Source organism: Pseudophryne corroboree, chromosome 6, assembly GCF_028390025.1.
Source record: "Pseudophryne corroboree isolate aPseCor3 chromosome 6, aPseCor3.hap2, whole genome shotgun sequence".
Lineage (NCBI taxonomy): Eukaryota > Metazoa > Chordata > Amphibia > Anura > Myobatrachidae > Pseudophryne > Pseudophryne corroboree.
Genome location: NC_086449.1, coordinates 835,578,393 through 835,854,726, shown reverse-complemented (window position 1 = coordinate 835,854,726; position 276,334 = coordinate 835,578,393). Strand labels below are relative to the sequence as shown.

Sequence of the window (276,334 nt, the reverse complement as noted above, 5' to 3'; positions counted from 1 at the left end):
CTGTGTGAGGCTGAATTCAGTGGTTTGAGGTTTGGGCCTAAAAGCCAGCATCCTATGTTTTGCAGAAGTTCAGGCTTCAGTGTTCTCTCGGCCTGCTAGGCCTCATTCTACATCACAGCCTTGGCTAGAGTAGTCACATGACAGTGACTCTTCACCTGACCCAGAGTTGTCCAATCCTCTGCCAGCCTGAGACTGTCTGCATCACCTAATCCTGCTCACCAATCACCAAGGACCAGGAAGTATAAATCAGGAGGCTGAGTTAGAAACTGGGCCAGTTCCTCGTGTCACACACAGCTATGTGTGAGCCTTAAAGCTGAGCTCCCTAAAGTTGTGATCTCCAGAGCTCCTGTATCCCTGTGATCCCCGTGCCTCTGCACCTCCGTGCCTCAGCATTCCCGTGCCTCTGCACCTCGTGCCTCCAGCATCTCCGTGCTTCCAGCATCTCCATGTCTGAGCACCTCGTGCCTCCAGTACCTCCGTGCCTCAGCATCTCCGTGCTTCCAGCACCTCGTGCCTCAGCACCCCCGTGCCTCAGCACCTCGTGCCTCCAGCATCTCCGTGCCTCAGCACCTCCGTGCTTCCAGCACCCCAGTGTCTCTACGCACCCCAGTGTCTCTACGCACCCCAGTGTCTCTACGCACCCCAGTACCTCCAAGCACCTCAGTGCGTCCAAGCACTTCCGTGCCTCCTAGTACCTCAGTGTCTCCAAGCGCCTCCGCGCCTCCTAGCACCTTAGTGTCTCCAAGCATCTCAGTGTCTCCAAGCACCCAGTGCACTTTAGCGCAGTTGTACCTGGTATCTTCACTGATTCATCAGCGCCTTTCCAGTTCTATCTTTCAGGAGACCTTCAGCGTCCACACGTGCCTCCTGTCTGCCGACCTAATCCTGCATGAGGAGAACCTAGATTCGGCCATCTCTGCTGCGGTTCCTCTTCCCAGTCACCGGAAGAAACCCCGAGTCCACAACACTCCCAAACCAGGTCAGTGGTAGTATTCATATAATCCTGCAGTCGCCCGCACAGACTTCACTAACACCGGGTTCACAAAACCTCAGTCATGACAGTAGGAACTGGCCACATGGACCCAGCTGAAAGTGTTTGTCTGACGCAGGACCTCCTAAGCAATATCGCAGGACGCTTGGAAGGTCTGGAGTCGACTCAGCATCAATTGGCACAGTGTCTGCAGCCGAATTCTTTCTCCAGAGATTCTCTGACCTTCTGCACTATGACTCCTGACCAACTGCAGATTTTCTTCCAGATGTTATTACAGTTACAAGAAGTTTTGTCTAGTATTCTTTCTGTGATGCCTGATCTCTTCAGGAATACTACCAACGTTGTTGATCCTGTTTTGTCCCATCCAGTTAATAGAGTCTCTTCCTCTGTGCAAGGAAAAGTTGTTCATCAGAGCTATCCACGGCCCAAACTCTCTGAAGCTGAACGCCAGCGGCGTAGGGAGCTACACCTCTGTCTTTACTGTGGAAATTCCGGTCATTTTGTTAAAGATTGCATTCTTCGTAAGCCAGGGAATGGTGACAAATCTCAGTTTCACAGTGCTCATGTCTACAAGTCATCCACAGTAGCCGATCCTGCTACTGCTGACAGGGGTATCAAGATGGCTACTCTGAAAGAGACTCAAATTTATGACTGGGGTCCGGTGATTAAAAGACCTTATCCCAAGTTGGGTGTCCAGAGAAGAATATTCAAGCCATTTAGAGTCACAGAGGAGTCCGAGTGTCCAGCCCCAGGAGGGGCGCCTTCAGAGTGTCCAGCCCCAGGAGGGGCGCCTTCAGAGTGTCCAGCCCCAGGAGGGGCGCCTTCAGAGTGTCCAGCCCCAGGGAGGGGTTCAGAGCGTCCAGCCCCAGGGAGGGGTTCAGAGGGTCCAGCCCCAGAGAGTCTACAGAGTGCTGCCCAGCCAGAGAGTCTACAGAGTGCTGCCCAGCCCCGTGAAGAGGGGGCTCTTGCCTCAGCCCAGCCCCGTGAAGAGGGGGCTCTTGCCTCAGCCCAGCCCCGTGAAGAGGGGGCTCTTGCCTCAGCCCAGCCCCGTGAAGAGGGGGCTCTTGCCTCAGCCCAGCCCCGTGAAGAGGGGGCTCTTGCTTCAGCCCAGCCCCGTGAAGAGGGGGCTCCTGCCCTAGTTCAGCCCCGTGAAGAAAGGGCTCAGCCCGTCCCGGTTCCAGCCGGTCCAGCAATATTCCAGGCTCCACCTGGTCAGTGCGTCCCGGTTCCAGCCGGTCCAGCAATACTCCAGGCCCAGCCTGGTCAGTCCGTTCCGGTTCCAGACGGTCCAGCGATACTCCAGGCCCTGCCTGGTCAGTCCGTCCCAGTTCCATCCGGTCCAGCGATACTCCAGGACCAGCTTGGTCAGTCTTCGTTGGCTCCAGCCAATTCAAGTATCCTCGGATCCAATCCAGTCTTACTCGTCCAGCCAAAGCTTTCTTCAGTTTCAGCCTCTAAGCTTTCGTCTGATGGTTTTCCACCTATTTACTTTGATGGAGATTTATTGCAATATGCCGCTCTGGTTGAACAATTTCTCTCTCGGATGGAGTCTGATCCTTCAGGTGCAGTAACTCCTTCCAACGTTACTCGATATCTGTTCCTGGCATTCAGAGGAAGAGCTTTGGAGTGGGCCAACATGCTTTTTGAGAGTAATGATCCTGTGTTTCATGACTTGCAGACTTTTAGTAATGCTGTGGTTAAAAAATTTAGTCTTAAACCTTTGGAATCTGACTCGGTAAAAGAATCATGCTCTAAAGGGAATGCAGAAGGAAGTTTGTGCTGTCCTCCCAGGGATAATCTAAGAATCTCCTTCGGTAAGAATCCAACCATTTAAATTGCTCATGTAGGAGTCTCTCCTAGCCCAGAGAATTTAAAACTCCAGTGCACCTCCTTTTCATCTGCAAACTGTGTATCTAAGGGAGATTCATATCTTCCATTAGACTTGGACTCAGACTCTGAATTTGATCCAGTTCATGATGCTACTCCTTTCATGGAAGGCCCCATGTTTTCTAAGGAAGGTTTTTCTTTACAGGAGATTCCGCTGTCCTTGGACAAAACCAAATGTTCCCGTAAGAAGAAGAGGCATCAACGAAGGTCCTAAATTCTTCTGTATGAATTTCTCTAGTTCCTCTAAGATTCAAGATGGGTGTCCGGAGTCCACCCTTGAAGAGGGGGATACTGTCACAATCCTGACTGTAGGTTTTATATTTGGTGACTTACCCCTGCCATCTGTCCTGGATCCTGTGTCTTTTTCTCACTGAGTTAAACAGCTTGTCAGCACTATGAGTTTTCCTGAGTTCTCTGCCTGAGAGGTAATGGTTAATTAGCTCCACCTGTGGTGATCTCCTGTGTGAGGCTGAATTCAGTGGTTTGAGGTTTGGGCCTAAAAGCCAGCATCCTATGTTTTGCAGAAGTTCAGGCTTCAGTGTTCTCTCGGCCTGCTAGGCCTCATTCTACATCACAGCCTTGGCTAGAGTAGTCACATGACAGTGGCTGTTCACCTGACCCAGAGTTGTCCAATCCTCTGCCAGCCTGAGACTGTCTGCATCACCTAATCCTGCTCACCAATCACCAAGGACCAGGAAGTATAAATCAGGAGGCTGAGTTAGAAACTGGGCCAGTTCCTCGTGTCACACACAGCTATGTGTGAGCCTTAAAGCTGAGCTCCCTAAAGTTGTGATCTCCAGAGCTCCTGTATCCCTGTGATCCCCGTGCCTCTGCACCTCCGTGCCTCTGCACCTCGTGCCTCCAGCATCTCCGTGCCTCCAGCATCTCCGTGTCTCAGCACCTCGTGCCTCCAGTACCTCCGCGCCTCAGCATCTCCGTGCTTCCAGCATCTCCGTACCTCAGCATCTCCGTGTCTCAGCACCTCGTGCCTCCAGTGCCTCAGCACCTCCGTGCTTCCAGCACCTCGTGCCTCAGCACCTCGTGCCTCCAGCATCTCCGTGCCTCAGCACCTCCGTGCTTCCAGCATCTCCGTGCTTCCAGCACCCCAGTGTCTCTACGCACCCCAGTGTCTCTACGCACCCCAGTGTCTCTACGCACCCCAGTACCTCCAAGCACCTCAGTGCGTCCAAGCACTTCCGTGCCTCCTAGTACCTCAGTGTCTCCAAGCGCCTCCGCGCCTCCTAGCACCTTAGTGTCTCCAAGCATCTCAGTGTCTCCAAGCACCCAGTGCACTTTAGCGCAGTTGTACCTGGTATCTTCACTGATTCATCAGCGCCTTTCCAGTTCTATCTTTCAGGAGACCTTCAGCGTCCACACGTGCCTCCTGTCTGCCGACCTAATCCTGCATGAGGAGAACCTAGATTCGGCCATCTCTGCTGCGGTTCCTCTTCCCAGTCACCGGAAGAAACCCAGAGTCCACAACACTCCCAAACCAGGTCAGTGGTAGTATTCATATAATCCTCCAGTCGCCCGCACAGACTTCACTAACACCGGGTTCACAAAACCTCAGTCATGACACATAATGAGTAAGGCACCAGCAAAGACTAAAGCAATTTCCCTGCAATGTCTGTAAAAGTGTGTTGCCTGATGGATCTACCACATGTACAGTATGTTTTGTGAATTCAGCTACAAATACAATTTCCACTCCGGTTTTAAAGCAAGTTTCATCTCCGGACCCTCCATGGGCTATGCTTGCAAATTGTCAGAATCCGTTTGGATCTCCCATTGTGAGAACATGTTAGCAGGGACTGATGTTCATGGTATAATAGCAAGTTTATTAAGCACTGTACAACTGTAAACAATAAATATAAACCAGGAGTAACTAGAGAACTCAAAAAGAAAGGGAAAACTGAGGGGACATAGGATACCAGGAGACTGAATACACGGGATGCCAGGATTGCACTGTGGTAGTTGGATCACAGGATAGCAACAAGCTGAGGAAATACAGGTTACCTGAGTACTGGGAGAATGCAGGCCAGCTACTCCGTTCCTTAACCATAGGCTGAGAGAATACAGGTTACCCGAGTACTGGGAGAATGCAGGCCAGCTACTCAGTTCTTTAACCATAGGTTGAGAGAATACAGATTACCTGAGTACTGGGAGAATGCAGGCCAGCTACTCAGTTCTTTAACCATAGGCTGAGAGAATGCAGGCCAGCTACTCAGTTCTTTAACCACAGGCTGAGGGAATACAGGTTACCTGAGAACTGGGAGAATGCAGGCCAGCTACTCAGTTCTTTAACCATAGGCTGAGAGAATACAGGTTACCTGAGTACTGGGAGAATGCAGGCCAGCTACTTAGTTCTTTAACAAGCTGAGGGAATACAGGTTACCTGAGTACTGGGAGAATGCAGGCCAGCTACTCAGTTCTTTATCCATAGGCTGAGAGAATACAGATTACCTGAGTACTGGGAGAATGCAGGCCAGCTACTCAGTTCTTTAACCATAGGCAGAGAGAATACAGGTTACCTGAGTACTGGGAGAATGCAGGCCAGCTACTCAGTTCTTTAACCATAGGCTGAGAGAATACAGGTTACCTGAGTACTGGGAGAATGCAGGCCAGCTACTTAGTTCTTTAACAAGCTGAGGGAATACAGGTTACCTGAGTACTGGGAGAATGCAGGCCAGCTACTCAGTTCTTTATCCATAGGCTGAGAGAATACAGATTACCTGAGTACTGGGAGAATGCAGGCCAGCTACTCAGTTCTTTAACCATAGGCAGAGAGAATACAGGTTACCTGAGTACTGGGAGAATGCAGGCCAGCTACTCAGTTCTTTAACCATAGGCAGAGAGAATACAGGTTACCTGAGTACTGGGAGAATGCAGGCCAGCTACTCAGTTCTTTATCCATAGGCTGAGAGAATACAGATTACCTGAGTACTGGGAGAATGCAGGCCAGCTACTCAGTTCTTTAACCATAGGCTGAGAGAATGCAGGCCAGCTACTCAGTTCTTTAACCACAGGCTGAGGGAATACAGGTTACCTGAGAACTGGGAGAATGCAGGCCAGCTACTCAGTTCTTTAACCATAGGCAGAGAGAATACAGGTTACCTGAGTACTGGGAGAATGCAGGCCAGCTACTCAGTTCTTTAACCATAGGCAGAGAGAATACAGGTTACCTGAGTACTGGGAGAATGCAGGCCAGCTACTCAGTTCTTTATCCATAGGCTGAGAGAATACAGATTACCTGAGTACTGGGAGAATGCAGGCCAGCTACTCAGTTCTTTAACCATAGGCAGAGAGAATACAGGTTACCTGAGTACTGGGAGAATGCAGGCCAGCTACTCAGTTCTTTAACCATAGGCTGAGAGAATACAGGTTACCTGAGTACTGGGAGAATGCAGGCCAGCTACTTAGTTCTTTATCCATAGGCTGAGAGAATACAGATTACCTGAGTACTGGGAGAATGCAGGCCAGCTACTCAGTTCTTTATCCATAGGCTGAGAGAATACAGATTACCTGAGTACTGGGAGAATGCAGGCCAGCTACTCAGTTCTTTAACCATAGGCAGAGAGAATACAGGTTACCTGAGTACTGGGAGAATGCAGGCCAGCTACTCAGTTCTTTAACCATAGGCTGAGAGAATACAGGTTACCTGAGTACTGGGAGAATGCAGGCCAGCTACTCAGTTCTTTAACCATAGGCTGAGAGAATACAGGTTACCTGAGTACTAGGAGAATGCAGGCCAGCTACTCAGTTCTTTAACCATAGGCTGAGAGAATACAGATTACCTGAGTACAGGGAGAATGCAGGCCAGCTACTCAGTTCTTTAACAACAAGCTGAGGGAATACAGGTTACCTGAGTACTGGAAGAATGCCGGTCAGCTGCTCAGTAATCCATTAACAATGGGCTGAGATATTGCAGCCTCAAAGAAAGACTTGATGAACTGGCACAGGGGTGCTTGTGAACAGAGGATAAATAGCAGCTTCCCAGGTGCAAACCACAGCTGCACATAACTAGATAATCACTATTTCAGGGGGTCATTCCGAGTTGTTCGCTCGCTAGCTGCTTTTAGCAGCATTGCACACGCTAGGCCGCCGCCCTCTGGGAGTGTATCTTAGCTTAGCAGAATAGCGAACGAAAGATTAGCAGAATTGCGAATAGAAATTTCTTAGCAGTTTCTGAGTAGCTCCAGACCTACTCACAGATTGCGATCAGCTCAGGCTGTTTCGTTCCTGGTTTGACGTCACACACACGCCCAGCGTTCGCTAAGCCACTCCCCCATTTCTCCAGACACTACCGCGTTTTTCCCTGACACGCCTGTATTTTTCCGCACACTCCCAGAAAACGGCCAGTTTCCGCCCAGAAACACCCACTTCCTGTCAATCACACTCCGATCACTTCAACGATGAAAAATCTTCGTTCGGACGTGAGTAAATCTACTAAGTTTTGTGCTAAAATACTAACCGCATGCGCACTGCATACCATGCGCATGCGCATTTTTGCCTTAATCGCTCCGTTGCGAAAATCGGCAATGAGCGAACAACTCGGAATGACCCCCATAAAGGCTAAATATAGTATGAATGGCACTATACTGGAAACTACTGAGGAGGAAAGGGATCTAGGAGTCACTATTTCAGGTGACATAAAGGATAAATATAGTATTAATGGCACTATACTGGAAACTACTGAGGAGGAAAGGGATCTAGGAGTCACTATTTCAGGTGACATAAAGGATAAATATAGTATTAATGGCACTATACTGGACACTACTGAGGAGGAAAGGGATCTAGGAGTCACTATTTCAGGTGACATAAAGGATAAATATAGTATTAATGGCACTATACTGGGAACTACTGAGGAGGAAAGGGATTGTCAAAGTCAGAAAAATGTCTCAATGCACGTTGCCATATTTGCACCGCACACTGGTCCGTGCTGCGCATGCGTACGCTCTCCCGTGGAAGCGCATACCCGCAATCGCGTGCACTCGCACGCGCAGTATGCGCATTTACGGTAGAGTTTATGTGATCGTAGCGTGCGACTCATTAGTTACAAATGTTCACAATTAATGTAGTTTATAGATCATGATCCCTTTGATAGTTTCTGTAAGTTTGGTTAAAGTACAATGTCCCAGAGCTGAGGAATCCCTCTTTGCATCGTACGAAGGGTCTAACAGGAATCATACTGCAGTGTTTGGTACCCATCGGAAGAGTATTTAATTAGCAATATTCCGGTGTTGGTTTGGAGCGTATTAATCGCTCGTGCGAATAGTTATGGACATAAGAAGTTTATGTCCATTTCTATGATTTACACGTACTCAGGTATGCGGCGGGAAACCCAGTTTCCCACCCACCTGAGCTGTTGGAAATCGTCACAGCCCACCTGTATGAATCACCCTATGACCTTTTGTTATGATGCAGGGCCGAATTCCTTCGGCCAATGGACAATGGGATTGTAGGACCAGGAGATTGCATTGTGTGTGGAGCATAAATAGGCAGGCCGACCACATCCAGCACTCACTCTCTCATCAACGGTTATCTGCTGATAATCGGGAGCTGGATATCGAGGCGCTGGCGATCATACCCTTTGTGCGTAAGTTCTCTCCATAATCATTGTCTTTCTGCGAGCCAATCTCTCTCTCTCTCTCTCTCTCTCTATCTCTCTCTCTCCTCTTTTTTTCTCTTAAATACCTTATAGTATTATAGTATTGTATCGTATTGCATTTAGGTCAGTGTAGTATTGTCTTTTTGTATTTATTGTTTAGTTCTGTGGTTAGGAAGTCTCTGTTATATTGTAGTGTATCATATGTACTGTTATCCCCTTTTACAAGTATATTAGACATAATACAGTTAATAGGCCTTGGAAACCTAAACCAGTATCTGTGTATTTTCTATAGTGATAAGTGTTCATTTGAGCGTCGGTGACGCTCATGCAGCTTTGTAGATAGTCAGGTTACACAAGGTTGCATTTACACCCTGTACTCACATTAAGGTATTCAGTGTATTCCATCGGTATAAGGTTTAACATAAAGGTATAGTATTGTGAGCGTCTGCATCGCTGGTGACCTCCTCGTGGTCTCTAGCGTACGCTACGTTACAGCGAATCTTTCCCCTAGACATAACCAATAACGTGTCCTGTGATCCCTGGGCCGTGAGCGAACGTGACGCCTGAGCGTCTCGCCTACGGCTGAGCGATCGTTACGCAACTAGCGTACCATTACGGTACTTCTTAAGTAAACAGCGTACAGTGTTCTTAGCTTCATAAAGGGTTGTTTATACGACAAAGGAATTTAGCATTGTCAATTGCGGGCTCGTCCGATCCTTTTCACATCTGCACTAGGTAGATCAGCAGACATTATCCCTCCAGCAAAGGGTGGGAGGTTGTCTCACAGTGCTGACGGGATAAGCGTCTGCTTCGCTTAGACAAAGAGTGCTGAAGGAACCCGGTAACCGGAAGTAAGAACAAAACGCTTGTGTCTTTTTAAAACTGTTTATTTTTCTTTTGTCTTGCGTACGCATACATACCTGCATTTCTTTTCACTTGTGTATTTCATTTTTTCGTATATCACTATTCCTGTTTGCCAAATTTTATAGTTGATAGAAAGTGCTAAAAAGAAATTTGCTGTTATTTAATAGTAGAGGTGATAGTTAAAGTATAGAACAAACACACGGTTTGTCTGAGATACAAGGCAGTCAGTGTGGATTGCGGTAGATGATCAGGGATCACCTACATTGATAAATAAATATATTGTGTTACGGTGGATCCTTTGCATTGCGTACACGTGTCGCTAACAAAGACTAGCGTACGCAATCCAAAAGGCAGACGCACGCAGCGTACATTACGCAACGTAGCGTCCGGTTACGCTCACGTAGCTCAAGTCACGAAAAAGTTGAATTAGCGCAAAGCGATAATTAGCGCAAGGCGATAAGTAACGCACAGCGGTAGATAACGCGAAGCGGTAAATAACGCAAATCTGTTTTTAGAAAATCTGAAATTTAGTTTAAACAGATCCTGCTCCTAATTGGTAACACTCTTGGCCTGAAGACAATTTCTGCGCAGAAATAGATATAGAAACAAAGTGTACATGTGTTGAGTGAGTGTGTTTTGTATACAAAAGTTTATATAACTTTAAGGTGGAACCAAAAGGAAAGCCGGGTACTCGTCAAGGGACATACGTGTAAGTGACATATACGGTGGCCAGGGAGGCATCCCTGGTTAAATAATATTTGAGCATTAGAGTATAGCGGACCATAAGGTAACAAGACCAGGAGGTCATAAGGTAACAAGACCAGGAGGTCATAAGGTAACAAGACCAGGAGGTCGTAAGGTAAAAGGTCCGCTATAAAAGTCCAGTGGCACAACGCCTGGGGTGTTGGTGCAGAACCCATATAGGCCATAAGCTCTTGCTGAAGGAATCGCGGCCGGAAACATCGATTCCATTGGTCTTTCAGTACATGACAAGTAGTGCTCGTGTACTGAACGATTGGACCGCACGTAATTGTGTGCAGTAGTTAGTAATCTGACCTAATACCATTAGAGTAAAGTGGTCACAAACGCTATTTGTACATTCTGACGTGATTTGTGTAATTTTTTATTTTTGGAAGGGAAGTTCGCTGGTCACTCAGGAACTATCTAACAACCCCACCTTTACTGGAAAGAGTAAGTGTCCTGCGGGTAACCCTCATATGTTCCAGTAAACTGAAGGTTCCATAGGGGCCCTGTATCGAGTACGCCAGCACCACGTCGGTGTGATCAGGTCGTATTGGTCGAGGTGGGCGAGTGAGTGGGGTACTCGGTAAACCGCCACCGCCGGCCTACTGTGGAGTAATTTGGTTGTCTGAAAAGGCTTGCTGAAAACCTTGATACAGAGATCCAAGGAGGACTAAGCAACACCTGCAGACTATGGGGGCCAGTTGCTCAGGTAGGGGGCGATCAACCCTGGTTCAGGTTGATTCTGTGAACCGACCAGTTGGGTCGGCACGATATGTAATGTGTGAAAAATATGGAATTCACACCGAATCTTTATGTGATGAATGGGAGAGAATGACTGTACAAGACAGGGACAAATTCCCAAGAATAGGTAGCTTCAGTCCAGAAGTGTTACAAAATTTAAGGAGGAGGATATGTCTCGTAAAATCAGCAAAGAGACGAATTCAGCATCATGATTATTTACAGTTATGGCACCAGGAAGGTGAGATACAGAGAGGTTTGGCTCTGGCGGCAGGATCTGGGGCAGTCAGGAAGTTGATTGCCACAGCTCCTCCCCCACCATACATTGCAGGAGAAAAGTTGATTGCGGAGAGAAACGCACTGGGTTGTAAAACACAAACTCTTAGTAACACTGTAAATGTTAATGATGTTAACCAAATAACTCATGCAAGTATTAACCCGTGCAAGATGTACCCTGTTTTGAACCTTCCTCAGGAGTGTGATCAAGAAGACGATTCAGCAACAATTTCAGCTCTCTCTCTTGCAGCCACCATAGCAGAGACCACAGTAGGCACAGCGACACCCACGAGATTAGTGAAAGCCCCTAGCGGAGGGATAGGTGAGGTCGTGTCAACGGGTAAGTACGGCACCATGCACTACACTGAAACAATTGTACCACAACAAGCTGTAGAATCTACACAGGAAGAGGCTGTTAGAATTGCTCCTGTAAGGGTAATAGCAGTCCCCAATGGAAAAACAGATGTCTCTGGAGCCACTCCCATAAGGAACATTGCCATGTACACTCCATTTTCCAGAATGGAATTAAGAACAATAGTGTCCGAATTTCCTGACCCCAGGAAGGATTTAGTTGCTAGCCAAAAATACATCAGGGATTTAGGTAACACGGTAGAACCCAACAACAAGGATTGGCAGATACTGCTAAGAGCTTGTTTACCTTCCAATGTTGATGCAACTCAGTTTTTAGCTGATTGTGCATTGGATAAAGATGTACCGCTTACAGACGTGTACAACAAGGATAATGTAAAAAGGATAAATTTACAGCTAAAGGAGTATTTCCCTGCCGTTGTTAAATGGAATAAAATATTTTCCATTAAGCAAAAGGAGTCCGAAACGGCAACAGAATATTTTCACCGGGCACTATTAGAAATGGCAAAGTACACTGGTATAGAAGACATTAAGACCAACCCAAACCATCGAGAAGTAGCAGTATCTGTACTGATGGATGGTTTAAAGGAAACATTAAAGACTAGGGTTCAGACCACGCAACCATGCTGGCGAGGTCTGTCAGTGTCCGGCTTGAGAGAGGCTGCTATTGATCACGACAGAAACATCACTAGGCACAGAGAATCGCAAAGTGATAAGTTGATGTCCGTAAGTATACAGGCGCTGACCACAAGGCAGCCTGCGTATGTACCACCGAATCCTGTGGGTAAGGCAAGTGTAATAACATGTTTTTCTTGTAACAGACCGGGACACTTTGCACGAGAATGTAGAACAAAGAATGTACAAAGATCTTTTCAGCCCCCTAGACAACAACACAACACACGACATTGGGAGCAGGGTCCACAGAGGCGGAGTTTTGAGCCACATACAGGGGAAACAAAAAGATATCCCCCGAACAGAGATTGGCATGCCTCTGGTAGTTCCCAGCTAACTCCCTCACAAGTAGTTGCTGCCAGCGGGATTCAGGGAGGTCAGCATACCCAATAGGGGTGTGGCCATACCTGTAATCTGCAGCCAGTTAAGTTGATTGCTAGTCTTGGAAACGAACCAGAAATTGCAATCAATGTAGCTGGTAAAACTTTAAACTTTCTTGTAGACACAGGGGCGGCCAAGTCAGTGATAAATTCGACAGTGGGCATGAGAACCACTGGTAGGACAATTCCAGCCATGGGAGTAACAGGAGTAGTCCAGCACTACCCTGTTAGCAAACCAGCCGAGATTACAATAGGGCCTTTGCATACCAAGCATTCCTTTTTGCTGGCTGCATCTGCACCAACTAATCTCCTGGGAAGAGACTTACTATGTAAAATGGGTTGCGTCATTTATTGTACTCCTGAAGGTATTCTTGGACATCCCTGAGAATCACGCTCAGGAAGTACGAGACATGTTAGACTCCCCATCAAAATTAATGTCACACACCATTATGACAAATAGGAACCCATCCCAGGTAGAAGAGATGACATCTCAGATACCAGAGTCACTTTGGACAAAAGATGGACAGGACACTGGATTAATGGCAAACGTAGCTCCAGTAGTTGTGCAAGTAAAAGATGGTAGGATAGCTCCAAAAATCCCACAGTATCCTCTGAAGCCAGAGGTGGAGTTAGGAGTTTTTCCCGTAATAGAGCGCTTGCTACAACAGGGCATTCTAGTAAGAACGTCCAGCACCGCAAATAGTCCCATCTTCCCTGTTAAAAAGAGTGGGGGGAGGGGTTACAGGCTAGTGCAGGATCTAAGGGGGATTAACAAAATAGTTGAGAGTCAGTTCCCCGTAGTGCCTAATCCAGCTGTCATCCTAATGCAAATTCCTCCCACTGCCAAATTTTTCACTGTTATTGACCTCTGCTCCGCTTTCTTTTCGGTACCTCTGCACCCTGACAGCCAATATTTGTTTGCATTCACATACAGAGGAGTCCAATACACGTGGACTCGGTTACCCCAAGGTTTCATAGATAGTCCAAGTATATTTTCTCAGGCTTTGCATGATTGTTTACAGTCTTTCCAACCAGACAGTGGATCAGTATTGATACAGTATGTGGACGATTTATTACTGTGTTCAGATTCACTGGAGGCATCCCTGAAGGATACGAAACAGCTCCTGTTTCATCTTTCAGACACAGGTCACAAGGTTTCCAAAGACAAGTTGCAATTATGCCAGACTAAGGTAAAATATTTGGGACACTGTCTAACACAAGGACTGAGACACTTGACCAAGCCATTAGAGACATGACACTGCCACAAACCCAGCAACAGATCAGGACGTTTTTAGGAATGTGTGGGTATTGCCGTAATTGGATCCCAGGGTTTTCCATATTGGCACTACCTTTGCAGGAAATGGTCTCCTCAAACAAACCTGATCGGATTTCGCATACAGACGAATCCGAAACAGCATTTGAGAGACTCAAACAGTGTCTAACGCAGGCACCTGCACTAGGTATGCCAGACTATGGGAAACCCTTTGAACTATACGGAACAGAAAGTGCTGGGTGCGCAGCAGGTGTACTAACACAAAAACACGGTGATGCCAGCAGGCCAGTTGCATACTACAGCGCTCAGCTAGATACGGTAGCACGGTCCCTCCCCACATGCTTGCGTAGCGTTGCAGCGATAGCATTGCTAGTGACAAAAAGCGAAGATGTCGTGCTAGGCCACAACCTCACAATCCATACACCGCATGCGGTATCTGCCTTATTGAATTCTGCCCAAACCAGACACGTCTCATCAGCAAGGTTTACGAGATGGGAATTGGCATTAATGGCCCCCGTAAACATCACCATAAGGAGATGCAGTGCATTAAACCCTGCAACATTTCTCCCAGGTGTGCCTGGACAGGCACAAAGGGTGGGAGGTGAGAGTGATGGGGAAGGAGGATTTAATGCAAAGGAAGATACACATGATTGTATGGAATATTTGACCCAAAATTTTACCGCAAGGCCTGACATCAGTGACAATCCACTAGAAGATGCAGAACTCACGTTCTACACGGACGGTAGTTGTCACAGACAGTCAGACTCGGGAGACTTGTGTACTGGATACGCAGTCGTAGATGACCAAGACACCATAGAAGCGGAACCACTAGGCCCACCTCACTCAGCCCAGGTTGCTGAACTGGTCGCCCTAACCAGAGCATGTGAATTGGCTAAGGGAAAGTCAGCCAATATCTACACCGATTCCAGATACGCGTTCGGGGTAGTCCATGATTTCGGAGCCCTATGGCGGCTCAGAAATTTCATGACGGCAGCTGGCACACCGATAGCGCATGCAGCTCATATAAAAAGGCTTCTAACAGCGATACAGGAACCCGACAGAGTGGCTGTTATCAAATGTAAAGCACATACATATAGCCAAGACCCAGTATCCCTTGGTAACAGCCGAGCAGACGAAGCTGCAAAGCTTGCAGCTGCTACCCCCATACGGACAGACACCACACAACTGATGGTATTTAATACCATCAACACACGAAAGTTGTGTGAAATGCAGAATTTGTGTTCCACTCAGGAGAGAGCAGTCTGGAAGGCAAAGGGATATGGCCAAGAGTCCTCAGGGCTCTGGACGGATGGACATGGTAAACCAGTGGCCCCCAGGGCATACCTTCCGTGTCTGGCTGAAGCAGCTCACGGGCTGACTCATCTAGGCAAGGAGGGGATGTGCAAATTGGTAAGAGCATACTGGTGCGCCCCAGGATTCTCCTCTCATGCTAGTAAAAGAGCAATGTCATGCCTTACCTGTCTGAGAAAGAATATTGGAAAGGCAATACCTACAGAACCATCCCATATCCCACCTGCCGGCGGCCCTTTCCAAGTAATACAAATTGACTTCATTCAATTGCCCCCATGTAGAAATTTAAAGTATGTACTTGTCTGTATAGATGTTTTCTCAAATTGGGTCGAAGCTTTTCCAGCAGCTACAAATACCGCTATGTTTACAGCTAAGAAAATTGTGCAGGAATTTGTATGTAGATATGGTATCCCTAGAATCATTGAAAGCGATAGGGGTACCCATTTTACAGGTGATGTCTTCCAAGGAATGTGTAAGTTGATGGGAATTGATAGCAAGCTGCACACTCCGTACCGTCCACAGGCGAGTGCGAAGGTCGAAAGAGTGAACAGCACTATTAAAAATAAATTGAGTAAAGTAATGGCAGAGACAGGATTGACGTGGCCAGAAGCTTTACCCATTGTTTTGTATAGCATCAGAACCACTCCCAGGTCCCCTCTTAATCTGCCTCCTTTTGAAATCTTGTTTGGTCGACAACCGCATGTCATGATTAACCCTCAGGATGATTTGAAATGTAACAATGAAGTGACTGTAAAGTACTTGATTAACATGAGTAAACAGTTGAGGAATCAAAATGATAATCTGAAGTTGGTGATTCCTGATTTACCAGATAGTAATTGTCATGACATTGAACCTGGGGATTATGTAATGATACGAAATTTTCTACGCTCAGGTTGTCTTATTGATAGATGGGAAGGACCATACCAGGTCTTATTGACTAGCACCACAGCATTGAAGGTTGCTGAGAGAGAGACTTGGGTCCATTCATCCCACTGCAAGAAGGTTGCTGATCCAGAGAAGTCCCGTGATAAGGAACAGACGGTAGAGGTTGTATCACTGGAGTGTCTGTTCCAGGAGGACTGAGGCGGCACCTGAGCCTTGAAGACCGGAAGCAGTTGTCGACTCCCCTCTCCCTTTTATTGTTTTTCTCCACTTCCCATCCCCTCTCCCTTAAAAATTTTTGTTTCCCCCTTCTCAATCTTCTCCATTTCCTCCTCAAAGATGGACTTGCCCAAAGAGACTGTGATCCGGATTTTGATGTTGACCATGATGTTGACCCGAGCAGTCTATTCCGGCGAGAGTACCATAGAGGTCGAGAGAGGTTCTGGAATGGGTTCCGATTATGATGATGGAGGCGTAGTTTTCCAAGATCAACCAATCCAACAAGCAAAGGCGAGTATCAGAAAACGATCCGATAGAAGAAATTGTGATGGATTGTTAGCTGAGGAAAATTGTATCTGTAGGCTCTGTGATAATCTGGTTGAAGATGGATGCATAAAGAAATGCCAATCTAGTTTTAATATCCATATAGACCGGCATCCATTGAGTGACTATCACTCCTTAGTGGGTAACGTGTTAAACCAAACAGATTGTTGGGTATGCTCTCAAGTACCTCAGGGTCACAGCAAATCAGGGCTAGTACCATTTCCTTTAACGTTAGGGGAGGTACTTGAGCTAAGTGGTGGGAGACCGGTGGACCGGAGGTTTAACATCTCCAGCCCTCCTAGTTTGAAGCTCCACCAATACCATGTGGATAGGTCCCTCATATGTTTTAACATCTCCAATCCCAGAAAACCGGGAAATTGGGAAGTGTCATGGAGCAACCTTACCATGACCTTTTCACACAGAGCAGATAGAATGCCTACAGATACAGAGCTCGTACGCCACATAGCCAGTAGAGGAAAATCTTTCCGGTATCGATATACCTTAGGAAATAGGATTACTAAAGTTGGAGAGGTATCACCAGGATACTGTGCACATATCGTACAAACCGATACGTGCATTAGGCAGATGGAAGAATTAGGGTCAGGAGATTTCACCTGGAAGGTTTGTAACATGGTCATGTCCTTCTCCGTCCCATATGTTCTCCCCGATGATGCATATTTCATATGCGGGAGAAAGGCGTACAAGTGGCTTGCCCCAAACTCTGAAGGATTGTGCTATATTGGAAAAGTATTGCCTGAAGTGATGACTGTAACACATGACAAAATGAAGGACATACACCGTGGTGCCCAAGCTCCTTATACTCACACTCATTACGAACACCGAGTTAAAAGACAACTGTCAGAAAGGTTAGAGCATCCGGCCTCTGATCTTATCCATGAATCCACCGGGATTCAGGTTCTGGTAGCGTTAGATTTCACTCGTACCGCTCGAGGAGTGATGAATTATAGATACATTTCCGCACTCGCCAATTTGTTAGATAATATCACTGAAATGTATGATGACACGTTTAGATACACTGGAAGAGAACTTCAAGCTTACAAAACAGAACTAGTTCAGCATAGGATGGTTCTTAATTATCTTACAGCAGTAACAGGCGTATATTGTGTTACATTGGCAACACAGTACGGCATAAAGTGTTGCACGTATATCACAAATAGCACCGAGGATCCGGTAGAGGTCATAGACCAAAAGATGGATGATATTCTGCAATTAAAGTGGGAATTTCGTCGAAAACACAATCTCACCCTTGCTGCTGTAGGTAATGAGCTGACTGGTTGGGTGTCATGGTTGAACCCGCGAAATTGGTTCTCCGGTTTGGGAGAGTGGGCTCAAGGAGTCATAATGGATGTTGGAAAGTTTCTACTGTGTATTTTGGGTGTCGTTATATCGTTTGGATTGATATTTAGATGCGGGCAGGCTTTGATGAGGTGTAAACAAAGTACGAAAGTGATGAGCTTGAGGAGTGAGGAAACTGTAATTAACCTGGATTTGGTTTATGACCCAATGCTAGAAACCATGACGTAATGATGTAATGAGTATACGGTCCGTCTTTCACCCATTTCTATGTTTTCCTCCGAGGTACAAAGACCCACGTAGACGAAGGATTTGATGAGCCAAGGGGCCGACAACGGAAAGATGGAAAGAAGAAGAGCAGTCGACCTGATATACAAGATTTTGATGGACAATGCCATGGGTACCCCAGTTTCCCTAGGAACTTTAAAATCACGCTAGCCCAACATTTTTTGTAAATCCATGGACGTTGTTTGCTTTACTCACGATTTATGAGCAAAAGCACAGAGAAGAAGACTCCGATCAACCGACACCAATCAAGACCTCAATCGACGAATGTACATTTCCCTGACATAGAATACCATTGCATTTTCCATAAGTGTTCTTTATCTTCATCTCTACAACCCTCAGGTAATGACACACATAGACGATAGGGAATTCAGGCACAGATATCAGCAACCACATACCTCCCCCATTCATGTATCATCAACTAAAATGTGCATCCCCATTTTGTTACAACTACAGCCGAAATGAGCTCGGTAAAGTTTGACAGCCCATCCACAGACCTGTACCACAGGATAAGAAGGAATTCAAATGTATACTTCGCAATACCTCGAAGCTTGATCTACCACACGTACGGCACGATGATACATGACCCTCCAAACATGGACTCATACACACATGCTCCTGCTTTCTCACTAGGTCATACCCTCTTCACACCTTCTCCTCTCTCCTCCCCTACCCAACCATGGAAATCAATTAACCCCTGACTTACATTTTTCTCCTTAAATGTTTTGTGGCAGTTATTATTGACTGCCAAAGGGTGGACTGTCAAAGTCAGAAAAATGTCTCAATGCACGTTGCCATATTTGCACCGCACACTGGTCCGTGCTGCGCATGCGTACGCTCTCCCGTGGAAGCGCATACCCGCAATCGCGTGCACTCGCACGCGCAGTATGCGCATTTACGGTAGAGTTTATGTGATCGTAGCGTGCGACTCATTAGTTACAAATGTTCACAATTAATGTAGTTTATAGATCATGATCCCTTTGATAGTTTCTGTAAGTTTGGTTAAAGTACAATGTCCCAGAGCTGAGGAATCCCTCTTTGCATCGTACGAAGGGTCTAACAGGAATCATACTGCAGTGTTTGGTACCCATCGGAAGAGTATTTAATTAGCAATATTCCGGTGTTGGTTTGGAGCGTATTAATCGCTCGTGCGAATAGTTATGGACATAAGAAGTTTATGTCCATTTCTATGATTTACACGTACTCAGGTATGCGGCGGGAAACCCAGTTTCCCACCCACCTGAGCTGTTGGAAATCGTCACAGCCCACCTGTATGAATCACCCTATGACCTTTTGTTATGATGCAGGGCCGAATTCCTTCGGCCAATGGACAATGGGATTGTAGGACCAGGAGATTGCATTGTGTGTGGAGCATAAATAGGCAGGCCGACCACATCCAGCACTCACTCTCTCATCAACGGTTATCTGCTGATAATCGGGAGCTGGATATCGAGGCGCTGGCGATCATACCCTTTGTGCGTAAGTTCTCTCCATAATCATTGTCTTTCTGCGAGCCAATCTCTCTCTCTCTCTCTCTCTCTCTATCTCTCTCTCTCCTCTTTTTTTCTCTTAAATACCTTATAGTATTATAGTATTGTATCGTATTGCATTTAGGTCAGTGTAGTATTGTCTTTTTGTATTTATTGTTTAGTTCTGTGGTTAGGAAGTCTCTGTTATATTGTAGTGTATCATATGTACTGTTATCCCCTTTTACAAGTATATTAGACATAATACAGTTAATAGGCCTTGGAAACCTAAACCAGTATCTGTGTATTTTCTATAGTGATAAGTGTTCATTTGAGCGTCGGTGACGCTCATGCAGCTTTGTAGATAGTCAGGTTACACAAGGTTGCATTTACACCCTGTACTCACATTAAGGTATTCAGTGTATTCCATCGGTATAAGGTTTAACATAAAGGTATAGTATTGTGAGCGTCTGCATCGCTGGTGACCTCCTCGTGGTCTCTAGCGTACGCTACGTTACAGCGAATCTTTCCCCTAGACATAACCAATAACGTGTCCTGTGATCCCTGGGCCGTGAGCGAACGTGACGCCTGAGCGTCTCGCCTACGGCTGAGCGATCGTTACGCAACTAGCGTACCATTACGGTACTTCTTAAGTAAACAGCGTACAGTGTTCTTAGCTTCATAAAGGGTTGTTTATACGACAAAGGAATTTAGCATTGTCAGGATCTAGGAGTCACTATTTCAGGTGACATAAAGGATAAATATAGTATTAATGGCACTATACTGGAAACTACTGAGGAGGAAAGGGATCTAGGAGTCACTATTTCAGGTGACATATAGAATAAATATAGTATTAATGGCACTGTACCGGAAACTACTGAGGAGGAAAGGGATCTAGGAGTCACTATCTCAGGTGACATAAAGGATAAATATAGTATTAATGTCACTATACTGGAAACTACTGAGGAGGAAAGGGATCTAGGAGTCACTATTTCAGGTGACATAAAGGATAAATATAGTATTAATGGCGCTATACTGGAAACTACTGAGGAGGAAAGGGATCTAGGAATCACTATTTCAGGTGACATAAAGAATAAATATAGTATTAATGGCACTATACTGGAAACTACTGAGGAGGAAAGGGATCTAGGAGTCACTATTTCAGGTGACATAAAGAATAAATATAGTATTAATGGCACTATACTGGAAACTACTGAGGAGGAAAGGGATCTAGGAGTCACTATTTCAGGTGACATAAAGTATAACTAGTATTAATGGCACAATACTGGGAACTACTGAGGAGGAAAGGGATCTAGAAGTCACTATTTCAGGTGACATTAAGGATAAATGTAGTATTAATGGCACTATACTGGAAACTACTGAGGAGGAAAGGGATCTAGGAGTCACTATTTCAGGTGACATAAAGGATAAATATAGTATTAATGGCACAATACTGGGAACTACTGAGGAGGAAAGGGATCTAGGAGTCACTATTTAAGGTGACATAAAGGATAAATATAGCATTGTTGGCACTATACTGGAAAGGGATCTAGGAGTCACTATCTCAGGTGACATAAAGGATAAATATAGTATTATTGGCACTATACTGGGGACTACTGAGGAGGAAAGGGATCTAGGAGTCACTATTTAAGGTGACATAAAGGATAAATATTGTATTAATGGCTCTATACTGGAAACTACTGAGGAGGAAAGGGATCTAGAAGTCACTATTTCAGGTGACATAAAGGATAAATATAGTATTAATGGCACAATACTGGGAACTACTGAGGAGGAAAGGGATCTAGGAGTCACTATTTCAGGTGACATAAAGGAAAAATATAGCATTAATGGCACTATACTGGAAACTACTGAGGAAAGGGATCTAGGAGTCACTATCTCAGGTGACATAAAGGATAAATATAGTATTATTGGCACTATACTGGGGACTACTGAGGAGGAAAGGGATCTAGGAGTCACTATTTCAGGTGACATAAAGGAAAAATATAGCATTAATGGCACTATACTGGAAACTACTGAGGAAAGGGATCTAGGAGTCACTATCTCAGGTGACATAAAGGATAAATATAGTATTATTGGCACTATACTGGGGACTACTGAGGAGGAAAGGGATCTAGGAGTCACTATTTCAGGTGACATAAAGGATAAATATAGTATTAATGGCACTATACTGGGTATTACTGAGGAGGAAAGGGATCTAGGAGTCACTATTTCAGGTGACATAAAGGATAAATATAGTATTAATGGCACTATACTGGAAACTACTGAAGAGGAAAGGGATCTAGGAGTCACTATTTCAGGTGACATAAAGGATAAATATAGTATTAAACTATTAATGGCACTATACTGGGAACTACTGAGGAGGAAAGGGATCTAGGAGTCACTATTTCAGGTGACATTAAGGATAAATATAGTATTAATGGCACTATACTGGGAACTACTGAGGAGGAAAGGGATCTAGGAGTCACTATTTCAGGTGACATAAAGGATAAATATAGTTTCTCTGACGTCCTAGTGGATGCTGGGAACTCCGTAAGGACCATGGGGGATAGCGGCTCCGCAGGAGACTGGGCACAAAAGTAAAGCTTTAGGACTACCTGGTGTGCACTGGCTCCTCCCCCTATGACCCTCCTCCAAGCCTCAGTTAGATTTTTGTGCCCGGCCGAGAAGGGTGCACACTAGGGGCTCTCCTGAGCTTCTTAGTGAAAGTTTAGTTTTAGGTTTTTTATTTTCAGTGAGACCTGCTGGCAACAGGCTCACTGCATCGAGGGACTAAGGGGAGAAGAAGCGAACCTGCCTGCTTGCAGCCAGCTTGGGCTTCTTAGGCTACTGGACAGCATTAGCTCCAGAGGGACCGAACACAGGCCCAGCCTCGGAGTCCGGTCCCAGAGCCGCGCCGCCGGCCCCCTTACAGAGCCAGAAGCAAGAAGAGGTCCGGAAAAATCGGCGGCAGAAGACATCAGTCTTCAACAAGGTAGCGCACAGCACTGCAGCTGTGCGCCATTGTTACTCAGGCACACTTCACACTTCGGTCACTGAGGGTGCAGGGCGCTAGGGGGGGGCGCCCTGAGCAGCATTGTAAACACCTTGGCTGGCGAAAATACACCACATATAACCCCCAGGGCTATATGGATGTATTTTAACCCCTGCCAGAACTCACCAAAAAGCGGGAGAAAAGGCCGCCGAGAAGGGGGCGGAGCCTATCTCCTCAGCACACGGGCGCCATTTTCCATCACAGCTCCGCTGGAAGGACGTCTCCCTGACTCTCCCCTGCAGTCCTGCACTACAGAAAAGGGTAAAAAAGAGAGGGGGGCACTAATTGGCGCAGTTCTAATAATAACAGCAGCTATAAAGGGAAAAGCACGTTTTATAGTGGTATTCCTGTCTATATATAGCGCTCTGGTGTGTGCTGGCATACTCTCCCTCTGTCTCCCCAAAGGGCTAGTGGGGTCCTGTCCTCTATCAGAGCATTCCCTGTGTGTGTGCGGTGTGTCGGTACGATTGTGTCCACATGTTTGAGGAGGAAAATGAGATGGAGGCGGAGCAATTGCCTATAATAGAGTTGTCACCCCCTAGGGAGTCGACACCTGAGTGGCTGAGCTTATGGAAGGAATTGCGTGACAGTGTCAGTTCTTTACGAAAGACAGTTGACGACATGAGACAGCCGGCTACTCAGCTTGTGCCTGTCCAGGGGTCTCAAACGCCATCAGGGGCTTAAAACGCCCATTACCTCAAATGGCAGACACAGACACGGATACTGACTCCAGTGTCGATGATGAGGAGACAAACGTGACTTCCAGTAGGGCCACACGTTACATGATTGCAGCAATGAAAAATGTATTGCATATCTCTGATAATACAAGTACCACTAAAAAGGGTATTATGTTCGGTGAGAAAAAACTGCCTGTAGTTTTTCCTGTATCCGAGGAATTAAATGAAGTGTGTGATGAGGCGTGGGTTTCCCCCAATAAAAAACTGATAATTCCTAAAAGGTTATTGGCATCATACCCTTTCCCGCCAGAGGATAGGGCACGTTGGGAAACACCCCCTAGGGTGGATAAAGCGCTCACACGCTTGTCTAAACAGGTAGCACTACCCTCTCCTGATACGGCCGCCCTAAAGGAACCTGCCGATAGAAAGCAGGAGAATATCCTAAAATGTATATACACTCACACGGGTGTTATACTGCGACCAGCAATCGCCTCAGCCTGGATGTGCAGTGCGGGCGTGGCGTGGTCGGATTCCCTGACTGAAAATATTGATACCCTAGATAGGGACAGTATATTACTGACTATAGAGCATTTGAAAGATGCATTTTTATATATGCGTGATGCACAGAGGGATATTTGCCGACTGGCATCAAGAGTTAGCGCGCTGTCCATTTCTGCAAGAAGAGATTTATGGACGTGGCAGTGGTCAGGTGATGCGGATTCTAAAAGGCACATGGAAGTATTGCCTTATAAGGGGGAGGAGTTATTTGGGGTAGGTCTATCAGACCTGGTAGCCACGGCAACTGCTGGAAAATCCAAATTTTTACCCCAGGTAGCTTCTCAACCTAAGGAGACGCCGTATTATCAGGCGCAGTCCTTTCGGCCCCATAAGGGCAAGCGGGCAAAAGGCGCCTCATTTCTGCCCCGTGGCAGAGGGAGAGGAAAAAGGCTGCAGCAAACTGACAGTTCCCAGGAACAAAAGCCCTCTCCCGCCTCCGCAAAGTCCTCAGCATGACGCTGGGGCTTTACAAGCGGACTCGGGCACGGTGGGGGCCCGTCTCAAGAAATTCGAGACGTCTCCCCCTCGCCGTTTCATAAAGTCTGCTTTACCGACGTCTCCCTCAGACAGGGAGGCAGTATTGCAAGCCATTCACAGGCTGTATTCCCAGCAGGTGATAATCAAGGTACCCCTCCTGCAACAGGGAAAGGGGTACTATTCCACACTATTTGTGGTACCGAAGCCGGACGGCTCGGTGAGACCAATTTTAAATCTAAAATCCTTGAACACTTACATACAAAGGTTCAAATTCAAGATGGAGTCACTCAGAGCAGTGATTGCAAACCTGGAAGAAGGGGACTATATGGTCTCTCTGGACATCAAAGATGCTTACCTACATGTCCCAATTTACCCTTCTCCAAGGGTACCTCAGGTTTGTGGTACAGAACTGTCACTATCAGTTTCAGACGCTGCCGTTTGGATTGTCCACGGCACCCCGGGTCTTTACCAAGGTAATGGCCGAAATGATGATACTCCTTCGAAAGAAGGGAGTTTTAGTTATCCCTTACTTGGACGATCTCCTGATAAGGGCAAGATCCAGGGAACAGTTGGAGGTCGGTGTAGCACTATCTCAGATAGTGCTGCGCCAGCACGGTTGGATTCTCAATATTCCAAAATCGCAGCTGATCCCGACGACACGCCTTCTATTCCTAGGGATGATCCTGGACACAGTCCAGAAAAAGGTGTTTTCTCCCGGAGGAGAAAGCCAGGGAGTTATCCGAACTAGTCAGAAACCTCCTAAAACCAGGCCAAGTGTCAGTGCATCAGTGCACAAGGGTGCTGGGAAAAATGGTGGCTTCCTACGAAGCAATTCCATTCGGCAGATTCCACGCAAGAACTTTCCAGTGGGACCTGCTGGACAAATGGTCCGGATCGCATCTTCAGATGCATCAGCGGATAACCCTGTCACCAAAGACAAGGGTGTCTCTCCTGTGGTGGTTGCAGAGTGCTCATCTTCTAGAGGGCCGCAGATTCGGCATTCAGGACTGGGTCCTGGTGACCACGGATGCCAGCCTGCGAGGCTGGGGAGCAGTCACACAGGGAAGAAATTTCCAGGGCTTGTGGTCAAGCCTGGAGACATCACTTTACATGAATATTTTGGAGCTAAGGGCCATTTACAATGCCCTAAGCCAAGCAAGACCTCTGCTTCAAGGTCAGCCGGTGCTGATCCAGTCGGACAACATCACGGCAGTCGCCCATGTAAACAGACAGGGCGGCACAAGAAGCAGGAGGGCAATGGCAGAAGCTGCAAGGATTTTTCGCTGGGCGGAAAATCATGTGATAGCATTGTCAGCAGTGTTCATTCCGGGAGTGGACAACTGGGAAGCTGACTTCCTCAGCAGGCACGACCTCCACCCGGGAGAGTGGGGACTTCACCCAGAAGTCTTCCACATGATTGTAAACCATTGGGAAAAACCAAAGGTGGACATGATGGCGTCCCGCCTAAACAAAAAATTGGACAGGTATTGCGCCAGGTCAAGGGACCCTCAGGCAATAGCTGTGGACGCTCTGGTAACACCGTGGGTGTACCAGTCAGTGTATGTGTTCCCTCCTCTTCCTCTCATACCAAAAGTACTGAGAATTATAAGACGGAGGGGAGTAAGAACTATACTCGTGGCTCCGGATTGGCCAAGAAGGACTTGGTACCCGGAACTTCAAGAGATGCTCACGGAGGACCCGTGGCCTCTACCTCTAAGAAGGGACCTGCTCCAGCAAGTACCCTGTCTATTCCAGACTTACCGCGGCTGCGTTTGACGGCAGGGCGGTTGAACGCAGGATCCTGAAGGAAAAAGGCATTCCGGATGAAGTCATCCCTACCCTGATCAAGCCAGGAAGGATGTAACCGCAAAGCATTATCACCGCATTTGGCGAAAATATGTTGCGTGGTGCGAGGCCAGTAAGGCCCCGATGGAGGAATTTCAACTAGGTCGATTCCTGCATTTCCTGTAAACAGGAGTGTCTATGGGCCTAAAATTGGGGTCCATTAAGGTTCAAATTTTGGCCCTGTCAATTTTCTTCCAGACAAAACTAGCTTCACTACCTGAAGTTCAGACGTTTGTAAAAGGGGTACTGCATATACTGCCTCCTTTTGTGCCTCCAGTGGCACCTTGGGATCTCAATGTAGTTTTGGGGTTCCTAAAGTCACATTGGTTTGAACCACTTGAATCTGTGGAGTTAAAATATCTCACATGAAAAGTGGTCATGTTGTTGGCCCTGGCCTCGGCCAGGCGCGTGTCAGAATTGGCGGGCTTTATCCTGTAAAAGCCCTTATCTGATCTTCCATTCAGACAGGGCGGAATTGAGGACTCGTCCTCATTTTCTCCCTAAGGTGGTTTCAGTGTTTCATCTGAACCAAACCTATTGTGGTACCTGCGGCTACTAGTGACTTGGAGGACTCCAAGTTGTTGGACGTAGTCAGAGCCTTGAAAATATATGTTTCCAGGACGGCTGGAGTCAGGAAATCTGACTCGCTGTTTATCCTGTATGCACCCAACAAGCTGGGTGCTCCTGCTTCTAAGCAGACTATTGCTCGTTGGATTTGTAGTACAATTCAGCTTGCACATTCTGTGGCAGGCCTGCCACAGCCAAAATCTGTAAAAGCCCATTCCACAAGGAAGGTGGGCTGATCTTGGGCGGCTGCCCGAGGGGTCTCGGCGTTACAACTTTGCCGAGCAGCTACTTGGTCAGGGGCAAACACGTTTGCTAAATTCTACAAATTTGATACCCTGGCTGAGGAGGACCTGGAGTTCTCTCATTCGGTGCTGCAGAGTCATCCGCACTCTCCCGCCCGTTTGGGAGCTTTGGTATAATCCCCATGGTCCTTACGGAGTTCCCAGCATCCACTAGGACGTCAGAGAAAATAAGAATTTACTTACCGATAATTCTATTTCTCGTAGTCCGTAGTGGATGCTGGGCGCCCATCCCAAGTGCGGATTGTCTGCAATACTTGTACATAGTTATTGTTACAAAAATCGGGTTATTATTGTTGTGAGCCATCTTTCCAGAGGCTCCTCTGTTATCATGCTGTTAACTGGGTTCAGATCACAGGTTATACGGTGTGATTGGTGTGGCTGGTATGAGTCTTAACCGGGATTCAAAATCCTTCCTTATTGTGTACGCTCGTCCGGGCACAGTATCCTAACTGAGGCTTGGAGGAGGGTTATAGGGGGAGGAGCCAGTGCACACCAGGTAGTCCTAAAGCTTTACTTTTGTGCCCAGTCTCCTGCGGAGCCGCTATCCCCCATGGTCCTTACGGAGTTCCCAGCATCCACTACGGACTACGAGAAATAGAATTATCGGTAAGTAAATTCTTATTATTAATGGCACTATACTGGGAACTACTGAGGAGGAAAGGGATCTAGGAGTCACTATTTCATGTGACATAAAGGATAAATATAGTATTAATGGCGCTATACTGGGTATTACTGAGGAGGAAAGGGATCTAGGAGTCACTATTTCAGGTGACATAAAGAATAAATATAGTATTAATGGCACTATACTGGGAACTACTGAGGAGGAAAGGGATCTAGGAGTCACTATTTCAGGTGACATAAAGGATAAATATAGTTTTAATGGCACTATACTGGGAACTACTGAGGAGGAAAGGGATCTAGGAGTCACTATTTCAGGTGACATAAAGGATAAATATAGTATTAATGGCACTATACTGGGAACTACTGAGGAGGAAAGGGATCTAGGAGTCACTATTTCAGGTGACATTAAGGATAAATATAGTATTAATGGCACTATACTGGGAACTACTGAGGAGGAAAGGGATCTAGGAGTCACTATTTCAGGTGACATAAAGGATAAATATAGTATTAATGGCACTATACTGGGAACTACTGAGGAGTAAAGGGATCTAGGAGTCACTATTTCAGGTGACATAAAGGATAAATATAGTATTAATGGCGCTATACTGGGTATTACTGAGGAGGAAAGGGATCTAGGAATCACTATTTCAGATGACATAAAGGATAAATATAGTATTAATGGCACTATACTGGAACTACTGAGGAGGAAAGGGATCTAGGAGTCACTATTACAGGTGACATAAAGGATAAATATAGTATTAATGGCACTATACTGGGAACTACTGAGGAGGAAAGGGATCTAGGAGTCACTATTTCAGGTGACATAAAGGATAAATATACTATTAATGGCACTATACTGGAAACTACTGAGGAGGAAAGGGATCTAGGAGTCACTATTTCAGGTGACATAAAGGATAAATATAGTATTAATAGCTCTATACTGGAAACTACTGAGGAGGAAAGGGATCTAGGAGTCACTATTTCAGATGACATAAAGGATAAATATAGTATTAATGGCACTATACTGGAAACTACTGAGGAGGAAAGGGATCTAGGAGTCACTATTTCAGGTGACATAAAGGATAAATATAGTATTAATGGCACTATACTGGAAACTACTGAGGAGGAAAGGGATCTAGGAGTCACTATTTCAGGTGACATAAAGGAAAAATATAGTATAATGGCAGTATACTGGGAACTACTGCAGAGGAAAGGGATCTAGGAGTCACTATTTCAGGTGACATAAAGGATAAATATAGTATTAATGGCACTATACTGGGAACTACTGCGGAGGAAAGGGATCTAGGAGTCACTATTTCAGGTGACATAAAGGATAAATATAGTATTAATGGTGCTATACTGGAAACTACTGAGGAAAGGGATCTAGGAGTCACTATTTCAGGTGACATAAAGGATAAATATAGTATTTGACACTATACTGGGAGCTACTGAGGAGGAAAGGGATCTAGGAGTCACTATTTCAGGTGACATAAAGGATAAATATAGTATTAATGGCACTATACTGGACACTACTGAGGAGGAAAGGGATCTAGGAGTCACTATTTCAGGTGACATAAAGGATAAATATAGTATAATGACACTATACTGGGAACTACTGAGGAGGAAAGGGATCTAGGAGTCACTATTTCAGGTGACATAAAGGATAAATATAATATTAATGGCTCTATACTGAAGACTACTGAGGAGGAAAGGGATCTAGGAGTCACTATTTCAGGTGACATAAAGGATAAATATAGTATTAATGGCACTATACTGGAAACTACTGAGGAGGAAAGGGATCTAGGAGTCACTATTTCAGGTGACATAAAGGACAAATATAGTATAATGGCACTATACTGGAAACTACTGAGGAGGAAAGGGATCTAGGAGTCACTATTTCAGGTGACATAAAGGATAAATATAGTATTAATGGCACTATACTGGGAACTACTGAGGAGGAAAGGGATCTAGGAGTCACTATTTCAGGTGACAAGAAGGATAATTCTTAATCCTTAATCCTTGCATGCTCTTGTGGCGTACAATAGTTGTATTATATGGAGTATTACCTCCAATTATAATTGTGTGAGTGGTTAAATATTGCACGGACACAGGGCGTGCGATGGTTAAGGGATCGTAGCCCCTTGCAATGCCATGAACAGCGCACGCAGAACCTGATGAATCACCTAGTAGGTGCTGTGGTTGGGGGAGTGGCGGGTGCGGGGGAGACGCGGATGGGGGAGGGGGGCCGTGGGTGCTGCAGGTGGGGGAGGGGTGGTTGTGGGGGTGGTGCAGGAGGGCTGGTGCGGTGGTGGGGGAGGGGCGGGTGCCACGGGTGGGGGTCCGGAGCCACGGCGGGTGCGGGGGTGCCGTGGGTGGGGCAGGGGTTGCTGGGGCTGGTGGACGAAGTCCGGAGCCACTGTGGGTGCTGGAGGGGGGGTGTGCGGGGGCCGCGGATGGGTCCCGGTGGTACTGTGAGTGGGGGAGGGACAGGTAATGCTTCTCTTGCTTCTCCTCCTGGAAGCAGCTAAGGTGATGTCCTCCCTTTGGCAGTGGCTCTTCCGGAGACTCGTACAGCAGCCAGTCACTATTGTACGCGCTGGTGTCCCATGGCGCCGCATTACAGGGAAGAAGATGCACTCAATAAACTACAGCTCCCAGCAGGCCTTAGCGCCTGAATGCTTCGGCGCTAAGGGTTTCTGGGAGCTGTAGTTTATTTAGTGCGTATACTTCCCTGTAGTGCGGCGCCATGTGACACCAGCGCGTACAATAGTGACTGGTGGCAGAACTGACTGGCTGAATCAGTGTAAAAGGTGAGAGTACTGTGCAGTGTCAGTGTCAGCGTCCAGACATTACCCTCCGCGATATCACCCTCTCTATCCGTTACATTAGCCATCTCGGGGCTTCCAGGCCGGCAGCCCAGGTGCTGTGTTGCGGAGTCAGGGGATCTGGGTGCGGCTGTGGCGGGGGGGCACTTCTGTGACATCACGCATAGAGGAGGCTCCGGGGCTCAGAGAGTATGCGGCGCAGGGAGGGCTATGAAAGCCTTCCGCTGCGCCGCTTTCATACACATCTATACCGGTGGCCGCAGCAGCTTTTGTTCCACCTGCGGCGAGGCTAGGGAGTGGGGATTGTTGATGCCGGAGGGGGCAGGTGGACTGGCAGCAGGATATAGGGGATCATTGCGACCTGATCATAGCTGTGCTAAATTTAGCACAGCTACGATCACTTACACTGACATGCGGGGGGACGCCCAGCACAGGGCGAGTCCGCCCCACATGTCAGGCCAGTTCCCTCCGCACAAGTACAGAAGCGTCACACAGCGGCGATGCTTTTGTACTTGAAGAGTAACTCCCGGCCAGTGCAGTTTCTGCGGCTGGCCGGGAGTTACTTGTCGCTGTGCCCCTCCCACCTCATGGTCCAGCCATGCCTGCGTTGGCCGGACCACGGCCACAAAACGGCGAGCAAACGCCGCCGTGCTGCCCCCTCCCGCCCAGCGACCGTCTCCGCCTGCCAATCAGGCAGAGGTGATCGCTAGGCAACGTCAGTCGTCGGCTGTCAGCCATGTTCCGGCGCACTGCGACGCCGGCACATGTGCAGTTCTGACCTGATTGCTGCACTGCGATGAACTGCGGCGAGCGATCAGGTCAGAATGACCCCCATAGGACGCTGCAGTAAAAGGATTGTTTTGCCCCTATGTACAGCGCAGAGACTTGCTGCAGATGTAGTGGCATACCCTCCAGCTGCACCTTTCTGGCAGGTACAGTCCCTTTTTTTATGGTCTCTACCGATGTTTGGCTCTCCAAGCTTCCATTGAAAGTATAGGGAAAGGGGCGTGGCCACGCCACCGTACCCGTGGCCACGCCTCCTTTTGAATTTGTAGCGATGTTTATGTGTACATTGTTGGAGGGTGTGTTGCTGCAGATGCAGTGGGCCTATTTCGGGGTGTGGGCCTGGAGCTGCAGCTCCATCAGCCCCATTGTTAATCCTGCTCTGGGAACACACAGCAACCGAAGGGCAGAGCCTCCCATTGGATGTAACCTGTGTGGGAGGGCGTTTCTCGCCCAATCAGCTGTGGACTGGGTGTGATAGACCTGCTGGTAACCCAATGAGAGCTCCTAGCCCCGACCAGCGTTATCCACAGTGGCAGAGTCACAGATCTGGGCTATTATATAGGAGATGGCAATATACTGAGAGCTCTGAGGAGGAAAGGGATTGGGTGTTATGTGGCTGTGAAGGGGCTGGTTGGGTAACAGGCTGATAGAGGCATTTTGTACCAGCTGTAAGCGGTGATACCAAGGTAGAGGGCATTACAGTAGTCTAAACGAGATGATACAAATGCATGTATGACTTTTGGCATATCATCTGAGGGAATTAAGTGCTTGATTCTGGCTATGTTCCTCAGGTGAAAGAATGAGGATTTGATTGTGGCTGATATCTGATGTTTAAGTGTCAAGCCACCATCCAGGACAACGCCAAGATTCCGCACACGATCAATGGTCTGTAATTCTGAATCCCCGAGTGTAAGTCCAGTTGGTTGGCTATGCTGCAGTCCTGTCCTTTGATGTTGCGGTCGTATCATAAGGACCTCTGGTTTATCCGGGTTCAGTCGCAGCCAACTGGCGCTCATCCACTCCTGTAGTTCAGCTAGACAGCCATTTAGGGTTGCTATTGGGTTATCAGTGCCCGGAGCAAAGGACAAGTACAGTTGTGTATCATCTGCATAGCAGTGGTAGACCAGGCTATGGCGCCTGATTATTTCACCCAGTGGGAGCATGTATACTGCAAAAAGCATGGGGGATAGTATAGAACCTTGTGGGACACCACATGGCAATGGCACTAGTGATGATGAGTGGACTCCAGATGATACTCTCTGTGACCTGCCTGTGAGAAATGATTTGAACTAGGTGTCATCCAGTCAACAGAAATTTTTTAGGCGCTCAATCAGAAGCCCATGGTCCACGGTATCAAATGCTGCAGAGAGATCCAGAAGCATTAAGATGGAACCGTCACCTCTGTCTCTTGCCATCAGAATATCCTTTAACACACACACCAGGGCTGTTTCAGCGCTATGTCTTCTCCTGAATCGTGACTGGAACGGATCATAAATATCATCATGGGTTGTCAGGCGGGTTTTCCAGTTGATTTGCAACCACTTTCTCAATAACCTTTCCTAGAAAGGTTTGATACCGGTCTGTAGTTGGTCATGCAGTTGGGATCAAAATTAAGTTTTTTTTAAGAAGAGGTCTTCTAGTCTACAGAGAGCACTGAACTATTTTTGCAATTGTTGCATTACATGGTCCTAAAATGTGCACAAGGGCTAATAGCATATATACTGTAACTGCCTGCAGATGTTTGGTACACGGACCAGTTTTCCATTGTATGCAAACTTTGTGCACCCCTGGTCAAGTTACCGTCCTTATTATGACAAAATTTGTGCACCCCTGGTCAAGTTACCGTCCTTTCCTTTTATTTAGAGAAACACGTAACACATGCTCTCAGGATACAATGAGATAATTGCAAGATTTAACAGATTGTGGCATGGGCCCCTTCTAGCTGATTCATTAATACTGTTTTATTTGGAAGCCTAATTTTCTCATTAGGTCATCTGAGCTCTGTATGGAAGTTGGACCCTTCATATGCCAAGTAGAACCCCCCGGCTTCCTGGGACATGTATAGGTGTCAGACCCCCCGGCTTCCTGGGACATGTATACATGTATAGGTGTCAGACCCCCGGCTTCCTGGGACATGTATACATGTATAGGTGTCAGACCCCCGGCTTCCTGGGACATGTATACATGTATAGGTGTCAGACCCCCGGCTTCCTGGGACATGTATACTATACATGTATAGGTGTCAGACCCCCCGGCTTCCTGGGACATGTATACATGTATAAGTGTCAAACCCCCCCCCCCCCCTTCCCCAGCTTCCTGGGACATGTATACATGTATAGGTGTTAGACCCCCCCCGGCTTCCTGGGACATGTAAACATGTATAAGTGTCAGACCCCCCCCCCCCCCCCATTCCCCAGCTTCCTGGGACATGTATACATGTATAGGTGTTAGACCCCCCCCGGCTTCCTGGGACATGTAAACATGTATAAGTGTCAGACCCCCCCCCCCCCCCCCATTCCCCAGCTTCCTGGGACATGTATACATGTATAGGTGTTAGACCCCCCCCGGCTTCCTGGGACATGTAAACATGTATAAGTGTCAGACCCCCCCCCCCCCCCCCCCCCATTCCCCAGCTTCCTGGGACATGTATACATGTATAGGTGTTAGACCCCCCCCGGCTTCCTGGAACATGTATAGGTGTCACACCCCCCCTCCCCCCGGCTTCCTGGGACATGTATAGGTGTCAGACCCCCCCCCCCCCCCCCCCCCCCCCGGCTTCCTGGGACATGTATAGGTGTCAGACCCCCCGGCTTCCTGGGACATGTATACATATATAGGTGTCAGACCCCCCTGGCTTCCTGGGACATGTATACATGTATAGGTGTCAGACCCCCGGCTTCCTGGGACATGTATACTATACATGTATAGGTGTCAGACCTCCCGGCTTCCTGGGACATGTATACATGTATAAGTGTCAACCCCCCCCCCCTTCCCCAGCTTCCTGGGACATATATACATGTATAGGTGTCAGACCCCCTGGCTCCCTGGGACATGTATACATGTATAGGTGTCAGACCCCCCTGGCTTCCTGGGACATGTATACATGTATAGTTGTCAGACCCCCCTGGCTTCCTGGGACATGTATACATGTATAGGTGTCAGACCCCCCTGGCTTCCTGGGATATGTATACATGTATAGGTGTCAGACCCCCATGGCTTCCTGGGACATGTATACATGTATAGGTGTCAGACCCCCCTGGCTTCCTGGGACATGTATACATGTATAGGTGTCAGACCCCCCCTGGCTTCCTGGGACATGTATACATGTATAGGTGTCAGACCCCCCTGGCTTCCTGGGACATGTATACATGTATAGGTGTCAGACCCCCGGCTTCCTGGGACATGTATACATGTATAAGTGTCAACCCCCCCCCCCCTTCCCCAGCTTCCTGGGACATGTGTACATGTATAGGTGTCAGACCCCCCCAGCTTACTGGGACATGTAAACATGTATAGGTGTTAGACACCCCCCCCGGCTTCCTGTGACATGTATAGGTGGCAGACCCCCGGCTTCCTAGGACATGTATAGGTGGCAGACCCCCCGGCTTCCTGGGACATGTATACATGTATAGGTGTCAGACCCCCTGGCTTCCAGGGACATGTATACATGTATAGGTGTCAGACCCCCTGGCTTCCTGGGACATGTATACATGTATAGGTGTCAGACCCCCCTGGCTTCCTGGGACATGTATACATGTATAGGTGTCAGACCCCCGGCTTCCTGGGACATGTATACATGTATAGGTGTCAGACCCCCTGGCTCCCTGGGACATGTATACATGTATAGGTGTCAGACCCCCCTGGCTTCCTGGGACATGTATAGGTGTCAGACCCCCCTGGCTTCCAGGGACATGTATACATGTATAGGTGTCAGACCCCCTGGCTTCCTGGGACATGTATACATGTATAGGTGTCAGACCCCCTGGCTTCCTGGGACATGTATACATGTATAGGTGTCAGACCCCCCTGGCTTCCTGGGACATGTATACATGTATAGGTGTCAGACCCCCGGCTTCCTGGGACATGTATACATGTATAGGTGTCAGACCCCCTGGCTCCCTGGGACATGTATACATGTATAGGTGTCAGACCCCCCTGGCTTCCTGGGACATGTATAGGTGTCAGACCCCCCTGGCTTCCAGGGACATGTATACATGTATAGGTGTCAGACCCCCTGGCTTCCTGGGACATGTATACATGTATAGGTGTCAGACCCCCGGCTTCCTGGGACATGTATACATGTATAAGTGTCAACCCCCCCCCCCCCTTCCCCAGCTTCCTGGGACATGTATACATGTATAGGTGTCAGACCCCCTGGCTCCCTGGGACATGTATACATGTATAGGTGTCAGACCCCCCCCTGGCTTCCTGGGACATGTATACATGTATAGGTGTCAGACCCCCTGGCTCCCTGGGACATGTATACATGTATAGGTGTCAGACCCCCCTGGCTTCCTGGGACATGTATACATGTATAGGTGTCAGACCCCCGGCTTCCTGGGACATGTATACATGTATAAGTGTCAAACCCCCCCCCCCCTTCCCCAGCTTCCTGGGACATGTGTACATGTATAGGTGTCAGACCCCCCCAGCTTACTGGGACATGTAAACATGTATAGGTGTTAGACACCCCCCCGGCTTCCTGTGACATGTATAGGTGTCAGACCCCCGGCTTCCTAGGACATGTATAGGTGGCAGACCCCCCGGCTTCCTGGGACATGTATACATGTATAGGTGTCAGACCCCCTGGCTTCCTGGGACATGTATACATGTATAGGTGTCAGACCCCCGGCTTCCTGGGACATGTATACATGTATAAGTGTCAAACCCCCCCCCCCCCTTCCCCAGCTTCCTGGGACATGTGTACATGTATAGGTGTCAGACCCCCCCAGCTTACTGGGACATGTAAACATGTATAGGTGTTAGACACCCCCCCGGCTTCCTGTGACATGTATAGGTGTCAGACCCCCGGCTTCCTAGGACATGTATAGGTGGCAGACCCCCCGGCTTCCTGGGACATGTATACATGTATAGGTGTCAGACCCCCTGGCTTCCAGGGACATGTATAGGTGTCAGACCCCCTGGCTTCCTGGGACATGTATACATGTATAGGTGTCAGACCCCCGGCTTCCTGGGACATGTATACATGTATAGGTGTCAGACCCCCTGGCTCCCTGGGACATGTATACATGTATAGGTGTCAGACCCCCTTGGCTTCCTGGGACATGTATACATGTATAGGTGTCAGACCCCCCTGGCTTCCTGGGACATGTATACATGTATAGGTGTCAGACCCCCTGGCTTCCAGGGACATGTATACATGTATAGGTGTCAGACCCCCTGGCTTCCAGGGACATGTATACATGTATAGGTGTCAGACCCCCTGGCTTCCTGGGACATGTATACATGTATAGGTGTCAGACCCCCCTGGCTTCCTGGGACATGTATACATGTATAGGTGTCAGACCCCCGGCTTCCTGGGACATGTATACATGTATAGGTGTCAGACCCCCTGGCTCCCTGGGACATGTATACATGTATAAGTGTCAAACCCCCCCCCCCTTCCCCAGCTTCCTGGGACATGTATACATGTATAGGTGTCAGACCCCCGGCTTCCTGGGACATGTATACATGTATAGGTGTCAGACCCCCTGGCTCCCTGGGACATGTATACATGTATAGGTGTCAGACCCCCACCTTCCTGGGACATGTATACATGTATAGGTGTCAGACCCCCTGGCTCCCTGGGACATGTATACATGTATAGGTGTCAGACCCCCCTGGCTTCCTGGGACATGTATACATGTATAGGTGTCAGACCCCCCTGGCTTCCTGGGACATGTATACATGTATAGGTGTCAGACCCCCCGGCTTCCTGGGACATGTATACATGTATAAGTGTCAACCCCCCCCCCCTTCCCCAGCTTCCTGGGACATGTATACATGTATAGGTGTCAGACCCCCGGCTTCCTGGGACATGTATACATGTATAGGTGTCAGACCCCCTGGCTCCCTGGGACATGTATACATGTATAGGTGTCAGACCCCCCGGCTTCCTGGGACATGTATACATGTATAGGTGTCAGACCCCCGGCTTCCTGGGACATGTATACATGTATAGGTGTCAGACCCCCGGCTTCCTGGGACATGTATACATGTACAAGTGTCAAACCGCCCCCCCCTTCCCCAGCTTCCTGGGACATGTAAACATGTATAGGTGTTAGACACCCCCCCCGGCTTCCTGTGACATGTATAGGTGTCAGACCCCCGGCTTCCTAGGACATGTATAGGTGGCAGACCCACCGGCTTCCTGGGACATGTATACATGTATAGGTGTCAGACCCCCTGGCTTCCAGGGACATGTATACATGTATAGGTGTCAGACCCCCTGGCTTCCTGGGACATGTATACATGTATAGGTGTCAGACTCCCGGCTTACAGGGACATGTATACATGTATAGGTGTCAGACCCCCTGGCTTCCTGGGACATGTATACATGTATAGGTGTCAGACCCCCGGCTCCCTGGGACATGTATACATGTATAGGTGTCAGACCCCCCTGGCTTCCTGGGACATGTATACATGTATAGGTGTCCGACCCCCCCCCCCCCCTCCCGGCTTCCTGGGACATGTATACATGTATAGGTGTCAGACCCCCCCCCCCCCCGGCTTCCTGGGACATGTATATATGTTTAGGCTTCCTGGGACATGTATACATATATAGGTGTCAGACCCCCGGCTTCCTGGGACATGTATAGGCTTCCTGGGACATGTATACATGTATAGGCTTCCTGAGACATGTATACATGTATAGGCTTCCTGGGACATGTATACATGTACAGGCTTCCTGGGACATGTATACATGTATAGGTTACTGGGACATGTATACATGTACAGGCTTCCTGGGACATGTATACATGTATAGGTGTCAGGCCCCCGGCTTCCTGGGACATTCATACATGTATAGGTGTCAGACCCCCCTGGCTTCCTGGGACATGTATACATGTATAGGGGTCAGACCCCTCTGGCTTCCTGGGACATGTATACATGTATAGGTGTCAGACCCCCGGCTTCCTGGGACATGTATACATGTATAGGTGTCAGACCCCCTGGCTCCCTGGGACATGTATACATGTATAGGTGTCAGACCCCCAGCTTCCTGGGACATGTATACATGTATAGGTGTCAGACCCCCTGGCTCCCTGGGACATGTATACATGTATAGGTGTCAGACCCCCCTGGCTTCCTGGGACATGTATACATGTATAGGTGTCAGACCCCCCTGGCTTCCTGGGACATGTATACATGTATAGGTGTCAGACCCCCCCGGCTTCCTGGGACATGTATACATGTATAGGTGTCAGACCCCCGGCTTCCTGGGACATGTATACATGTATAGGTGTCAGACCCCCTGGCTCCCTGGGACATGTATACATGTATAGGTGTCAGACCCCCCGGCTTCCTGGGACATGTATACATGTATAGGTGTCAGACCCCCGGCTTCCTGGGACATGTATACATGTATAGGTGTCAGACCCCCGGCTTCCTGGGACATGTATACATGTACAAGTGTCAAACCGCCCCCCCTTCCCCAGCTTCCTGGGACATGTAAACATGTATAGGTGTTAGACACCCCCCCGGCTTCCTGTGACATGTATAGGTGTCAGACCCCCGGCTTCCTAGGACATGTATAGGTGGCAGACCCACCGGCTTCCTGGGACATGTATACATGTATAGGTGTCAGACCCCCTGGCTTCCAGGGACATGTATACATGTATAGGTGTCAGAACCCCTGGCTTCCTGGGACATGTATACATGTATAGGTGTCAGACCCCCGGCTTCCTGGGACATGTATACATGTATAGGTGTCAGACTCCCGGCTTCCAGGGACATGTATACATGTATAGGTGTCAGACCCCCTGGCTTCCTGGGACATGTATACATGTATAGGTGTCAGACTCCCGGCTTACAGTGACATGTATACATGTATAGGTGTCAGACCCCCTGGCTTCCTGGGACATGTATACATGTATAGGTGTCAGACCCCCGGCTCCCTGGGACATGTATACATGTATAGGTGTCAGACCCCCCCTGGCTTCCTGGGACATGTATACATGTATAGGTGTCTGACCCCCCCCCTCCCGGCTTCCTGGGACATGTATACATGTATAGGTGTCAGACCCCCCCCCCCCCCCGGCTTCCTGGGACATGTATATATGTTTAGGCTTCCTGGGACATGTATACATATATAGGTGTCAGACCCCCGGCTTCCTGGGACATGTATAGGCTTCCTGGGACATGTATACATGTATAGGCTTCCTGAGACATGTATACATGTATAGGCTTCCTGGGACATGTATACATGTACAGGCTTCCTGGGACATGTATACATGTATAGGTGTCAGGCCCCCGGCTTCCTGGGACATTCATACATGTATAGGTGTCAGACCCCCCTGGCTTCCTGGGACATGTATACATGTATAGGGGTCAGACCCCTCTGGCTTCCTGGGACATGTATACATGTATAGGTGTCAGACCCCCGGCTTCCTGGGACATGTATACATGTATAGGTGTCAGACCCGGCATCCTGGGACATGTATACATGTATAGGTGTCAGACCCCCCCCCTGGCTTCCTGGGACATGTATACATGTATAGGTATCAAACCCCCTGGCTTCCTGGGACATGTATACATGTATAGGTGTCAGACCCCCCCCCCGGCTTCCTGGGGCATGTATACATGTATAGGCTTCCTGGGACATGTATACATGTATAGGTGTCAGACCCCCTGGCTTCCTGGGACATGTATACATGTATAGGTGTCAGACCCCCGGCTTCCTGGGACATGTATACATGTATAGGTGTAAGACCCGGCGTCCTGGGACATGTATACATGTATAGGTGTCAGACCCCCCCCTGGCTTCCTGGGACATGTATACATGTATAGGTGTCAGACCCCCCCCCGGCTTCCTGGGACATGTATACATGTATAGGCTTCCTGGGACATGTATTCATGTATAGGTGTCAGACCCCCGGCTTCCTGGGACATGTATACATGTATAGGCTTCCTGGGACATGTATACATGTATAGGCTTCCTGGGACATGTATACATGTATAGGCTTCCTGGGACATGTATACATGTACAGGCTTCCTGGGACATGTATACATGTATAGGCTTCCTGGGACATGTATACACGTATAGGCTTCCTGGGACATGTATACATGTATAGGTGTCAGACCCCCGGCTTCCTAGGACATGTATACATGTATAGGCTTCCTGGGACATGTATACATATATAGGTTTCCTGGGACATGTATACATGTATAGGCTTCCTGGGACATGTATACATGTATAGGCTTCCTGGGACATGTATAGTTGTCAGACCCCGGCTTCCTGGGACATGTATACATGTATAGGCTTCCTGGGACATGTATAGGTTTCCTTGGACATGTATACATGTATAGGCTTCCTGGGACATTTATACACGTATAGGCTCCCTGAGACATGTTTACATGTATAGGTGTCAGACCCCCGGCTTCCTGGGACATATATACATGTATAGGCTTCCTGGGACATGTATACATGTATAGGCTTCCTGGGACATGTATACATGTATAGGCTTCCTGGGATATGTATACATGTATAGGTGTCAGACCCCCGGCTTCCTGGGACATGTATACATGTATAGGCTTCCTGGGACATGTATAGGTTTCCTGGGACATGTATACACGTATAGGCTCCCTGAGCCATGTATACATGTATAGGTGTCAGACCCCCGGCTTCCTGGGACATGTATACATGTATAGGTGTCAGACCCGGCGTCCTGGGACATGTATACATGTATAGGTGTCAGACCCCCCCTGGCTTCCTGGGACATGTATACATGTATAGGTATCAGACCTCCTGGCTTCCTGGGACATGTATACATGTATAGGTGTCAGACCCCCCCCCCCCCGGCTTCCTGGGACATGTATACATGTATAGGTATCAGACCCCCTGGCTTCCTGGGACATGTATACATGTATAGGTGTCAGACCCCCCCCCCCCCGGCTTCCTGGGACATGTATACATGTATAGGCTTCCTGGGACATGTATACATGTATAGGTGTCAGACCCCCCTGGCTTCCTGGGACATGTATACATGTATAGGTGTCAGACCCCCGGCTTCCTGGGACATGTATACATGTATAGGTGTAAGACCCGGCGTCCTGGGACATGTATACATGTATAGGTGTCAGACCCCCCCCTGGCTTCCTGGGACATGTATACATGTATAGGTGTCAGACCCCCCCCCCCCCCGGCTTCCTGGGACATGTATACATGTATAGGCTTCCTGGGACATGTATACATGTATAGGTGTCAGACCCCCGGCTTCCTGGGACATGTATACATGTATAGGCTTCCTGGGACATGTATACATGTATAGGCTTCCTGGGACATGTATACATGTACAGGCTTCCTGGGACATGTATACATGTACAGGCTTCCTGGGACATGTATACATGTATAGGTGTCAGACCCCCGGCTTCCTGGGACATGTATACATGTATAGGCTTCCTGGGACATGTATACATGTATAGGTTTCCTGGGACATGTATACATGTATAGGCTTCCTGGGACATGTATACACGTATAGGCTTCCTGGGACATGTATACATGTATAGGTGTCAGACCCCCGGCTTCCTGGGACATGTATACATGTATAGGCTTCCTGGGACATGTATACATATATAGGTTTCCTGGGACATGTATACATGTATAGGCTTCCTGGGACATGTATACATGTATAGGCTTCCTGGGACATGTATAGGTGTCAGACCCCGGCTTCCTGGGACATGTATACATGTATAGGCTTCCTGGGACATGTATAGGTTTCCTGGGACATGTATACATGTATAGGCTTCCTGGGACATGTATACACGTATAGGCTCCCTGAGACATGTATACATGAATAGGTGTCAGACCCCCGGCTTCCTGGGACATATATACATGTATAGGCTTCCTGGGACATGTATACATGTATAGGTTTCCTGGGACATGTATACATGTATAGGCTTCCTGGGACATGTATACATGTATAGGCTTCCTGGGACATATATACATGTATAGGCTTCCTGGGACATGTATACATGTATAGGCTTCCTGGGACATGTATACATGTATAGGTGTCAGACCCCCAGCTTCCTGGGACATGTATACATGTATAGGCTTCCTGGGACATGTATAGGTTTCCTGGGACATGTATACACGTATAGGCTCCCTGAGACATGTATACATGTATAGGTGTCAGACCCCCGACTTCCTGGGACATGTATACATGTATAGGTGTCAGACCCGGCGTCCTGGGACATGTATACATGTATAGGTGTCAGACCCCCCCTGGCTTCCTGGGACATGTATACATGTATAGGTATCAGACCCCCTGGCTTCCTGGGACATGTATACATGTATAGGTGTCAGACCCCCCCCCCGGCTTCCTGGGACATGTATACATGTATAGGCTTCCTTGGACATGTATACATGTATAGGTGTCAGACCCCCTGGCTTCCTGGGACATGTATACATGTATAGGTGTCAGACCCCCGGCTTCCTGGGACATGTATACATGTATAGGCTTCCTGGGACATGTATACATGTATAGGCTTCCTGGGACATGTATACATGTATAGGCATCCTGGGACATGTATACATGTATAGGCTTCCTGGGACATGTATACATGTACAGGCTTCCTGGGACATGTATACATGTATAGGTGTCAGACCCCCGGCTTCCTGGGACATGTATACATGTATAGGCTTCCTGGGACATGTATACATGTATAGGTTTCCTGGGACATGTATACATGTATAGGCTTCCTGGGACATGTATACACGTATAGGCTTCCTGGGACATGTATACATGTATAGGTGTCAGACCCCCGGCTTCAAGGGACATGTATACATGTATAGGCTTCCTGGGACATGTATACATGTATAGGTTTCCTGGGACATGTATACATGTATAGGCTTCCTGGGACATGTATACATGTATAGGCTTCCTGGGACATGTATAGGTTTCCTGGGACATGTATACATGTATAGGCTTCCTGGGACATGTATACATGTATAGGCTTCCTGGGACATGTATACATGTATAGGCTTCCTGGGACATGTATACATGTATAGGCTTCCTGGGACATGTTTACATGTATAGGTGTCAGACCCCGGCTTCCTGGGACATGTATACATGTATAGGCTTCCTGGGACATGTATAGGTTTCCTGGGACATGTATACATGTATAGGCTTCCTGGGACATGTATACACGTATAGGCTCCCTGAGACATGTATACATGTATATGTGTCAGACCCCCAGCTTCCTGGGACATATATACATGTATAGGCTTCCTGGGACATGTATACATGTATAGGCTTCCTGGGACATGTATACATGTATAGGCTTCCTGGGACATGTATACATGTATAGGTGTCAGACCCCCGGCTTCCTGGGACATGTATACATGTATAGGCTTCCTGGGACATGTATAGGTTTCCTGGGACATGTATACACGTATAGGCTCCCTGAGACATGTATACATGTATAGGTGTCAGACCCCTGGCTTCCTGGGACATGTATACATGTATAGGTGTCAGACCCGGCGTCCTGGGACATGTATACATGTATAGGTGTCAGACCCCCCCCTGGCTTCCTGGGACATGTATACATGTATAGGTATCAGACCCCCTGGCTTCCTGGGACATGTATACATGTATAGGTGTCAGACCCCCCCCCCCCCCGGCTTCCTGGGACATGTATACATGTATAGGCTTCCTTGGACATGTATACATGTATAGGTGTCAGACCCCCCTGGCTTCCTGGGACATGTATACATGTATATGTGTCAGACCCCCGGCTTCCTGGGACATGTATACATGTATAGGCTTCCTGGGACATGTATACATGTATAGGCTTCCTGGGACATGTATACATGTATAGGCATCCTGGGACATGTATACATGTATAGGCTTCCTGGGACATGTATACATGTACAGGCTTCCTGGGACATGTATACATGTATAGGTGTCAGACCCCCGGCTTCAAGGGACATGTATACATGTATAGGCTTCCTGGGACATGTATACATGTATAGGTTTCCTGGGACATGTATACATGTATAGGCTTCCTGGGACATGTATACATGTATAGGCTTCCTGGGACATGTATAGGTTTCCTGGGACATGTATACATGTATAGGCTTCCTGGGACATGTATACATGTATAGGCTTCCTGGGACATGTATACATGTATAGGCTTCCTGGGACATGTATAGGTTTCCTGGGACATGTATACATGTATAGGCTTCCTGGGACATGTATACATGTATAGGCTTCCTGGGACATGTATACATGTATAGGCTTCCTGGGACATGTATAGGTTTCCTGGGACATGTATACATGTATAGGCTTCCTGGGACATGTATAGGCTTCCTGGGACATGTATACATGTATAGGCTTCCTGGGACATGTATACATGTATAGGCTTCCTGGGACATGTATACATGTACAGGCTTCCTGGGACATGTTTACATGTATAGGTGTCAGACCCCCGGCTTCCTGGGACATGTATACATGTATAGGCTTCCTGGGACATGTATAGGTTTCCTGGGACATGTATACACGTATAGGCTCCCTGAGACATGTATACATGTATAGGTGTCAGACCCCCGGCTTCCTGGGACATGTATACATGTATAGGCTTCCTGGGACATGTATAGGTTTCCTGGGACATGTATACACGTATAGGCTCCCTGAGACATGTATACATGTATAGGTGTCAGACCCCCGGCTTCCTGGGACATGTATACATGTATAGGCTTCCTGGGACATGTATACATGTATAGGCTTCCTGGGACATGTATAGGTGTCAGACTCCCGGCTTCCTGGGACATGTATACATGTATAGGCTTCCTGGGACATGTATAGGTTTCCTGGGACATGTATACATGTATAGGCTTCCTGGGACATGTATACATGTATAGGCTTCCTGGGACATGTATACATGTATAGGCTTCCTGGGACATGTATACATGTATAGGCTTCCTGGGACATGTATACATGTATAGGCTTCCTGGGACATGTATACATGTATAGGCTTCCTGGGACATGTATACATGTATAGGCTTCCTGGGACATGTATACATGTATAGGCTTCCTGGGACATGTATACATGTATAGGCTTCCTGGGACATGTATACATGTATAGGCTTCCTGGGACATGTTTACATGTATAGGTGTCAGACCCCCGGCTTCCTGGGACATGTATACATGTATAGGCTTCCTGGGACATGTATAGGTTTCCTGGGACATGTATACACGTATAGGCTCCCTGAGACATGTATACATGTATAGGTGTCAGACCCCCGGCTTCCTGGGACATGTATACATGTACATGTCTCCTAGACATGGGATTTCTGTGCACCACAGGATTTGGGTTCCCCCCTGTTCCTCCTGTCTCTCTCCTCTGTGATCAGGATCCGGGGGCCCCTCTGCCATCTCTCTGACATCCTGATATACAATCGCTTGGCAACGTCAATCTCATTACCCGTCTCACCTTTTACTTCCAGCTGTGTATATTGATCACTGGGCTCGGCTGTGACGCGTGCATCGGACAGAAGGGGAGAGGCGGTGAGTTTGATCTATTCAAAATATGGCAGATTGTCCTGCCCGGCCTTCAATCACAGCCCTCACACTCGGGGAAGTGAAGCCCCCGGAGGGAGACTCGTCTCCAGAGCTGACAGGAGGTCTCACCAGTCCAGATTAATCCCAGGCGAGGGAGAAGGGAGGGGGATCTGAACTCGGACCATTTAAAACCAGACCCAAATCGCGGTGTGGTCCAGCAGTACAGGCGTCCTGACTCCGAGGGAAGATGAAGGTGAGTTTTCTCCCAAAGGTCAGTCCTTGCGAGCTTAGGGAGGAATTCCCTGCTGTATATACAACTATACAGTATATATATATATATATATATATATATAGGCAGTAGTGACCTTTGCTTCCTTCAGCAATACGACTGGAACAATTTAAATGATCCTGACACAATACTGATAGAAAGGGGGATTTTTAAAAGCTGTAGTACTTTGTATTTGTAATTTTATTTGCTAAAATCTCAGATCATTTTTGGGGGATTTTTTTTTGTTATTTACATTTTTTTCGTACAATTTGGTGTAAGAACATCGTTATGGAGAAGTATTATACAATTAGGCTCTAGCATGTATCTATTACAGGTGAACGGAGAATAAACACGTCTTACTGTACATAGGAGAATCACTCATTGTGTAATGTGTTGTATATTTGTGCTGGTGTGTGTATTTATCATAGGTAACCGCAGGTAGGTCCGCTCTTACTGTGTGACCAGATTCTCCCTCTCTCATATTATATTATATGTTATAATCTTATAATGAATCACTGATTACATTCGTTAGTTTGTTAATATATTTGACCTGAATTGTCAGACCTCATTCCCGATGTTCCCGATGTGTCTCTGGGAATTAAGTGACTTATTAATTAACCCCGTCTCTCCCAAGGGAACAATCACTTATTGGCGAGTCTGCTCGCCCTACACGCTGTTATTACTCCCACTGGGGACATTCCTGGGCGATGCGTCTCAGGGGAATGATGGGGCGTATTACTGGTGACCCTACATGTATCTGCCGGTCTGCCGGTCACATCAATCTGCATTAAGATGAGAATCTGCCGTTTATTATACAGAAAGAGATTGAACATAAAACATTCTGGCTGGTGACAACACAGGGACCTTATACTGAGTCCAGGACAATCCAGGGGCCACTTGGATTCTTAGGGCCCTGGGGCAGAACCAGCCCCTGATGTGTTCTTCATTCTCTGACTGCAGACATTGGGGTAAATTTACTAAAGGTCAATTCTAATAGATTTTCTCTAACGTCCTAGTGGATGCTGGGGACTCCGTCAGGACCATGGGGATTAGCGGCTCCGCAGGAGACAGGGCACAAAAATAAAGCTTTAGGATCAGGTGGTGTGCACTGGCTCCTCCCCCTATGACCCTCCTCCAAGCCTCAGTTAGGTTTTTGTGCCCGTCCGAGCAGGGTGCAATCTAGGTGGCTCTCCTAAAGAGCTGCTTAGAAAAAGTTTTTAGGTTTTTTATTTTCAGTGAGTTCTGCTGGCAACAGGCTCACTGCATCGAGGGACTTAGGGGAGAGAAGTGAACTCACCTGCGTGCAGGATGGATTGGCTTCTTAGGCTACTGGACACCATTAGCTCCAGAGGGAGTCGGAACACAGGTCTCACCCTGGGGTTCGTCCCGGAGCCGCGCCGCCGACCCCCCTTGCAGATGCCGAAGATGGAAGAGGTCCAGAAGCAGGCGGCAGAAGACTTTTCAGTCTTCCTGAGGTAGCGCACAGCACTGCAGCTGTGCGCCATTGTTGTCAGCACACTTCACACAGCGGTCACGGAGGGTGCAGGGCGTTGGGGGGGCGCCCTGGGCAGCAATGTATAATACCTTTTTATGGCTAAAAATACATCACATATAGCCCTTTGAGGCTATATGGATGTATTTAACCCCTGCCAGATCTCACAGATTCCGGAGAAGAGCCCGCCGAAATAGGGGGCGGGGCTTATTCTCCTCAGCACACAGCGCCATTTTCCTGCTCAGCTCCGCTGTGAGGAAGGCTCCCAGGTCTCTCCCCTGCACTGCACTACAGAAACAGGGTAAAACAGAGAAGGGGGGCACTTTTTTTGGCGATATTAATATATTTAAGCTGCTATAAGAATACAACACTTATATAGGGTTGTTCCCATATATATTATAGCGCTTGGGTGTGTGCTGGCAAACTCTCCCTCTGTCTCCCCAAAGGGCTAGTGGGGTCCTGTCTTCAATAGAGCATTCCCTGTGTGTCTGCTGTGTGTCGGTACGTGTGTGTCGACATGTATGAGGACGATGTTGGTGTGGAGGCAGAGCAATTGCCGGTAATGGTGATGTCACCCCCTAGGGAGTCGACATCGGAATGGATGGCTTTGTTTATGGAATTATGTGATAATGTCAGCACATTACAAAAATCAGTTGACGACATGAGACGGCCGTCAAACCAGTTGGTACCTGCCCAGGCGTCTCAGACACCGTCAGGGGCTGTAAAACGCCCTTTACCTCAGTCGGTCGATACAGACCCAGACACGGACACTGAATCTAGTGTCGACGGTGAAGAAACAAACGTATTTTCCAGTAGGGCCACACGTTATATGATCACGGCAATGAAGGAGACTTTGCATATCTCTGATACTACAAGTACCACAAAAAGGGGTATTATGTGGGGGGTGAAAAAACTACCTGTAGTTTTTCCTGAATCAGAGGAATTGAATGATGTATGTGATGAAGCGTGGGTTAACCCAGATAGAAAAGGGCTAATTTCTAAAAAGTTATTGGCATTATACCCTTTCCCGCCAGAGGTTAGGGCTCGCTGGGAAACACCCCCTAAGGTGGATAAGGCGCTCACACGCTTATCAAAACAAGTGGCGTTACCGTCTCCTGATACGGCCGCCCTCAAGGATCCAGCTGATAGGAGGCTGGAAACTACTCTAAAAAGTATATACACACATACTGGTGTTATACTGCGACCAGCCATCGCCTCAGCCTGGATGTGCAGTGCTGGAGTGGTCTGGTCGGATTCCCTGACTGAAAATATTGATACCCTGGATAGGGACAGTATTTTACACACTTTAGAGCAATTAAAGGATGCTTTTCTTTATATGCGAGATGCTCAGAGGGATATTTGCACTCTGGCATCGAGAGTAAGTGCGATGTCCATATCTGCCAGAAGAAGTTTATGGACACGACAGTGGTCAGGTGATGCGGATTCTAAACGGCATATGGAAGTATTGCCGTATAAAGGGGAAGAATTATTTGGCGTCGGTCTATCGGATTTGGTGGCCACGGCAACTGCCGGGAAATCCACCTTTTTACCTCAGACCCCCTCCCAACAGAAAAAGACACCGTCTTTTCAGCCGCAGTCCTTTCGGTCCTATAAGAACAAGCGGGCAAAAGGACAGTCATATCTGCCCCGAGGCAGAGGAAAGGGTAAGAGAGGGCAGCAAGCAGCCCCTTCCCAGGAACAGAAGCCCTCCGCGGGTTCTGCAAAGCCCTCAGCATGACGCTGGGGCTTTACAAGCGGACTCAGGAGCGGTGGGGGGTCGACTCAAGAATTTCAGCGCGCAGTGGGCTTGCTCACAGGTGGACCCCTGGATCCTGCAGGTAGTATCTCAGGGTTACAGGTTGGAATTCGAGAAGTCTCCCCCTCGCCGGTTCCTGAAGTCTGCTTTGCCAACGTCTCCCTCAGACAGGGCGACGGTATTGGAAGCCATTCACAAGCTGTTTTCTCAGCAGGTGATAGTCAAGGTACCCCTCCTACAACAGGGAAAGGGGTATTACTCCACGCTATTTGTGGTATCGAAGCCGGACGGCTCGGTAAGACCTATTCTAAATCTGAAATCTTTGAACCTGTACATACAAAAATTCAAGTTCAAGATGGAATCACTCAGAGCAGTGATAGCGAATCTGGAAGAAGGGGACTTTATGGTGTCCCTGGACATAAAAGATGCTTACCTGCATGTCCCAATTTGCCCTTCACATCAAGGGTACCTCAGGTTCGTGGTGCAAAACTGTCATTATCAGTTTCAGACGCTGCCGTTTGGATTGTCCACGGCACCTCGGGTCTTTACCAAGGTAATGGCCGAAATGATGATTCTTCTGCGAAGAAGAGGCGTATTAATTATCCCTTACTTGGACGATCTCCTGATAAGGGCAAGGTCCAGAGAACAGCTGGAGGACGGAGTAGCACTAACCCAAGTAGTGCTGCAACAACACGGGTGGATTCTGAATTTCCCAAAATCTCAGTTGACCCCGACAACACGTCTGCTGTTCCTGGGAATGATTCTGGACACGGTTCAGAAAAAGGTGTTTCTTCCGGAGGAGAAAGCCAAGGAGTTATCCGAACTTGTCAGGAACCTCCTAAAACCAGGAAAAGTGTCTGTGCATCAATGCACAAGAGTCCTGGGAAAGATGGTGGCTTCTTACGAAGCAATCCCATTCGGCAGATTCCACGCACGAACTTTTCAGTGGGATCTGCTGGACAAATGGTCCGGATCGCATCTGCAGATGCATCAGCGGATAACCTTATCGCCACGGACAAGGGTGTCTCTTCTGTGGTGGTTACAGAGTGCTCATCTGTTAGAAGGCCGCAGATTCGGCATACAGGACTGGGTCCTGGTGACCACGGATGCCAGTCTGAGAGGCTGGGGAGCGGTCACACAGGGAAGAAACTTCCAGGGAGTATGGTCAAGCCTGGAGATGTCTCTTCACATAAATATACTGGAGCTAAGAGCGATTTACAATGCTCTAAGCCTGGCAAAACCCCTGCTTCAGGGTCAGCCGGTGTTGATCCAGTCGGACAACATCACGGCAGTCGCCCACGTAAACAGACAGGGCGGCACAAGAAGCAGGAGAGCAATGGCAGAAGCTGCAAGGATTCTTCGCTGGGCGGAAGATCATGTGATAGCACTGTCAGCAGTGTTCATTCCGGGAGTGGACAACTGGGAAGCAGACTTCCTCAGCAGACACAATCTACACCCGGGAGAGTGGGGACTTCATCCAGAAGTCTTCCACATGATTGTGAACCGTTGGGAAAAACCAAAGGTGGATATGATGGCGTCTCGCCTCAACAAAAAACTGGACAGGTATTGCGCCAGGTCAAGAGACCCTCAGGCAATAGCTGTGGATGCTCTGGTAACACCGTGGGTGTTCCAGTCAGTGTATGTGTTTCCTCCTCTGCCTCTCATACCCAAAGTACTGAGAATTATACGGCAAAGGGGAGTAAGAACGATACTCGTGGCTCCGGATTGGCCAAGAAGAACTTGGTACCCGGAACTTCAGGAGATGCTCACGGAAAATCCGTGGCCTCTACCTCTAAGACGGGACCTGATTCAGCAGGGACCGTGTCTATTCCAAGACTTACCGCGGCTGCGTTTGACGGCGTGGCGGTTGAACGCCGAATTCTAAGGGAAAAAGGCATTCCGGAAGAGGTCATTCCTACACTGGTTAAAGCCAGGAAGGAGGTGACTGCACAACATTATCACCGCATTTGGAGAAAATATGTTGCGTGGTGCGAGGCCAGGAAGGCCCCCACGGAGGAATTTCAATTGGGTCGATTCCTACATTTCCTGCAAACAGGATTGTCTATGGGCCTCAAGTTGGGGTCCATTAAGGTTCAAATTTCGGCCCTGTCAATTTTCTTCCAGAAAGAATTGGCTTCAGTTCCTGAAGTCCAGACTTTTGTAAAAGGAGTACTACATATACAGCCCCCGGTTGTGCCCCCAGTGGCTCCGTGGGACCTTAATGTAGTTTTGGATTTTCTCAAATCCCATTGGTTTGAGCCACTCAAATCGGCGGATTTGAAATATCTTACATGGAAAGTAACCATGCTACTGGCCCTGGCTTCAGCCAGGAGAGTGTCAGAATTGGCGGCTTTATCATATAAAAGCCCATATCTGATTTTCCATTCGGACAGGGCAGAACTGCGGACGCGTCCTCATTTTCTGCCTAAGGTGGTGTCAGCGTTTCACCTGAACCAGCCTATTGTGGTGCCTGCGGCTACTAGCGATTTGGAGGATTCCAAGTTGCTGGACGTTGTCAGGGCATTGAAAATATATATTTCAAGGACGGCTGGAGTCAGAAAATCTGACTCGCTGTTTATACTGTATGCACCCAACAAGCTGGGTGCTCCTGCTTCTAAGCAGACGATTGCTCGTTGGATTTGTAGCACAATTCAACTTGCACATTCTGTGGCAGGCCTGCCACAGCCTAAATCTGTCAAGGCCCATTCCACAAGGAAGGTGGGCTCATCCTGGGCGGCTGCCCGAGGGGTCTCGGCATTACAACTCTGCCGAGCAGCTACGTGGTCGGGGGAGAACACGTTTGTAAAATTCTACAAATTTGATACCCTGGCTAAAGAGGACCTGGAGTTCTCTCATTCGGTGCTGCAGAGTCATCCGCACTCTCCCGCCCGTTTGGGAGCTTTGGTATAATCCCCATGGTCCTGACGGAGTCCCCAGCATCCACTAGGACGTTAGAGAAAATAAGATTTTACTTACCGATAAATCTATTTCTCGTAGTCCGTAGTGGATGCTGGGCGCCCATCCCAAGTGCGGATTGTCTGCAATACTTGTACATAGTTATTGTTACAAAAAAATCGGGTTGTTCTTGTTGTGAGCCGTCTGTTCAGAGGCTCCTACGTTGTCATACTGTTAACTGGGTTCAGATCACAAGTTGTACGGTGTGATTGGTGTGGCTGGTATGAGTCTTACCCGGGATTCAAAATCCTTCCTTATTGTGTACGCTCGTCCGGGCACAGAATCCTAACTGAGGCTTGGAGGAGGGTCATAGGGGGAGGAGCCAGTGCACACCACCTGATCCTAAAGCTTTATTTTTGTGCCCTGTCTCCTGCGGAGCCGCTAATCCCCATGGTCCTGACGGAGTCCCCAGCATCCACTACGGACTACGAGAAATAGATTTATCGGTAAGTAAAATCTTATTTTTTTTATCAATTTAAAATCAATCAAAATTAATCTTTAGTAAATTTGCCCCCTTGTCTCTTTTTACCTACTGTATAAGGTTGTTCTGGACCCTCTAAGTAGCCAGTAATTCACATTCTTCCAGTATGTACTGAGAGACTGCACCAAGGTGAGAGTCAGCCGCAGGACAGGTGCACCAAGGTGAGAGTCAGCCGCAGGACAGGTGCACCAAGGTGAGAGTCAGCCGCAGGACAGGTGCACCAAGGTGAGAGTCAGCCGCAGGACAGGTGCACCAAGGTGAGAGTCAGCCGCAGGACAGGTGCACCAAGGTGAGAGTCAGCCGCAGGACAGGTGCACCAAGGTGAGAGTCAGCCGCAGGACAGGTGCACCTCACTGAGAGTCAGCCGCAGGACAGGTGCACCAAGGTGAGAGTCAGCCGCAGGACAGGTGCACCAAGGTGAGAATCAGCCGCAGGACAGGTGCACCTCACTGAGAGTCAGCCGCAGGACAGGTGCACCAAGGTGAGAGTCAGCCGCAGGACCGGTGCACCTCACTGAGAGTCAGTCGCAGGACAGGTGCACCTCACTGAGAGTCAGCCGCAGGACAGGTGCACCAAGGTGAGAGTCAGCTGCAGGACAGGTGCACCAAGGTGAGAGTCAGCCGCAGGACAGGTGCACCAAGGTGAGAATCAGCCGCAGGACAGGTGCACCTCACTGAGAGTCAGCCGCAGGACAGGTGCACCAAGGTGAGAGTCAACCGCAGGACCGGTGCACCTCACTGAGAGTCAGTCGCAGGACAGGTGCATCTCACTGAGAGTCAGCCGCAGGACAGGTGCACCAAGGTGAGAGTCAGCCGCAGGACAGGTGCACCAAGGTGAGAGTCAGCCGCAGGACAGGTGCACCAAGGTGAGAGTCAGCCGCAGGACAGGTGCACCTCACTGAGAGTCAGCCGTAGGACAGGTGCACCAAGGTGAGAGTCAGCCGCAGGACAGGTGCACCTCACTGAGAGTCAGCCGCAGGACAGGTGCGCCTCACTGAGAGTCAGTCGCAGGACAGGTGCACCTCACTGAGAGTCAGCCGCAGGACAGGTGCACCAAGGTGAGAGTCAGCCGCAGGACAGGTGCACCTCACTGAGAGTCAGCCGCAGGACAGGTGCACCTCACTGAGAGTCAGTCGCAGGACAGGTGCACCTCACTGAGAGTCAGCCGCAGGACAGGTGCACCAAGGTGAGAGTCAGCCGCAGGACAGGTGCACCTCACTGAGAGTCAGCCGCAGGACAGGTGCACCTCACTGAGAGTCAGCCGCAGGACAGGTGCACCTCACTGAGTCAGCCGCCGGACAGGTGCACCTCACTGAGAGTCAGCCGCAGGACAGGTGCACCTCACTGAGAGTCAGCCGCAGGACAGGTGCACCTCATTGAGAGTCAGCTGCAGGACAGGTGCACCAAGGTGAGAGTCAGCCGCAGGACAGGTGCACCTCACTGAGAGTCAGCCGCAGGACAGGTGCACCTCACTGAGAGTCAGCCGCAGGACAGGTGCACAAAGGTGAGAATCAGCCGCAGCACAGGTGCACCTCACTGAGAGTCAGCCGCAGGACAGGTGCACCTCACTGAGGGTCAGCCGCAGGACAGGTGCACCTCACTGAGGGTCAGCCTCAGGACAGGTGCACCTCACTGAGGGTCAGCCGCAGGACAGGTGCACCTCACTGAGAGTCAGTCACAGGACAGGTGCACCTCACTGAGAGTCAGCCGCAGGACAGGTGCACCTCACTGAGAGTCAGCCGCAGGACAGGTGCAGTAATACGGGGGGGGGGGGGGGACTCTGTACAGTAATACGTGTGTGTGTCTCCTGTACAGTAATACGGGTGTGTGTCTCCTGTACAGTAATATGGGTGTGTGTGTCTCCTGTACAGTAATACGGGTGTGTGTCTCCTGTACAGTAATATGGGGTGGGTGGGTCTCTCCTGTACAGTAATACGGGGGTGTGCGTGTCTCTGTACAGTAATACGTGTTTGTGTGTCTCCTGTACAGTAATGAGGGTGTGTGTCTCCTGTACAGTAATACGGGTGTGTGCCTCCTGTACAGTAATACGGGTGCGTGTGTCTCCTGTACAGTAATACGTGTGTGTGTCTCTGTACAGTAATACGGGTGTGTGTGTCTCCTGTACAGTAATACGTGTGTGTGTGTCTGTACAGTAATACGGGTGTGTGTGTCTGTACAGTAATACGGGTGTGTGTGTGTCTCTGTACAGTAATACGTGTGTGTGTCTCCTGTACAGTAATACGGGTGTGTGTCTCCTGTACAGTAATACAGGTGTGTGTGTCTCCCTGTACAGTAATATGGGTGTGTTTCTCCTGTACAGTAATACAGGGGGGGGAGGGGGGGCTCCTGTACAGTAATATGGGTGTGTGTGTCTCTGTACAGTAATACGGGTGTGTGTCTTCTGTACAGTAATACGGGGGGGATGTCTCCTGTACAGTAATACGTGTGTGTGTATCTGTACAGTAATACGTGTGTGTGTCTCCTGTACAGTAATACGGGTGTGTGTCTCCTGTACAGTAATACGGGTGTGTGTCTCCTGTACAGTAATACGGGTGCGTGTGTCTCCTGTACAGTAATACGGGTGTGTGTCTCCTGTACAGTAATACGGGTGCGTGTGTCTCCTGTACAGTAATACGGGTGTGTGTGTCTCCTGTACAGTAATACGGGTGTGTGTGTCTCCTGTACAGTAATACGGGTGTGTGTGTGTGTCTCTATACAGTAATACGGGTGGGTGTGTCTCCTGTACAGTAATACGGGTGTGTGTGTATCCTGTACAGTAATACGGGTGTGTGTCTCCTGTACAGTAATACGTGTGTGTGTCTCTGTACAGTAATACGGGTGTGTGTCTCCTGTACAGTAATACGGGTGTGTGTGTGTCTGTACAGTAATACGGGTGTGTGTCTCCTGTACAGTAATATGTGTGTGTGTGTGTGTGTGTGTGTGTGTGTCTCTGTACAGTAATACATGTGTGTGTCTCCTGTACTATAATACGGGTGGGTGTCTCCTGTACAGTAATACGGGTGTGTGTCTCCTGTACAGTAATATGGGTGTGTTTCTCCTGTACAGTAATACGGGGGGGGGGGCTCCTGTACAGTAATACGGGTGTGTGTCTCTGTACAGTAATACGGGTGTGTGTGTCTCCTGTACAGTAATACGGGTGTGTGTGTGTGTCTTTGTACAGTAATACGGGTGTGTGTGTGTCTCTGTACAGTAATGCGTGTGTGTGGTTCCTGTACAGTAATACGGGTGTGTGTGTCTCTGTACAGTAATACGTGTGTGTGTCTCCTGTACAGTAATACAGGTGTGTGTCTCCTGTACAGTAATACGGGTGTGTGTGTGTGTCTGTACAGTAATACGGGTGTGTGTCTCCTGTACATTAATACAGGTGTGTGTGTCTCTCTGTACAGTAATACGTGTGTGTCTCCTGTATAGTAATATGGGTGTGTGTGTCTCCTGTACAGTAATACAGGTGTGTGTCTCCTGTACAGTAATACGGGTGTGTGTGTGTGTCTGTACAGTAATACGGGTGTGTGTCTCCTGTACATTAATACAGGTGTGTGTGTCTCTCTGTACAGTAATACGTGTGTGTGTCTCCTGTATAGTAATATGGGTGTGTGTGTCTCCTGTACAGTAATACCGGTGTGTTTCTCCTGTACAGTAATACAGGGGTGGGGGATCACCTGTACAGAAATACGGGTGTGTGTGTCTCTGTACAGTAATACGGGTGTGTGTCTCCTGTACAGTAATACGGGGGTGTCTCCTGTACAGTAATACGGGTGTGAGTGTCTCTGTACAGTAATACGTGTGTGTGTCTCCTGTACAGTAATACGTGTGTGTGTCTCCTGTACAGTTATACGGGTGTGTGTGTCTCCTGTACAGTAATATGTGTGTGTGTGTGTGTGTGTGTGTGTGTGTGTGTGTCTCTGTACAGTAATACGGGTGGGTGTGTCTCCTGTACAGTAATACGTGTGTGTGTGTGTGTCTCTATACAGTAATACCGGTGGGTGTGTCTCCTGTACAGTAATATGGGTGTGTGTCTCTTTACAGTAATACGGGTGTGTGTGTCTCCTGTACAGTAATACGGGTGTGTGTGTGTGTGTCTCCTGTACAGTAATATGTGTGTGTGTCTCTGTACAGTAATACGGGTGTGTGTGTCTCCTGTACAGTAATACGGGTGTGTGTGTGTCTGTACAGTAATACGGATGTGTGTGTCCTGTACAGTAATACGGGTGTGTGTGTGTCTCTGTACAGTAATACGTGTGTGTGTCTCCTGTACAGTAATACGGGTGGGTGTGTCTCCTGTACAGTAATACGGGTGTGTGTGTCTCTGTACAGTAATACAGGTGTGTGTCTCCTGTACAGTAATACGGGGGGTGTCTCCTGTACAGTAATACGGGTGTGTGTCTCCTGTACAGTAATACGGGTGTGTGTCTCCAGTACAGTAATACGGGTGCGTGTGTCTCCTGTATAGTAATACGTGTGAGTGTCTCCTGTACAGTAATACGGGGTGTGTGTCTCTGTACAGTAATACGTGTGTATCCTGTACAGTAATACGGGGGGGGGTCTCCTGTACAGTAATACGTGTGTGTGTCTCCTGTACAGTAATACGGGTGCACGTGTCTCCTGTACAGTAATACGGGTGTGTGTCTCCTGTACAGTAATACGGGTGTGTGTCTCTTGTACAGTAATACGGGTGCGTGTGTCTCCTGTACAGTAATATGTGTGTGTGTGTCTCTGTACAGTAATACGGGTGGGTGTGTCTCCTGTACAGTAATACGGGTGTGTGTGTGTGTGTCTCTATACAGTAATACCGGTGGGTGTGTCTCCTGTACAGTAATATGGGTGTGTGTCTCTTTACAGTAATACAGGTGTGTGTGTCTCCTGTACAGTAATACGGGTGTGTGTGTCTCCTGTACAGTAATACGTGTGTGTGTCTCTGTACAGTAATACGTGTGTGTGTGTCTCCTGTACAGTAATACGGGTGTGTGTGTGTCTGTACAGTAATACGGGTGTGTGTGTCCTGTACAGTAATACGGGTGTGTGTGTGTGTGTCTCTGTACAGTAATACGTGTGTGTGTCTCCTATACAGTATTACGGGTGGGTGTGTCTCCTGTACAGTAATACGGGTGTGTGTGTCTCTGTACAGTAATACAGGTGTGTGTCTCCTGTACAGTAATACGGGGGGGGGTGTCTCCTGTACAGTAATACGTGTGTGTGTCTCCTGTACAGTAATACGGGTGTGTGTCTCCTGTACAGTAATACGAGTGCGTGTGTCTCCTGTATAGTAATACGTGTGTGTGTCTCCCGTACAGTAATACGGGGTGTGTGTCTCTGTACAGTAATACGTGTGTGTGTATCCTGTACAGTAATACGGGGGGGTGGGGGGGGGTCTCCTGTACAGTGATACGTGTGTGTCTCCTGTAAAGTAATACGGGTGCGCGTGTCTCCTGTACAGTAATACGGGTGTGTGTCTCCTGTACAGTAATACGGGTGTGTGTCTCCTGTACAGTAATACGGGTGTGTGTCTCCTGTACAGTAATACGGGAGGGGGGGTGTCTCCTGTACAGTAATACGGGTGTGTGTGTGTCTTTGTACAGTAATACGGGTGTGTGTGTCTCTGTACAGTAATACGTGTGTGTGTCTCCTGTACAGTAATACGGGTGTGTGTCTCCTGTACAGTAATACGGGTGCGTGTGTCTCCTGTACAGTAATACGTGTGTGTGTCTCTGTACAGTAATACGGGTGTGTGTGTCTCCTGTACAGTAATACGGGTGTGTGTGTGTCTCTGTACAGTAATACGGGTAGGTGTGTCTCCTGTACAGTAATACGGTGTGTGTGTCTCTGTACAGTAATACGGGTGGGTGTGTCTCCTGTACAGTAATACGGGTGTGTGTGTGTCTCCTTTACAGTAATATGGGTGTGTTTGTGTGTCTCTGTACAGTAATACGGGTGTGTGTCTCCTGTACAGTAATATGGGTGTGTGTCTCCTGTACAGTAATATGGGTGTGTGTGTCTCTGTACAGTAATATGGGTGTGTGTCTCCTGTACAGTAATATGGGTGTGTGTGTGTCTCTGTACAGTAATAAGGGTGTGTTTGTCTCCTGTACAGTAATATTGGTGTGTGTGTCTCTGTACAGTAATACGGGTGTATGTGTCTCCTGTACAGTAATATGGGTGTGTGTGTCTCCTGTACAGTAATACGGGTGTGTGTGTCTTCTGTACAGTAATATGGGTGTGTGTGTATCTCTGTACAGTAATACGGGTGTGTGTCTCCTGTACAGTAATATGGGTGTGTGTGTCTCTGTACAGTAATACGGGTGTGTCTCCTGTACAGTAATATGGGTGTGTGTTAGGGTCTCCTGCTCTGTGCTGCCACGTCGTCATGGCAACCGGGAGACAAGTGCTGGCGGAGTAACCTGAGCGTAGCTGATACTCCGGTTCGGGTCTTTTGCTGTGCAGTGGTTACAGGCTCTGTGCACGGCAGGGGATCCGGTGCTGGTTTTTGTGCTCGCAGTCTGTGGGGTCTGAGTGGGGCGTGGACAGCACCTGCTATATAAACCCTCTCCTCAGGTTAGGCAGATGCTGCTGAATCTTTGTTGGTTAGTCAGTTCCTGAAAGTTAGCCAGTACTGTGTAAACTTTGTATTTATTTGTTGCTTACTGCAAATAGGCCTTGGGATTTGGTATTACACTCTGCCAATCCAGACCTAGCAGTAAGACTGGAGTCAGTCGTTTAACCTGCTGGGGTTCTCTTGCTACTCTGTGAACCTAGCAAGTTTGCGGCTGTATTCTCAGACTTGCCTGCCAAAATCCTTTCTCACTGTGCTAGGTGTTCAGGTGTCAGTTTAGTGGCAGTAAGCTGAACCAGTGCACTGCAAGTGAGGACTAGGATTGTGGAGACTCTCCTTGTGTCTATTATTCCATCTCTGACCAAGGAGTTTACTGCCACACCCGTTGGTAACCCTTTAGGGTTTTTGCTGTTGCCCTTAGCAACAGCATTTTGGGTTCTCTACGTATTAAATCACTACATCTCGCTTCTTTCCATCTGAGCATTCCTAATACTAGGGAGACACCCAGTTTCTTAGCCTTTGGGCTTCTCTGTTCATTTTGTGTTTATTTTGTTACCCTATCACCTTCTGTGTATGTAATGTCATATTCCCCAGTCTGTCTGTGAGTTCATTTGTTTTGCATCCCTCACCGTTCAGACACCAGTACATTCCTGCTGGCACTGGTGTGCATAACATATTCAGCAGCCTAATACTCCTGTTGAAATTTTGTGGGAATATGGAGCATACCCCTCAAAATACTTTCAACAGGTGGTCGATCAGGTGCAGGTCCTGACTCGACAATTTAATGATTTGTCCATTAAAATGCACACCTCGCAGGCCGCTGGCGGAGCTCCCGCAGCAGCAGTACCTTCAGGGGTTAAGGAGCCGAAAGTAAATCTCCCGGATCGTTTTTCTGGAGATCGCTCGCAGTTCTTTTGTTTCAAGGAGAGCTGCAAGCTATATTTCCAGCTTAGGCCTCAGTCTTCTGGGTCGGAGATTCAGCGGGTGGGCATAGTGATTTCCTTGCTACAAGGAGACCCACAGGTCTGGGCATATGGGTTGCAGCCTGACTGTCCGTCGCTTAAAAGTGTTGATGCTTTTTTTACGGCACTGGGCATGTTGTATGATGACCCTGACAAGACGGCCTCAGCCGAGGCTCAGATTTCGATCCTTAAGCAAGGGCGAAGGCCAGTTGAGGTTTATTGTATGGAGTTTCGGAGGTTGGCCCATGATACCCAGTGGAATGACCCAGCCCTGAGACACCAGTACCGAAGAGGTCTTTCTAACCAGTTAAAAGACCAACTGGTACAATATCCCTTGCCTGATAGCTTGGATCAGCTCATGCAGTTATCCATTCGGGTGGATAGACGGCTGAGAGAGCGCAGGCTGGAAAGGGAGACCGAGGTTTCCTTCTTTCCCAAGGGAACCTCAGACTCTGAGGAATTTTCCGAGGAGCCTATGCAGATTGGGGCTACCCGCCTCTCCTCGCGTGAGAAGACGCGGAGGAGACAGCAGGGGTTATGTTTGTACTGTGGGAATAAAGGTCATGTGGTAGTATCATGCCCAGAAAAGCCGGAAAACTTCAGGGCCTGAGGGTGATAGGAAATATCCTGTCAGGTCAGAAGTCGGAATTTCCCAAGAAGACTTTTATCATTCCGGTGACCTTGAAGATCCTTGGTCAAACTGTCAAGACTGAGGCCTTTGTGGACAGTGGGGCCGACGGGGTTTTTATGGACCGCCAATTCACCCTGAAACACTCTGTTCCCTTAGTACCCTTGGCATCGGAAATTGAGATTTGTGGGTTAAACGGGGAACCATTATCCCAGGGTAAAATTACCTCTTGCACTAGCCAGATTTCTTTGTTTATTGGAGCCACACACTCTGAAAAATTGTCATTTTATGTGACTGTCTGTACTTTTGCCCCATTGGTGTTGGGGTTACCCTGGTTAAGGGCCCACAATCCTCAATTTGACTGGGTCTCTGGGGAGATTCTTAGTTGGGGTACTGATTGTTTCAGGAGTTGCTTGAGCCTTCCAGTCAGGCTTTCGCAGCTAAGTTTGCCAGGATTGCCAGGATGTTATGCAGATTTTGCGGACGTGTTCTCCAAAAGAGTTGCAGAGGTACTACCTCCCCATCGCCCCTATGACTGTGCCATTGATTTGTTTCCGAATGCTAAGCTTCCCAAGAGCAGGTTGTACTCCCTGTCACGTCCTGAGACTCAGGCTATGGCAGAGTACATTCAGGAGAACTTGGCTAAGGGATTTATCAGACCTTCACAGTCTCCAGTTGGGTCGGGGTTCTTCTTCGTGGGTAAAAAGGACGGTTCGTTGCGACCCTGCATCGACTTCAGGGAATTGAACCGTATCACGATTAAAAACTCATACCCACTGCCTCTCATTTCGGTCTTGTTTGACCAGCTTCGTACTGCCACCATTTTTTCTAAGATTGACCTACGCGGTGCGTACAATCTAATCCGAATAAGAGAGGGGGATGAATGGAAGACTGCCTTTAATACCCACTCAGGGCATTATGAATATTTGGTGATGCCTTTTGGGCTCTGTAATGCCCCGGCAGTCTTCCAGGACTTCATGAACGATGTGCTCAGGGAATATTCGGATAGATTCTTAGTTGTATACTTAGATGACATCCTAATCTTCTCCCATTCCCTAGAGGAACATCGGAAGCATGTACGCTTAGTCCTCCAGAAACTCAGAGACCACCGGCTTGGGGCGAAGCTGGAGAAGTGCGAATTTGAAGTTCAGCAAATCGCATTTCTAGGATATATTATCTCCCCAGAAGGTTTCCAAATGGAGGGTTCCAAGGTACAGGCAGTCCTGGATTGGGTGCAGCCCACTAGTTTGAAGGCGCTTCAGTGTTTTCTGGGCTTTGCAAATTTTTATAGACGATTTATCGCTGGATTTTCGTCTATAGTGGCACCCTTGGTGGCAAACACTAAGAAAGGGGCGGATGTTGCTCACTGGTCTTGTGAGGCCAAAGCGGCTTTTGCCCGTCTCAAAAGGGCATTTGTCTCGGCCAAGGTGCTGCGACACCCAGATCCAGAGCGTCCTTTTGTGGTGGAGGTGGATGCCTCTGAGATAGGTATTGGGGCAGTGCTCTCTTAGATGGGGGTGTCTGATAATCGCCTTCATCCCTGTGCTTACTTTTCCCGTAAATTTTCGCCTGCCGAGATGAATTATGACGTGGGTAACCGGGAATTGTTGGCTATTAAGGATGCACTCGAGGAGTGGAGACACTGGCTTGAGGGGGCTAAGTTTGTGGTCTCAATTCTCACCGACCATAAGAATTTGGCATATTTAGAGTCAGCGAAGCGCCTCAATGCCAGGCAGGCACGATGGGCTTTGTTTTTTGCTCGCTTTAATTTTTTGATAACATATCGCCCTGGGTCAAAAAACATCAAGGCTGATGCGCTCTCGCGGAGTTTTGCTCCAATCCAGGAGACCACTGAGGAGCCATTGCCCATTGTGTCCCCATCATGTATTAAAGTGGGCATTACCCAGGACCTCTTGTCATTAGTCCTTAGAGCACAGAAGCAGGCTCCTCCAGACCTTCCGGTAGGTCTTTTGTTTGTGCCTCCTAGGTTAAGACAGCGAGTGTTCCTGGAATTCCATGCCAAGAAGTCGGCAGGTCACCCGGGTATTGCCAGAACTCGGGAGTTGCTATCTAGGGCGGTGTGGTGGCCCTCGGTGGCTAGGGATGTGGATCAGTGGGTTCGGGCATGTGACATCTATGCCCGAAATAAGACTCCTAGAGGGGTTCCTGTTGGCCCATTACATACACTCTCTATTCCATCTAAGCCATGGACCCACATTTCAATGGATTTTGTGGTGGACTTGCCCAAATCCTCGGGGATGACAGCCATCTGGGTTGTCGTTGACAGGTTTTCGAAGATGGCGCACTTCGTTCCATTGCTTGGGCTGCCATCGGCCAGACGCCTGTCTGAATTATTTATGCTGCATGTTGTGCGCCTCCACGGGTTGCCACTTGATGTGGTCTCTGACCGCGGATCCCAGTTTGTGGCCAAATTCTGGAGGGCATTTTGTTCCGATCTCCAGATTTCTGTCAGCTTGTCGTCAGGCTACCATCCGCAGTCTAATGGGCAGACTGAAAGGGTGAACCAGTCCTTGGAGCAGTTCCTCAGGTGTTATGTCTCCAAGTGTCAGACTGACTGGGTGGCTCATCTGTCCATGGCGGAGTTTGCCTATAACAACGCGGCTCACTCTGCTACAGGGATCTCTCCCTTCCTTTGTGTGTATGGGCATCATCCTAAGGCCAATTCTTTTGACCCCCTGGACTCCACGCCTGGTGGTTCCTCTGTGGTTTCGGTCCTTAGAGGTATTTGGAGGAAAGTGAAGAAAGCCCTTGTGTCTGTGTCATTAGTGACCAAAAGGGTTTTTGATAAGCGGAAAAGACCCTGCAGCTTCAAATTAGGAGACTTCGTCTGGTTGTCTACCAAGAATTTGAAGTTGAGACAGCCATCTCATAAGTTAGGCCCCCGGTTCATCGGTCCTTATAAGATCACTAGGGTTATCAATCCGGTGGCATTTCAGTTAGCTCTGCCCCGTTCATTGGGTATCAATAAAACATTTCATTGTTCCCTTTTAAAACGGGCGATTAGTAATCCTTCTTCCAGTGGAAGACCTTCCCCTCTTCTGATACGTGGCCAGAGGGAGTTTGTTGTTGAAAGGATTCTTGACTCCAAGATGGTTCGGGGTCGGCTGTCATTTTTGGTGCACTGTAAGGGGTATGGCCCGGAGGAGCGGTCATGGGTGCGCAGTTGTGATCTTCATGCCCCCAGACTGTTACGCTCTTTCTTCTCGCAGTTCCCCGATAAACCTGGTGGTAGGGGTTCTTTGACCCCTCGTCAGAGGGGGGGTACTGTTAGGGTCTCCTGCTCTGTGCTGCCACGTCGTCATGGCAACCGGGAGACAAGTGCTGGCGGAGTAACCTGAGCGTAGCTGATACTCCGGTTCGGGTCTTTTGCTGTGCAGTGGTTACAGGCTCTGTGCACGGCAGGGGATCCGGTGCTGGTTTTTGTGCTCGCAGTCTGTGGGGTCTGAGTGGGGCGTGGACAGCTCCTGCTATATAAACCCTCTCCTCAGGTTAGGCAGATGCTGCTGAATCTTTGTTGGTTAGTCAGTTCCTGAAAGCTAGCTAGTACTGTGTAAACTTTGTATTTGTTTGTTGCTTACTGCAAATAGGCCTTGGGATTTGGTATTACACTCTGCCAATCCAGACCTAGCAGTAAGACTGGAGTCAGTCGTTTAACCTGCTGGGGTTCTCTTGCTACTCTGTGAACCTAGCAAGTTTGCGGCTGTATTCTCAGACTTGCCTGCCAAAATCCTTTCTCACTGTGCTAGGTGTTCAGGTGTCAGTTTAGTGGCAGTAAGCTGAACCAGTGCACTGCAAGTGAGGACTAGGATTGTGGAGACTCTCTTTGTGTCTATTATTCCATCTCTGACCAAGGAGTTTACTGCCACACCCGTTGGTAACCCTTTAGGGTTTTTGCTGTTGCCCTTAGCAACAGCATTTCGGGTTCTCTACGTATTAAATCACTACATCTCGCTTCTTTCCATCTGAGCATTCCTAATACTAGGGAGACACCCAGTTTCTTAGCCTTTGGGCTTCTCTGTTCATTTTGTGTTTATTTTGTTACCCTATCACCTTCTTTGTATGTAATGTCATATTCCCCAGTCTGTCTGTGAGTTCATTTGTTTTGCATCCCTCACCGTTCAGACACCAGTACATTCCTGCTGGCACTGGTGTGCATAACAGTGTGTGTGTCTCAGTAATACGGGTGTGTGTCTCCTGTACAGTAATATGGGTGTGTGTGTCTCTGTACAGTAATATGGGTGTGTGTGTCACTGTACAGTAATACGGGTGTGTGTGTCTCCTGTACAGTAATACGGGTGTGTGTGTCTCCTGTACAGTAATATGGATGTGCGTGTCTCTCCTGTACAGTAATATGTGTGTGTGTCTCTGTACAGTAATACGGGTGTGTGTGTCTCCTGTACAGTAATACGAGTGTGTGTGTGTCTGTACAGTAATACGTGTGTGTGTGTGTCCTGTACAGTAATACGGGTGTGTGTGTGTGTCTCTGTACAGTAATACGTGTGTGTGTCTCCTGTACAGTAATACGGGTGGGTGTGTCTCCTGTACAGCAATACGGGTGTGTGTGTCTCTGTACAGTAATACAGGTGTGTGTCTCCTGTACAGTAATACGGGGGGGGGGGGTCTCCTGTACAGTAATACGTGTGTGTGTCTCCTGTACAGTAATACGAGTGTGTGTCTCCTGTACAGTAATACGGGTGCGTGTGTCTCCTGTACAGTAATACGTGTGTTTCTCCTGTACAGTAATACGGGTGTGTGTGTCTCTGTACAGTAATACGGGTGTGTGTGTGTCTCCTGTACAGTAATACGGGTGTGTGTCTCCTGTACAGTAATACGTGTGTGTGTCTCCTGTACAGTAATACGGGTGTGTGTGTATCCTGTACAGTAATACGTGTGTTTCTCCTGTACAGTAATACGGGTGTGTGTGTCTCTGTACAGTAATACGGGTGTGTGTCTCCTGTACAGTAATATGGGTGTGTGTCTCCTGTACAGTAATACGGGTGTGTGTCTCCTGGACAGTAATACGGGAGGGGGGTGTCTCCTGTACAGTAATACGGGTGTGTGTGTCTTTGTACAGTAATATGGGTGTGTGTCTCCTGTACAGTAATACGGGTGTGTGTGTGTCTCTGTACAGTAATATGTGTGTGTGTCTCCTGTACAGTAATATGGGTGTGTGTCTCCTGTACAGTAATACGGGTGCGTGTGTCTCCTGTACAGTAATACGTGTGTGTGTCTCTGTACAGTAATACAGGTGTGTGTGTCACCTGTACAGTAATACGGGTGTGTGTGTCTCTGTACAGTAATACGGGTGGATGTGTCTCCTGTACAGTAATACGGGTGTGTGTGTCTCTGTACAGTAATACGGGTGGGTGTGTCTCTGTACAGTAATATGGGTGTGTCTGTCTCCTGTACAGTAATATGGGTGTGTGTGTCTCTGTACAGTAATACAGGTGTATGTGTCTCCTGTACAGTAATACGGGTGTGTTTGTCTCCTGTACAGTAATATGGGTGTGCGTGTCTCTCCTGTACAGTAATACGGGTGTGTGTGTGTCTTCTGTACAGTAATATGGGTGTGTGTGTATCTCTGTACAGTAATACGGGTGTGTGTCTCCTGTACAGTAATATGGGTGTGTGTGTCTATGTACAGTAATACGGGTGTGTCTCCTGTACAGTAATATGAGTGTGTGTGTCTCTGTACAGTAATACGGGTGTGTGTCTCCTGTACAGTAATATGGGTGTGTGTGTCTCTGTACAGTAATATGGGTGTGTGTGTCTCTGTACAGTAATACGGGTATGTGTGTCTCTTCTGTACAGTAATACGGGTGTGTGTCTCCTGTACAGTAATATGGGTGTGTGTGTCTCTGTACAGTAATACGGGTGTGTGTGTCTCCTGTACAGTAATACGGGTGTGTGTGTCTCCTGTACAGTAATATGGGTGTGTGTGTCTCTGTACAGTAATATGGGTGTGTGTGTCTCTGTACAGTAATATGGGTGTGTGTGTCTCTGTACAGTAATATGGGTGTGTGTGTCTCTGTACAGTAATATGGGTGTGTGTGTCTCTGTACAGTAATACGGGTGTGTGTGTCTCCTGTACAGTAATACGGGTGTGTGTCTCCTGTACAGTAATATGGGTGTGCGTGTCTCTCCTGTACAGTAATACGGGTGTGTATGTCTCCTGTACAGTAATATGGGTGTGTGTGTCTGTGTACAGTAATACGGGTGTGTGTGTCTCCTGTACAGTAATACGGGTGTGTGTGTCTCCTGTACTGTAATATGGGTGTGCATGTCTCTCCTGTACAGTAATACGGGTGTGCGTGTCTCCTGTACAGTAATACGGGTGTGTGTGTCTCCTGTACAGTAATATGGGTGTGTGTGCCTCTGTACAGTAATACGGGTGTGTGTCTCCTGTACAGTAATACGGGTGGGTGTGTCTCCTGTACAGTAATACGGGTGTGTGTGTCTTTGTACAGTAATACGGGTGTGTGTGTGTCTCTATACAGTAATACGGGTGTTTGTCTCTGTACAGTAATACGGGTGTGTGTCTCCTGTACATTAATATGGGTGTGTGTGTCTCTGTACAGTAATACGGGTGTGTGTATCCTGTACAGTAATACGGGTGTGTGTGTCTCTGTACAGTAATACGGGTGTGTGTCTCCTGTACAGTAATACGGGGGGGGTGTCTCTCCTGTACAGTAATACGGGTGTGTGTGTCTCTGTACAGTAATACGGGTGTGTGTCTCCTGTACAGTAATATGGGTGTGTGTGTCTCTGTACAGTAATATGGGTGTGTCTGTCTCCTGTACAGTAATATGGGTGTGTGTGTCTCTGTACAGTAATACGGGTGTATGTGTCTCCTGTACAGTAATACGGGTGTGTGTGTCTCCTGTACAGTAATATGGGTGTGCGTGTCTCTCCTGTACAGTAATACGTGTGTGTGTCTTCTGTACAGTAATATGGGTGTGTGTGTCTCTGTACAGTAATACGGGTGTGTGTGTCTCTGTACAGTAATACGGGTGTGTGTCTCCTGTACAGTAATATGGGTGTGTGTGTCTCTGTACAGTAATATGGGTGTGTCTGTCTCCTGTACAGTAATACGGGTGTGTGTGTCTCCTATACAGTAATATGGGTGTGCGTGTCTCTCCTGTACAGTAATACGTGTGTGTGTGTGTGTGTGTGTGTGTGTGTGTCTTCTGTACAGTAATATGGGCGTGTGTGTATCTCTGTACAGTAATGTGGGTGGGTGTCTCCTGTACTGTAATATGGGTGTGTGTGTCTCTGTACAGTAATACGGGTGTGTCTCCTGTACAGTAATATGGGTGTGTGTGTCTCTGTACAGTAATACGGGTGTGTGTCTCCTGTACAGTAATATGGGTGTGTGTGTCTCTGTACAGTAATATGGGTGTGTCTGTCTCCTGTACAGTAATATGGGTGTGTGTGTCTCTGTACAGTAATACGGGTGTGTGTGTCTCCTGTACAGTAATACGGGTGTGTGTCTCCTGTACAGTAATATGGGTGTGCGTGTCTCTCCTGTACAGTAATACGGGTGTGTATGTCTCCTGTACAGTAATATGGGTGTGTGTGTCTCTGTACAGTAATACGGGTGTGTGTGTCTCCTGTACAGTAATACGGGTGTGTGTGTCTCCTGTACAGTAATATGGGTGTGCGTGTCTCTCCTGTACAGTAATACGGGTGTGTGTGTCTCCTGTACAGTAATACGGGTGTGTGTATCTCCTGTACAGTAATACGGGTGTGTGTGTCTCTGTACAGTAATACGGGTGTGTGTCTCCTGTACAGTAATACGGGTGGGTGTGTCTCCTGTACAGTAATACTGGTGTGTGTGTGTCTCCTGTACAGTAATACGGTGTGTGTGTGTGTGTGTGTGTGTGTGTGTGTGTGTGTGTGTCTCTATACAGTAATACGGGTGTGTGTCTCTGTACAGTAATATGGGTGTGTGTCTCCTGTACATTAATATGGGTGTGTGTGTCTCTGTACAGTAATACGGGTGTGTGTCTCCTGTACAGTAATGCGGGTGTGTGTGTGTCTCTGTACAGTAATACGGGTGTGTGTGTGTCTCTGTACAGTAATACGGGTGTGTGTCTCCTGTACAGTAATATGGGTGTGTGTGTGTCTCTGTACAGTAATACGGGTGTGTGTCTCCTGTACAGTAATACGTGTGTGTGTGTCTCCTGTACAGTAACACGGGTGTGTCTGTCTCCTGTACAGTAATACGGGGGGGGGGGGGGGGGGGTGTCTCCTGTACAGAAATACGGGTGTGTGTCTTCTGTACAGTAATATGGGTGTGTGTGTCTCTGTACAGTAATACCGGTGTGTGTCTCCTGTACAGTAATACGGGTGTGTGTGTCTCCTGTACAGTAAAACGGGTGTGTTTGTGTCTTTGAACAGTAATACGGGTGTGTGTGTGTCTCTGTACAGTAATACGGGTGTGTGTGTCTCCTGTACAGTAATACGGGTGTGTGTGTGTGTCTTTGTACAGTAATACGGGTGTGTGTGTGTGTGTCTCTGTACAGTAATACGGGTGTGTGTCTCCTGTACAGTAATATGGGTGTGTGTGTCTCTGTACAGTAATACGGGTGTGTGTCTCCTGTACATTAATATGGGTGTGTGTGTCTCTGTACAGTAATACGGTGTGTGTCTCCTGTACAGTAATACGGGTGTGTGTGTGTCTCTGTACAGTAATACGGGTGTGTGTGTGTCTCTGTACAGTAATACGGGTGTGTGTCTCCTGTACAGTAATATGGGTGTGTGTGTCTCTGTACAGTAATACGGGTGTGTGTCTCCTGTACAGTAATACGGGTGTGTGTGTCTCCTGTACAGTAACACGGGTGTGTCTGTCTCCTGTACAGAAATACGGGTGTGTGTCTTCTGTACAGTAATATGGGTGTGTGTGTCTCTGTACAGTAATACGGGTGTGTGTCTCCTGTACAGTAATACGGGTGTGTGTGTCTCCTGTACAGTAATACGGGTGTGTTTGTGTCTTTGTACAGTAATACGGGTGTGTGTGTGTGTCTCTGTACAGTAATACGGGTGTGTGTGTCTCCTGTACAGTAATACGTGTGTGTGTGTGTCTTTGTACAGTAATACGGGTGTGTGTGTGTGTCTCTGTACAGTAATACGGGTGTGTGTCTCCTGTACAGTAATACAGGTGTGTGTGTCTCCTGTACAGTAATACGGGTGTGTGTGTGTGTCTTTGTACAGTAATACGGGTGTGTGTGTCTCTCTGTACAGTAACACGGGTGTGTCTGTCTCCTGTACAGTAATACGGGGGGGAGTGTCTCCTGTACAAATATGGGTGTGTGTCTCCTGTACAAATATGGGTGTGTGTGTGTCTCTGTACAGTAATACGGGTGTGTGTGTCCTGTACAGTAATACGGTTGTGTGTGTCTCTGTACAGTAATACGGGTGTGTGTCTCCTGTACAGTAATACGGGTGTGTGTGTCTCCTGTACAGTAACACGGGTGTGTCTGTCTCCTGTACAGTAATACGGGTGTGTGTGTCTCCTGTACAGTAATACGGGTGTGTGTGTCTCTGTACAGTAATACGGTGTGTGTCTCCTGTACAGTAATACGGGTGTGTGTGTCTCTGTACAGTAATACGGATGTGTGTGTCTGTACAGTAATACGGGTGTGTGTGTCTCCTGTACAGTAATACGGGTGTGTGTGTCTCTGTACAGTAATACGGGTGTGTGTCTCCTGTGCAGTAATACGGGTGTGTGTGTCTTCTGTACAGTAATACGGGTGTGTGTCTCTGTACAGTAATACGTGTGTGTGTGTCTCTGTACAGTAATACGGGTGTGTGTGTCTCTGTACAGTAATACGGGTGTGTGTCTCCTGTGCAGTAATACGGGTGTGTGTGTCTTCTGTACAGTAATACGGGTGTGTGTCTCTGTACAGTAATACGTGTGTGTGTGTCTCTGTACAGTAATACGTGTGTGTGTCTTCTGTACAGTAATACGGGTGTGTGTGTCTCTGTACAGTAATACGTGTGTGTGTGTCTCTGTACAGTAATACGGGTGTGTGTCTCCTGTACAGTAATACGGGTGTGTGTGTCTCCTGTACAGTAACACGGGTGTGTCTGTCTCCTGTACAGTAACACGGGTGTGTGTGTCTCCTGTACAGTAATACGGGTGTGTGTCTCCTGTACAGTAACACGGGTGTGTGTGTCTCCTGTACAGTAATACGGGTGTGTGTCTCCTGTACAGTAATACGGGTGTGTGTGTCTCCTGTACAGTAATACGGGTGTGTGTCTCCTGTACAGTAATACGGGTGTGTGTGTCTCCTGTACAGTAACACGGGTGGGTGTGTCTCCTGTACAGTAACACGGGTGTGTCTGTCTCCTGTACAGTAATACGGGTGTGTGTGTCTCTGTACAGTAATACGGGTGTGTGTCTCCTGTACAGTAATACGGGTGTGTGTGTCTCCTGGACAGTAATACGGGTGTGTCTGTCTCCTGTGTGCAGGACCCTGGCTCCCGGGCAGCGTGCACTCTCATCCTCCTAATGACAGCCTCCGTCATCCCTCACTCATGGAGCCTCCCTCAGGTAGGTGACCCCCCTCCGTCCATCACCCCGCTCCTGCTGTCTCCGCCGTGTTCTAATCTCTGTGTTTCTTCCTCACATCACCAGAATCATTTCCAGAGAAGGAATTGGACCCCTCAGGCCATGCTGTACCTAAAGGGGGCACGTGAGTGACTTACCTCCTCTTCCAGAATCCCCCTGCGCTGCTGGTTACAGGAGGAGGAATGATAGATAGGTGCAACCAATGCCCTGAGCCCGGGGCCCCATAGTGGCCCCTCCTCATGACTGCACTCACAGGACTGCACTCACAGCTACCTGTACTCACAGCTACCTGCACTCACAGGACTGCACTCACAGCTACCTGCACTCACAGGACTGCACTCACAGCTACCTGCACTCACAGCACTGCACTCACAGCTACCTGCACTCACAGGACTGCATTCACAGCTACCTGCACTCACAGGACTGCACTCACAGCTACCTGCACTCACAGGACTGCACTCACAGCTACCTGCACTCACAGGACTGCACTCACAGCTACCTGTACTCACAGGACTGCACTCACAGCTACCTGCACTCACAGGACTGCACTCACAGCTACCTGTACTCACAGGACTGCACTCACAGCTACCTGTACTCACAGGACTGCACTCACAGCTACCTGCACTCACAGGACTGCACTCACAGCTACCTGCACTCACATGACTGCACTCACAGGACTGCACTCACAGGACTGCACTCACAGCTACCTGCACTCACAGGACTGCACTCACAGCTACCCTCACTCACAGGACTGCACTCACAGCTACCTGCACTCACAGGACTGCACTCACAGCTACCTGCACTCACAGGACTGCACTCACAGCTACCTGCACTCACAGGACTGCACTCACAGCTACCTGTACTCACAGGACTGCACTCACAGCTACCTGCACTCACAGGACTGCACTCACAGCTACCTGTACTCACAGGACTGCACTCACAGCTACCTGTACTCACAGGACTGCACTCACAGCTACCTGCACTCACAGGACTGCACTCACAGCTACCTGCACTCACATGACTGCACTCACAGGACTGCACTCACAGGACTGCACTCACAGCTACCTGCACTCACAGGACTGCACTCACAGCTACCTGCACTCACAGGACTGCACTCACAGCTACCTGCACTCACAGGACTGCACTCACAGGACTGCACTCACAGCTACCTGCACTCACAGGACTGCACTCACAGGACTGCACTCACAGCTACCTGCACTCACAGAACTGCACTCACAGCTACCTGCACTCACAGGACTGCACTCACAGCTACCTGCACTCACAGGACTGCACTCACAGCTACCTGCACTCACAGGACTGCACTCACAGCTACCTGCACTCACAGGACTGCACACACAGCTACCTGCACTCACAGGACTGCACTCACAGCTACCTGCACTCACAGGACTGCACTCACAGGACTGCACTCACAGCTACCTGCACTCACAGGACTGCACTCACAGCTACCTGCACTCACAGGACTGCACTCACAGCTACCTGCACTCACAGGACTGCACTCACAGCTACCTGTACTCACAGGACTGCACTCACAGCTACCTGCACTCACAGCTGCCTGCACTCACAGCTACCTGCACTCACAGCTCCCTGCACAGGAAGGTCAGACAGTTCTGTACATGGTCTGTGAAGCAGATGCAGATTATTATACATTATGGGGCAGTTTGCACCTCAGTGAGGAGAGATGTATGTAGTAATCCGCCTGTATGTTACCTGCATCCTGCACCCTGCATAGGAGTAAGTCCGGGGGCTGCCGGGGGAGGCAGTAAAGAAGAAGCAGGTAAGTGTGCACCTGGGTGACACCGCGCGGCAGTACACGGGGGGCAGATACATGCAGGGTAAATACCGGCTGCTTCTGCATGTAGCTAATGCTGGACAGCTGTCTTCTCACACTGCAATGTAGATAAAGGGGGTCATTCCGACCCGGTCGTTCGCTGCGTTTTAACGTAGTGCGCCTGCGTGACGGCCGTAGCAGGATAGCGATCGCCTCTTCCTGATTGACAGGCAGAGGTGATCAATGGGTGGGAGGGGGCGAAACAGCGGCGTTTAGCCGCCGTTTCGTAGGTGAGGTGTGGCGTGGCCGGACCGAATGGGGGGCGGGCCACAGCAGCTGCGTGACGTCATACGCAGACGCTGCGGGCCAGGGAGCGATGAGTAGCTCCCGGCCAGCACGCTAAAGCTGCGCTGGCCGGGAGTTACTCCTGAAGTGTAAAGGCAACGCTGCTGTGTGATGCATTTACACTTCTGCGGGGTGCCGGCACTGACACGCGGGGCGGGATAGCCCTGTGCTGGGCGTCCCCCCGCATGTCAGAGATGATCGTAGCTGTGCTATATTTTGCACAGCTACAATCATCTCGGAATGACCCCCAAAGCCGGTACACGCCTATACAATCGTCCTGATATCGCATGAATGTACACGTGTGTGTGTGTAGAGCAGACGCCGGAGCGTTAGCTGGTAAACGGCTTATAATGACCCAGCAAGCGCATCTTATAGCACACTAGATGGTCCAAACGCACAGCCCACCTCCCGACACCCATAGTGGAGCCGCCTACCTCCACGCTGCGGTTGGGCGGATGTAAAGGGGTCACGATTTGGTACGCAGCGCTCGGCTGATCGTGAACATTTAATCCAATCAGCTGGGAATGGAATGGGTGTGTCCCTCGCACAGTCTAAGGGGGGTACTCACGGGAGAGATGTGTACTGAGCGATCTTAACACAGACCGCTCAGCACACATCTCTCACCCCGCTCAGCACAGCGCGATGTGCTGAGCGAGGGGGAAAGCCGACGGGGGGCCGCTCACTTCACACAACGGTGAAGTGAGCGACCCGCTAGATTGAGCCTGCATGCAGCTCAATCTAGCATCGGCGATAGCCGCATCGCTATCGCTGGAGGGCATACACACGGCAGATCCGTGCTTAAAATCTAAGCAATCTAGCAAGATTGCTTAGATTTTAAGCACGGATCTCTCCGTGTGTACTCCCCTTAAATCTGCCCCACCTGCAGCACAGCGTGGATCACCCAGGGACACCGCTACTGCTCTGTCTTACTGTAGCTGAGTCTCCCCCTGTACAGTATGCGTGGATGTCTTACTGCAGCTGAGCCTCCCCCTGTACTGTATGTGTGGATGTCTTACTGTAGCTGAGCCTCCCCCTGTACAGTATGTGCGGATGTCTTACTGTAGCTGAGTCTCCCCCTTTACAGTATGTGTGGATGTCTTACTGTAGCTGAGCCTCCCCCTGTACAGTATGTGCGGATGTCTTACTGCAGCTGAGCCTCCCCCTTTACAGTATGTGTGGATGTCTTACTGTAGCTGAGCCTCCCCCTTTACAGTATGTGTGGATGTCTTACTGTAGCTGAGCCTCCCCCTTTACAGTATGTGCGGATGTCTTACTGCAGCTGAGCCTCCCCCTTTACAGTATGTGTGGATGTCTTACTGTAGCTGAGCCTCCCCCTATACTGTATGTGCGGATATCTTACTGTAGCTGAGCCTCCCCCTATACTGTATGTGCGGATGTCTTACTGTAGCTGAGCCTCCCCCTATACTGTATGTGCGGATGTCTTACTGTAGCTGAGCCTCCCCCTGTACTGTATGTGTGGATGTCTTACTGTAGCTGAGCCTCTCCCTGTACAGTATGTGCGGATGTCTTACTGTAGCTGAGCCTCCCCCTGTACTGTATGTGTGGATATCTTACTGTAGCTGAGCCTCCCCCTATACTGTATGTGTGGATGTCTTACTGCAGCTGAGCCTCCCCCTGTACAGTATGTGCGGATGTCTTACTGTAGCTGAGCCTCCCCCTATACAGTATGTGCGGATGTCTTACTGTAGCTGAGCCTCCCCCTGTACTGTATGTGTGGATGTCTTACTGCAGCTGAGCCTCCCCCTGTACTGTATGTGTGGATGTCTTACTGTAGCTGAGCCTCCCCCTATACAGTATGTGCGGATGTCTTACTGTAGCTGAGCCTCCCCCTGTACTGTATGTGTGGATGTCTTACTGCAGCTGAGCCTCCCCCTGTACAGTATGTGTGGATGTCTTACTGTAGCTGAGCCTCCCCCTGTACTGTATGTGCGGATGTCTTACTGTAGCTGAGCCTCCCCCTATACTGTATGTGTGGATGTCTTACTGTAGCTGAGCCTCCCCCTATACAGTATGTGCGGATGTCTCACTGTAGCTGAGCCTCCCCCTGTACTGTATGTGTGGATGTCTTACTGTAGCTGAGCCTCCCCCTGTACAGTATGTGCGGATGTCTTACTGTAGCTGAGTCTCCCCCTTTACAGTATGTGTGGATGTCTTACTGCAGCTGAGCCTCCCCCTGTACTGTATGTGTGGATGTCTTACTGTAGCTGAGCCTCCCCCTGTACAGTATGTGCGGATGTCTTACTGTAGCTGAGTCTCCCCCTTTACAGTATGTGTGGATGTCTTACTGTAGCTGAGCCTCCCCCTGTACAGTATGTGCGGATGTCTTACTGCAGCTGAGCCTCCCCCTTTACAGTATGTGTGGATGTCTTACTGTAGCTGAGCCTCCCCCTTTACAGTATGTGTGGATGTCTTACTGTAGCTGAGCCTCCCCCTATACTGTATGTGTGGATGTCTTACTGTAGCTGAGCCTCCCCCTATACTGTATGTGTGGATGTCTTACTGCAGCTGAGCCTCCCCCTGTACTGTATGTGTGGATGTCTTACTGTAGCTGAGCCTCCCCCTGTACAGTATGTGCGGATGTCTTACTGTAGCTGAGTCTCCCCCTTTACAGTATGTGTGGATGTCTTACTGTAGCTGAGCCTCCCCCTGTACAGTATGTGCGGATGTCTTACTGCAGCTGAGCCTCCCCCTTTACAGTATGTGTGGATGTCTTACTGTAGCTGAGCCTCCCCCTTTACAGTATGTGTGGATGTCTTACTGTAGCTGAGCCTCCCCCTTTACAGTATGTGCGGATGTCTTACTGCAGCTGAGCCTCCCCCTTTACAGTATGTGTGGATGTCTTACTGTAGCTGAGCCTCCCCCTATACTGTATGTGCGGATGTCTTACTGCAGCTGAGCCTTCCCCTGTACTGTATGTGCGGATGTCTTACTGTAGCTGAGCCTCCCCCTTTACAGTATGTGCGGATGTCTTACTGCAGCTGAGCCTCCCCCTTTACAGTATGTGTGGATGTCTTACTGTAGCTGAGCCTCCCCCTATACTGTATGTGCGGATGTCTTACTGCAGCTGAGCCTCCCCCTATACTGTATGTGCGGATGTCTTACTGTAGCTGAGCCTCCCCCTGTACTGTATGTGTGGATGTCTTACTGCAGCTGAGCCTCCCCCTGTACAGTATGTGCGGATGTCTTACTGTAGCTGAGTCTCCCCCTTTACAGTATGTGTGGATGTCTTACTGTAGCTGAGCCTCCCCCTATACTGTATGTGCGGATGTCTTACTGTAGCTGAGCCTCCCCCTGTACTGTATGTGTGGATGTCTTACTGCAGCTGAGCCTCCCCCTGTACAGTATGTGCGGATGTCTTACTGTAGCTGAGTCTCCCCCTTTACTGTATGTGTGGATGTCTTACTGTAGCTGAGCCTCCCCCTGTACAGTATGTGCGGATGTCTTACTGTAGCTGAGTCTCCCCCTTTACAGTATGTGTGGATGTCTTACTGTAGCTGAGCCTCCCCCTGTACAGTATGTGCGGATGTCTTACTGCAGCTGAGCCTCCCCCTTTACAGTATGTGTGGATGTCTTACTGTAGCTGAGCCTCCCCCTTTACAGTATGTGTGGATGTCTTACTGTAGCTGAGCCTCCCCCTTTACAGTATGTGCGGATGTCTTACTGCAGCTGAGCCTCCCCCTTTACAGTATGTGTGGATGTCTTACTGTAGCTGAGCCTCCCCCTATACTGTATGTGCGGATGTCTTACTGCAGCTGAGCCTTCCCCTGTACTGTATGTGCGGATGTCTTACTGTAGCTGAGCCTCCCCCTTTACAGTATGTGCGGATGTCTTACTGCAGCTGAGCCTCCCCCTTTACAGTATGTGTGGATGTCTTACTGTAGCTGAGCCTCCCCCTATACTGTATGTGCGGATGTCTTACTGTAGCTGAGCCTCCCCCTATACTGTATGTGTGGATGTCTTACTGTAGCTGAGCCTCCCCCTATACAGTATGTGCGGATGTCTCACTGTAGCTGAGCCTCCCCCTGTACTGTATGTGTGGATGTCTTACTGTAGCTGAGCCTCCCCCTGTACTGTATGTGTGGATGTCTTACTGCAGCTGAGCCTCCCCCTGTACTGTATGTGCGGATGTCTCACTGTAGCTGAGCCTCCCCCTGTACTGTATGTGTGGATGTCTTACTGCAGCTGAGCCTCCCCCTGTACTGTATGTGCGGATGTCTTACTGTAGCTGAGCCTCCCCCTGTACTGTATGTGTGGATGTCTTACTGCAGCTGAGTCTCCCCCTGTACAGTATGTGCGGATGTCTTACTGTAGCTGAGCCTCCCCCTGTACAGTATGTGCGGATGTCTTACTGTAGCTGAGCCTCCCCCTATACTGTATGTGCGGATGTCTTACTGTAGCTGAGCCTCCCCCTATACTGTATGTGCGGATGTCTTACTGTAGCTGAGCCTCCCCCTGTACAGTATGTGCGGATGTCTTACTGTAGCTGAGCCTCCCCCTATACTGTATGTGCGGATGTCTTACTGTAGCTGAGCCTCCCCCTATACTGTATGTGCGGATGTCTTACTGTAGCTGAGCCTCCCCCTGTACAGTATGTGTGGATGTCTTACTGCAGCTGAGCCTCCCCCTGTACTGTATGTGTGGATGTCTTACTGCAGCTGAGCCTCCCCCTGTACTGTATGTGCGGATGTCTTACTGTAGCTGAGCCTCCCCCTGTACTGTATGTGTGGATGTCTTACTGCAGCTGAGTCTCCCCCTGTACAGTATGTGCGGATGTCTTACTGTAGCTGAGCCTCCCCCTGTACAGTATGTGCGGATGTCTTACTGTAGCTGAGCCTCCCCCTATACTGTATGTGCGGATGTCTTACTGTAGCTGAGCCTCCCCCTATACTGTATGTGCGGATGTCTTACTGTAGCTGAGCCTCCCCCTGTACAGTATGTGCGGATGTCTTACTGTAGCTGAGCCTCCCCCTATACTGTATGTGCGGATGTCTTACTGTAGCTGAGCCTCCCCCTATACTGTATGTGTGGATGTCTTACTGCAGCTGAGTCTCCCCCTGTACAGTATGTGCGGATGTCTTACTGTAGCTGAGCCTCCCCCTGTACAGTATGTGCGGATGTCTTACTGTAGCTGAGCCTCCCCCTATACTGTATGTGCGGATGTCTTACTGCAGCTGAGCCTCCCCCTGTACTGTATGTGTGGATGTCTTACTGTAGCTGAGCCTCCCCCTGTACAGTATGTGCGGAAGTCTTATTGTAGCTGAGCCTCCCCCTGTACAGTATGTGCGGATGTCTTACTGCAGCTGAGCCTCCCCCTGTACTGTATGTGTGGATGTCTTACTGTAGCTGAGCCTCCCCCTGTACAGTATGTGCGGAAGTCTTATTGTAGCTGAGCCTCCCCCTGTACAGTATGTGCGGATGTCTTACTGTAGCTGAGCCTCCCCCTATACTGTATGTGCGGATGTCTTACTGTAGCTGAGCCTCCCCCTATACTGTATGTGCGGATGTCTTACTGTAGCTGAGCCTCCCCCTGTACAGTATGTGCGGATGTCTTACTGTAGCTGAGCCTCCCCCTGTACAGTATGTGCGGATGTCTTACTGTAGCTGAGCCTCCCCCTGTACTGTATGTGCGGATGTCTTACTGTAGCTGAGCCTCCCCCTATACTGTATGTGCGGATGTCTTACTGTAGCTGAGTCTCCCCCTTTACAGTATGTGTGGATGTCTTACTGTAGCTGAGTCTCCCCCTTTACAGTATGTGTGGATGTCTTACTGTAGCTGAGCCTCCCCCTGTACTGTATGTGTGGATGTCTTACTGTAGCTGAGCCTCCCCCTATACTGTATGTGCGGATGTCTTACTGTAGCTGAGCCTCCCCCTATACTGTATGTGCGGATGTCTTACTGTAGCTGAGCCTCCCCCTGTACAGTATGTGCGGATGTCTTACTGTAGCTGAGCCTCCCCCTATACTGTATGTGCGGATGTCTTACTGTAGCTGAGCCTCCCCCTATACTGTATGTGCGGATGTCTTACTGTAGCTGAGTCTCCCCCTTTACAGTATGTGTGGATGTCTTACTGTAGCTGAGCCTCCCCCTGTACTGTATGTGTGGATGTCTTACTGTAGCTGAGCCTCCCCCTATACTGTATGTGCGGATGTCTTACTGTAGCTGAGCCTCCCCCTATACAGTATGTGCGGATGTCTTACTGTAGCTGAGTCTCCCCCTGTACAGTATGTGCGGATGTCTTACTGTAGCTGAGCCTCCCCCTGTACTGTATGTGTGGATGTCTTACTGTAGCTGAGCCTCCCCCTTTACAGTATGTGCGGATGTCTTACTGCAGCTGAGCCTCCCCCTGTACTGTATGTGTGGATGTCTTACTGTAGCTGAGCCTCCCCCTTTACAGTATGTGCGGATGTCTTACTGTAGCTGAGCCTCCCCCTATACAGTATGTGCGGATGTCTTACTGTAGCTGAGCCTCCCCCTATACTGTATGTGCGGATGTCTTACTGCAGCTGAGCCTCCCCCTGTACTGTATGTGCGGATGTCTTACTGCAGCTGAGCCTCCCCCTGTACTGTATGTGTGGATATCTTACTGTAGCTGAGCCTCCCCCTATACTGTATGTGTGGATGTCTTACTGCAGCTGAGCCTCCCCCTGTACAGTATGTGCGGATGTCTTACTGTAGCTGAGCCTCCCCCTATACAGTATGTGTGGATGTCTTACTGTAGCTGAGCCTCCCCCTATACTGTATGTGTGGATGTCTTACTGCAGCTGAGCCTCCCCCTATACAGTATGTGTGGATGTCTTACTGTAGCTGAGCCTCCCCCTGTACTGTATGTGCGGATGTCTTACTGTAGCTGAGCCTCCCCCTATACTGTATGTGTGGATGTCTTACTGTAGCTGAGCCTCCCCCTATACAGTATGTGCGGATGTCTCACTGTAGCTGAGCCTCCCCCTGTACTGTATGTGTGGATGTCTTACTGTAGCTGAGCCTCCCCCTGTACTGTATGTGTGGATGTCTTACTGCAGCTGAGCCTCCCCCTGTACTGTATGTGCGGATGTCTTACTGTAGCTGAGCCTCCCCCTGTACTGTATGTGTGGATGTCTTACTGCAGCTGAGTCTCCCCCTGTACAGTATGTGTGGATGTCTTACTGCAGCTGAGCCTCCCCCTGTACTGTATGTGTGGATGTCTTACTGCAGCTGAGCCTCCCCCTGTACTGTATGTGCGGATGTCTTACTGTAGCTGAGCCTCCCCCTGTACTGTATGTGTGGATGTCTTACTGCAGCTGAGTCTCCCCCTGTACAGTATGTGCGGATGTCTTACTGTAGCTGAGCCTCCCCCTGTACAGTATGTGCGGATGTCTTACTGTAGCTGAGCCTCCCCCTATACTGTATGTGCGGATGTCTTACTGTAGCTGAGCCTCCCCCTATACTGTATGTGCGGATGTCTTACTGTAGCTGAGCCTCCCCCTGTACAGTATGTGCGGATGTCTTACTGTAGCTGAGCCTCCCCCTATACTGTATGTGCGGATGTCTTACTGCAGCTGAGCCTCCCCCTGTACTGTATGTGTGGATGTCTTACTGTAGCTGAGCCTCCCCCTGTACAGTATGTGCGGAAGTCTTATTGTAGCTGAGCCTCCCCCTGTACAGTATGTGCGGATGTCTTACTGCAGCTGAGCCTCCCCCTGTACTGTATGTGTGGATGTCTTACTGTAGCTGAGCCTCCCCCTGTACAGTATGTGCGGAAGTCTTATTGTAGCTGAGCCTCCCCCTGTACAGTATGTGCGGATGTCTTACTGTAGCTGAGCCTCCCCCTATACTGTATGTGCTGATGTCTTACTGTAGCTGAGCCTCCCCCTATACTGTATGTGCGGATGTCTTACTGCAGCTGAGCCTCCCCCTGTACAGTATGTGCGGATGTCTTACTGTAGCTGAGCCTCCCCCTATACTGTATGTGCGGATGTCTTACTGTAGCTGAGCCTCCCCCTATACTGTATGTGCGGATGTCTTACTGTAGCTGAGTCTCCCCCTTTACAGTATGTGTGGATGTCTTACTGTAGCTGAGTCTCCCCCTTTACAGTATGTGTGGATGTCTTACTGTAGCTGAGCCTCCCCCTGTACTGTATGTGTGGATGTCTTACTGTAGCTGAGCCTCCCCCTATACTGTATGTGCGGATGTCTTACTGTAGCTGAGCCTCCCCCTGTACAGTATGTGCGGATGTCTTACTGTAGCTGAGTCTCCCCCTGTACAGTATGTGCGGATGTCTTACTGTAGCTGAGCCTCCCCCTGTACAGTATGTGCGGATGTCTTACTGTAGCTGAGCCTCCCCCTGTACAGTATGTGCGGATGTCTTACTGTAGCTGAGTCTCCCCCTTTACAGTATGTGTGGATGTCTTACTGTAGCTGAGCCTCCCCCTATACAGTATGTGTGGATGTCTTACTGTAGCTGAGCCTCCCCCTATACAGTATGTGCGGATGTCTCACTGTAGCTGAGCCTCCCCCTATACAGTATGTGCGGATGTCTCACTGTAGCTGAGCCTCCCCCTATACTGTATGTGCGGATGTCTCACTGCAGCTGAGCCTCCCCCTGTACAGTATGTGTGGATGTCTCACTGTAGCTGAGTCTCCCCCTGTACAGTATGTGTGGATGTCTTACTGTAGCTGAGTCTCCCCCTTTACAGTATGTGTGGATGTCTTACTGTAGCTGAGCCTCCCCCTGTACTGTATGTGTGGATGTCTTACTGTAGCTGAGCCTCCCCCTATACAGTATGTGCGGATGTCTTACTGTAGCTGAGCCTCCCCCTATACTGTATGTGCGGATATCTTACTGTAGCTGAGCCTCCCCCTATACTGTATGTGCGGATGTCTTACTGTAGCTGAGCCTCCCCCTATACTGTATGTGCGGATGTCTTACTGTAGCTGAGCCTCCCCCTATACAGTATGTGCGGATGTCTCACTGTAGCTGAGCCTCCCCCTATACAGTATGTGCAGATGTATTGCTCCTGTTCCCTACAAATATCCTGAGACCTGCGCCCGGTCCCTGCGTCACTGAGCGATGCAGATAGTAATTCCTGCGTGTTCTGTGCGTGTGTTACAGAGGGACGACGCTTCATCTCCGATGAGAGCCAGAGAAAGGATCTCTATGACCGACTACAGCTGGGTAATAATCCCTCTCACTCACCCTGTGTCTCTCACCCTGTGTCACACATATATACTCTCTCTCACCATGTGTCACACATATATACTCTCTCACCCTGTGTCACACATATATACTCTCTCTCTCACCCTGTGTCACACATATATACTCTCTCTCTCTCTCACCCTGTGTCACACATATACACTCTCTCTCTCACCCTGTGTCACACATATATACTCTCTCTCACCCTGTGTCACACATATATACTCTCTCACCCTGTGTCACACATATATACTCTCTCTCTCACCCTGTGTCACACATATATACTCTCTCACCCTGTGTCACACATATATACTCTCTCTCTCACCCTGTGTCACACATATATATACTCTCTCTCTCATCCTGTGTCACACATATATACTCTCTCACCCTGTGTGTCACACACATATATACTCTCTCTCTCACCCTGTGTCACACAAATATACTCTCTCTCACCCTGTGTCACACATATATACTCTCTCTCTCTCACCCTGTGTCACACATATATACTCTCTCTCTCACCCTCTGTCACACATATATACTCTCTCTCACCCTGTGTCACACATATATACTCTCTCTCTCACCCTGTGTCACACATATATACTCTCTCTCTCACCCTGTGTCACACAAATATACTCTCTTTCTCTCACCCTGTGTCACACATATATACTCTCTCTCTCTCACCCTGTGTCACACATATATACTCTCTCTCTCACCCTGTGTCACACATATATACTCTCTCTCACCATGTGTCACACATATATACTCTCTCTCACCCTGTGTCACACATATATACTCTCTCTCTCACCCTGTGTCACACATATATACTCTCTCACCCTGTGTCACACATATATACTCTCTCTCTCACCCTGTGTCACACATATATACTCTCTCACCCTGTGTCACACATATATACTCTCTCTCTCACCCTGTGTCACACATATATATACTCTATCTCTCACCCTGTGTCACACATATATACTCTCTCACCCTGTGTGTCACACACATATATACTCTCTCTCTCACCCTGTGTCACACAAATATACTCTCTCTCACCCTGTGTCACACATATATACTCTCTCTCTCACCCTGTGTCACACATATATACTCTCTCTCTCACCCTCTGTCACACATATATTCTCTCTCTCACCCTGTGTCACACATATATACTCTCTCTCTCACCCTGTGTCACACATATATACTCTCTCTCTCACCCTGTGTCACACAAATATACTCTCTCTCTCACCCTGTGTCACACATATATACTCTCTCTCTCACCCTGTGTCACACATATATACTCTCTCTCACCGTGTCACACATATATACTCTCTCTCACCCTGTGTCACACATATATACTCTCTCTCTCACCCTGTGTCACACATATATACTCTCTCACCCTGTGTCACACATATATACTCTCTCTCTCACCCTGTGTCACACATATATACTCTCTCACCCTGTGTCACACATATATACTCTCTCTCTCACCCTGTGTCACACATATATACTCTCTCTCTCTCTCTCACCCTGTGTCACACATATATACTCTCTCTCTCTCACCCTGTGTCACACAAATATACTCTCTCTCTCACCCTGTGTCACACATATACACTCTCTCTCTCACCCTGTGTCACACATATATACTCTCTCTCTCACCCTGTGTCACACATATACACTCTCTCACCCTGTGTCACACATATATACTCTCTCTCTCACCGTGTCACACATATATACTCTCTCTCACCCTGTGTCACACATATGTACTCTCACTCACCCTGTGTCACATATATATGCTCTCATTCTGTCCCTGTGTCACACATATATACTCTCACTCACCCTGTGTCACACATATATACTCTCACTCACCCTGTGTCACACATATATATACTCTATCTCTCACCCTGTGTCACACATATATACTCTCTCACCCTGTGTGTCACACACATATATACTCTCTCTCTCACCCTGTGTCACACAAATATACTCTCTCTCACCCTGTGTCACACATATATACTCTCTCTCTCTCTCTCACCCTGTGTCACACATATATACTCTCTCTCTCACCCTCTGTCACACATATATACTCTCTCTCACCCTGTGTCACACATATATACTCTCACTCACCCTGTGTCACACATATATATACTCTATCTCTCACCCTGTGTCACACATATATACTCTCTCACCCTGTGTGTCACACACATATATACTCTCTCTCTCACCCTGTGTCACACAAATATACTCTCTCTCACCCTGTGTCACACATATATACTCTCTCTCTCACCCTGTGTCACACATATATACTCTCTCTCTCACCCTCTGTCACACATATATACTCTCTCTCACCCTGTGTCACACATATATACTCTCTCTCTCACCCTGTGTCACACATATATACTCTCTCTCTCACCCTGTGTCACACAAATATACTCTCTCTCTCACCCTGTGTCACACATATATACTCTCTCTCTCACCCTGTGTCACACATATATACTCTCTCTCACCGTGTCACACATATATACTCTCTCTCACCCTGTGTCACACATATATACTCTCTCTCTCACCCTGTGTCACACATATATACTCTCTCACCCTGTGTCACACATATATACTCTCTCTCTCACCCTGTGTCACACATATATACTCTCTCACCCTGTGTCACACATATATACTCTCTCTCTCACCCTGTGTCACACATATATACTCTCTCACCCTGTGTCACACATATATACTCTCTCTCTCACCCTGTGTCACACATATATACTCTCTCTCTCTCTCTCACCCTGTGTCACACATATATACTCTCTCTCTCACCCTGTGTCACACAAATATACTCTCTCTCTCACCCTGTGTCACACATATATACTCTCTCTCTCACCCTGTGTCACACATATATACTCTCTCTCACCGTGTCACACATATATACTCTCTCTCACCCTGTGTCACACATATATACTCTCTCTCTCACCCTGTGTCACACATATATACTCTCTCTCTCACCCTGTGTCACACATATATACTCTCTCTCTCACCCTGTGTCACACATATATACTCTCTCTCTCACCCTGTGTCACACAAATATACTCTCTCTCTCACCCTGTGTCACACATATATACTCTCTCTCTCACCCTGTGTCACACATATATACTCTCTCTCACCGTGTCACACATATATACTCTCTCTCACCCTGTGTCACACATATATACTCTCTCTCTCACCCTGTGTCACACATATATACTCTCTCACCCTGTGTCACACATATATACTCTCTCTCTCACCCTGTGTCACACATATATACTCTCTCACCCTGTGTCACACATATATACTCTCTCTCTCACCCTGTGTCACACATATATACTCTCTCTCTCTCTCTCTCTCACCCTGTGTCACACATATATACTCTCTCTCTCACCCTGTGTCACACAAATATACTCTCTCTCTCACCCTGTGTCACACATATACACTCTCTCTCTCACCCTGTGTCACACATATATACTCTCTCTCTCACCCTGTGTCACACATATACACTCTCTCTCTCACCCTGTGTCACACATATATACTCTCTCTCACCGTGTCACACATATATACTCTCTCTCACCCTGTGTCACACATATGTACTCTCACTCACCCTGTGTCACATATATATACTCTCATTCTGTCCCTGTGTCACACATATATACTCTCACTCACCCTGTGTCACACATATATACTCTCACTCACCCTGTGTCACACATATATACTCTCTCTCTCACCCTGTGTCACACATATATACTCTCTCTCACCGTGTCACACATATATACTCTCTCTCACCGTGTCACACATATATACTCTCTCTCTCTCTATATATATATATATATATATGCTATATACAGCACTACGATAGATATTCTGTAGATAGATGTATGTGGAAGGTCTCCTGGTTTATATTTGTTTTGCTCTCATTGTAGCGGGGGGAGGGAAAACCCGGTATGTGGGGGGGAGGACCCAGTATGTGTGTGGGGGGTGACTCGGTATGTGTGGGGGGGTGACCTGGTATGTGTGGGTGGGGGGTTTCTTGGTATGTGGGGGGGGGGGGGGGGTGACCCGGTATGTGGTGGGGGCGGTGTGACCCAGTATGTGTGGGGGGGGGTGACCCGGTATGTGTGTATGGGGGGGTGACTCGGTCTGTGGGGGGGACCCGGTATGTGGTGGTGGCGGGGGGGGGGGGGGTGACCCGGTATGTGGTGGGGGTGTGTGACCCGGTATGTGGGGGGGGGTGACCCGCTATTTTGGGGGGGGGTGACCCGGTATGTGGGGGGGTGACCCGGTATGTGTGGGGGGTGACCCGGTATGTGGGTTGGGCTTGCCCTGTGATTGGCGGCACCACACATACTAGAGACATGAGTTGTAGTTGTGCGATTTCTTGCAGTTCTACAACTCATGCTGAATCGGGCCCTAAGTGCACACAGCAGCACATTGCACCGGGCCCCAACACAACCCGACTCTTCTCATAGTGTTTATGCTTGAAATGTAAAAGGGCAATGTCTGTACTAGTGAGGCACAGCTAGTGAGGCACAGCTAGTGAGGCACAGCTAGTGAGGCACAGCTAGCGAGACACAACTAGTGAGACACGGCTAGCGAGGCACAGCTAGCAAGACACAACTAGCGAGACACAACTAGCGAGACACAGCTAGTGAGGCACAGCTAGCGAGACACAACTTGTGAGTCACAGCTAGCGAGGCACAGCTAGCAAGACACAACTAGCGAGACACAACTAGTGAGGCACAGCTAGCGAGACCCAACTAGTGAGGCACAGCTAGCGAGGCACAACTAGCGAGACACAGCTAGCGAGGCACAGCTAGCGAGACACAACTAGTGAGGCACAGCTAGCGAGACACAACTAGTGAGGCACAGCTAGCGAGACCCAAATAGTGAGGCACAGCTAGCGAGGCACAACTAGCGAGACACAACTAGCGAGGCACTGCTAGAGAGGCACAGCTAGCGAGACACAATTAGCGAGACACAACTAGGGAGACACAGCTAGTAAGACACAATTAGTGTAAGCGTTGTCCTTTTGAATATCGGGCATAAACGCGCTCATGCGCACCGGGTTTTACAACGCGATGCTTCGTACATAGGGGGTCATTCCGAGTTGATCGCATGCTGCCGATTTTCGCAATGCGCACGCACATCGTACGGGTACAAACAGCATCGTTGCTTCTAGTGACGAATCCATTCGCACGGGTGATCGCAAGGAGATTGACAGGAAGAGGGCGTTTATGGGTGTCAACTGACCATTTTCTGGGAGTGATAGGGAAAACACAGGCGTATCCGGGCGTTTGCAGGGCGGGTGTCTGACGTCAGTTCTGGGACCAAAAAGACTGAAGTGATCGCATCGGCTGAGTAAGTCCAGAGCTACTCGGCTGCACAGGTGATCGCACACTTGCAAAGCGAAAGTACACTCCCCCGTGGGCGGTGACTATGCGTTTGCACGGCTGCAAAAAGTATCTAGCGTCTAGCGAGCGATCATCTCGGAATGAGGGCCGTAAACTCCTATGTCTGGTTGGCCCGCGTGACCCGGGTGATGATTACATTGCGGGTTATCAGTCTCAGGACAGAGCTGTTTGTACCCGGATAGGAGAATTGCCGGCACCGGCGTGAGTGACAATAATATAACAGCGACCGGCGTAGACTAATGCGCTTCTGCTCGGATGATGCTGATGATTAATAAATCTCGTTCTCTTCCAGAGACCCGTAGTCGGAACTCCAGTCCCATCACCATATCAGAAGCAGCCGCCATGTTCCTCGGCTCTCTGCAGAAAGCTCAGGAAGAAGGTACAGAGGTCTCCGTTACTGGGGCCTGTGACATGGGGGTGGGGGTAGCGGGGTCAGGGGTGATGTAGGGTGGTACGTTGGGGCATTTCTGTCGCCCAGCTGTGAGTCTTCCATCACTGGCTGTGGCTGCCGGTTAGTCGGGGCGTCAGGCAGGTGCAGAAGTCGCCCTCTCTGTGTGTGTGGTTGTGCTGGAGCTGGGGTAATGGCCTAGGACGGTCCCTATGTGTATACGGTGTATACGGATACATTGTGTCCCCTCAGTCAGGTGCTATAAGTGTTGTGATTGCTGCATTGTAACACAGGACTCAGGGGCCATACGGAGACACATGGATTATATTTTATTTCTCAGGTTCGCTATTAAACGGCCCACTACAAAGACCAGTACGCCTGCGCTCTTATCTGCAGGCGTGTGATGGGCCGGCGGCTCGGTGGGATTACAGTGATGGGCCGGCGGCTCGGTGGGATTACAGTGATGGGCCGGCGGCTCGGTGGGATTACAGTGATGGGCCGGCGGCTCGGTGGGATTACAGTGATGGGCCGGCGGCTCGGTGGGATTACAGTGATGGGCCGGCGGCTCGGTGGGATTACAGTGATGGGCCGGCGGCTCGGTGGGATTACAGTGATGGGCCGGCGGCTCGGTGGGCGTACAGCTGGGAGTAGCGGATCTCTCCGGTTATTCCCGAGTTTCTGTACATCAAAAAAAACATATTGTATGTCTGAATAGCCACCGACCAATCACAGCCCAGCACATCCCCAATGCATTCTGGTACAGCACAACTGAATGGCATCCGCGCCTCTGTGTATGCATCACACCCAGGGTAACACACGCACCTAGGGTAATACACACACCCAGGGTAACACATACACCTAGGGTAATACACACACCCAGGGTAACACATACACCTAGGGTAATACACACACCCAGGGTAACACATACACCTAGGGTAATACACACACCCAGGGTAACACATACACCCAGGGTAACACACACATCCAGTGCATCACACACACCCAGTATAACACATCACACCCAGTGTAACACATACACCCAGTGTAACACATACACCTACGGTAACACACCCAGGGTAACACACTCACCTAGGGTAATACACACACCCAGTATAACACATCACACCCAGTGTAACACATACACCCAGTGTAACACATACACCTAGGGTAACGCACACACGCAGTGTAACACACACACCTAGGGTAACACACCCAGTGTAACACACGCACCCAGTGTAACACACGCACCCAGTGTAACACACACACCCAGTGTAACACATACACCTATGGTAACACACCCAGGGTAACACACTCACCTAGGGTAATACACACACCCAGGGTAACACATCACACCCAGTGTAACACATACACCCAGTGTAACACATACACCTATGGTAACGCACACACCTAGGGTAACACACACACCTAGGGTAACACACGCACCCAGTGTAACACACGCACCCAGTGTAACACACGCACCCAGTGTAACACACACACCCAGTGTAACACATACACCTACGGTAACACACCCAGTGTAAAACACGCACCCAGTTTAACACATACACCTAGAGTAACACACACACCCTGTGTAACACACACACCCAGTGTAACACACACACACCCAGTGTAACACATACACCAAGGGTAACACATACACCAAGTATAACACATACCCATACACCCAGTGTAACACATCACACCCAATGTAACACATACACCTACGGTAACGCAGACACCCAGTGTAACACACACACCCAGTGTAACACACACACCCAGTGTAACACACACATCCAGTGTAACACACGCACCCAATGTAACACAGACACCTAGGGTAACACATACACCCAGTATAACACATAAACCCAGTGTAACACACACACCTAGGGTAACACATGCACCCAGTGTAACACACGCACCCAGTGTAACACACACACCCAGTGTAACACATACACCTACGGTAACACACCCAGTGTAAAACACGCACCCAGTTTAACACACACACCCAGTGTAACACATACACCCAGTGTAACACACGCACTCAGGGTAACACACACACCCTGTGTAACACACACACCCTGTGTAACACACACACCCAGTGTAACACACACACCCAGTGTAACACATACACCTAGAGTAACACACACACCCTGTGTAACACACACACCCTGTGTAACACACACACCCAGTGTAACACACACACCCAGTGTAACACATACACCTAGAGTAACACACACACCCTGTGTAACACACACACCCAGTCTAACACACACACACCCAGTGTAACACATACACCAAGTATAACACATACCCATACACCCAGTGTAACACGTCACACCCAATGTAACACATACACCTACGGTAACGCAGACACCCAGTGTAACACACACACCCATGGTAACATACCCAATGTAACACATACACCTAGGGTAACACATTAAACCCAGTGTAACACACGCACCTAGGGTAACACACACACCCAGTGTAACACACACACCCAGTGTAACACACACATCCAGTGTAACACACGCACCCAATGTAACACAGACACCCAGTGTAACACATACACCTACGGTAACACACCCAGGGTAACACACTCACCTAGGGTAATACACACACCCAGGGTAACACATCACACCCAGTGTAACACATACACCTATGGTAACGCACACACGCAGTGTAACACACACACCTAGGGTAACACACACAACCAGTGTAACACACGCACCCAGTGTAACACACACACCCAGTGTAACACATACACCTACGGTAACACACCCAGTGTAAAACACGCACCCAGTTTAACACACACATCCAGTGTACCATACACCACCAAGGTAACACACGCACCCAGTGTAACACATACACCCAGTGTAACACACGCACTCAGGGTAACACATACACCTAGAGTAACACATACACCCTGTATAACACACACACCCAGTGTAACACACACACCCAGTGTAACACATACACCCAGTGTAACACACGCACCCAGTGTAACACATACACCTACGGTAACACACACACCCAGTGTAACACACACACCCATGGTAACATACCCAATGTAACACATACACCTAGGGTAACACATTAAACCCAGTGTAACACACGCACCTAGGGTAACACACACACCCAGTGTAACACACACATCCAGTGTAACACACGCACCCAATGTAACACAGACACCTAGGGTAACACATACACCCAGTATAACACATACACCTAGGGTAACACACACACCTAGGGTAACACACGCACCCAGGGTAACACATGCACCCAGAGTAACACATACACCCAGGGTAACACACATACACACCCATGGTAAAAAACACACCCAGTGTAACACACACACACACACACACACACACACACACACCCAGTGTAACACATACACGTAGGGTAACACACACACGCACCTAGGGTAATACACACATCCAGTGTAATACACACACCTAGGGTAACACACACACCCAGTGTAACACATGAACCCAGTGTAACACATACACCCTGTGTAACACACACACCCAGGGTAACACACCCAGTGTAACACATACACCTACGGTAACGCATACACCCAGTGTAACACACACACCCAGGGTAACACACACACCCAGTGTAACACACACACCTAGGGTAACACATACACCCAGTGTAACACATGCACCGTCTAACACATACACCCAGTGTAACACACACACCTAGGGTAACACATACACCCAGTGTAACACATGCACCGTCTAACACATACACCCAGTGTAACACACACACCCAGGGTAACACATGCACCCAGTGTAACACATACACCCAGTGTAACACATACACCCAGTGTAACACATACACCTAGGGTAACACACACACACCCAGTGTAACACACACACCCAGGGTAACACACACACCAAGTGTAACACATACACCTAGGGTAACACATTACACCCAGTGTAACACATGCACCTAGGGTAACACACACACCCAGTGTAACACACACACCCAGAGTAACACATACACCTAGGGTAACACATACACCCAGTGTAACACACACACCAGGGGTAACACACACACACACACACACACACACACACACACACACACACACACACACAGTGTAACACACACACACCCAGTGTAACACACACCCAGTGTAACACACACACCAGGGATAACACACACCCAGTGTAACACACACACCAGGGGTAACACACACACCCAGTGTAACACATACACCTAGGGTAACACATACACGTAGGGTAACACACACACACGCAGTGTAACACACGCGCCTAGGGTAATACACACACCCAGTGTAACACATACACCTAGGGTAACACATACACGTAGGGTAACACACACACACACCCAGTGTAATACACACACCTAGGGTAACACATGAAACCAGTGTAACACATACACCCTGTGTAACACACACACCCAGGGTAACACACCCAGTGTTACACATACACCTAGGGTAACACACGCACCCAGTGTAAACCACACACCCAGTGTAACACACGCACCCAGTATAACACACACACCCAGTGTAACAAACACACACAGTGTTACACATACACCTAGGGTAACACACGCACCCAGTGTAACCCACGCACCCAGTGTAACACACACACACACACCCAGTGTAACAAACACACACAGTGTTACACATGCACCTAGTGTAACACACGCACCCAGTGTAACACATACACCTAGGGTAACACACACATCCAGTGTAACACATACACCTAGGGTAACACACACACCCAGTGTAACACACGCACCTAGGGTAATACAAACACCTAGGGTAACACAAGCACCCAGTGTAACACATACACCCAGTGTAACACACACATCCAGTGTAACACATACACCTAGGGTAACACATCACACCCAGTGTAACACATGTACCTAGTGTAATACACACACCCAGTGTAACACACACATCTACGTTATCACATACACCTAGTGTAACAGATCGCACCCAGGTTAACACACCCAGTGAAACACATACACCTAACCTAAAACACACATACAGTGTAACATATACACCTACGGTAACACATTACAGCCAGTGTAACACACGCACCCAGTGTAACACACACACCCAGTATTACAATCACCCAGTGTAACACACATAGCCAGTGTAACACACGAACCCTGTGTAACGCATACACCCAGTGTAACACACACACCTAGGGTAACACACCCAATGTAACACACATACCCAGTGTAACACACGCACCCAGTTTAACGTACACATCCAGTGTAACATACACCCCCAAGGTAACACACACACCCAGTGTAACCCATGTACCCAGTGTAACACATCACACCCAGTGTAACACATCACACCCAGTGTAACACATCACACCCAGTGTAACACATCACACCCAGGGTAACACATGCACCCAGTGTAACACACGCACCCAGGGTAACACATGCACCCAGGGTAACACACGCACCCAGGGTAACACACGCACCCAGGGTAACACATGCACCCAGGGTAACACATGCACCCAGTGTAAAACACGAACCCTGTGTAACACATGCACTGTGTAACACATACACCCTGTGTAACACACACACCCAGGGTAACACACCCAGTGTAACACATACACCTAGCGTAACACACACATCCAATGTAACACACGCACCCAGTGTAACAAAGACACCTAGGGTAACACATACACCCTGTGTAACACACACACCCAGTGTAACACACACACCCAGTATAACACACACTTAGGGTAACACATACATCCAGTGTAACACATCACTGCCAGTGTAACACAAACACCCAGTGTAACACAAACACCCAGTGTAACACACACACCCAGTGTAACACATACACCTAGAGTAACACATACACCCAGTGTAACACACACACTTAGGGTAACACAAACACCCTGTGTAACACATACACCCTGTATAACACACACACACCCAGTGTAACACACACACACACCCTGTGTAACACATACACCTAGGGTAACACACACACACCCAGTGTAACACATACATCTAGGATAACACATACACCTAGGGTAACACATGCACTAGGGTAACACATACACCTAGGGTAACACATACACCTAGGGTAACACATACACCTAGGGTAACACATACTCCCAGTGTAACACATACACCTAGGGTAACACACGCACCCAGGGTAACACACGCACCCAGGGTAACACATGCACCCAGTGTAACACATACACCCAGTGTAACACACGCACCCAGGGTAACACACGCACCCAGGGTAACACATGCACCCAGCGTAACACATACACCCAGTGTAACACACGCACCCAGGGTAACACACGCACCCAGGGTAACACACGCACCCAGGGTAACACACGCACCCAGGGTAACACATGCACACCCAGTGTAAAACACGTACCCTGTGTAACCTATGCACTGTGTAACACATACACCCTGTGTAACACACACACCCAGGGTAACACACCCAGTGTAACACATACACCTAGCGTAACACACATATCCAGTGTAACACATGCACCCAGGGCAACACATGCACCCAGAGCAACACATACACCCAGTGTAACACATACACCTAGGGTAACACATACACCTAGGGTAACACATACACCAAGGGTAACACATACTCCCAGTGTACCACACCCAGTGTAACACATACACCCAGTGTAACACATACACCCAGTGTAACACATACACCCAGGGTAACACACACACCAGGGGTAACACACACACCCAGTGTAACACATACACTTAGGGTAACACATACACCCAGTGTAACACACACACACACACACACACACACACACACACACACACACACACACACACACACACACACACACCAGGGGTAACACACACACCAGGGGTAACACACACACACCCAGTGTAACACATACACCTAGGATAACACATACACCTAGGGTAACACATACACCTAGGGTAACACATACACCCAGGGTAACACATACACCCAGGGTAACATATACACCTAAGGTAACACATACACCCAGTGTAACACATACACCCAGTGTAACACACACACACACCCATTGTAACACACACACCCATTTTAACACACACACCCAGTGTAACACATACACCCAGTGTAACACATACACCCAGTGTAACACATACACCCAGGGTAACACATACACCCAGTGTAACACACACACGCACCCATTGTAACACACACACCCATTTTCTCTATCGTCCCAGTGGATGCTGGGGTTCCTGAAAGGACCATGGGGAATAGCGGCTCCGCAGGAGACAGGGCACAAAAGTAAAGCTTTCCGATCAGGTGGTGTGCACTGGCTCCTCCCCCTATGACCCTCCTCCAAGCCAGTTAGATTTTTGTGCCCGGCCGAGAATGGTGCAATCTAGGTGGCTCTCCTAAAGAGCTGCTTAGAAAAGTTTAGCTTAGGTTTTTTATTTTACAGTGAGTCCTGCTGGCAACAGGATCACTGCAACGAGGGACTTAGGGGAGAAGAAGTGAACTCACCTGCGTGCAGGATGGATTGGCTTCTTGGCTACTGGACATCAGCTCCAGAGGGACGATCACAGGTACAGCCTGGATGGTCACCGGAGCCTTGCCGCCGGCCCCCTTGCAGATGCTGAAGTAAGAAGAGGTCCAGAATCGGCGGCAGAAGACTCCTCAGTCTTCTAAAGGTAGCGCACAGCACTGCAGCTGTGCGCCATTTTCCTCTCAGCACACTTCACACGGCAGTCACTGAGGGTGCAGGGCGCTGGGAGGGGGGCGCCCTGGGAGGCAAATGAATACCTATTTTGGCTAAAAATACCTCACATATAGCCTCCGGAGGCTATATGGAGATATTTAACCCCTGCCAGAATCCGTTAAGAGCGGGAGACGAGGCCGCCGAAAAAGGGGCGGGGCCTATCTCCTCAGCACACAGCGCCATTTTCCCTCACAGAAAGGCTGGAGGGAAGGCTCCCAGGCTCTCCCCTGCACTGCACTACAGAAACAGGGTTAAAACAGAGAGGGGGGGCACTAATTTGGCGTTAGAAATATATAAAAAAGATGCTATAAGGGAAAACACTTATATAAGGTTGTCCCTATATAATTATAGCGTTTTTGGTGTGTGCTGGTAAACTCTCCCTCTGTCTCTCCAAAGGGCTAGTGGGTCCTGTCCTCTATCAGAGCACTCCCTGTGTGTGTGCTGTGTGTCGGTACGTGTGTGTCGACATGTATGAGGACGATGTTGGTGAGGAGGCGGAGCAATTGCCTGTAATGGTGATGTCACTCTCTAGGGAGTCGACACCGGAATGGATGGCTTATTTAGGGAATTACGTGATAATGTCAACACGCTGCAAGGTCGGTTGACGACATGAGACGGCCGACAAACAATTAGTACCGGTCCAGACGTCTCAAAAACACCGTCAGGGGTTTTAAAACGCCCGTTTACTTTAGTCGGTCGACACAGACACAGACAGGGACACTGAATCCAGTGTCGACGGTGAATAAACAAACGTATTCCTTATTAGGGCCACACGTTAAAGGCAATGAAGGAGGTGTTTCATATTTCTGATACTACAAGTACCACAAAAGAGGGTATTATGTGGGATGTGAAAAAACTACCGTAGTTTTTCCTGAATCAGATAAATTAAATAAAGTGTGTGATGATGCGTGGGTTCCCCCCGATAGAAAATTATGGGCGGTATACCCTTTCCCGCCAGAGGTTAGGGCGCGTTGGGAAACACCCCTTAGGGTGGATAAGGCGCTCACACGCTTATCAAAACAAGTGGCGGTACCGTCTATAGATAGGGCCGTCCTCAAGGACCAGCTGACAGGAGGCTGGAAAATATCATAAAAAGTATATACACACATACTGGTGTTATACTGCGACCAGCGATCGCCTCAGCCTGGATGTGCAGAGCTGGGGTGGCTTGGTCGGATTCCCTGACTAAAAATATTGATACCCTTGACAGGGACAGTATTTTATTGACTATAGAGCATTTAAAGGATGCATTTCTATATATGCGAGATGCACAGAGGGATATTTGCACTCTGGCATCAAGAGTAAATGCGATGTCCATATCTGCCAGAAGATGTTATGGACACGACAGTGGTCAGGTGATGCAGATTCCAAACGGCACAAAGGTGTATTGCCGTATAAAGGAAGAGGAGTTATTTGGGGTCGGTCCATCGGACCTGGTGGCCACGGCAACTGCTGGAAAATCCGCCGTTTTTACCCTAAGTCACATCTCTGCAGAAAAAGACACCGTCTTTTCAGCCTCAGTCCTTTCGTCCCTATAAGATCATATCTGCCCAGGGATAGAGGAAAGGGAAGAAGACTGCAGCAGGCAGCCCATTCCCAGGAACAGAAGCGTTCCACCGCTTCTGACAAGTTCTCAGCATGGCGCTGAGACCGTACAGGACCCCTGGATCCTACAAGTAGTATCCCAGGGGTACAGATTGGAATGTCGAGACGTTTCCCCTTCGCAGGCTCCTGAAGTCTGCTTTACCAAGGTCTCCCTCCGACAAGGAGGCAGTATGGGAAAAAATTCACAAGCTGTATTCCCAGCAGGTGATAATTAAATTACCCCTCCTACTACAAGAAAAGGGGTATTATTCCACACTATATTGTGGTACTGAAGCCAGAAGGCTAGGTGAGACTTATTCTAAAAAATTTTTTGAACACTTACAAAGGTTCAAATCAAGATGGAGTCACTCAGAGCAGTGATAACGAACCAGGAAGAAGGGGACTATATAGTGTCCCGGGACATCAGGGATGCTTACCTCTATGTCCCAAATTTGCCCTTCTCACTAAGGGTACCTCAGGTTCGTGGTGCAGAACTGTCACTATCAGTTTCAGACGCTGCCGTTTGGATTGTCCACGGCACCCCGGGTCTTTACCAAGGTAATGGCCGAAATGATGATTCTTCTTCGAAGAAAAGGCGTCTTAATTATCCCTTACTTGGACGATCTCCTGATAAGGGCATAGTCCAGGGAACAGTTGGAGGTCGGAGTAGCACTATCTCGGATACTGCTACAACAGCACGGGTGGATTCTAAATATTCCAAAATCGCAGCTGATCCCGACGACACGTCTGCTGTGCCTAGGGATGATTCTGGACACAGTCCAGAAAAAGGTGTTTCTCCCGGAAGAGAAAGCCAGGGAGTTATCCGAGCTAGTCAGGAACCTCCTAAAAACAGTGCATCATTGCACAAGGGTCCTGGTAAAAATGGTGGCTTACTACGAAGCAATTCCATTCGGCAGATTTCACGCAAGAACTTTTCAGTGGGATCTGCTGGACAAATGGTCCGGATCGCATCTTCAGATGCATCAGCGGATAACCCTATATCCAAGGACAAGGGTGTCTCTCCTGTGGTGGTTATAGAGTGCTCATCTTCTAGAGGGCCGCAGATTCGGCATTCAGGATTGGATGCTGGTGACCACGGAGCCCAGCCCGAGAGGCTGGGGAGCAGTCACACAAGGAAAAAATTTCCAGGGAGTGTGATCAAGTCTGGAGACTTTTCTCCACATAAATATACTGGAGCTAAGGGTAAATTTATAATGCTCTAAGCTTAGCAAGACCTCTGCTTCAAGGTCAGCCGGTATTGATCCAGTGGGAAAAACATCACGGCAGTCGCCCACGTAAACAGACAGGGCGACACAAGAAGCAGGAGGGCAATGGCAAAAACTGCAAGGACTTTTCGCTGGGCGGAAAATCATGTGATAGCACTGTCAGCAGTGTTTCATCCCGGGAATGGAAACTGGGAAGCAGACTTCCTCAGCAGGCACGACCTCCACCCGGGAGAGTGGAAACTTCATCGGGAAGTTTTTTTTCCACATGATTGTAAACCGTTGGGAAATACCAAAGGTGGACATGATGGCGTCCCGTCTGAACAAAAAACGGGACAGGTATTGTGCCAGGTCAAGAGACCCTCAGGCAATAGCTGTGGACGTTCTGGTAACACCGTGGGTGTACCAGTCGGTGTATGTGTTCCCTCCTCTGCTTCTCATACCTAAGGTGCTGAGAATTATAAGACGTAGAGGAGTAAGAACTATACTCATGGCTCCGGATTGGCCAAGAAGGACTTGGTACCCGGAACTTCAAGAGATGCTTACAGAGGTTTTATGGCCTCTGCCGCTAAGAAGGGACTTGCTTCAGCAAGTACCATGTCTGTTCCAAGACTTACGGCAGCTGCGTTTGTCGGCATGACGGTGGAAAGCCGGATCCTAAGGGAAAAAGGCATTCCGGAAGAGGTCATTCCTACCCTGGTCAAAGCCAGAAAGGAGGTGACCGCACAACATTATCACCACATGTGGCGAAAATATGTTGCGTGGTGTGAGGCCAGGAAGGCCCCACAAAGAAATTTCAACTCGGTCGTTTCCTGCATTTCCTGCAAACAGGAGTGTCTATGGGCCTCAAATTGGGGTCCATTAAGGTTCAAATTTCGGCCCTGTCGATTTTCTTCCAGAAAGAATTGGCTTCAGTTCCTGAAGTCCAGAAGTTTGTCAAGGGAGTATTGCATATACAACCCCCTTTTGTGCCTCCAGTGGCACTGTGGGATCTCAACGTAGTTCTGGGATTCCTCAAATCACATTGGTTTAAAACCAGTCAAATCTGTGGATTTGAAGCATCTCACATGAAAAGTGACCATGCTCTTGGCCCTGGCCTGGACCAGGCGAGTGTCAAATTGGTGTTTTTTTCTCAAAAAAGCCCATATCTGTTTGTCCATTCGGACAGGGCAGAGCTGCGGACTCGTCCCCAGTTCTCTCCCTAAGGTGGTGTCAGTGTTTCACCTGAACCAGCTTATTGTGGTGCCTTGCACCTACTAGGGACTTGGAGGACTCCAAGTTGCTAGATGTTGTCAGGGCCCTGAAAATATGTTCCAGGACGGCTGGAGTCAGGAAAACTGACTTGCTGTTATCCTGTATGCACCCAACAAACTGGGTGCTCTTGCTTCTAAGCAGACTATTGCTAGTTGGATGTGTAATACAATTCAGCTTGCACATTCTGTGGCAGGCCTGCCACAGCCAAAATATGTAAATGCCCATTCCACAAGGAAGGTGGGCTCATCTTGGGCGGCTGCCCGAGGGGTCTCGGCTTTACAACCTTGCCGAGCAGCTACTTGGTCAGGGGCAAACACGTTTGCTAAATTCTACAAATTTGATACCCTGGCTAAGGAGGACCTGGAGTTCTCTCATTCGGTGCTGCAGAGTCATCCGCACTCTCCCGCCCGTTTGGGAGCTTTGGTATAATCCCCATGGTCCTTTCAGGAACCCCAGCATCCACTGGGACGATAGAGAAAATAAGAATTTACTTACCGATAATTCTATTTCTCGGAGTCCGTAGTGGATGCTGGGCGCCCATCCCAAGTGCGGATTATCTGCAATACTTGTACATAGTTACAAAAATCGGGTTATTATTGTTGTGAGCCATCTTTTCAGAGGCTCCGCTGTTATCATACTGTTAACTGGGTTTAGATCACAAGTTGTACGGTGTGATTGGTGTGGCTGGTATGAGTCTTACCCGGGATTCAAAATTCCTCCCTTATTGTGTACGCTCGTCCGGGCACAGTACCTAACTGGCTTGGAGGAGGGTCATAGGGGGAGGAGCCAGTGCACACCACCTGATCGGAAAGCTTTACTTTTGTGCCCTGTCTCCTGCGGAGCCGCTATTCCCCATGGTCCTTTCAGGAACCCCAGCATCCACTACGGACTCCGAGAAATAGAATTATCGGTAAGTAAATTCTTATTTTAACACACACACCCAGTGTAACACATACACCCAGTGTAACACATACACCCAGGGTAACACATGCACCCAGTGTAACACATACACCTAGGGTAACACATACACCCAGGGTAACACACACACCCAGTGTAACACATACACCTAGGATAACACATGCACCCAGTGTAACATATACACCTATGGCAACACACACACACCCAGGGTAATACACACACCCAGCGTAACACATACACCTAGGATAACACATGCACCCAGGGTAACACACACACACACACACACACACACACACACACACACACACACACACACACACACACACACCCATTGTAACACACACACCCATTGTAACACACACACACCCAGTGTAACACACACACCCAGTGTAACACATACACCCAGGGTAACACATACTCCTAGGATAACACATGCACCCAGGGTAACACACGCACCCAGTGTAACACACACACCTAGGATAACACATGCACCCAGTGTAACACATACACCCAGGGTAACACATACACCTAGGGTAACACATGCACCCAGTGTAACACATACACCCAGTGTAACACATACACCCAGTGTAACACATACACCCAGGGTAACACATACACCTAGGATAACACATGCACCCAGGGTAACACACGCACCCAGTGTAACACATACACCTAGGATAACACATGCACCCAGTGTAACACATACACCTAGGGTAACACATACACCTAGGGTAACACATGCACCCAGTGTAACACATACACCTAGGGTAACACATACACCCAGTGTAACACATACACCCAGGGTAACACATACACCTAGGATAACACATGCACCCAGGGTAACACACGCACCCAGTGTAACACATACACCTAGGATAACACATGCACCCAGTGTAACACATACACCCAGGGTAACACATACACCTAGGGTAACACATGCACCCAGTGTAACACATACACCTAGGGTAACACATACACCCAGTGTAACACATACACCCAGTGTAACACATACTCCCAGTGTAACACATACTCCCAGTGTAACACATACTCCCAGTGTAACACATACACCCAGTGTAACACATACACCTATGGTAACACATACACCCAGGGTAACACACACACACCCAGGGTAATACACACACCCAGTGTAACACATACACCTAGGATAACACATGCACCCAGGGTAACACATACACCTAGGATAGCACATACACTTAGGGTAACACATACTGTACACCTAGGGTAACACATACTCCCAATGTAACACATGCACCCAGTGTAATACACACACCCTCTGTAACATAAACACACCCAGTGTAACACACCCACCGTACATGGTTTAGTGATTTTCACGCACGTGCAGCAGAATATACATCACTGACCTCTATGGAAATCAGCATTGCCTGTGGCTGTAATCAGGCCCCTATAGTGAGTGACTGTGCCCCCCACATGCTGAGGCTCCTCTGTCTAATCCCCCGCACCCATACAGCTTATTGGGGATTGAGGTGGTTACTGAAGACAATTCACACATATAAATGAATGAAGTAAAGAAAATACGTCAGAGTGATAACAGAGAAGACGCGTGACGCCGCCCCGGGCGCTTCCAGCGGATCCTTCAGTATTTGTATTTACTCATCTTTAGTCTTACAGAGCGCAGTCGCCAGCCTTGCGTACTGAGAATTTATTTACTAGTGTCTTATGTGTTATATCGTGTATCTGCCCCGCAGACCTGTATATTACTGTATACTACTGTGTGATATGCCATGATGCCTCTTATATCTCTCTTCCGCAGCGGAAGACGGCGCCATGGACCAAGCGGAGTACTTACCGGAGTCTCTGTTCAGTTGGTGAGATGGCGCGGAGGGAAATCGCCATCACTGGCCGCTGACACGTCAATCGCTTTATGTCAGACTTTATGGCGCCCTTACACGCCGGACGCAGCGCTGTAACATAATATTCCACTAGAATGTTCCGGTCGCTCAGCTTTCCTGTTTATTTCATTTACAGACCATTAAAATCTACAGCAACAGAGTCATGAGGACAATATAAAAGCTGCTGAGTGTATTTTATATCCGCAGAGCTGAGTAAAATAAAGTGACTGACGCGTTTTGCTTACATCAGATTATTAATAACTGGAGTCACTCATGGGGGGATTTTCTGCTGCAAGGATGTGGAGCTTGCACAGCACAATTGCACAGTGGTTAGTACTGGAGTCACACGTTCGTTTCCAACTAGGGTCGTGTCTGTGTGGAGTTTGTATGTTCTCCCACTTCTGCATAATATATAAGCACTACATAAAATAGCTGTAAATAAAATATAAGGGAAACTCCTGACGTTTCCACTGTCCAAAGTACAACAGGGGTCAGTTGTCTGTAGTCCATTCATTATCATTAGTTTCCTGGTACCTGTGTTCCAGGGACTCAGTATATGCCAGGCCTGGGGGCATGGGAAGCCATGGGACACAGGTCACTATGGGATAGTATTATTTACAGACAACGCAGTCCATCCATTCACACGTCCTAGTGTAGGGCAGTGGTGGGAATCATTCCCATGACCTCAGTGTTATGAGGCAGCAATGCTAACCACTACACCATCTGTGCTACCCTATTACCTGGCTGCGGCTCCAGGGTCCTTGTGCAAGTCCTGGGGGCATCTGGGGCAGTGGGGAACTCATGTATTAAAAAATCCTAGTGGTGGAAATCGGCATCACACATATAATACTACGGGCGCTCTTCACACCGTCATATGGGGCTACGCCCCCTTAACCCTTGCACGCCCTTGTGGCGTGCAATATTTTATTATATGGAGTATTACCTCCAATCATAACTGTGTGAGTGGTTAAATATTGCACGGACTAAGGGCGTGCGATGGTTAAGGGATCGTAGCCCCTTGCAACGGCGTGAACAGTGCACGCAGAGCCTGATGAATCACCTAGTAGGTGCTGTGGGGAGTGGCGGGTGTGGGGGAGACGCGGATGGGGAAGGGGTCCGGGGGTGCCGCGGGTGGGAGAGGGGCGGTTACGGGAGTGCCGTGGGTGAGGGAGGGGCTGGTGCAGTGGTGACGTTAATGGGGAGGGGTGAAAGCATGGGTGCCGCGGATGGGGCCCGTAGGTACTGCGAGTGGGGGAGGGGCGGTTGTGGTGGTGCGGTGGGTGGGGGAGGGGCAGGGGTGCTGCGGGTGGGGGTCCGGAGCCACCGCCAGTGCAGGGGTGCCGCGGGTGGTGGAGGGGCGGTTGTGGTGGGTGGGGGAGGGGCGGGGGTGCTGCAGGTGGGGGTCCGTAACCAACGCGGGTGGTGGAGGGGTGACGCAGATGGGGCCCGGAGGTACTGTGAGTGGGGGAGGGGCGAGTAATGTTTCTCTTGCTTCTCCTCCTGGAAGCAGCTAAGCTGCTGTCCTCCCTTTGGCAGTGGTTCTCCCGGAGACTCGCACAGCAGCCAGTCACTATTGTTTGCGCCGGTGTCCCATCGCGCCGCATTACAGGGAAGAAGATGCACTCAATAAACTACAGCTCCCAACAGCCCTAAGGGCCGGAATGCTTCGGCGCTAAGAGCTGCTGGGAGCTGTAGTGTATTTAGTGCGTCTACTTCCCTGTAATGCGGCGCGTTGGGACATCGGCGCTAACAATAGTGACTGGCTGGTAGAACTGACTGACTGGCTGAATCAATGTAAAAGGTGAGAGTGCTGTGCAGTGTCAGTGACACTGCACACAGGGCCGGCGCTAGCCGCTCAGCAAAGGGATGCAGTGCAGGGAGGACCCAGGAAGGAGAGCCGTTCTCCCTGCTCTGCATCCCTGTGCTGAGCTGCTGCTGCTATCCCTGCTGCTGCTGCCGGCTGCTGTCACACATGCAGCGGCGCCAGCAGCACAAAACCTCCTCTCTCCCCCCGCTCCCCTGTGTGTTATTTAGTGGCCGGGCGGGAGCCAAAGGGGCGGAGCTAGATGGGAATAAGGGGCGGCGCTAGACGGGACCATGCTACAGTAGGAGGATGAGCTGCTACAGCTTCGGCCATCCACACCCACTGCACTGCACAGCACTGTCACCTTTTACATTGATTCAGCGTCCAGACATTACCCTCCCCGATATCACCCACTCTATCCGTTACATTAGCCGTCTCGGGGCTTTAAGGCCGGCAGCCCAGGTGCCGTGTTGCAGAGTCAGGGCCTCTGGAGATCTGGGCGCGCAGAGGAGGCTCCGGGGCTCAGAGAGTAGGCGGCGCAGGGAGGGCTATGAAAGCCTTCCGCTGTGCCGCTATCATACACATCTATGCCGGTGGCCGCAGCAGCTTTTGTTCCACCTGCTCCGCGGCTAGGGAGTGGGAATTGTTGATGGCGGAGGGGGCAGGCGGACTGGCAGCAGGACATAGGACACTGCAGTAAAAGGATTCCCCCCCCCCCCCCCCCTATCTACAGCGCAGAGACTTGCTGCAGATGCAGTGGCATACCCTTCCAGGAGAATTATACTTCACAGTGGACGTGATCGAGAACATTTGTTTATTCCAGTATCAACTCGGAGAACTAGAAATTAAGACACAAACAGAAAGAAACGGTTCTACATGTTGTAACAACACCACGTAACCCATATTTTCTATATTACTTTATTAATTATCCTTCAGATACTGTGTACACCCAACTTCATCCCCCTTAGTAGTCTATCCTGACGAGCGCAGACGTGATCTCTCAATTTCTTGTGTGTATTCATGTCCTAGGGAGTTGAGTGACTCCCTGTAGATATCACCACTGCGACTCTCGAGGGCGCGGTAATCCTTCTAATAACCTTCTCGACTTAGATACCCTCCAGCTGGACCTTTTTGGCAGGTACAGTCCCTTTTTTTTATGGTCTGTACCGATTTTTGGCTCTCCAAACTTCCATTGAAAGTATAGTAAAAGGGGTGTGACCACGCCACTATATCCGTGGCCACGCCCCTTTTGGAATTTGTAGCGATGTTTATGTGTACATTGTTGGAGGGTGTGTTGCTGCAGATGCAGTGGGCCTATTTTGGGGTGTGGACCTGGAGCCGCAGCTCCATCAGTCCCATTGTTAATCCTGCTCTCGGAACACACCTCCCATTGGATGTAACCTGCGTGGGAGGGCATTTCTCGCCCAATCAGCTGTGGACTGGGTGTGATAGACCTGTTGCTAACCCAATGAGTGCTCCTAGCCACGCCCAGCGTTATACACACAGGCACAGAGTCACAGATCTGGGCTATTATATAGGAGATGTGTATTGTGTAAGTACATTGAATGAGTCATATGGTAAAGATCTGAAATACCCCCCCCCCCCCTCCTCACTGCACCCCTGTATAGTTTATAGCACATAGTATAACGCTAATGGTCATATACGGTAGTACTGTATTACAGCGCCATTCCAAAGTGAGGTACAGGATTTAAGAAAATATATATATATTCTTTTTCACAAACGATGTTCTAAAAATTAATTTTTCCAGAGTTTTTTCTTAGATCACATTTCCCCTCCATTACTGTATTGATGTTTAAGTGTCAGAAATGGACTTCATTCAATTGAAAATCAGACGTTGCTCACTTCGAGCTACCATATTTCTTGGAGACTCCTTTCCCCGCTTCTCTGGAATCTCCTCTCTGCAGCAAACGTATGGTACAGCTGACATTTCCATGCTTCTGTTCCCCTGGCTGGCTTACAGTACATTACACAGGAAACGCACACACAGCACAGTTGGGCAGATGTATTAAGCCCGGAGAAGGCATAAGGAAGTGATAAGTGCAAGGTGATAACTGCACCAGCCAATCAGCTCATAACTGTCATTTGTCAAACGCAGCCTGTAACATAGCAGTTAGGAGCTGATTGGCTGGTATTTTATCACCGTGCTATTTATCACTCTCCGGGGCTTGATAAATCTGGGCCTTAATATGACGACTTGTAATAATTTAGACACACAACGGAGTGAAAGCAAAGAAGGTTTAACTATTTCTGCGCCACAGATACATATTCGTAGGGACAGAGGCACTACACCAGACAAATCTAGTCTAGATCCTACGGGAGACAGAGCCGCAGTACCTATTCCCTGCCAGAGGGGGGAGTGAAGGGCATTGTATAACAGCATCCTGAGCCCCCCTGCTGGCACACAGAGGTATTACAGGTACATTCTGGGTCATTTCAGTTTCTGTACTCTCCATGTTTTTTCTTGCTTCGAGAAACCGGCCCAAGGGCAAATGTGGACTTGATGTTCTGGCGATCCCTCTCTGCTTCTTCATCCTCGTCGTACCTCTCATCGCCGTCCTCTTCTTCATCATCACTGTGATGAGGACTGGACGGTTGGGAAACTGATGGGGAAGGAGGCACGGAGGATGGTCTGGGGTAGCGGAATCCTTCGGTCTAGAGATGAGACACAGAGATAAAGTGACCTACACCCCACAACAGGTACATGGAATAGAGCAGTCATTTCAGTCTTATGAATGTGATAGGAAAGCCATGGGATCATCGAGACAGGACCCGTCTCCCACGCCCTCTTCTTGTAGTCCCCAGCGCCAGTCCGCCATGTTTCCCATCCCCCACCAGCAGTTCGGATACAGCGTGTCACCCACGTGCTGGGAGCAGGATCACTGAGACCATACATCCAGTTTCCTTTATATGGACAACTTGTTTTATTTATGGGAAATGGGAACAAGTATCTCTTATATGTGGGCACAATGGGGCACATTCACTTGGCCGTGGGGTGACGATCCACTCCGAAGCTGCAGTTAATGCTCATTTCTGCTCATAATCTCCAGAATCTGCCCCGCTGGGTGGTATTAGTGTATTATGCTATCATGGATGGGGCTCTGGAAATTATGGTCACATATGTGGAGCCATTGAAACTGCTGATATACAAATGTTAAATCTGACACTGCAGGCGTATTGTGTTGCACCAAAGACATCACTGGTACAATATGGGGGCACTGCTGGTGCAATGTATTACACCACTGAGACTGCTGGTCAGAGCCGGCCTTAGGCATAGGCAAACTAGGCAAATGCCTAGGGCGTTTGGTATGCTTAGGGGCACCAGCAGCTTCTGCTGATTAAAATGATATGCAGCATGCCTATATTCTGTGTGTGACTGCAGCTGTATCTGCATACGAAATGCTACGTTGCAGTGTATTGCTGGAAATCACTGTAATGTAGCATTTTGTATGCAGATACAGCCGCAGTCACACACAGAATATAGGCATGCTGCATATCATTTTAATCAGCAGAAGCTGCTTGTGCATCCTAGCCACATAGTAATGCAAATAATATGATGCATTTTCATAAACAAAAGGCGCCCAACGTTAGCAGAGCTGCCAGCTGACTCATGCCAGGCATCTCCTGCAGAACTAGCGGCGGTGCTAGGGGGCACCAGCCAAAATCTTGCTTAGGGCATCATATTGGATAGGGCCGGCTCTGCTGCTGGTGTAATGTATTACACCACTGAGACTGCTGGTGCAATGTATTAGACCACTGAGACTGCTAGTGCAATGTGTTAGACCACTAAGACTGCTGGTGCAATGTGTTAGACCACTAAGACTGCTGGTGCAATGTGTTAGACCACTAAGACTGCTGGTGCAATGTGTTAGACCACTAAGACTGCTGGTGCAATGTATTAGACCACTGAGACTGCTGGTGCAATGTATTAGACCACTAAGACTGCTGGTGCAATGTGTTAGACCACAGAGACTGCTGGTGCAATGTATTAGACCACTAAGACTGCTGGTGCAATGTATTAGACCACTAAGACTGCTGGTGCAATGTATTAGACCACTAAGACTGCTGGTGCAATGTGTTAGACCACAGAGACTGCTGGTGCAATGTATTAGACCACTAAGACTGCTGGTGCAATGTATTAGACCACTAAGACTGCTGGTGCAATGTATTAGACCACTAAGACTGCTGGTGCAATGTATTAGACCACTGAGACTGTTGGTGCAATGCATTAGACCACTGAGACTGTTGGTGCAATGCATTAGACCACTGAGACTGGGATAATGGGGGTCATTCCGAGTTGTTCGCTCGTTATTTTTTTCTCGCAACGGAGCGATTAGTCGCTAATGCGCATGCGCAATGTCCGCAGTGCGACTGCGCCAAGTAAATTTGCTATGCAGTTAGGTATTTTACTCACGGCATTACGAGGTTTTTTCTTTGTTCTGGTGATCGTAATGTGATTGACAGGAAGTGGGTGTTTCTGGGCGGAAACTGGACGTTTTATGGGTGTGTGCGAAAAAACGCTACCGTTTCTGGGAAAAACGCGGGAGTGGCTGGAGAAACGGAGGAGTGTCTGGGCGAACGCTGGGTGTGTTTGTGACGTCAAACCAGGAACGACAAGCACTGAACTGATCGCAGATGCCGAGTAAGTCTGGAGCTACTCAGAAACTGCTACGAGGTGTGTAATCGCAATATTGCGAATACATCGTTCGCAATTTTAAGATGCTAAGATTCACTCCCAGTAGGCGGCGGCTTAGCGTGTGCAAAGCTGCTGAAAGCAGCTTGCGAGCGAACAACTCGGAATGACCCCCAATATGTGGGGCACTGACACTGCTAGCAGAGCCGTAATAGGGCTGCAAGCTGCCCTGTACCAGCCACGCGCCCAACCAATGTAGGCACAAAGGAGGTGAGGCTGCCGGACAAATGATGTCACAAAGGGGGCAGGGCCAATTGCGCTGGCAAGTGTAGCATTGCCCGGAGCGTCCTCAGGATGCTCAGGGGCCCTGTAGAGAACGCAGGGTGTTTGCCTGGAGTGTCTGGATGTCGCTCTGGCAGGTGCTGCAGCACAGATCATGGCTAGCCAAATGCAGGGACCGTGGGGCAGTCACAGTGCCGCCCACAGAGCCCTGTACTCTGTGCGGTGGCAACACTCACCCTTAATTACTGCTAGTATAATGTAATGGACCATTGACACTGCTGGTATAATGGGGGTAATTCAGATCTAATTGCAGCAGCAAATTTGTTAGCAGTTGGGCAAAACCATGTGCAGTGCAGGTAAGGCAGATGTAACATGTGCAGAGAGAGTTAGATTTGGGTGGGTTATATTGTTTCTGTGCAGGGTAAATACTGGCTGCTTTATTATTACACTGCAATTAAGATTTCAGTTTGAACACCCCCCCCCCCCGCCCAAATCTAACTCTCTCTGCACATGTTACATCTGCCCCCCCTGCAGTGCACATGGGGGCTAATTCAGACCTGATCGCTAGGCTGCGTTTTCATACAGCAGGTGATCTGGTCTAAACTGCACGTGCGTATGCACCGCAATGCGCAGGCGCGTCGCACAGATACAAAGCGGATCGCCGCCCAGTGATTGCTGGTATAATGAATGACCCTGCCGGTGTGATGCGCTGGGACACTGACACTGCTGGTGTGATGCGCTGAGACACTGACACTGCTGGTGTGATGCGCTGAGACACTGACACTGCCGGTGTGATGCCCTGGGACACTGACACTGCCGGTGTGATGCCCTGGGACACTGACACTGCTGGTGTGATGCCCTGGGACACTGACACTGCCGGTGAAATGCCCTGGGACACTGACACTGCTGGTGTGATGCCCTGGGACACTGACACTGCCGGTGTGATGCCCTGGGACACTGACACTGCCGGTGTGATGCCCTGGGACACTGACACTGCCGGTGTGATGCGCTGGGGCACTGACACTGCCGGTGTGATGTATTGGGACACTGACACTGCCGGTGTGATGTATTGGGACACTGACACTGCCGGTGTGATGCGCTGGGACACTGACACTGCCAGTGTGATGCACTGGGACACTGACACTGCCGGTGTGATGCGCTGGGACACTGACACTGCCGGTGTGATGCCCTGGGACACTGACACTGCCGGTGTGATGCGCTGGGGCACTGACACTGCCGGTGTGATGTATTGGGACACTGACACTGCTGGTGTGATGTATTGGGACACTGACACTGCCGGTGTGATACGCTGGGACACTGACACTGCCAGTGTGATGCACTGGGACACTGACACTGCCGGTGTGATGCGCTGGGACACTGACACTGCCGGTATGATGCGCTGGGATGCTGACACTGTTGGTGTGATGCCCTGGGACACTGACACCGCCGGTGTGATGCGCTGGGACTCTGACACTGCCGGTGTGATGCGCTGGGACGCTGACACCGATTGCTGTTGTGTGAATTCGCACAGCAGGTGATTATCGAATGACTGAGCATGCGTATAGATCGTAATGCGCTGTGGGGATTTTCATCGCAAGGCATTCGCAAGTGACAGGATGCGGGCGTTTGCGGGTGGTAACTGGCCTTTTTCTGGGAGTGTCAGGAAATACGCAGGCGTTCCCAAGCGTTGTCAGGGCGGGTGTGTGACCTCCGCTCCGGCCCCGATCAGCCTGTTTCTGTCGCACTATAGGAATAAGTCCTGCGCTGCGCACACACTGGAAGTATCATCTGATGGTGAGTTGTGACCGGATTTGCAGATGTCCGCTGTTCTGTGAAGTTTTCGCACGGCGTACACATACATTCGCACACTTGCACAGGGCGGGTTTTCACTTTCTATGGGCGGCGACTATCTGATCGCAGATCCGCCCAATCACACCGCAGCGATCCGGTCTGAATCGGTCCCTTTGTGACTTATCGCCATATTCAGGCTGCGTGCGCCCGTCTGCAGGTGATTCCTGATTATTATCCCAGCACGGGGCAGATCCTGTACAACGTGAAGAGATAGAAGAGATCCCACGCCCGGCTCTGATACACTGTCCTCCAGGTCTCAGGCTCTCAGCGGAGATTATAACCTAGTAAATTATATGAGCCATGAGGCGGGACGGTAGAGAAATCCGTTCTGTTCGGTTTTATCACCTGATACATTGGATATAACTGTCGCTGCGGCCACTTCTGTGTGTAAGTTATCACCCCCTGTCTGTAACAAGCTGCAATCAGCTCTTCTCATGCAGGGTTTATGATATTATTGATCAGACACAATAAAATGTTATTTACAAGCGAGACAGAACGTAGCGGCAGATGGACGTAGTAAAACGCCTGCACAGAATTCTAATACCACACATCAGTCTGAGCGCAAGACGCTTATTCCCCTAATTAACTTACAGGGATTCATTCCATAGACCCACAATATAGAGCAGAGAGGGGCTGCAGAGGTCTGCAGAGCATCACAGTGTTCCGGTGACGCAATCTTCCAGTTGCGCCTTTTATTTGTCATTCTGCACCGTATTCACTGTTCCTGAACTTGTAGTGTAATAATAAAGTTGGGATGATGGCGCTTAGCTAATTCCGCCCTGCGCTGTGGCTGCGGAAGGACTGGGAACGCGTAAAGGCCGCATTCTGTCCTGTGGGATAATGGGAACCGTGGTGGAGATTTTGAGGAACAGTAAAGAAAATGCTGTTACCTAGGGTCCAGGTAATAGAGAAGCCCCGGGGGTAAATGATAGACACTGAAGGGGGCAGGGCAGATGTGTGATAAATAGGGACCCCAGATCGCGGGCTTGTATTTAGATTTTTTGCACCCACGTTCGGATATGCCACCCTCTGCCCCGTGCCACCCAAGGCTGATCCGTGCCATCAAGGCTGATGGCCTCAAACCTTCCCCAAACCTCACATATTATGAACTATGAAATGTATTGCACCTGATAACATAAAATAATGATAGATACTGTATGACGGCTGATCTGCGCACTCACACCCCCAGAACATATCCACCTGTCCTGCTCGGGGTCATTTGGCCTTTCTGAAACCTGGGCCAGTAGACAGAGACTGCAAGGCCTATGCGGAGCCTAATGGTGGGAGAGCTCCGCACACTCCACTCAGGAGGGGCAGGCCTAGGTTTTGAGGTTGTGCCAATAGAGGGATTTGCTTGGAGTGGGGAAAGGGGGGGGGGGGGCTGGGGGCAAAGGTATTTTGATCATGGTAATACTAATTACAGGCACCTGTCAGCCTCCTCTTGTGTTTGGGGTGAACCAGTTTGGGAGGAGGCCGTATATGGTATTCCTAGTGATGGGAACAGAGGCACTCCAGTCTCCCTTGTAGTGATTGCTTGGATCTTGTTCAGGTTCCACTGCTGCAGGTACAGTGATAATATTTAGCGGTAACTGTGATGGGGGTAAGACGTGAAGTATACGGACACGCCAGCAGTCTTCTGGCAGTATATAGCATGCGTTATATCACCCTGAGAGGCATGACACTAAAACGTGGTACTCTCTGCTTCCGTTTACTCAGTGAGGCTGGGTGCCGTCCTTTCCTGACCACATAAGCCGCAAATGGCTGCCGCAGCACAGGAAGCTTTCATTGTCGGTGCTGTGTTGCAGTCAAATTGTTTTGTAATATGTGCTTTCTATAGCATGGTGACAGCGTCCTAGATCGGGTCTGGTGACTGTGGCACTGCAATCTGTGTACGGAAATGTCATGGTTGGGAAAGATGTTCCCATTTCTGCCAGCGAGGGCTGTGGATAAAATAATGTGTTAAATACAATGCACCTTATGCCCCTGGTTGTCTGGGGGTATCTGGAGCACTCCCGCCCCCCAGCATTGGTAGTCCAGTGGGGGTCAGTAGGAACCCCATCAGTGATGGCTATGGTGAGCAGCTTGTGGAGGAACTTACCATGGCACCGCCTGAGTGTGAACGAGCTCATGGGAGCTCCAGGCACAAGGTGCCCCTCCGGAGCCCAGAGGGTGGCAGGAAGGCTGCCCCAGGGTTTGGCTGTCTACGCCCTGGAGCTTATATCTGGCCAGGGGCAGCAGTCAGACCCCGCAGCAGATCTCCTATGTGTATTTTTAGGCAGGAGACAAGGGATCCCCTCACCTAGAGCTCCAGATGCTGCCAGGGAGGGAAACAGCAGCTGGGGGGCCACTATGTACCATGTATGCAGGTGAGAAGCACCTTCAGGAGGATACACCTGCACAATGCATGCATCCACCCGGCTTGGTGTATGGTGACAAGGGCTGGAGTGCCAGCAGATGTACGCTGTGTGTGTTGGGTATACTCTTGCAGCTAATAACCATCTCCTTGCTTCATCTGCTGTATCCTGTCAGCAGATCTATTCCCTGGCTGTCCTCACTGAGCTCAGTGTCTGCGCACTCAGCCGCCCCTCGCCACCCACAGGAAGCGGTGACTGGGTATCAGCCGTCACCTTCAGGTCCAGTGACCAAACCTGTCATGACGCAGTAGGTAGGGTCAGTTACTAATGGTAAGGGATGGTCCCTATACCCGTGTGGCTAAGTAAGCCCATTCCGTCACACTGAATAGTGACCTTGGTGCCACAGGAAGCCCATCTGGTGACCTCTGACCAATTCTACACCCCTCCGCATACCTGTAAACGTGTCACATAACCTCAGGTGTCTCACCTTTGGTGGGGCGCTTGGCTCCATCTCAAACTTGTCTGGAAACATCCTACAAAGGGCCAGGTGTCTCGTGTGTATGTAAAACTACAAAAAAACACATGAATGAAGAATTTCACAAACATAACACTCTACCCCAATTCCGGACACACAAACATAACACTCTGCCCGAAGCCTGGACACACAAACATAACACTCTGCCCGAAGCCTGGACACACAAACATAACACTCTACCCCAAGCCTGGACACACAAACATAACACTCTACCCCAATGCCGGTCACACAAACATAACACTCTACCCCAAGCCTGGACACACAAACATAACACTCTACCCTAAGCCTGGACACACAAACGTAACACTCTACACCAAGCCCAGACACACAAACATAACACTCTACACCAATTCCTGACACACAAACATAACACTCTACCCCAATCCCGGACACACAAACATAACACTCTACCCCAATCCCAGACAAACAAACATAACACTCTACACCAAGCCTGGACACACAAACATAACACTCTACACCAAGCCTAGACACACAAACATAACACTCTACACCAAGCACGGACACACAAACATAACACTCTACCCCAAGACTGGACACACAAACATAACACTCTATACCAAGCCTAGACACACAAACATAACACTCTACCCAAGCCCGGACACACAAACATAACACTCTACCCCAAGCTCGGACACACAAACATAACACTCTACTCCAAGCCTAGACACACAAACATAACACTGTACACCAAGCCATGGGTAGCAGATACCACTGAGAGTATGTATAGTAATGAGGATTAGTAGTCCTCCAGTGTTGGGCCATGCAAGGCTGTCACTTTGTCTCACACTGTCACGTTGGAGACATTAGGCAGGTTACTCACACATGCAGTGTGGACCTTGGGGGGGCTCTATGAACATGAAGCACTTATAATGACCTCCAGTGACTCTCCTCATACAGAGGTAACTTACTCTGCCCAGGTATCTCCAGTCCAGGAGGTCTGAGAGGCGTTCTGTTCGGTTGCGTTGGATGATTCTCTGGCGCCGGGATTGCAGGCAGAACCCGTACAAGAATTGGGTCAGTTGGTTACACGATTCCTCCGGAGAACGGAATCTCCTATCCACTATGTAAATGCCTAAAATGTGCAGGGAAATAATCACGCATTTCACAACCTTCAGAACGTGTAATATTGTTCTTGTGGCTGTACACTTGGGACACAATGTATTGGCACACAATATGTTAGGCTAGTTACTATACAGGGTGTATTTTTTCTGCATTGGTCATAAACTAGTTACTATATAGGTCATCAACAAGTTACTGTACTGTACAGATCATAGGCAATTATTTTTAATTAAACCTCCATACATTTATACAACCAACCATTCATCCTTACATTCATCCATCCATCCATCCATCCAATCAATCTACCATCCATCCAACCAACCAAGCTTCCAATCATCCAGCCACCCAACAATTCATCCATCCATCCATCCATCCATCCATCCATCCATCCATCCATCCAACCAACCAACCAATCTTCCATCCATCCAACCTTCCATATATCCAGCCAGACAGCTAACCAATCAACCAATCTTCCATCCATCCATCCTTCCATACATCTAGCCAGACAGCTAACCAATTAACCAATCTTCCATCCATCCAACCTTCCATACATCCAACCTTCCATACATCCAACCATCCATCCATACATCCAGCCAGACAGCCAACCAACCAACCAACCAACCAACCAACCAATCTTCCATCCATCCATCCACCCTTCCATATATCCAGCCAGACAGCCAACATCCATCCATCCAATCATCCACCAAATCAACCATCCAACCTTCCATCCATCCATCCATCCAGACAGCCAACCATCCATCCAACCAACCAACCAACCAACCAACCAACCAACCATCCAACCTTCCATCCATCCATCCATCCAGACAGCCATCCAACCAATGTTCCATCCATACAATTCATCCATCCATCTAACCTTCCATACCTCCAGCCAATCAGCCAACCAACAATCCAACCAATCATCCACCAAACCAACTATCCAACCTTCCATCAAGTTTCTCTTACCATAAGCTGCCGGATCAGCTACATGTTCCTGCATGAAGCAGCCAAATCCCGACAGGTTGGTGGTGACGCTGGGGATTCCCATGACGGTGCATTCAGCTGAAAGAATACATGTTTTATGGTGTGAAACCACCGGGAATTCACCAAGTTCCAGGAACTGGGCAATTTTTAAGGTCAATTTGACAATAAATGTGTTCACCTTATTTTATTCAAACTGTGGGTGTAATTTAATTAGGCGAGACTGCCGCCACGCATCGCCGTGATGCCTTGCTGCGCACGTATCGGGTACTTACGGTAGTGATGACATCACACCCCGATGTCGGCAGGCACAATGCGCTGCTCGGGGATGCTACATGGCGCCAGCGTCGGGGAATTTAGGGGCCCATTTATCAATGAGTGATAAAACTCGTTGTGAATGATAAAACATGTTTTCAAACAAATGACAGGAGCTGATTGGCTGGCGCATCATTTATCATACGCAACGAGTTTTATCACTTGTTGATAAATGAGCCCCTTAATTCCACCACTTTATCTCCGTCTTGTCTGTGGGCGCCAGTGTGTAAGGGGGTGGTCAGAGCAACGTGTATATAGTATATTATCATTCACTTATCACGCTGTATTCTACAAGACTCCTCGCCACCCCCTCAGCCTATTCTCTGACTTATCTGCTCTTCATTCGCTCACATGGAAATGTGCCCCCCACAGCCAGCCCCCCAGATACACGTTCTCACTGTGACCAATTTGTTGTCCTCAAACATTATCTTTAAATACTCCGCGTCCTCCCCCAGTAACATTATCATTCATCTCCTATAAGAGCTTCCTGAGATGGCTTCTGAGAAATCTGTCACATAACATTGGTGAGGAGATAATAGCGCTATGTCACCCGTCACCGCACTCCGCATGTTTACTGCAAGTGTCGCGTGTCTGACACAGAGAGAAACCAATAAGCTGCAATTGGGATTATTCCCTGATGTCACAGCTACAGTAATATCCCAGCGAGTGTCACCTCACTATACACAGAGAGGAAGGGGGGGGGGGGGGGGGCTCCACTCCATCCAATCCTGGGGCCCCCACACTTCCCAGCCTGCAGTGTATCCAGCAGTAAATCGTACATGTCAGTAACAGTATCTATCACACTATTCTTCGTCCTCTTAGGCATCCCGTAGACTGTAAGCTTTGTTGGCAATACAGGTTGAGTATCCCTTATCCAAAATGCTTGGGACCAGAGGTATTTTGGATATGGGATTTTTCCGTATTTTGGAATAATTGCATACCATAATGAGATATCATGGTGATGGGACCTAAATCTAAGCACAGAATGCATTTATGTTACATATACACCTTATACACACAGCCGGAAGGTCATTTTAGACAATATTTTTTATAACTTTGTGCATTAAACAAAGTGTGTGTAGTGTACATTCACACAATTCATTTATGTTTCATATACACCTTATACACACAGCCTGAAGGTCATTTAATACAATATTTTTAATAACTTTGTGTATTAAACAAAGCTTGTGTACATTGAGCCATCAGAAAACAAAGGTTTCACTATCTCAGTCTCACTCAAAAAAGTCCGTATTTCGGAATATTCCGTATTTCGGAATATTTGGATATGGGATACTCAACCTGTACTTGCTTACATTTCTCTCTTTTTTTTTTTACTTCAATGCAAGTATTTTGCTCATAACACCACCCCATAAATACGCAGCAATGCACAAAATGCAGCCAGTATATCAACATCGTCATGATCATCATTTGTACATATGAATAATCTGCAGAAATGAAGTAAACACATTTAATGTGATTTGTAGGGAAACCTTAGAACTCTGCACAATGGGTGGATAAAAGAGCAGATTTTAAAAGCAAGTGAGTATTTTCTAACTCCTCTAAATCTTACTTTTTACCCTTTTTTCGAGTTAAATTGTAATGAACAAGTTCTGGACTCATCCAGCATCCCTGTAACGCAGGAGAGAGATATCACTGATAACTTCTGATTACGATTCTTACCCCCAATGCCCCTGTACTTTACTATGGGAAAGTAGGAATTATGTCATTCATCCAGCACCCGAGGGTTACTGAACGCCATCCTGAGATGGCGCACCACACCTGAATCTCTTCACAAGCTGCCATTTACACAGCAGATCCTGCAGCAGAGGGATCTTTCCAGATCACTCCCCACTGTGTCCTCACTGCCTTCGGCTCATAGATAGCTCAGCGGGGATAGAGGGTTCTCCTGGAGGGGTTCAGACGCTCCTTGTTCAGCATGAGCTGGTAACATCTCCAGGTACCCTCCCTATACATCAGGCAGCACTCAGCTCACCTGTGCAGGGCTCCTGGCTTATCCAGACTCCATTGCTCCCCCTGTCCCTGCACCAGAACCTACACAGTCACCCTCACTGCCCGAAGCCTGGAGAGTATGGATAATGGGGGTCATTCCGAGTTGAACGCTAGCTAGCTACTTTTAGCAGCCATGCAAACGCATAGTCGCCGCACACGGGGGAGTGTATTTTCGCAAGTGTGCGAACGCCTGAGCAGCCGAGCGGGACGAAAAAGTTTTTTGCAGTTTCTGAGTAGCTCTGAACTTACTCAGCCGCTGCGATCACTTCAGTCTTTTTGGTCCCGGAATTGACGTCAGACACCCGCCCTGCAAACGCTTGGACACGCCTGCGTTTTGCCAAACACTCCCTGAAAACGGTCAGTTGACACCCATATACGCCTTCTTCCTGTCAATCTCCTTGCGATCGGCTGTGCGAATGGATTCTTCGTTAAATCCATCGCCCAGCAACGATTCGCTTTATACCCTTACGACGCGCCTGCACATTGCGGTGCATACGCATGCGCAGTAGTAACCTGTTCACTGCGCTGCGAGAAATGTCAGCGAGCGATCAACTCGGAATGACCCCCAATGACTGGTGGTGGGGGGCTGCCAAATATATATATATATATATATATATATATATATATATACTGTATTTATTTATTTTTAAAGGCGTATGTGCTAAAAAAAAAAAGCAAATAGTAACAGAACGGCAGGAAATAAGATGGAGGGACTCTGACTTTGCAGAAAGAGCAGCTTTTCCTAAGTGACACTTAAGTTAATGAGGCGTGATGAATACCTCTGAAATGTTCATTGGACTTGCTGGGAGCTCAATACCTAATTATCACTGGTCATATTTGTCATGATGAATAGGCCCCTTTCTACTATAGATTAAATGTTAATAAGTCCTAATCCCCTGAGGGTACGTCCTAGCTGCTGGGATATGGCTGCAGGCGGCACCTTCGGGTATTATGTGGGGGTGATATTATTTATGAGGAAACCATTTTGTCACTCCAATTACTGGTAGTCACAGCGCGGGGACCTTGTCCTAAATTATGTGATTGATTTGATGGGAGCTCAGCTGATCAATAATTAATATTATAGATGAAATGAACTGTGACTGATTGAATAATATGAGGATCTGCTGATGTGATAACAACTGTCTCATCCAAGAGAGATCGCCGCACAGTGTGTATCTCACCTGGGTCACTTACTGGGTGTACACACCCTAAACTTATACTGTATATCACCCACCAGGTGTACACACCCTAAACTTATACTGTATATCACCCACCAGGTGTACACACCCTAAACTTATACTGTATATCACCCACCAGGTGTACACACCCTAAACTTATTCTGTATATCACCCACCAGGTGTACACACCCTAAACTTATACTGTATATCACATACCAGGTGTACACACCCTAAACTTATACTGTATATCACATACCAGGTGTACACACCCTAAACTTATACTGTATATCACCCACCAGGTGTACACACCCTAAACTTATACTGTATATCACCCACCAGGTGTACACACCCTAAACTTATACTGTATATCACCCACCAGGTGTACACACCCTAAACTTATACTGTATATCACCCAACTGGTGTATATCCCCAGAGCTTATACTGTATATCACCCACCAGGTGTATATCCACGGAGCATATACAGTATATCACACACCAGGTGTATATCCCTGGATCTTATACTGTATATCACACACCAGGTGTATATACCTGGAGCATATACTGTATATCACCCACCAGGTGAATATCCCCAGAGTTTATACTGTATATCCCTCACCAGGTGTATATCCTTGGAGCATATATTGTATATCGCTCACTAGGCGTATATCCCCAGAACATATACTGTATATCCCTCAACAGGTGTATATCACCAGAGCTTATACTGTATATCCCTCACCAGGTGTATATCCCCAGAGCATATACTGTATACCCCTCACCCGGTGTATATCCCCAGAACATATACTGTATATCGCTCACCAGGTGTATATTCCCAGAAAATATACTGTATATCCCTCAACAGGTGTATATCACCAGAGCTTATACTGTATATCCCTCACCAGGTGTATATCCCCAGAGCATATACTGTATACCCCTCACCAGGTGTATATCCCCAGAACATATACTGTATATCGCTCACCAGGTGTATATCCCCAGAGCTTATACTGTATACCCCCCACCAGGTGTATATCACCAGAGCTTATACTGTATATCCCTCACCAGGTGTATATCCCCAGAGCATATACTGTATACCCCTCACCAGGTGTATATCCCCAGAACATATACTGTATATCGCTCACCAGGTGTATATCACCAGAGTTTATACTATATATCCCTCACCAGGTGTATATCCCCAGAACATATACTGTATATCGCTCACCAGGTGTATATCCCCAGAGCTTATACTGTATATCCCTCACCAGGTGTATATCCCCAGAACATATACTGTATATCGCTCACCAGGTGTATATCCCCAGAGCTTATACTGTATATCGCTCACCAGGTGTATATCCCCAGAACATATACTGTATATCGCTCACCAGGTGTATATCACCAGAGCTTATACTGTATATCGCTCACCAGGTGTATATCCCCAGAGCTTATACTGTATATCGCTCATCAGGTGTATATCCCCAGAACATATACTGTATATCGCTCACCAGGTGTATATCACCAGAGCTTATACTGTATATCACTCACCAGGTGTATATCCCCAGAGCTTATACTGTATACCCCCCACCAGGTGTATATCCCCAGAGCTTATACTGTATACCCCCCACCAGGTGTATATCCCCAGAGCTTATACTGTATATCGCTCACCAGGTGTATATCCCCAGAAGTTGAACATATACTGTATATCCCTCACCAAGTGTATATCACCAGAGCTTATACTGTATATCACCCACCAGGTGTATATCACCAGAGCTTATACTGTATATCCCTCACCAGGTGTATATCCCCAGAGCATATACTGTATACCCCTCACCAGGTGTATATCCCCAGAACATATACTGTATATCCCTCACCAGGTGTATATCCCCAGAGCTTATACTGTATATCCCTCACCAGGTGTATATCCCCAGAAGTTGAACATATACTGTATATCCCTCACCAAGTGTATATCACCAGAGCTTATACTGTATATCACCCACCAGGTGTATATCCCCAGAACATATACTGTATATCGCTCACCAGGTGTATATCCCCAGAGCTTATACTGTATATCCCTCACCAGGTGTATATCCCCAGAACATATACTGTATATCGCTCACCAGGTGTATATCCCCAGAGCTTATACTGTATACCCCCCACCAGGTGTACATCCCCAGAGCTTATACTGTATACCCCCCACCAGGTGTATATCCCCAGAGCATATACTGTATATCGCTCAACAGGTGTATATCCCCAGAGCTTATACTGTATATCGCTGACCAGGGGTATATCCCCAGAACATATACTGTATATCGCTCACCAGGTGTATATCCCCAGAGCTTATACTGTATACCCCCCACCAGGTGTATATCCCCAGAGCTTATACTGTTTACCCCCCACCAGGTGTATATCCTCAGAACATATACTGTATATCCCTCACCAGGTGTATATCCCCAGAGCTTATACTGTATATCGCTCACCAGGTGTATATCCCCAGAGCTTATACTGTATATCGCTCACCAGGTGTACATCCCCAGAACATACTGTATACTGTATATCCCTCACCAAGTGTATATCACCAGAGCTTATACTGTATATCGCTCACCAGGGGGTAAATTTACTAAGGTGGGAGATTTTTAGAACTGGTGATGTTGCCCATAGCAACCAATCAGATTATATCTATTATCTGCTAGAAGCAGCTAGATAAATGGTAAGTAGAATCTGATTGGTTGCCATGGGCAACATCACCAGTTCTAAAAATCTCCCACCTTAGTAAATTTACCCCCAGGTGTATATCCCCAGAGCTTATACTGTATATCGTTCACCAGGTGTATATCCCCAGAGCTTATACTGTATATCGTTCACCAGGTGTATATCCCCAGAGCTTATACTGTATATCGCTCACCAAGTGTATATCACCAGAACTTATACTCTATATTACCCACCAGGTGTATATTCCTGGCAGAGCAATAACTAGGGTGGTGCTGACAGTGCTTGGCACACAGCACATATGCCCTGCGGGCGGATAAACGTCCGCATCCACCTGTGATCATCTATGTACTATGCGCCACCACCAGCTGCAGCGCTGCCCACTGTAATGTATGTAGCGGTGTGCCCAGCTTCTTCTCTGCCAAGTGCACCACTAGATATTTTACAGTGATCAGCGCTGCAGCTGTCTGCTGATGTGCTCCGCCCCCTCCTGTCTCCCCTGTCTCCCACAGTGTCTCTTGGGACCGGGAGAGATGTCATGACGTCTCTCTCAGCTCATTTCCACAGTGCCCTGCGTCGAGGAGCCACAGCGTTTGGACAGGCAGGAGAACTGGAGAGTCAGGACTAAGTGATGGAACACTGACTATATAGTGCTATATGTGCTGTTTGGGCGTAATGTGTAAGGGTCGTTGCTGTGTGGGTGTAATGTGTAAGGGTCGTTGCTGTGTGGGTGTAATGTGTAAGGGGCATTTCTGTGTGGGTGTTATGTGTAAAGGGCATTGCTGTGAGGGTGTAATGTGTAAGGGGCATTGCTGTGAGGGTGTAATGTGTAAGGGGCATTGCTGTATGTAATGTGTAAGGGGCATTGCTGTGAGTATGTAATGTGTAAGGAGCATTGCTGTGAGGGTATCATGTGAAATGGGCATTTCTGTGTGGCCGCAATGTGTAAGGGGCATTGCTGTGTTGTCGCAATGTGTAAAGGGCATTGGTGTGAGGGCATAATGGGGGTCATTCCGAGTTGATCGCTCGCTAGCTAGTTTTAGCAGCCGTGCAAACACTATGCCGCTGCCCACTGGGAGTGTATTTTAGCTTAGCAGAAGTGCAAACGGTTGTATCGCAGAGCACCTGCAAAAAATGTTTGTGTAGTTTCAGAGTAGCTTCAGACCTACTCAGCGCTTGTGATCACTTCAGACTATTTAGTTCCGGATTTGACGTCACAAACCCGCACAGAGTTTGCCCAGCCACGCCTGCGTTTTTCCTGGCACGCCTGCGTTTTTCTGCACACTCCCTGAAAACGGTCAGTTGCCACCCAGAAACGCCCACTTCATGTCAATCACTCTGCGGCAAGCAGTGCGACTGAAATGCATCGCTAGACCCTGTGCAAAACTACATCGTTCGTTGTGCCCGTACGTTGCACGTGCGCATTGCGCCGCATATGCATGTGCAGAACTGCCGATTTTTAGCCTGATCGCTGCGCTGCTAACAAATTCAGCTAGCGATCAACTTGGAATGGCCCCCTATGTGTAAGGGGCACTACTGCATGGCCGTAATGTGTAAGGGGCATTGCTATGGGTTATAATGTGTAAGGGGCATTGCTGTGTGGGTGCAATGTGTAAGAGACATTGCTTTGTGGGCATAATGTGTAAGGATCATTGCTGGTTGAGTAAAATGTGTAAGAGACATTGCTGTGTTGGTGTAATGTGTAAGGGGCATTGCTGTGTGGTGTAATTTGTAAGGGGCATTGCTGTGTGGTGTAATGTATAAGGGGCATTGCTGTGTTAGCATAATGTGTAAGGGGCATTGCTATGTGGGCGCAATGCGTAAGGGGCATTGCTGTGTGGGCATAATGTGTAAGGTAAATTGCTGGGTAGGTGAAATGTGTGAGGGGCACTACTGTGTGGTCGTAATGTGTAAGGGGCATTTCTCTGTGTTGTAATGTGTAAGAGACATTGCTGTGTGGGCATAATGTGTAAGGGGCATTGCTGGGTGGACAAAATGTGTAAGACACATTGCTGTGTGGGTGTAATGTTTAAGGGGCATTGCTGTGCGGTGTAATATGTAAGGGGCATTGCAGGCTGGATGTAATGTTAAGGGGCATTAATGTGGGGTGTAATGTGTATGTGGCATTGCTGTGTGGGTGTAATGTGTAAGGGGTATTGATGTGTGGGCATAATGTGTAAGGGTCACTACTACTGTTTGGGCATTGGCCCTAATTCAGATCTGTTCGCTCGCTAGCTATTTTTTGCAGCGCTGCGAACAGATAGACGCCGCCTATAGGGGAGTGGATTTCAGCTTTGCAAGTGTGCGAACTCGTGTGCAGCCGCCCTGTACAAAAACAGCTTGTGCAGTTTCTGAGTAGCTCTGACCTTACTCAAACACTGCAATCACTTCAGCCTATTCGAGCCCGGAATTGACGTCAGACACCCGCCCTGCAAACGCTTTGACACGCCTGCATTTTTCCAACCACTCCCAGAAAAATAAGAATTTACTCACCGGTAATTCTATTTCTCGTAGTCCGTAGTGGATGCTGGGGACTCCGTAAGGACCATGGGGAATAGACGGCTCCGCAGGAGACTGGGCACATCTAAAGAAAGATTTAGGACTATCTGGTGTGCACTGGCTCCTCCCCCTATGACCCTCCTCCAAGCCTCAGTTACGAACTGTGCCCGGAAGAGCTGACACAATAAGGAAGGATTTTTGAATCCCGGGTAAGACTCATACCAGCCACACCAATCACACCATATAACACGTGATAGGAACCCCGGTTAACAGTATGATAACAACTGGAGCCTCTGAAGAGATGGCTCACAACAAAACCCGATTTTTGTAACAATAACTATGTACAGGTATTGCAGATAATCCGCACTTGGGATGGGTGCCCAGCATCCACTACGGACTACGAGAAATAGAATTACCGGTGAGTAAATTCTTATTTTCTCTGACGTCCTAGTGGATGCTGGGGACTCCGTAAGGACCATGGGGATTATACCAAAGCTCCCAAACGGGCGGGAGAGTGCGGATGACTCTGCAGCACCGAATGAGAGAATTCCAGGTCCTCCTCAGCCAGGGTATCAAATTTGTAGAATTTTGCAAACGTGTTTGCCCCCGACCAAGTAGCTGCTCGGCAAAGTTGTAAAGCCGAGACCCCTCGGGCAGCCGCCCAAGATGAGCCCACCTTCCGTGTGGAATGGGCTCTTACAGATTTAGGCTGCGGTAAGCCTACCGCAGAATGCGCCAGCTGAATAGTGCTACAAATCCAGCGCGCAATAGACTGCTTAGAAGCAGGAGCACCCAGCTTGGTGGGTGCATACAGGATAAACAGCGAGTCAGTCTTTCTGACTCCAGCCGTCCTGGAAATATAAATTTTTAGGGCCCTGACTACGTCCAGCAACTTGGAATCCTCCAAGTCCCTAGTAGCCGCAGGCACCACAATAGGTTGGTTCAAGTGAAAAGCTGAGACCACCTTTGGGAGAAACTGAGGACGAGTCCTCAATTCTGCCCTATCCATATGGAAAATCAGACAAGGGCTTTTACAAGACAAAGCCGCCAATTCTGAAACCCGCCTGGCCGACGCCAAGGCCAACAGCATGACCACTTTCCACGTGAGATATTTTAAATCCACAGTCTTAAGTGGTTCGAACCAATGTGATTTCAGGAATGCCAAAACCACATTGAGATCCCAAGGTGCCACTGGGGGCACAAAAGGAGGCTGAATATGCAGAACTCCTTTGACAAAAGTCTGAACTTCGGGCAGTGAAGCCAGTTCTTTTTGGAAGAAAATCGACAGAGCAGAAATCTGGACCTTTATGGACCCCAATTTGAGGCCCAACGTCACCCCTGCTTGCAGGAAGTGCAGGAATCGACCCAGTTGAAATTCCTCCGTCGGGGGCCTTCATGGCCTCACACCAAGCAACATATTTTCGCCAAATGCGGTGATAATGTTTTGCGGTGACATCCTTCCTGGCTTTGATCAGGGTAGGGATGACTTCCTCCGGAATACCCTTTTCCTTCAGGATCCGGTGTTCAACCGCCATGCCGTCAAACGCAGCCGCGGTAAGTCTTGGAACAGACAGGGTCCCTGCTGCAGCAGGTCTTGTCTGAGCGGCAGAGGCCAAGGGTCCTCTGTAAGCATCTCTTGAAGTTCCGGGTACCAAGCTCTTCTTGGCCAATCCGGAACCACGAGTATGGTTTTCACTCCTCGCCTTCTTATTATTCTCAGTACCTTGGGTATGAGAGGTAGAGGAGGAAACACATAAACCGACTGGTACACCCATGGTGTCACTAGAGCGTCCACCGCTATCGCCTGAGGGTCTCTTGACCGGGCGCAATATCTTTTCAACTTCTTGTTGAGGCGGGACGCCATCATGTCTACCTGTGGTTTTTCCCACCGGTTGACCAGCATTTGGAAAACTTCTGGATGAAGTCCCCATTCTCCCGGGTGGAGGTCGTGCCTGCTGAGGAAGTCTGCTTCCCAGTTGTCCACTCCCGGAATGAACACTGCCGTCAGTGCTAACACATGATTCTCTGCCCATCTGAGAATCCTTGTGGCTTCTGCCATCGCCATCCTGCTTCTCGTGCCGCCCTGTCTGTTTACATGGGCGACCGCCGTGATGTTGTCTGACTGGATCAGTACCGGCTGGTTTTGAAGCAGGGGTCTTGCCTGGCTTAGGGCATTGTAAATGGCCCTTAGCTCCAGGATATTTATGTGAAGAGAAATCTCCTGATTTGACCACAGTCCTTGGAAATTTCTTCCCTTTGTGACTGCCCCCCAGCCCCGAAGGCTGGCATCCGTGGTCACCAGGACCCAGTCCTGTATTCCGAATCTGCGGCCTTCTAGTAGATGAGCCCTCTGCAGCCACCACAGCAGCGACACCCTGGTTCTGGCCGATAGGGTTATCCGCTGTTGCATCTGGAGATGGGACCCGGACCATTTGTCCAACAGGTCCCACTGGAACGTCCTTGCGTGGAACCTTCCGAATGGAATTGCTTCGTACGAAGCTACCATTTTTCCCAGGACTCGTGTGCATTGATGTACCGACACTTTTCCGGATGACAATTCCTCGGCTTTTTCCAGTGGAAGAAACACTCTTTTCTGGTCTGTGTCCAGAATCATTCCCAGGAACAGAAGACGTGTCGTCGGGACCAGCTGTGACTTTGGAATGTTTAGAATCCAGCCGTGCTGTTGTAGCACTTCCTGAGAAAGTGCCACCCCCCCTATCAACTGTTCTTTGGACCTCGCCTTTATCAGGAGATCGTCCAAGTACGGGATAATTAAAACTCCCTTCTTGCGAAGGAGTATCAGCATTTCGGCCATTACCTTGGTAAAGACCCTCGGTGCCGTGGATAACCCAAACGGCAGCGTCTGGAGCTGATAGTGACAGTCCTGTACCACAAATCTGAGGTACTCCTGGTGAGGAGGGTAAATGGGGACATGCAGGTAAGCATCCTTGATGTCCAGGGATACCATGTAATCCCCCTCCTCCAGGCTTGCAATAACCGCCCTGAGCGATTCCATCTTGAACTTGAACCTCTTGATATAAGTGTTCAAGGCTTTTAAATTTAAGATGGGTCTCACCAAGGGGCGGAACTACTGGCGGGGCAGGCAGTGCATTGCACTGGGGCCCCGCCGCACTCAAGGGCCCACAGCCGCCGGCCGGCATTACATGAATGAGTCACAATGACTCATTGTATGTCATGCCGCAGCCGCACACCAGCGCTCCCGTGACCCGCCCGTCATAAGGAACGATTCTGGCCACCCACACATGAAGGAGGGAGGAGGGTCCGTCCCTCCCTCCCTCATATACAAACAGGTCACAGTCTCTCAGTGAAGGAGAGAGCCGCAGCAGCGCTTTGTTACTGGTGGAGGCGCTGCTGCTGCTGCTCCTCTGCTTCACTATAGGCTGTCTCTGAGAACAGCCTATAGGGAAGCAGAGGGGCAGCAGCAGCAGCGCCTCCACCAGTAACACAGCGCTGCTGCGGCTCCCTCCTTCACCTCCCTCCTCCTTCTTCTTCTCTACTGCCCGGGAAGCTGCACCGAGGAGCCTGAGCCAACAGAGAGGGTAAGTATAATTCTTCTTTCTTTCTTTCTTTCTTTCTTTCTTTCTTTCTTTCTTTCTTTCTTTCTTTCTTTCTTTCTTTCTTTCTTTCTTTCTTTCTTTCTTTTTCTTTCTTTCTTTCTTTCTTTCTTTCTTTCTTTTTCTTTTTTTATTTGTTGGGACTGCCTGCCGCAATGTGTAAAAAGGGGGGACTGCCTGCCGCTATGTATAAAAATGGGGAATCTGCCTGCCGCAATGTGTAAAAATGGGGAATCTGCCTGCCGCAATGTAAAAATGGGGAATCTGCCTGCCGCAATGTGTAAAAATGGGGAATCTGCCTGCCGCTATGTATAAAAATGGGGAATCTGCCTGCCGCTATGTATAAAAATGGGGAATCTGCCTGCCGCAATGTAAAAATGGGGAATCTGCCTGCCGCAATGTGTAAAAATGGGGAATCTGCCTGCCGCTATGTATAAAAATGGGGAATCTGCCTGCCGCTATGTATAAAAATGGGGAATCTGCCTGCCGCTATGTGTAAAAAGGTAGAATCTGCCTGCCGTAATGTGTAAAAAGGGCACGCTATCTGCCGTTATGTGTAAAAGTGTATGGTGTCTGCCGTAATGTGTAAAATGGGGACGCTGTCTGCCGTAATGTGTAAAATGGGGACGCTGTCTGCCGTAATGTGTAAAAAGTGCACGCTGTCTGCCGCTATGTGTAACGAGGGCACGCTGTCTGCCGCTATGTGTAACGAGGGCACGCTGTCTGCCATTGTGTAAAAAGTGTATGCTGTCTGCCGCTATGTGTAACGAGGGCACGCTGTCTGCCGTTATGTGTAAAAAGTGCACACTGTCTGCCGTTATGTGTAAAAAGGGGAATCTGTTCGCTGTAAGGAGTAAAAGGGTCTCTACCTGGTGTAGTGGTGCTACTGTGCGGCGTAATTTGAAGAATGGAGACTACTGTGCACCGTTTTATGAATTGGTATTATTTTGTGGACACACCCCTTCCCCACGAAGCCACGCCACTATGTATTTTTGCGCGCGCCTACGGCGCGCACTGCCCATGGGGTGGACTTGGATGGGATGGGGGGGGGGCCCAAAGCATTTTGTTGCACCTGGGCCCACCGCTTGCTTGTTCCACCACTGGTCTCACCGAACCGTCCGGTTTCGGTACCACAAACATTGTGGAGTAGTAACCCCGTCCTTGTTGAAGTAGGGGTACCTTGACGATCACTTTCTGTGAATACAGTTTTTGAATAGCCACCAACACTGCCTCCCTGGCAGAGGGAGTTGCCGGCAAGGCAGATTTTAGGAAACGGCGGGGGGGGGGGGGGGGGGACGTCTCGAATTCCAGCCTGTACCCCTGAGATACTACTTGAAGGACCCAGGGATCCACTTGTGAGAGAGCCTACTGTGTGCTGAAAAACCTGAGACGCGCCCCCACCGTTCCCGATTCCGCCTGAGCAGCCCCAGCGTCATGCTGTGGACTTACCGGACGCAGGGGAGGACTTCTGCTCTTGGGAACTAGCTGTGTGCTGCAGCTTTTTCCCCCTTCCTCTGCCCCTCGGCAGAAAGGATGAGCCTCTAGCCCGCTTATTTTTCTGGGGCCGAAAGCACTGTACCTGATAATACGGTGCTTTCTTTTGCTGTGGGGTAGCCTGTGGCATAAAAGTCGATTTCCCAGCAGTAGCTGTGGAAACGAGGTCTGAAAGACCTTCCCCAAAAAGTTCCACCCCTTTATAGGGTAAAACTTCCATGTGCCGCTTGGAGTCGGCATCACCTGACCATTGCCTAGTCCATAACCCCCGTCTGGCGGCAATGGACATAGCGCTTATTTTTGATGCCAGCCGGCAAATATCCCTCTGTGCATCACGCATGTATAAGACCGCGTCTTTAATATGGTCAATCGTTAGCAAAATATTGTCCCTATCCATGGTATCAATGTTTTCCAACAGGGAGTCTGACCACGCAGCAGCAGCACTGCACATCCAAGCTGATGCAATAGCGGGTCTCAATATAATGCCCGTGTGTGTGTATATAGCTTTTAGGGTACTTTCCAGCTTTCTATCAGCAGGTTCTTTTAGGGCGGCCGTATCCGGAGACGGTAGTGCCACCTTCTTTGATAAGCGTGTCAGCGCTTTATCTAACCTAGGGGGAGTTTCCCAGCGTGACCTATCCTCTGGCGGGAAAGGGTACGCAGCCATTAACCGTTTAGAAATGATCAATTTCTTATCTGGGGAAGTCCACGCTTCCTCACACACCTCATTTAATTTGTCAGATGCAGGAAAAACTACTGGTAGTTTTTTCTCACCAAACATAATACCCTTTTTTGTGGTACCTGGGGTATCATCAGAAATGTGTAATACATTTTTCATAGCCTCAATCATATAACGGGTGGACCTATTGGAGGGTACACTCGTCTCATCATCGTCGACACTGGAGTCGGTATCCGTGTCGACATCTGTATCTGTCATCTGAGGTAGCGGGCGTTTTATAGCCCCTGATGACATTTGAGACGCTTGGACAGGCACAAGCTGAGTAGCCGGCTGTCCTATGTCGTCAAACCTTTTATGTAAGGAGCTGACACTGTCACGTAATTCCTTCCATAAGTCCATCCACACTGGTGTCGACCCCGCAGGGGGTGACATCACATTCACAGGCATTTGCTCCGCCTCCACATCATTATCCTCATCATACATGTCGACACAGCAGTACCGACACACAGCAGACACACAGGGAATGCTCTCACAGAGGACCGGACCCCACAAAGCCCTTTGGGGAGACAGAGGGAGAGTATGCCAGCACACACCAGGGCGCTATATAACACAGGGATATCACTATACAGAGTGTTTTCCCCTATAGCTGCCTATATATTATATATATATTGCGCCTAAATTGTGCCCCCCCTCTCTTTTTTACCCTTTCTGTAGTGCAGGACTGCAGGGGAGAGCCAGGGAGCTTCCTTCCAGCGAAGCTGTGAGGGAATAATGGCGCCAGTGTGCTGAGGAGTTGGCTCCGCCCCTTTTTCGGCGGGCTTTCTCCCGCTATTTTATCGTTTCTGGCAGGGGTTAATATACACCTATATAGCCTCTGGGGCTATATATGGTGTTAGTTTTGCCAGCCAAGGTGTTATTATTGCTGCTCAGGGCGCCCCCCCCCAGCGCCCTGCACCCATCAGTGACCGCAGTGTGTGGTGTGCATGAGGAGCAATGGCGCACAGCTGCAGTGCTGTGCGCTACCTTGGAGAAGACAGAAGTCTTCAGCCGCCGATTTTCCGGACCACCTTCTTGTTTCTGGCTCTGTAAGGGGGACGGCGGCGCGGCTCCGGGAACGGACGACGAGGTCGGGTCCTGTGTTCGATCCCTCTGGAGCTAATGGTGTCCAGTAGCCTGAGAAGCCCAAGCTACCACCACTTAGGTAGGTTCGCTTCTTCTCCCCTTAGTCCCTCGTTGCAGTGAGTCTGTTGCCAGCAGGTCTCACTGAAAATAAAAAACCTAAAATATACTTTCTTTCTAGGAGCTCAGGAGAGCCCCTAGTGTGCATCCAGCTCAGCCAGGCACAGAAATCTAACTGAGGCTTGGAGGAGGGTCATAGGGGGAGGAGCCAGTGCACACCAGATAGTCCTAAATCTCTCTTTAGATGTGCCCAGTCTCCTGCGGAGCCGTCTATTCCCCATGGTCCTTACGGAGTCCCCAGCATCCACTAGGACGTCAGAGAAACGGTCAGTTGCCACCCACAAACGCCCTCTTCCTGTCAATCTCCTTGTGAACGGCTGTGCAAATGGTTTCTTCACTAGAACCAGTGCACAACAACGATCCGCTTTGTAACCGTAAGGCGCGCCTGCGCATTGCGGTGCATACGCATGCGCAGTAGTTACCTGATCTCTGCGAAGCGAAAAATGCTAGCGATCTAATAGATCTGAATTAGGCCCATAATGTGTAAGGGACATTGCTGTGTGAGCTAATGTATAAGGTGCATTTCTGTGTGGGCTAATGTGTAAGGGGCATTGTGGTGTGGGCTAATGTGTACGGGGCATTGTGGTGTGGGCTAATGTGTAAGGGGCATTGTGGTGTGGGCTAATGTGTACGGGGCATTGTGGTGTGGGCTAATGTGTAAGGAGCATTGTGGTGTGGGCTAATGTGTAAGGGGCATTGTAGTGTGGGCTAATGTGTACGGGGCATTGTGGTGTGGGCTAATGTGTAAGGGGCATTGTGGTGTGGGCTAATGTGTACGGGGCATTGTGGTGTGGGCTAATGTGTAAGGGGCATTGTGGTGTGGGCTAATGTGTAAGGGGCATTGTGGTGTGGAACAAGGTGAAAAAGAGACACTACTGTGTGGCATAATTTGAATTGGGGGTACTATTGTGTGGCCAGTGGCCACGCCCCTTCCTCACGAGTCCACTCTCTTTTTCCAACATGTGCTCTCCCTATATAAAATATGGGATGGGGGGTGGGTAATTAAGAACTTTCAGGGCACCAAATCTCTAGTTAGGACACTGCTTCCTGGAGCTTATACTGTATATCCCCTACCAAGTGTATACCCCAGTATTGTTATGCACTTACCAGGTGTATATCCCCAGGGCTCATAGTATGAAGGAAAGACACCCAGGTGACATCCCCGAACAAACTCCTCATAATCAAGAGGTAGGAGAGGACTTGTGGATGTCAGAAATTCCGGATGTACAATCACCTGCAGGGGGGCAATTATAACTTATACACCACCAGTCTTATGTCATCAGTACAATACAATATAATGCAATTACCACAGGAGGGGCCATTTCCGCTGTCGTGGCCTCATAGCACTGGGGTCATGTGTGGAGTTTGTATGTTCTCTCCCCATGTTTGTGTTGATTTTTTATCCTCCACAACATATAATGTATATTTGTGGGGTAAGGAAATGCCAGCGCGACCGTCTCACCTCCGGGACCCCTTCACATCCCCTGGGCCCTCCAGGGGCCCTCAGTATGAATTACCCATATACCTTGCATATTACCCTGTAGAACACGAAGGGGCTAATTCAGAGATGGATAGAAAGTGGGTGTGTCTGCGTGATGCTGCAGAAGTCTGATTTACTACCTTGTCCTAATGCACATTTCCTCAGGGCTAATGCAAGGATCAATGTGGCTACAAGCGGAAAGCTGCTCCGTACACAGCAGTCACAACTAGTATCAGCGCTCGTACCTGCCCATGCTGGGTACAAGAGATCAGTCAGAGACCGGCTTCCCTCCCCCATACACACACCCCCAGGGCAGAACTGTAGCTACACCCCCACACAGTCCCACAACGCTTCTGTCCCATAACACAGCCACACCATTAGCATAACACACCCACACCTCTCCCATGACACGCCCACACCACTCCCATAACACGCCCACACCACTCCTATAACACACACACACCACTCCCATAACACATCCAAAACACTCCCATAACACATCCACACCACTCCCATAACACAGCCACACCATTACCATAACACATCCACAACACTCCCATGACACACCCACACCACTCCCATAACACAGCCACACCATTACCATAACACATCCACAACACTCCCATGACACACCCACACCACTCCCATAACACAGCCACACCATTACCATAACACATCCACAACACTCCCTTGACACAGCCACACCACTCCCATAACACAGCCACACCATTACCATAACACATCCACAACACTCCCATAACACGCCCACACCACTTCCATAAAACATCCACACCACTCCCATGACACGCCCACACCACTCCCATAACACATCCACACCAGTCACCACTCCCATGACACACCCACACCACTCCCATAACACGCCCACACCACTCCCATAACACATCCACACCACTTCAATGACACACCCACACCACTCAAATAACACGCCCACCCCACTCCCATAACACATCCACACCACTCCCATAACATATCCACAACACTCCCATGACACACCCACACCACTCCCATGAAACGCCCACACCACTCCCATAACATGCCCACACCACTCCCATAACACATCCACACCAGTCACCACTCCCATGACATGCCCACACCACTCCCATGACACGCCCACATCACTCCCATAACACACCCACACCACTCCCATGACATGCTCACACAACACCCATAATACGCCCACACCACTCCCATAGCACATCCACAACACTCCCATGACATGCCCACACCACTCTTATAACACACCCACACTACTCCCATAACATGCCCACACCACTCCCATAACACACCCACACCACTCCCATAAAACATCCACAACACTTCCATAACACGCCCACACCGCTCCCATAACACATCCACACAACTCCCATAACACATCCACACCACTCCCATAGCACATATAGACCACTCCCATAACATGCCCACACCACTCCCATAACACGCCCACAACACTCCCATAACACATCCACACCACTCCCATGACACACCCACACCACTCCCATAACACAGCCACACCATTACCATAACACATCCACAACACTCTCATGACACACCCACACCACTCCCATAACACAGCCACACCATTACCATAACTCATCCACAACACTCCCATGACACACCCACAACAATCCCATAACACGCCCACACCACTCCCATGACACGCCCACACTACTCCCTTAACACATCCACACCAGTCACCACTCCCATGACACGCCCACACCACTCCCATAACACGCCCACACCACTCCCATAACACATCCACAACACTTCAATGACACGCCCACACCACTCCCATAGCACATCCACACCACTTCCATAACATGCACACACCACTCCCATAACACATCCACACCACTCCCATGATACGCCCACACCACTCCCATAACACGCCCACACTAGTCCCATAAAACTTCCACAACACTCCCATAACATGCCCACACCACTCCAATAACACATCCACACCACTCCCATAACACATCCACACCACTCCCATAACACACCCACACCACTCCCATAACACATCCAAAACACTCCCATAACACACCCACACCACTCCCATAACACAGCCACACCATTACCATAACACATCCACAACACTTCCATAAAACATCCACACCACTCCCATAACACAGCCACACCATTACCATAACACATCCACAACACTCCCATGACACACCCACAACAATCCCATAACACGCCCACACCACTTCCATAAAACATCCACACCACTCCCATGACACGCCCACACCACTCCCATAACACATCCACACCAGTCACCACTCCCATGACACGCCCACACCACTCCCATAAAACGTCCACACCACTCCCATAACACATCCACAACACTTCAATGACACGCTCACACCACTCTCATAGCACATCCACACCACTTCCATAACATGCACACACCACTCCCATAACACATCCACACCACTCCTATGATACGCCCACACCACTCCCATAACACGCCCATACTACTCCCATAAAACATCCACAACACTCCCATAACATGCCCACACCACTCCAATAACACATCCACACCACTCCCATAACATATCCACACCACTCCCATAGCACATATAGACCACTCCCATAACATGCCCACACCACTCCCATAACACGCCCACACCACTCCCATAAAACATCCACAACACTCCCATAACACACCCACACCACTCCCATAACACAGCCACACCATTACCATAACACATCCACAACACTCCCATGACACACCCACACCACTCCCATAACACAGCCACACCATTACCATAACACATCCACAACACTCCCATGACACACCCACAACAATCCCATAACACGCCCATAGTGTGGCCGGAGAGCCCCAGCCACGAGGGAAATGGCCGCCGCAGCACTGAAGGGGTTAACCCCTAGTGCCCGGCGCCATTTCAAAAGACAATGGGCGCTTGGCGCCAGGTTTAAAAACATATTGTGGGCGCTAGGCGCCGTGTTTTATTAATGTTAAAAAAATGTATTTTTAAATGTGCCGTGGTCCCGGACCCCTCCGGAGACCACGGCAGTGAGGACAGCCCCCGGCGCGCTCAGCAGAGTGTGCGCGCCGGGGGAGAGGACAGCCGCTGACCGCCGGAGTCCGGGAGCTCCGCTCCCGGCAGCGGTCAGTGCAACCCCGGGCGCACTGGAGTGTGCGCGCCGGGGAGAAGGGAGAGCCGCCGCTGGGGGCCGGGAGCTCTGCTCCCGGCGCCTCAGCCCAGCACGGGTGGCCAGCCGCAGCAGCCGGGACGGACGTCCCGGGCTGCTGGGCAGCGAGGGGGGTGCGCCGCAGCCCCGGCTCCCCGCCGGACGCTGCGGTGAGGCTACAAGTCAGCGCCGCTCATGGGGGACCGGGCTAGCCGGCTCCCTAGCGGCGTGGGTGAATTAGGCTGATGAGCGCTGGGGTCCGGGAGCTACGCTCCCGGCGCCTCAGCGCTACAACAGAGCCAGAGTCACGGCGGCCGGGACAAGTGTCCCGGGCCGCCGGGCTTCAGTACAGGGGGGTGCGCCGCTGCATGCGGCGAGGCCACAAAGGTAGTGCCACACTGGGGGGACAGGGAGAGCCAGCTCCCTGGACCCCAGTGGCAGGCAGGCAGGCTGGAGGGTGGGGGAAGCCAGCCCCATACCTCCAGCACTGGGAGAGCCCTAGCAGCCAGGCTGCAGGGCTAGGGGAGCCAGCACAGACAGGGTCCTAGCAGCCAGGCTGCAGGAACAGGACACAGTATTCCACAAACCAGACATTGTGTAAAATAATAGAAAGTACAGTGTGTTGTAAGGCACTGCAGTGCCTAGGTATGTGGAGCCTGTGCAGGCTCAGAGTGTATTTAAATGTATAACATGTACAGTGTGATTTAAATGTAATGTATTTCAAGGTAAATTGCACTTACTTGGCTGTGTGTCCCAGGAGGGGGGAATCCATGGCTGTGCAGGCTGATGGATTCTCCCAGACCTTTTCCCCAAAAACGGAATGCTTTCCCATCCAGCCTCACACTTCCAAGGGGCACAGGGAGAGAGAGAAGCAGCTCAGCTATGAAACAAGCTGAGTGGTTTCTTGGAGCTCCATGGAGATCACCCGGAGTGGCCAAGAGACCTGGACCGGGGAGCCAGGCTGCCCAGCTCTGGAGCCCAAATCCAGGCTGCAGCCAGTAGGCTGGGTCCCGGGCAGGTTTCTGGAAGTCAGTTTAGGAGGGAAAACTTTCCCCCAGCCAGACTGAACGGCACCGGGGAGTATCCTGATTCTCCAAGGTGGGAGAGTCAAAGGAGACCGACCACTCCCCACTGTCCATAGGGGACAATGTTAGCTGTGCATGAGACCAAGGCATGCACAGCTCATGGGTAAACATTGATTGGTTGTGCACCACAGGGCGGGCTTACCCCCTGTGGTAAGGGGTCTTGGAGAGGGATAAAAGGAGGGCAGTTGGCCCATAGGAGTGTGTATTATTCCATCTTATTCTGCTGAAAACATCTGATTGTATGCTGTTACCCCTAGCAATAGGGAGGAGCCTTTTTAAAGGTTATTGAGCAATAAACATCTTTGCCTCAAGAAGACTGCTTCATCTTGTGACCAACAGGGTTAGGCCAAACCTAGCCCCGTCCTCCGGCTGTCCAGGGAAGTACCTAGCGTCTCCAAGCTCCGCCTTCCGCCAGCTACCGGTAGAGGCCTAGCAAGTGGCTAGTGGGGATTCGTCAGCACCACACAGCTGTGGTAAGGCAGTGCGTCGGCACATACAGAGCAGAACCGTGGTTCCAAACGCCACGGCAGGTTAGGAGTTTGGTGGTGGCAGCGAGAACCCGCCCACAGCGCAGTGGGTGGAGTCAGTAACAGGCGGTTACTGACGGTAAGCGGGAATCCCCTATGTGGTCAGGCCTCGTGCGGCTTGACCTTCCATTCTGTGCGCAGCCAACGGGACTCGAAAGCGGCGAGTGCTTTCGTACGGTACCGTCCTGTCACAGAAATTGGTGGCATAGTGGTGGGATATTCCCAGGCGGCTTTTCATCACCCGATTGGAGAAGCCGAGTTACTCAGGAGAGGAGTAACTGCAGCGCAGGAGAACGTACAAAATGGCGGAATTCAGCGGAATGTCCAAGGAGGATCTGGAGATCGTATGCCAGGGGAAGGGTGTGGAAATCCCTTTCAACGCGTCCAGGAGCGTCATGCAGGCGGCACTCAGGAGCGTGGAGGAGTCTCATCGGGCGGAGGTGGAAAGCACTGACGGCGTCAGCATCGCAGAGGACGGCCCAACAGTGGACCTTCGTAAGGAACCGGTGAGAACCACAAGCCCCGCCCTCTCTCACAGCAGCAATGTTTCCCAGCAATCCCTAGCAGGGCCAGGATCCCAACGTCCCAGGGGGGGCGGCCCGGATACCCTAGCAGATCGGCTAGCGGAATTGGGGGAAAGGGCAACGGAGCAAGAACGCATGCTTGTCATTCGGATGTGGCATGCGGAGCTGGCATCACAGGCCGTGGTACCCCGGGAGCCGTTGTCAGCTGTTGTACACAGATCAGGACGAGTTCAGTTTGCCAAGTTTGCAGACAGTGATGGGGACATTGATGGACATTTACAAGTTTTTGAAAGGACGACTTGCAAACTACACGATCTACCCAAGTCGGAGTGGGTGAGACACCTTGTGCCCACTCTGCATGGAGAGGCCTTGGAGGCCTATCGAGGAGTGGCCGCGGAGGACTGTGGGAACTACGACGAAGTCGCGAAGGCCCTCCTCCAGCGATTCTTCATCACTCCAGAGTCTTACCGGAAGAAGTTCAGAGACTTGCCCAAGAATCCTAGCAGCACCCATGAGCAGTTCGCCACCCAGCTGCGGCAGTACGTGGTGAAGTGGGTGAAGGATTCGGAAGCCACTACATGGGACGCACTGATCGACCTGATCTGCAGGGAGCAGTTCTACCGCCGGTGCGCCCAAGAAGTGAAGGAGTGGGTGCTAGATCGGGAGCCACCCAGCTTAAAGATGGCTGCCCCATTAGCCGACAAGTATGTGGCAATTCGGCCACAGGGGCAGAAGCGCCCAGCCAGCAGCCAGCTCCAAAAGACTGCACCACCAAGGGGACCCCCCTCTTCAACTCATCACCCCCAAAGACAAGCATCTTCCAACCCGGGTGCTCTTGGCCAGCAACCGCACCGCAGCGTCCCTGCAACTGATCAGAGATCATCGGTGCCACGACTGGAGAAGAAGTGCTACGGCTGTGGGAAAATCGGACATTTGAGGATGAACTGTCCTGCACCCCAAGCACCCCAGACTCGTGCCCCAAATCCGAGTGCTGGAGCCCGGATCGCTTGTTTGTCGAGAGGAGATGAACTTACAGAGACTGTTCCCCCTCCAGTCAGTCCGATGGAGTGTGGCGAGAGACAGGTGCACTCTGCGGAGAGAGTCAATGCATGGCCAAACAGCCCCTACACAACATGTGGAGGCACCTGCAGCCAGTCCACGTGGGACCCCTACAGGGGGAAGGACTAAGAGACTCTGGGGCCTCAATCACTGTGGTGAGCCCCCACCTTATAGATCCTGCTGCAGTATTGCAGGGTCGCACTGCCACGGTCACCCTGGCAGAAGGAACAGAGAAAGCGGTTTCCATGGCAAGAGTCTACCTGGACTGGGGAGCTGGACCAGAGTTGCGAGAAGTTGCCGTCATGGATGGTCTCCCAACTGATGTGGTCCTAGGAAATGATCTGGGTGGTGGGATCGTCACTACGTTTGTTGGCGCCATTCCCCAGAGTCAAGTTCCAAACCCACCGTTGACATCAGCTACTCCAGCACAGCCCAGCCCAGAGGAAAAGACTACAGCTGCTAGACAACTGCCAGCACAGCCAACCACAGCATCAACCAGCCCAGAGGAAAAGATTATAGCGGCTAGATCAGTACATCGACCCCGCATGCCTTTTGCCTCTGGTATGCCTACGTCCCCTAGCAACGCAGAGGATGTCGGTTCCAGCTCGTTTGATCCTGTGGGGGTGCCCAATGATGCTCCTGACCCAAGTGGTTTGCCAACTCCGGCGGTGAGTATGAGAAACCACACTGATTTTTCCATGACTGACCCCTACCAGACTGACCCTAGCAGTCCCCACCTAGATCCCCCTGTAGAGTGTCCCAATTTAGGAGAGATTGAGGGCCACAGGCAGGAGTTTAGGGAGGCTCAACTCTCTGACCCATCCCCGAAAGGCATGAGGCGCCACTCTGGCAGCGGCCTTGACAGGGTTGGGGCGGGAAGTTTGACCTGGCGGGAAGGGCAAAGGTACAGGGTAGACAGGAAAGTGGGAGGGGATAGACCAGATAGGGAATGTGTCCAACTGGTCCCCTCAGGGAACTTTCCTGCGCAACCGGTGTCGGTTGCCAGTGAAACCCCTTTGGACAGTAACCCGGGGACAGACCGTACCCTGAAGTGCCTGACACAGAGCTTACCCTGGTCTGGAATGTCGGATGACGCCCAGACCAACTGTAAGGCTGGTGCCATGCGTTGGCAGCCGGGGCACTCCAGCGGTTGTGTTGTCTCTGGGCCTCTGCCCATAGGAGAACCCTTGCAGCAAGTTGCTGTGGACATAGCAGGTCCCCTGCCTGTGCGCAGTAGATCGGGGAAGACACGCAGCCTCCCTGTAGTGGATGCCACACAGGATCCAGAGGCTGGTGGTCTGGCCGCCATCCCTGTGGCACAGGTAGCGGACGAGGAGGAAGGAGTAGGCCTAGGGGTAGGTTTCCCACGTCATAGGTCGACGGAGGAGGATTGGAGGGCAGGTCTGACAGTTAGGGCAGACAGTTGCCAGATAGGTATGACGGAGGTGCAGTGCCTGGGGCACCATGTGGGAGGAGACAGGGGTAGGCCCAAACCAGAGGGGGTGGAGGCAACCAGAGGCCGTCCCCGACCCACATCACCCAGACCGGTACTGACCTTAGAACCTGTAAGGCCCTACGGACACGTTGTCATTGACTTTAGTCCTGTAGTGAACCCCTTGACAGAGATGGCTAGGAAGGGCATTCCCAAGTCAGTGGACTTTGCACCCGCTTGCGAGTTGGCATTCCAGTCATTGAAGGAGGCTCGGGTACCCGCTCCAGTGCTGATGGCGCACATTCTTGACCAGGACTGTGTGTTACGAACTATTGCGCCACTGCACGGACTGGGAGCAGTACCGAGCCAGAAAGAGCCATATGGGCAGGAGCACCCTGTGGCCTGGTTGAGCAGTATACTGCTATTGTGGGAGGTGGGGTATGCCACAGTTGGGACACCGTGGGTGGCACTTGTTTGTAACCGGCCCCCCACCGTGGTGACTTACCACCTACCGGTTAGGTGGCTGCAACCTACCTTGGGGGAATTGGACAGACTTTTGTGGTGGAGCCTTGAACTTGGACTTCAGGTGGACTATTTGAACATTGTGCACCCACGAAGAGAGGCCCACTACACTATGGATGAACTGTCTAGGCCAGAGCCTACCCCCCCAGGTAGCGTCCCCTTCACCCCAACGGACTGCGGGACCAGGACCCAAATCGTTGGGACATGGGTCCCTGGTTGACCCGCTTGAATGGGGGGGGGAGGAGTGTGGCCGGAGAGCCCCAGCCACGAGGGAAATGGCCGCCGCAGCACTGAAGGGGTTAACCCCTAGTGCCCGGCGCCATTTCAAAAGACAATGGGCGCTTGGCGCCAGATTTAAAAACATATTGTGGGCGCTAGGCGCCGTGTTTTATTAATGTTAAAAAAATGTATTTTTAAATGTGCCGTGGTCCCGGACCCCTCCGGAGACCACGGCAGTGAGGACAGCCCCCGGCGCACTCAGCAGAGTGTGCGCGCCGGGGGAGAGGACAGCCGCTGACCGCCGGAGTCCGGGAGCTCCGCTCCCGGCAGCGGTCAGTGCAACCCCGGGCGCACTGGAGTGTGCGCACCGGGGAGAAGGGAGAGCCGCCGCTGGGGGCCGGGAGCTCTGCTCCCGGCGCCTCAGCCCAGCACGGGTGGCCAGCCGCAGCAGCCGGGACGGACGTCCCGGGCTGCTGGGCAGCGAGGGGGGTGCGCCGCAGCCCCGGCTCCCCGCCGGATGCTGCGGTGAGGCTACAAGTCAGCGCCGCTCATGGGGGACCGGGCTAGCCGGCTCCCTAGCGGCGTGGGTGAATTAGACTGATGAGCGCTGGGGTCCGGGAGCTACGCTCCCGGCGCCTCAGCGCTACAACAGAGCCAGAGTCACGGCGGCCGGGACAAGTGTCCCGGGCCGCCGGGCTTCAGTACAGGGGGGTGCGCCGCTGCATGCGGCGAGGCCACAAAGGTAGTGCCACACTGGGGGGACAGGGAGAGCCAGCTCCCTGGACCCCAGTGGCAGGCAGGCAGGCTGGAGGGTGGGGGAAGCCAGCCCCATACCTCCAGCACTGGGAGAGCCCTAGCAGCCAGGCTGCAGGGCTAGGGGAGCCAGCACAGACAGGGTCCTAGCAGCCAGGCTGCAGGACCAGGACACAGTATTCCACAAACCAGACATTGTGTAAAATAATAGAAAGTACAGTGTGTTGTAAGGCACTGCAGTGCCTAGGTATGTGGAGCCTGTGCAGGCTCAGAGTGTATTTAAATGTATAACATGTACAGTGTGATTTAAATGTAATGTATTTCAAGGTAAATTGCACTTACTTGGTTGTGTGTCCCAGGAGGGGGGAATCCATGGCTGTGCAGGCTGATGGATTCTCCCAGACCTTTTCCCCAAAAACAGAATGCTTTCCCATCCAGCCTCACACTTCCAAGGGGCACAGGGAGAGAGAGAAGCAGCTCAGCTATGAAACAAGCTGAGTGGTTTCTTGGAGCTCCATGGAGATCACCCGGAGTGGCCAAGAGACCTGGACCGGGGAGCCAGGCTGCCCAGCTCTGGAGCCCAAATCCAGGCTGCAGCCAGTGGGCTGGGTCCCGGGCAGGTTTCTGGAAGTCAGTTTAGGAGGGAAAACTTTCCCCCAGCCAGACTGAACGGCACCGGGGAGTATCCTGATTCTCCAAGGTGGGAGAGTCAAAGGAGACCGACCACTCCCCACTGTCCATAGGGGACAATGTTAGCTGTGCATGAGACCAAGGCATGCACAGCTCATGGGTAAACATTGATTGGTTGTGCACCACAGGGCGGGCTTACCCCCTGTGGTAAGGGGTCTTGGAAAGGGATAAAAGGAGGGCAGTTGGCCCATAGGAGTGTGTATTATTCCATCTTATTCTGCTGAAAACATCTGATTGTATGCTGTTACCCCTAGCAATAGGGAGGAGCCTTTTTAAAGGTTATTGAGCAATAAACATCTTTGCCTCAAGAAGACTGCTTCATCTTGTGACCAACAGGGTTAGGCCAAACCTAGCCCCGTCCTCCGGCTGTCCAGGGAAGTACCTAGCGTCTCCAAGCTCCGCCTTCCGCCAGCTACCGGTAGAGGCCTAGCAAGTGGCTAGTGGGGATTCGTCAGCACCACACAGCTGTGGTAAGGCAGTGCGTCGGCACATACAGAGCAGAACCGTGGTTCCAAACGCCACGGCAGGTTAGGAGTTTGGTGGTGGCAGCGAGAACCCGCCCACAGCGCAGTGGGTGGAGTCAGTAACAGGCGGTTACTGACGGTAAGCGGGAATCCCCTATGTGGTCAGGCCTCGTGCGGCTTGACCTTCCATTCTGTGCGCAGCCAATGGGACGCGAAAGCGGCGAGTGCTTTCGTACGGTACCGTCCTGTCACACACACCACTTCCATAAAACATCAACAACACTCCCATAACACACCCACACCACTCCCATAACACAGCCACACCATTACCATAACACATCCACAACACTCCCATGACACACCCACACCACTCCCATAACACAGCCACACCATTACCATAACACATCTACAACACTCCCATGACACACCCACACCACTCCCATAACACAGCCACACCATTACCATAACACATCCACAACACTCCCATGACACACCCACAACAATCCCATAACACGCCCACACCACTTCCATAAAACATCCACACCACTCCCATGACACATCCACACCAGTCACCACTCCCATGACACGCCCACACCACTCCCATAACACGCCCACACCACTCCCATAACACATCCACAACACTTCAATGACACGCCCACACCACTCCCATAGCACATCCACACCACTTCCATAACATGCATACACCACTCCCATAACACATCCACACCACTCCCATGATACGCCCACACCACTCCCATAACACGCCCACACTACTCCCATAAAACATCCACAACACTCCCATAACATGCCCACACCACTCCAATAACACATCCACACCACTCCCATAACATGCCCACACCACTCCCATAACACACCCACACCACTCCCATAAAATATCCACAACACTTCCATAACACGCCCACATTGCTCCCATAACACATCCACACCACTCCCATAACATGCCCACACCACTCCCATAACACACCCACACCACTCCTATAAAACATCCACAACACTCCCATAACACATCCATACCACTCCCATAGCACATCCACACCACTTTCATAACATCCCCACACCACTCCCATAACATCCCCACACCACTCCCATAACACATCCACACCACTCCCATGATACGCCCACACCACTCCCATAACACACCCACACTACTCCCATAAAACATCCACAACACTTCCATAACACGCCCACACCACTCCCATAACACATCCACACCACTCCCATAACACACCCACACTACTCCCATAACACATCCACACCACTCCCATAACATGCCCACACCACTCCCATAACACAGCCACACCACTCCCATAACACGCCCACACCACTCCCATAACACATCCACACCACTCCCATAACACACCCACACTACTCCCATAACACATCCACACCACTCTTATAACATGCCCACACCACTCCCATAACACAGCCACACACCACTCCTATAACACGCCACACCACTCCCATAACACATCCACACCACTCCCATAACATGCCCATAGCACTCCCATAACACAGCCACACCACTCCCATGACACGCCCACACCACTCCCATAACATGCCCACAGCACTCCCATAACACAGCCACACCACTCCCATGACACGCTCACACCACTCTCATAACATGCCCACACCACTCCCATAAAATGCCCACACCACTCCCATAACACGCCCACACCACTCCCATGACACGCTCACACCACTCCCATAAAATGCCCACACCACTCCCATAACACGCCCACACCACTCCCATAACACACCCACACCACTCCCATAACACGCCCACACCACTCCCATGACACGCTCACACCACTCCCAAAACACACCCACACCACTCCCATAACACGCCCACACCACTCCCATAACATGCCCACACCACTCCCAAAACACACCCACACCACTCCCATTACACACCCATAGCAGTCCCATAGCACACCCACACCACTCCCATGATACGCCCACAGCGCTCCCATAGCACGCCCACACCACTCCCACGACACGCCCACAGCACTCCCATGACATGCCCACACCACTCCCATAGCACACCCACACCACTCCCATGAACACCCACACCACACCCATGGCACGCCCAACACCACTTTTGTGACACGCCCACATCATTCCCATGGCACGCCCACACCACCTCTGTGCCACGCCCACAGCACCCCTGAAATGCCCATTTCCCACTAATGCAGCCAAGATTAATCCGATTCTAAGGGGTAAATTTACTAAAATGGGAGTTCTATGTAAGATGGGATGTTGCCCATAGCAACCAATCAGATTCCAGGTATTATCTTCTAGAAGGTGCTAGATAAATGAGAAGTAGAATCTGATTGGTTGCTATCGGCAACATCCCACCTTACATAAAACTCTCATCTTAGTAAATGTCCCCCTAAGTGTAAAAGTGTACGCTACACTGCGCTATTTGTGCACAGGATCCTTCCTACTCAGAATGAGCCCCAGATTCCTATATCCTCCGGCTTATAGGTACAGAACACAGTCCAATCACCCACCTTCACTCTGTCCGTCCGGCTGTTGAAGAGTCCGAGGCGCCGCACGGTGTTCAGGATGGGATCCGCTGAGTCGTCCACCATATTATGCGTGGTTATCGGCGGCAGAGACTGGCGCTACAACAAATGCCATTTGGTATTAAAATGAGAGATATGTATGGATTAATGTACTCATGTATAATAACGCCACAATGGCGGCTTCTTCTACTGCGCCACGCGTGCTGGCAAACAGAAATGACCGCTATCAGAGGGGGGGCGTAAACGCTTGTCGCTGAGTTTTTACATGCAAAATTGCTGGATTTATGTAGCTGCGCATGTGCGTCATTTCACAGTACGCTTCTATTGCCCCGGCGACTAGGCCACATTTTGTGTTAACGGATTCCTGCGCCGAGGGATTCGCTAATCGCATGTAAGACACACCCACTGATGATGTATTGCAGACCGGCTGCAGCTGCAATATTACAGCAGCATTACAGGGCACCGAACCCCGTTCTTACAGGTATATATTTATAGTATCTTCTAGTTACAATTTTATATTTGTGAAATACTCAAACTTTTTGTCCCAGGCGCATTTTCAATTGCGCCCAACTCTGAATGATGTTCAAGGCGCAGGAATACAGCTCATGATTCGCCTTAGGGGGTCCTAATGTGGCCGGGACCCAGCTCCACCAATACAGCACCTTACTCCGGGGTGGGTGATAAGGGGGAATTTCAGAGATATGGGGCAGATTTATCAAAGTGTGGCGAGAGATAAAGTACCAGCCAATCAGCTGCCACGTTACAGTGTGTAGTTGAAGAATGACAGCTAGGAGCTGATTGGTTGGCACTTTATCTCTCACCACGCTTTGACAAACCCCCCCTTATATTTGCCACATCATAGCCTCCCAGTGCAGTCTGCGCGGTACCTGTGTGGAGAATATCGCTCTCTTCATAATCGTCAGATCATCTCGATCCAAAATCTTGTTTAGATCAGGAATTTCCCCTCTGAGGAGACAGCAGAAACCCCGTATTACGTGTGCTGTATATCACATTGCTCCTGGTATAATGCGGCCCCACTGTGACCAGATACGGACGAGGCAAACCTGTGGGCACCGGCTAAAACACTCAGGGTGGGTGTCATAATATCACTCAAAGTGGTCTATTCATGAAGCAGTGATAAGTGTGGAGAAGTTGCTGTGGAGACATCACTGATTACTGTGTATATACATTGAGCTATACATCCGGTTTATGCGGTGTGAGTGCAGTATTATATATACTGTATATAGCAGTGGCTGAAGGAGACGTTACTCTGTCATGTACTTACTTCAACAACGCTTCATACAACTTTTTTCCAAACTTCTCCTTAACGGCGTGAGCGGTGTCCCTGACAACGACACAACATTATATTATCATCACACGTTCAGCTCAGTCTATGTAACGCCTGTGCTGGTAGGATTGTGTCTATATTACCTTCGTGATCAGGACCTGGAAGTGACAAAACGAGAGGGCAGGGGAGAACTTCTGCCCTTACAGCACCTATATGTTTTCTTCATTCTCCGTTTGTTTGGGGTCATTTTTTTTTTCTATGCAGCATTGGACGCTCGCGGGCTCACTTCGCTCGCCACACTTTACTATTTCAAATAGATTGTGACATGAACCTAGGGGGTTATGGGAAAGGTCCTCTCCAGGAAGGTAAACTAGACGCTACCGTGCTGGTATAGTGACACTGCGTATGAATATGCCCCCAAATCAATGCTCTGTGGAGGTCATTCAGACCCGATCGCACGCTGCCTTTTTTTGCAGTCATGCGATCGGGTCTGAACAGCGCATGAGTGTGGTCCGCAATGCGCAGGCGCGTCGCATGGGTCGCCGGACAGCGGCGGATTCTACGAAGAAAGCGATCGCAGCGGCAATCGCAAGAAGATTAACAGGAAGAAGGCGTTCGAGGGCGGCAACTCACCGTTTTCAGGGAGTGTCCAGGAAAACGCAGGCGTGCCCGGCCATTTCCAGGGAGGGCTCTGTACTGGATGATCGCAGCGGCTGAGTAAGTCCTGAGCTGTGCAGAAGACTGCTCAAACTTTAGTTTGTGTAGCTTTCTGCACAAGCGTTCGTACCCCTGCACAGCGATTACACCCTCCCCCGTAGGCGGCAACTACCTGATCGAAGCAGTGCAAAAAACCGCCTGCGTGTGACCAGGTCTGAATGACCCCCTGTGTACGGAAGCGCAGGCAATGGGCCTAACTTACAATAAAACGTAAACGCTTCTGTACGTTCCTGTGGCCGACGTGCACAATACTAAATCTAGTCTAACAATACATCAGGGCGAATAATGCGCCTCACCTGGCCGACTTTCACCAGGCTTATGGGACATGCGAAGGCACAACTCCCAGCTACGTGCAAGTGTGAGGGGTGAGACTGACTTACACCGCCTTATCCACGCCTGGTGTAATGGGCATGTGTTGCTATGTTGTGACATTCAATTCAAGATCTGGATCAATGGCTGCAAACGTAACAGCAGTCGGCTCCCCACCATAAGTGTGGCCCCAGGCCGCTGCCTCCAATGGGCCGATAGGGCAGGACGCAGCCCCGTACTCAGATTAAAGTGCTTCTTACCAGAGCTGTTTCCTCACCGCCTGTCCCTTCAGCGTCTCCACATTGAAGTTATTTGTTTTTGTAGGCATTATGAAGAACACAACGACAGTGACGTCACTCCGATGGACCTGAGGAGACATGACGCAGGAGGCGCTGATATTACCTATATTCCTATATACAGGAGAGAGTCAGGAACATATTGTTGTACACAGGTCAGGTTTCTATCACCGTCTCTCGCAGGGACAGTGGTGTATAGGCCAGGGGAGTTACTGGGAGAGTAATCCCTCACGTACCCGGGATGGCGCCGCTGGCTGCGTGACGCAGGCTGCTCCATGTTTCAGGCCCAGTCTCGGAATGATGAGGACACAGCAATAATTCCCAGCCTGGAAGGCGCCTCAGCTGAGATGGGAAATCTCACAGGACGTCATAGGATCATTACCAGAGACAGTCGCCCCGCAGGCCCCACAGACGGACAAGAGATTAAGGGGGACATTTACTAAGCAGTGATAAGAGCGGAGAAGTTAGCCAGTGGAGAAATTTCCCCATCAACCAATCAGCAGCTCTGTATCATTTTATAGTATGCAAATTATAGATGTTACTTCAGCGCTGATTGGTTGCCATGGGCAACTTCTCCACTGGCTCACTTCTCCACTCATCACTGCTTAGTAAATGTCCCCCTAATATCTAAGCAATACATGGAGACTAATATTTAAGCAATAGATATAGGCCCAAATGTACTAAGCCTTAAAAAGTGAGAAGGTGGAGATGGATAAAGAGTGAAAAAGTACCAACCAATCAGCACCTAGCTGTCACTTTCCACTTTATCACTTCTTTAGACGTAATACATTTGGGCCATAACCCCGGCTGTTGAGTAACGCTTCTCTAATACTGGGGAAGTGATCTTATCGCCTTATTAGGGTGCAGTGATCAGGAGCGCTCATCTGTAACGCGATGCTGCGCTAATCCGTCGCTGTGTGTATTAAGACGCACCGTCAGGGACAGTTCTGTGGAGGCGCAGAATCTACGTCTGAACACGTCGCCTGTATCAGCGCAACTGGGTGCTAGATGCAGTCACTGAGCGTCTCACGCCCGTGTCTGCCATACGCCCTCCTGAAATCCACAGCCCTTGCATTTTAATTCACTCTCCGTCTCCTGTCAGTAACCATTGGGAAGGACGCGCAGTACATCCGCATCTGCATGAATATCGGCATTGCGTGTACTTGGCGTGCACATCTAATGAGGCCCGCTGTTGGTCACATTAATTTGTATCGCTATATGAGGCGCACAGTGACCCGTATCTGCAGGGCCGGCTCCAGGCCTACTAGCACCCTGAGCGAAAACATGTAAAAGCGCCCCCCCCCCCATGCGCGCGCCGGAGGCGCGCGAGTTCCAGTAAAAGTGGGCGTGGCCTCTTGGAAAGTGGGCGTGGCCTCATAACTTCATATTATTAGACTTTAAATAAATATGTTTTCACACCCCCTCTACGCACACAATTAGCAGCCTTACACATAACAGCCACAGTAGTGTTCCTTACACACAATGTCTCCAGTATAGTGCCAGCTACACACAATATGCCCCCCCAGCAGTGGCAGCTACACACAATATGCCCCCCTAGCAGTGCCAGTTACACGATAGTGTTCACTTTTTAGGGCAGGGAGGGCACATTTTTAAGTTAGAAGGGCAAAATGACGTACATACTATAATGCTTGGTGCTCATCTACCCATATGGCAAAGCATGGACAGTGCGCGCCGAAGGTGCGCCGCAAAAATTTAGGGGTGTTGCTTCGTGGGGAAGGTGCATGGCCACATAATAGTGGCAATTCGCATTACACAACACAGTAGTGCAGTTAATACAAACTGCACCAGGTAGAACCTCCTATACACTTTGCGCCAGGCAGAGCACGTTAGACACTTTGCGCCAGGCAGAGCACGTTAGACACTTTGCGCCAGGCAGAGCACGTTAGACACTTTGCGCCAGGCAGAGCACGTTAGACACTTTGCCTAGCCACAGACGCCTAGCGGGAACACTACATGATATGCTCCCCAGCCGTGCCAGCTATACATGACATGCCCCCCAGCCGTGCCAGCTATACATGACATGCCCCCCAGCAATGCCAGATACATAAATGGCCACACAGTGCCAGATATGTAGATACAGAAAAGGCCACACAGTGCTAGATAAATGCCCCAACAGTGCCAGATAAATGCCCCCACAGTGCCAGATAAATGTCCCCACAGTGCCAGACAAATGCCCCCACAGTGCCAGATAAATGCCCCCACAGTGCCAGATAAATGTCCCCACAGTGCCAGATAAATGTCCCCACAGTGGCAGACAAATGCCCCCAGTGCCAGATAAATGCCCCCACAGTGCCATCCATAAATGCCCCCACAGTGCCATCCATAAATGCCCCCACAGTGCCATCCATAAATTCCCACAGTGCCAGATAAATGTCCCCACAGTGCCAGATAAATGTCCCCACAGTGCCAGACAAATGCCCCCAGTGCCAGATAAATATCCCCACAGTGCCAGACAAATGCCCCCAGTGCCAGATAAATGCCCCCAGTGCCAGATAAATGTCCCCACAGTGCCAGATAAATGCCCCCACAGTGCCATCCATAAATGCCCCCACAGTGCCATCCATAAATGCCCCCAGTGCCAGATAAATGTCCCCACAGTGCCAGATAAATGTCCCCACAGTGCCAGACAAATGCCCCCAGTGCCAGATAAATGCCCCAACAGTGCCATCCATAAATGCCCCCACAGTGCCATCCATAAATGCCCCCAGTGCCAGATAAATGTCCCCACAGTGCTAGATAAATGTCCCCACAGTGCCAGACAAATGCCCCCAGTGCCAGATAAATGCCCCCAGTGCCAGATAAATGTCCCCAGTGCCAGATAAATGTCCCCCCAGTGCCAGATAAATGCCCCCACAGTGGCATCCATAAATGCCCCCACAGTGCCATCCATAAATGCCCCCAGTGCCAGATAAATGTCCCCCCAGTGCCAGATAAATGCCCCCACAGTTCCAGCCATAAATGCCCCCACAGTGCCAGCCATAAATGCCCCCACAGTGCCATCCATAAATGCCCCCAGAGCCAGATAAATGCCCCCAGTGCCAGATAAATGCCCCCAGTGCCAGATAAATGTCCCCACAGTGCCAGCCATAAATGCCCCCACAGCGCCAGCCATAAATGCCCCCACAGTGCCAGCCATAAATGCCCCCAGTGCCAGATAAATGCCCCCAGTGCCAGATAAATGTCCCCACAGTGCCAGCCATAAATGCCCCCACAGTGCCAGCCATAAATGCCCCCACAGCGCCATCCAGCCTTAAATGATTCACCCCCCCCCCACATACCTGCGGCGTTGGAGGGGGGAGTACTGCTGTCTGGGTCCAGGTCCAGGTCCGGGTCCGGGTGCGGATGCGGGCGGCCGGGTCCGGGTGCGGGTGGCCGGGTCCGGGTGCGGGCGGCCGGGTGCGGGTTCGGGGGGAGGGCGGCCTGCCAGGAAGCGTCCAAGGCGCTTGTGTGCGCTGCGCGGCGCCGGCGTCTGACGTTAGATACCGGCGCCGCTCAGCACGTATAGCGCACACAAGCGCCTGCAGTGACCAGGGCCGGCTTCATGTTCGAATATGCAGGCGCCAGTGCGCGGCGCCCGATTAAGGGTGGCGCCCTGCGCGGCCGCTCTATTCGAACATGCCTAGAGCCGGCCCTGCGTATCTGTCACATGATGACCTGCAAACATTGTATTCTTCTCTTTCTCCTGTGTCCTATACCTCACCCGCTCCCTGTATTCTCCTGTGTCCTAACCCTGCGTCAGGGGCCTGTGAGAGCACCATACAGAGGGAACACTGATCACTAATCCCTCTCTCTCCCTCCTATACCTCACCCGCTCCCTGTATTCTCCTGTGTCCTAACCCTGTGTCAGGGGCCTGTGAGAGCACCATACTGAGGGAACACAGATCACTAATCCCTCTCTCTCCCTCCTATACCTCACCCGCTCCCTGTATTCTCCTGTGTCCTAACCCTGTGTCAGGGGCCTGTGAGAGCACCATACTGAGGGAACACAGATCACTAATCCCTCTCTCCCTGCCTCCTATACCTCACCCGCTCCCTGTATTCTCCTGTGTCCTAACCCTGCGTCAGGGGCCTGTGATAGCACCATACAGAGGGAACACAGATCACTAATCCCTCTCTCCCTGCCTCCTATACCTCACCCGCTCCCTGTATTCTCCTGTGTCCTAACCCTGCGTCAGGGGCCTGTGAGAGCACCATACAGAGGGAACACTGATCACTAATCCCTCTCTCTCCCTCCTATACCTCACCCGCTCCCTGTATTCTCCTGTGTCCTAGCCCTGCGTCAGGGGCCTGTGAGAGCACCATACAGAGGGAGCACTGAACACTAATCCCTCTCTCTCCACCTCCTATACCTCACCTGCTCCCTGTATTCTCCTGTGTCCTAACCCTGCATCAGGGCCTGTGAGAGCACCATACAGAGGGAACACAGATCACTAATCCCTCTCTCTCCCTCCTATACCTCACCCGCTCCCTGTATTCTCCTGTGTCCTAACCCTGCGTCAGGGGCCTGTGAGAGCACCATACAGAGGGAACACTGATCACTAATCCCTCTCTCTCCCTCCTATACCTCACCCGCTCCCTGTATTCTCCTGTGTTCTAACCCTGCGTCAGGGGCCTGTGAGAGCACCATACAGAGGGAACACAGATCACTAATCCCTCTCTCTCCCTCCTATACCTCACCCGCTCCCTGTATTCTCCTGTGTCCTAACCCTGCGTCAGGGGCCTGTGAGAGCACCATACAGAGGGAACACTGATCACTAATCCCTCTCTCTCCCTCCTGTACCTCACCCGCTCCCTGTATTCTCCTGTGTCCTAACCCTGCGTCAGGGGCCTGTGAGAGCACCATACAGAGGGAACACAGATCACTAATCCCTCTCTCCGCCTCCTATACCTCACCCGCTCCCTGTATTCTCCTGTGTCCTAACCCTGCGTCAGGGGCCTGTGAGAGCACCATACAGAGGGAACACTGATCACTAATCCCTCTCTCTCCCTCCTATACCTCACCCGCTCCCTGTATTCTCCTGTGTCCTAACCCTGCGTCAGGGGCCTGGGAGAGCACCATACAGAGGGAGCACTGATCACTAATCCCTCTCTCTCCCTCCTATACCTCACCCGCTCCCTGTATTCTCTTGTGTCCTAACCCTGCATCAGGGCCTGTGAGAGCACCATACAGAGGGAACACTGATCACTAATCCCTCTCTCCCTCCTATACCTCACCCGCTCCCTGTATTCTCCTGTGTCCTAACCCTGTGTCAGGGGCCTGTGAGAGCACCATACAGAGGGAACACTGATCACTAATCCCTCTCTCTCCCTCCTGTACCTCACCCGCTCCCTGTATTCTCCTGTGTCCTAACCCTGTGTCTGGGGCCTGTGAGAGCACCATACAGAGGGAACACTGATCACTAATCCCTCTCTCTCCCTCCTATACCTCACCCGCTCCCTGTATTCTCCTGTGTCCTAACCCTGCGTCAAGGGCCTGTGAGAGCACCATACAGAGGGAACACAGATCACTAATCCCTCTCTCTCCGCCTCCTATTCCTTACCCGCTCCCTGTATTCTCCTGTGTCCTAACCCTGCGTCAGGGGCCTGTGAGAGCACCATACAGAGGGAACACTGATCACTAATCCCTCTCTCTCCACCTCCTATACCTCACCCGCTCCCTGTATTCTCCTGTGTCCTAACCCTGCGTCAGGGGCCTGTGAGAGCACCATACAGAGGGAACACTGATCACTAATCCCTCTCTCTTCACCTCCTATACCTCACCCGCTCCCTGTATTCTCCTGTGTCCTAACCCTGCGTCAGGGGCCTGTGAGAGCACCATACAGAGGGAACACAGATCACTAATCCCTCTCTCCCTGCCTCCTATACCTCACCCGCTCCCTGTTTTCTCCTGTGTCCTAACCCTGCGTCAGGGGCCTGTGAGAGCACCATACAGAGGGAACACAGATCACTAATCCCTCTCTCCGCCTCCTATACCTCACCCGCTCCCTGTATTCTCCTGTGTCCTAACCCTGCGTCAGGGGCCTGTGAGAGCACCATACAGAGGGAACACAGATCACTTATCCCTCTCTCTCCCTCCTATACCTCACCCGCTCCCTGTATTCTCCTGTGTCCTAACCCCGCGTCAGGGGCCTGTGAGAGCACCATACAGAGGGAACACAGATCACTAATCCCTCTCTCCCTGCCTCCTATTCCTTACCCGCTCCCTGTATTCTCCTGTGTCCTAACCCTGCGTCAGGGGCCTGTGAGAGCACCATACAGAGGGAACACTGATCACTAATCCCTCTCTCTCCCTCCTATACCTCACCCGCTCCCTGTATTCTCCTGTGTCCTAACCCTGCGTCAGGTGCCTGTGAGAGCACCATACAGAGGGAACACAGATCACTAATCCCTCTCTCCCTGCCTCCTATACCTGACCCGCTCCCTGTATTCTCCTGTGTCCTAACCCTGCGTCAGGGGCCTGTGAGAGCACCATACAGAGGGAACACAGATCACTAATCCATCTCTCACCCTCCTATACCTCACCCGCTCCCTGTATTCTCCTGTGTCCTAACCCTGCGTCAGGGGCCTGTGAGAGCACCATACAGAGGGAACACTGATCACTAATCCCTCTCTCTCCCTCCTATAACTCACCCGCTCCCTGTATTCTCCTGTGTCCTAACCCTGCATCAGGGGCCTTTGAGAGCACCATACAGAGGGAACACTGATCACTAATCCCTCTCTCTCCCTCCTCAGTGGCAAACGCAGGATTTTGAAGGGGGGGTTTCCAGAACTGGGCGGAGCCAAGCACGGGGGTGGGGACTGAGGTGACCCAGTATATGCTGGGTCCGTAAAACTAGTGTGTCTGTGTATATATATATATATATATATACACACACATATACATATCTACATATAATTATATATATATATATATATATATATACACACACATACAGTACACACATATATATATATATATACACACATGTATATATATCATGTGTGTGTGTGTGTGTGTGTGTGTTTATATGTATGTATATACATGTGTATATATGTATGCACATGGATATATATTGACTATAATTAAAATAAAGTAAACTTTTATTAAACACTTACAAGTGCCACCAGGAAGACAGCAAGCTGCAGAGGACACTAAGATGCAAAAGAAATAAATATATGTGCGTGTTCCCCTTTTTCCCACTCTCGTGGTGGAGAACATACACACTCGGGCGCTGACCAAATTTCTCTGTAAGATTCTATATTTCTAATTTAACTCTGAGACAGCTGCAGCTCTAAAGAAGGGACCACTTAATCCTTAAAGATTTTAACATACACCACAAAAATTATTTAAAGCGCTGCTGTCCCAGAATGAAATAAATTTATCCAAAACAAAAATAAAAATATTTAATTAAGCACTTAATACACACGGCCGGTGTTTTGTATACACAATCACATTAATAAAATCATTTATAATAAGCATGCATGCTTCAACACTTAATACCAATAATTCTACTTTCTCTTTCAATATAACTCATAAGGAAACAATTGTTGCCAATATTGTAACAGTTCCCAAACACTTTTATAGCTACATATAGCAAAGAATGTAGCTGATGATGGACAGTCTCTCCGTATGTTACTGAAATGAGACAATCACTCTCTGTCTCTGCTGAATCCTGCCAATAATTAGTCTGGTAACCAGCTGGTTTCCTTGAGTATTTATTGGGGACCCTTATAGGAATATTTAATATGACCTTGGATTGAATAGGTCCAACTGAGACAAAATCATGGATCAAAATGCAGTCCCCAGGTAAGCGCTCCAAAGTTGGCGTGGACAATTAGCGGCACACTCCCATATTGATCTCACCCACTCCAGCCGAGCAGCATTTAATGAAGAGTATCCTTCGTCCACTAGGCATCAGACTTTAAAGTGCAGAACACAGCAACACCAGATGTGTACTTCTTTATGCATTTCTCCGCCTATAATCATCATCAGCTTCATCAGAAGAATATTTTTGTGGTGCAGAGGACGCTAGATAGCCATTAATAATACTCATGCAGCTAAAAAAAATAAAAATAAAATAAAAAAATATTTTTTTTTGGTGGAGGGGGGTTTCTGGGTGCCCGGAACCCCCCCTGGGTGCGCCACTGCTCTGTATGGTGCTCTCATAGGCCCCTGACGCAGGGTTAGGACACAGGAGAATACAGGGAGCGGGTGAGGTATAGGAGGTGGAGAGAGAGGGATTTGTGATCTGTGTTCCCGCTGTTTGGTGCTCTCACAGGCCCCTGACGCAGGGTTAGGACACAGGAGAATACAGGGAGCGGGTGAGGTATAGGAGGAGAGAGAGGGATTAGTGATCAGTGTTCCCTCTGTTTGGTGCTCTCACAGGCCCCTGACGCAGGGTTAGGACACAGGAGAATACAGGGAGCGGGTCAGGTATAGGAGGGAGAGAGGGATTAGTGATCAGTGTTCCCTCTGTATGGTGCTCTCACAGGCCCCTGACGCAGGGTTAGGACACAGGAGAATACAGGGAGCGGGTGAGGTATAGGAGGTGGAGAGAGCGGGATTAGTGATCTGTGTTCCCTCTGTATGGTGCTCTCACAGGCCCCTGACGCAGGGTTAGGACACAGGAGAATACAGGGAGTGGGTGAGGTATAGGAGGGAGAGAGAGATTAGGGATCAGTGCTCCCTCTGTATGGTGCTCTCACAGGCCCCTGACGCAGGGTTAGGACACAGGAGAATACAGGGAGCGGGTGAGGTATAGGAGGCGGAGAGAGGGATTAGTGATCTGTGTTCCCTCTGTATGGTGCTCTCACAGGCCCCTGACGCAGGGTTAGGCACAGGAGAATACAGGGAGCGGGTGAGGTATAGGAGGGAGAGAGAGGGATTAGTGATCAGTGTTCCCTCTGTATGGTGCTCTCACAGGCCCCTGAGGCAGGGTTAGGACACAGGAGAATACAGGGAGCGGGTGAGGTATAGGAGCAGTGGCGCACCCAGGGGGGGGGGGGGGGGGTTCCGGGCACCCAGAAAGTAACCCCCCTCCACCAAAAAAAAATAAAAAAAAAATATTTTTTTTTAGCTGCATGAGTATTATTAATGGCTATCTAGCGTCCTCTGCACCACAAAAATATTCTTCTGATGAAGCTGCTGATGATTATAGGCGGAGAAATGCATAAAGAAGTACACATCTGGTGTTGCTGTGTTCTGCACTTTAAAGTCTGCTGCCTAGTGGACGAAGGATACTCTTCATTAAACGCTGCTCGGCTGGAGTGGGTGAGATCAATATGGGAGTGTGCCGCTAATTGTCCACGCCAACTTTGGAGCGCTTACCTGGGGACTGCATTTTGATCCATGATTTTGTCTCAGTTGGACCTATTCAATCCAAGGTCATATTAAATATTCCTATAAGGGTCCCCAATAAATACTCAAGGAAACCAGCTGGTTACCAGACTAATTATTGGCAGGATTCAGCAGAGACAGAGAGTGATTGTCTCATTTCAGTAACATACGGAGAGACTGTCCATCATAAGCTACATTCTTTGCTATATGTAGCTATAAAAGTGTTTGGGAACTGTTACAATATTGGCAACAATTGTTTCCTTATGAGTTATATTGAAAGAGAAAGTAGAATTATTGGTATTAAGTGTTGAAGCATGCATGCTTATTATAAATGATTTTATTAATGTGATTGTGTATACAAAACACCGGCCGTGTGTATTAAGTGCTTAATTAAATATTTTTATTTTTGTTTTGGATAAATTTATTTCATTCTGGGACAGCAGCGCTTGAAATAATTTTTGTGGTGTATGTTAAAATCTTTAAGGATTAAGTGGTCCCTTCTTTAGAGCTGCAGCTGTCTCAGAGTTAAATTAGAAATATAGAATCTTACAGAGAAATTTGGTCAGCGCCCGAGTGTGTATGTTCTCCACCACGAGAGTGGGAAAAAGGGGAACACGCACATATATTTATTTCTTTTGCATCTTAGTGTCCTCTGCAGCTTGCTGTCTTCCTGGTGGCACTTGCAAGTGCTTAATAAAAGTTTACTTTATTTTAATTATAGTCAATATATATCCATGTGCATACATATATACACATGTATATACATACATATAAACACACACACACATGATATATATACATGTGTGTGTGTATATATATATATATATATATATATATGTGTGTACTGTATGTGTATATATATATATATATATATATATAATTATATGTAGATATGTATATGTGTGTGTATATATATATATATATATATATATATATGTATATATACACAGACACACTAGTTTTACGGACCCAGCATATACTGGGTCACCTCAGTCCCCACCCCCGTGCTTGGCTCAGCCCAGTTCTGGAAACCCCCCCTTCAAAATCCTGCGTTTGCCACTGCAGAGGGAACACTGATCACTAATCCCTCTCTCCCTCCTATACCTCACCCGCTCCCTGTATTCTCCTGTGTCCTAACCCTGCGTCAGGGGCCTGTGAGAGCACCATACAGAGGGAACACTGATCACTAATCCCTCTCTCTCCCTCCTATACCTCACCCGCTCCCTGTATTCTCCTGTGTCCTAACCCTGCATCAGGGGTCTGTGAGAGCACCATACAGAGGGAACACTGATCACTAATCCCTCTCTCTCCCTCCTATACCTCACCCGCTCCCTGTATTCTCCTGTGTCCTAACCCTGCGTCAGGGGCCTGTGAGAGCACCATACAGAGGGAACACTGATCACTAATCCCTCTCTCTCCCTCCTATACCTCACCCGCTCCCTGTATTCTCCTGTGTCCTAACCCTGCGTCAGGGGCCTGTGAGAGCACCATACAGAGGGAACACTGATCACTAATCCCTCTCTCCTCCTATACCTCACCCGATCTCTGTATTCTCCTGTGTCCTAACCCTGCGTCAGGGGCCTGTGAGAGCACCATACAGAGCGAACACTGATCACTAATCCCTCTCTCCCTCCTATACCTCACCCGCTCCCTGTATTCTCCTGTGTCCTAACCCCGCGTCAGGGGCCTGTGAGAGCACCATACAGAGGGAACACTGATCACTAATCCCTCTCTCTCCCTCCTATACCTCACCCGCTCCCTGTATTCTCCTGTGTCCTAACCCTGCATCAGGGGTCTGTGAGAGCACCATACAGAGGGAACACTGATCACTAATCCCTCTCTCTCCCTCCTATACCTCACCCGCTCCCTGTATTCTCCTGTGTCCTAACCCTGCGTCAGGGGCCTGTGAGAGCACCATACAGAGGGAACACTGATCACTAATCCCTCTCTCTCCCTCCTATACCTCACCCGCTCCCTGTATTCTCCTGTGTCCTAACCCTGCATCAGGGGCCTGTGAGAGCACCATACAGAGGGAACACTGATCACTAATCCCTCTCTCTCCCTCCTATACCTCACCCGCTCCCTGTATTCTCCTGTGTCCTAACCCTGCGTCAGGGGCCTGTGAGAGCACCATACAGAGGGAACACTGATCACTAATCCCTCTCTCCCTGCCTCCTATACCTCACCCGCTCCCTGTATTCTCCTGTGTCCTAACCCTGCGTCAGGGGCCTGTGAGAGCACCATACAGAGGGAACACTGATCACTAATCCCTCTCTCCTCCTCCTATACCTCACCCGCTCCCTGTATTCTCCTGTGTCCTAACCCTGCGTCAGGGGCCTGTGAGAGCACCATACAGAGGGAACACTGATCACTAATCCCTCTCTCCTGCCTCCTATACCTCACCCGCTCCCTGTATTCTCCTGTGTCCTAACCCTGCGTCAGGGGCCTGTGAGAGCACCATACAGAGGGAACACTGATCACTAATCCCTCTCTCTCCCTCCTATACCTCACCCGCTCCCTGTATTCTCCTGTGTCCTAACCCTGCGTCAGGGGCCTGTGAGAGCACCATACTGAGGGAACACAGATCACTAATCCCTCTCTCTCCACCTCCTATACCTCACCCGCTCCCTGTATTCTCCTGTGTCCTAACCCTGCGTCAGGGGCCTGTGAGAGCACCATACAGAGGGAACACTGATCACTAATCCCTCTCTCCCTGCCTCCTATACCTCACCCGCTCCCTGTATTCTCCTGTGTCCTAACCCTGCGTCAGGGGCCTGTGAGAGCACCATACAGAGGGAACACTGATCACTAATCCCTCTCTCTCCGCCTCCTATACCTCACCCGCTCCCTGTATTCTCCTGTGTCCTAACCCTGCATCAGGGGCCTGTGAGAGCACCATACAGAGGGAACACTGATCACTAATCCCTCTCTCTCCCTCCTATACCTCACCCGCTCCCTGTATTCTCCTGTGCCTAACCCTGCGTCAGGGGCCTGTGAGAGCACCATACAGAGGGAACACAACACACATCACTAAACCCTCTCTCTCCTCCTATACCTCACCCGCTCCCTGTATTCTCCTGTGTCCTAACCCTGCGTCAGGGGCCTGTGAGAGCACCATACAGAGGGAACACTGATCACTAATCCCTCTCTCTCCTCCTATACCTCACCCGCTCCCTGTATTCTCCTGTGTCCTAACCCCGCGTCAGGGGCCTGTGAGAGCACCATACAGAGGGAACACTAATCACTAATCCCTCTCTCTCCTCCTATACCTCACCCGCTCCCTGTATTCTCCTGTGTCCTAACCCTGCGTCAGGGGCCTGTGAGAGCACCATACAGAGGGAACACTGATCACTAATCCCTCTCTCCTCCTCCTATACCTCACCCGCTCCCTGTATTCTCCTGTGTCCTAACCCTGCGTCAGGGGCCTGTGAGAGCACCATACAGAGGGAACACTGATCACTAATCCCTCTCTCTCCTCCTATACCTCACCCGCTCCCTGTATTCTCCTGTGTCCTATCCCTGCGTCAGGGGCCTGTGAGAGCACCATACAGAGGGAACACTGATCACTAATCCCTCTCTCTCCTCCTATACCTCACCCGCTCCCTGTATTCTCCTGTGTCCTACCCCTGCGTCAGGGGCCTGTGAGAGCACCATACAGAGGGAACGCTGATCACTAATCCCTCTCTCTCCTCCTATACCTCACCCGCTCCCTGTATTCTCCTGTGTCCTAACCCTGCTTCAGGGGCCTGTGAGAGCACCATACAGAGGGAACACAGATCACTAATCCCTCTCTCTCCTCCTATACCTCACCCGCTCCCTGTATTCTCCTGTGTCCTAACCCTGCGTCAGGGGCCTGTGAGAGCACCATACAGAGGGAACACTGATCACTAATCCCTCTCTCCTCCTCCTATACCTCACCCGCTCCCTGTATTCTCCTGTGCCTAACCCTGCGTCAGGGGCCTGTGAGAGCACCATACAGAGGGAACACAGATCACTAATCCCTCTCTCCGCCTCCTATACCTCACCCGCTCCCTGTATTCTCCTGTGTCCTAACCCTGCATCAGGGGCCTGTGAGAGCACCATACAGAGGGAACACAGATCACTAATCCCTCTCTCCGCCTCCTATACCTCACCCGCTCCCTGTATTCTCATGTGTCCTAACCCTGCGTCAGGGGCCTGTGAGAGCACCATACAGAGGGAACACTGATCACTAATCCCTCTCTCTCCTCCTATACCTCACCCGCTCCCTGTATTCTCCTGTGTCCTAACCCTGCGTCAGTGGCCTGTGAGAGCACAGTACAGAGGGAACACTGATCACTAATCCTTCTCTCCCTCCTATACCTCACCCGCTCCCGGTATTCTCCTGTGTCCTAACCCTGCGTCAGGGGCCTGTGAGAGCACCGTACAGAGGGAACACTGATCACTAATCCCTCTCTCTCCTCCTATACCTCACCCGCTCCCTGTATTCCCCTGTGTCCTAACCCTGCAACAGGGGCCTGTGAGAGCACCATACAGAGGGAACACAGATCACTAATCCCTCTCTCTCCCTCCTATACCTCACCCGCTCCCTGTATTCTCCAGTGTCCTAACCCTGCGTCAGGGGCCTGTGAGAGCACCATACAGAGGGAACACTGATCACTAATCCCTCTCTCTCCTCCTATACCTCACCCGCTCCCTGTATTCTCCTGTGTCCTAACCCTGCGTCAGGGGCCTGTGAGAGCACCATACAGAGGGAACACAGATCACTAATCCCTCTCTCCCTGCCTCCTATTCCTTACCCGCTCCCTGTATTCTCCTGTGTCCTAACCCTGCGTCAGGGGCCTGTGAGAGCACCATACAGATGGAACACTGATCACTAATCCCTCTCTCTCCGCCTCCTATACCTCACCCGCTCCCTGTATTCTCCTGTGTCCTAACCCTGCATCAGGGGCCTGTGAGAGCACCATACAGAGGGAACACTGATCACTAATCCCTCTCTCTCCGCCTCCTATACCTCACCCGCTCCCTGTATTCTCCTGTGTCCTAACCCTGCGTCAGGGGCCTGTGAGAGCACTCTACAGAGGGAACACAGAATCCCCAAATCCCTCTCTCCGCCTCCTATACCTCACCCGCTCCCTGTTTTCTCTTATTATTTATTTATTTATTAACAGTTTCTTATAAAGCGCAGCAAATTCCGTTGCGCTTTGGAAATAACAATAACAAACTGGGCGATAACAAACAGTCATAGAGGTAGGAAGGCCCTGCTCGCAAGCTGACACTCTATAGGGAAATAGGCATGGATACACAAGGATAGGAGCTATCTATTGCATAATGGACCACCAGATTGCAAAGGTTCTTGGTGGGCTTTATGATATAGTCCGGGGTCGAGAGGAAGGATGAGAAGACATTTGAGGATATGTGTGGACTGTAAAGAGTGGATGCAATTTGATAGGAAAGTTTGTGAAGGTTATGTGGGCGGTTCTGGAATTTGATAAACTGCCTAAAGAGGTGAGTTTTCAGGGAACGCTTAAAGGTTTGGAGACTAGAGGAGAGTCTTATTGTGCGTGGGAGGGCATTCCACAGAGTGGGTGCAGCCCGATGAAAGTCCTGCAGTCGTGAGTGGGAGCGAGTAATGAGTGTGGATGAGAGACGCAGGTCTTGTGAAAAGCGAAGAGGTCGGGTTGGGAGATATTTTGTGATAAGCGAAGTGATGTACGTTGGTGTAGTTTGGTTAATGGCCTTGTGTGTGAGTAAAAGTATTTCATATTGAATGCGGTAGAGTACAGGTAACCAATGGAGGGACTGACAGAGCGGATCAGCAGACGATGAACGTCTAGCGAGGAAGATTAGCCTCGCAGCTGCATTCAGAATGGATTGTAGTGGTGAGAGTCTTGTTTTGGGAAGACTGGTTATGAGACTATTAGAAAAATCAATGCGGGAGATAATGAGAGCGTGGATTAGAGTTTTAGCAGTGTCTTGTGTAAGGTATGGTCGTATTTTGGATATGTTTTTTAGATGCATGTAACATGATCTTGAGACAGATTGAATGTGGGGAACAAAGGACAGATCACAGTCAAGGATGACACCTAGGCAGCGAGCTTGTGGGGTAGGGTAGATAGTCGAGTTTTCAACAGTGATAGAGATATAAGGTTGGTACCTACTATTGGCCGGTGGAAATATAATTAATTCTGTTTTGGAAATATTAAGTTTGAGGTGGCGAGATGTCATCCAGGATGAGATGGCAGAAAGGCATTCAGTGACACGGCCCAATACAGATAGGGACAAGTCAGGGGAGGATAGGTAGATTTGAGTATCATCTGCGTACAGATGGTACTGAAAACCAAAAGAGCTGATTAGTTTACCAAGAGATGTGGTATAGATAGAGAAAAGCAGAGGACCTAAGACTGAGCCTTGCGGTACTCCAACTGAACGAGGTAGCGAAGAGGAGGTGGAATCAGAGAAGTGAACACTGAAGGAGCGAAAAGATAGGTAGAATAGGAACCAAGAAAGGGCTGTGTCTTTAAGACCTAGGGATTGTAGTGTCTGTATGAGAAGAGAGTGGTCAACAGTGTCAAATGCAGCAGATAGATCTAGAAGAATAAGTAGTGAGTAATGGCCTTTAGACTTCATAGTGACCAAATCATTAACCACTTTAGTCAGTGCTGTCTCTGTAGAATGTTGGGAACGGAAGCCTGACTGAAGTGGGTCCAACAAAGTGTATGAGTTAAGAAAGTGTGTGAGTCGAGTGTAGGCAGGTCTCTCAAGTAGCTTAGAGAGACAAGGGAGCTGAGAGACAGGGCGGTAGTTTGAGAAAGAGTTTGGGGCAGAATTGTGTTTTTTCAGAATGGGAGTAATCACTGCATGCTTGAAGAGTGAAGGAAAGATACCAGTAGAGAGAGAGAGATTACAGATGTTAGTTAAGGTAGGGATGAGCACCAGAGACAGAGCTTTACTTATTTGTGGGGGTAAAGGATGAAGAGGAGAGGTAGTAGAGAAGCAGGATGAGAAGAGTGATGATACTTCATCTTCATTTGTGGGATCAAATGATGAGAGAGAGTACCAGAGGGTTCAGGTAAAGAACAGAGCAGGTCACTGGCTGCTGAAGAGCATACCATTTCATCTCGGATCTTATCAATCTTCTCCTTGAAGATTGACGGCAGATGATGATACAAGTATTTCTAGGAGCTACCTGGGTGTTACTGCAACTTGCTGCATGCGAGAGAAGCCGGCAGTGGGGGTCATTCCGAGTTGATCGCTCGCTAGCTGTTTTTAGCAGCCATGAAAACGCATAGTCGCCGCCTACAGGGGGAGTGTATTTTCGCTGTGCAAGTGTGCGATCGCATGTGCAGCCGAGCGGTACAAACAGATTTTGTGCAATCTCTGCGCAGCCCAGGACTTACTCAGCCGCTGCGATCAATCACCCTGTCCGGTCCTGGAAATTGCCGTCAGTCACCCGCCCTGCAAACGCTTGGACACGCCTACGTTTTCCCAACCACTCCCAAAAATTGGTCAGTTGCCACCCACAAACGCCTTCTTCCTGTCAATCTCCTTGCGATCGGCTGTGCGAATGGATTCTTTGCTTAATCCATCGCACAGCAACGATCCGCTCTGTACCCGTACGACGCGCCTGCGCATTGCGGTGCATACGCATGCTCAGTAGTGACCTGATCGCTGCACTGCGAAAAACGGCAGCGTGCGAACAGGTCGGAATGACCCCCAGTGTCGCCTCTGTGCATTTAGCCGCCATTACTTCCTGTTCACAGTGGTCTTGGTGAAATGGAGGCTTATGTTAGCATGCGCAGCCCCCGTCACCACAACTGATGTTCTATATTCCACATGTACTTCAATGAACACCCGTTCTAATTTCCCACCGACATGTACAGCAAGGGATGCAGCTACGATAAGCCCAGACTGCAAGACGCACCCGGAGCAGGAAGTTCAGCCTGGACAAGGCCTCCAGGAACAAGTCCGCCCCTTTGTTAGAATATTCGTACCGACCAGCAATGAAGAAAAATAGCGTCTTCTCCAGGTTAAAGTCGAGGTGTCTAAATGGAGAGATGATAGAAGAATATAATTACACAGCAATGGATATATGCTACCAAATATGAAGACGCACTTTCCATAGTTATTATAGAGTCACCGGTCTCACTGGAGGCAGCCATCTTGTGGGTGGAAATAACGTACTGATGGCCATCGACAATGCCATTGCCACTGATGCTTGATGGGTTTGTAACTGATGGTGGAGATCCGATGGTTCTCCGTCGCCGATGGCGGCCACTCAGTGATGTGTTTTTTTTTTCTTTTCACTGAACTCAGCCCCACCCCAATGCATCACTAAGCCCTGCTCCCTTACCTGATAGGCCTGCTGTGCCCCGCCCTGATGAACAGCTAAGCCCTCCTCCCTTACCTGATAGGCCTGCTGTGCCCCGCCCTGATGCACCACTAAGCCCTGCTCCCTTACCTGATAGGCCTGCTGTGCCCCGCCCTGATGAACAGCTAAGCCCTCCTCCCTTACCTGATAGGCCTGCTGTGCCCCGCCCTGATGCACCACTAAGCCCTGCTCCCTTACCTGATAGGCCTGCTGTGCCCCGCCCTGATGCACCACTAAGCCCTCCTCCCTTACCTGATAGGCCTGCTGTGCCCCGCCCTGATGCACCACTAAGCCCTGCTCCCTTAGCTGATAGGCCTTCTGTGCCCCGCCCTGATGAACAGCTAAGCCCTCCTCCCTTACCTGATAGGCCTGCTGTGCCCCGCCCTGATGAACAGCTAAGCCCTCCTCCCTTACCTGATAGGCCTGTTGTGCCCCGCCCTGATGCACCGCTAAGCCCTCCACCCTCACCTGATAGGCCTGTTGTGCCCCGCTTTGATGCACCACTAAGCCCTCCTCCCTTACCTGATAGGCCTGCTGTGCCCCACCCTTGATGCACCGCTAAGCCCTCCTCCCTTACCTGATAGGCCTGCTGTGCCCCGATGCACCGCTAAGTCCTCCTCCCTTACCTGATAGGCCTGCTGTGCCCCGCCCCGTTGCACCGCTAAGCCCTGCTCCTTCACCTGATAGGCCTGCTGTGCAAACCAATAATGGCTCTGAATCGATTGTTTCAAGCCATCGATGTTAAACTCCAATGACACAATATGGTAGACCACAGATGGTAAGCCATTCGATGGCCATCTCTAAAATAACAGTCATGGTAATGCAGTTTATCAATTCACTAGTAACTGGTGACATTACTGAGGCATGAGGCACCTGCACACTGAGGGCCTGATTCTGTGTCTCATGCAATGCCCGAGTGGTCACAGCTGCATGGTACGTGCTTGCATTAGGCCTGATTCAGGTCTGGTCACAACACAATGAGGGAAATCACGCAATGTACCGATGTGCGGAACACTGCGCATGTGCAGTACCGGTCCCGCGTCCTCTCATGCAGTGAGGCTGCCGACGCCAGGTGATTGACAGTCTGCAGCCATTTGGGGGCGAGGAGGGGGCGGCGATGGTCCCTGTTTCACAAAACTGAGGCGTGTCACCTCCACTTCCTGATCATACATGTAGGTATATGAGGCGTGTCATATACCTGTGTGTCACCTCCACTTCCTGATCATACATGTAGGTATATGAGGCGTGTCATATACCTGTGTGTCACCTCCACTTCGTGGTCATACATGTAGGTATATGAGGCGTGTCATATACCTGTGTGTCACCTCCACTTCCTGATCATACATGTAGGTATATGAGGCGTGTCATATACCTGTGTGTCACCTCCACTTCCTGATCATACATGTAGGTATATGAGGCGTGTCATATACCTGTGTGTCACCTCCACTTCCTGATCATACATGTAGGTATATGAGGCGTGTCATATACCTGTGTGTCACCTCCACTTCCTGATCATACATGTAGGTATATGAGGCGTGTCATATACCTGTGTGTCACCTCCACTTCCTGATCATACATGTAGGTATATGAGGCGTGTCATATACCTGTGTGTCACCTCCACTTCGTGGTCATACATGTAGGTATATGAGGCGTGTCATGTACCTGTGTGTCACCTCCACTTCCTGATCATACATGTAGGTATATGAGGCGTGTCATATACCTGTGTGTCACCTCCACTTCCTGATCATACATGTAGGTATATGAGGCGTGTCATATACCTGTGTGTCACCTCCACTTCCTGATCATACATGTAGGTATATGAGGCGTGGCATATACCTGTGTGTCACCTCCACTTCCTGATCATACATGTAGGTATATGAGGCGTGTCATATACCTGTGTGTCACCTCCACTTCCTGACCATACATGTAGGTATATGAGGCGTGGCATATACCTGTGTGTCACCTCCACTTCCTGATCATACATGTAGGTATATGAGGCGTGGCATATACCTGTGTGTCACCTCCACTTCCTGATCATACATGTAGGTATATGAGGCGTGTCATATACCTGTGTGTCACCTCCACTTCCTGATCATACATGTAGGTATATGAGGCGTGTCATATACCTGTGTGTCACCTCCACTTCCTGATCATACATGTAGGTATATGAGGCGTGTCATATACCTGTGTGTCACCTCCACTTCCTGATCATACATGTAGGTAAATGAGACATGTCATATACCTGTGTGTCACCTCCACTTCCTGATCATACATGTAGGTAAATGAGACGTGTCATATACCTGTGTGTCACCTCCACTTCCTGATCATACATGTAGGTAAATGAGGCGTGTCATATACCTGTGTGTCACCTCCACTTCCTGATCATACATGTAGGTAAATGAGGCGTGTCATATACCTGTGTGTCACCTCCACTTCCTGATCATACATGTAGGTAAATGAGGCGTGTCATCTCTGTTTTGTGAGAGTGCCGAGGCCGAAGTCAGAAGACGGAGATTTCCTGGCCTCAGGGTTACGCAGCCGGCTGATGGCGTCGCAGGTGATGCTCGGACACAGCGCTGGATCACACATGTAGGCAGGAGGCGTCTACTTATCCCACACGCCTCTTGCCGCATTTAATTACCCCATATGTAAGAATCACACCAACCACATCTTAAACAGGCCCAGTGTGCCTGGGACTCAGCGCTCAGCTGCTTCCTGGTCCGAGTGGCCCTGATACCCCGCTGTGACATCATGACATCACATGTACAGGGGGCGAGGCTGGCACAGGGTGTATTATCGCCTGGCCCATACCCCGCTGTGACATCATGACATCACATGTACAGGGGGCGAGGCTGGCACAGGGTGTATCATCGCCTGGCCCATACCCCGCTGTGACATCATGACATCACATGTACAGGGGGCGAGGCTGGCACAGGGTGTATCATCGCCTGGCCCATACCCCGCTGTGACATCATGACATCACATGTACAGGGGGCGGGGCTGGCACAGGGTGTATTATCGCCTGGCCCATACCCCGCTGTGACATCATGACATCACATGTACAGGGGGCGGGGCTGGCACAGGGTGTATTATCGCCTGGCCCATACCCCGCTGTGACATCATGACATCACATGTACAGGGGGCGAGGCTGGCACAGGGTGTATCATCGCCTGGCCCATACCCCGCTGTGACATCATGACATCACATGTACAGGGGGCGAGGCTGGCACAGGGTGTATCATCGCCTGGCCCATACCCCGCTGTGACATCATGACATCACATGTACAGGGGGCGGGGCTGGCACAGGGTGTATTATCGCCTGGCCCATACCCCGCTGTGACATCATGACATCACATGTACAGGGGGCGGGGCTGGCACAGGGTGTATTATCGCCTGGCCCATACCCCGCTGTGACATCATGACATCACATGTACAGGGGGCGGGGCTGGCACAGGGTGTATTATCGCCTGGCCCATACCCCGCTGTGACATCATGACATCACATGTACAGGGGGCGAGGCTGGCACAGGGTGTATCATCGCCTGGCCCATACCCCGCTGTGACATCATGACATCACATGTAGAGGGGGCGGGGCTAGCACAGGGTGTATTATCGCCTGGCCCATACCCCGCTGTGACATCATGACGTAACATGTTCAGGGGGCGGGGCTGACACAGGGTGTATTATCGCCTGGCCCTGATCCTCCGCTGTGACATCATGACATCACATGTACAGGGGGCGGGGCTGACACAGGGCGTTCTATCGCCTGGCCCATACCCCGCTGTGACATCATGACATCACATGTACAGGGGGCGGGGCTGACACAGGGCGTTCTATCGCCTGGCCCTGATCCTCCGCTGTGACATCATGACATCACATGTACAGGGGGCGGGGCTGGCACAGGGCGTATTATCGCCTGGCCCTGATCCTCCGCTGTGACATCATGATGTAACATGTTCAGGGGGCGGGGCTGACACAGGGCGTTCTATCGCCTGGCCCTGATACCCCGCTGTGACATCATGACATCACATGAACAGGGGGCGGGGCTGACACAGGGCGTATTATCGCCTGGCCCTGATCCTCCGCTGTGACATCATGATGTAACATGTTCAGGGGGCGGGGCTGACACAGGGCGTTCTATCGCCTGGCCCTGATACCCCGCTGTGACATCATGACATCACATGAACAGGGGGCGGGGCTGACACAGGGCGTATTATCACCTGGCCCCCTCCGCTGTGACATCATGATGTAACATGTTCAGGGGGCGGGGCTGGCACTGGGCGTATTATCGCCTGGCCCTGATCCTCCGCTGTGACATCATGACGTAACATGTTCAGGGGGCGGGGCTGACACAGGGCGTATTATCGCCCGGCTACGGCCCTGGGTATAATTACAGATGACCTGTATATGGGATGTTTTGCTATATAATTATCAGCATTAGATACCCGTAGAAGTGGCCACGAATGAATTCCTCGATCCGCGCCTTGTACATGGCGTGCAGGTTCTGAAACTCGTGCATTGCGGAGAACTTCTTTATATTTAAGCCGTTGGGAGTGATCACATCTGGAAGAAATGAGAATATTACAGCTGGGATTATTAGATACTTGTACACTACATTGTGATCCACTGTGGTCACCGATTCTTAGGTTCAGGGTCTATGTACTAAGCCTTGGCGAGAGATAAAGTACCAGCCAATCAGCTCCTAACTGTCATTTCTCAAACACAGCCTGTGACATGGCAGCTAGGAGCCGATTGGCTGGTGCTTCATGTCAAACCACTGCATCTCTCTCCGAGGCTAAGGGGGGGTCATTCCGAACTGATCGTAGCCAGGCACAGAGACATGCGGGGGGACACCAAGCACAGGGCTAGTCCGCCACAGTTTTTGCGCGCTGGCCGGGAGATAGTCGTCGCTGCCTGGGCCGCAGCGGCTGCATGTGACGTCACGCAGCCGCTGCGGCCCGCCCCCCCCCCGAATGGCATGGCCGGACCACACCCACAAAACGGCGGCCAAATGCCGCCATTCCGCCCCCTCCCGCCCAGTGAACGCCTCTGTCTGTCAATCAGGCAGAGGTGATCACTAGGCATGACAGCCGTCGGCTGTCAGCCATGCGCCGGCACACTGCGGCGCCGGTGCATGCGCACTTCTGACCTGATCGCTGCGCTGCGGAGAACGGCAGCGTGCAGTCAGGTCAGAATGACCCCTTAGTACATAGAGCCCTCAGTATGATATAATAACGGAAGCTCAGCATTTGCAGCAATAGTCTCACCCGCTTTCCTTTTCAGCATGTGCTCAGCCTCGATGCCGGTGATCTGGGAGACGGTGGTGAAGACGTGGGCGCAGTGGACGGCTGCTCGCTCCATGCAGTAGCGGTGATATATCTGGCGCTCTCCGGCCTCTTTGTCTATGTCAAACTTAGTGACAAACACAAACACAATGTCTGAGGGAGACGCCATGTTATCCTAACACACCTGACAATTTCCCTGACAACGCGGGAGAGAGATAAAGTGCCAGGCAATCAGCTGCTAACTGCCGGGGTACAGGCTGTGTTTGAAAAGTGACAGTTTAGAGCTGATCAGTACTGTATCTCTCTCTCCATGCCTTGATACATCTCTCCTAATATTACAAATCCATTCACTATTGTGCCAGATGCCTCTGACCTCTGTGATAAAAAAAAATATTAAAGTAAAAATAAGGCCCAGATTTATCAAGCCTTGGAGAGTGATAAATTGCACGGTGGTAAAGTACCAACCAAACGTAGACACGGAAGATTCTTTCCCTGACAGAAGTCCTTTGTTGTCTTTGTGTGTGAGCTGCCATGTAATACTACGCTCCGGCCCCCGCCGGATGACATTTGCAGGATAGTAATACCGGGAATGACGGTCAGGGCCGCTCAGACGTCTGCCGGACATTTCCTTATTTGTTAAATAACTTTCTGACAAACGCTAACATTTTCTGGGCGCTCAGATGTCCTAATGAGGGGCTTCCATGGCTGGGGAAAGGTCAGCGGAGCCCAAAGGCCACTGGTGCAGCGCGTGGGATGACTGGGGCTGCGTGAGTGACGGGGATCATTGAGACGCCGCGAAGGTCAGACAGCCCATTTGCCTAACCAGCAGACTTTCCAATATTTAACCTTTAAAGGGCGAGAGAGCACAAAGGGCACGATACGACTTGTTTCTTCTCAGATCTAATACAGAGAGTAAGACATCGCAGGTCGCCCACCCCCAGACGTCAGGGGCCTAATCCAGTTTATTGTATCTGACAGACGCTATGCCTGGCAATTTACTAAAGCTTCTAAAACAGAGAATTGGTGATGTTGCCCTAAGCAGCCAATCAGACGCTGCCTACAGGACCAGCCGTCACTTACAAAAGGAACGTGAATTATCCTCTGTATTATGAATAGCATCTTATTTACACACTGCAGACATTGTAACCACGATTATTAGGATTGCGCACCTCCTATTTCTATTTATACAGTACAGGCGGAATGAAGTAGGGCTTATCACTATATTTATTTATAAGGCGCCACAAATTCCGCAGCGCCATAAATACTCCAGAAAATGGATAGTTACGAATTGGCGGGGGAAGAGGTATGTGGCGTTGGCCAGGGGTGTTACCGCACTTCACACGTTTGGTTCAGAACTCACACCTGGTGAATATAGGGCCTAATTTGGTGTTGATCACAAAAGCAAAATCTTTCTCTAATTGGCAAAAATAAGATTTTAAACCTACCGGTAAATCTTTTTCTCCTAGTCCGTAGAGGATGCTGGGGACTCCGTAAGGACCATGGGGTATAGACGGGCTCTGCAGGAGACATGGGCACTATAAAGAACTTTAGAATGGGTGTGCACCGGCTCCTCCCTCTATGCCCCTCCTCCAGACCTCAGAGAAACTGTGCCCAGAGGAGAGGGACAATGGCCCTCATTCCGAGTTGTTCGCTCGTTATTTTCTTTCGCTACGGAGCGATTAGTCGCAAACTGTGCATGCGCAATGTTCGCAGTGCGCCTGCGCCAAGTAAATTAGCACAAAAGTTTGGTATTAAACTCATGGCCTAACGAGGATTTTTCATCGTTCTGGTGATCGGAGTGTGATTGACAGGAAGTGGGTGTTTCTGGGCGGAAACTGGCCGTTTTATGGGAGTGTGCGAAAAAACGCTGGCGTTTCTGGGAAAAACGCGGGAGTGTCTGAAGAAACGGGGGAGTGTCTGGGCGAACGCAGGGTGTGTTTGTGACGTCAAACCAAGAACGAAACTGACTGAACTGATCGCAGTGTAGGAGTAAGTCTGGAGCTACTCAGAAACTGCTAAGAATTTTCTATTCGCAATTCTGCTAATCTTTCGTTCGCAATTCTGCTATGCTAAGATACATCCCAGTAGGCGGCGGCTTAGCTTGTGCAATGCTGCTAAAAGCAGCTAGCGAGCGAACAACTCGGAATGAGGGCCAATATGAGGAAAGGATTTTGTTAATCTAAGGGCAAGATTCATACCAGCCCACACAATCCACACCGTATAACCTGGAATATACGCAACCAGTTAACAGTATGAATAAAAACCAGTATCAGCTAAAGACTGATCACAACTGTAACATAACCCTTATGTAAGCAACAACTATATACAAGCCTTGCAGATTTTGTCCGCACTGGGACGGGCGCCCAGCATCCTCTACGGACTAGGAGAAAAAGATTTACCGGTAGGTTTAAAATCTTATTTTCTCGTACGTCCTAGAGGATGCTGGGGACTCCATAAGGACCATGGGGTTTATACCAAAGCTCCAGACCGGGCGGGAGAGTGCGGACGACTCTGCAGCACCGACTGAGCAAACACAAGGTCCTCATCAGCCGGGGTATCAAACTTATAGAACTTTGCAAAACTGTTTGAACCTGACCAGGTAGCTGCTCGGCAAAGTTGTAAAGCCGAGACGCCTCTGGCAGCCGCCCAAGAAGAGGCCACCTTCCTAGTGGAGTGGGCCTTTACTGAATTTGTTAACGGCAATCCAGACGTAGAATGAGCCTGCTGAATCGTGTTACAGATCCAGCAAACAATAGTCTGCTTCGAAGCAGGAGCGCCAACCTTGTTGGCTGCATACAGGACAAACAGTGCTTCTGTTTTCCTAACTCGAGCCGTTCTGGCTACATAGATTTTTAAGGCCCTGACTACACCCAGGGACTTGGAATCCTCCAAGTCACTCGTAGCCACCGGTACCACAATAGGTTGGTTCATATGAAATGAAGAAACCACCTGAGGCAAAAATTGAGGCAGAGTTCTCAACTCTGCTCTATCCACATGGAAGGTCAAATAGGGGCTCTTGTGAGACAAGGCTGCCAATTCGGACACCCGCCTTGCAGATGCCAAGGCCAACAACATGACCACCTTCCAAGTGAGAAATTTCAATTCAACCGTTTGAAGAGGCTCAAACCAGTGAGACTTCAGGAACCGTAACACCACGTTAAGGTCCCAGGGTGCCACTGGGGGCACAAAAGGAGGCTGGATGTGCAGCACTCCCTTTACAAAAGTCTGGACTTCTGGGAGAGAAGCCAATTCCCTCTGAAAGAAAATAGATAGGGCCGAAATCTGTACCTTAAAGGAGCCTAATTTTAGGCACATATCCACTCCTGTCTGTAGAAAGTGGAGAAAACGGCCCAGATAGAAATCTTCCATAGGAGCATTCTTGGCTTCACACCAAAAAACATATTACCTCCAGATACGGTGATAATGTTTTGCTGTCACCTCCTTCCTAGCCTTTATCAGAGTAGGGATGACCTCCTCCGGAATACCTTTCCCAGCTAGGATTCGGTGTTCAACCGCCATGCCGTCAAACGTAACCGCGGTAAGTCTTGGAACACGCAGGGCCCCTGTTGTAACAGGTGCTTCCTGAGAGGAAGAGGCCATGGATCTTCTGTGAACATCTCCTGAAGATCTGAATACCAGGCCCTTCGAGGCCAATCTGGAACAATGAGGATTGTTCTCACTCTTTTTTGTCTTATGATTCTCAATATTTTTGAGATGAGAGGAAGAGGGGGGAACACATAGACCGACCGAAACACCCAAGGTCTCACCAGGGCATCCACCGCTACTGCCTGAGAGTCCCTTGACCTGGCACAATACATCCGAAGCTTCTTGTTGAGGCGTGAGGCCATCATGTCTATGTGAGGAATTCCCCAAAGACTTGTTATCTCTGTAAAAACGGACTTGTTATCTCTGTAAAAACGTCTTGATGAAGTCCCCATTCTCCTGGATGGAGATCATGTCTGCTGAGGAAGTCTGCTTCCCAGTTGTCCACTCCCGGAATGAAGACTGCTGACAGAGCGCTTACGTGATTTTCCGCCCAGCAAAGAATCCTGGTGGCTTCCCCCATTGCCATTCTGCTCCTTTTCCCGCCTTGGCGGTTTACATGAGCCACGGCTGTGACGTTGCCTGATTGAATCAGAACCGGTAGGTCGCGAAGAAGATTGTCCGCTTGTCGTAGGCCATTGTATATGGCCCTTAATTCCAGTACGTTGATGTGTAGACAAGCCTCCTGGCTTGACCATAGGCCCTGAAAACTTCTCCCCTGTGTGACTGCTCCCCATCCTCGGAGGCTCGCGTCCGTGGTCACCAGAACCCAGTCTTGAATGCCGAACCTGCGACCCTCTAGAAGGTGAGCACTTTGCAGCCACCACAGGAGAGACACCCTGGCCCGAGGGGACAGGCTTATCTTCTGATGTATTAGTAGATGGGACCCTGACCACTTGTCCAGGAGGTCCCACTGAAACGTCCTTGCATGAAAACTGGCGAAGGGGATGGCCTCGTAGGCTGCCACCATTTTCCCCAGAACTCGAGTGCATTGATGAACCGACACCCTTTTTGATTTTAGCAAGTCTCTGACCATGTTCTGGATGTCCTGGGCTTTTTCCCTCAGGATAAAAACCCTCTTCTGTTCCGTGTCCAGAATCATGCCTAGTCCAAGTATGGGATAATTGTGACTCCCTGCTTGCGTAGGAGCACCATCATCTCCGCCACCACCTTAGTGAAAATCCTAGGGGGCGTGAAAAGCCCAAACGGCAACGTCTGAAACTGGTAATGACAGTCCCGTACAGCGTATCTCAGGTACGCCTGATGAGGAGGATATATGGGGACATGAAGGTATGCATCCTTTATGTCGATTGACACCATGAAATCCCCCCCTTACAGACTGGAGATCACAGCCCGGAGCGATTCCATCTTGAATTTGAACTTTTTCAAGTACAGGTTTAGGGATTTTAGATTTAAAATGGGTCTGACCGAACCATCCGGCTTCGGGACCACGAACAGGGTCGAATAGTACCCTTTCCCCTGTTGAACTAGGGGAACCTTGACAACCACTTGCTGTTGATACAGCTTTTGAATTGCAGTTAACACTACTTCCCTCTATGGGGGAGAAGCTGGCAAGGCCGACTTGAAAAATCGGCGAGGGGGCACCTCTTCGAATTCCAGTTTGTAGCCTTGGGATACAATATCCATCGCCCAAGGATCCACGTCTGACAGAACCCAGACGTGGCTGAAGAGTCGAAGACGTGCCACCACTAGTGTGGACTCTCTCAGTGGAGTCCCAGCGTCATGCGGTGGATTTAGCAGAAGCCGGGGAGGACTTCTGCTCCTGGGAACTAGCCGGAGCAGGTGCTCTCTTTCCTCTACCCTTAGCTCTGGCGAGGAAAGATGAGCACCGACCTCTTCTGGACTTATGCGACCGAAAGGACTGCATCTGATATTGTGGAGTTTTCTTTTGCTGCGTGGGAACAAAAGGCAAAAAGGTAGATTTACCCGCGGTAGCTGTGGCAACCAGGTCCGCGAGACCTTCCCCAAATAAAACTTCACCTTTTTATGGCAAAACCTCCATATGCTTCTTTGGGTCGGCATCACCCGTCCATTGGCGGGTCCACAGGGCTCGCCTAGCAGAAATCGCCATGGCGTTGGCTCTCGAACCCAGCAGCCCAACGTCTCTTTGAGCGTCCCTCATATATAAGACTGCGTCTTTAATGTGGCCTAAGGTCAATAAAATGGTATCCCTATCTAGGGTATCAAGGTCATCTGACAAGGTATCTGTCCAGGCTGCAACTACACTACACACCCATGCCGATGCTATTGCCAGTCTGAGCAAAGCACCTGTATGCGCATAAATAGACTTTAAAGTAGTTTCCTGTCTGCGATCAGCAGGATCCTTGAGGGCTGCCGTGTCTGGAGACGGTAGCGCCACCTTCTTGGACAGGCGTGTTAAGGCCTTGTCCACCCTCGGTGAGGATTCCCAACGTACCCTGTCCTGTGCAGGGAAAGGATTCGCCATAAGAATTCTCTTGGGAATCTGCATTTTTTTATCTGGAGTTTACCAAGCTTTTTCAAATAACTCGTTAAGCTCATGGGATGTGGGAAAGGTTACCTCAGGTTTCTTTTCCTTATACATGCGCACCCTCGTGTCAGGGACCGAGGGGTCATCTGTGATATGCAAAACATCTTTTATTGCAACAATCATATAACGAATACTTTTTGCCACCCTAGGGTGTAACCTCGCTTCATCGTAGTCGACACTGGAGTCAGAGTCCGTGTCGGTATCAGTGTCTGCTATTTGGAATAGGGGACGTTTTTGAGACCCAGAAGGGCCCGGTGACCCAGCCGAAGCTGTGCATTGACTCCCTGCTTTTTCCCTGGACTCTGCTTTGTCCAATCTCTTATGTAATAAGGTCACATTTGCATTTAAAACATTCCACATGTCCATCCAATCATGAGTCGGCGTTGCCGATGGAGACACCACAATCATCTGCTCCACCTCCTCCTTAGATGAGCCTTCCACTTCAGACATGCCGACACACACGTACCAACACCCCCACACACTCAGGGATATATCTATATGGAGACAGTTCCCCAATAAGGCCCTTTGGAGAGACAGAGAGAGAGTATGCCAGCACACACCCAGCGCCAACTGACACTGGAAAATAAACTCCCAGATAATAGCGCTTTTATATTAATCACTGTGTTAATACACTCACTGCGCCTTACAAGTGCCCCCCCTCCTCTTTTCAGCCCTGTGTCACCGTGTTCAGCAGGGGAGAGACCGGGGAGCCAGCTTCTCTGCAGATCTCTGTGGAGAAAATGGCACTGGTTAGTGCTGAGGGACCAAGCTCCGCCCCCTCCAGCGGCGGTCTTCGGTCCCGCTCAAAGTAACTCAAACTGGCGGGGGATTCAAAGAATTACTGCCTCCGCAGTGTCCAACCTTATAATGCCAGATAGAGAGGTTTTATTGCTGCCCAGGGCGCCCCCCCTGCACCCTGCACCCATCAGTGCCCGCTAGTGTGTGTAGTGTGTGGGAGCTGCGCGCTTACCTCAGTGAAGATCTGAAGTCTTCTGCCGCCTTGAAGTCTTCTTTTCTTCTTATACTCACCCGGCTTCTATCTTCCGGCTCTGCGAGGAGGACGGCGGCGCGGCTCTGGGACGAACAGCGAGGGGAGACCTGCTTTCCGACTCCCTCTGGAGCTAATGGTGTCCAGTAGCCTAAGAAGCAGAGCCTATCACTTAAGTAGGTCTGCTTCTCTCCCCTCAGTCCCACGATGCAGGGAGCCTGTTGCCAGCAGTGCTCCCTGAAAATAATAAAACCTAACAAAAGTCTTTATCAGAGAAACTCAGGAGAGCTCCCTGTAATGCACCCAGTCTCCTCTGGGCACAGGATCTAACTGAGGTCTGGAGGAGGGGCATAGAGGGAGGAGCCAGTGCATACCCATTTTAAAGTTCTTTATAGTGCCCATGTCTCCTGCGGAGCCCGTCTATACCCCATGCATGGTCCTTACGGAGTCCCCAGCATCCTCTAGGACGTAAGAGAAACCATGTGCACTGCAGGGGGGCAGATGTTACATGTACAGAGAGAGTTAGATTTTCAGTGCAGCCAGTATTTACTAGAGATGAGCGCCGGAAATTTTTCGGGTTTTGTGTTTTGGTTTTGGGTTCGGTTCCGCGGCCGTGTTTTGGGTTCGACCGCGTTTTGGCAAAACCTCACCGAATTTTTTTTGTCGGATTCGGGTGTGTTTTGGATTCGGGTGTTTTTTTCAAAAAACCCTAAAAAACAGCTTAAATCATAGAATTTGGGGGTAATTTTGATCCCAAAGTATTATTAACCTCAAAAAACATAATTTACACTCATTTTCAGCCTATTCTGAACACATCACACCTCACAATATTATTTTTAGTCCTAAAATTTGCACCGAGGTCGCTGTGTGAGTAAGATAAGCGACCCTAGTGGCCGACACAAACACCGGGCCCATCTAGGAGTGGCACTGCAGTGTCACGCAGGATGGCCCTTCCAAAAAACCCTCCCCAAACAGCACATGACGCAAAGAAAAAAAGAGGCGCAATGAGGTAGCTGACTGTGTGAGTAAGATTAGCGACCCTAGTGGCCGACACAAACACCGGGCACATCTAGGAGTGGCACTGCAGTGTCACGCAGGATGTCCCTTCCAAAAAACCCTCCCCAAACAGCACATGACGCAAAGAAAAAAAGAGGCGCAATGAGGTAGCTGACTGTGTGAGTAAGATTAGCGACCCTAGTGGCCGACACAAACACCGGGCCCATCTAGGAGTGGCACTGCAGTGTCACGCAGGATGTCCCTTCCAAAAAACCCTCCCCAAACAGCACATGACGCAAAGAAAAAAAGAGGCGCAATGAGGTAGCTGACTGTGTGAGTAAGATTAGCGACCCTAGTGGCCGACACAAACACCGGGCCCATCTAGGAGTGGCACTGCAGTGTCACGCAGGATGTCCCTTCCAAAAAACCCTCCCCAATCAGCACATGATGCAAAGAAAAAGAAAAGAAAAAAGAGGTGCAAGATGGAATTATCCTTGGGCCCTCCCACCCACCCTTATGTTGTATAAACAAAACAGGACATGCACACTTTAACCAACCCATCATTTCAGTGACAGGGTCTGCCACACGACTGTGACTGATATGACGGGTTGGTTTGGACCCCCCCCAAAAAAGAAGCAATTAATCTCTCCTTGCACAAACTGGCTCTACAGAGGCAAGATGTCCACCTCATCTTCACCCTCCGATATATCACCGTGTACATCCCCCTCCTCACAGATTATCAATTCGTCCCCACTGGAATCCACCATCTCAGCTCCCTGTGTACTTTGTGGAGGCAATTGCTGCTGGTCAATGTCTCCGCGGAGGAATTGATTATAATTCATTTTAATGAACATCATCTTCTCCACATTTTCTGGATGTAACCTCGTACGCCGATTGCTGACAAGGTGAGCGGCGGCACTAAACACTCTTTCGGAGTACACACTTGTGGGAGGGCAACTTAGGTAGAATAAAGCCAGTTTGTGCAAGGGCCTCCAAATTGCCTCTTTTTCCTGCCAGTATAAGTACGGACTGTGTGACGTGCCTACTTGGATGCGGTCACTCATATAATCCTCCACCATTCTATCAATGTTGAGAGAATCATATGCAGTGACAGTAGACGACATGTCCGTAATCGTTGTCAGGTCCTTCAGTCCGGACCAGATGTCAGCATCAGCAGTCGCTCCAGACTGCCCTGCATCACCGCCAGCGGGTGGGCTCGGAATTCTGAGCCTTTTCCTCGCACCCCCAGTTGCGGGAGAATGTGAAGGAGGAGATGTTGACAGGTCGCGTTCCGCTTGACTTGACAATTTTGTCACCAGCAGGTCTTTCAACCCCAGCAGACCTGTGTCTGCCGGAAAGAGAGATCCAAGGTAGGCTTTAAATCTAGGATCGAGCACGGTGGCCAAAATGTAGTGCTCTGATTTCAACAGATTGACCACCCGTGAATCCTTGTTAAGCGAATTAAGGGCTGCATCCACAAGTCCCACATGCCTAGCGGAATCGCTCCGTGTTAGCTCCTTCTTCAATGCCTCCAGCTTCTTCTGCAAAAGCCTGATGAGGGGAATGACCTGACTCAGGCTGGCAGTGTCTGAACTGACTTCACGTGTGGCAAGTTCAAAGGGCATCAGAACCTTGCACAACGTTGAAATCATTCTCCACTGCACTTGAGACAGGTGCATTCCATCTCCTATATCGTGCTCAATTGTATAGGCTTGAATGGCCTTTTGCTGCTCCTCCAACCTCTGAAGCATATAGAGGGTTGAATTCCACCTCGTTACCACTTCTTGCTTCAGATGATGGCAGGGCAGGTTCAGTAGTTTTTGGTGGTGCTCCAGTCTTCTGTACGTGGTGCCTGTACGCCGAAAGTGTCCCGCAATTTTTCTGGCCACCGACAGCATCTCTTGCACGCCCCTGTCGTTTTTTAAAAAATTCTGCACCACCAAATTCAAGGTATGTGCAAAACATGGGACGTGCTGGAATTTGCCCATATTTAATGCACACACAATATTGCTGGCGTTGTCCGATGCCACAAATCCACAGGAGAGTCCAATTGGGGTAAGCCATTCCGCGATGATCTTCCTCAGTTGCCGTAAGAGGTTTTCAGCTGTGTGCGTATTCTGGAAAGCGGTGATACAAAGCGTAGCCTGCCTAGGAAAGAGTTGGCGTTTGCGAGATGCTGCTACTGGTGCCGCCGCTGCTGTTCTTGCGGCGGGAGTCCATACATCTACCCAGTGGGCTGTCACAGTCATATAGTCCTGACCCTGCCCTGCTCCACTTGTCCACATGTCCGTGGTTAAGTGGACATTGGGTACAACTGCATTTTTTAGGACACTGGTGAGTCTTTTTCTGACGTCCGTGTACATTCTCGGTATCGCCTGCCTAGAGAAGTGGAACCTAGATGGTATTTGGTAACGGGGGCACACTGCCTCAATAAATTGTCTAGTTCCCTGTGAACTAACGGCGGATACCGGACGCACGTCTAACACCAACATAGTTGTCAAGGACTCAGTTATCCGCTTTGCAGTAGGATGACTGCTGTGATATTTCATCTTCCTCGCAAAGGACTGTTGAACAGTCAATTGCTTACTGGAAGTAGTACAAGTGGGCTTACGACTTCCCCTCTGGGATGACCATCGACTCCCAGCGGCAACAACAGCAGCGCCAGCAGCAGTAGGCGTTACACGCAAGGATGCATCGGAGGAATCCCAGGCAGGAAAGGACTCGTCAGACTTGCCAGTGACATGGCCTGCAGGACTATTGGCATTCCTGGGGAAGGAGGAAATTGACACTGAGGGAGTTGGTGGGGTGGTTTGCGTGAGCTTGGTTACAAGAGGAAGGGATTTACTGGTCAGTGGACTGCTTCCGCTGTCACCCAAAGTTTTTGAACTTGTCACTGACTTATTATGAATGCGCTGCAGGTGACGTATAAGGGAGGATGTTCCGAGGTGGTTAACGTCCTTACCCCTACTTATTACAGCTTGACAAAGGGAACACACGGCTTGACACCTGTTGTCCGCATTTCTGGTGAAATACCTCCACACCGAAGAGCTGATTTTTTTGGTATTTTCACCTGGCATGTCAACGGCCATATTCCTCCCACGGACAACAGGTGTCTCCCCGGGTGCCTGACTTAAACAAACCACCTCACCATCAGAATCCTCCTGGTCAATTTCCTCCCCAGCGCCAGCAACACCCATATCCTCCTCATCCTGGTGTACTTCAACACTGACATCTTCAATCTGACTATCAGGAACTGGACTGCGGGTGCTCCTTCCAGCACTTGCAGGGGGCATGCAAATAGTGGAAGGCGCATGCTCTTCACGTCCAGTGTTGGGAAGGTCAGGCATCGCAAACGACACAATTGGACTCTCCTTGTGGATTTGGGATTTCAAAGAACGCACAGTTCTTTGCGGTGCTTTTGCCAGCTTGAGTCTTTTCAGTTTTCTAGCGAGAGGCTGAGTGCTTCCATCCTCATGTGAAGCTGAACCACTAGCCATGAACATAGGCCAGGGCCTCAGCCGTTCCTTGCCACTCCGTGTGGTAAATGGCATATTGGCAAGTTTACGCTTCTCCTCCGACAATTTTATTTTAGGTTTTGGAGTCCTTTTTTTTCTGATATTTGGTGTTTTGGATTTGACATGCTCTGTACTATGACATTGGGCATCGGCCTTGGCAGACGACGTTGCTGGCATTTCATCGTCTCGGCCATGACTAGTGGCAGCAGCTTCAGCACGAGGTGGAAGTGGATCTTGATCTTTCCCTAATTTTGGAACCTCAACTTTTTTGTTCTCCATATTTTATAGGCAGAACTAAAAGGCACCTCAGGTAAACAATGGAGATGGATGGATTGGATACTAGTATACAATTATGGACGGACTGCCACGGTTAGGTGGTATAAAAAAACCACGGTTAGGTGGTATATATTATAATAATAATACAATTATGGATGGACGGACTGCCTGCCGACTGCCGACACAGAGGTAGCCACAGCCGTGAACTACCGCACTGTACACTGGTTGATAAAGAGATAGTAGTATACTCGTAACAACTAGTATGACACTATGACGACGGTATAAAGAATGGAAAAAAAACCACGGTTAGGTGGTATATATTATAATAATAATACAATTATGGATGGACGGACTGCCTGCCGACTGCCGACACAGAGGTAGCCACAGCCGTGAACTACCGCACTGTACACTGGTTGATAAAGAGATAGTAGTATACTCGTAACAACTAGTATGACACTATGACGACGGTATAAAGAATGAAAAAAAAACCACGGTTAGGTGGTATATATTATAATAATAATACAATTATGGATGGACGGACTGCCTGCCGACTGCCGACACAGAGGTAGCCACAGCCGTGAACTACCGCACTGTACACTGGTTGATAAAGAGATAGTAGTATACTCGTAACAACTAGTATGACACTATGACGACGGTATAAAGAATGAAAAAAAAACCACGGTTAGGTGGTATATATTATAATAATAATACAATTATGGATGGACGGACTGCCTGCCGACTGCCGACACAGAGGTAGCCACAGCCGTGAACTACCGCACTGTACACTGGTTGATAAAGAGATAGTAGTATACTCGTAACAATTAGGATGACACTATGACGGTATAAAGAATGAAAAAAAAAACCACGGTTAGGTGGTAGGTATATAATAATAAATAATACAATTCTGGTCGGACGGACTGCCTGCCGTGTGCCGACACAGAGGTAGCCACAGCCGTGAACTACCGCACTGTACACTGGTTGATAAAGAGATAGTAGTATACTCGTAACAATTAGGATGACACTATGACGGTATAAAGAATGAAAAAAAAAACCACGGTTAGGTGGTAGGTATATAATAATAAATAATACAATTCTGGTCGGACGGACTGCCTGCCGTGTGCCGACACAGAGGTAGCCACAGCCGTGAACTACCGCACTGTACACTGGTTGATAAAGAGATAGTAGTATACTCGTAACAATTAGGATGACACTATGACGGTATAAAGAATGAAAAAAAAACCACGGTTAGGTGGTAGGTATATAATAATAAATAATACAATTCTGGTCGGACGGACTGCCTGCCGTGTGCCGACACAGAGGTAGCCACAGCCGTGAACTACCGCACTGTACACTGGTTGATAAAGAGATAGTAGTATACTCGTAACAATTAGGATGACACTATGACGGTATAAAGAATGAAAAAAAAACCACGGTTAGGTGGTAGGTATATAATAATAAATAATACAATTCTGGTCGGACGGACTGCCTGCCGTGTGCCGACACAGAGGTAGCCACAGCCGTGAACTACCGCACTGTACACTGGTTGATAAAGAGATAGTAGTATACTCGTAACAATTAGGATGACACTATGACGGTATAAAGAATGAAAAAAAAAACCACGGTTAGGTGGTAGGTATATAATAATAAATAATACAATTCTGGTCGGACGGACTGCCTGCCGTGTGCCGACACAGAGGTAGCCACAGCCGTGAACTACCGCACTGTACACTGGTTGATAAAGAGATAGTAGTATACTCGTAACAATTAGGATGACACTATGACGGTATAAAGAATGAAAAAAAAAACCACGGTTAGGTGGTAGGTATATAATAATAAATAATACAATTCTGGTCGGACGGACTGCCTGCCGTGTGCCGACACAGAGGTAGCCACAGCCGTGAACTACCGCACTGTACACTGGTTGATAAAGAGATAGTAGTATACTCGTAACAATTAGGATGACACTATGACGGTATAAAGAATGAAAAAAAAACCACGGTTAGGTGGTAGGTATATAATAATAAATAATACAATTCTGGTCGGACGGACTGCCTGCCGTGTGCCGACACAGAGGTAGCCACAGCCGTGAACTACCGCACTGTACTGTGTCTGCTGCTAATATAGACTGGTTGATATTTAAAGAGATATTAGTAGTATACAACAATACTATACTGGTGGTCAGGCACTGGTCACCACTCCTGCAGCAAAAGTGTGCACTGTTAATTAATATAATTGTACTCCTGGCTCCTGCTAACAACCTGCAGTGCTCCCCAGTCTCCCCCACAATTAATTATAAGCTTTTAATTTATACATTGATGACTGTGCAGCACACTGGGCTGAGCTGAGTGCACACAGACTGAGTCACACTGTGTGACTGACTGTGCTGTGTATCGTTTTTTTTTTCAGGCAGAGAACGGATATAGCAGAGAGAAGTGAACGGATATATTATATTAAATAAAAGTTAACTAGCAACTGCACTGGTCACTGACTGTGGTAAACTAACTCTGTCTGCGACTCTGCACAATCTCTCTCTATCTAATCTATCTCTATTCTAATGGAGAGGACGCCAGACACGTCCTCTCCCTATCAATCTCAATGCACGAGTGAAAATGGCGGCGACGCGCGGCTCCTTATATAGAATCCGAGTCTCGCGATAGAATCCGAGCCTCGCGAGAATCCGACAGCGTCATGATGACGTTCGGGCGCGCTCGGGTTAACCGAGCAAGGCGGGAAGATCCGAGTCGCTCGGACCCGTGAAAAAAAACATGAAGTTCGGGCGGGTTCGGATTCCGAGGAACCGAACCCGCTCATCTCTAGTATTTACCCTGCACAGAACCAATATAAGCCACCCAAATCTAACTCTCTCTGCATATGTTACATCTGCCCCACCTGCATTGCACATGGTTTTGCCCATTAAAGATTTTGCTTTTGCGATCACCCCTGGATTAGGCCCACAATCATTAATATGGTTAATATCCCATTATATGCTGATGAAGTCACATTTCATCTCCACCTCACATGCATTAGGGTCATTGTGCAGAGAGATGGTGTCACAGAGTCACCTGGGTGGCGTTGTGTGGACGCCTTTTGCGCTGAAATCGCAAGACAGGTTATCACACGCCCGGCTTAGACGCTGTAGAAGATTTCTAAACGCTGCGTACAGCTAAAGTGTGAAAATCGCTTGTGTTATAGGGATGGGTTTTATCACACCCTGCAGGGGCAAATGCAGGATTTCTAGAGGAAGGTTTCCAAATGCATCATTGCTGAGGGGTGTCTCAACCCTAGTGCCCACAAACTGGGCATCTCCATGGTGATTCCGCCCTGAACGCTGATTGGTCGCGCTCCTCTCCAGTCTGTCAGAATCAGTGACTGTATGGCGCCGATTCAGCCACAGAGGTGGGGTGTCTAGGGGGCAGGAACTACTCCTCCCATTGGTGCACACCTAGTGGGTGTAGTGTCTCATGTGTGTAATATGACCATAGACAGTGGGTCAGGTCAGGCCATATGCTCCCTTACCTGTACAATGTTCCACACACAACACATACAACTCCACCTGCACAGCTCTGGAAAAATAGTTTCCATGTGGAGAGTGCAATACATGCTACTCGGCATTGCGGGGGCGTAGTGTCAGAAATGGGGGCGGGGACTGGGTGGCCGCGTGATGTCACACGTGGCCACTGCGACAGAGAAAATGGTGGCAGCCGGGCTGTGGAGGCAGGGTGGCTTCCATTAATGGCATTTGATTTGCAAGTGCATCACTGGCCGCCATTAGCATGCGATTCTAGCCAGTTGCAGTTTTGCCAATTTAGCAAAACTGCAACTGAAGCTGAATCAGGGTCAAACTCCATACTTAGGTTCCTACAGGGAGGCTTCAAATCCCTAACCAAGATGGCCGCCAACACTATTACTGTGCACGTACGGCACCATGTTGTCGCTGTGTTAGAGCGCCACAGGGGGAGATGGATGTCTTCCACTTAGCTCTAGAGAGACCTGCGTTTACCACCATTGCACACCACCATACCGCTACAGAGCCTGGAACCGCTTGTACCCTGCACCCTACCATATCCAGTCACTGGCTGGGGACCTACATGCTGCGCTCCAGACTGTGTATGCGTAACTGCGACTTCAGCTGTCACATCACACTGATACTAAATAAGCCATCTCACTGGTTGCCGGGCTGTTTGTTGTCATGGGGCATCCGCTGGTGTGTACCAACACTGTGCCCTGCCCCCTGTGCACACATATTCCAGCTGTTACTAGTGCAATGAGCCAAGTTATTTCTTGGAGCTAGACAGACAAGTGACTTTTCTCAAAATCCTCAGATGCTGGTGCGATGTCCAATGTACTCCAGACGGGGGATTTAGAGCAGGGCCTCCGCTACGTCAACTAGGAGATCACCTGACTAGTCATCAGTCATTATAACAGCATGTACAGTCCATCATCTGGCTACTGCGTAACTGAGCCAATATATACTCCAAGCAGGTGCAGGAACTTCTATGTGTCTTTACCTAGTCTGCTGCGATGTTCTACTAAGGAAACAGGATAGTCAAAACAGGGCCATGCCACAGTTCCTACACCACTGAGCCAACAGTTCCTACACCACTGAGCCAACAGCTCCTACACTACTGAGCCACAGCTCCTACACCACTGAGCCAACAGTTCCTACACAACTGAGCCAACAGCTCCTACACTACTGAGCCACAGCTCCTACACCACTGAGCCAACAGCTCCTACACCACTGAGCCAACAGTTCCTACATCACTGAGCCAACAGTTAATACACCACTGAGCCAACAGCTCCTACACCACTGAGCCAACAGTTCCTACACCACTGAGCCAACAGTTCCTACACCACTGAGCCAACAGCTACTACACTACTGAGCCACAGCTCCTACACCACTGAGCCAACAGTTCCTACACAACTGAGCCAACAGCTCCTACACTACTGAGCCACAGCTCCTACACCACTGAGCCAACAGCTCCTACACCACTGAGCCAACAGTTCCTACATCACTGAGCCAACAGTTAATACACCACTGAGCCAACAGCTCCTACACCACTGAGCCAACAGTTCCTACACCACTGAGCCAACAGTTCCTACACCACTGAGCCAACAGCTACTACACTACTGAGCCACAGCTCCTACACCACTGAGCCAACAGTTCCTACACAACTGAGCCAACAGCTCCTACACTACTGAGCCACAGCTCCTACACCACTGAGCCAACAGCTCCTACACCACTGAGCCAACAGTTCCTACATCACTGAGCCAACAGTTAATACACCACTGAGCCAACAGCTCCTACACCACTGAGCCAACAGTTCCTACACCACTGAGCCAACAGTTCCTACACCACTGAGCCACAGTTCCTACACCACTGAGCCAACAGTTCCTACACCACTGAGCCAACAGCTCCTACACTACTGAGCCACAGCTCCTACACCACTGAGCCAACAGTTCCTACACAACTGAGCCAACAGCTCCTACACTACTGAGCCACAGCTCCTACACCACTGAGCCAACAGCTCCTACACCACTGAGCCAACAGTTCCTACATCACTGAGCCAACAGTTAATACACCACTGAGCCAACAGCTCCTACACCACTGAGCCAACAGTTCCTACACCACTGAGCCAACAGTTCCTACACCACTGAGCCAACAGTTCCTACACCACTGAGCCACAGTTCCTACACCACTGAGCCAACAGTTCCTACACAACTGAGCCAACAGCTCCTACACTACTGAGCCACAGCTCCTACACCACTGAGCCAACAGCTCCTACACCACTGAGCCAACAGTTCCTACATCACTGAGCCAACAGTTAATACACCACTGAGCTAACAGCTCCTACACCACTGAGCCAACAGTTCCTACACCACTGAGCCAACAGTTCCTACACCACTGAGCCACAGTTCCTACACCACTGAGCCAACAGTTCCTACACCACTGAGCCAACAGCTCCTACACTACTGAGCCACAGCTCCTACACCACTGAGCCAACAGTTCCTACACAACTGAGCCAACAGCTCCTACACTACTGAGCCACAGCTCCTACACCACTGAGCCAACAGCTCCTACACCACTGAGCCGACAGTTCCTACATCACTGAGCAAACAGTTAATACACCACTGAGCCAACAGCTCCTACACCACTGAGCCAACAGTTCCTACACCACTGAGCCAACAGTTCCTACATCACTGAGCCAACAGTTCCTACACCACTGAGCCAACAGTTCCTACACCACTGAGGGAACAGCTCCTACACCACTGAGCCACAGCTCCTACCCCACTGAGCCAACAGCTCCTACACTACTGAGCCACAGCTCCCACACCGCTGAGCCACAGTTCCTACACCACTGAGCCAACAGCTCCTACACAACTGAGCCACAGCTCCTACACCACTGAGCCAACAGCTCCTACACCACTGAGCCACAGCTCCTACCCCACTGAGCCAACAGCTCCTACACCACTGAGCCAACAGCTCCTACACCACTGAGCCAACAGCTCCTACACTACTGAGCCACAGCTCCTACACCACTGAGCCAACAGTTCCTACACAACTGAGCCAACAGCTCCTACACTACTGAGCCACAGCTCCTACACCACTGAGCCAACAGTTCCTACACCACTGATCCACAGTTCCTACACCACTGAGCCAACAGCTCCTACACTACTGAGCCACAGCTCCTACACCACTGAGCCAACAGTTCCTACACAACTGAGCCAACAGCTCCTACACTACTGAGCCACAGCTCCTACACCACTGAGCCAACAGCTCCTACACCACTGAGCCAACAGTTCCTACATCACTGAGCCAACAGTTAATACACCACTGAGCCAACAGCTCCTACACCACTGAGCCAACAGTTCCTACACCACTGAGCCAACAGTTCCTACATCACTGAGCCAACAGTTCCTACACCACTGAGCCAACAGTTCCTACACCACTGAGCCAACAGTTCCTACACCACTGAGCCAACAGCTCCTACACAACTGAGCCAACAGCTCCTACACTACTGAGCCACAGCTCCTACACCACTGAGCCAACAGTTCCTACACAACTGAGCCAACAGCTCCTACACTACTGAGCCACAGCTCCTACACCACTGATCCAACAGCTCCTACACCACTGAGCCACAGCTCCTACCCCACTGAGCCAACAGCTCCTACACCACTGAGCCAACAGCTCCTACACCACTGAGGGAACAGTTCCTACACTACTGAGCCAACAGCTCCCACACCGCTGAGCCAACAGCTCCTACACCACTGAGCCACAGCTCCTACCCCACTGAGCCAACAGCTCCTACACCACTGAGCCAACAGCTCCTACACTACTGAGCCACAGCTCCTACACCACTGAGCCAACAGTTCCTACACAACTGAGCCAACAGCTCCTACACTACTGAGCCACAGCTCCTACACCACAGAGCCAACAGTTCCTACACCACTGAGCCACAGTTCCTACACCACTGAGCCAACAGCTCCTACACTACTGAGCCACAGCTCCTACACCACTGAGCCAACAGTTCCTACACAACTGAGCCAACAGCTCCTACACTACTGAGCCACAGCTCCTACACCACTGAGCCAACAGCTCCTACACCACTGAGCCAACAGTTCCTACATCACTGAGCCAACAGTTAATACACCACTGAGCCAACAGCTCCTACACCACTGAGCCAACAGTTCCTACACCACTGAGCCAACAGTTCCTACATCACTGAGCCAACAGTTCCTACACCACTGAGCCAACAGTTCCTACACCACTGAGCCAACAGTTCCTACACCACTGAGCCAACAGCTCCTACACAACTGAGCCAACAGCTCCTACACTACTGAGCCACAGCTCCTACACCACTGAGCCAACAGTTCCTACACAACTGAGCCAACAGCTCCTACACTACTGAGCCACAGCTCCTACACCACTGAGCCAACAGCTCCTACACCACTGAGCCACAGCTCCTACCCCACTGAGCCAACAGCTCCTACACCACTGAGCCAACAGCTCCTACACCACTGAGGGAACAGTTCCTACACTACTGAGCCAACAGCTCCCACACCGCTGAGCCAACAGCTCCTACACCACTGAGCCACAGCTCCTACCCCACTGAGCCAACAGCTCCTACACCACTGAGCCAACAGTTCCTACACCACTGAGGGAACAGCTCCTACACAACTGAGCCAACAGCTCCTATACTACTGAGCCACAGCTCCTACACCACTGAGCCAACAGGTCCTACACTACTGAGCCACAGCTCCCACACCGCTGAGCCAACAGCTCCCACACCACTGAGGGAACAGCTCCTACACAACTGAGCCAACAGCTCCTATGTCACTGAGCCAACAGCTCCTACCCCACTCAGCCACAGCTCCTACACCACTGAGCCGACAGTTCCTACATCACTGAGCCACAGCTCCTACACCACTGAGCCGACAGCTCCTACACAACTGAGCCAACAGCTCCTACACCACTGAGCCACAGCTCCCACACCGCTGAGCCAACAGCTCCTACACCACTGAGCCGACAGTTCCTACACCACTGAGGCAACAGCTCCTACACCGCTGAGCCAACAGCTCCTACACCACTGAGCCGACAGTTCCTACACCACTGAGCCAACAGTTCCTACACCGCTGAGCCAACAGCTCCTACACCACTGAGCCAACAGTTCCTACACCACTGAGGGAACAGCTCCTACACAACTGAGCCACAGCTCCTATGCCACTGAGCCAACAGCTCCTACCCCACTCAGCCACAGCTCCTACACCACTGAGCCGACAGTTCTTACACCACTGAGCCACAGCTCCTACACCACTGAGCCGACAGCTCCTACACAACTGAGCCAACAGCTCCTACACCACTGAGCCACAGCTCCCACACCACTGAGCCAACAGCTCCTACACCACTGAGCCGACAGTTCCTACACCACTGAGCCAACAGCTCCTACACCGCTGAGCCAACAGCTCCTACACCACTGAGCCGACAGTTCCTACACCACTGAGCCAACAGTTCCTACACCGCTGAGCCAACAGCTCCTACACCACTGAGCCAACAGTTCCTACACCACTGAGGGAACAGCTCCTACACAACTGAGCCACAGCTCCTACCCCACTGAGCCAACAGTTCCTACACCACTGAGGGAACAGCTCCTACACTACTGAGCCACAGCTCCCACACCGCTGAGCCAACAGCTCCTACACCACTGAGCCAACAGCTCCTACCCCACTGAGCCACAGCTCCTACCCCACTGAGCCAGATCCTGCTCTCAGTAAGTGGGTAGACTCTTCTCAGTACTGCTACTAATAACCTGAGCCCCTGTACCAGACACTGGACCTTCTGCCTAGTCAGCACTACCTGATCCAGCCTGTTGTAGAAGTCCATGTTGGCCGCACACAGGTATCTCCCCAGCAGGGTGGCATGGGTGGTAAAGATTGTAGCCACGGGTAGCTTCTGATACCGGCACAGTATTAGACCAGCTCCAGCCTGCCATTCGTGGAAATGAGCAATGACGTTCGGCTTGTCGTTGAATTGATTAGTCAGCTAAAAGAAACAAAAAAAATTATATTAATATAATAATCACCTAAGTGACACAAATCCTAATATATAAAGGCTGCATACACCGAATATTTACTGTTGAGCTTCAGACCCAACTAGCCAACCTTCAAGAGTCACTAGCACCCCCTGTGGGGTAATAGTCCAAAAACAATATTCCACATTTGCCTACATAACGAGATGTCAGATTCATTAATTTATTAATAACATATATTTATATAATGCTAGTTTACAACATTCTAATGGGTGTCACAGCCAAATTTCCCTGTCACTTTACTGTCACCTCTGACCCCGGTAATTGTGCAGAACAGTAGCGTAATGGCCGGTGCAGGAGAAACATAACACATGCCGGGGAGGGATTACAGTCTCCCCCTCTGGCGATGGTCTCCCCATATAGTTAGAGTGACTAGATGGGTCTGGTATATTGGCCAAGACCACAGCTGCCATTGATATTAATATGGACTACAATCAGCAGCGTTACCCCAGCAGAGGTGTATGTTAGCTTTCATGAACAGACCCCACAGTCCCTGACTAATCATGCTGAGGCCGGTGACATTCAGCCGTGGACAATCGGACCCTTCCCAGCTCTCAGCCAGCTGACAGAGTCCCCAACCCGGGAAATCATAGACATTTTTCCAAAAACATTACACATTCTATCTTGGAATGGATCATTTACTGTAGAGGGAGATGACCTGTAGCTGTTGTGGAACTACAAGTCTGAGCATGCATACTGGGTCAGACTGCCTATTTCTGGTCATTGATCCAAAAACAGCAGTGATAAAGTTACAGAGATGGGGGCACTGTGTGTGGGTCAGAATCCAGGTCTAGTGACCCGGCGTTACTTCCATAGTTGGTCCAAATATTGTATTTTCAAATGTTACATATAAAATGCAGATATCAGATATTGTGTACACTCAGAACTTGCCTCTTTCAGGAACCACGCTGTGAGCGACCCAAATAATAAGGCGTCATTGGCTTCCCGGTCTTGGAAAGGAATTCCCACGCTACACGCATCCCAAAATTCCCCTTTCCATCTGTCAAGGTTCCAAGCGGCGGAGCTGATGTCAAACAGAACAACGTAGGGATTGCCCTCTATCAGCCACCGACCAAAGTACACCTGGAACACAACCAGTAACAGGTGGAGGTACAATATGACAGGTGGACACAAACTGACTGACAGCAGACATGAGACAGGCGGACATACAGTATACTGACAGTCAGGAAAGGTATGAGACAAGCGGATACATACTGACAGGAGAAGGTGTGAGACAGGCGGACATATACTGACAGACAGGAGAAGGTGTGAGACAGGCGGACATATACTGACAGTCAGGAGAAGGTGTGAGACAGGAGGACATATACTGACAGTCAGGAGAAGGTGTGAGAGAGGTTGACATATACTGACAGTCAGGAGAAGGTGTGAGACGGGTGGACATATACTGACAGTCAGGAGAAGGTGTGAGAGAGGTTGACATATACTGACAGTCAGGAGAAGGTGTGAGACGGGTGGACATATACTGACAGTCAGGAGAAGGTATGAGACAGGTGGACATATACTGACAGACAGGAGAAGGTATGAGACAGGCGGACATATACTGACAGTCAGGAGAAGGCATGAGACAGGCGGACATATACTGACAGAAGAAGGTATGAGACAGGCGGACATATACTGACAGACAGGAGAAGGTGTGAGACAGGTTGACATATACTGACAGTCAGGAGAAGGTGTGATACAGGCGGACATATACTGACAGACAGGAGAAGGCATGAGACAGGCGGACATATACTGACAGAAGAAGGTATGAGACAGGCGGACATATACTGACAGACAGGAGAAGGTGTGAGACAGGTTGACATATACTGACAGTCAGGAGAAGGTGTGAGACAGGTGGACATATACTGACAGTCAGGAGAAGGTATGAGACAGGTGGACATATACTGACAGACAGGAGAAGGTATGAGACAGGCGGACATATACTGACAGTCAGGAGAAGGTGTGAGAGAGGTTGACATATACTGACAGTCAGGAGAAGGTGTGAGACAGGTGGACATATACTGACAGTCAGGAGAAGGTATGAGACAGGTGGACATATACTGACAGTCAGGAGAAGGTATGAGACAGGTGGACATATACTGACAGACAGGAGAAGGCATGAGACAGGCGGACATATACTGACAGACAGGAGAAGGCATGAGACAGGCGGACATATACTGACAGAAGAAGGTATGAGACAGGCGGACATATACTGACAGACAGGAGAAGGTGTGAGACAGGTTGACATATACTGACAGTCAGGAGAAGGTGTGAGACAGGTTGACATATACTGACAGTCAGGAGAAGGTGTGAGACAGGTTGACATATACTGACAGTCAGGAGAAGGTATGAGATAGGCGGACATATACTGACAGACAGGAGAAGGCATGAGACAGGCGGACATATACTGACAGAAGAAGGTATGAGACAGGCGGACATATACTGACAGTCAGGAGAAGGTGTGAGACAGGCGGACATATACTGACAGCCAGGAGAAGGTGTGAGACAGGTTGACATATACTGACAGTAAGGAGAAGGTGTGAGACAGGTGGACATATACTGACAGTCAGGAGAAGGTATGAGACAGGCGGACATATACTGACAGACAGGAGAAGGCATGAGACAGGCGGACATATACTGACAGAAGAAGGTATGAGACAGGCGGACATATACTGACAGACAGGAGAAGGTGTGAGACAGGCGGACATATACTGACAGTCAGGAGAAGGTGTGAGACCGGCGGACATATACTGACAGACAGGAGAAGGTGTGAGACAGGCGGACATATACTGACAGTCAGGAGAAGGTGTGAGACAGGCGGACATATACTGACAGTCAGGAGAAGGTGTGAGACAGGTTGACATATACTGACAGACAGGAGAAGGTATGAGACAGGCGGACATATACTGACAGACAGGAGAAGGCATGAGACAGGCGGACATATACTGACAGAAGAAGGTATGAGACAGGCGGACATATACTGACAGTCAGGAGAAGGTGTGAGACAGGCGGACATATACTGACAGTCAGGAGAAGGTGTGAGACAGGCGGACATATACTGACAATCAGGAGAAGGTGTGGGACAGGCGGACATATACTGACAGTCAGGAGAAGGTGTGAGACAGGCGGACATATACTGACAGTCAGGAGAAGGTGTGAGACAGGCGGACATATACTGACAGGAGAAGGTGTGAGACAGGTGGACATATACTGACAGTCAGGAGAAGGTGTGAGACAGGTGGACATATACTGACAGTCAGGAGAAGGTATGAGACAGGTGGACATATACTGACAGACAGGAGAAGGTATGAGACAGGCGGACATATACTGACAGACAGGAGAAGGCATGAGACAGGCGGACATATACTGACAGACAGGAGAAGGTATGAGACAGGCGGACATATACTGACAGTCAGGAGAAGGTGTGAGACAGGTGGACATATACTGACAGACAGGAGAAGGTATGAGACAGGCGGACATATACTGACAGTCAGGAGAAGGTGTGAGACAGGTGGACATATACTGACAGTCAGGAGAAGGCATGAGACAGGCGGACATATACTGACAGAGAGGAGAAGGTGTGAGACAGGTGGACATATGCTGACAGTCAGAAGAAGGTGTGAGACAGGCGAATATATACTGACAGTAGGAGAAGGTGTGAGACAGGCTGACATATACTGACAGTCAGGAGAAGGTATGAGACAGGTGGACATATACTGACAGACAGGAGAAGGTATGAGACAGGCGGACATATACTGACAGACAGGAGAAGGCATGAGACAGGCGGACATATACTGACAGAAGAAGGTATGAGACAGGCGGACATATACTGACAGTCAGGAGAAGGTGTGAGACAGGCGTACATATACTGACAGTCAGGAGAAGGTGTGAGACAGGTGGACATATACTGACAGTCAGGAGAAGGTATGAGACAGGTGGACATATACTGACAGACAGGAGAAGGTATGAGACAGGCGGACATATACTGACAGTCAGGAGAAGGCATGAGACAGGCGGACATATACTGACAGAAGAAGGTAGGAGACAGGCGGACATATACTGACAGTCAGAAGAAGGTGTGAGACAGGCGGACATATACTGACAGTCAGGAGAAGGTGTGAGACAGGCTGACATATACTGACAGGAGGTGTGAGACAGGAGGACATATACTGACAGGAGGTGTGAGACAGGAGGACATATACTGACAGGAGGTGTGAGACAGGAGGACATATACTGACAGGAGGTGTGAGACAGAAGGACATACTGACAGGAGGTGTGAGACAGGAGGACATATACTGACAGGAGGTGTGAGACAGGCTGACATATACTGACAGGAGGTGTGAGACAGGAGGACATATACTGACAGGAGGTGTGAGACAGGTGGACATATACTGACAGGAGGTGTGAGACAGGAGGACATATACTGACAGGAGGTGTGAGACAGGTGGACATATACTGACAGGAGGTGTGAGACAGGAGGACATATACTGACAGGAGGTGTGAGACAGGTGGACATATACTGACAGGAGGTGTGAGACAGGTGGACATATACTGACAGGAGGTGTGAGACAGGCGGACATATACTGACAGGAGGTGTGAGACAGGCTGACATATACTGACAGGAGGTGTGAGACAGGCGGACATATACTGACAGGAGGTGTGAGACAGGTGGACATATACTGACAGGAGGTGTGAGACAGGTGGACATATACTGACAGGAGGTGTGAGACAGGCGGACATATACTGACAGGAGGTGTGAGACAGGCTGACATATACTGACAGGAGGTGTGAGACAGGCGGACATATACTGACAGGAGGTGTGAGACAGGCGGACATATACTGACAGGAGGTGTGAGACAGGTGGACATATACTGACAGGAGGTGTGAGACAGGTGGACATATACTGTCATACAAAAATGGCAAATTGCTTAAATCAATGTATTAGTCCATTACAGGTGCTTGCCAGAGAGAGACTAATCTAGACAAGAACAAGCAACACAGAATTCTCCCAGCAGACTATAATGGACCAGTAAATGAGATTTACATTCTATATGATAGTAATCATATGCAGTTACATATATTTGCAAAGATCTGATTAAGCCCCCAGCCACTCCATGGCATCGCTACTATGGTGTTAATAGTACCCACTTTGGGTCATACATTTGTGAAGGAGCCGGCACTGCAGCCTCTCAGGGCTTCTGTCCCTATTTACTGGTACTGTCAGGGCTTCTGTCCCTATTTACTGGTACTGTCAGGGCTTCTGTCCCTATTTACTGGTACTGTCAGTGCCTCTGTCCCTATTTACTGGTACTGTCAGTGCCTCTGTCCCTATTTACTGGTACTGTCAGGGCTTCTGTCCCTATTTACTGGTACTGTCATAGCTTCTGTCCCTATTTACTGGTACTGTCAGTGCCTCTGTCCCTATTTACTGGTACTGTCAGAGCTTCTGTCCCTATTTACTGGTACTGTCAGTGCCTCTGTCCCTATTTACTGGTACTGTCAGGGCCTCTGTCCCTATTTACTGGTACTGTCAGGGCCTCTGTCCCTATTTACTGGTACTGTCAGGGCCTCTGTCCCTATTTACTGGTACTGTCAGGGCTTCTGTCCTATTTACTGGTACTGTCGGGGCTTCTGTCCCTATTTACTGGTACTGTCAGGGCTTCTGTCCCTATTTACTGGTACTGTCAGGGCTTCTGTCCCTATTTACTGGTACTGTCAGGACTTCTGTCCCTATTTACTGGTACTGTCAGGGCCTCTGTCCCTATTTACTGGTACTGTCAGGGCCTCTGTCCCTATTTACTGGTACTGTCAGGGCTTCTGTCCCTATTTACTGGTACTGTCAGGGCCTCTGTCCCTATTTACTGGTACTGTCAGGGCCTCTGTCCCTATTTACTGGTACTGTCCATATTTACTGGTACTGTCAGGGCTTCTGTCCCTATTTACTGGTACTGTCAAGGCTTCTGTCCCTATTTTGTGGTACTGTCAGGGCTTCTGTCCCTATTTTGTGATACCCGCAGGGCTTCTGTTCCTATTTACTGGTACTGTCAGGGCTTCTGTCCCTAATTACTGGTACTGTCAGGGCTTCTGTCCCTATTTTGTGATACCCGCAGGGCTTCTGTCCCTATTTTGTGGTACTGTCAGGGTTTCTGTCCCTATTTTGTGATACCCGCAGGGCTTCTGTCCCTATTTTGTGGTACTGTCAGGGTTTCTGTCCCTATTTTGTGATGCCCGCAGGGCTTCTGTCCCTATTTTGTAGTACTGTCAGGGCAGAGCCGGCCATAGGTATAGGCAAACTAGGCAATTGCCTAGGGCATTTGATATGCCTAGGGGCATCAGCAGCTTCTGCTGATTAAAATGATATGCGACATGCCTATATTCTGTGTGTACCATTTCATATGCAGATACAGCCACAGTCTCACGCTGTATATAGGCATGCTGCATATCATTTTAATCAGCAGAAGCTGCTTGTGCATCCTAGCCACATAGCAATGCAAATAAGATGCATTTTCATTAAAAAAAAGGTGCCCAACATTAGCATTGAGGTAAGAATTATGAGGACACATCTGTATCCAAGCAGAGGCAGAGATCACAGTGTTAGTGGCAGTGTGAGTGTTGTGTGCATGTGAGTGGGTTGGTTGTGCAGTATTGTTCGGAATATGTGTAAGGAGCATTATGTGTGTTATGTAAAAATGCATTAATAATGTGCAACATGTGTAAGGGGCACTATGTGTGTCATTATGTGTATAAGGGCATTAATAATGTGCGGCATATGTGTAACAGGGTAGTACTGTATGTGTGTCATTATGTGTATAGGGGCACTAATAATGTGCAGCAAATGTGTAGGGGGCACTATGTGTGTCATTATGTGTATAAGAGCATTAATAATGTGCGGCATATGTGTAAGGGACATAATTTGTGAAAGGGCATTAATAAAGGTTGTCATAATGTGTAAGGCGCATTATCTTTATAAGGACATTAATAATGTGTCTCATATGTGTAAGGGGCGTTACTGTGTGTAATTGTGTATAAATGCATTACTAATGTGTGGCATTATGTCTATAAGGTTCTCTATGTGGCGTTGCGTATAGAAAGGGCACTACTGTGTCGTCTAATGTGAATAAAGAGCAATAGGGTGTGGTGTAATGTGAATAAGGAGCAATTCAGTGTGATGTAATGTGAATAAGGGGCTCTACTTTGAGGAGTAATGTTTATAAGGTAAAGTGATACTACTGTGGGATTTAATATGAATTATGGACACTATCGCATGATCAAATGTGAATAAAGTTGCAGTACTGTGTGGGGTAATTGGAATTGGGGTTACTATTGTGTGGCCATGCACCTTGCCAGCAAAAACACACCCCTTTTTGGTCTGTGCGCCAAATGTGCGAACTGTTCCTATTTAAAATATAGGGGGTACAAACACCAAAATAAGGACTGCTACGGGTGAGGGGTGATGGTGCTGGGAAAGAGGTGCAAGGTCAGAGGCGGAACCAGCGGTTGTGCTAGGGGGCACCAGCCAAAATCTTGCCTAGGGCATCATATTGGTTAGGGCCGGCTCTGTGTCAGGGTTTCTGTCCCTATTTACTCGTACTGCCAGGGCCTCTGTCCCTATTTACTGGTACTGTCAGGGCTTCTGTCCCTATTTACTCGTACTGCCAGGGCCTCTGTCCCTATTTACTGGTACTGTCAGGGCTTCTGTCCTATTTACTGGTACTGTCAGGGCTTCTGTCCTATTTACTGGTACTGTCAGGGCTTCTGTCCCTATTTACTGGTACTGTCAGGGCCTCTGTCCCTATTTACTGGTACTGTCAGGGCTTCTGTCCTATTTACTGGTACTGTCAGGGCCTCTGTCCCTATTTACTGGTACTGTCAGGGCTTCTGTCCCTATTTACTGGTACTGTCAGTGCCTCTGTCCCTATTTACTGGTACTGTCAGTGCCTCTGTCCCTATTTACTGGTACTGTCAGGGCTTCTGTCCCTATTTACTGGTACTGTCATAGCTTCTGTCCCTATTTACTGGTACTGTCAGTGCCTCTGTCCCTATTTACTGGTACTGTCAGAGCTTCTGTCCCTATTTACTGGTACTGTCAGTGCCTCTGTCCCTATTTACTGGTACTGTCAGGGCTTCTGTCCCTATTTACTGGTACTGTCAGGGCCTCTGTCCCTATTTACTGGTACTGTCAGGGCCTCTGTCCCTATTTACTGGTACTGTCAGGGCCTCTGTCCCTATTTACTGGTACTGTCAGGGCTTCTGTCCTATTTACTGGTACTGTCGGGGCTTCTGTCCCTATTTACTGGTACTGTCAGGGCTTCTGTCCCTATTTACTGGTACTGTCAGGGCTTCTGTCCCTATTTACTGGTACTGTCAGGACTTCTGTCCCTATTTACTGGTACTGTCAGGGCCTCTGTCCCTATTTACTGGTACTGTCAGGGCCTCTGTCCCTATTTACTGGTACTGTCGGGGCTTCTGTCCCTATTTACTGGTACTGTCAGGGCTTCTGTCCCTATTTACTGGTACTGTCAGGGCTTCTGTCCCTATTTACTGGTACTGTCAGGACTTCTGTCCCTATTTACTGGTACTGTCAGGGCCTCTGTCCCTATTTACTGGTACTGTCAGGGCCTCTGTCCCTATTTACTGGTACTGTCAGGGCTTCTGTCCCTATTTACTGGTACTGTCAGGGCCTCTGTCCCTATTTACTGGTACTGTCAGGGCCTCTGTCCCTATTTACTGGTACTGTCCATATTTACTGGTACTGTCAGGGCTTCTGTCCCTATTTACTGGTACTGTCAGGGCTTCTGTCCCTATTTTGTGGTACTGTCAGGGTTTCTGTCCCTATTTTGTGATACCCGCAGGGCTTCTGTCCCTATTTTGTGGTACTGTCAGGGTTTCTGTCCCTATTTTGTGATGCCCGCAGGGCTTCTGTCCCTATTTTGTAGTACTGTCAGGGCAGAGCCGGCCATAGGTATAGGCAAACTAGGCAATTGCCTAGGGCATTTGATATGCCTAGGGGCATCAGCAGCTTCTGCTGATTAAAATGATATGCGACATGCCTATATTCTGTGTGTACCATTTCATATGCAGATACAGCCACAGTCTCACGCTGTATATAGGCATGCTGCATATCATTTTAATCAGCAGAAGCTGCTTGTGCATCCTAGCCACATAGCAATGCAAATAAGATGCATTTTCATTAAAAAAAAGGTGCCCAACATTAGCATTGAGGTAAGAATTATGAGGACACATCTGTATCCAAGCAGAGGCAGAGATCACAGTGTTAGTGGCAGTGTGAGTGTTGTGTGCATGTGAGTGGGTTGGTTGTGCAGTATTGTTCGGAATATGTGTAAGGAGCATTATGTGTGTTATGTAAAAATGCATTAATAATGTGCAACATGTGTAAGGGGCACTATGTGTGTCATTATGTGTATAAGGGCATTAATAATGTGCGGCATATGTGTAACAGGGTAGTACTGTATGTGTGTCATTATGTGTATAGGGGCACTAATAATGTGCAGCAAATGTGTAGGGGGCACTATGTGTGTCATTATGTGTATAAGAGCATTAATAATGTGCGGCATATGTGTAAGGGACATAATTTGTGAAAGGGCATTAATAAAGGTTGTCATAATGTGTAAGGCGCATTATCTTTATAAGGACATTAATAATGTGTCTCATATGTGTAAGGGGCGTTACTGTGTGTAATTGTGTATAAATGCATTACTAATGTGTGGCATTATGTCTATAAGGTTCTCTATGTGGCGTTGCGTATAGAAAGGGCACTACTGTGTCGTCTAATGTGAATAAAGAGCAATAGGGTGTGGTGTAATGTGAATAAGGAGCAATTCAGTGTGATGTAATGTGAATAAGGGGCTCTACTTTGAGGAGTAATGTTTATAAGGTAAAGTGATACTACTGTGGGATTTAATATGAATTATGGACACTATCGCATGATCAAATGTGAATAAAGTTGCAGTACTGTGTGGGGTAATTGGAATTGGGGTTACTATTGTGTGGCCATGCACCTTGCCAGCAAAAACACACCCCTTTTTGGTCTGTGCGCCAAATGTGCGAACTGTTCCTATTTAAAATATAGGGGGTACAAACACCAAAATAAGGACTGCTACGGGTGAGGGGTGATGGTGCTGGGAAAGAGGTGCAAGGTCAGAGGCGGAACCAGCGGTTGTGCTAGGGGGCACCAGCCAAAATCTTGCCTAGGGCATCATATTGGTTAGGGCCGGCTCTGTGTCAGGGTTTCTGTCCCTATTTACTCGTACTGCCAGGGCCTCTGTCCCTATTTACTGGTACTGTCAGGGCTTCTGTCCCTATTTACTCGTACTGCCAGGGCCTCTGTCCCTATTTACTGGTACTGTCAGGGCTTCTGTCCTATTTACTGGTACTGTCAGGGCTTCTGTCCTATTTACTGGTACTGTCAGGGCTTCTGTCCCTATTTACTGGTACTGTCAGGGCCTCTGTCCCTATTTACTGGTACTGTCAGGGCTTCTGTCCTATTTACTGGTACTGTCAGGGCCTCTGTCCCTATTTACTGGTACTGTCAGGGCTTCTGTCCCTATTTACTGGTACTGTCAGTGCCTCTGTCCCTATTTACTGGTACTGTCAGTGCCTCTGTCCCTATTTACTGGTACTGTCAGGGCTTCTGTCCCTATTTACTGGTACTGTCATAGCTTCTGTCCCTATTTACTGGTACTGTCAGTGCCTCTGTCCCTATTTACTGGTACTGTCAGAGCTTCTGTCCCTATTTACTGGTACTGTCAGTGCCTCTGTCCCTATTTACTGGTACTGTCAGGGCTTCTGTCCCTATTTACTGGTACTGTCAGGGCCTCTGTCCCTATTTACTGGTACTGTCAGGGCCTCTGTCCCTATTTACTGGTACTGTCAGGGCCTCTGTCCCTATTTACTGGTACTGTCAGGGCTTCTGTCCTATTTACTGGTACTGTCGGGGCTTCTGTCCCTATTTACTGGTACTGTCAGGGCTTCTGTCCCTATTTACTGGTACTGTCAGGGCTTCTGTCCCTATTTACTGGTACTGTCAGGACTTCTGTCCCTATTTACTGGTACTGTCAGGGCCTCTGTCCCTATTTACTGGTACTGTCAGGGCCTCTGTCCCTATTTACTGGTACTGTCGGGGCTTCTGTCCCTATTTACTGGTACTGTCAGGGCTTCTGTCCCTATTTACTGGTACTGTCAGGGCTTCTGTCCCTATTTACTGGTACTGTCAGGACTTCTGTCCCTATTTACTGGTACTGTCAGGGCCTCTGTCCCTATTTACTGGTACTGTCAGGGCCTCTGTCCCTATTTACTGGTACTGTCAGGGCTTCTGTCCCTATTTACTGGTACTGTCAGGGCCTCTGTCCCTATTTACTGGTACTGTCAGGGCCTCTGTCCCTATTTACTGGTACTGTCCATATTTACTGGTACTGTCAGGGCTTCTGTCCCTATTTACTGGTACTGTCAGGGCTTCTGTCCCTATTTTGTGGTACTGTCAGGGCTTCTGTCCCTATTTTGTGATACCCGCAGGGCTTCTGTTCCTATTTACTGGTACTGTCAGGGCTTCTGTCCCTAATTACTGGTACTGTCAGGGCTTCTGTCCCTATTTTGTGATACCCGCAGGGCTTCTGTCCCTATTTTGTGGTACTGTCAGGGTTTCTGTCCCTATTTTGTCATACCCGCAGGGCTTCTGTCCCTATTTTGTGGTACTGTCAGGGTTTCTGTCCCTATTTTGTGATGCCCGCAGGGCTTCTGTCCCTATTTTGTAGTACTGTCAGGGTTTCTGTCCCTGTTTACTGGTACTGTCAGGGCTTCTGTCCCTATTTACTGGTACTGTCAGGGCCTCTGTCCCTATTTACTGGTACTGTCAGGGCTTCTGTCCTATTTACTGGTACTGTCAGGGCCTCTGTCCCTATTTACTGGTACTGTCAGGGCTTCTGTCCTATTTACTGGTACTGTCAGGGCTTCTGTCCCTATTTACTGGTACTGTCAGGGCCTCTGTCCCTATTTACTGGTACTGTCAGGGCTTCTGTCCTATTTACTGGTACTGTCAGGGCTTCTGTCCTTATTTACTGGTACTGTCAGGGCTTCTGTCCCTATTTTGTGGTACTGTCAGGGCTTCTGTCCCTATTTACTGGTACTGTCAGGGCTTCTGTCCCTATTTTGTGATATCCGCAGGGCTTCTGTCCCTATTTTGTGGTACTGTCAGGGCTTCTGTCCCTATTTTGTGGTACTGTCAGGGCTTCTGTCCCTATTTACTGGTACTGTCAGGGCCTCTGTCCCTATTTACTGGTACTGTCAGGGCTTCTGTCCCTATTTTGTGATATCCACAGGGCTTCTGTCCCTATTTTGTGGTACTGTCAGGGCTTCTGTCCCTATTTTGTGGTACTGTCAGGGCTTCTGTCCCTATTTTGTGGTACTGTCAGGGTTTCTGTCCCTATTTTGTGGTACTGTCAGGGCTTCTGTCCCTATTCTGTGGTACTGTCAGGGCTTCTGTCCCTATTCTGTGATACCCGCAGGGCTTCTGTCCCTATTTTGTAGTACTGTCAGGGTTTCTGTCCCTATTTACTGGTACTGTCAGGGCTTCTGTCCTTATTTACTGGTACTGTCAGGGCTTCTGTCCCTATTTACTGGTACTGTCAGGGCTTCTGTCCCTATTTACTGGTACTGTCAGGGCTTCTGTTCCTATTTACTGGTACTGTCAGGGCTTCTGTCCTTATTTACTGGTACTGTCAGGGCTTCTGTCCTTATTTACTGGTACTGTCAGGGCTTCTGTCCCTATTTACTGGTACTGTCAGGGCTACTGTCCCTATTTACTGGTACTGTCAGGGCTTCTGTCCTATTTACTGGTACTGTCAGGGCCTCTGTCCCTATTTACTGGTACTGTCTGTCAGGGCCTCTGTCCCTATTTACTGGTACTGTCAGGGCTTCTGTCCCTATTTACTGGTACTGTCAGGGCTTTTGTCCCTATTTACTGGTACTGTCAGGGCCTCTGTCCCTATTTACTGCTACTGTCAGGGCTTCTGTCCTATTTACTGGTACTGTCAGGGCCTCTGTCCCTATTTACTGGTACTGTCTGTCAGGGCCTCTGTCCCTATTTACTGGTACTGTCAGGGCCTCTGTCCCTATTTACTGGTACTGTCAGGGCTTCTGTCCCTATTTACTGGTACTGTCAGGGCCTCTGTCCCTATTTACTGGTACTGTCAGGGCTTCTGTCCCTATTTACTGGTACTGTCAGGGCTTCTGTCCTATTTACTGGTACTGTCAGGGCTTCTGTCCTATTTACTGGTACTGTCAGGGCTTCTGTCCCTATTTTGTGGTACTGTCAGGGCTTCTGTCCCTATTTTGTGGTACTGTCAGGGCTTCTGTCCCTATTTACTGGTACTGTCAGGGCCTCTGTCCCTATTTACTGGTACTGTCAGGGCTTCTGTCCCTATTTTGTGATATCCGCAGGGCTTCTTTCCCTATTTTGTGGTACTGTCAGGGCTTCTGTCCCTATTTTGTGGTACTGTCAGGGCTTCTGTCCCTATTTTGTGGTACTGTCAGGGTTTCTGTCCCTATTTTGTGGTACTGTCAGGGCTTCTGTCCCTATTCTGTGGTACTGTCAGGGCTTCTGTTCCTATTCTGTGATACCAGCAGGGCTTCTGTCCCTATTTTGTAGTACTGTCAGGGTTTCTGTCCCTATTTTCTGGTACTGTCAGGGCTTCTGTCCTTATTTACTGGTACTGTCAGGGCTTCTGTCCCTATTTACTGGTACTGTCAGGGCTTCTATCCCTATTTACTGGTACTGTCAGGGCTTCTGTTCCTATTTACTGGTACTGTCAGGGCTTCTGTCCTTATTTACTGGTACTGTCAGGGCTTCTGTCCTTATTTACTGGTACTCTCAGGGCTTCTGTCCCTATTTACTGGTACTGTCAGGGCCTCTGTCCCTATTTACTGGTACTGTCAGGGCTTCTGTCCTATTTACTGGTACTGTCAGGGCCTCTGTCCCTATTTACTGGTACTGTCTGTCAGGGCCTCTGTCCCTATTTACTGGTACTGTCAGGGCTTCTGTCCCTATTTACTGGTACTGTCAGGGCTTCTGTCCCTATTTACTGGTACTGTCAGGGCCTCTGTCCCTATTTACTACTACTGTCAGGGCTTCTGTCCTATTTACTGGTACTGTCAGGGCCTCTGTCCCTATTTACTGGTACTGTCTGTCAGGGCCTCTGTCCCTATTTACTGGTACTGTCAGGGCCTCTGTCCCTATTTACTGGTACTGTCAGGGCTTCTGTCCCTATTTACTGGTACTGTCAGGGCCTCTGTCCCTATTTACTGGTACTGTCAGGGCTTCTGTCCCTATTTACTGGTACTGTCAGGGCTTCTGTCCTATTTACTGGTACTGTCAGGGCTTCTGTCCTATTTACTGGTACTGTCAGGGCTTCTTTCCCTATTTTGTGGTACTGTCAGGGCTTCTGTCCCTATTTTGTGGTGCTGTCAGGGCTTCTGTCCCTATTTTGTGGTACTGTCAGGGCTTCTGTCCCTATTTTGTGGTACTGTCAGGGCTTCTGTCCCTATTTTGTGGTGCTGTCAGGGCTTCTGTCCCTATTTTGTGGTGCTGTCAGGGCTTCTGTCCCTATTCTGTGATACCCGCAGGACTTCTGTCCCTATTTTGTGGTGCTGTCAGGGCTTCTGTCCCTATTTTGTGGTGCTGTCAGGGCTACTGTCCCTATTTTGTGGTGCTGTCAGGGCTTCTGTCCCTATTTTGTGGTGCTGTCAGGGCTTCTGTCCCTATTCTGTGATACCCGCAGGACTTCTGTCCCTATTTTGTGGTGCTGTCAGGGCTTCTGTCCCTATTTTGTGGTGCTGTCAGGGCTACTGTCCCTATTTTGTGGTGCTGTCAGGGCTTCTGTCCCTATTTTGTGGTGCTGTCAGGGCTTCTGTCCCTATTTTGTGGTGCTGTCAGGGCTTCTGTCCCTATTTTGTGGTACTGTCAGGGCTCCTGTGTCGACTACATATACAGTGGCGCTTTACAACTGAAACTAGTAATAAGGGGAGACTGGGGAATGACAGGGCAATAGTGATATTCATGTATAACGGACTCATGTGCGGAGCGGCCTCTACTATGAGCTACATCTAACCTGCACATGAGACACGATATGAGCTCATACATGTTATATATGATGCATCCCCCCCGCACTGACTCCCCCTCCCCCATCCCCCTCCCTCAGAGCCCGGACGCCCCAGCAAGGACTCTGGGCTTTGTGTGTAATTGGATAGGTCTCAGGGAAACTCTCTAATAGGATCTGCTGACAATTTGCTGAAAATAACAAAGTCTGGAAGTGTTAATTCTCCTGTAATCTGCTGAGCACAGATTACATTCCTGGGAGATCTTTACCTGACAGCCCTGAGCCTGCAGCGCATCCATCGCCCTGGTGAAAGCTGCGCTCGGAGGGTCACAGATCTCCACCTGCGTCCTGACGTTCTGCTCGTAGTAGGGGCCCATCATGAAATAGTTCTCACCCCACTCGTCCACCGTCATCTTAGCTTTAGTCTGGATGACTGTGTAGATACCGCCGACTGGAGGGAGAGATAAAGTACAGGGAGATATCAGAGCTTGCGTACAATGAGCCCCACCGTCACCGCCGCCAACACACAAAGGGGCACATTTACTAACTGGCGGTCTTCGTTCTAACCTAACCGTGATCGCCCTGGTATAGAAGTGTAAAGGCATTTTTATTTAACCCTTTCATCGCTTCATAACTTAACGAAAGCCTGCTCAGATCACGCTGGTTTTGCCTTTAGTAAATGGCCAGTTTTGGTCGGTTTACAAAATCGACGTACAATCACCCACAACCCCCAAATGTATTAGTATATACCCCCAATGTGTTCTGTTCTTATACATTATTTATTTATTAGCAGTGTCTTATATAGCGCGGCATATTCCGTTGCGCTTTACAATTAGAACAACAGTAATAGAACAAAACTGGGCAAAAAACGACAGACATAGAGGTAGGAGGGCCCTGCTCACAAGCTTACACTGTATAGATCACTACAGATGATGATGATGATGATCGTGATTCCTGCTGAACGCTCTGCGCCGTTGGTCTAACTTGGACCAGGCCGCAATTTTACTTGCCGAAATTAGGCGTAACACAATTTGCGGCCTATGGGGGTCATTCCGAGTTGATCGCTCGTTGACGATTTTCGCAACGGAGCGATTAAGGCAAAAATGCGCATGCGCTAAGTATTTTAGCACAAAACTTAGTAGATTTACTCACGTCCGAACGAGGAATTTTCATTGTTGAAGTGATCGGAGTGTGATTGACAGGAAGTGGGTGTTTCTGGGCGGAAACTGGCCGTTTTCAGGGAGTGTGCGGAAAAACGCAGGCGTGTCAGGGAAAAACGCGGGAGTGTCTGGAGAAACGGGGGAGTGGCTGGCCAAACGCAGGGCGTGTGTATGACGTCAAACCAGTAGCGAAACGGGCTGAGCTGAACGCAATCTGTGAGTAGGTCTGGAGCTACTCAGAAACTGCTAAGAAATTTCCATTTGCAATTCTGCTAATCTTTCGTTCGCTATTCTGCTAAGCTAAGATACACTCCCAGAGGGCGGCGGCCTAGCGTGTGCAATGCTGCTAAAATCTGCTAGCGAGCAAACAACTCGGAATTACCCCCAATGTGTGTAGTTATGTATACAGGCTGTGTGCTGATGTGGCCTATATCAGTCATTACCATCATCAGCTACACAGCCCTGCTCCCTCCACACTCTACAATCAGAGCCGGCCCTAACCAATATGATGCCCTAGGCAAGATTTTGGCTGGTGCCCCCTAGCACCGCCGCTGGTTCCGCCTCTGACCTTGCACATCTTTCCCAGCACCATCACCCCTCACCCATAGCAGTCCTTATTTTGGTGTTTGTACCCCCTTTACTTTAAATAGGAACAGTTTGCACAGCCCAAAAAGGGGTGTGTTTTTGCTGGCAAGGGGCATGGCCACACAATAGTAACCACAATTCCAAGTACGCCACACAGTACTGCAACTCTATTCACATTTGATCATGTGATAGTGTCCATAATTCATATTACATCCCACAGTAGTATCACTTTACCTTATAAACGTTACTCCTCACAATAGAGCCCCTTATTCACATTACATCACACTGAATTGCTCCTTATTCACATTACACCACACCCTATTGGTCTTTATTCACATTAGATGACATAGTAGTGCCATTTCTATATGCAACGCCACATAGTAGAGCACCTTATACACATAATGCCACACATTAGTAATGCATTTATACACAATTCCACACAGTAATGCCTCTTACACATATTAGACACATTATTAATGTCCTTATAAACATAATGCACCTTACACATTATGCCAACCCTTATTAATGCCCTTTTACACATAATGTCCCTTACACATATGCCGCACATTATTAATGCCCTTATACACATAATGACCCATCATAGTGCCCCCTACACATTTGCTGCACATTATTAGTGCCCCTATACACATATTTGCACACATACAGTAGTACCCTGTTACACATATGCCGCACATTATTAATGCCCTTATACACATAATGACACACATAGTGCCCTTACACATATGTTGCACATTATTAATGCATTTTTACATGACACACATAATGCTCCTTACACATATTCCGAACACTACTGCACAACCAACCTACTAACATGCACACAGCACTCACACTGCCACTAACACTGTGACCTCTGCCTCTGCTTGAATACAGATGTGTCCTCATAAATCTTGCCTCAATGCTAACGTCGGGCACATTTTTTAATGAAAATGCATCTTATCTGCATTGCTATGTGGCTAGGATGCACAAGCAGCTTCTGCTGATTAAAATGATATGCAACATGCCTATATACTGTGTGAGACTGTGGCTGTATCTGCATATGAAATGCTACATACAGAATATAGGCATGACGCATATCATATTAATCAGCAGAATCTGCTGATGCCCCTAAGCATATCAAATGCCCTAGGCAATTGCCTAGTTTGCCTATGCCTATGGCCGGCTCTGTCTACAATAAGAGACCAGGAGTAGTGCTTTATCCTGGGGTAGATATGGGCACAGTGTGGTGTGCCAGGCTGGGATGGTCACAGTATAACGGAGACCGGGAGTATGTGCCCCTCCCCCCATACAATCTACTGTCCTGAACTAATCCCACAGAACACATAATACAAATATCACATTTTATTCTGTGTCTGTATTTTGTTTACTTATGTGGAATATATGTCCAGTCACGTATAACAGAGATGCGCAAGACTGCCGCTAAGTGTTCAAATGCGACCAGTCGTACACCCTGCCATACTGAACTTGCGCTGCCCCACACTGGATACACCTCGCCGGGTGTACTAAGCCACGGGTGGAGATTACTTTCAGAATTAAATCCAGACGCATTGTACAGCGTGTGCGCAGTGACACAAATACCGTTTTTGCCTCCATCAGTCCTGTGTTTGTTGATCTGCATTGTGTGGAATCTGTGGCCTATAAGCAGGGATTGGAAAGCTGCCGTCAGCTCCTTCTGCTCTGTGCTGGGGTTTGAATTCCGGGTGAGGTAAAAATTATGGCGGGAAACCCACACGGAGCATTTAAGGTCCAATTCACGTGAGATACTTCATGGCCAAATACAAAGTGAAATTGATGTTGACATTTTTGCTTTTTTTTTGTCACCGGCGCACAGCGGAGGCGGCAGCCAATCATCTCACTACGTTCAGTGACGTAATATACTTTGCTGTTGCCTCCATACATGTCACTGTCAGTTCCCATTTCCCAAAAAAATCATTAGATCGCTATTTATCTATCATACGGGTCACTTGTCCAGAACTGATAACTCCCTTCCATCTACACTGGCTCCCATTCCCCTACAGAATCCTCTTCTCACTCCTCACCCTCACATACAAGGCCATCTCTAATTCCACTGCTCCCTACATCTCCAAACTCCTCTCCCTTCATACCCCCTCCCACCCACTATGGTCGGCTGATGACCGTCGCCTCTCCTCTGCCTTGGCCACTGCTTCCCATGCACGAGTTCAGGATTTTGCCCGTGCTGCACCCCTTCAGTGGAATGCGCTCCCCCGCTCCATTAGACTCTCCCCGACCTTGCAAAGCTTCAAACGGGCATTGAAAACCCACCTATTTATCAAAGCGTACCCCTCCAATGCATAACCTAGTCCTTAGGCTGCTCCTCCATCCCCCTGCCCCATGCCTTGGACATCTCTGCTTTGCTCGCATACCACCATCAGGCTTCTACCTGCTTGCTTGCACCTCATGTCATCTGTCTGTTGCCCCTCCCCACTAGATTGTTAGCTCTTCAGAGCAGGGCCCTCTTTCCTCGTCTAAACCCTCTTCTTGACACATTTCACTCAGCGACCATCTTTTCCTGCTTTCTCTCCTGCTGGTAAAGGCTCATCTCTATCTATGGCCGCCAGCCCCAAGTAGTACAATGATTACTCCTTCGCTACTTACATCTAAGCTGTATTATGTTTTGAGAACTGTGTTGCTCTTTGTTACCTGCACTCCATTTTTGTTATTTATTTACTGTTATGCTAAGTTTTGTCTCCCTGTACTGTCCTTTGTACGGCGCTGCGAAACACATGTGGCGCCCTATAAATAAAATATAATAATAATAATAATAATAATAATAATCTGCCAGCAACCTGTCCATAGTGAGACACTTTATAATAGGATAGAGACGCTTTGCGGCGTAAAAAGAAAAATTGCCATTAATGTTGTAACACTGGGGCGAGGAACTACCAGCTCCTCCATCCTCTAGACGGCTTGTTACCGGTTGCTGTAGGGATACCAGTACTGACATTCCCGCCAATTTCATGACATCAGAACTAGTTTTGAATATCGCCACCTGGAGGAGGAAATTATCACTGCAGATGTTTTGTCAGAGGCGCCTCTTCGGGCCCTGATAGTAATATTGACCTCTCGCTGAACCTCACTCGGCCCATCTTTCAAACTCCACCTTTCTAAGCTAATCCTGATCCTCCCGGATCCATAACAAATCGACTTAGCCTCGTCTTATCCCCCGCTGCAGCCCAATGGCTGACCTCACACAGCACCACAAATGAATGAGCTATATGTGGACCAATGTGGTCACAAACATGGAAGCCAAATTGGGCGGATCTGGTTGTTTGGCTGATTTGGTCACCGGCAAATCTCAAAAGGATAAAATAGGTTATTCACCACTTTTTTGGGGGGGGGCAACGTATCAACCAATCAGGGCCTAACATGGCCAGGATGAACCAGTTCGGCTAATAGTGATGTGGCTCAGCCTAAGCGGCTTATTTATAAAGCAGAGAAAAGAGTGGAGAAGTGAGTCAATGTAGAAGTTGCCCATGGCAACCAATCAGCTGCTATGTCTAATTTTATAGAATGCACTTTATAAATGTTACCTCATCACTGATTGGTTGCCATGGGCAATTTCTCCATTGACTCACTTCACTGTTCTCACTGCTTCGTGAATAGACCCCTAAAACATCTGAGGGCCTATGCATCAACGCTTGGAGAGAGATAAAGTACCAGCCGATCAGCTCCAACCTGTCATGTCTGTGCTTGATAAATGACAGAAGCTGATTGGTTGGTTCTTTATGTCTCTGCTTTATCTCTCTCCAAGCGTTGACCCATGTGCTTCACGAGCTTGGTCAGTTTACCGCGGGTAGATAATACAACCGTTAGAGGGCTTTCTGGGGTCTTCTGTTACTGAAAGGTGGTGAGAGAGCCCCTGAGCAGGCCGGTGCCATAGAGACCCCATGTCTGCCAGCCGGACATTACCCAGGAAGGTCCTTCCACATCTCATCTAAGCGTTATCGATTTGCCAGGTGTTCCTCCAAATAATAACATTTCCCTGCGTGTCGTAGCCACTGATATGGTAATCCCTGTAATCCTATTGTATGGCCCTGCGCTCCCCGCGTCACCACAGCGCCCATTACATTATGCAAAACGGATTGAAGACTTCAAGGGGAGATGTCTCAAGTCTTGGAGAGATATAGTGGAGATCAGCTTCTAAGCATCATTACATAGACTGTGCCAGATACATGACAAAGACTGGTGGGCACTTTATCTCTCTCCAAGGCTTGCTACTTCTCCCCCTTTCCTGAGAGCATGTACTCTTAGGGTTACCGGGGTGTAAATATTTATGTACGGACACCAGAGAGAACAGTGCGTTAAACATTGTATCCTTCAAACTTTTATTCAGGCATTTGGGGAAATAATATCCCGGTGCATGTAGCCCAGCAATTCCCAAACTCAGTTCTCAAGTACCCCCAACAGTTCATGTTTTCCAGGTCTCCTCACAGAATCACAAGTTAAGTAATTAGCTCCACCTGTGGCTTTTATAATGTGTCAGTGAGTAATGAGCACACCTGTGCTCCTGCCGGGTGACCTGGAAAACATGAACTGTTGGGGGTCCTGGAGGACCAAGCTTGGGAACCGCTAATGTAGGCAGATAATCTAAATCCAGTCCTAGGGACACATGACAGGGCATGTTTTCCCTATCTCCTTGCTGTAGCGCAGGTGCATTCATCACTGAATGACACATTTGGTGCTATTTCTATCACTTGTGATTCTTTGAGGAGACCCAGAAAACCTGCCCAGTCAGTGTGTCCCGGGTTCTGGATCTGAGAAGCGCTGACCTATACCGTACATGGGGAAAAGTCACTCACGTTATAGGTAAATGGGAATTGAGAGTCTCCTGAAGGAACGTTAATGATAACAGATAACTAGAACTCTGACAATATAATTTCATTATATCAGTGTTATTATAAATATATGACGCCTTCATTTCTACTTACATATAGGTTCCACCGATCTTATATTACTAGAATATTCCTGTACTTATGGTAAAACTTTAATGAAAATATAAAACTATATTACTAAGAATGATTATTCTTGCTGGCTGAAAGTCTGTGTCTGTGTGTAGGTGAAATCAGATTATTAGAGAGTATTCAGTACTGAGAAGCTCCATACTCTGTATTATTCTGCCACCTAGTGGTGACAAAGAGATGACACAGGCTAGCTGAGAGGACAGCTTAGCACTGAGAAGCAGGCCATCATCTCCAGTCTATCCAATCTCTATGCCAGGTCCCAGCAGGAAAGCCTAGTGGAGACCCCCAGGCCTGTCCCCCTGTGGTCTGTGTCCTCCTCTCACTAACTATCTCTCACCCCTTGTCTCACCTATCCTGCGATCAAACCAGTCTCATCAATCATTAACCAGTGTACACTGTAACCTGACATTATGGATTATTACCCAGAGCCGACAGTTTATATAGCACTGTGCAGATTGTAACGCGTGCACAGACATCACATACTTACAGTATTAAACTCATGTAAAAAGGAGAAGAGGACACTGATCACAAGAGCTTACAATCTAAAGGGTCATTGGCCTTTTCCTGTAATCCAGTAACCCCTCCAATCTTATTATCTGGAAAATGAGACATCCGCACTCTATGAGCGTTAGACAAACGCCCATGAACAGCCCCTGAACCAGGAGATTTACAAACCTTTGTTGGTGACTTCCCAGGAGATCTCAAAGAGTAGAAGGTCTTCTATGGGAAGGTCCTCTTCATCCCACTGAGGGAGTCCATTTAGGGAGGTGACAGAGAGGGACCTGCTGAGCGGCATGGTGCCTCAGTCCTAGCTGGAGGTGTGATAATGTCTTCTCACTGCCCCTCACCTCACTAAGACATCACAGGAGGAAAAGGAAACCTTTTTACTAGATAATCTTGGGCTTAGTGCTTCTCAAAGGCTGACACAAACCATTATACAGACACAGCCAAATCCCACACGGCCTTGTTAAGTGGCCAGAGCTGATCAGAGGTCTGTTGTCAGCCAGGTCTAAAATCCAGGTCTGGACAGACGTCAGCCAGAGGAACCTTGAATTGTATGACCCTCAGCACTATAGCACCGGTGCGGGGCAATCATTAGCCAGGACATGTCACATGCCGTCGTGTGTTTGCACTGACACTGATTTGCAGAGTATGAAGCATGAAAAATATAAATATTTTCATTCAAATACTCTTCAGATCAATGGAATTCACCAATAAACTGAAAACAACCGGTCACTTATTAACCGTCTGCGGTTACCTGAGAATGCAGTGTCGCCCTTTTGTATAAGATGAGGCAACAGCAGAGAACACGCCCGGATCACACGTCTCACACACTACAGTCTGACAGAAATGTAAAAAGGGTTTATTTGTTTTTATGTGAGGAACAAAAATCCTATTTTCTGCACGTATAACAACCCCAGGGGCAAGATGGCAGTTTCCAGATACAATATGTATCAATTTACCTCATAGCCCCTCATTTCCACCATTATTGCCCCCCTAGTGTCACTGCGCCATCTCATAGCCACATTTCATGCTTACTTGCTGTTCTATTGAACTGTTTGCAAACAATGATTCCTAAAACTACTCCTGATCCACACAAGCCCCGCCCTGATTCAAACAAGCCCCGCCCTGATCCACACAAGCCCCATCCTGATCCAGACAGAATTGCACACTTTTTGGTGAAGCTCCACCCACGTTAGTTTAAGCTCCACCCCTTTTCACAGCTCACAAATCAGGACTGTCTCATGAAAATAGGGACAGTTGGGAGGTAAGTATTCATTACTGCCCTGCACTGTCAGCTATTCTCAAACCTCTAATATCACGTCTCCTCTACCACCAATCCATGCAGACTTCCATTCACCAGAGATCCAATGACTGTGATACAGTTGTCATTATGTAACAGTGCTGGGTGTCCGGGACGTACAGTTGTTGACACCTTGTGTCTGTAGCTGTTCTGATCCCTTTTCTGTTTCACACAGTGCACTTTCCTTTAGTGAAGTGAACGCTGGTCTTTCCATTCTAGGACATTGTTAGCTATAATATATGTTCCCCTCTTTGGTACATAAAGCATGCTTTGTGTTTCTATGATTTTTGTATAGTCCTAATTTTTAAGCATGCTTTAATTGCTTCAATCTTTGTGTCTGTAAGCACTTTATTGTCAATCCCTTTAATGGTGATAGGGTCACATTTGATTAACATGGTGAACCACTCCTCATTGCAGCTGAAATGCCTTGCTGCACCTGAATCGATATACCAGCAATCTTTCCTGCAACTATCTGTGACACTCAGGTCTGATTCAATTTTGTTTTTACATTTCCTACATGCATAGGGTTCACATTCTTTTTCTTGCATTTGAATGCCTTGTGACCAATCTTATGACAATTGTAGCACTTGAACTGTAATTTTCTGACTTTCTGACTCTTTCTTTGTAATGCAGTACTTTCCTCTGTCAACTTGCAGGGCATGCGCACTTGGAACTGTAGTAACTTTGCTCTGACTCTGTCTGTGGTTAGTTTGCTGTGTTTGCTTCCAATGCCACAACTACTGTAGGAAGTCAAACTCAGGTGTCAAGTTTTGTAGCATCACCGTAGCTATCTCTTCATCGTCTCTAACAGACGTTAGTTGCTGAAAAAACAGCCATAATTTAGTTAATGTAATCACTCATATTGCTGCATTCACATAAGCTGGTATTCCATAATACATGTCTTAGATGAATCCTTCTCATGAGACCTCCATCTTAGTATGCTGCCTGCAGTGCTGTCCACATGGGGTCTTCTTGGCTCTCCTGTACGGTGGTGAAAAAATGGGGTAACATGTCACTGGTGTTGATGTGTCTCATTTCTCAACGTACATACTTTTTAGCCATTTTGTCTCCAGATACCCAGTTATGTGTTAAACCCATGAAAGCATTTAATCACGTATAGGGGGTCATTGCGAGTTTGCTAGCTGCATTCGTTCGCTGTGCAGTGATGAGGCAAAAAAAAGGCACTTCTGCGCATGCGTATGCGGCGCAATGCCACGCGCGGCGTACCATTACAACGAACGATGTAGTTTTGCACAGGGTCTAGCGAAGCATTTCTGTCGCACTGGTGGCAGGCGTGGCTGGAAAAATGCAGGCGTGCCAGGAAAAATGCAGGCGTGGCTGGGCGAACGCAGGGCGTGTTTGTGACGTCAAATCAGTAACTGAATGGTCTGAAGTGATCGCAAGCGCTGAGTAGGTCTGAAGCTACTCTGAAACTGCACAAAATTATTTTGTAGCCGCTGTGCGATCCTTTCGTTCGCACTTCTGCTAAGCTAAAATACACTCCCAGTGGGCGGCGGCTTAGCGTTTGCACGGCTGCTAAAAACTGCTAGCGAGCGAACAACTCGGAATGACCACCAGAGATACATAAAGTGTTGGAATAATGAAATAAGAAGTGTAAGAGTCAAGCTGTGTGTTCAGAGAGACAAGCTGCAACAGATTGCTGAGACTTGTGGTGCCACAGCCAGACCAAGTGTTCTAGTGATTGCTATGCTAATGTTTGGAGGGAAACTGTATCCTGCTATTTGGCGAGAGCTAGCCACTATTCCATGAGATCCTGCGCTGTATAAATTACATATTCCAACGCTGCGACAATAGACTGTTTCTGCGCACACAGCGATCCTCGTATACAGCCTGGGTTGTAATGGTTAAACTGCTTTATTATTAGCTCTTCATTACACTGTGTCCTGGACATCACCACCCGGTGTAAGGAACCATTCATCTCTGTAACGAGAACCGTCATTGAACCACGCAGGACTGAAAGTAATGAAATATTATTGGGAAGCGGTAAGTAGGTATTGTTGTGCGGTGCTCGGCAGGATGTAGAATGATTGGTACATAATGTGCATCTGTGGAGAGCGAAGCGGCTTTGTATAATCAGTGAGCGAATGTTTAGTGGGAGGCGTCACTCAGGTGAATGTGATATTTTATTAGTGATCCCTGTATTTAATGTGATTTAGGAAATGCTTGCCATGTGTTTCTTAATTCCGGGGTGCTGACCATGCGGCTCTCCCGCTGTTGTGGAACTACACATCCAAGCATGCCCTGTCACAGTTTAAGCATTCCCTATTAGCAAAATCGTGTGCATGCTGGGATGTGTAGTTCCACAACAGCTGGAGGACATCGTGTTCTGCACCCTTGCTTTCATTTAAGTGGCCCATTCTGCTCTTTATTTGTAGCCAATAGAAATAAATAAAAAAAATCCATGTACTGTATAAATTGCATGTATTCTGTCTGCTCTATTGCCTGTGTGGGAATGGGTAGGTGGTCCTCGCCTCTCTGCTGTGTGGGAATGGGTAGGTGGTCCTCGCCTCTCTGCTGTGTGGGAATGGGTAGGTGGTCCTCGCCTCTCTGCTGTGTGGGAATGGGTAGGTGGTCCTCGCCTCTCTGCTGTGTGGGAATGGGTAGGTGGTCCTCGCCTCTTTGCTGTGTGGGAATGGGTAGGTGGTCCTCGCCTCTCTGCTATGTGGGAATGGGTAGGTGGTCCTCGCCTCTCTGCTGTGTGGGAATGGGTAGGTGGTCCTCGCCTCTCTGCTGTGTGGGAATGGGTAGGTGGTCCTCGCCTCTTTGCTGTGTGGGAATGGGTAGGTGGTCCTCGCCTCTCTGCTGTGTGGGAATGGGTAGGTGGTTCTCGCCTCTCTGCTGTGTGGGAATGGGTAGGTGGTCCTCGCCTCTCTGCTGTGTGGGAATGGGTAGGTGGGCCTCGCCTCTTTGCTGTGTGGGAATGGGTAGGTGGTCCTCGCCTCTCTGCTGTGTGGGAATGGGTAGGTGGTTCTCGCCTCTCTGCTGTGTGGGAATGGGTAGGTGGTCCTCGCCTCTCTGCTGTGTGGGAATGGGTAGGTGGGCCTCGCCTCTCTGCTGTGGTGTAAGGGAGGGAAGAGGCAACAGTACAGCCTAGGACAGAGTGCCGACAAGAGCGGCGTCCTGCCAACACACCGCATCCTGGTGACGTCGGGCCTGTCATATTACAATACTTTAACATCTGCTATAAATTTATTAATACTATAAAAAGAAGCAATAAAACAAATAAAAAATAGTAGCAATCTGGCAGTTGGTTTACCAGTGGGAATAAAAGTAATACTGTCAGTGCAGAGGAGAGACTGATAACGGTATACACCATTACATGTGATCAACAACATTTACACTATAAATCTAATAAAAATCTAAAGAAATCTATATATAATGTTCCAGATGTAGAGCTAATAGAAGAAATACAGTCCGTGTATAGATGGGTACAATTCCTCAGTTACTTAGTGAAGGTCGGCTATCACACTTAATTGAATGCGTGTGAGAATGTCAACAAGGGCACCAGAATGTCCACATACTGGTTTATGCTTATTTTAGCCTAAACCTAACCCTAACCATAATCCTAACCATAACCATAACCCTAAACCTAACCCTATAATATCCCCACCTAATAATATTATATATTATACAATTTAAAGTTCAGAGTCAACTTTGTGTACTACTGCTATAACGCTATATCTCCTATAGTCTCAGCATCACCCTCTCCCTCACATGGAGGGTCCTCTCTATCTTCTGTCTCATGTCCACTCCGAGTCCCACTACTATAGCTCCTATAGTCTCATCATTAACCTCTCCCTCACATGGAAGGTCCTCTCTACCTTCTGTCTCATGTCCTCCCCAAATACCGCTACTATAGCTCCTATAGTCACAGAACCACCCTCTCTCTCACATGAAGGTCGTCTCTACCTTCTGTTTCTTGTCCATATGAGTCCTACTGCTATAGCTCCTATAGACTCAGCATCACCTCCTCCGTCACATGATGGGTCCTCTCTACCTTCTGTCTCATGTCCTCTCTGTGTACCACTACTATAGCTCCTATAGTCACAGAACCACCCTCTCTCTCACATGAAGGTCGTCTCTACCTTCTGTCTCATGTCCATATGAGTCCTACTGCTATAGCTCCTATAGACTCAGCATCACCTCCTCCGTCACATGATGGGTCCTCTCTACCTTCTGTCTCATGTCCTCTCCGTGTACCACTACTATAGCTCCTATAGTCACAGCATCGCTGTCTCGCTGACATGAAGTGCCCTCTCTTCCTTCTGTCTCATGTCCACTCTGAGTCCCACTACTATATCTCCTACAGTCTCAGCATCGCTGTCTCGCTCACATGAAGGTCCTCTCTATCTTCTATCTCATGTCCTCTCTGTGTACCACTACTATAGCTCCTATAGTCTCACCATCGCCCTCTCCCTCACATGGAGGGTCCTCTCTATCTTCTATCTCATGTCCTCTCTGTGTACCACTACTATAGCTCCTATAGTCTCAGCATCGCCCTATCTCCCTCACATGGAGGGTTCTCTCTATCTTCTGTCTCATGTTCTTTCTGTGTACCACTACTATAGCTCTTATAGTCTCAGCATCGCCCTCTCCCTCACATGGAGGGTTCTCTCTATCTTCTGTCTCATGTTCTTTCTGTGTACCACTACTATAGCTCCTATAGTCTCAGCATCGCCCTCTCCCTCACATGGAGGGAACTCTCTATCTTCTGTCTCATGTCCTCTCTGTGTACCACTACTATAGCTCCTATAGTCTCAGCATCAACCGCTCCCTCACATGGAGGGAACTCTCTATCTTCTGTCTCATGTTCCCTCTGTGTACCACTACTATAGCTCCTATAGTCTCAGCATCAACCTCTCCCTCACATGGAAGGTCCTCTCTACCTTTTGTCTCATGTCCTCTCTAAATCCCATTACTATAGCTCCTATAGTCTCAGTATCATCCTCTTCCTCACATGGAGGGAACTCTCTATCTTCTGTCTCATGTCCTCTCTGTGTACCACTACTATAGCTCCTATAGTCTCAGCATAATCCTCTCCCTCACATGGAAGGTCCTCTCTACCTTTTGTCTCATGTCCTCTCTAAATCCCATTACTATAGCTCCTATAGTCTCAGTATCACCTTCTCCTTCATATGGAGGGTCCTCTCTACCTTCTATCTCATGTCTTCTCTAAATCCCATTACTATAGTTCCTATAGTCTCAGCATCACCCTCTTCCTCACATGGAGGGAACTCTCTATCTTCTGTCTCATGTCCTCTCTAAATCCCATTACTATAGCTCCTATAGTCTCAGTATCACCCTCTGCCTAACAAGGAGGGTCCTTTGTATCTCATGTCCACTCCGAGTACCACTCCAATAGCTCTTATAATCTCAGCATCACCACCTCCCTCTCATAGAGGGCCCTTCTATCTCATGTCTTCTACGAGTCCCACTACAATAGCTCTTGTATTCTCAGGATCAGCCATTCCCTCACATAGAGGCTTTCTCTATCTTCAGTCTCATGTCCTCCCCAAATACCGCTACTATAGCTCCTATAGTCACAGAACCACCCTCTCTCACACATGAAGGTCGTCTCTACCTTCTGTCCCGTGTCCATAGGAGTCCTACTGCTATAGCTCCTATAGACTCAGCATCACCCCCTCCGTCACATTATGGGTCCTCGCTACCTTCTGTCTCATGTCCTCTCCGTGTACCACTACTATAGCTCCTATAGTCACAGTATCGCTGTCTCCCTGACATGAAGGGCCCTCTCTTACTTCTGTCTCATGACCACTCTGAGTCCCACTACTATAGCTCCTATAGTCTCAGCATCGCCCTCTCCCTCACATGGAGGGTTCTCTCTATCTTCTGTCTCATGTTCTTTCTGTGTACCACTACTATAGCTCTTATAGTCTCAGCATCGCACTCTCCCTCACATGGAGGGTTCTCTCTATCTTCTGTCTCATGTCCTCTCTGAGTCCCACTACTATAGCTCTTATAGTCTCAGCATCGCCCTCTCCCTCACATGGAGGGAACTCTCTATCTTCTGTCTCATGTCCTCTCTGTGTACCACTACTATAGCTCCTATAGTCTCAGCATCAACCGCTCCCTCACATGGAGGGAACTCTCTATCTTCTGTCTCATGTTCCCTCTGTGTACCACTACTATAGCTCCTACTGCTATAGCTCCTATAGACTCAGCATCACCCCCTCCGTCACATTATGGGTCCTCGCTACCTTCTGTCTCATGTCCTCTCCGTGTACCACTACTATAGCTCCTATAGTCACAGTATCGCTGTCTCCCTGACATGAAGGGCCCTCTCTTACTTCTGTCTCATGACCACTCTGAGTCCCACTACTATATCTCCTACAGCCTCAGCATCGCTGTATCCCTCACATAAAGGACCCTCTATTCCTTCTATCTCATGTCCCCCCTGAGTCGAACTACTATAGCTCCTATAGTCTCAGCATCGCCCTCTCCCTCACATGGAGGTCCTCTCTATCTTCTATCTCATGTCCTCTCCAAGTACCACTACTATAGCTCCTATAGTCTCAGCATCGCCCTCTCCCTTACATGGAGGGTCCTCTCTATCTTCTGTCTCATGTCCTCTCTGTGTACCACTACTATAGCTCCTATAGTAACAGCATCACCCTCTCCCTCACATGGAGGTCCTCTCTATCTTCTGTCTCATGTCCTCTCCGAATCCCACTACTATAGCTCTTATAGTCTCAGCATCGCCCTCTCCCTCACATGGAGGGAACTCTCTATCTTCTGTCTCATGTTCTCTCTGTGTACCACTACTATAGCTCCTATAGTCTCAGCATCATCCTCTTCCTCACATGGAAGGTCCTCTCTACCTTTTGTCTCATGTCCTCTCTAAATCCCATTACTATAGCTCCTATAGTCTCAGTATCACCCTCTACTTCATATGGAGGGTCCTTTCTACCTTCTATCTCATGTCCTCTCTAAATCCCATTACTATAGTTCCTATAGTTTCAGCATCACCATCTTCCTTACATGGAGGGAACTCTCTATCTTCTGTCTCATGTCCTCTCTGAATCCCATTACTATAGCGCCTATAGTCTCAGTATCACCCTCTGCCTAACAAGGAGGGTCCTTTGTATCTCATGTCCACTCCGAGTACCACTCCTATAGCTCTTATAGTCTCAGCATCACTACCTCCCTCACATGGAGGGCCCTCTCTACCTTCTATCTCATGTCCTCTACGAGTCCCACTACAATAGCTCCTGTATTCTCAGTATCAGCCAGTCCCTCACTTAGAGGCTTTCTCTACCTTCTGTCTCATGTCCTCCCCAAATACCGCTACTATAGCTCCTATAGTCACAGAACCACCCTCTCTCTCACATGAAGGTCATCTCTACCTTCTGTCTCATGTCCACATGAGTCCTACTTCTATAGCTCCTATAGACTCAGCATCCCTCCCTCCGTCACATGATGGGTCCTCTCTACCTTCTGTCTCATGCCCTCTTTGTGTACCACTACTATAGTCTCAGCATCACCCTCTCCCTCACATGGAGGGTCCTCTCTACCTTCTGTCTCATGTCCTCTCCGTGTACCACTACTATAGCTCCTATAGTCACAGCATCGCTGTCTCCCTGACATGAAGAGCCCTCTCTTCCTTCTGTCTCATGTCCTCTCCGAGTCCCACTACTACATCTACAGTTTCAGCATCGCTGTCTCCCTCACATGAAGGACTCTCTCTTCCTTCTGTCTCTTGTCCTCTCTGTGTACCACTACTTTAGCTCCTATAGTAAAAGCATCGCCCTCTCCCTCACATGGAGGCTCTCTCTATCTTCTGTCTCATGTCCTCTCCGAGTCCCACTACTATAGCTCTTATAGTCTCAGCATCGCCCTCTCCCTCACATGGAGGGAACTCTCTATCTTCTGTCTCATGTCCTCTCTGTGTACCACTACTATAGCTCCTATAGTCTCAGCATCAACCGCTCCCTCACATGGAGGGAACTCTCTATCTTCTGTCTCATGTTCCCTCTGTGTACCACTACTATAGCTCCTACTGCTATAGCTCCTATAGACTCAGCATCACCCCCTCCGTCACATTATGGGTCCTCGCTACCTTCTGTCTCATGTCCTCTCCGTGTACCACTACTATAGCTCCTATAGTCACAGTATCGCTGTCTCCCTGACATGAAGGGCCCTCTCTTACTTCTGTCTCATGACCACTCTGAGTCCCACTACTATATCTCCTACAGCCTCAGCATCGCTGTATCCCTCACATAAAGGACCCTCTATTCCTTCTATCTCATGTCCCCCCTGAGTCGAACTACTATAGCTCCTATAGTCTCAGCATCGCCCTCTCCCTCACATGGAGGTCCTCTCTATCTTCTATCTCATGTCCTCTCCAAGTACCACTACTATAGCTCCTATAGTCTCAGCATCGCCCTCTCCCTTACATGGAGGGTCCTCTCTATCTTCTGTCTCATGTCCTCTCTGTGTACCACTACTATAGCTCCTATAGTAACAGCATCACCCTCTCCCTCACATGGAGGTCCTCTCTATCTTCTGTCTCATGTCCTCTCCGAATCCCACTACTATAGCTCTTATAGTCTCAGCATCGCCCTCTCCCTCACATGGAGGGAACTCTCTATCTTCTGTCTCATGTTCTCTCTGTGTACCACTACTATAGCTCCTATAGTCTCAGCATCATCCTCTTCCTCACATGGAAGGTCCTCTCTACCTTTTGTCTCATGTCCTCTCTAAATCCCATTACTATAGCTCCTATAGTCTCAGTATCACCCTCTACTTCATATGGAGGGTCCTTTCTACCTTCTATCTCATGTCCTCTCTAAATCCCATTACTATAGTTCCTATAGTTTCAGCATCACCATCTTCCTTACATGGAGGGAACTCTCTATCTTCTGTCTCATGTCCTCTCTGAATCCCATTACTATAGCGCCTATAGTCTCAGTATCACCCTCTGCCTAACAAGGAGGGTCCTTTGTATCTCATGTCCACTCCGAGTACCACTCCTATAGCTCTTATAGTCTCAGCATCACTACCTCCCTCACATGGAGGGCCCTCTCTACCTTCTATCTCATGTCCTCTACGAGTCCCACTACAATAGCTCCTGTATTCTCAGTATCAGCCAGTCCCTCACTTAGAGGCTTTCTCTACCTTCTGTCTCATGTCCTCCCCAAATACCGCTACTATAGCTCCTATAGTCACAGAACCACCCTCTCTCTCACATGAAGGTCATCTCTACCTTCTGTCTCATGTCCACATGAGTCCTACTTCTATAGCTCCTATAGACTCAGCATCCCTCCCTCCGTCACATGATGGGTCCTCTCTACCTTCTGTCTCATGCCCTCTTTGTGTACCACTACTATAGTCTCAGCATCACCCTCTCCCTCACATGGAGGGTCCTCTCTACCTTCTGTCTCATGTCCTCTCCGTGTACCACTACTATAGCTCCTATAGTCACAGCATCGCTGTCTCCCTGACATGAAGAGCCCTCTCTTCCTTCTGTCTCATGTCCTCTCCGAGTCCCACTACTACATCTACAGTTTCAGCATCGCTGTCTCCCTCACATGAAGGACTCTCTCTTCCTTCTGTCTCTTGTCCTCTCTGTGTACCACTACTTTAGCTCCTATAGTAAAAGCATCGCCCTCTCCCTCACATGGAGGCTCTCTCTATCTTCTGTCTCATGTCCTCTCTGAGTCCCACTACTATAGCTCTTATAGTCTCAGCATCACCCTCTCCCTCACATGGAGAAAACTCTATATCTTCTGTCTCATGTTCTCTCTGTGTACCACTACTATAGCTCCTATAGTCTCAGCATCATCCTCTTCCTCACATGGAAGGTCCTCTCTACCTTTTGTCTCATGCATGTCCTCTCTAAATCCCATTACTATAGCTCCTATAGTCTCAGTATCACCCTCTCCTTCATATAGAGGGTCCTCTCTACCTTCTATCTCATGTCCTCTCTAAATCCCATTACTATAGTTCCTATAGTCTCAGCATCACCCTCTTCCTCACATGGAGGGAACTCTCTATCTTCTGTCTCATGTCCTCTCTAAATCCCATTACTATAGCTCCTATAGTCTCAGTATCACCCTCTGCCTAACAAGGAGGGTCCTTTGTATCTCATGTCCACTCCGAGTACCACTCCTATAACTCTTATAGTCTCAGCATCACTACCTCCCTCACATGGAGGGCCCTCTCTACCTTCTATCTCATGTCCTCTACGAGTCCCACTACAATAGCTCCTGTTTTCTCAGTATCAGCCATTCCCTCACATAGAGGCTTTCTCTACTTTCTGTCTCATGTCCTCCCCAAATACCGCTACTATAGCTCCTATAGTCACAGAACCACCTTCTCTCACATGAAGGTCGCCTCTACCTTCTGTCTCATGTCCATATGAGTCCTACTTCTATAGCTCCTATAGACTCAGCATCACCCCTCCGTCACATGATGGGTCCTCTCTACCTTCTGTCTCATGTCCTCTCCGTGTACCACTACTATAGCTCCTATAGTCTCAGCATCGCTGTCTCCCTCACATGTAGGACCCTCTTTTCCTTCTGTCTCATGTCCTCTCTAAGTCCGACTACTATATCTCCTACAGTCTCAGCATCGCTGTCTCCCTCACTTGTAGGACCCTCTCTTCCTTCTGTCTCATGTCCTCTCTGTGTACCACTATTATAGCTCCTATAGTCTCGGCATCACCCTGTCCCTCACATGGATGGTCCTCTCTATCTTCTATCTCATGTCCTCTCCGAGTCCCACTACTATAGCTCATCGCCGTCTCCCTCACATAGAGGATCCTCTCTATCTTCTGTCTCATGTCCTCTCCGAGTCACACTACTATAGATCCTATAGTCTCAGCATCACCGTCTCCCTTACATGGACGATCCTCTCTATCTTCTGTCTCATGTTTTCTCTGAGTCCAACTACTATAGCTCCTATAGTCACAGCATCACCCTCTCCCTCACATGGAGGTCCTCTCTATCTTCTATCTCATGTCCTCTCCGAGTACCACTACTATAGCTCCTATAGTCTCATCATCGCCCTCTCCCTCACATGGAGGGTCCTCTCTACCATCTATCTCATGTCCTCTCTGTGTACCACTACTATAGCTCCTATAGTATCAGCATCGCCCTCTCCCTCACATGGAGGTCCTCTCTACCTTTTGTCTCATGTCCTCTCTAAATCCCATTACTATAGCTCCTATAGTCTCAGTATCACCTTCTCCTTCATATGGAGGGTCCTCTCTATCTTCTATCTCATGTCTTCTCTAAATCCCATTACTATAGTTCCTATAGTCTCAGCATCACCCTCTTCCTCACATGGAGGGAACTCTCTATCTTCTGTCTCATGTCCTCTCTAAATCCCATTACTATAGCTCCTATAGTCTCAGTATCACCCTCTGCCTAACAAGGAGGGTCCTTTGTATCTCATGTCCACTCCGAGTACCACTCCAATAGCTCTTATAATCTCAGCATCACCACCTTCCTCTCATAGAGGGCCCTTCTATCTCATGTCTTCTACAAATCCCACTACAATAGCTCTTGTATTCTCAGGATCAGCCATTCCCTCACATAGAGGCTTTCTCTATCTTCAGTCTCATGTCCTCCCCAAATACCGCTACTATAGCTCCTATAGTCACAGAACCACCCTCTCTCACACATGAAGGTCGTCTCTACCTTCTGTCTCGTGTCCATAGGAGTCCTACTGCTATAGCTCCTATAGACTCAGCATCACCCCCTCCGTCACATTATGGGTCCTCGCTACCTTCTGTCTCATGTCCTCTCCGTGTACCACTACTATAGCTCCTATAGTCACAGTATCGCTGTCTCCCTGACATGAAGGGCCCTCTCTATCTTCTGTCTCATGACCACTCTGAGTCCCACTACTATATCTCCTACAGCCTCAGCATCGCTGTCTCCCTCACATAAAGGACCCTCTCTTCCTTCTATCTCATGTCCCCCCCGAGTCCAACTACTATAGTTCCTATAGTCTCAGCATCGCCCTCTCTCTCACATGGAGGTCCTCTCTATCTTCTATCTCATGTCCTCTCCGAGTACCACTACTATAGCTCCTATAGTAACAGCATCACCCTCTCCCTCACATGGAGGTCCTCTCTATCTTCTGTCTCATGTCCTCTCCGAGTCCCACTACTATAGCTCTTATAGTCTCAGCATCGCCCTCTCCCTCACATGGAGGGAACTCTCTATCTTCTGTCTCATGTTCTCTCTGTGTACCACTACTGTAGCTCCTATAGTCTCAGCATCATCCTCTTCCTCACATGGAAGGTCCTCTCTACCTTTTGTCTCATGTCCTCTCTAAATCCCATTACTATAGCTCCTATAGTCTCAGTATCACCTTCTCCTTCATATGGAGGGTCCTCTCTACCTTCTATCTCATGTCCTCTCTAAATCCCATTACTATAGTTCCTATAGTCTCAGTATCACCCTCTCCTTCATATGGAGGGTCCTCTCTACCTTCTATCTCATGTCCTCTCTAAATCCCATTACTATGGTTCCTATAGTCTCAGCATCACCATCTTCCTTACATGGAGGGAACTCTCTATCTTCTGTCTCATGTCCTCTCTAAATCCCATTACTATAGCTCCTATAGTCTCAGTATCACCCTCTGCCTAACAAGGAGGGTCCTTTGTATCTCATGTCCACTCCGAGTCCCACTACTATAGCTCCTATAGTCTCAGCATCACCGTCTCCCTCACATGGAGGGTCCTCTCTATCTTCTATCTCATGTCCTTTCCGAGTCCCACTACTATAGCCCCAGCATCGCCCTCTCCCTTACATGGAGGGTCCTCTCTATCTTCTGTCTGACGACTGATAATTGACTGAGGGAGCAGCTATCGGCAAAGGAAGGAAACGAGGTGGCTGAATGTAGTTTTTACTCATGGATTGAAGACTTAGACCTGAAGATGTAGAGGGGTAGGCAATGAGGACAATGAACGAGAATGATACATTGATGAAAGATTAATTCAGCATTACTGAGGCCTCAATCATACACAACGACTAGGAGATAAGTCTGAGTGAATTCTGAAAGATGAAATGTTCGTGACTTGTAAACGATGCTGAAGAATACTGAATGAAAAAGTGACTTGTGATTTGTAAACAATGCTGAAGAACTCTGAATGAAGTGATGACTTGTAATTTGTAAACTATGCGGAAGAACACTGAATGAAGAGATGACTTGTGATTTGTAAACGATGCGGAAGAACACTGAATGAAGAGATGACTTGTGATTTGTAAACAATGCTGAAGAACACTGAATGAAGAGATGACTTGTAATTTGTAAACGATGCGGAAGAACACTGAATGAAGAGATGACTTGTGATTTGTAAACGATGCGGAAGAACACTGAATGAAGAGATGACTTGTGATTTTTAAACAATGCTGAAGAACACAATGAAGAGATGACTTGTAAATTGTAAACGATGCGGAAGAACACTGAATGAAGAGATGACTTGTAATTTGTAAACTATGCTGAAGAACACTGTAAATTCACATTATAGCACACAGAATGAGCCAAAAGTCACATTATAGCACACAGACTGAGCCGAAATTCACATTATAGCACACAGAATGAGCCGAAATTCACATTCTAGCACACAGAATGAGCCAAAAGTCACATTATAGCACGCAGAATGAGCCGAAATTCACATTCTAGCACACAGAATGAGCCAAAAGTCACATTATAGCACGCAGAATGAGCCGAAATTCACATTATAGCACACAGAATGAGCCGAAATTCACATTATAGCATATATATATATATGATTTGTAAACAATGCTGAAGAACTCTGAATGAAGTGATGACTTGTAATTTGTAAACTATGCTGAAGAACACCGAATGAAGAGATGACTTGTGATTTGTAAGCGATGCTGAAGAACACTGAATGAAGAAGTGACTTGTGATTTGTAAACAATGCTGAAGAACACTGAATGAAGAGATGACTTGTGATTTGTAAACGATGCGGAAGAACACTGAATGAAGAGATGACTTGTAATTTGTAAACTATGCTGAAGAACACTGTATGAAGAGATGACTTGTGATTTGTAAACAATGCTGAAGAACACTGAATGAAGAGATGACTTGTAATTTGTAAACGATGCGGAAGAACACTGAATGAAGAGATGACTTGTGATTTGTAAACGATGCGGAAGAACACTGAATGAAGAGATGACTTGTGATTTGTAAACAATGCTGAAGAACACTGAATGAAGAGATGACTTGTAATTTGTAAACGATGCGGAAGAACACTGAATGAAGAGATGACTTGTGATTTGTAAACGATGCGGAAGAACACTGAATGAAGAGATGACTTGTGATTTTTAAACAATGCTGAAGAACACAATGAAGAGATGACTTGTAAATTGTAAACGATGCGGAAGAACACTGAATGAAGAGATGACTTGTAATTTGTAAACTATGCTGAAGAACACTGTAAATTCACATTATAGCACACAGAATGAGCCAAAAGTCACATTATAGCACACAGACTGAGCCGAAATTCACATTATAGCACACAGAATGAGCCGAAATTCACATTCTAGCACACAGAATGAGCCAAAAGTCACATTATAGCACGCAGAATGAGCCGAAATTCACATTATAGCACACAGAATGAGCCGAAATTCACATTATAGCATACAGAATGAGCCAAAAGTGACATTATAGTATGCAGAATGAGCCGAAATTCACATTATAGCACACAGAATGAGCCAAAAGTCACATTATAGCACGCAGAATGAGACAAAAGTCACATTATAGCACGCAGAATGAGCCAAAAGTCACATTATAGTATGCAGAATGAGCCGAAATTCACATTATAGCACACAGAATGAGCCAAAAGTCACATTATAGCACGCAGAATGAGCCAAAAGTCACATTATAGCACGCAGAATGAGCCAAAAGTGACATTATAGTATGCAGAATGAGCCGAAATTCACATTATAGCACACAGAATGAGCCAAAAGTCACATTATAGCACGCAGAATGAGCCAAAAGTCACATTATAGCACGCAGAATGAGCCGAAATTCACATTATAGCACACAGAATGAGCCAAAAATTCACATTATAGCAAACAGAATGAGCCGAAATTCACATTATGCCACATGGAATGAGACAAAATTCAGGGAGAGTGACAGCAGGGACATAGGGACAGGGAGAAAGAGAGAGAGAGACAGAGGGTGGGATGAAGAGAGGTAAGGGTGGAGGGAAAGGGGGGGGGGTCGGAGAGGGAAAGAAAGAGACGAGGAAGGGTGCAGAGGGAAAGGGGGGGGGGAGATAGCAAGAGGGGGGGAGAAAGAGACGGAAGGGTGGAGAGGGGGGGGGGGACCACATCTGACTGAGACCTATATTTGATAAACTGTATTTTTAGTAGTGATGAGCGGGTTCGGTTTCTCGGAAACCGAACCCCCCCGAACTTCACCCTTTTTACACGGGTCCGAGCCATACTCGGATTCTCCCGTATGGCTCGGTTAACCCGAGCGCGCCCGAATGTCATCATCCCGCTGTCGGATTCTCGCGAGATTCGGATTCTATATAAGCAGCCGCGCGTCACCGCCATTTTCACTCGTGCATTGGAAATGTTAGGGAGAGGACGTGGCTGGCGTCCTCTCCGTTATTGTTGAACTTGATTGTGCATTATTGCTTAATTGTGGGGAGGGCTGGGGAGCAGCTGTATAATAATATAGGAGGAGTACAGTGCAGAGTTTTGCTGATCAGTGACCACCAGTTATCCGTTCTCTGCCTGAAAAAAACGCTCCTTATCTGTGCTCAGTGTGCTGCATATATCTGTGCTCACACTGCTTAATTGTGGGGACTGGGGAGCAGCTGTATTATATAGCAGGAGTACAGTGCAGAGTTTTGCTGACAGTGACCACCAGTATACGTTGTCTGCCTGAAAAACACTCCATATCTGTGCTCAGTGTGCTGCTTTATTGTGGGGACTGGGGACCACCAGTATAATATTATATAGGAGGAGTACAGTGCAGAGTTTTGCTGACCAGTGACCACCAGTATATAATATATAGCATTACGGTACAGTAGGCCACTGCTGTACCTACATCTGTGTCGTCATTAAGTATACTATCCATCTACATTCTGTACCTGTGGTGCATTTCAGTTGTGCAGTTTGCTGACACAGTGACCACCAGTATATATAGCAGTACGGTACGGAAGGCCACTGCTGTACCTACCTCTGTGTCGTCAAGTATACTATCCATCTACATTCTATACCTGTGGTGCATTTTAGTTTTGCAGTTTGCTGACACAGTGACCACCAGTATACTATATATAGCAGTACGGTACGGAAGGCCACTGCTGTACCTACCTCTGTGTCGTCATTAAGTCATACTTGCCTACCCTCCCGGAATGGCCGGGAGGCTCCCGAAAATCGGGTGACCCTCCCGGCCCCCCGGAAAGGTGGGCAAGCCTCCCGCTTTCCCCCTCGGCCGCCCGCAGCAGTGAACAAGTAGGCGGGCCGAGGGGGTCCGGAGGAGGAGGCAGCAAAGTAGGTAAGCCTGCATTAAGTATACTATCCATCTACATTCTATACATGTGGTGCATTTTAGTTTTGCAGTTTGCTGACACAGTGACCACCAGTATACTATATATAGCAGTACGGTACGGAAGGCCACTGCTGTACCTACCTCTGTGTCGTCATTAAGTATACTATCCATCTACATTCTATACCTGTGGTGCATTTTAGCTTTGCAGTTTGCTGACACAGTGACCACCAGTATATATAGCAGTATGGTACGGAAGGCCACTGCTGTACCTACCTCTGTGTCATCATTTAGTAAACTATCCATCTACATTCTATACCTGTGGTGCATTTTAGTTTTGCAGTTTGCTGACACAGTGACCACCAGTATACTATATATAGCAGTACGGTACGGAAGGCCACTGCTGTACCTACCTCTGTGTCGTCATTAAGTATACTATCCATCTACATTCTATACCTGTGGTGCATTTTAGTTTTGCAGTTTGCTGACACAGTGACCACCAGTATATATAGCAGTACGGTACGGAAGGCCACTGCTGTACCTACCTCTGTGTCGTCATTAAGTATACTATCCATCTACATTCTATACCTGTGGTGCATTTTAGTTTTGCAGTTTGCTGACACAGTGACCACCAGTATACTATATATAGCAGTACGGTACGGAAGGCCACTGCTGTACCTACCCCTGTGTCGTCATTAAGTATACTATCCATCTACATTCTATACCTGTGGTGCATTTTAGTTTTGCAGTTTGCTGACACAGTGACCACCAGTATACTATATGTAGCAGTACGGTACGGAAGGCCACTGCTGTACCTACCTCTGTGTCGTCATTAAGTATACTATCCATCTGCATTCTATACCTGTGGTGCATTTTAGTTTTGCAGTTTGCTGACACAGTGACCACCAGTATATATAGCAGTACGGTACGGAAGGCCACTGCTGTACCTACCTCTGTGTCGTCATTAAGTATACTATCCATCTACATTCTATACCTGTGGTGCATTTTAGTTTTGCAGTTTGCTGACACAGTGACCACCAGTATACTATATATAGCAGTACGGTATGGAAGGCCACTGCTGTACCTACCTCTGTGTCGTCATTAAGTATACTATCCATTTACATTCTATACCTGTGGTGCATTTTAGTTTTGCAGTTTGCTGACACAGTGACCACCAGTATACTATTTATAGCAGTACGGCACGGAAGGCCACTGCTGTACCTACCTCTGTGTCGTCATTAAGTATACTATCCATCTAGATTCTATACCTGTGGTGCATTTTAGTTTTGCAGTTTGCTGACACAGTGACCACCAGTATATATAGCAGTACGGTACGGAAGGCCACTGCTCTACCTACCTCTGTGTAGTCAAGTATACTATCCATCCATACCTGTGGTGCATTTCAGTTGTGCGCAGTATATATAGTAGTAGGCCATTGCTATTGATACTGGCATATAATTCCACACATTAAAAAATGGAGAACAAAAATGTGAAGGTTAAAATAGGGAAAGATCAAGATCCACTTCCACCTCGTGCTGAAGCTGCTGCCACTAGTCATGGCCGAGACGATGAAATGCCATCAACGTCGTCTGCCAAGGCCGATGCCCAATGTCATAGTAGAGAGCATGTAAAATCCAAAAGACAAAAGTTCAGTAAAATGACCCAAAAATCAAAATTGAAAGCATCTGATAAGCGTAAACTTGCCAATATGCCATTTACGACACGGAGTGGCAAGGAACGGCTGAGGCCCTGGCCTATGTTCATGGCTAGTGGTTCAGATTCACATGAGGATGGAAGCACTCATCCTCTCGCTAGAAAAATGAAAAGACTTAAGCTGGCAAAAGCACAGCAAAGAACTGTGCGTTCTTCTAAATCACAAATCCCCAAGGAGAGTCCAATTGTGTCGGTTGCGATGCCTGACCTTCCCAACACTGGACGGGAAGAGCTTGCGCCTTCCACCATTTGCACGCCCCCTGCAAGTGCTGGAAGGAGCACCCGCAGTCCAGTTCCTGATAGTCAAATTGAAGATGTCACTGTTGAAGTACACCAGGATGAGGATATGGGTGTTGCTGGCGCTGGGGAGGAAATTGACAAGGAGGATTCTGATGGTGAGGTGGTTTGTTTAAGTCAGGCACCCGGGGAGACACCTGTTGTCCGTGGGACGAATATGGCCATTGACATGCCTGGTCAAAATACAAAAAAAATCAGCTCTTCGGTGTGGAATTATTTCAACACAAATGCGGACAACAGGTGTCAAGCCGTGTGTTGCCTTTGTCAAGCTGTAATAAGTAGGGGTAAGGACGTTAACCACCTCGGAACATCCTCCCTTATACGTCACCTGCAGCGCATTCATCATAAGTCAGTGACAAGTTCAAAAACTTTGGGTAACAGCGGAAGCAGTCCACTGACCACTAAATCCCTTCCTCTTGTAACCAAGCTCCTGCAAACCACACCACCAACTCCCTCAGTGTCAATTTCCTCCTTACCCAGGAAAGCCAATAGTCCTGCAGGCCATGTCACTGGCAAGTCTGACGAGTCCTCTCCTGCCTGGGATTCCTCCGATGCATCCTTGAGTGTAACGCCTACTGCTGCTGGCGCTGCTGTTGTAGCTGCTGGGAGTCGATCGTCATCCCAGAGGGGAAATCGGAAGACCACTTGTACTACTTCCAGTAAGCAATTGACTGTCCAACAGTCCTTTGCGAGGAAGATGAAATATCACAGCAGTCATCCTGCTGCAAAGCAGATAACTCATGCCTTGGCAGCCTGGGCGGTGAGAAACGTGGTTCCGGTATCCACCGTTAATTCAGAGGCAACTAGAGACTTGATTGAGGTACTGTGTCCCCGGTACCAAATACCATCTAGGTTCCATTTCTCTAGGCAGGCGATACCAAAAAATGTACACAGACCTCAGAAAAAGACTCACCAGTGTCCTAAAAAATGCAGTTGTACCCAATATCCACTTAACCACGGACATGTGGACAAGTGGAGCAGGGCAGACTCAGGACTATATGACTGTGACAGCCCACTGGGTAGATGTATTGCATCCCGCAGCAAGAACAGCAGCGGCGGCACCAGTAGCAGCATCTCGCAAACGCCAACTCGTTCCTAGGCAGGCTACGCTTTGTATCACCGCTTTCCAGAAGAGGCACACAGCTGACAACCTCTTACGGAAACTGAGGAAGATCATCGCAGAATGGCTTACCCCAATTGGACTCTCCTAGGGATTTGTGACATCGGACAACGCCAGCAATATTGTGCGTGCATTACATCTGGGCAAATTCCAGCACGTCCCATGTTTTGCACATACATTGAATTTGGTGGTGCAGAATTATTTAAAAAACGACAGGGGCGTGCAAGAGATGCTGTCGGTGGCCCGAAGAATTGCGGGCCACTTTCGGCATTCAGCCACCGCGTACAGAAGACTGGAGCACCACCAAACAGTCCTGAACCTGCTCTGCCATCATCTGAAGCAAGAGGTGGTAACGAGGTGGAATTCAACCCTCTATATGCTTCAGAGGATGGAGGAGCAGCAAAATGCCATTCAAGCCTATACATCTGCCCACGATATAGGCAAAGGAGGAGGAATGCACCTGACTCAAGCGCAGTGGAGAATGATTTCAACGTTGTGCAAGGTTCTGCAACCCTTTGAACTTGCCACACGTGAAGTCAGTTCAGACACTGCCAGCCTGAGTCAGGTCATTCCCCTCATCAGGCTTTTGCAGAAGAAGCTGGAGACATTGAAGGAGGAGCTAAAACAGAGCGATTCCGCTAGGCATGTGGGACTTGTGGATGGAGCCCTTAATTCGCTTAACCAGGATTCACGGGTGGTCAATCTGTTGAAATCAGAGCACTACATTTTGGCCACCGTGCTCGATCCTAGATTTAAAACCTACGTTGTATCTCTCTTTCCGGCAGACACAAGTCTGCAGAGGTTCAAAGACCTGCTGGTGAGAAAATTGTCAAGTCAAGCGGAACGTGACCCGTCAACATCTCCTCCTTCACATTCTCCCGCAACTGGGGGTGCGAGGAAAAGGCTAAGAATTCCGAGCCCACCCGCTGGCGGTGATGCAGGGCAGTCTGGAGCGAGTGCTGACATCTGGTCCGGACTGAAGGACCTGCCAACGATTACTGACATGTCGTCTACTGTCACTTCATATGATTCTCTCACCATTGAAAGAATGGTGGAGGATTATATGAGTGACCGCATCCAAGTAGGCACGTCAGAGAGTCCGTACGTATATTGGCAGGAAAAAGAGGCAATTTGGAGGCCCTTGTGTGGCATACTGGAATGTTAGGAGACAGGAGATATTGGAAAGTTCCAAAAGCCATTTAATTCTTATCAGTGAGTGGGGGAGTTTTATGGCCCCAAACCAGTTCTAGCAGACCCTGCCACATGTAGGGGGTTAGGACAGGAAGTGCAGGGGGATTTTTGAAGAAGGAACAAAGCACAGGACAGACAGTGCAGTGTGAGCTGAGGACTGAGGATGGAAGGCACAGGCTAAGTGTCCAGGAGAAACGCAGGCTGGGGACTGTGGAACAAGAATGGCACTCCACAGTCCCTGGCATGATGGAAAGAAGAGCAGCGTGTGGGTGTTGCTATGAAGAGAGGGAGAGCCCATATCTGCAGTGTGACAGGAGAGCCAGCAGCTTCAGCGAGAGATGGAGAGTGCAGTGTGAGAGCCACAGTATGCAGAGTACAGTGGAAGGAACCAGGAACAAGGACCTTCCGGGGTACCCAAGAAGCAGGACGGGAGGTGTGAGTCTGCGGGATAGTACGAGCTGGGTGAGTGGTAGGAACCACGTTTGGCGGAAGGCCCCCAGTAACGTGTACATGAGATCCCGTTTAGATGGAGCCCCTAGCGAATGGGGGAGAGCACACTAAAATGAATTTCAGTTTGCGAAAGCCGCACTACTGATTCCCAGAGACTGCGCTGGTATGTACTGTACTGTAATGATGTCACATCACTGTAAATGCTGTTATTGCCCGTGAAGCAAATGAAAGGAGATGTAACTTGATGTAACCCATATGAATATTGCGCTGGGGAGGAGAACAAGGAGTTAAATGTTACTGTCGTGATAACCCTGTCTGAACTGTGAATAAACTGCTTGCTTATGTGATGACATGGCCTGGTGTGCAATGCTTTTTTAATATGACTGACGGATAGGCCGCTGCCCGGCTATCACAATTTGGCGTCACGAACAGGATCGGTACCGAAGATTTATTTGACAAATTTGGGGAAAACTTTATTGGGAGGGGCCCATGAAAGCCACCTACCTCTTTTGACCCAGCGAACTGGGGGAGATAAGGGCCGGCACGGGCAGGTTCTAAGTGTTTGCCACAATTGCCAGAAGATGTTGGAACATTCATGATCATCTGTGACCCAGGACTGTAATTCACAGGAAAAAGACAGCAGTATATGTGATTTGTATTTCATGTGATGCCATGTTTTTCTGCTCATGTGATTGTTATATTGTGTGTTTGCATGCCATGTTTTTCTGCTCATGTGATTGTTATATTGTGTGTTTGCATGCCATGTTTTTCTGCTCATGTGATTGTTATACTGTGTGTGATGTATACTGCAATTATGCTTGTTTATTGTGTGTTATGTTTTGACCTTGCTGTAGAGTATACAGTAAGAGACTGTTCCTTGCTAGACTTTTTGCAAGCTCATAGGTATATTGCGTGGGGACACGCAAGATTTTAGCAGGGGTGTATGTGGCATACTGGAATGTTAGGAGACAAGAGATATTGGAAAGTTCCAAAAGCCATTTAATTCTTATCAGTGAGTGGGGGAGTTTTTTGGCCCCAAACCAGTTCTAGCAGACCCTGCCACATGTAGGGGGTTAGGACAGGAAGTGCAGGGGGATTTTTGAAGAAGGAACAAAGCACAGGACAGACAGTGCAGTGTGAGCTGAGGACTGAGGATGGAAGGCACAGGCTAAGTGTCCAGGAGAAACGCAGGCTGGGGACTGTGGAACAAGAATGGCACTCCACAGTCCCTGGCATGATGGAAAGAAGAGCAGCGTGTGGGCGTTGCTATGAGGAGAGGGAGAGCCCATATCTGCAGTGTGACAGGAGAGCCAGCAGCTTCAGCGAGAGATGGAGAGTGCAGTGTGAGAGCCACAGTATGCAGAGTACAGTGGAAGGAACCAGGAACAAAGGACCTTCCGGGGTACCCAAGAAGCAGGACGGGAGGTGTGAGTCTGCGGGATAGGACGAGCTGGGTGAGTGGTAGGAACCACGTTTGGCGGAAGGCCCCCAGTAACGTGTACATGAGATTCCGTTTAGATGGAGCCCCTAGCGAATGGGGGAGAGCACACTAAAATGAATTTCAGTTTGCGAAAGCCGCACTACTGATTCCCAGAGACTGCGCTGGTATGTACTGTACTGTAATGATGTCACATCACTGTAAATGCTGTTATTGCCCGTGAAGCAAATGAAAGGAGATGTAACTTGATGTAACCCATATGAATATTGCGCTGGAGAGGAGAACAAGGAGTTAAATGTTACTGTCGTGATAACCCTGTCTGAACTGTGAATAAACTGCTTGCTTATGTGATGACATGGCCTGGTGTGCAATGCTTTTTTAATATGACTGACGGATAGGCCGCTGCCCGGCTATCACACTTGCACAAACTGGCTTTATTCTACCTAAGTTGCCCTCCCTCCAGTGTGTACTCCGAAAGAGTGTTTAGTGCAGCCGCTCACCTTGTCAGCAATCGGCGTACGAGGTTACTTCCAGAAAATGTGGAGAAGATGATGTTCATCAAAATGAATTATAATCAATTCCTCCGTGGAGACATTCACCAGCAGCAATTGCCTCCACAAAGTACACAGGGACCTGAGATGGTGGATTCCAGTGGGGACGAATTAATAATCTGTGAGGAGGGGGATGTACACAGTGAAAGGGGTGAGGAATCGGACGATGAGGAGGAGGTGGACATCTTGCCTCTGTAGAGCCAGTTTGTGCAAGGAGAGATTGATTGCTTCTTTTTTTGATGGGGGCCCAAACCAACCAGTCATTTCAGTCACAGTCGTGTGGCAGACCCTGTCGCTGAAATGATGGGTTCGTTAAAGTGTGCATGTCCTGTTTATACAACATAAGGGTGGGTGGGAGGGCCCAAGGACAATTCCATCTTGCACCTCTTTTTTCTTTAATTTTTCTTTGCATCATGTGCTGTTTGGGGACAATTTTTTTGAAGTGCCATCCTGCCTGACACTGCAGTGCCACTCCTAGATGGGCCAGGTGTTTGTGTCGGCCACTTGTGTCGCTTAGCTTAGTCACACAGCGACCTTGGTGCGCCTCTTTTTTTCTTTGCATCATGTGCTGTTTGGGGACAATTTTTTTGAAGTGCCATCCTGCCTGACACTGCAGTGCCACTCCTAGATGGGCCAGGTGTTTGTGTCGGCCACTTGTGTCGCTTAGCTTAGTCACACAGCGACCTTGGTGCGCCTCTTTTTTTCTTTGCATCATGTGCTGTTTGGGGACTATTTTTTAGAAGTGCCATCCTGTCTGACACTGCAGTGCCACTCCTAGATGGGCCAGGTGTTTGTGTCAGCCACTTGTGTCGCTTAGCTTAGCCATCCAGCGACCTCGGTGCAAATTTTAGGACTAAAAATAATATTGTGAGGTGTGAGGTGTTCAGAATAGACTGGAAATGAGTGGAAATTATGGTTATTGAGGTTAATAATACTAGGGGATCAAAATTACCCCCAAATTCTATGATTTAAGCTGTTTTTTAGGGTTTTTTGTAAAAAACACCCAAATCCAAAACACACCCGAATCCGACAAAAAAAAATTTCGGTGAAGTTTTGCCAAAACGCGTCCGAATCCAAAACATGGCCGCGGAACCGAATCCAAAACCAAAACACAAAACCCGAAAAATGTCCGGTGCACATCACTAATTTTTAGAGTTACAGTAGGATGAAAACTAGATTGTACTCACCCTGGGAGGGAGCTGGCAGCCGGGGAGGAAGGAAGTCCAACGGGACGATCCGCGGCTGAATATTGTACAGTGTCTGCTGGTATCGGGGGAGGAACCAGCCACCAGGCGGGAAGATCAGAGTCATTGATGCTCAGGGAGGAGTTGAATCTGTGTGACAGCAGCTGCTGATGGGAAGTGTCCTAATCTCCTGCCCGGTAGCCCAATGAGCCCCTATCACCACAGTACTGCTACAAGCCCCCCCCCAGAGTGCAGGTGTTAGCATCGCAGTGGGGTATTCACAACTGTGCACCTCCAGAGCAGAGCTGAATAGCTTACCCCTGCTGCTGGATGAAAGAAATTATAATCTCTTATCTTCTTTCGTCCAGCAGCAGGGGTAAGCTATTCAGCTCTGCTCCGGAGGTGCACAGTTGCGATTGCCCCACTTCGATGTCGGCACCTGCAATCTCTATCTAATTTGAATGTCCGTGCCTCCAACAAACCTTCCTTAGTCTCATTCGGCTCCTCTCCCAGCACACCACAGTGACTGATGGTGCAGGAGAGGAGACTTTGGTGAATGCACTGGAACTCCGGCACCCGGCAGCTGTCCAATGTGCTCAGTCTGACAGGGCCCGGGCCGGAAGCAGCTGGCGTCACATGTTAAACTGCCCTGTAATGGGGTCCCCTGCGGAGAGCAGCCTGTGTCGGGTGGACGGGTAGCCGCAGCAGAGAGTGCGTGACGTCACTCACTGAGCCCTCCTGAGTCTGGCGCACAATGTCGGGCCGGCCCTGCGCTTATGATCGTCGCGCGGGACCCGGCCATCCATCCCGGCGCCGGTATGTTTAGGGGGGCGTTTGCCCTAATCGCCCCCCGCTAAATCCGCCACTGGCATCACTCCAGTTCTACCTGTGATCCCTAGCATTACTCCAGCTTCACCTGCGATCCCTAGCATCACTTCAGCTTCACCTGCGATCCCTAGCATCACTCCAGTTCTACCTGCGATCCCTAGCATCACTGCAGCTTCACCTGCGATCCCTAGCATCATTCCAGCTTTACCTGCGATCCCTAGCATCACTCCAGTTCTACCTGCGATCCCTAGCATCACTCCAGCTTCACCTGCGATCCCTAGCATCACTTCAGCTTCACCTGCGATCCCTAGCATCACTCCAGCTTCACCTGCGATCCCTAGCATCACTCCAGCTTCACCTGCGATCCCTAGCATCACTCCAGCTTCACCTGCGATCCCTAGCATCAATCCAGCTTCACCTGCGATCCCTAGCATCACTCCAGCTTCACCTGCGATCCCTAGCATCACTCCAGCTTCACCTGCGATCCCTAGCATCAATCCAGCTTCACCTGCGATCCCTAGCATCAATCCAGCTTCACCTGCGATCCCTAGCATCAATCCAGCTTCACCTGCGATCCCTAGCATCACTCCAGCTTCACCTGCGATCCCTAGCATCAATCCAGCTTCACCTGCGATCCCTAGCATCACTCCAGCTTCACCTGCGATCCCTAGCATCAATCCAGCTTCACCTGCGATCCCTAGCATCACTCCAGCTTCACCTGCGATCCCTAGCATCACTCCAGCTTCACCTGCGATCCCTAGCATCAATCCAGCTTCACCTGCGATCCCTAGCATCACTCCAGCTTCACCTGCAATCCCTAGCATCACTCCAGTTCTACCTGCGATCCCTAGCATCACTCCAGCTTCACCTGCGATCCCTAGCATCACTCCAGCTTCACCTGCGATCCCTAGCATCACTCCAGCTTCACCTGCGATCCCTAGCATCACTTCAGCTTCACCTGCGATCCCCAGCATCACTCCAGTTCTACCTGCGATCCCTAGCATCACTCCAGCTTCACCTGCGATCCCTAGCATCACTCCAGTTCTACCTGCGATCCCTAGCATCACTCCAGTTCTACCTGCCATCCCTAGCATCACTACAGTTCTACCTGCGATCCCTAGCATCACTCCAGTTCCACCTGCGATCCCTAGCATCACTCCAGTTCTACCTGCGATCCCTAGCATCACTTCAGCTTCACCTGCGATCCCTAGCATCACTTCAGCTTTACCTACGATCCCTAGCATCACTCCAGCTTCACCTGCGATCCCTAGCATCACTCCAGCTTTACCTGCGATCCCTAGCATCACTCCAGTTCTACCTGCGATCCCTAGCATCACTCCAGTTCTACCTGCGATCCCTAGCATCACTCCAGCTTCACCTGCGATCCCTAGCATCACTCCAGTTCTACCTGCGATCCCTAGCATCACTTCAGCTTCACCTGCGATCCCTAGCATCACTCCAGTTCTACATGCGATCCCTAGCATCACTCCAGTTCTACCTGCGATCCCTAGCATCACTCCAGTTCTACCTGCGATCCCTAGCATCACTCCAGCTTCACCTGCGATCCCTAGTGAAAGGAATTCAGCCTCTTCTTTTACCCCTCGATGTGATGGCCACTGACGTCAGTGAGAGCAATCCTTAACGTTACAGATAATACACGACACCATGTAGTTAAGAATCACTCTGCTTTATTGAATGTTTTAACATTGGTATAAAAAGAGAACACATAAGGGTGTAACTGATAAGTGTAAAAGGGCTCATTGGCTTAGGGGTGGTGCCCTAGTGGGGTACGTAGGGGTGGTTAATACTTGACATAACATAATTGGATATAGCAGTTGCTAGGCAGATGTTATATACGTTGCATCAGACGGAACTTAACACAGGATCTTTTAGTAACACACAGAAGTAGAAAAAGCAGGTTTCATCTGGTATAGAACTGACCTTGGATGCCAGACCCACACAAGCCTGGTATCTGTATGAGAGACAAAGGCACCTAGCACAGGGCAGCACGCATCCATGCAAACACATAAGAGTTCATATAGCATGTTTTAACCCTTCACTAGGGAAATAGAAATATTCACTTTTACACTGTAACCACCACAAGGAAACTGATCATATAAAAAGTAATATGTACAAAGACAGAAGAGGTAACCCTTCAATCCCCTCTTAGAATCATGATTATTATATGACATGATTCTGGAGTGAGGCTCCTTTCTTGTTTCTCCAGTTCTTGAGATATTGGACATAATCGTCGGGTCCCTCACTATCAGAGGAGGTGACAGGACTGGTAGTTATATCATAATACATCAGGGCCTTATCAATGCCTTTGGAGGTAAGTTTCTTTCCACAGGGAATTACACAATAAACTATAATGCCTAAAAGAATTAAAGTTATGAGTATAAATATGCTTATTTGCACAAGAGCCTGTTTCCAATTTTCAAACCACCCAAAATATTGGCTCCATGGGTTATCAATACCTGAATTTTTCTTAAGTTCTATGGATAAGGTTTCTAACTTGTTTATGGCTAAAGTAACCTTACCATTGGGACCAGTGTTGTCAGGAATATATGTACAACAGCCTTCCACCTTACTAATGTAAACACATGTACCGCCTTTTTCTGCTAGAATCATGTCAAGGGCCATTCTATTTTGAAATGTCATTTGGGAAGTGGCTTCTAGCTGTTCAGCTATACCTTTAAGAGCATCTTTGGTATCATTAACAAATCTTTGTTGATTATAATATATATAATTAATCCAGGCTACGTTTTTATTTACAGTTACTATAGGAAACAATGATTCAAAACCCGCAGCCACTTCATCTCTAGCTTTGAACTCATTTGGAACACCTCTTGGGACCCCTATAGCATCAATGTATACGTGGGGGTCAAAGCTACCTCCTGGGAGTGCTCTTTTCTTTCGATTAGCAGGAGTATTAGAGGGAGGAGTGGGGTCATCGGTGATCATTAGGAGTGGCATTATGACTTTGGCCAGGGCACACTCACCATACCATGGTGTGTCTAATTTAATTCTAAGTTTCATATCCCCACATATGTAATAAATGTCGCCTAATGATCTAGTTTGGTTGACTAAAACAGTTGTTCTTTTATTTGCACAATACCCTGGTGGGAAGGTTTTTAGATTTCTCCCTGTGGTGGTGTTAGATGTATAACAGGTATAGTTTCCAGGATATATGGTTATGGTGCTTCCTGGGTTGGGATTTTTTGACAATATGGGATATTCCCTTTTCCACATTTCGCACTGACTATCATTTGTTTTGGTGTCATTAAAAAGGCTGAAAAAACAATTTTCCTGTTCTAGGGGTATATTAAGGGGCACTGTACCGAGGTGGGGCCTAGATTTGCCACAGACATAACAGTTGCTTTTATTGTGTTTGTTAGCACTATACTTCATCCATTCCAACCAGAAATTGATGTCAGAGAAACCAGTTTCAATAGCTAGGGTGTCTTTAAAGGTGGGATTGTTAACGGCCATCATATCCTTGAAGGTGGTTATATGAGGTTTCAAGAGGTTGGGGCGTGGTTTAGAGGGCTTGAGCTGGGCATACTTTTCATTGTTAAACATATCCTGTAACAAGAATGGTGTAAGGGATGGGTTTAAAAAAAAAGATTCACCTAGGACATAGGTGCCTGCATCAGTAGACTGGGGATGTTTTATGCTTAATATGAATTTACTATCACATCTGTTTTGTCTATGAAGGGTAAGACGGGTAAGCAGGGACTCACCATATTTGTCTTTACTTGAGAGAGCCTCTTTGGGCTGGTATCCATAACTATGGCCAGAATTCCATCCCACTGATCCCCAATACGCACATTTATTTCCCCAATATTTACTAGTAACACAAATATAGGCTTCAGTGGGGGTATTACGTGTACCATACTGATCACACTGCCAGGAATAATATTTGTTAAGACAGGGAGCAATGGTACAGAAATCTATTTTGTAGGTGGCAACCTCAGTATTGGAGGAGTTATACCAAAATGTGTAGGTGCCGGATTTTTGTGTAATGTCTGCTTCAGCTGTAGCTTGGCAAGTGAGGACCATTAGGATTATCAACATAGTCCCCAGGATAGAGGTAGGGGACAGGTTCCTCATCTTCCTCTGTTCTTCTGTCTTCGCTAGGTGGGAGGTCAGGGCTGTCTGCCCCCGTTCGTACCTCGCTGGAATCACTTGCTTCCCTCTCTAGGTCTGGTCTAGGAACCTTTTTCACTCGGGATGCATGGATCCAGGTGGGGCTTTCCTCTGTCAGGACTGCTGTTCTGGTTACTGCTACGACCTCTGTCTCTGGACCGTAGGTAAAGTCTCCTGGGCTCTTGTTCCTGGGGAGCACCTTCACCACGACTCTGTCTCCGACTTTAAAGGGGTGTGTAGGTTCCTGTGGATTCAAAGGGTTTTTACAAACAACCTCATGTTCAATTTCATTCAGTTTTATTATCAGGGACCTGACATACTCTTCTCTGATAAGTTCTAGATCTCCCTCCTGTATTACTAATGGTTTCTTAGCCCAAGGTGTAGGGAAGGGCCTACCCATTAATATTTCAAAGGGGGAGTAACCCAAAGTCTTTTGTGGTGTCATTCTAATTTCTGCCAAGATAATGGGAAGGACTTGCTTCCATTTGTGGAAGGTGCCTCCTGTGGCCTTCCTAAGCTTGTCTTTGAGGGTCCTATTCATGCGTTCTACGACCCCTGAACTCTGCGGGTGATACGGGATGTGGAACTTCCATTCCACCTGCAGGGCCTTTACCAAGGCCTGTGTAATTTTTGCTGTAAAGGCGGAGCCTTTATCACTATTGATTTGCAATGGGCACCCCCATCTGGGGATGATTTCCTGAGTTAGGATCCTAGCAACTGTCTTTGCATCCTCAGATTTAGTGGGGAATACCTCTGGCCATCGAGAGAACATGTCTACAATGACCAGGGCATACTCCTGTTTACCAGTACCTGGGATATGGGTGAAGTCAATTTGCAGGTGTGTAAAGGGTGTGGTGGGGTATTCAAGATGCTGGTGTTTTGCCTTATCAGGGTTGTTGGGGTTGTTTCGCAGGCAAGTGATGCATCTACTGACATACTGATCTACTAATGACTTGGCATCCGTGACATAGAAATCATTACGTAAGAGTAAGGTAGTTGTTGCCTTACTGTGGTGTCCTATGCCATGGTAGTGGGCAATAAACAAGGGTGCACTGGACTGGGGTATACAAGGTTTCCCCTCTTTGCAGATTAATCCTGTTTTAGGATTCTTCTGCAAAACAGGGTAAGTCCAGTCAGCTAGGTCGGCATTGGAGGCCGAGGCCTGTAACTGGGTGATCAGGTAATGGTTGTCGAGAGCTGGGGGGGTCATGATAGTCATGTGGGCCTGAGTGATGGGCTGTGAGGCTGCATGTTTGGCAGCAGAGTCAGCAAGGGCATTTCCAAGGGAGACTGCATCCTTCCCCCCCGTGTGTGCCCTGCAATGGAGGATTGCAATGTCAGAGGGTAGGGTTATGGCATGCAGAAGGTCAGAGATGAGTTGGGCATGTGATATGCCTTTTCCATCAGCTCCAAGGAAACCACGGCGTCGCCAAATGACCCCATGGTCATGCACGACGCCGTGCGCGTATTTGGAGTCAGTGTAGATGGTGACTGGTTTATTCTGGTAAAGGTGACAAGCCCTTGTGAGAGCAATGAGCTCTGCAGCCTGTGCTGACTGGTAAGGAATGGGCTGTGCTTCCAGAATAATGTCAGGGAGAGTGACAATAGCATAACCCGCTTGGTACGTGGTGTCATTGGGTCTGCTACAGGAACCATCTACAAAAATGACATCCGCGTCGGGGACAGGGACAGGGGACATGTCCAGTCTGGGGGATGTTTCTGACTCAATGGAAGCTGAGCAGTCATGGGGTTCAGGAGGGTGGTCTTCAGGACCTTTGAGCCCCAGTAGAGCGTTGAGAATGGGTGCAGGACCTGAAGAGTTGGTGGCATACTTAATGGTGAGTGAGGGGTTGTTCAAAAGGAGAACCTCATATCCACTGAGGCGCTGAGCTGACATGTGTTGTGTGTGTAACCCTTTTAAAATGGTTAGAACATCATGAGTGGTGTGAAGTATTGTTGTGTGGCCTAGGGTGAGTGTGGTGGCCATTTCAGTTACCATTGCACAGGCTGCAAGTGCCCTGAGGCAAGCAGGCATACCTTGCACTGTGACAGGCATTACTTTGGAAAAAAATGCCACTGGGCGCAACTTTCCTCCATGAAACTGTGTGAGCACCCCCGCCATGGTTTTACAATTGTCCCTTGCAAACAAATGAAAAGGTAGTACATAGTTGGGGAGGCCAAGTGCCGGACTTTTCATTAACATACACTTTAAGCTTTCATATGCAGTTAACATTTCTTGTGACCATTGTACAATATTAGGTTTGTCTTTCAGTGTGGCTTGTCTCAAAATGTTATCATAATAGGAACAATCAGATATCCACTGTCTGCAGTAATTTACCATACCCAGAAAAGACAGCAGTTCTTTCTGGGTAGTTGGGGTGACCAGGCCCAATACAGACTGAATGCGCTGTGGACTGACTTTCCTTTCCCCCTGAGTGAGCACAAAACCTAAGTAATCCACATGCTTCTTACACCATTGCATTTTTGTTTTGGACACCTTGTGTCCACATTCACAGAGCCAGTTTAACAGTGATATACCATCCTCCCGGCAGGCCTCCTCAGTTTGACTACAGAGCAGCAGATCATCTGCATACTGTAGCAGGACTGAACCATGGTGAGGGTGCCAGGGCCCCAATGTGGCCTGGAGTACAATGCTATACACAACAGGTGCGTCAATGTAGCCCTGGGGTAAACGACACCAGGTGAGTTGCTTGCCCTCAAAAGAAAATGCAAAAAGTAACTGTGTCTGTGCATCCACTGGAATGCTAAAAAATGCATTTTTTAAATCAATCACAGAAAAAAATGCAGCATCTGCAGGGATAGCTGAAATGAGTGAGTTAATGTCAGGTACAATGGGTGCTATAGGCACAATGAGTTGGTTAATTGCCCTAAGGTCTTGTACAAACCTTACACTGCCATCTGACTTAGCAACTGGGTTGACTGGTGTGCAGTAAGGTGAAATTACGTGTCTGAGAATGCCTTGTTGGAGAAACTGTTGTATCATTGGTCTAAGACCTTCAACCTTCTCTTGTGACAAGGGGTATTGCTTTTGATAGACAGGTTGTGTGTCAGGTTTCAGGGTTGCTCTATATGGTGTGCAAGGAATGAGGCCAGTGTCATAGGGACCCTCCGACCATAGAGCAGGGTTTACTTTGTCAAAATCAGGTGTAATGTCTGTTGCTTCCCACACCGGTAGGTGTGGGGACTCGACCTCCAGGCCGCTGCTAGTGGGTGAAGGGAGAATGGAGATTTCGAGTTTGCTAAGAAGATCCCTTCCCAGAAGATTAATTGGACATTCAGGTATTACAGTGAAATTGTGTTTACCCATATACGTGCCTCCCGTGGTTCTGACACTAAGGGCATCTGTCAGGTAAGCATCTGTGGGTATCCCATTGATTCCCATTGAAGGAGCAGTCTTTTCCAAGTGACCGTCGTACAGGTCGACACACAAAACACTAGTAGTTGCCCCGCTATCCACCAGGAAAGGGATTGCTCTCTTTCCTATAATCAAGGTTAGTAGCGGTGGGTCCTTCCAGTGTCTGGTGAGTTGGGCAAAGGCTGGGATACCCTCCTCCGGGCCCCGTCAGTGGGAGGGATCCTGCCAGTCAACTCGGAATCGGACATGATCCTGAAAGGGGTTGTTGTGTGACTGTCGGGGATGATCCCGGGAGGGAGCCGGAGCTTGGGGCTGTCGCTGGTTTTGTGAGGGACAAGGGCAATCCCTTGCCCAGTGATCGTCCCTTCCACAGTTGAAGCAGGAGGTTTGTTTCCTGCTGGCAGAGTCAGGGGGGTGGGGTGGCCTGGCTTGTGGGTTTTGATATCGGGCTGGATTGCGGGGTGGGCCAGTAAAGTGCTGCTGGCGTCTATCTCCCCGGTTTCTCTGATTTTGGTAATTATGAGTTGGGGCATTCTGCAAGGGTTTTTTAACATCAAAGCATCCTGCAGCTTCCTTTTCATATAAGTGCTTTTCAAATTCCTTAATATTATCAGAGGTCCAGGAAGAAACACCTTGCTTAACAGGGACCATAACAGATGGCAACAAGTTATTTACAAAGGTAGAAATTAGTAAATGGTCTGTATCTACAAGAGTGAGACCTGCATCTTCAGACCAACACTTTTTAAACCTCTTCCAAAACTCAGTGACAGTTTCAGTAGGTTTTTGCTTGCATGCTACAGCAATGGGAAGGGAGGCACGGGTCTTAAAGATTTCTTTCATGTGTTCTCCAATTTCCTTCCACATTTGCTTTACACCTTCCTCGGTATTGAGGGGGTAATTAGTGGCATTGTTTAGGACTGCAGGAGTGTTGATAGAGGGAATCATTTTCCAATCCCACCCGTTGTAATGGTCTATAACCCCATCTATGATCAGCTTCATATCTTCTTGAGTATAGCTGCGTCCTGTGCAAGCCTTTTTCAAGTAAGCTATGCAGCCGTCAGGTGCAACAGTAGGTTTGGGGCAGTTCTTAACAATTCTGTCCAAATCCTCTATTTCAATGGGTTTCTTTAACAACTGATCCCCTACTGTCATAAAGGGCAGGTGTTGGGTGGCGACACTGCTGGCACCAGCACTGTTTTCAAGGAAACCAGTGCCGGATCGCGTTATGGAGGGGGTAAGAGGGTGGTTAATGACAACAGTTGAGTCAGCGTTACGGCGGGAGGTGATTTGTTTGCTAGGAGTCTGGACTGTAGTTTCAAGCTGGGTTACATATATTTGATCATGGCCCGAGCGGCCACCACCTTCAATAGGAATGTCAGAGTCGCCACCCACAATAGCTGCGTCAGGGGCACTAGGGGCGGGGGTGGTTATGCCTGTGTGGAGGGTACTGTCAGGGGGGGCTGTTCCCCCTTCAGAGCCTCCTGAGCCTCCTTCCCCTCCTCCTCCTCCCCCTCCCCCTTGCATCGGCATTCGTGACAAAGCAACTGCAGCTAAAAGATCTGTGTCTTTTAAGGAGGGATATAGGGGAGTGTAGGGCGGGGGAGAAGAGTTTTTTAGAAACTTGTTGCTTCTAAATTCCTCAGCTTTATGTAGTCTGGAAGTTACAGTTTTTATTCTACGCTGTTTCTGCTTGATATTCTTGTCATACCAATGAGGTGCTATCGTGAGCCATTGCTCTCCTCCAGCACGCATATATGTCATGTCCCATTGTGGGTCATGATCATACCACGGCCAGGCTTCCTTGTCTTCCAGACAAAGACCTTTGACCATGTCCATATAAAAGGGATAATTAATACCGTCACGGGGGAATGGACTGGGGCTGCCAACTTTCTCTGTCCATCCTGCTAAGTTATCCACCCAAGGGTTAACTAAATAATAATCTGTGGTGGAGTTACGGGCAACATACTCCTTACATGTCTCTCCTGGTAAAGGTGGAGGATAAATGACTGTCTTACTCTGACCCCCTCCCATAGTAAAGAATACAATCTACACCAGCTTTCTACGCAATTTCTACAACAACTTACAACAACTGTCTATGCAATATCACAACAAAAATGCAGTTTACAAAAAAACCTTCTATGCAATTTCACAACAAAAATACTTTCTATGCAATTTTACAACAAAAAATGCAATTTACAAAAACTTTCTATGCATGCATTAGCTAACACCAGTTAATTAGTCATTGACAATATCACAATATTATCTGTATAATGAGAACATGAAATCTTTTGACGGGTACGATACTTACCATTCGTACAAGATGTCAGAAAAATACAGCGTTTTAAACAGGAAGCAAGAAAAGTGTTTGAGTAAAGATATCTGGCAGACGAAAACTTACCAGCCGTCTGGACCAAATATAAGAACTTATCTCACTACAAACATACAAGAATATATAGGCGATCAAATCGGGGTATTCTCTACGTTACGTATAGACCCCAGGTCTATTTTTTTTTTTTTTTAAGTATCCCAGATACTAACGTCTTTGGAGAATTGCGCTTGGACCCCTGGTCCTTTCTCAGACGTATCTTTAAGTCCCAGACATTAAAGATTCTATGGTATCCCTGATACCTGTTTTATGCTTTTACATAAAACTTCGTAATATTAAGTCCCGGACTTAAATATTACCTTGTCACGTGTTCCCGGAACACGGAGTGAGTTCAAATTCAGTGTTTGAACGCAATCCCTTACGGCAAAGACAGACAATAAATTCTCTATCTTACCGGTCCGGGGGCGATCAACTGAATCCAGGACTGAGCCCCCACTTTGAAAGGAATTCAGCCTCTTCTTTTACCCCTCGATGTGATGGCCACTGACGTCAGTGAGAGCAATCCTTAACGTTACAGATAATACACGACACCATGTAGTTAAGAATCACTCTGCTTTATTGAATGTTTTAACATTGGTATAAAAAGAGAACACATAAGGGTGTAACTGATAAGTGTAAAAGGGCTCATTGGCTTAGGGGTGGTGCCCTAGTGGGGTACGTAGGGGTGGTTAATACTTGACATAACATAATTGGATATAGCAGTTGCTAGGCAGATGTTATATACGTTGCATCAGACGGAACTTAACACAGGATCTTTTAGTAACACACAGAAGTAGAAAAAGCAGGTTTCATCTGGTATAGAACTGACCTTGGATGCCAGACCCACACAAGCCTGGTATCTGTATGAGAGACAAAGGCACCTAGCACAGGGCAGCACGCATCCATGCAAACACATAAGAGTTCATATAGCATGTTTTAACCCTTCACTAGGGAAATAGAAATATTCACTTTTACACTGTAACCACCACAAGGAAACTGATCATATAAAAAGTAATATGTACAAAGACAGAAGAGGTAACCCTTCACCTAGCATCACTCCAGTTCTACCTGCGATCCCTAGCATCACTTCAGCTTCACCTGCGATCCCTAGCATCACTCCAGTTCTACCTGCGATCCCTAGCATCACTCCAGTTCTACCTGCGATCCCTAGCATCACTCCAGCTTCACCTGCGATCCCTAGCATCACTCCAGTTCTACCTGCGATCCCTAGCATCACTTCAGCTTCACCTGCGATCCCTAGCATCACTCCAGTTCTACCTGCGATCCCTAGCATCACTCCAGTTCTACATGCGATCCCTAGCATCACTCCAGCTTCACCTGCGATCCCTAGCATCACTTCAGCTTCACCTGCGATCCCTAGCATCACTTCAGCTTCACCTGCGATCCCTAGCATCACTTCAGCTTCACCTGCGATCCCTAGCATCACTTCAGCTTTACCTGCGATCCCTAGCATCACTTCAGCTTCACCTGCGATCCCTAGCATCACTTCAGCTTTACCTGCAATCCCTAGCATCACTTCAGCTTCACCTGCGATCCCTAGCATCACTTCAGCTTTACCTGCATCACTCCAGTTCTACCTGCGATCCCTAGCATCAATACAGCTTCACCTGCGATCCCTAGCATCACTCCAGCTTTACCTGCGATCCCTAGCATCACTCCAGTTCTACCTGCGATCCCTAGCATCACTCCAGTTCTACCTGCGATCCCTAGCAACACTCCAGCTTCAGCTGCGATCCCTAGCATCACTCCAGTTCTACCTGCGATCCCTAGCATCACTCCAGCTTCACCTGCGATCCCTAGCATCACTCCACCTTCACCTGCGATCCCTAGCATCACTCCAGCTTCATCTCCGATCCCTAGCATCACTTCAGCTTCACCTGCGATCCCTAGCATCACTCCAGTTCTACCTGCGATCCCTAGCATCAGTTCAGCTTCACCTGCGATCCCTAGCATCACTCCAGTTCTACCTGCGATCCCTAGCATCAGTTCAGCTTCACCTACGATCCCTAGCATCACTTCAGCTTTACCTGCGATCCCTAGCATCACTACAGCTTCACCTGCGATCCCTAGCATCACTCCAGCTTCACCTGTGATCCCTAGCATCACTTCAGCTTTACCTGCATCACTCCAGTTCTACCTGCGATCCCTAGCATCACTCCAGTTCTACCTGCGATCCCTAGCATCACTCCAGTTCTACCAGCGATCCCTAGCATCACTTCAGCTTTACCTGCGATCCCTAGCATCACTTCAGCTTCACCTGCGATCCCTAGCATCACTTCAGCTTTACCTGCGATCCCTAGCATCACTTCAGCTTCACCTGCGATCCCTAGCATCACTTCAGCTTTACCTGCGATCCCTAGCATCACTCCAGCTTTACCTGCGATCCCTAGCATCACTCCAGTTCTACCTGCGATCCCTAGCATCACTCCAGCTTTACCTGCGATCCCTAGCATCACTTCAGCTTTACCTGCGATCCCTAGCATCACTCCAGCTTTACCTGCGATCCCTAGCATCACTTCAGCTTCACCTGCGATCCCTAGCATCACTCCAGCTTTACCTGCGATCCCTAGCATCACTCCAGTTCTACCTGCGATCCCTAGCATCACTCCAGCTTCACCTGCGATCCCTAGCATCACTCCAGCTTTACCTGCGATCCCTAGCATCACTCCAGCTTTACCTGCGATCCCTAGCATCACTCCAGTTCTACCTGCGATCCCTAGCATCACTCCAGCTTCACCTGCGATCCCTAGCATCACTCCAGTTCTACCTGCGATCCCTAGCATCACTTCAGCTTCACCTGCGATCCCTAGCATCACTCCAGTTCTACCTGCGATCCCTAGCATCTCTCCAGCTTCACCTGCGATCCCTAGCATCACTTCAGCTTCACCTGCGATCCCTAGCATCACTTCAGCTTTACCTGCGATCCCTAGCTTCACTTCAGCTTCACCTGCGATCCCTAGCATCACTTCAGCTTCACCTGAGATCCCTAGCATCACTTCAGCTTTACCTGCAACACTCCAGTTCTACCTGCGATCCCTAGCATCACTCCAGTTATACCTGCGATCCCTAGCATCACTTCAGCTTCACCTGCGATCCCTAGCATCACTTCAGCTTTACCTGCGATCCCTAGCTTCACTTCAGCTTCACCTGCGATCCCTAGCATCACTTCAGCTTCACCTGAGATCCCTAGCATCACTTCAGCTTTACCTGCATCACTCCAGTTCTACCTGCGATCCCTAGCATCACTCCAGCTTTACCTGCGATCCCTAGCATCACTTCAGCTTCACCTCCGATCCCTAGCATCACTTCAGCTTTACCTGCGATCCCTAGCATCACTCCAGTTCTACCTGCGATCCCTAGCATTACTCCAGCTTTACCTGCGATCCCTAGCATCACTCCAGCTTTACCTGCGATCCCTAGCATCACTCCAGTTCTACCTGCGATCCCTAGCATCACTTCAGCTTTACCTGCATCACTCCAGTTCTACCTGCGATCCCTAGCATCACTCCAGTTCTAACTGCGATCCCTAGCATCACTCCAGTTCTACCTGCGATCCCTAGCATCACTCCAGTTCTACCTGCGATCCCTAGCATCACTTCAGCTTCACCTGAGATCCCTAGCATCACTTCAGCTTTACCTGCATCACTCCAGTTCTACCTGCGATCCCTAGCATCACTCCAGTTCTACCTGCGATCCCTAGCATCACTCCAGCTTTACCTGCGATCCCTAGCATCACTTCAGCTTCACCTGCGATCCCTAGCATCACTTCAGCTTTACCTGCATCACTCCAGTTCTACCTGCGATCCCTAGCATCACTCCAGCTTTACCTGCGATCCCTAGCATCACTCCAGTTCTACCTGCGATCCCTAGCATCACTCCAGCTTCACCTGCGATCCCTAGCATCACTTCAGCTTCACCGGCGATCCCTAGCATCACTCCAGTTCTACCTGCGATCCCAAGCATCACTCCAGCATTACCTGCGATCCCTAGCATCACTCCAGTTCTACCTGCGATCCCTAGCATCACTCCAGCTTCACCTGCGATCCCTAGCATCACTCCAGCTTCACCTGCGATCCCTAGCATCACTTCAGCTTTACCTGCGATCCCTAGCATCACTCCAGTTCTACCTGCGATCCCTAGCATCACTCCAGCTTCAGCTGCGATCCCTAGCATCACTCCAGTTCTACCTGCGATCCCTAGCATCACTCCAGCTTCACCTGCAATCCCTAGCATCACTCCAGCATTACCTGCGATCCCAAGCATCACTCCAGCTTCACCTGCGATCCCTAGCATCACTCCAGCTTCACCTGCAATCCCTAGCATCACTCCAGCATTACCTGCGATCCCAAGCATCACTCCAGCTTCACCTGCGATCCCTAGCATCACTCCAGTTCTACCTGCGATCCCTAGCATCACTCCAGTTCTACCTGCGATCCCTAGCATCACTCCAGTTCTACCAGCGATCCCTAGCATCACTTCAGCTTTACCTGCGATCCCTAGCATCACTTCAGCTTCACCTGCGATCCCTAGCATCACTTCAGCTTTACCTGCGATCCCTAGCATCACTTCAGCTTCACCTGCGATCCCTAGCATCACTTCAGCTTTACCTGCGATCCCTAGCATCACTCCAGCTTTACCTGCGATCCCTAGCATCACTCCAGCTTTACCTGCGATCCCTAGCATCACTTCAGCTTTACCTGCGATCCCTAGCATCACTCCAGCTTTACCTGCGATCCCTAGCATCACTTCAGCTTCACCTGCGATCCCTAGCATCACTCCAGCTTTACCTGCGATCCCTAGCATCACTCCAGTTCTACCTGCGATCCCTAGCATCACTCCAGCTTCACCTGCGATCCCTAGCATCACTCCAGCTTTACCTGCGATCCCTAGCATCACTCCAGCTTTACCTGCGATCCCTAGCATCACTCCAGTTCTACCTGCGATCCCTAGCATCACTCCAGCTTCACCTGCGATCCCTAGCATCACTCCAGTTCTACCTGCGATCCCTAGCATCACTTCAGCTTCACCTGCGATCCCTAGCATCACTCCAGTTCTACCTGCAAACCCTAGCATCTCTCCAGCTTCACCTGCGATCCCTAGCATCACTTCAGCTTCACCTGCGATCCCTAGCTTCACTTCAGCTTCACCTGCGATCCCTAGCATCACTTCAGCTTCACCTGAGATCCCTAGCATCACTTCAGCTTTACCTGCATCACTCCAGTTCTACCTGCGATCCCTAGCATCACTCCAGTTATACCTGCGATCCCTAGCATCTGTAATGTCCACCCACAAACAAACACATGACATTTACGGTGCCGAAAACTTGAACTAAATTGTGGGGTGCTAGTGTGAGTCAGGTTCGGGTGATCAGAGCGGCAGACCTGCTTTACCTCTCAGACACAATGACAACACAAACATAATATAGTATCCAACTCCATTTTATTATCCTAACAAAATTTACAAGTGGCAGGTAAACAGGAAACTGGCGCACAATTGAAGCAGGCTGGTTATGGCTTCTAAATAACAGTCTCAAGTAACCAGCGTTAGCAATACAGGTAGCAGGTAAGCAAGTAACTGGTGCACAATTGAAGCAGGCTGGTTATGGCTTCTAAATAATAGTCTCAGGTAACCAGCGTCAGCAATACAGGTAGCAGGTAAGCAGGAACTTGTGCACGATTAAAGCAGGCTGGTTATGGCTATTAAACGACAGTCTCAGGTAACCAGCGTTAGCAATACAAGTAGCAGGTAAGCAGGTAACTTGTGCACAATTAAAGCAGGCTGGTTATGGCTACTAAACAACAGTCTCAGGTAACCAGCGTCAGCAATACAGGTAGCAGGTAAGCAGGAACTTGTGCACGATTAAAGCAGGCTGGTTATGGCTATTAAACGACAGTCTCAGGTAACCAGCGTTAGCAATACAAGTAGCAGGTCAGCAGGTAACTTGTGCACAATTAAAGCAGGCTGGTTATGGCTACTAAACAACAGTCTCAGGTAACCAGCGTCAGCAATACAGGTAGCAGGTAAGCAGGAACTTGTGCACGATTAAAGCAGGCTGGTTATGGCTATTAAACGACAGTCTCAGGTAACCAGCGTTAGCAATACAAGTAGCAGGTAAGCAGGTAACTTGTGCACAATTAAAGCAGGCTGGTTATGGCTACTAAACAACAGTCTCAGGTAACCAGCGTCAGCAATACAGGTAGCAGGTAAGCAGGAACTTGTGCACGATTAAAGCAGGCTGGTTATGGCTATTAAACGACAGTCTCAGGTAACCAGCGTCAGCAATACAAGTAGCAGGTAAGCAGGAACTTGTGCACGATTAAAGCAGGCTGGTTATGGCTATTAAACGACAATCTCAGGTAACCAGCGTTAGCAATACAAGTAGCAGGTAAGCAGGAACTTGTGCACGATTAAAGCAGGCTGGTTATGGCTATTAAACGACAGTCTCAGGTAACCAGCGTTAGCAATACAAGTAGCAGGTAAGCAGGAACTTGTGCACGATTAAAGCAGGCTGGTTATGGCTACTAAACAACAGTCTCAGGTAACCAGCGTCAGCAATACAGGTAGCAGGTAAGCAGGAACTTGTGCACGATTAAAGCAGGCTGGTTATGGCTATTAAACGACAGTCTCAGGTAACCAGCGTCAGCAATACAGGTAGCAGGAACTTGTGCACGATTAAAGCAGGCTGGTTATGGCTATTAAACGACAATCTCAGGTAACCAGCGTTAGCAATACAAGTAGCAGGTAAGCAGGAACTTGTGCACGATTAAAGCAGGCTGGTTATGGCTATTAAACGACAGTCTCAGGTAACCAGCGTTAGCAATACAAGTAGCAGGTAAGCAGGAACTTGTGCACGATTAAAGCAGGCTGGTTATGGCTACTAAACAACAGTCTCAGGTAACCAGCGTCAGCAATACAGGTAGCAGGTAAGCAGGAACTTGTGCACGATTAAAGCAGGCTGGTTATGGCTATTAAACGACAGTCTCAGGTAACCAGCGTCAGCAATACAGGTAGCAGGAACTTGTGCACGATTAAAGCAGGCTGGTTATGGCTATTAAACGACAGTCTCAGGTAACCAGCGTTAGCAATACAAGTAGCAGGTAAGCAGGAACTTGTGCACGATTAAAGCAGGCTGGTTATGGCTACTAAACAACAGTCTCAGGTAACCAGCGTCAGCAATACAGGTAGCAGGTAAGCAGGAACTTGTGCACGATTAAAGCAGGCTGGTTATGGCTATTAAACGACAGTCTCAGGTAACCAGCGTCAGCAATACAGGTAGCAGGTAAGCAGGAACTTGTGCACGATTAAAGCAGGCTGGTTATGGCTATTAAACGACAGTCTCAGGTAACCAGCGTTATCAATACAAGTAGCAGGTAAGCAGGTAACTTGTGCACAATTAAAGCAGGCTGGTTATGGCTTGTAAACAACAGTCTCAGGTAACCAGCGTTCCTTAGTAGCGGATAAATGCATTAACATTAGCTTTCACACTGCTGGGCGGAGCTTGCATAAAAAAAGAACTATCAGTACCAGCATTCCTTAATAGCAGATAAATGCATTAACATTAGCTTTCACACTGCTGGGCGGAGCTTGCATAAAAAGAACTATCAGTACCAGCATTCCTTAATAGCAGATAAATGCATTAACATTAGCTTTCACACTGCTGGGCGGAGCTTGCATAAAAAAGAACTATCAGTACCAGCATTCCTTAATAGCAGACAAATGCATTAACATTAGCTTTCACACTGCTGGGCGGAGCTTGCAATAAAAGAACTATCAGTACCAGCATTCCTTAATAGCAGATAAATGCATTAACATTAGCTTTCACACTGCTGGGCGGAGCTTGCATAAAAAGAACTATCAGTACCAGCATTCCTTAATAGCAGATAAATGCATTAACATTAGCTTTCACACTGCTGGGCGGAGCTTGCATAAAAAGAACTATCAGTACCAGCATTCCTTAATAGCAGACAAATGCATTAACATTAGCTTTTACACTGCTGGGCGGAGCTTGCATAAAAAGAACTATCAGTACCAGCATTCCTTAATAGCAGATAAATGCATTAACATTAGCTTTCACACTGCTGGGCGGAGCTTGCATAAAAAGAACTATCAGTACCAGCATTCCTTAATAGCAGATAAATGCATTAACATTAGCTTTCATACTGCTGGGCGGAGCTTGCATAAAAAGAACTATCAGTACCAGCATTCCTTAATAGCGGACAAATGCATTAACATTAGCTTTCACACTGCTGGGCGGAGCTTGCAATAAAAGAACTATCAGTACCAGCATTCCCTAATAGCAGACAAATACATTCACAAATATATAAGGGCAGTCTACCCCCTTTTACAACATTCCAAAACAAATATGCGGGGCACAGCACTAGTGGGGAGCCTCTTCCCCTGGAATACAATATATTGCCCCCAGATTACAGAGTCTTTGCAGCAGAAGGGGTTAAGCCGGGCACATACAAATGAGGGGAGCGCAACTCCTAATTATCTAAACTTGCGGGGGTACTGTGATGAGGGGAGCACACCCCTTTTATTACATAAGATGTTCCCAATTGCAGAGTTTATGCAGCGGAAGGGGTTAAATATCGGACACAGGGGATCTTAGGGGTGTCTACACCCTTTACTAATACTATGTCCCCTCTTTGCAGAGTTCAAGCAGCGGAAGGGCTCAACAGGGGCAGAGTTTCTGGCAGCGGAAGGGTTGTTTGCAAGTTCTCACCCATCGCTGCGGCGCTTCTGCCACCTCCGATCCTCCGCATCTTCAGCGTGGCTGTCTGGAGTCTCCCTCCTCAGTCTCCGGTCCGGTCTTCTCCTCTTCAGCTGCCGCCGCGCCGTCTCCGGGTCTTCACTCCTCTTGTGCAGCAGACTCCGGTCCGCGCCGTCATCTCTACGCTGGGGTCTTCTCGGGTCCTCGCCGTACTCCAGCCGCCAGGGGTCCTCGCTGGGGTCTTCTTCCCGGGGTCGTCCTTCGCGGTGCCTGCGCGCTTCTCATCTGCCGCTCCTTGGAATCCAAGGGACGGATGTCATCACTGCTCTGCTGGACGGGCTGCGGTTCCTCCGGCCCAGCGCTCCAGTCTCTCAGCAGCGGCGGCTCTTCTCCGCACTCCATCCCCGCTGGCACTGACGCGGCCAGCTCTTCTCCTCAGGCAGGGTCTCCGGCATTCTTCTGGCACTGGTGCTCCGGTCGCTGGTTCTCCCCTCGGCTTCTTCTCTGCGCAGACGGTCCTCACACACTGGCAGGCGGCTCCTGGGGCTACATGGCGACACCTTCCCCAGGTAATCTTCCCATTCCTCCAGGGCTCCTCTGGCAGCGATCCTCCCAGCGCTGCATACTCCAGTCTTCAGGCTCTGGACACTACATGGCTCCACTTCCCCAGGTACATATTCCCATTCCTCCAGGTCTCCTCTGGCAGCGATCCTCCCAGCGCTGCATACTCCAGTCTTCAGGCTCTGGACACTACATGGCTCCACTTCCCCAGGTACATATTCCCATTCCTCCAGGTCTCCTCTGGCAGCGATCCTCCCAGCGCTGCATACTCCAGTCTTCAGGCTCTGGACACTACATGGCTCCACTTCCCCAGGTACATATTCCCATTCCTCCAGGTCTCCTCTGGCAGCGATCCTCCCAGCGCTGCATACTCCAGTCTTCAGGCTCTGGACACTACATGGCTCCACTTCCCCAGGTACATATTCCCATTCCTCCAGGTCTCCTCTGGCAGCGATCCTCCCAGCGCTGCATACTCCAGTCTTCAGGCTCTGGACACTACATGGCTCCACTTCCCCAGGTACATATTCCCATTCCTCCAGGTCTCTCTCTCCTGTGCTGTGAGGCTTCTTTTAAGGGTCCTGGTGCTCCTCCACCTCCCCTCTCCTCTATGATGACTGGCTCCCGGGGCCCCAGCAACAGACCACCCCCTGGTCACTCTGCCCTACAACCCAGGGGACCCAATCAGCTGGGGACCTGTTTCCCGGACTTTTTATGTTGCTGGGTAAGAGTTGACAGGACCAGAGAATTGGCGGCAAAATCCCTGTCTCAATCTGACAGGGAACAATACAGTTCAGCCCACGATCTACTCTGGGACTTGTAGTTCCACAATGTAAACATAACAACAAAAAAAAATCACAAGGGGATCCCCATGGTGCCATAGCTTCAGGGTATTACATTCTACCCCCCTAAAATTATACGTGTCCTCACGTATACACCTTAACACTATACATCGGTTAACAAAAGCCTTGAACTGGGTACAGCTCTGTTGGCAAACAAGTCATTGTGTCTGGAGCACAGGCCCGCCTGCGATTCTCTGATCCTGTTCGTGACGCCAAAATTTATGTAATGTCCACCCACAAACAAACACATGACATTTACGGTGCCGAAAACTTGAACTAAATTGTTGGGTGCTAGTGTGAGTCAGGTTCGGGTGATCAGAGCGGCAGACCTGCTTTACCTCTCAGACACAATGACAACACAAACATAATATAGTATCCAACTCCATTTTATTATCCTAACAAAATTTACAAGTGGCAGGTAAACAGGAAACTGGCGCACAATTGAAGCAGGCTGGTTATGGCTTCTAAATAACAGTCTCAAGTAACCAGCGTTAGCAATACAGGTAGCAGGTAAGCAAGTAACTGGTGCACAATTGAAGCAGGCTGGTTATGGCTTCTAAATAATAGTCTCAGGTAACCAGCGTCAGCAATACAGGTAGCAGGTAAGCAGGAACTTGTGCACGATTAAAGCAGGCTGGTTATGGCTATTAAACGACAGTCTCAGGTAACCAGCGTTAGCAATACAAGTAGCAGGTAAGCAGGTAACTTGTGCACAATTAAAGCAGGCTGGTTATGGCTACTAAACAACAGTCTCAGGTAACCAGCGTCAGCAATACAGGTAGCAGGTAAGCAGGAACTTGTGCACGATTAAAGCAGGCTGGTTATGGCTATTAAACGACAGTCTCAGGTAACCAGCGTTAGCAATACAAGTAGCAGGTCAGCAGGTAACTTGTGCACAATTAAAGCAGGCTGGTTATGGCTACTAAACAACAGTCTCAGGTAACCAGCGTCAGCAATACAGGTAGCAGGTAAGCAGGAACTTGTGCACGATTAAAGCAGGCTGGTTATGGCTATTAAACGACAGTCTCAGGTAACCAGCGTTAGCAATACAAGTAGCAGGTAAGCAGGTAACTTGTGCACAATTAAAGCAGGCTGGTTATGGCTACTAAACAACAGTCTCAGGTAACCAGCGTCAGCAATACAGGTAGCAGGTAAGCAGGAACTTGTGCACGATTAAAGCAGGCTGGTTATGGCTATTAAACGACAGTCTCAGGTAACCAGCGTCAGCAATACAAGTAGCAGGTAAGCAGATACTTGTGCACGATTAAAGCAGGCTGGTTATGGCTATTAAACGACAATCTCAGGTAACCAGCGTTAGCAATACAAGTAGCAGGTAAGCAGGAACTTGTGCACGATTAAAGCAGGCTGGTTATGGCTATTAAACGACAGTCTCAGGTAACCAGCGTCAGCAATACAGGTAGCAGGTAAGCAGGAACTTGTGCACGATTAAAGCAAGCTGGTTATGGCTATTAAACGACAGTCTCAGGTAACCAGCGTTAGCAATACAAGTAGCAGGTAAGCAGGAACTTGTGCACGATTAAAGCAGGCTGGTTATGGCTCCTAAACAACAGTCTCAGGTAACCAGCGTCAGCAATACAGGTAGCAGGTAAGCAGGAACTTGTGCACGATTAAAGCAGGCTGGTTATGGCTATTAAACGACAGTCTCAGGTAACCAGCGTTAGCAATACAAGTAGCAGGTAAGCAGGAACTTGTGCACGATTAAAGCAGGCTGGTTATGGCTACTAAACAACAGTCTCAGGTAACCAGCGTCAGCAATACAGGTAGCAGGTAAGCAGGAACTTGTGCACGATTAAAGCAGGCTGGTTATGGCTATTAAACGACAGTCTCAGGTAACCTGCGTCAGCAATACAGGTAGCAGGTAAGCAGGAACTTGTGCACGATTAAAGCAGGCTGGTTATGGCTATTAAACGACAGTCTCAGGTAACCAGCGTTATCAATACAAGTAGCAGGTAAGCAGGTAACTTGTGCACAATTAAAGCAGGCTGGTTATGGCTTGTAAACAACAGTCTCAGGTAACCAGCGTTCCTTAGTAGCGGATAAATGCATTAACATTAGCTTTCACACTGCTGGGCGGAGCTTGCATAAAAAAAGAACTATCAGTACCAGCATTCCTTAATAGCAGATAAATGCATTAACATTAGCTTTCACACTGCTGGGCGGAGCTTGCATAAAAAGAACTATCAGTACCAGCATTCCTTAATAGCAGATAAATGCATTAACATTAGCTTTCACACTGCTGGGCGGAGCTTGCATAAAAAAGAACTATCAGTACCAGCATTCCTTAATAGCAGACAAATGCATTAACATTAGCTTTCACACTGCTGGGCGGAGCTTGCAATAAAAGAACTATCAGTACCAGCATTCCTTAATAGCAGATAAATGCATTAACATTAGCTTTCACACTGCTGGGCGGAGCTTGCATAAAAAGAACTATCAGTACCAGCATTCCTTAATAGCAGATAAATGCATTAACATTAGCTTTCACACTGCTGGGCGGAGCTTGCATAAAAAGAACTATCAGTACCAGCATTCCTTAATAGCAGACAAATGCATTAACATTAGCTTTTACACTGCTGGGCGGAGCTTGCATAAAAAGAACTATCAGTACCAGCATTCCTTAATAGCAGATAAATGCATTAACATTAGCTTTCACACTGCTGGGCGGAGCTTGCATAAAAAGAACTATCAGTACCAGCATTCCTTAATAGCAGATAAATGCATTAACATTAGCTTTCATACTGCTGGGCGGAGCTTGCATAAAAAGAACTATCAGTACCAGCATTCCTTAATAGCGGACAAATGCATTAACATTAGCTTTCACACTGCTGGGCGGAGCTTGCAATAAAAGAACTATCAGTACCAGCATTCCCTAATAGCAGACAAATACATTCACAAATATATAAGGGCAGTCTACCCCCTTTTACAACATTCCAAAACAAATATGCGGGGCACAGCACTAGTGGGGAGCCTCTTCCCCTGGAATACAATATATTGCCCCCAGATTACAGAGTCTTTGCAGCAGAAGGGGTTAAGCCGGGCACATACAAATGAGGGGAGCGCAACTCCTAATTATCTAAACTTGCGGGGGTACTGTGATGAGGGGAGCACACCCCTTTTATTACATAAGATGTTCCCAATTGCAGAGTTTATGCAGCGGAAGGGGTTAAATATCGGACACAGGGGATCTTAGGGGTGTCTACACCCTTTACTAATACTATGTCCCCTCTTTGCAGAGTTCAAGCAGCGGAAGGGCTCAACAGGGGCAGAGTTTCTGGCAGCGGAAGGGTTGTTTGCAAGTTCTCACCCATCGCTGCGGCGCTTCTGCCACCTCCGATCCTCCGCATCTTCAGCGTGGCTGTCTGGAGTCTCCCTCCTCAGTCTCCGGTCCGGTCTTCTCCTCTTCAGCTGCCGCCGCGCCGTCTCCGGGTCTTCACTCCTCTTGTGCAGCAGACTCCGGTCCGCGCCGTCATCTCTACGCTGGGGTCTTCTCGGGTCCTCGCCGTACTCCAGCCGCCAGGGGTCCTCGCTGGGGTCTTCTTCCCGGGGTCGTCCTTCGCGGTGCCTGCGCGCTTCTCATCTGCCGCTCCTTGGAATCCAGGGGACGGATGTCATCACTGCTCTGCTGGACGGGCTGCGGTTCCTCCGGCCCAGCGCTCCAGTCTCTCAGCAGCGGCGGCTCTTCTCCGCACTCCATCCCCGCTGGCACTGACGCGGCCAGCTCTTCTCCTCAGGCAGGGTCTCCGGCATTCTTCTGGCACTGGTGCTCCGGTCGCTGGTTCTCCCCTCGGCTTCTTCTCTGCGCAGACGGTCCTCACACACTGGCAGGCGGCTCCGCGGGGCTACATGGCGACACCTTCCCCAGGTAATCTTCCCATTCCTCCAGGGCTCCTCTGGCAGCGATCCTCCCAGCGCTGCATACTCCAGTCTTCAGGCTCTGGACACTACATGGCTCCACTTCCCCAGGTACATATTCCCATTCCTCCAGGTCTCTCTGGCAGCGATCCTCCCAGCGCTGCATACTCCAGTCTTCAGGCTCTGGACACTACATGGCTCCACTTCCCCAGGTACATATTCCCATTCCTCCAGGTCTCCTCTGGCAGCGATCCTCCCAGCGCTGCATACTCCAGTCTTCAGGCTCTGGACACTACATGGCTCCACTTCCCCAGGTACATATTCCCATTCCTCCAGGTCTCCTCTGGCAGCGATCCTCCCAGCGCTGCATACTCCAGTCTTCAGGCTCTGGACACTACATGGCTCCACTTCCCCAGGTACATATTCCCATTCCTCCAGGTCTCCTCTGGCAGCGATCCTCCCAGCGCTGCATACTCCAGTCTTCAGGCTCTGGACACTACATGGCTCCACTTCCCCAGGTACATATTCCCATTCCTCCAGGTCTCTCTCTCCTGTGCTGTGAGGCTTCTTTTAAGGGTCCTGGTGCTCCTCCACCTCCCCTCTCCTCTATGATGACTGGCTCCCGGGGCCCCAGCAACAGACCACCCCCTGGTCACTCTGCCCTACAACCCAGGGGACCCAATCAGCTGGGGACCTGTTTCCCGGACTTTTTATGTTGCTGGGTAAGAGTTGACAGGACCAGAGAATTGGCGGCAAAATCCCTGTCTCAATCTGACAGGGAACATCACAGTTCAGCCCACGATCTACTCTGGGACTTGTAGTTCCACAATGTAAACATAACAACAACAAAAAATCACAAGGGGATCCCCATGGTGCCATAGCTTCAGGGTATTACACATCACTCCAGCTTTACCTGCGATCCCTAGCATCACTCCAGCTTTACCTGCGATCCCTAGCATCACTCCAGTTCTACCTGCGATCCCTAGCATCACTTCAGCTTTACCTGCATCACTCCAGTTCTAACTGCGATCCCTAGCATCACTCCAGTTCTACCTGCGATCCCTAGCATCACTCCAGTTCTACCTGCGATCCCTAGCATCACTTCAGCTTCACCTGAGATCCCTAGCATCACTTCAGCTTTACCTGCATCACTCCAGTTCTACCTGCGATCCCTAGCATCACTCCAGTTCTACCTGCGATCCCTAGCATCACTCCAGCTTTACCTGCGATCCCTAGCATCACTTCAGCTTCACCTGCGATCCCTAGCATCACTTCAGCTTTACCTGCATCACTCCAGTTCTACCTGCGATCCCTAGCATCACTCCAGCTTTACCTGCGATCCCTAGCATCACTCCAGCTTCACCTGCGATCCCTAGCATCACTCCAGTTCTACCTGCGATCCCTAGCATCACTCCAGCTTCACCTGCGATCCCTAGCATCACTTCAGCTTCACCGGCGATCCCTAGCATCACTCCAGTTCTACCTGCGATCCCAAGCATCACTTCAGCTTCACCTGCGATCCCTAGCATCACTTCAACTTCACGTGCGATCCCTAGCATCACTCCAGTTCTACCTGCGATCCCTAGCATCACTCCAGCTTCACCTGCGATCCCTAGCATCACTTCAGCTTCACCGGCGATCCCTAGCATCACTCCAGTTCTACCTGCGATCCCAAGCATCACTCCAGCATTACCTGCGATCCCTAGCATCACTCCAGTTCTACCTGCGATCCCTAGCATCCCTTCAGCTTCACCTGCGATCCCTAGCATCACTTCAGCTTTACCTGCGATCCCTAGCATCACTCCAGCTTCAGCTGCGATCCCTAGCATCACTCCAGTTCTACCTGCGATCCCTAGCATCACTCCAGCTTCACCTGCGATCCCTAGCATCACTCCAGTTTTACCAGCGATCCCTAGCATCACTTCAGCTTCACCTGCGATCCCTAGCATCACTTCAGCTTTACCTGCGATCCCTAGCATCACTCCAGCTTCAGCTGCGATCCCTAGCATCACTCCAGTTCTACCTGCGATCCCTAGCATCACTCCAGCTTCACCTGCGATCCCTAGCATCACTCCAGTTTTACCTGCGATCCCTAGCATCACTCCAGTTCTACCTGCGATCCCTAGCATCACTCCAGCTTCACCTGCGATCCCTAGCATCACTCCAGTTCTACCTGCGATCCCTAGCATCACACCAGCTTCAGCTGCGATCCCTAGCATCACTCCAGCTTCACCTGCGATCCCTAGCATCACTTCAGCTTCACCTGCGATCCCTAGCATCACTGCAGCTTTACCTGCATCACTCCAGTTCTACCTGCGATCCCTAGCATCACTTCAGTTTCATCTGCGATCCCTAGCATCAATACAGCTTCACCTGCGATCCCTAGCATCACTTCAGCTTTACCTGCGATCCCTAGCATCACTCCAGTTCTACCTGCGATCCCTAGCATCACTCCAGCTTCAGCTGCGATCCCTAGCATCACTCCAGTTCTACCTGCGATCCCTAGCATCACTCCAGCTTCACCTGCGATCCCTAGCATCACTCCAGCTTCACCTGCGATCCCTAGCATCACTCCAGCTTAATCTCCGATCCCTAGCATCACTTCAGCTTCACCTGCGATCCCTAGCATCACTCCAGTTCTACCTGCGATCCCTAGCATCACTTCAGCTTCACCTGCGATCCCTAGCATCACTTCAGCTTCACCTACGATCCCTAGCATCACTTCAGCTTTACCTGCGATCCCTAGCATCACTACAGCTTCACCTGCGATTCCTAGCATCACTTCAGCTTTACCTGCATCACTCCAGTTCTACCTGCGATCCCTAGCATCACTCCAGTTCTACCTGCGATCCCTAGCATCACTCCAGTTCTACCTGCGATCCCTAGCATCACTCCAGCTTCACCTGTGATCCCTAGCATCACTTCAGCTTTACCTGCATCACTCCAGTTCTACCTGCGATCCCTAGCATCACTCCAGTTCTACCTGCGATCCCTAGCATCACTCCAGTTCTACCTGCGATCCCTAGCATCACTTCAGCTTTACCTGCGATCCCTAGCATCACTTCAGCTTCACCTGCGATCCCTAGCATCACTTCAGCTCTACCGGCGATCCCTAGCATCACTTCAGCTTCACCTGCGATCCCTAGCATCACTTCAGCTTTACCTGCGATCCCTAGCATCACTCCAGCTTTACCTGCGATCCCTAGCATCACTCCAGCTTTACCTGCGATCCCTAGCATCACTTCAGCTTTACCTGCGATCCCTAGCATCACTCCAGCTTTACCTGCGATCCCTAGCATCACTTCAGCTTCACCTGCGATCCCTAGCATCACTCCAGCTTTACCTGCGATCCCTAGCATCACTCCAGTTCTACCTGCGATCCCTAGCATCACTCCAGTTCTACCTGCGATCCCTAGCATCACTCCAGCTTCACCTGCGATCCCTAGCATCACTCCAGCTTTACCTGCGATCCCTAGCATCACTCCAGCTTTACCTGCGATCCCTAGCATCACTTCAGCTTTACCTGCGATCCCTAGCATCACTCCAGCTTCACCTGCGATCCCTAGCATCACTCCAGCTTTACCTGCGATCCCTAGCATCACTCCAGCTTTACCTGCGATCCCTAGCATCACTCCAGCTTCACCTGCGATCCATAGCATCACTCCAGTTCTACCTGCGATCCCTAGCATCACTTCAGCTTCACCTGCGATCCCTAGCATCACTCCAGTTCTACCTGCGATCCCTAGCATCACTTCAGCTTCACCTGCGATCCCTAGCATCACTCCAGCTTTACCTGCGATCCCTAGCATCACTCCAGCTTTACCTGCGATCCCTAGCATCACTTTAGCTTCACCTGCGATCCCTAGCATCACTTCAGCTTCACCTGAGATCCCTAGCATCACTTAAGCTTTACCTGCATCACTCCAGTTCTACCTGCGATCCCTAGCATCACTCCAGCTTTACCTGCGATCCCTAGCATCACTGCAGTTCTACCTGCGATCCCTAGCATCACTTCAGCTTTACCTGCATCACTCCAGTTCTACCTGCGATCCCTAGCATCACTCCAGTTCTACCTGCGATCCCTAGCATCACTCCAGCTTTACCTGCGATCCCTAGCATCACTCCAGCTTTACCTGCGATCCCTAGCATCACTCCAGTTCTACCTGCGATCCCTAGCATCACTCCAGTTCTACCTGCGATCCCTAGCATCACTTCAGCTTCACCTGAGATCCCTAGCATCACTCCAGTTCTACCTGCGATCCCTAGCATCACTTCAGCTTTACCTGCATCACTCCAGTTCTACCTGCGATCCCTAGCATCACTCCAGTTCTACCTGCGATCCCTAGCATCACTCCAGTTCTACCTGCGATCCCTAGCATCACTTCAGCTTCACCTGCGATCCCTAGCATCACTTCAGCTTTACCTGCATCACTCCAGTTCTACCTGCGATCCCTAGCATCACTCCAGTTCTACCTGCGATCCCTAGCATCACTCCAGCTTCACCTGCGATCCCTAGCATCACTCCAGTTCTACCTGCGATCCCTAGCATCACTCCAGCTTCACCTGCGATCCCTAGCATCACTTCAGCTTCACCTGCGATCCCTAGCATCACTCCAGTTCTACCTGCGATCCCAAGCATCACTCCAGCATTACCTGCGATCCCTAGCATCACTCCAGTTCTACCTGCGATCCCTAGCATCACTCCAGTTCTACCTGCGATCCCTAGCATCACTCCAGCTTCACCTGCGATCCCTAGCATCACTCCAGTTTTACCTGCGATCCCTAGCATCACTCCAGTTCTACCTGCGATCCCTAGCATCACTCCAGCTTCAGCTGCGATCCCTAGCATCACTCCAGTTCTACCTGCGATCCCTAGCATCACTTCAGCTTTACCTGCATCACTCCAGTTCTACCTGCGATCCCTAGCATCACTCCAGCTTTACCTGCGATCCCTAGCATCACTTCAGCTTCACCTGCGATCCCTAGCATCACTTCAGCTTCACCTGCGATCCCTAGCATCACTTCAGCTTTACCTGCGATCCCTAGCATCACTCCAGTTCTACCTGCGATCCCTAGCATCACTCCAGCTTCAGCTGCGATCCCTAGCATCACTCCAGTTCTACCTGCGATCCCTAGCATCACTCCAGTTCTACCTGCGATCCCTAGAATCACTCCAGTTCTACCTGCGATCCCTAGCATCACTCCAGCTTCACCTGCGATCCCTAGCATCACTCCAGTTTTACCTGCGATCCCTAGCATCACTCCAGTTCTACCTGCGATCCCTAGCATCACTCCAGCTTCACCTGCGATCCCTAGCATCACTCCAGTTTTACCTGCGATCCCTAGCATCACTCCAGTTCTACCTGCGATCCCTAGCATCACTCCAGCTTCACCTGCGATCCCTAGCATCACTCCAGTTCTACCTGCGATCCCTAGCATCACACCAGCTTCAGCTGCGATCCCTAGCATCACTCCAGCTTCACCTGCGATCCCTAGCATCACTTCAGCTTCACCTGCGATCCCTAGCATCAATCCAGCTTCACCTGCGATCCCTAGCATCACTTCAGCTTTACCTGCGATCCCTAGCATCACTCCAGTTCTACCTGCGATCCCTAGCATCACTTCAGTTTCATCTGCGATCCCTAGCATCACTTCAACTTCACCTGCGATCCCTAGCATCACTCCAGCTTCACCTGCGATCCCTAGCATCACTCCAGCTTTACCTGCGATCCCTAGCATCACTCCAGTTTTACCTGCGATCCCTAGCATCACTCCAGCTTCAGCTGCGATCCCTAGCATCACTCCAGTTCTACCTGCGATCCCTAGCATCACTCCAGCTTCACCTGCGATCCCTAGCATCACTCCAGCTTCACCTGCGATCCCTAGCATCACTCCAGCTTAATCTCCGATCCCTAGCATCACTTCAGCTTCACCTGCGATCCCTAGCATCACTCCAGTTCTACCTGCGATCCCTAGCATCACTCCAGCTTCACCTGCGATCCCTAGCATCACTCCAGCTTCACCTGCGATCCCTAGCATCACTCCAGCTTAATCTCCGATCCCTAGCATCACTTCAGCTTCACCTGCGATCCCTAGCATCACTCCAGTTTTACCTGCGATACCTAGCATCACTTCAGCTTTACCTGCGATCCCTAGCATCACTCCAGTTCTACCTGCGATCCCTATCATCACTCCTGCTTTACCTACGATCCCTAGCATCACTCCAGTTCTACCTGCGATCCCTAGCATCACTCCAGCTTCAGCTGCGATCCCTAGCATCACTCCAGTTCTACCTGCGATCCCTAGCATCACTCCAGTTCTACCTGCGATCCCTAGAATCACTCCAGTTCTACCTGCGATCCCTAGCATCACTCCAGCTTCACCTGCGATCCCTAGCATCACACCAGTTCTACCTGCGATCCCTAGCATCACTCCAGCTTCACCTGCGATCCCTAGCATCACTCCAGTTCTACCTGCGATCCCTAGCATCACTCCAGCTTCACCTGCGATCCCTAGCATCACTCCAGTTTTACCTGCGATCCCTAGCATCACTCCAGTTCTACCTGCGATCCCTAGCATCACTCCAGCTTCACCTGCGATCCCTAGCATCACTCCAGTTTTACCTGCGATCCCTAGCATCACTTCAGCTTTACCTGCGATCCCTAGCATCACTCCAATTCTACCTGCGATCCCTAGCATCACTCCTGCTTTACCTGCTATCCCTAGCATCACTCCAGCTTCACCTGTGATCCCTAGCATCACTCCAGCTTCACCTGCGATCCCTAGCTTCATTTCAGCTTCACCTGCGATCCCTAGCATCACTTCAGCTTCACCTGCGATCCCTAGCATCACTTCAGCTTCACCTGCGATCCCTAGCATCACTCCAGTTCTACCTGCGATCCCTAGCATCACTCCAGTTCTACCTGTGATCCCTAGCATCACTCCAGTTCTACCTGCGATCCCTAGCATCACTCCAGCTTCACCTGCGATCCCTAGCATCACTCCAGCTTTACCTGCGATCCCTAGCATCACTTCAGCTTCACCTGCGATCCCTAGCATCACTCCAGTTCTACCTGTGATCCCTAGCATCACTCCAGTTCTACCTGTGATCCCTAGCATCACTCCAGTTCTACCTGTGATCCCTAGCATCACTCCAGTTCTACCTGCGATCCCAAGCATCACTCCAGTTCTACCTGCGATCCCTAGCATCACTCCAGCTTCACCTGCGATCCCTAGCATCACTTCAGCTTTACCTGCGATCCCTAGCATCACTCCAGTTCTACCTGCGATCCCTAGCATCACTCCAGTTCTACCTGCGATCCCTAGCATCACTCCATCTTTACCTGCGATCCCTAGCATCACTTCAGCTTTACCTACGATCCCTAGCATCACTCCAGTTCTACCTGAATCCCTAGCATCACTCCAGCTTCACCTGCGATCCCTAGCATCACTTCAGCTTCACCTGCGATCCCTAGCATCACTCCAGTTCTACCTGCGATCCCTAGCATCACTCCAGTTCTACCTGCGATCCCTAGCATCACTTCAGCTTCATCTGCGATCCCTAGCATCACTTCAGCTTCACCTGCGATCCCTAGCATCACTTCAGCTTTACCTGCGATCCCTAGCATCACTCCAGCTTTACCTGCGATCCCTAGCATTACTCCGGTTCTACCTGCGATCCCTAGCATCACTCCTGTTCTACCTGCGATCCCTAGCATCACTTCAGCTTCAGCTGCGATCCCTAGCATCACTCCAGTTCTACCTGCGATCCCTAGCATCACTCCAGCTTCACCTGCGATCCCTAGCATCACTCCAGTTCTACCTGCGATCCCTAGAATCACTCCAGTTCTACCTGCGATCCCTAGCATCACTCCAGCTTCACCTGCGATCCCTAGCATCACTCCAGCTTCACCTCCGATCCCTAGCATCACTTCAGCTTCACCTGCGATCCCTAGCATCACTCCAGTTCTACCTGCGATCCTTAGCATCACTTCAGCTTCACCTGCGATCCCTAGCATCACTTCAGCTTCACCTGCGATCCCTAGCATCACTCCAGCTTCACCTCCGATCCCTAGCATCACTTCAGCTTCACCTGCGATCCCTAGCATCACTCCAGTTCTACCTGCGATCCCTAGCATCACTTCAGCTTCACCTGCGATCCCTAGCATCACTTCAGCTTCACCTACGATCCCTAGCATCACTTCAGCTTCACCTGCGATCCCTAGCATCACTTCAGCTTCACCTGCGATCCCTAGCATCACTTCAGCTTTACCTGCATCACTCCAGTTCTACCTGCGATCCCTAGCATCACTCCAGCTTTACCTGCGATCCCTAGCATCACTTCAGCTTCACCTGCGATCCCTAGCATCACTTCAGCTTCACCTGCGATCCCTAGCATCACTTCAGCTTTACCTGCATCACTCCAGTTCTACCTGCGATCCCTAGCATCACTCCAGCTTTACCTGCGATCCCTAGCATCACTTCAGCTTCACCTGCGATCCCTAGCATCACTTCAGCTTCACCTGCAATCCCTAGCATCACTTCAGCTTTACCTGCGATCCCTAGCATCACTCCAGTTCTACCTGCGATCCCTAGCATCACTCCAGTTCTACCTGCGATCCCCAGCATCACTCCAGCTTTACCTGCGATTCCTAGCATCACTCCAGTTCTACCTGCGATCCCCAGCATCACTTAAAGCACTCCCTTTCTTTTATACTCCGGATTACTGGTCATTACCAGCTGTGATTCAGAGACTCACTTGTGACATTTATTGTTTGGTTGCACGTTCTTGACTTTTATGATTTAATAAGAACCCTGAAAGATACCTCCTGTTGTCGTGGTCACGCCTTCGGGCAATTGGTACTACTATCTCAGCACTTGTCTAGGAGTCCACTCCTACCTCCTAAGTTCACGTACCCGTCAGTCCCTGCAACTGAGGCTTCCAGCTACCGACACCAGCCCCCAGTTGTGACATTCATATTACGCTGCATAATAGTCTCCATGATTCAAATTACACCGCACAGTAGTGCCACTTACACATATTACACCAGGTAGAGCCCATTTTCTAAATTACGCCAGGCAGAGACCCTGTCACACATTACGGTTGGTAGAGCCCCATTTTACAAAGTACTCCAGGTAGAGCCACCTTTTACACAGTATGGCAGGTAGAGCCACCTTTTACACAGTATGGCAGGTAGAGTGCCTATCACACATTACTCCAGGTAGAGTCTCCTTTTACACATTACTCCAGGTAGAGTCCCCTTTTATACATTACTCAAGGTAGAGTCCCCTTTTATACATTAGGGCAGGTAGAGTCCCCTTTTACACATT

The 276,334-nt window shown here is 49.1% G+C and overlaps 2 protein-coding genes across 2 annotated transcripts; one reads left to right on the top strand and one right to left on the bottom strand.

Moving 5' to 3' along the window:
* The first annotated feature begins 46,077 nt into the window (after positions 1 to 46,077).
* On the top strand, positions 46,078 to 103,680 carry SPX (spexin hormone). The gene is made up of 6 exons (XM_063930639.1): positions 46,078 to 46,280; positions 71,632 to 71,712; positions 71,797 to 71,854; positions 82,976 to 83,038; positions 88,781 to 88,867; positions 103,369 to 103,680. The coding sequence occupies exons 1-6, from the start codon at positions 46,275 to 46,277 to the stop codon at positions 103,425 to 103,427; spliced, it is 354 nt and encodes a 117-aa protein (XP_063786709.1). The 5' UTR covers positions 46,078 to 46,274; the 3' UTR covers positions 103,428 to 103,680.
* Positions 103,681 to 107,493: 3,813 nt separating this feature from the next.
* GYS2 (glycogen synthase 2) lies at positions 107,494 to 217,052 on the bottom strand. Its single transcript, XM_063929398.1, has 16 exons — positions 216,686 to 217,052; positions 209,535 to 209,716; positions 195,047 to 195,238; positions 193,924 to 194,109; positions 172,706 to 172,850; positions 171,884 to 172,001; positions 166,994 to 167,114; positions 149,718 to 149,824; positions 148,429 to 148,488; positions 148,031 to 148,109; positions 147,129 to 147,242; positions 133,776 to 133,902; positions 116,968 to 117,063; positions 115,854 to 116,017; positions 114,877 to 114,957; positions 107,494 to 107,924 (listed from the first exon to the last, which is right to left on the bottom strand). The coding sequence occupies exons 1-16, from the start codon at positions 216,804 to 216,806 to the stop codon at positions 107,706 to 107,708; spliced, it is 2,112 nt and encodes a 703-aa protein (XP_063785468.1). The 5' UTR covers positions 216,807 to 217,052; the 3' UTR covers positions 107,494 to 107,705.
* Between the last annotated feature and the right edge of the window lie 59,282 nt (positions 217,053 to 276,334).

What these genes read in the sequence shown, in the direction of transcription:
- SPX (XM_063930639.1), top strand. An exon ending in ACTCATGGAGCCTCCCTCAG is followed by an intron (nt 71,713 to 71,796) that starts GTAGGTGACCCC and finishes TCACATCACCAG; the next exon opens with AATCATTTCCAGAGAAGGAA. An exon ending in GCAGAAAGCTCAGGAAGAAG is followed by an intron (nt 88,868 to 103,368) that starts GTACAGAGGTCT and finishes TCTCTTCCGCAG; the next exon opens with CGGAAGACGGCGCCATGGAC.
- GYS2 (XM_063929398.1), bottom strand. Translation starts at nt 216,806, where the DNA reads ATGCCGCTCAGCAGGTCCCTCTCTGTCACCTCCCTAAATGGACTCCCT. An exon ending in CTGGGAAGTCACCAACAAAG is followed by an intron (nt 209,717 to 216,685) that starts GTTTGTAAATCT and finishes CTCTCCCTCCAG; the next exon opens with TCGGCGGTATCTACACAGTC. An exon ending in AGCTGATCCGGCAGCTTATG is followed by an intron (nt 116,018 to 116,967) that starts GTAAGAGAAACT and finishes TGCACATTTTAG; the next exon opens with GCATTTACATAGTGGATAGG.